Source organism: Lotus japonicus, chromosome 3, assembly GCF_012489685.1.
Source record: "Lotus japonicus ecotype B-129 chromosome 3, LjGifu_v1.2".
NCBI lineage: Eukaryota > Viridiplantae > Streptophyta > Magnoliopsida > Fabales > Fabaceae > Lotus > Lotus japonicus.
The window spans coordinates 7,229,490-7,517,847 of record NC_080043.1 but is presented as its reverse complement, the minus strand read 5'-3'; the positions used below and the strand labels follow the sequence as shown (position 1 = coordinate 7,517,847).

The 288,358-nt window shown below is 36.8% G+C and overlaps 21 protein-coding genes, 1 long non-coding RNA gene and 2 pseudogenes across 41 annotated transcripts in view; 9 read left to right on the top strand and 15 right to left on the bottom strand.

Moving 5' to 3' along the window:
• Positions 1-12,349: 12,349 nt before the first annotated feature.
• LOC130748316 (tryptophan--tRNA ligase, cytoplasmic) lies at positions 12,350-21,418 on the bottom strand. The gene is made up of 11 exons (XM_057601497.1): positions 21,101-21,418; positions 20,893-21,012; positions 19,619-19,804; positions 18,647-18,764; positions 17,629-17,715; positions 15,786-15,878; positions 15,185-15,265; positions 14,629-14,700; positions 14,328-14,396; positions 14,123-14,233; positions 12,350-12,599 (listed from the first exon to the last, which is right to left on the bottom strand). Exons 1-11 carry the CDS (start codon positions 21,313-21,315, stop codon positions 12,549-12,551), a joined length of 1,203 nt encoding a protein of 400 aa, XP_057457480.1. The 5' UTR covers positions 21,316-21,418; the 3' UTR covers positions 12,350-12,548.
• A 5,427-nt stretch (positions 21,419-26,845) lies between these two features.
• LOC130748402 (probable WRKY transcription factor 12) lies at positions 26,846-32,221 on the bottom strand. Of its 2 annotated transcripts, XM_057601626.1 has the most exons (5): positions 31,695-32,221; positions 31,388-31,467; positions 30,791-30,952; positions 27,253-27,347; positions 26,846-27,024 (listed from the first exon to the last, which is right to left on the bottom strand). In XM_057601626.1, the coding sequence occupies exons 1-5, from the start codon at positions 31,959-31,961 to the stop codon at positions 26,888-26,890; spliced, it is 741 nt and encodes a 246-aa protein (XP_057457609.1). In that variant the 5' UTR covers positions 31,962-32,221; the 3' UTR covers positions 26,846-26,887. The 2 variants fall into 2 exon arrangements, with proteins under 2 accessions (XP_057457609.1, XP_057457610.1); XM_057601627.1 differs by having other exon boundaries at positions 26,952-27,347; positions 31,695-32,214.
• Positions 32,222-41,918: 9,697 nt separating this feature from the next.
• On the bottom strand, positions 41,919-43,070 carry LOC130743517 (UV-B-induced protein At3g17800, chloroplastic-like). Its single transcript, XM_057595766.1, has 2 exons — positions 42,754-43,070; positions 41,919-42,219 (listed from the first exon to the last, which is right to left on the bottom strand). The coding sequence occupies exons 1-2, from the start codon at positions 43,068-43,070 to the stop codon at positions 41,919-41,921; spliced, it is 618 nt and encodes a 205-aa protein (XP_057451749.1).
• A 15,901-nt stretch (positions 43,071-58,971) lies between these two features.
• Positions 58,972-61,119, top strand: LOC130748706 (nucleoside diphosphate kinase 1). The gene is made up of 4 exons (XM_057601949.1): positions 58,972-59,188; positions 59,594-59,642; positions 59,944-60,175; positions 60,798-61,119. The coding sequence occupies exons 1-4, from the start codon at positions 59,132-59,134 to the stop codon at positions 60,910-60,912; spliced, it is 453 nt and encodes a 150-aa protein (XP_057457932.1). The 5' UTR covers positions 58,972-59,131; the 3' UTR covers positions 60,913-61,119.
• A 3,676-nt stretch (positions 61,120-64,795) lies between these two features.
• On the bottom strand, positions 64,796-70,754 carry LOC130748656 (uncharacterized). 4 transcript variants are annotated; one of them, XM_057601891.1, is made up of 9 exons: positions 70,637-70,754; positions 69,048-69,157; positions 68,037-68,105; positions 67,758-67,873; positions 67,612-67,666; positions 66,943-67,063; positions 66,621-66,668; positions 66,333-66,427; positions 64,796-65,212 (listed from the first exon to the last, which is right to left on the bottom strand). In XM_057601891.1, the coding sequence occupies exons 1-9, from the start codon at positions 70,707-70,709 to the stop codon at positions 65,111-65,113; spliced, it is 789 nt and encodes a 262-aa protein (XP_057457874.1). In that variant the 5' UTR covers positions 70,710-70,754; the 3' UTR covers positions 64,796-65,110. The 4 variants fall into 4 exon arrangements, with proteins under 4 accessions (XP_057457874.1, XP_057457873.1, XP_057457875.1 ...); XM_057601890.1 differs by lacking the exon at positions 70,637-70,754 and adding an exon at positions 70,358-70,547; XM_057601892.1 differs by lacking the exon at positions 70,637-70,754 and adding an exon at positions 70,163-70,264.
• Positions 70,755-73,073: 2,319 nt separating this feature from the next.
• Positions 73,074-77,452, top strand: LOC130748667 (uncharacterized). Its single transcript, XM_057601906.1, has 5 exons — positions 73,074-73,566; positions 73,872-74,291; positions 75,751-75,843; positions 76,387-76,526; positions 76,907-77,452. Exons 1-5 carry the CDS (start codon positions 73,171-73,173, stop codon positions 77,346-77,348), a joined length of 1,491 nt encoding a protein of 496 aa, XP_057457889.1. The 5' UTR covers positions 73,074-73,170; the 3' UTR covers positions 77,349-77,452.
• Positions 77,453-78,962: 1,510 nt separating this feature from the next.
• On the bottom strand, positions 78,963-85,843 carry LOC130743236 (uncharacterized). The gene is made up of 15 exons (XM_057595385.1): positions 85,158-85,843; positions 85,019-85,077; positions 83,352-84,212; positions 83,142-83,202; positions 82,994-83,056; positions 82,649-82,712; positions 82,470-82,563; positions 82,200-82,283; positions 82,019-82,108; positions 81,894-81,921; positions 81,084-81,596; positions 80,944-81,005; positions 80,097-80,206; positions 79,937-80,024; positions 78,963-79,440 (listed from the first exon to the last, which is right to left on the bottom strand). Exons 1-15 carry the CDS (start codon positions 85,465-85,467, stop codon positions 79,141-79,143), a joined length of 2,787 nt encoding a protein of 928 aa, XP_057451368.1. The 5' UTR covers positions 85,468-85,843; the 3' UTR covers positions 78,963-79,140.
• Positions 85,844-86,696: 853 nt separating this feature from the next.
• Positions 86,697-89,858, bottom strand: LOC130743237 (folate synthesis bifunctional protein, mitochondrial-like). 5 transcript variants are annotated; one of them, XM_057595389.1, is made up of 5 exons: positions 89,505-89,856; positions 89,278-89,429; positions 88,671-88,784; positions 88,101-88,553; positions 86,697-87,938 (listed from the first exon to the last, which is right to left on the bottom strand). In XM_057595389.1, exons 2-4 carry the CDS (start codon positions 89,399-89,401, stop codon positions 88,117-88,119), a joined length of 675 nt encoding a protein of 224 aa, XP_057451372.1. In that variant the 5' UTR covers positions 89,402-89,429; positions 89,505-89,856; the 3' UTR covers positions 86,697-87,938; positions 88,101-88,116. The 5 variants fall into 5 exon arrangements, with proteins under 5 accessions (XP_057451372.1, XP_057451370.1, XP_057451373.1 ...); XM_057595387.1 differs by having other exon boundaries at positions 88,090-88,553; positions 89,505-89,855; XM_057595390.1 differs by having other exon boundaries at positions 88,218-88,553; positions 89,505-89,855.
• A 1,237-nt stretch (positions 89,859-91,095) lies between these two features.
• Positions 91,096-93,749, bottom strand: LOC130749498 (protein mago nashi homolog). The gene is made up of 3 exons (XM_057602864.1): positions 93,440-93,749; positions 93,178-93,354; positions 91,096-91,337 (listed from the first exon to the last, which is right to left on the bottom strand). The coding sequence occupies exons 1-3, from the start codon at positions 93,656-93,658 to the stop codon at positions 91,278-91,280; spliced, it is 456 nt and encodes a 151-aa protein (XP_057458847.1). The 5' UTR covers positions 93,659-93,749; the 3' UTR covers positions 91,096-91,277.
• A 5,418-nt stretch (positions 93,750-99,167) lies between these two features.
• LOC130748875 (mavicyanin-like) lies at positions 99,168-100,756 on the bottom strand. The gene is made up of 2 exons (XM_057602120.1): positions 100,472-100,756; positions 99,168-99,762 (listed from the first exon to the last, which is right to left on the bottom strand). The coding sequence occupies exons 1-2, from the start codon at positions 100,629-100,631 to the stop codon at positions 99,320-99,322; spliced, it is 603 nt and encodes a 200-aa protein (XP_057458103.1). The 5' UTR covers positions 100,632-100,756; the 3' UTR covers positions 99,168-99,319.
• A 4,338-nt stretch (positions 100,757-105,094) lies between these two features.
• LOC130743206 (uncharacterized) lies at positions 105,095-107,931 on the top strand. 2 transcript variants are annotated; one of them, XR_009021396.1, is made up of 4 exons: positions 105,095-105,270; positions 105,366-105,426; positions 106,080-106,168; positions 106,283-107,931. It is a non-coding gene; the product is annotated as an uncharacterized LOC130743206 (long non-coding RNA). The 2 variants fall into 2 exon arrangements; XR_009021395.1 differs by having other exon boundaries at positions 105,100-105,270; positions 107,446-107,931.
• A 2,241-nt stretch (positions 107,932-110,172) lies between these two features.
• LOC130743205 (50S ribosomal protein L4, chloroplastic) lies at positions 110,173-112,546 on the bottom strand. The gene is made up of 2 exons (XM_057595342.1): positions 111,597-112,546; positions 110,173-110,479 (listed from the first exon to the last, which is right to left on the bottom strand). The coding sequence occupies exons 1-2, from the start codon at positions 112,444-112,446 to the stop codon at positions 110,442-110,444; spliced, it is 888 nt and encodes a 295-aa protein (XP_057451325.1). The 5' UTR covers positions 112,447-112,546; the 3' UTR covers positions 110,173-110,441.
• A 4,374-nt stretch (positions 112,547-116,920) lies between these two features.
• LOC130748251 (ras-related protein RABD2a) lies at positions 116,921-120,250 on the top strand. Its single transcript, XM_057601435.1, has 8 exons — positions 116,921-117,156; positions 117,821-117,893; positions 118,385-118,432; positions 118,513-118,560; positions 118,792-118,863; positions 118,963-119,118; positions 119,215-119,318; positions 119,947-120,250. The coding sequence occupies exons 1-8, from the start codon at positions 117,143-117,145 to the stop codon at positions 120,041-120,043; spliced, it is 612 nt and encodes a 203-aa protein (XP_057457418.1). The 5' UTR covers positions 116,921-117,142; the 3' UTR covers positions 120,044-120,250.
• Positions 120,251-121,543: 1,293 nt separating this feature from the next.
• LOC130745280 (RGG repeats nuclear RNA binding protein A-like) lies at positions 121,544-125,768 on the bottom strand. Its single transcript, XM_057597451.1, has 7 exons — positions 125,334-125,768; positions 123,999-124,332; positions 123,855-123,920; positions 123,600-123,735; positions 123,067-123,222; positions 122,908-122,961; positions 121,544-122,069 (listed from the first exon to the last, which is right to left on the bottom strand). Exons 1-7 carry the CDS (start codon positions 125,542-125,544, stop codon positions 121,884-121,886), a joined length of 1,143 nt encoding a protein of 380 aa, XP_057453434.1. The 5' UTR covers positions 125,545-125,768; the 3' UTR covers positions 121,544-121,883.
• Positions 125,769-128,445: 2,677 nt separating this feature from the next.
• Positions 128,446-163,087, bottom strand: LOC130749140 (glycine--tRNA ligase, chloroplastic/mitochondrial 2). Of its 4 annotated transcripts, none has more exons than XM_057602434.1 (36): positions 162,734-163,087; positions 162,456-162,506; positions 161,852-161,919; positions 161,164-161,245; positions 160,988-161,051; positions 154,636-154,691; positions 154,424-154,501; positions 154,062-154,136; positions 153,906-153,976; positions 153,202-153,318; positions 152,980-153,081; positions 151,819-151,945; positions 151,382-151,465; positions 151,030-151,116; positions 149,757-149,858; positions 149,610-149,673; positions 143,814-143,869; positions 142,443-142,514; positions 140,416-140,498; positions 139,223-139,271; positions 139,008-139,070; positions 138,829-138,918; positions 138,657-138,743; positions 137,837-137,908; positions 137,692-137,750; positions 136,861-136,954; positions 136,256-136,474; positions 136,008-136,102; positions 135,042-135,132; positions 134,794-134,898; positions 134,643-134,681; positions 131,090-131,179; positions 130,089-130,190; positions 129,551-129,632; positions 129,280-129,365; positions 128,446-128,737 (listed from the first exon to the last, which is right to left on the bottom strand). In XM_057602434.1, the coding sequence occupies exons 1-36, from the start codon at positions 162,962-162,964 to the stop codon at positions 128,639-128,641; spliced, it is 3,192 nt and encodes a 1,063-aa protein (XP_057458417.1). In that variant the 5' UTR covers positions 162,965-163,087; the 3' UTR covers positions 128,446-128,638. The 4 variants fall into 4 exon arrangements, with proteins under 4 accessions (XP_057458417.1, XP_057458418.1, XP_057458419.1 ...); XM_057602435.1 differs by having other exon boundaries at positions 161,848-161,919; positions 162,734-162,752; XM_057602436.1 differs by lacking the exon at positions 162,734-163,087 and having other exon boundaries at positions 161,835-161,919.
• A 1,191-nt stretch (positions 163,088-164,278) lies between these two features.
• LOC130745941 (uncharacterized) lies at positions 164,279-176,434 on the top strand. The gene is made up of 7 exons (XM_057598393.1): positions 164,279-164,467; positions 166,260-166,298; positions 171,776-171,913; positions 173,145-173,284; positions 173,427-173,518; positions 174,359-174,474; positions 175,315-176,434. Exons 1-7 carry the CDS (start codon positions 164,321-164,323, stop codon positions 175,927-175,929), a joined length of 1,287 nt encoding a protein of 428 aa, XP_057454376.1. The 5' UTR covers positions 164,279-164,320; the 3' UTR covers positions 175,930-176,434.
• A 9,468-nt stretch (positions 176,435-185,902) lies between these two features.
• Positions 185,903-188,929, bottom strand: LOC130749582 (uncharacterized; annotated as a pseudogene).
• Positions 188,930-215,506: 26,577 nt separating this feature from the next.
• Positions 215,507-229,491, bottom strand: LOC130743121 (protein VASCULAR ASSOCIATED DEATH 1, chloroplastic). Of its 6 annotated transcripts, none has more exons than XM_057595235.1 (18): positions 229,109-229,491; positions 228,822-228,887; positions 227,933-227,983; positions 227,678-227,743; positions 227,043-227,138; positions 226,829-226,933; positions 226,019-226,119; positions 225,750-225,928; positions 220,603-220,643; positions 220,362-220,464; positions 220,099-220,185; positions 219,444-219,498; positions 218,564-218,630; positions 217,604-217,703; positions 216,794-216,855; positions 216,665-216,704; positions 216,301-216,557; positions 215,507-215,912 (listed from the first exon to the last, which is right to left on the bottom strand). In XM_057595235.1, the coding sequence occupies exons 1-18, from the start codon at positions 229,253-229,255 to the stop codon at positions 215,676-215,678; spliced, it is 1,860 nt and encodes a 619-aa protein (XP_057451218.1). In that variant the 5' UTR covers positions 229,256-229,491; the 3' UTR covers positions 215,507-215,675. The 6 variants fall into 6 exon arrangements, with proteins under 6 accessions (XP_057451218.1, XP_057451219.1, XP_057451221.1 ...); XM_057595236.1 differs by having other exon boundaries at positions 215,507-215,909; positions 229,109-229,490; XM_057595238.1 differs by having other exon boundaries at positions 220,362-220,449; positions 229,109-229,490.
• On the top strand, positions 222,162-222,948 carry LOC130743123 (uncharacterized). The gene has a single exon (XM_057595241.1). The coding sequence runs from the start codon at positions 222,247-222,249 to the stop codon at positions 222,619-222,621; it is 375 nt and encodes a 124-aa protein (XP_057451224.1). The 5' UTR covers positions 222,162-222,246; the 3' UTR covers positions 222,622-222,948.
• Positions 229,492-240,004: 10,513 nt separating the features above from the next.
• On the top strand, positions 240,005-244,414 carry LOC130742713 (serine/threonine-protein kinase D6PK-like). Of its 3 annotated transcripts, none has more exons than XM_057594816.1 (3): positions 240,005-240,144; positions 240,913-242,357; positions 243,318-244,414. In XM_057594816.1, exons 2-3 carry the CDS (start codon positions 240,961-240,963, stop codon positions 244,207-244,209), a joined length of 2,289 nt encoding a protein of 762 aa, XP_057450799.1. In that variant the 5' UTR covers positions 240,005-240,144; positions 240,913-240,960; the 3' UTR covers positions 244,210-244,414. The 3 variants fall into 3 exon arrangements, with proteins under 3 accessions (XP_057450799.1, XP_057450800.1, XP_057450801.1); XM_057594817.1 differs by having other exon boundaries at positions 240,035-240,184; XM_057594818.1 differs by lacking the exon at positions 240,005-240,144 and adding an exon at positions 240,272-240,787.
• Positions 244,415-253,650: 9,236 nt separating this feature from the next.
• LOC130749562 (BTB/POZ domain-containing protein POB1-like) lies at positions 253,651-256,817 on the top strand. The gene is made up of 8 exons (XM_057602935.1): positions 253,651-254,047; positions 254,209-254,310; positions 254,478-254,579; positions 254,675-254,725; positions 254,821-254,936; positions 255,019-255,100; positions 255,183-255,447; positions 255,884-256,817. The coding sequence occupies exons 1-8, from the start codon at positions 253,816-253,818 to the stop codon at positions 256,638-256,640; spliced, it is 1,707 nt and encodes a 568-aa protein (XP_057458918.1). The 5' UTR covers positions 253,651-253,815; the 3' UTR covers positions 256,641-256,817.
• A 23,991-nt stretch (positions 256,818-280,808) lies between these two features.
• Positions 280,809-281,951, bottom strand: LOC130743515 (glutathione S-transferase T3-like). Its single transcript, XM_057595765.1, has one exon. The coding sequence runs from the start codon at positions 281,949-281,951 to the stop codon at positions 280,809-280,811; it is 1,143 nt and encodes a 380-aa protein (XP_057451748.1).
• A 1,661-nt stretch (positions 281,952-283,612) lies between these two features.
• LOC130743514 (BTB/POZ domain-containing protein POB1-like) lies at positions 283,613-285,888 on the top strand (annotated as a pseudogene).
• A 2,010-nt stretch (positions 285,889-287,898) lies between these two features.
• The window catches only part of LOC130748627 (nitrate regulatory gene2 protein-like), a 6,062-nt gene continuing 5,602 nt past the window's right edge, over positions 287,899-288,358 (bottom strand). Inside the window, exon 4 of the mRNA XM_057601857.1 lies at positions 287,899-288,358. This exon is cut by the window's right edge and continues 511 nt beyond it. Coding sequence (XP_057457840.1) covers positions 288,083-288,358 — 276 coding nt within the window. The 3' untranslated portion in view covers positions 287,899-288,082.

Here is a 288,358-nt window from a genome sequence, read left to right as displayed (position 1 = left end):
AGCGCATAGCAATTTTTTTAATTCATTGTTATAAAGTATATTAAATGTAAAATAAAAATACTTATATTTTCACAATGATATTGATTCTGAATAATAAAATAAGAGTAACTACTAATCATGTTTGCTTGCTACTTTTATTCTAAAGAGAGATATTTTTTATAACTAATGATTGTTGATAAAAATACACATTTAAATTAGATAAAAAAAAAGAACTTGTGCTGATTTTATGGCCCGGAACGCCTCCACCCTTTCAAATGTCGTTTGGATGGAAGAAGGTCCACCGGGATTGCTTGACCTTCTTTAGGCGGATGTTTTGACTTCTATACCACCTTTAATTTAATTTAAGTTTGCCACGTTAAAAAATAAAAATAAAAATAAGAAGTCTACATGTCTATGGTGGAAATGACAAAATTAGATTCAAGATAGATCCTAATTACCATACCAATCTACGAACAATTGCGAATTCAAAAACACCCAACACCCAACACCCAAATATGTCTCCAATTTGTACACCCCACATTAAACCAGTACTCCCAACACATTTATGAAGACAATTCAACCAATGCGTGTCTTTTATTAATGTTGTTGCTGTTGAATTCTTGCTCTTGCCAAATTGTTCTCTAACCATTTCTTTTTTCCAATTGGTATTAAGTTTACGATGTTTAAAATAAGAGAGGAGAGAGATTTAATTAATTTTGACTTATAAAAAAAGGAACAAAAACCACTATATTTCTTTGCAATAAATCACTAAAAAAATATAAATGTAACAAAAGTCCTATAAATATTTTATAGGGATTTCATATTTATTTAAGCATTGAAAATATAAAGATAGGAAACTAAGGTAAAATTATTAAAAGTAGTGCAATTATTCCTAAACCTAAAATAAGCAATCTTCAACAAAAAAAAAAAGCAAATCACATAATGGAACATCCATTTGCGTTTTCTTCATTGAAAGTATTTTCCACCCCTTGTAGATCATATCCTTGATATCCTGGTTGAGGAGAGTATGAATGATGATATTGTGAAGAGGTTCCTTCTTGAGGATAGTATGAAGAGTATCCTTCTTGATGATAGTTTGGATATGGTTGAGTATTTTCTTCATACTGATAGTATGGATATGGTTGATGATAGTATGAAGAAGTTCCTTCTTCTTGAGGATAGTATGGAGAGCTTCCTTCTTGAGGATAGTATGGTTGAGGATTGTATGAAGAAGTTCCTTCGTGAGGATAGTATGAAAAGCTTCCTTCTTGAGGATCTTCTTGAGGATAGTATGAAGAAGTTCCGTATTGAGGATAACTTGTTGGGGGATCATACGAAGAGCCCATTCCTTGAGGGTGTGAAGATGTTCCTTCTTGATGAGGACCTATTCCTTCTTCTTCTTGAGCATGGGAAGGAGCAGATCTTTCTCTATGTTCTCTATGACGATGGCGACGACGTGTAGTAACTTGAGTAGAAGCATCCCTAGTTCCAAAGTCATGTGGTGAAACTTGAGTAGAAGCATCCCTATATGAAACTTGAGTAGAAGCATTCCTAGTTCCAAAGTCCTCGTCCTCGTCCTCTGAAACTTGAGTAGAAGCATCCCTATATGAAACTTGAGTAGAAGAACTAGCACCACCTTTCTTTCCAAATTTGAACAATTTTTTAATCTTTGATTTTGCTCCCATCTTATATGATTGAATTCTACAAGAATTAAACAAATTTATTATCCATAAGTAAGAAGAATATGAAATAATTTAACGCAAATAGTACTACAAAATTAAGTAGACAGACAAACTTGATTAAAAATAGCATTCAAACATATTGTATATTGACTATTGAAATATTTTTACTTATCTAACGCAACAATAGAAGATTAAGGTAAAGACCACAAAAATCAACAAACAAAGTAGTGATACAAATGTGAAAGATAAAAAGAATATAACTTACTCAAAACAAAAGAAGTACTTGTAATTAAAGACCCGAACAAAGGAAACATCCTAACAAAGAAACTTGAACCGCATCATAACAAATTAACAATAACAAAACAGACCCAAAGTCATGCATCTATGAGGAAATTGACAGTACAAGCCATATTAACACATTGAAGGAGCAGTTGATGATGGCAGAGAATAACAAGACAGCCAAAAAGCTATGAAACAAAACAAAAATAGTTTTACCTTCTCCTTCTTATAGTATTACTCTGGTTTTTTCTTCCTTGGTGTGTATTGGACTTTGTTTGCTTCACACAATTTATAGACTTCTAATAACAAAAATCAATATCATAATCAATCTAAATAAATTTTCTCTCAAATTACTACAATTAAACTACATGTATACAATATAATGATCAATCTAAATAAATTTTGTCTCAACTTACTATATTTAAACTACATGTATGCAATATCTTTTTTTTTTCCGTTATTACATGTATGCAATATCATGATCAAATCTAAATAAATTTTGTCTCAATTTACTAAAAACAATTGAAATCTACATAGATTTTACTTTAAATTACTATAATTAAAGAGATGTGTAATTCATCTATTATATTTTTCAGAAAATCAAATCAACCCAAATTAATGGGGTTATTTATTTTTATAGGCTTAATTGCAGTTTTGGTCCCTATAGTGTCATGATTGGTGATTCTAGTTCCCATATTATTTTTTGGCAATTTTAATCCTCCTTGTATTTGAATTAAGAAGATTTGGTCCAACCATGAATTTAACTTCAAATTTTTAAGAGCTGATGCTGACATAGCCACAAACGCTCACCACCACGCCACCCTTGTAGCGCAGACCCAAACCATCGCATCACAGTCGTACTGCACCTCCACACAACCACCATTGCAACCCAGCCAACCAAGTGTTGTTCCGTTGCTCTTTCTGGGGAGAAGGTGTTTGGTGGATGAATTGTTGTTTTAAGGTTGAAGGAGAAGGTGTTAATGGAGGTGTTTCCGGTGGCTCAAGTGGTTTTCCTTCTCTTTTTATACATTACAAGTGTTTTTTCAATGTTGATCACTATGGTGTTTTTTATGTTCCACGTCTTCAAAAAGAAAAATTGCCATATCACCACCATCTGTTGAAAAATTGAAGATAAATCCATGGTTGGACCAAATCTCCTTAATTCAAATACCCATATGGGGGACTAAAATCACCCAATCATGGTACAATAGGGACCAAAACTACAATTAAGCCATTTTTATATCAATCAAATCTATACGTAAATAAAATTGGAAAATTCTGTTGTACCTTTAATTATTTTATGGTGTGGTCTCCGCATTAAGTAATTTAATAGATTATTATTATTATTTTATTTAAAATAAATACTATACTTTTATATTTTACTTTATTTGTCTATTAACTTTATCACATGAAATTTATTTTTTAATGAAAAATGGACGAGTGGTGAAAATGAATGGAGAATGAATGATTTTTTTTAGTACATCGGAAAGATAAATTGCACCCGCCAGGATTCGATCCCTAGACCTCCCCCTACCCAACCCATATGTCCCCCAACTCCTACCACTTGAGCTATCTTACGAGGACGAATGAATGATTACTTTATTTGTCTATTAACTTTATCAATGAAATATAACTTTAAAGCATGTTCTATTGATCCTTGACCATATAACATCTTTTGAGTTCTTCATTTGCTTAAAAAATTAACGGAGAAGATGTAACCAAAATAGAGAGTTTGGCAACCAGTTTATTATATTTCAGCTGGTGTGACACAAAAATCAATCAACTCCTAATTATTTAATTGTGAATTGTATGCATTTGAATATTTCTTTATAAGAATTAAACATGGTGGAATAATATCAAAACTCCATGTAGTAAAAAAAGGAAGTAGTACTACCATACACATCAAAGATTCCTCTACTTCCTGGTGCACTCCAAACAAGATCCAAGTTCCCGCACATTCAATTGGAAACCAAATATTAAGGCTTCAAATATGTTAGCTCCCATAGTTGTCAGTAGCAACGAAGTCAACAACTTGTATCTCATCAGTGAAAAGCTTTGCCTAGCTCTTCCTCAGAGAAATCAACAAAATCAAGGCTGAGATGGTAAGTGTAAATGTTATGAAAAGCTCAATTATGGCTGTGTTTAATGCTCTGGAGAGTTGCCCTGCACCTAATGAGTGGTCATTTCTTGTTTCAAGGGTGCACTGAGTGAAAATGGGAATGCATGCAAGAATCCAAGTGTCTGAATGAGTAATACTTGAATTACCAACACTTTTTTGCACATTTAAAACTAGCTGTTTGCAAAGGCAACTGCTGACTGATGTTATCCAAAACTCATCAGAGTTACTAGTTATAAGGTCACCCAAAAAGGAGACTATAACAAAAGTTAAAAACAACCATCACAGCAAGTTTAGTGCTGAAACTAAGTTACTTTTGTAAGCATAAATTAATAAGGAAAAGTAAATCTAAGTTCACAGCTTGAAAAATAGGCTTTCTTGTGAAGAATCATATTAGTTGTTTGCCTTGCTTCTACTCCCAGAAATAAAGCAGTTCATTTGTTGTGTCAAGAACAGAACTGTGGAATTCTTTATCATCTTTCTTCATGTGCTCTAGTCCTAGATGAGCAAAAATAGAAAGACTTGATTGTTCCATGTGTTCTTTATCCTCCTCATCCTTAATGGCAGGCTGGATTTCCAGAAGATCAAATACATAATGACAAAAACAGTAGAACTAAAATTAGTCTCAAGCAGTAGAGGAAAATGACACATTCTGCACATTTAACAATCAAAAGCAAAATATTAGCATATAAGAAGTTTGTACATATATAGTTGGAATGGAAAACAAACTAAAAATGTACATATTCTGCATATTCTGCGCATTCTACCTGTATAGTTGAAATTGGTTGGGTAGAAGAATTTGTTTCTTTCAATAGAAACAAATTTTATAGACCCTTGGCTTGAGACATATTATATTATAATATTCTTCATTTGAAACAGTTAGTGTATCATCTATATATTTTGCCAAAATGGGGTTGAGTGTCATTTTGGCAAACCTCAAGGGAGGGGAGTGTATTTTACTCTTATTATTATTATTATTATTATTATTGAAAAGTATAACCTTTACCTCAAATTAGCAATTTCTTTGTAAAATATATGATATATCTATTAAAATATATATTATTTAAATTGAAACAAAGAAATTGCTAATTTGAGGTAAAGGTTATACTTTTCAATAATAATAATAATAATAATAATAAGAGTAAAATACACTCCCCTCCCTTGAGGTTTGCCAAAATGACACTCAACCCCATTTTGGCAAAATATATAGATGATACACTAACTGTTTCAAATGAAGAATATTATAATATAATATGTCTCAAGCCAAGGGTCTATAAAATTTGTTTCTATTGAAAGAAACAAATTCTTCTACCCAACCAATTTCAACTATACAGGTAGAATGCGCAGAATATGCAGAATATGTACATTTTTAGTTTGTTTTCCATTCCAACTATATATGTACAAACTTCTTATATGCTAATATTTTGCTTTTGATTGTTAAATGTGCAGAATGTGTCATTTTCCTCTACTGCTTGAGACTAATTTTAGTTCTACTGTTTTTGTCATTATGTATTTGATCTTCTGGAAATCCAGCCTGCCATTAAGGATGAGGAGGATAAAGAACACATGGAACAATCAAGTCTTTCTATTTTTGCTCATCTAGGACTAGAGCACATGAAGAAAGATGATAAAGAATTCCACAGTTCTGTTCTTGACACAACAAATGAACTGCTTTATTTCTGGGAGTAGAAGCAAGGCAAACAACTAATATGATTCTTCACAAGAAAGCCTATTTTTCAAGCTGTGAACTTAGATTTACTTTTCCTTATTAATTTATGCTTACAAAAGTAACTTAGTTTCAGCACTAAACTTGCTGTGATGGTTGTTTTTAACTTTTGTTATAGTCTCCTTTTTGGGTGACCTTATAACTAGTAACTCTGATGAGTTTTGGATAACATCAGTCAGCAGTTGCCTTTGCAAACAGCTAGTTTTAAATGTGCAAAAAAGTGTTGGTAATTCAAGTATTACTCATTCAGACACTTGGATTCTTGCATGCATTCCCATTTTCACTCAGTGCACCCTTGAAACAAGAAATGACCACTCATTAGGTGCAGGGCAACTCTCCAGAGCATTAAACACAGCCATAATTGAGCTTTTCATAACATTTACACTTACCATCTCAGCCTTGATTTTGTTGATTTCTCTGAGGAAGAGCTAGGCAAAGCTTTTCACTGATGAGATACAAGTTGTTGACTTCGTTGCTACTGACAACTATGGGAGCTAACATATTTGAAGCCTTAATATTTGGTTTCCAATTGAATGTGCGGGAACTTGGATCTTGTTTGGAGTGCACCAGGAAGTAGAGGAATCTTTGATGTGTATGGTAGTACTACTTCCTTTTTTTACTACATGGAGTTTTGATATTATTCCACCATGTTTAATTCTTATAAAGAAATATTCAAATGCATACAATTCACAATTAAATAATTAGGAGTTGATTGATTTTTGTGTCACACCAGCTGAAATATAATAAACTGGTTGCCAAACTCTCTATTTTGGTTACATCTTCTCCGTTAATTTTTTAAGCAAATGAAGAACTCAAAAGATGTTATATGGTCAAGGATCAATAGAACATGCTTTAAAGTTATATTTCATTGATAAAGTTAATAGACAAATAAAGTAATCATTCATTCGTCCTCGTAAGATAGCTCAAGTGGTAGGAGTTGGGGGACATATGGGTTGGGTAGGGGGAGGTCTAGGGATCGAATCCTGGCGGGTGCAATTTATCTTTCCGATGTACTAAAAAAAATCATTCATTCTCCATTCATTTTCACCACTCGTCCATTTTTCATTAAAAAATAAATTTCATGTGATAAAGTTAATAGACAAATAAAGTAAAATATAAAAGTATAGTATTTATTTTAAATAAAATAATAATAATAATCTATTAAATTACTTAATGCGGAGACCACACCATAAAATAATTAAAGGTACAACAGAATTTTCCAATTTTATTTACGTATAGATTTGATTGATATAAAAATGGCTTAATTGTAGTTTTGGTCCCTATTGTACCATGATTGGGTGATTTTAGTCCCCCATATGGGTATTTGAATTAAGGAGATTTGGTCCAACCATGGATTTATCTTCAATTTTTCAACAGATGGTGGTGATATGGCAATTTTTCTTTTTGAAGACGTGGAACATAAAAAACACCATAGTGATCAACATTGAAAAAACACTTGTAATGTATAAAAAGAGAAGGAAAACCACTTGAGCCACCGGAAACACCTCCATTAACACCTTCTCCTTCAACCTTAAAACAACAATTCATCCACCAAACACCTTCTCCCCAGAAAGAGCAACGGAACAACACTTGGTTGGCTGGGTTGCAATGGTGGTTGTGTGGAGGTGCAGTACGACTGTGATGCGATGGTTTGGGTCTGCGCTACAAGGGTGGCGTGGTGGTGAGCGTTTGTGGCTATGTCAGCATCAGCTCTTAAAAATTTGAAGTTAAATTCATGGTTGGACCAAATCTTCTTAATTCAAATACTAGGAGGATTAAAATTGCCAAAAAATAATATGGGAACTAGAATCACCAATCATGACACTATAGGGACCAAAACTGCAATTAAGCCTATAAAAATAAATAACCCCATTAATTTGGGTTGATTTGATTTTCTGAAAAATATAATAGATGAATTACACATCTCTTTAATTATAGTAATTTAAAGTAAAATCTATGTAGATTTCAATTGTTTTTAGTAAATTGAGACAAAATTTATTTAGATTTGATCATGATATTGCATACATGTAATAACGGAAAAAAAAAAGATATTGCATACATGTAGTTTAAATATAGTAAGTTGAGACAAAATTTATTTAGATTGATCATTATATTGTATACATGTAGTTTAATTGTAGTAATTTGAGAGAAAATTTATTTAGATTGATTATGATATTGATTTTTGTTATTAGAAGTCTATAAATTGTGTGAAGCAAACAAAGTCCAATACACACCAAGGAAGAAAAAACCAGAGTAATACTATAAGAAGGAGAAGGTAAAACTATTTTTGTTTTGTTTCATAGCTTTTTGGCTGTCTTGTTATTCTCTGCCATCATCAACTGCTCCTTCAATGTGTTAATATGGCTTGTACTGTCAATTTCCTCATAGATGCATGACTTTGGGTCTGTTTTGTTATTGTTAATTTGTTATGATGCGGTTCAAGTTTCTTTGTTAGGATGTTTCCTTTGTTCGGGTCTTTAATTACAAGTACTTCTTTTGTTTTGAGTAAGTTATATTCTTTTTATCTTTCACATTTGTATCACTACTTTGTTTGTTGATTTTTGTGGTCTTTACCTTAATCTTCTATTGTTGCGTTAGATAAGTAAAAATATTTCAATAGTCAATATACAATATGTTTGAATGCTATTTTTAATCAAGTTTGTCTGTCTACTTAATTTTGTAGTACTATTTGCGTTAAATTATTTCATATTCTTCTTACTTATGGATAATAAATTTGTTTAATTCTTGTAGAATTCAATCATATAAGATGGGAGCAAAATCAAAGATTAAAAAATTGTTCAAATTTGGAAAGAAAGGTGGTGCTAGTTCTTCTACTCAAGTTTCATATAGGGATGCTTCTACTCAAGTTTCAGAGGACGAGGACGAGGACTTTGGAACTAGGAATGCTTCTACTCAAGTTTCATATAGGGATGCTTCTACTCAAGTTTCACCACATGACTTTGGAACTAGGGATGCTTCTACTCAAGTTACTACACGTCGTCGCCATCGTCATAGAGAACATAGAGAAAGATCTGCTCCTTCCCATGCTCAAGAAGAAGAAGGAATAGGTCCTCATCAAGAAGGAACATCTTCACACCCTCAAGGAATGGGCTCTTCGTATGATCCCCCAACAAGTTATCCTCAATACGGAACTTCTTCATACTATCCTCAAGAAGATCCTCAAGAAGGAAGCTTTTCATACTATCCTCACGAAGGAACTTCTTCATACAATCCTCAACCATACTATCCTCAAGAAGGAAGCTCTCCATACTATCCTCAAGAAGAAGGAACTTCTTCATACTATCATCAACCATATCCATACTATCAGTATGAAGAAAATACTCAACCATATCCAAACTATCATCAAGAAGGATACTCTTCATACTATCCTCAAGAAGGAACCTCTTCACAATATCATCATTCATACTCTCCTCAACCAGGATATCAAGGATATGATCTACAAGGGGTGGAAAATACTTTCAATGAAGAAAACGCAAATGGATGTTCCATTATGTGATTTGCTTTTTTTTTTGTTGAAGATTGCTTATTTTAGGTTTAGGAATAATTGCACTACTTTTAATAATTTTACCTTAGTTTCCTATCTTTATATTTTCAATGCTTAAATAAATATGAAATCCCTATAAAATATTTATAGGACTTTTGTTACATTTATATTTTTTTAGTGATTTATTGCAAAGAAATATAGTGGTTTTTGTTCCTTTTTTTATAAGTCAAAATTAATTAAATCTCTCTCCTCTCTTATTTTAAACATCGTAAACTTAATACCAATTGGAAAAAAGAAATGGTTAGAGAACAATTTGGCAAGAGCAAGAATTCAACAGCAACAACATTAATAAAAGACACGCATTGGTTGAATTGTCTTCATAAATGTGTTGGGAGTACTGGTTTAATGTGGGGTGTACAAATTGGAGACATATTTGGGTGTTGGGTGTTGGGTGTTTTTGAATTCGCAATTGTTCGTAGATTGGTATGGTAATTAGGATCTATCTTGAATCTAATTTTGTCATTTCCACCATAGACATGTAGACTTCTTATTTTTATTTTTATTTTTTAACGTGGCAAACTTAAATTAAATTAAAGGTGGTATAGAAGTCAAAACATCCGCCTAAAGAAGGTCAAGCAATCCCGGTGGACCTTCTTCCATCCAAACGACATTTGAAAGGGTGGAGGCGTTCCGGGCCATAAAATCAGCACAAGTTCTTTTTTTTTATCTAATTTAAATGTGTATTTTTATCAACAATCATTAGTTATAAAAAATATCTCTCTTTAGAATAAAAGTAGCAAGCAAACATGATTAGTAGTTACTCTTATTTTATTATTCAGAATCAATATCATTGTGAAAATATAAGTATTTTTATTTTACATTTAATATACTTTATAACAATGAATTAAAAAAATTGCTATGCGCTAAATAATTTTTTTCACAATGATTTTCAAATCAAATAAAATATTAATGAAACTATCAAAACAAAGTTAAAATAGTTTATTTTCCGATGTACCAAAAAAAAAGTTAAAATAGTTTAACATCTAATATTATTTTTTTACATTGGTTTATAAAATTTACTTTTATAGAAGTATTGGAGTGGAGTGTATATTTTGGGTTGGAGTGAAGTGTTAATTTTTTTTTCACATCGGAAAGATATTTAACCTCTCTCACCCAACTGATTATATATCCCCTAACTCTTACTATTTGAGTTATAATTAGAGGACTGAAGTCTAACTTTAATAAACTTTAAGGGGTAAGTGTATTTTACCCTTAAAATTATTTTGAAATGAAATATCTTAATTTTGTAAGATATCATTTAACTTATTTAATTTTAATATATAGATACGTTTCTTAAAACTCTTTTTTAGGAAATCTATTTCATTCTGTGTCATCTAAAATTGTGATTACCATTTTTTATATTTTCACAATATAATTTATGCTTTCTATAACTTTCCATTTTTAAATATCTTAATTTTAATTAAGTTTCAACATTCTAATGCCTATTACTATAAGCTTAAATGCATTTTCAATCCTTTTATTTTTACTATTTGGTGATTTTAGTGCTCTTACTTTTTTTTATTAATGATGTCCTCTTACTTTCAATTGTTCAATTTTAATCCCTGAAATTATCGTGTTGATTTTCAATACCGGAACACTCCATATGGTTATCCTCATGTCGGTATTTAGCAAATCTCTCTTAATTATAGAGATCAAAAGAATGTACTTCCCAATAAAGGGCCGCAATCCAACAAAACAAAAGATGCAAGCGACCAAAACAAAAGATTAACACAACTGTAGGGATAAAATACATGTTTAAGCTTGGACCAAAAAAAAAGACATGTTTAAGCCTAAAATTATTATAAAGTAAATCAATTACTAAGGTGATCATTGAATCATTTTTCTTACTTTAATTTTAAAAAATAATTATAACATAGAAATTCCATGCATAGATAAATATAGAGAAATTTCTGTGCATTGTATGAGCTACTCTCTAGTATCCATTACAACGCCTCTAGTTAAATTGCTATTGAAATGCTTTCAAATACCTTAAAAACGCTTTAAAAAGCTTTTTCAGTCCCCCTCTTCTTTTTTAAAAAAAAAATTATAGCTAAGAATGTGACTATTTTTATTAAGTATCTAACTAATTCAAATTTATCTCATACAGTGAATAACTAGTCTACTTTAAGTATTTAACTGGTTGCTGGAAAATTCAGTTAAAAGCCAAATTTCAGCTATCTTCATGACCTCAATTGAATTTGAGGATGAAAATTAAAGGACTTTGTCTCTGAGGAAGAGTCTTGCAATGTGTTTTGTATTCCGTTCCCTGGATCTATTCATATGTTTCCTTATTTAATTTGATAATATTTATGAAATTAATTAACGAAGTGATGATATAACAAAAATACATTAAAAATGTGTAAGATTGCAGAGTACAAACTGTCAACATTCACCTGAATTTAATTGTTTCCACTTCTCTCACATTCGACAAACGAACAATTAATTTCATGATCCATGATATTCTATTACACTTCACTCATGTGCTAAGCAACCTATGAAAAAGTCTAAAAAACCAACATTTTTTGTATCTTGGTTTGCAACACATTATTTTAAATTCACTCAGACCTTGCTATTAAAAACTTATTACTTAATTCAATATATTTTAAATTAACCGTATGGTTTTTCATATTATTAAATAATTTTTTTATTTTTTAAAATCACATCATTACTAATTATTAAATATTAATTATTAAATTTAGTGATATTAATATTAATTATTTACCAAAGATAATTCTAATAATATTAATTGAAATGTTTTAACACAATTATTTTTTTATTTTATAATTAAAAATTATTTGAATTTTTATTTAACCTATAATAACATTCAGACAATGTAAAATCATATTGTAAATAAACCCGTGTAACACACGGGTATTATATCTAGTTTTTATGTGTTTCATCATTTAAAAATAAAAATTCAAGGTAAATCAAATGAAAATTTAAGGTAAAGCTGTCCTAGCAGGCTAGCACACTTGTCAAATGAAAATATAAGACTCAAACCCTTAACCTTAAAACAAAAACTGAGCTTCTTAAATAAACTTGGATCATTAGATGTTGATTATAAAACAAGAAATTTTGACAATAGCAATTCCTATAACAAAATCGTAGTAGTACAGGAATGGCTGCAGAAAACTCAACTTCAAGTTGAGAAATGTATCCACTAAGCCCTTCAAGCAATGAGTTTATGAGGAGGCCACTTCTTCAGTCAAACATGTGGGGAAGTGGTCTGACAGCCATAAATGCATCCACCATCTGAAAGAATTATGGAAAAAGGGGTTTATTTTAAGTTGTGAACTACAAAAATAGTAAATGAATACAGGCTTCAAGCCTGTTCATGTTAAAGAGATGATGATGTAGGAAAAAGGTAAACCAAGCATACAAGCAGCTATGACTAAAATATAAAAAGAAAAATAGTTGTTTTATAGCAAGAAACAAATATCAACAAGTATTACCGAGCTATAGAATACATCACATAAATCCTTATTGCTTAATGTCATCGTCACCAGACTAGATTGTACCCATATGCTAGAATTACAGTGTTGATAATCAAACAAAAATATGGAAGAAGGAATCATCATTCATAACAATAGGTTTACACCAAGGGCAACTGTGTCCAACTGTCCATACCTATCTTAACATGGCATTGTACTTCCTATGCTTGGTGTAAAGGTAAGATTTACCTTGTGAACTGGTGCTCACTGGTTCTACTCATGGAGGTAAGGAGGTATTAATTCAAACCTCCCCTAGACCCCAGGACGTTTACTAGGAACATCTAAGAATCATTGTCAGCAATGCATGCCGTTTATGAATGATATGGTCCTACTTGATTAAGTTAACCTTGAAAGGGAGTAAACAAGGGAGAGAAGCTTTTGAACCAAAGGTTTTCTGTTAAGTAGGAGTAAGAAAGATCGTATGGCATGCAAGTTCAGTAAGATATGAATTAGGAATATTTAGGAGCATAACTTTGATTCCCATCATAGATCATACAAAAAGAAATTCATGAGGAATGTCACACACATCGCTTGAGCCCTTGGCTGGGCAGTTGGGTCTGAAACTTTGGCTTGGCTGGGTGGTTGGGTCCGAAACTTTGGCTGCGGATAGGTCTGCTGTGGACGAGTTAAACGATGGTGTTTTCAACTAGAAAGGTCGCATGAGAAGTATCCTAGTGGAGGTGGTGGCCAACAAAATGTGTCTAGACACACCAAAAGGGCTGACTCAGCGGATGAAAGCAGAAACTATAGTTGATACACAGGTATCAAAAATAAAGGTTTCATTAGTGGACATTGGGCCCACAAAATAAGGTTCAGCGTTGCCTCTCGTTAGGCAATAGATATCAACGTTTAGATAGGAGAGAGAAGAGAAATGAGAGAACATATAAATTAATCCTTGTGTCTCAAACTCCCAATTACTCAGGAGTCAGCAGAACTAAAATATATATAAAAAATAGTAATGCTTGTACATGATTCTACCTAAACAAATACAATTTTTTTTATATACTGTAATATAAAGTAATATGCATAATTAGTTTCCAGAACTTGATAAAACCCTGAAATAACTGTACACAAAGTAAATATATATTTGGCAGAGGCAGGAGGTGTTATATCAACAATTTCTGCTTTCCTTAATTTCACTACACCTAGGATAATCATTGCTTTCAGCAGCTTTTCAAATAATGTAACTAACAATTGGCATACACTTTAGTTTCCATGTGTTATTTTTTCGATTTTACAGTACAAGCATTTTTGACAAAAAACTTATTAGTGTTGAGTGCATACCTCTTCAGTCACAGCAGCCCGAGCCCTACAATGTCTTTCCACTAGTGCAGTCAAAACTTCGACTAGGCGCTGCTTCACCTCACCAGTGAGCATGCGCCCTGCTCCATACTCCTATGAGAGAATGATACAACTTGTCAGAAAAGAAATTAAACAAGTCTTATTACACTGCTTGTAAAACAAATTAGGACAAATATAGAAATCTGACCTTCTTTATGTGTTCAAGTTCATCATCATCTTCTAGGAAAAAGGAAAGGTATTTGATTGGTATATCTACCTGAGGAATGTTACAAAATGTCAAGATTCTTGAGCTAAAAGCCTATATAACTAACTGGACAAAAAGCGGAGCATGGAAGGGGTTTGATAATTTTTTATTTGATGGGTATATCTGTTTAATCTTTCTTCACTCTTTCCTTTAGGATTTCGATAACTAAATGTTGTATGTTCACACATTTCTTACATGTAAACAGCATACTTTTCATAAAATAAAGTGATAAGAACATCATTACCTCAAGATTTGCCCCTAATTGCCTATGTTTTTCTATAGAATCTTGCCCACCGGAGAACGCATACTTGTTTACCTGTAGATAGCCACACATATACATTTATGATGGACTTAGGTTGAAGTAAAAAAAACAAAGAATAAATGATCAGAGAAACAAAGAGCGGAGCACAAGGGGTAAAGGGCACAAATTATTAAGTGAGAGGCATGTCATCTATATCTTGCACATTAATTGCTTACTACTATAAGGAGGTCTGGGGATTGGTCACAAGTCAGAATGAATTTCAAGGGAAAGTGAGAGCACACCCATCTATATCTTGCACATACACATTACATAGACACCAAATATGATTCTTCATTCATTTACATCGGTAGCTCTTTTTAGTTGGTAACGAATCGGGATCCGAAGCGTAGAAACACTAGACACTAGTATCAACAATGAACATTGACAAACTAAGGTTCAGCGGCTAATTTTTATTACGATGAACAAATAGATCTGCAAGACTTAAATGTCAGAAACAGATAATAAATCAAAGCTTTTAAGAGTAATTTCAGAAACAAACCTTATTCTTTATATCTTTTGCAGAATCAGTAACATATATTGCAGAATTGGGATCACTGGCAGACATTTTTCCTGTTTCTCCCTGCAAGCATTTATATTTCAAAGAAGCTGTGAGCAAACAAGGAGAAAACACAGCAAGATAGGAAGACCTTTTTCAGAAAGAAAATTTCAAATGCTACATAGAATATCATTCTTTCGGGAAAGAGATTCATGGAACTCTAGATTAGACAATATGTGATAAATGTATAGTTACTCTCAGTAACAAGCTTTAGTGAAGGGTTTAGGGTGTAGGGTTTACGATGAGGTGGGAAAACTCAATTGTTCATGGCCGAACTCATTAACTCAATTGTTTACTGCATACTGCACCGTAAAAGGCAGCGTTGAAGAAAAGAAAAGAAATTTTACTAAATGAACAAATGTAACAGCTTTCATAAGTTGGCAACAAGCAACTTAACATTATTTTATCAGAACATGCACAGAGACATATAGCAATAGCATATATACAAGCAAATGCAAGGGCCGAACATATACAAGAATAGGTTCAATATTAGTTTCCCTTCATCAATTCTATAAATTAGCATTGTTTTGCAACATGAGAATACCTGTAATGCAGGGAAGAATGTTGATTCAATCAAGGCCGGTTTGTTATATTGTAGTTTAGGAGCAACATCTCGTGTCATTCTAAAATAAGGATCCTGAAAAAATCATAAAGGAATTCTATGACAAAACAATGGGTAAATTATAAAACACAAATGCATCATATACTACAGACAATACTAAGAATAAGAATGGTTTGTCCACATAAACGGTATTAGAAAAAAGGGCAAAAATATCAGGTTGCATATAAGTATAGAGCATGAATGATTTATTTCAAGAAAACGTAACCCATGAAAAGGACATACAGAAGCTCGAGACGATATATTTTCCCCTTTTTTTCTAAACTTGTTTAAGGCTGTTTGTGGAGGATACCTTATCTTTTATAGAAGTTTTCTTTTGTCTAAAGAATAACAAAAATGAGAGGAAGAGACAGAGTAGTGTGCTAGGTGCAATATAAAAGGTCATAATAAATTAATAAAGGTTATCTCATAATATAACCAATTATTGAAATTTTCAGAGGCTTTCATCACCACTGTAATTATTTTTACATAAGTCACTCATCCAAAGGTCTTTACTCTCTGGGATTCTGGATTTCCCAGGGGAACCTGAGAGACAAGCTGGTTCTGATTATGCAAAAATCTACGGGTAAACTATGTTCCAGTCAAGATAGGAATATTCAGACCATTCAAGTGCTTTCTATTAAAGTCTTATTTTGATATTTTCAGTTATTGTCATTCTCCTCACAGGAAGAAGTTTCTTCTTGACAACCCCATATGTGAAGAAGACATGTTGCGGATTCTAACTTCTAAGTCCCACACGTCCTTTCTCATGAGTCCGGCGCTATGTACAATCTTGATTTTCTCTTTTCCTTGCTTTTTTTGTTTTGAAAAATTTCACATCCTCCCCCATGTTGTACGTATATTTCTTTTCTTTACAATTAAAATCTTTTTTCTCCCAAGTTATACAACACAAAAGTAATCCCTTAAAACCCAAATCCAACTCCTAACATCCTACTACGTTTGTTTCTTACTTTCCGAACTTCCAAGAACCAAATATCTGCCAAGGATCACAGTAGAGGTTGATTCTCAAATTTCTGCCAATTTACATCAAAATAACCTTCTACTTTAATGTGCAAGTTGTCCTTATAAATAATCCCATGACTTGGAGCTCCTTTCGAATACCTCAAGATGTGCAACAATACATCCCAATGATAATCTTGTGGATATGACATGTATTAACTAACTACACCTGCTGGGAGAAAGAAATGTCTAGACCTGTGATAATAAGATAGTTAAGTTTGCCAACCAACTCTACATACATATGTAGATCACATAATAGTTGTCCATCATTTCGAGGGAGTTTCACATTTGGAAACGTTGGAGTATCACAAGCTCTAGTTCCCAGCATGCTATCCTCAAACGAAGAGATCAATAACACACTTTTGTAGAGATTTTCATCACGGTCAGAATGTAACTCATTCAACCAGATATGCCATCAGTTAATATATAGTAACTATTCAAGAAGGAACATATTTTTCACTACACCAGCAAATGAAATTTTCAGTGACAAAAAATGACTCAATCTGATCCTTATCTAACGATACAGTGAAGTTATATAACATGTAAGGCTAGGAGAAGAAATGAAAATATTTGGAATAGATATTTTTATGACTTTCCTTTCCTCTTGATATCTATACATATGAAGAGAATTTTGAACATAATTCAGACCCCAAAAATGATTAAGGAAGTTTACCGAAACAAAGGAATCACATATCACCATTGTCATAAAGGTTAAAGTTCAAATGAAATCAACCTGAAAACTTGCATTTAAAATAATCAAAGACTATACCTGGTCAATTGCACAAGGAATCAAACAACGGAGTTTTTCTTTGCCAGAAAATAGGTGAGGAAATGAACTCGGAAATGATGGAGCTGCCTGCATAGGCAAATGAAGCACAAACAATCATTTCCAAGTAATGACTTCATAATATATATCATTAATAAATGAATAGGATCAGAAAAAGCAACTAATACAATGCATTACACACACACAAACAGACACAAATATACGCATATACTCCGTAGATTTGAACCCATTCAGACTAATTGACAAGTTACACTATATCAACACCACAAAATAACTTAATAAGGACAAACTTTTTACAAACCCACCATTGGATGTACTTCACATAATGTAGTAGATGTAGATCTATCTCATGACCATAAACTTCAATGGTGACTAGAAGTTACTTTATACTATTTTATTATCCCATAAGGCCATAAGTTAGATATGCAATATAATTTCTAAAATATAAGAATTGCTTACTACTTTATTTTGACTTACCAATAACCAAATTACTAGAACTGAGAATAAATTATGAACTTGATAATATGTCACAATTAAATGGTTGAATAGTAAATTCACATTTTGTATGAATTTATTGAACAGTGGTTTTAATGAATCGTAACCCATTTATAACTTCAAGCATACATAAATACATACACTCAGACACATACACCATATAATTATATAGTACAGTCTAGTCTTATCTACAATTCTACATGTATTTTAATGTCAAAGATGATGATGGAAACTTCAGATAGTGATGGCAATAACAACTGCACAGCTTAATCAGACGAATGATACAATTAACCAGTAAAGAAAGCTGCCTAAAGAGAACTTGCAGCTAAATACAACATTTTAGAACAATATAATATCATCATAATATATTGGCAAAAAAGAATATGAAGTGCCTTAGGAAAAAACACTAAAAGAGTAAGTCTACAGCAACAATAAAGCCAAAAGTTAATATAGTGGAAATATACACTGACACGCACATTCTAGGTGGGGAGGAAATGGACCTTACCTGCACAGGTGGAAAACTAACTTTTCCAATATGATCTTCCCCAGTGAAACCAAAAATACCAACAGCCTGGTTATAAGTCACACGCTTTGCAATCTCCATCATGTTCTTGTAGAAGGCACTGGAATAGCAGAAGATTTTACTTGTATATAGAAGAAGTTTGGATAAAACAGAACATGAAATGGGAAATTTCTTAACAATAATTGAACAGAAACATCAATGAAGTTTGGATTACTCAGTTTTTTTCCCCAATTATGTAGGGTGTAATATAAGCCCAAAGCCCAAAATTAATTTTAACAATTCCTCCTGATTTTTAAGTATGGGGCCGAGAAACATTAATAACGGCCACTAGAAGTTTTCGTGGGAAAGAAAGAACATCATCTTGTAAAGAAATACTGTAAAATGTTCTGGAATCTGGAAGACTCAAAAGAGAAAAGCGCCCTGAGATTCAAGTAATTTTTGTAAACCAAATATATTTACCACAGTGGAGAATATTGCTTGAGCTTAACCACGAAATGCATAGGCTTCAAGATATTTGTTTTTATTTTAGCTGGTTATTAAACAAAGAAAGTACGAAGGAAAATCAATCATGAAGAAAGCATGAAACTGTATGCCAAAGTTCAGTTGCATTAGTTGGTCCCACACCCAGAAAAAGAGGAAGGTAATTTTAGGCAGTTGACAACCTAGGCAAAACAACTTTTGTGAATATTCATGACATAGGTCAATTGATGTGATCGTATAGGTAGCATGAAACTTTTTTCTTTCACCATTTCAATATTTAAGGTGCTTTTAGAATGTAGGATTTAAATTTAGCTCCTTATTAACATCTAATTTCTAGTGATGTATAAATGAACATTCTTTAAAAAATTCTGAAACCCTAACTAATCCAATATTTTACAAAATCGCAAGACATGGTAGGAAAGCATACTTGAAAAATATACTTTTAACGAAAACCTGCATTTATAATTCACTTACCTACCGACATAACTGAAATCAGAGAAGATAAATGTCTTTGAAATGTCAAAACCACAAGCAATGATGTCCTTTGCGTTCTCCCGTGCAAGTCTTTGGCTCTCCTCGATAGTAAGATTTTTCCACAAGAACTTCTCATCATCAGTGAGCTGTATAACCAGAGGAACCTTAAAGGTATCTTGCAAATACCTACACGCCATTTTCTAACATGTCAAGCCGTTAACAAACATCCCAATCAATCATAACAATTCAGAACTTAGCTTTATTTCCATGGTTCACCTATAGTTGAGGTATCTAATAATGATCAACCATTACTACAAAACTCCTTTAACCTATCATTTACGCATGCTACATTTAATGCTAAAGACTAATCTCAATACTGTGCAATCTGTACCAAAATAGCTATCACAATAGAACTACACTTGAATGGGAAATAATAACTGAGGTGGTAGACATGACATGGAAAAGCGGTTCCTCTTGTTCCAAATTGCACTTACAAATGCATCATCATAAAAGCTAGTAATACATCAGAATTCACATCCTTAATAATGCAGAAACACATCATTGAATTAAATCATAGTACAAAACTTTAACACTCACGGCAGAACAAATTTAGTGCCGGTTTGGTTTACACTATTAAAAAGAATGATTTGATGATTATACAACAAAGTTCTTTCTTTTACTTCTGTTTTACATAGCTTTTTTTGTAGAACACGAACTATTTGTGTTTAGATTTATTTAAAAAAATATTGAAAAGTTATTTAGAGCTGTTTTAATGCGATAAATTTCAAAAGAACTTGCAGATCATTTTTAAAAATGCACTCTCGAACTTTTTTCCAGCTGCGCAGAGTATCCTCTCACCTATCAATTGAGAGAGGTGAGAGACTAATCTCCCAGGGTACTGTCAGGCACCAAAGTGGGGACCCTCCCAACCAGGTTTTTTTTTCCATACTCATGGATATAGGTATCGAACCCAAGACCACATGGCTATGTTTGGATTGACGGAACATAATGGAGCAGAGCGAAATGGAATATAATGGAACCGAAGGGAGCGGGGTGGAATGAAATGAAAACCACATTCCATTGTTTGGGTATTATATGATGGAACGGAACAAAGTTACCATCAATCCAAACATAGCCTAAGAGACCCGAGCCCCTTCCACTTATACCAACACATAGTTCCTAGCACTCTTGAACTAATAACTGGATAAATGACACACCAGATTCAAAAATTTCCATCAATTTTGTGATTTTCTAAAAAATCAAAATACACTCACTTGGTGAACATGAATGGAATCAAATGTCCCAAATGCAAAGCTTCGGAAGACGGTCCTCGACCGGTATACAAGTAAAACCTATCACCCTTTTCATAAGCGTCCAAAATATCTGTAAAATCACTGCAATACAAAAACGAAACAGACACTGAATTGCAAGTTCAAACACACACACACACACACGAAGATGAAGAGTGGAAAAATTGGGTACCGGTGAGCGAAGAAAACGCCGCGGCGGAGGAATACGTGAGCAGGCTGAGAGGTGAGTCGCTCGAAGCGTTGGATGAGGGATTGGTCGAGCCTTTGGCATCCGAAACGGTCGATGAGCTTGTCGTAATCGATCTTGCCACCGTCCTTGGCTGAAACCTCCCATGGATTCACCACTTGCTCCTCTTCTTCCTTCTTCGTCTCTGATGGCGCCGCCATTTCTACACGAGCGTCGGCGTTTGCCGGCGGAAGTTGCTGCCGGCAAGTGTGTGTGTGTGAGAGAGTGATAGAGAGTAACTGTGGCGTAGGGCTTTGAGTTTACTTTACACTATCTATATATATTTTTATGGTCCTCGAAAATGGGCAAGTTTCGATTTTAATCTCTTGTCGGTGTAAAGTTTGAAAAAACATTCATTCATTTTAAGAAATAATTCATTTTTAGTCCTGGTTGAAGCCTGAGCTCCGATAACTTTCATAGTCGGTCTTAGGTCGTACGTCCACGTGTATAAATGGAGCTGGCGTGGTAAACATGTGTAATTGTAATTTAAAATTCATCAATGTTTTTCAATATTTATCAAGAAATTCCAAAGAAAGAATGACATTCTTCATCTCCAACCCTAACCCCTTTCGAGAAAACTCATGAAAAACCCAAAAGCATAAAACCTCACCCACAGTCTCTTAAGCAATTACTCGATGAAAGGACTCTGTTCTTTAATACAGGTTCCCAAGACATTCCAAAATGTTTTATTAATTTCTATTGAGAGGTTGAAGATGAAGTCGGTATTCGAAACTAGGGGAACAATGAAAATGGATAAGTAAAAGGTTGAAAGTAAAGGCTGAAATGCGATAAAAAACTGTAATGAAGTATAGTGCTTGAAATGTAAAGGCAGATAAGTAAATGGTAATACGGAAAATTTGTAGATTGTATTAATTATTTTAGTTGATTGTTTTATAAATGACCATCCCCTATTTATATGGAGTAATTTGGGTAACTTCAACCATTGATGAAAAGTCAACCATTAACATACGTCTTGCTTCTTGCACATCATCATAAATTGTGGGTGTTAGTGTCTTCTCTCTCCTAGTTAGGTTGGAAGATTATTCTAAACCGATAGATCTTCCTTGTATCGGATTGTTCAATAGTGGGAAAACCACTCTTTTCCAATTCTTAAGGAATTAAACTCGTTGCTATTCTGCATGTGAAGATATTTTGGAAGCTTTGAAAAACCTTTTCATATTTGGCCAAACCTTTGAATATTTTCATACGGTTTGTCAAAGTACATGACTGTTCTCTTTCACCCGTTTTAGCTTTGTACTAACGACTATTCTCTTGGCCTCAACTGCCTTTGTAATGACTAGTTTGCGTGATGGGGTTACCTTGTCTTTTCAACTACAAAAAAAAATCTATTGGATACTTATTTATCAAAAATGTCAACGTTGCAGTTGAAATGCAGTTCTTAATCCAATTGATTCATCTTCCACCAAACTCCATCTCCCTCATCTTATGGAATAGTAAACCTCGATCATTTCCCTTTGTCGCAAGCATTATCAAAGTCTAGTTTCAATACCAAACTCATTCCCCCTTCTCTTTATGGTTTCCACAACCTTATTGGCGATAAGGTTGCAATCTGCTATCTAATGACCTTTAGTGAAAGCAAATAGATTCGCAGATAACAAACTCAAAAGCACATATCTCAACCTATTTGCTAGCACCTTGGAGACTAGTTTATAATGCTGCTTATAAGACTTATATGCATATAATTAGATATAGAAGGTTGAATATTCCCCTTTGAAATATAAAAGTAGGTTGAATACTTCCCTTGCAGGTTTGATATGAACGATAAAACCCTAAACCAAACACGATCCACATTTCACAATAAAGAAAAGAGTAGTAAGAGCATTACCTCGTGCAGTTTGCTCGGATTGGTGGTGTTTGTTGCGGCACCGAAAGTCAACATTTTGATGAAACCCAGAACAGCGAGAGAGGAAGAGAGAGAGGAACAGTCACACCAATCACAATCTGGAATAGAAATTCCATGTGTTTGTAGATCAGTATGAAGCAGCTAAAAACCTAAACCTAAACCAAAAAACAATTGATTGCTTTAGTATTGACAGTATGGTGCGGGGGGATTACCAATTAATACCTGCAATTGGGATTGTTGATGGGAGATGAAGACCTAAGCATCTCCTGCGAGATTAGAAGCCAAAACTACCACAAAAGAAGATGAGGTCCCAAGGAAGATGAGGTTGTGGGTGGGAATTGCATGAAGGAAATTAGGCTTAGGGTTCCTAATCTCACGAATTAATATGGATGAAGAAATAAGGGCCAGCTGAAGTGGATTTGCGAATTTAGGATGCGTTCAACGACGAAGAGAAAGGAGGGAGTGACACGCGACTTTTGAGGAGGAGGTGATATTGGAAGGACACGTGGAAAAAATTGCTTATAGCATCTCCTATGAGTTGCTTAATCCAGTTGTAGCACTTAAGTAACGTTACTTATTTTGGTGCATCACTGGAGCAACATAACATGACAATCTAATTGCTTATTCTCTTTCTACTTATTTTTTTTGACTAAAAAATTATATTTTCTCTTTCATTCATGAACTTAAATAGTGTCATGACCTTAAAATAATATAAATATATGAGATATAGTTGGACCCAACCAAAAGTAAAATAAGAAACCGTGGTTGGAGCGAAATCTGCATAAGTTGCTTAAATCCTATGTGGCAGTTTGGGTCCACCAGAATAGTGTTTAAGCAACCTATGGTTGGAGATGCTCTTAGGTTTTGACTAACTTAAGAATTATTTATATCAAAAAATGAAGTTTAGTTAGAGTCAATTTTTTTTTATATTAGAGTGGTTAAGTTTAGTGATTTGAAATTAAAAAAATAAAGAAAAAGTAAAAAGAAAATCCATGTTAGGCCCATGAAACACGTGGCAGTCCATGTAAGACCATGATGCCACATGGCAAGGTCACCGAACCACTACTTCGACTAGGGATCAAAACTAGGTAGTTTCCCAAGAATTAAAGACTAAAGTCAAACTTTACTTTACCTATTACTCAAGAATGAAAAACTTAGTTAAACCAGTGATTTTATTGAGAGAAAGAAAGAATATCACTATATAAGTCTCAAATTCTGTATAATACATAAATATTTGATTAGCTGCCAAAAAGTTTAACAGCCGACCTAGTACTACAATTTCATGCTACCATAAACTCAGAAGCTAATCCATAATTCTTCTATAGCTAAATATTTTTCTGCAGATTTTGTTGTACTTATATAGTCTCTATATTCATTGTAGTGAGAATTAGTCTAGTTATACTGAGTAAATTTGTTGTGGGTTTATTATCTTGTAGTTTATTTACAGTCACAGTATGGTACAACTATGTGGATTATCATCGCTGAAAATAGTTGTCAATTTTTCAAAGGCATCATCTTCTTCACCATATTGATAGGGTCGAGGATAAGGAGAGTACCCTGAATAAGGAGCATACCCTCCAGTAGGATACCCGACAACATGGGAACCTGAAGGGCTTTCTTGTGTCCTCTGAGGAGCCCTTTGTGGTGAACCAACTTTTGAAGCATCATCCTTGGATATATCCCCGGCCTTGGAGGGTTGTTCTACGCTGCCTCTGGCGGGGGCTTGTGAAGCGTCATGATCATGATCAGAATCAATAACAGGGTCTGGTGTTTTTTTCATGGATGAAGAAGATGTTTTGTCTTTCTTTCCTTTGATAGATGATTTAATTTTTTTGAAAAATGATTTCTTTTTACTACTTTGACCATCCATAATTTAGTTTCTCTTTTTACTTGGATCCTGCATTAAATAACAAAATTTAATTGCCCATAAATGAATATATATATATATATATATAGATATTAACATCAAAAATATCAATTAACACATGACATGTAATTTATGTTAAAGATTCAAAAGGGAAAACAATGAGGTACAAAGGAATATCATAATATTATATTGATATAGTACTAAATACTCACATGATCACCCCTTTTAATTTTAATTAAAGAAGAGTGTTACTAACATTTTCTCTAAATATTCTTTATTTTATTACTTAAAATTCATTAGATTCTACTAAATTAAAAAATGAGGGTTGGGTAGGGGAGGTCCATGGATCAATTCTTGCCGGGTGCAATTTATCTTTCCGATGTACAAAAAAATTAAAAAATGAGTGTTGAGATTTTATATTTTGTGAATTTCTCATGAATTTCAACTTATGAACAAGAGAATGTGGAAAAAAGAGCATTTAAAAAAATATTTTTTTAAAGGAGAAATAATATTATTGATAAAAGCCAAGAAAAAAATCTCAAGGCCAAGTACACCCCACCCCAAGGGTAGGCAAAAGCATCAGAAGTACTACAGTAAGAGACAAAAGCACGAAAATAAAACCACAAACATTATTTTTTCACCCATATTGTCACATCACACATAGTTCATGTCGTGATATAATAATGATATACATACTCTAGCAGTTTGCGACATATAAGTGATATACATGCTTCATTAGTAGTTATTTTGATTGCCGTTAAACATGAAGAGGAGAACAATAAAAAAATATTTAGTGGGGTTTTAAAACTCAAGCTAAATAAATGCACAATTTTGTGATCGTTTATCAAGCGGTCCAAAGCTGCCAGAAAAATCTTGTTTTTTTAATAAATTTATATATTGTGGCAGAAAAAATCGATACAATTCGTCAATTTGCATATGTCAATTGATGAGGCTAACACTGCACGTATGTACAAATTATTATTGATACTGCTCCAATTACTCCTACAAAATGGTTAAGTATTTTTTGCTTTCTAATAAAAATGGTTAGGTACAGAAAATGTTTAATTAATACCTCTCCATCTCAAAATGATCCGCAAGCATCATCCAAGGTTATCGTATTACAAGTACTTAAGCATGAATCATGTGATAAAGATAAACAATCTAATATATGGAAGGAGTTCCATAAAAATACTAAACCTTTTCAACTGTTATATGTTTTCTTCCTGATTTTCTCTTTACTCTGTCTAGTATATTTTGCTTTTCGCTTGGGGGGAATTTATAGCACAAGTGAATGGGTATCTCATTAAAGATTTTCTAAACTCGTGAGAATTTTCAATAAATTTTAATTACTGCAATTAAATTACAATTTTAAAATTTATTTTAATCCGAAATTACATTTACTAATAGATTGTTAGAGCATCTACATCTATCATACTCATTAAAATATCTACACTTCATTTTTTACAATTTCCTATAATGTCACATCATCTACGCCACTTCAATAACTTTTTACTCTAACCCAACAACCCTTAAAAGTTTCTATAGTAGACCCCACCATCAACATAACATTTTGTATATTTTATTATTTATCTCCATTTTAATTAATTATATTAGATCCCACCATCAACAAGCTCACTTTTCAAGTCAAGTGTAGAGTATCTATTCTCACATACTCATCTTTGTCATGTTGGAATTGGATATGTACTCAAATAATAATAAATTACTCATATGAGTATATATTTAACATTAGATATATACTATCATTGAATTGCTCTTAAAGTATCTCTTTTATGAGTTTATCCTTACATTTATAATACAAACTAGTGAAATCAATCGTGCAATTATTTAATCACTTTAATTAAATTACAATTTCTCAACTTTAGGTGTAAGGCATGTGCCTTCATTCAATTTGGAGACAATTATTAAAATAAATAAAAATTGAATATTTAAAAATAAATAAAAATTTAATATGTAAAATGAAGTTTTTAAGGCAACCTGATCTTTAAACGTAATTTGGGGTATACTTAAATTGAGAAAATGTACCACCTGGCAGGGAAGTTAGGAGGTTCAGGGACATAACTGACTGATGCATTCCCCATCCAACACTTAATCGACGAAAGAGAGGGGAACGCAACCTCGCTGCCATATGAGTCAGAAATTTACATGCATTTAAATATTAACAATATATAGATGATATCGAAATTTAATTTAGTAACAAGTAAAAAACTAAAAATCAACCACACTCCCACGAGTATTTTAATATTAGTACATATTCCTGTTTGAAACGACGTCATATTGTTTAAAAAGAGGTAAAACATTCATGTTCAGATGAATTTGATTCGTCGCAAGGAGAGTGATTGTGTCTACCTTCATACGTTGTTATCACCATACGACAATCTTCTGAGAGACGTTCAACTCTTTTTTTCACCCTGCAATTGCTATGGGTGCAACGGTAATAACTTCTGCAAATATTCCAAATTTAGATAATTAGATGCGAATCATACAGAAATTAAGTGAAAAATGACAACTTTATTTGAAGACCCAAGGATGTAAACAAGGAGGGATGTCAAAGTATGCTAGACCAAGCTTTGCGCGGTCAAGTCTGACATTCATTATAATTTGGTGGTCTCCTAAGTCTGACTTGTGTTATGTCATAAGTCAAATTTTAAGGTTTAATTAATCTGCCTTTTTAAACTGTTTGGATTGGCCTACTAGTTTGTTTAGAAGCCTGCTAAACAGAAAATGTGATCTTAATTAAGAGATCAGTTGGCCAAATGGCTAATAATTAGTCGCGTGCATGCTAGTTGGTCAGTGGGCTAACAGATCTTTCTACATATAATTGTATTTCCATTTATTTATATTATTAATAAAAATAATATTATGTAAATTGGTAGGCTTATCGGTCAAACACAACGTTTTTCAATAGTGTGAGCTTAGCCTCTTCAATTAATTAGACTTTTGTTAAATGCCTAAACAACATTTTTAATAAACAGGTCAGACCTTGATAGAACCAGCCGCAGACCCCTGACGGGTAGTCTAGTATACTACCATCCACCTAGATAAACACGTGGTATATTATAGTATCATTCACAAGTTTTAAAAAAAAATTGCCGATTTTTTTTCTCTCTATTGAAAATTTAAGTATGAGTAAAATTTCATATATGACAAGATCCATTTTCCCAAGTTCCTAAATATATTTACTCCTGGTGTTATCATTCCAATAACTTTTCCATCTGCCTAATCCCACTTCTCAGTACATATCTTTAAGTACAATTTTTATAATGATGGACTCCAGCTGAACCAAATTTAACAACACTTTCTTAGGTTTATGATAATTGAAATACCACTTAAACCACATTGCATTGGTTCATGGACTGCCTCCAATAAAGGTATAAAACTTTCTTCCATGCACGCAACAATATTAACTCACATAATTTATGTGTTGGGTATAAACACTCTGTTAGTTACCGACACATATATGTTTTTCTTTCTCTAATTATTAGTTCCCTTTTGTCTAAGTAACTTTGGTTTTCATCATACTACTGCATTCGTTTTATTGAGCATGTTTCATAGTCTAAATCATACGCAAAACAGTATGCTTCAATCCATCAAGGGAACCAACTAAAAATTACATTAGGGTGCGACAAATTGATAAAAGAATTTCAACTTTCACTTCATTTTCATCTGTTTTATGTTGAAAGCAGCTCATCTAGTATGGTTTTGCCTGAGATGGACTTGGTGTGTTGATAGACACTGAATTTTTTCACAACTAATAGGAGAGGAATTAATGCACATCCACCTTTATACACCCTTCTAGGACTGGAAGTACCGAAGCAGGCTTAGACTTTGTTTAAATAGGCCTAACCTGATTAAAATATTTAAGGTCTGAGTCTCGCTTGTAGTCTGTTAAAAGTTTTTTTAGGTTTGAGTCTGATCTATTTGGAAGTCTGGTCTGGCTTGATAGTCTACTTAAATGTCTATTTCATCGTAATACATTCAATTCGGAAAGTTAATTTACTTGTAAACATGCATGTCAACAAACTTATAAACTAATGAGTTAAAATACAATAATGTGATTATATGATCCAAGTTAGTAGTCATTTTTTAAAGAGGTTTATATAATTAAATCATTATATAGTCAAATCAATATATAGTCTCATATTCAAACATATAAATAGTTCAACAAGTATAGAGTTTTAAGATATTATAATAAAAATCTAATAATTTTTTAAAAATAATCATATATTTATTTAAATAGGTCGGCTTGTTAAGCTTGTAAGAATTTTTTAGTAGCCCAATCCTGACATTTTTAACTAAATAGACTTTTAAAAAAGCCTTAACCTTATCTATTCATATATTTAGACGCTACATTTTACTTTTTTTTATTTTTACATATTATTAAATGAAGAAAGCTTCATGAGAACAAGCCTCTCAAAGAGGGGAACACTAGGAAACTCAAAACAATCAAATTGAGAGCGTTTGTACGTACTCTTTTTCCTTCACTATGTTTTTATCTCAATGAGTTTTTTCTAGAAAAGTTTTAATTCTCATAGTATGATCATCATAGTTGGGGGAACTTTGTTTGTCTTGAGTTTCCTAGTATTTCCCTCTTCATAAAAGGCTTGTTCTCGTGAAGCTTTCTTCATTCAGCTTTAAAAAAAAGAATGATCTTATTAATCCCTTAAGTTATAACTAAATAACTAGACATGCAACCCCCGTTAATTAGTGACTAATTTTGTCACAAACTCTTTGTTGGACTAGCTCTAATGTTTGGAGTGTCAAGTAAAAAGATTACTCTATTTTCGAAAAATGAATTCTGTAACAATGCATGTGTCTTTGACAAATGGTCTTTTCGAAAAATGTATGTATCTATATATACAAATACCAATCTAATCTATCCATCTAATATATGCAAAGTTATACAAAGGAATGTCTTAAGGTGTCACTCCTTCATGAAATAGATTCTAATGAGGATAAACAGATTTTGAACGAAGTTGTAGATTAAAATAGAAACAATATAATTTTTAAAAATATATAGTTTAGAAAACCTGAGGAAAATGTTATATCCAATGAAAAGCTTTAGCTGCATGTGAAACCTTTATTTTAAGTGATGAATTGATAGGTGGAAGAAGTTGGGTGTTTTGGGAAGAAAGGACGAAGGATGGGAGGGTACCCTCTAGTGTATGCTCAATAGTCAAGACTCTAATAATTATCCACTAAATTCTGACCTATATATCATTTCCTTTTTTTTCTACAATTAATCATTATTTTTGTCTAAAGAGATAACCTCAAGCTCAGTGTGTACCATCAATCTTGACATTATTCCTTCAGTTTTAGCTGGAGATTCTCTCCCTCTCTCTCTAGATCTCTCTCTCCCTCTAGTGATTTCAATTTTGGTTTAAGAAAAATCTATGATAAATAATGCCTGGTTCAATTCACCTGTGATGTGAAGAATATTCATTCAGTTGCACACCAGCGACAACTGGTTCTTTTCTTAAAAAGACATATTACCTTAATTTCTCCGGGTATAATGCCTATGATGTAGCCACTGTACTCAATTACAGATTTTACATTTGCATTTGACAGATACGTTTTTAATTATTCTTTTTGGTTTTTATTTCCTTAAGCTATTCCTATGATTAGCAGTAGTTAGCAGGAATGAGACTTATGTTCCCAGCTTATATATAAGGATATATTCTACTATACTCCGGCGAAATTGTGAATTTGGATTCACTGCTATTGACTGCACTGCAATCATAAATACAAGTCGTTTGATTAAAGATTAGACAGTTCATATATATATAAGCAAATATGAACTGTCTAATCTGAATCAAATGACATTTATTGAGTGACCACAGTGAGTTTAAAAAAAACCCAGAAAATATGAAGCTGGATGAAGGATTACCTTGGATGAAGGCTATTCTTGACAACTTTCTGACCATATTTCCTCCATTTGTAACCATCATCAAGCACATCCACATCACTTCTTGTTTGGAAACAAAACCTTGGCTCTCTCAGCTTCCTCCTCACTTTCACCTTGCTCTTCTCTGACCCTCCACTCCTCCACCTGCCATAATATCATAATTTCATCAATAACTTCAAAGTGGTTATTACACCTGATCAAACTCCTAATTATCAATTAAACAGCTATTTCTTAGCCTTCAAAACACGATTATTGAGCCATAAGTACAAAAAAAATTAATATAAGGTGAAAGATGATCTATTTGAGAGAATATATGAAATCTGTGATGGAACTAGTGGACATGACTCATATGAGTATATATCAATGAGTATTGTCAAGACTTTTGTTTCTCATAACCCAAGAGAGCAAAAAAGAATCTGTCCTTCCACATAAATGGCTAGGGAACCTTCAGTTTTGTTTGCAGAAGCCTAAAGAATAATCTTCTTGGGTATCTAAATAAGTATTAATTTACCTGCATGCAAGAGAAAGAAAGAGAGAGAGAAGGACAATATTGAAATTGCAGTTGGAAGGAGAATATACCATGTGTTGTTCCCATCACTAGTATTTCCAGTGCAATTTTCATCACTGACAGCCTTCGGATCAATAGTTCTCACCTGAAACTAATTCATGGTACAATCCATATAATTAATTAGCAAATTGTTTTGAAGGATAGAGATGAAAAGAATACCCTAAAACTTGAAATGGACACTGTACCAAAAAAAATTAGTGCAAATTAAAGAAATAGAACTCATATTAATCAATTATAAGGTTGAAGATCATAGTCTATAACTTTAGTTAATTGATCTTTAGCATACATGTTAAGCTATATCAAAATAAATTAAACCACCTGCTCGTTACTATTCCAAGAAGTTCTGTTGACAAGGTCGTCATGGCTGAAGCCAAGAGTTGAGGCTGCCGCGGTGGTGGATGCGTCGTTGCTGCCGCCGCCAGTTAGAGGTTGAGAGGATTGGGATTGTGCAGAGGGAGCCAAGAAGCTAAGAACCTGGTTTTCTTCAAAATGATCAACAAAACCCATTTCGGTTATGGGTTGAGGAGTGTTTGTGAATGAAACTTGAAGCTCAAAATTGGGAACATGATCTCTTTCCCCTTCCATGTGATCCTTTTTTATGAATGATAAACCAAATTTGGATTTGGAATCACTTTGCTTTAGGTTTTAAACTTCTTCTTTTCTTGTTGTTAGCTAGCTCGATCTTCCCACGGTGGATTGAACAAGAGTTCTAGGCCATGTGACCTTAAAGAATACAAAAAAAGGGTGATTCAGAAAGATGGGGCATGTGGTTTGTGATGAATATATAGTTTGGTCAATTACATTGTGAAGGGAATGTTTTGTGGAAATTATTCGTTCCTGGCTTCTTAAGACTCTAATGAAGTCGTGGACACACACTCTTTAATTTCTCTCTCTTAGTTACACGTGCGTTGTCATACAAGTGTTTTTCACTAGAATCCTATAGTGCAAGAATCAACCTAGTTGGGTTTGTTTTTAGGGTTTTCATCTATTCACACACCTTGTATTCTCTCTTTAATTTTATTTTCACTCGTCTTTTCTTCCATATTTCTCTCCTTTTTTATCTTAATCGTCATTAGTTGTATGGAGAAAGCAAAGATAGAATATTACTTTTGTAGGAAATGTCATTTTTACCTTAAATATATAAATGTGTCATCCCCTTGTACTCCCCATTAATTTTATTTGGCCTATAAAAAACATATAAAGGTGTTGTCTTAACCACAAATCACTAGCACATGAAATGACGTTAATGTTAAATGAAGTACCTTCGGCCAGTTAGGCCTTTAGAGTGGGCCAAGCGCGGCCTCTAAAGGAAATCCCGGGGATAGTGGTGTAGGCGGAGTGCTTAGGAATTGTGATGGCACATATCTGGGATGTTTCTCGATGGCAATTGGAAGAAAATGGGCCTTCGAAGCTGAGGTGGAAGCAGTCTTATGTGTGTTGAAATTTTGCAAGGAGGTAAATCTGTCCATTGTAAGTGTTTCTTCAATAGTCGTGGGGTGGGTGAAAATGTCTCAATGGACCGTGGAAGCTAATTAACAAGCTGAATCTCATTGATTTTCTTTGAATTGAGGTTAATTGTGTGGAGAGAAGCAAATGCTTTTGCTGATCGATTAGTCAAACAAGGTTGTAATAGGGTGAGACCTCTTTGGGACTTTTTGTAAAAAAGACCCTTAATCTCTTGTAGTGTTGTTTTCAATTAAATAAGTCTGGTGTTTGATCGAAAAAAGTGGCCAAGCCAACGCAGGCCGAGACTAATTTTAAGCAACGTAAAACTGAATTTTGACGTGTAGTGTTGGCTTTGCTGATGAGAACAAATATTTTTAGCGTCGACATTTGGGCTGATGCCAAACTTTCGACTCTAAATCAACTATTTCTTGTAGTGAAAAGAGGCAATATGAGATTGTTGTGGTGACAAGAGCCTAGGTCCATATGATTATAATTTCAAATTCATCAAAAAAAAATTGGTTGCTCATGCAGTAGGACATATATAAGGTTTTAGAGGATTTTTTGTGCTCATGGGTTTTGGCTAAGAGGGTTCAATGATTCTTCATCGCATTAATCCTTATGGTTGAGTCACCTCAATGACTCAATTATTTTCATCTCATATCTCTTTTTAGTTGTATGTATAAAATAGTGACCAAGATCCTAGCCAAGAGAATAAAAAGGGTTCTTCCGAGGATAATTGATGATAACCAGTCAACTTTCTTGGGTGTCATAAATCTCCTTCACAATGTGGTGGTGGTAAATTATGTTGTTCATGAATCAAAGAGCATGAAAAGTCAGCTCTAGTTTTCAATGTTGAATATGAAAAGGCTTATGATTTCATCAAGTGGGAATTTCTATTTTACATGTTGCATCGTATAATTTTCAATGTCAAATGGATCAATAGGATTAGAAACTGCATGCCTTGAATCTTCATATTCATGTTCCACTATCTCTAAGTGATATAGTGGTCTTAGAAATAAATTAAAGTTTTGGAAAACAATAAAATTATTTTATTGTTGAGTATTAAATATAAGGGCAAACATAAAGTTAGACGAACTCTCTCTTCTCTCCTCTATTCTCTCCCGACCTAGCTCCCTTTGGTGGCCACCGCACCGCCCATGTTTGTGGCGGCAACCCCCTTCGTTTTTTTTACCTCCTCTTCTCCTTCGACCTTTTCAAGATCCGGTGGCGGCGGTCGCTCTTTCTATTCTCTCTTCTTGTCACGACGACCAAGATTTGGATCGGTCGATCTGGGTCGTTCTCATCTCCACCCCATGAGTTGTCGTGGCGTCGTCGTGCCTGTTAGGGTCCGCACCCCTTCGACTGCTTTGTCCTTCTAGTGTCGCCCTCTTTGGTGTGTCAGCGGGTCATATGACCTTTGGTTCCTCACCTTGCTGTCGTGCCGTCACCGGCGAGCCTTGCCCTTGGCTTGCCTAGATCTCTGCTAGCTTGTTGAGGCTAGATATGCTCTTTTCATGCTCATGGTGGCTTGTTTGGCTGGCGAGGAGGATGAGTTATGACCTCTTAGAAAGGAACAACCTTTCTCCTTCTTCTCCTCTGATCTCTCTCGATTCAGGCGTGGCGGATTCTTCCTTAGGCTATGCATATCTTCGTGCTGTGGCGTGCTCTTCCTTTTCCCTTCAGCGACAACTCCTCCAGCGACCCTTTGATCACCCAACAAATCTTGTTTCTTTCTCATATTTGTGGTTAGGTGAGCTATGGTTTTGGTGGTTCCTCGTCGTTTTCGACATCGGAAGTGGTGTTCGTTGGTTGATTCATTTTTGTAAGTGGTTGTAGAAGAGGCGTCGTGTGATTGAATCACCCAAATCAGGCACGACTGAGTCACCCAAATCAGGAGAAGGTGGATTTGGACCTATTTACAAGGGTACTCTACCAAGTGGGACTGAAATTGCTATCAAAATGTTGCGGAAAGGTCTGGTCAAGGTTTAGAGGAGTTTAAGAATGAAGTAATCCTCATAGCTAAACTGCAACACATAAATCTTGTCAAACTCATGAGTTGTTGCATTGAGAAAAATGAGAAGATGCTAACATATCAATACATGCAATTTTCAAGCCTTGACCTCCACCTATTTAATGAGGAAAACAAAAACATCTAGATTGAAATTTACGACTAAGCTACATCAATGGAATTGCAAGAGGACTATTATACCTTCGTGAAGATTCTCGACTCAAAGTAATCCATAGAGATGTAAAAGCCAACAATAATCTTCTAGACCATGAAATGAATCCAAAAATTTTGCATTTTGGATTGACAAGGATTTTTGAAATAGGCCAAAGTCAGAGAGCATAGCTAAGAAAGTAATTAGCATCTAGTTTATTGGGTTTTAAATGATTTGTTATTAGGATTTTGATCCATGGATTTTCTGGGCTTTAACGTTTGATCTTTCGTAATTGAGGGTTTTATTCAATCTTCACGGTAGGTTGTAATTCATGGGGGCTTGAATTTTTGTCGGCCTTTTAGTTGACCAAGTTATTGCACCCATTGAGGAGTTGTTTCTCAACATATTTCTCCTTTTATTTTTTAAAAGTTCTTTATGCTTTCAAAAAAATAATAACAAGGGCAAACATGAAATGAATTTTTTTTACATCGGAAAGATAAATTGCACTCTCCGGGGATTGAATCATGGATCGACCTCCCCTATCCAACCTATATGTTCTCTAACTCTTACCACCTGGACTATCATTCGGGACATGAAATGAATTATTAATGCTTCATAAATACTGTAAAATGACTGCTACTATTTTGGTAAAAGTAATAAAGAAAAGTGACTTGTGATAAGGGAGAAAAGTGACTTATAATAATAAGAGTCGGAAGGGGACTAATAATTAAGAACTTTCGTTACTTTAAACGACATATATTGAAGCTTCTATTTAAAACCTTTATCTATTAGTAGTAGTATCATTAATTACGAGAAAGATAATTAATTAGTAACTTTTTTATTGATTTCTCTTTCAAACAACAATTATGACATGGTGTCTTCTTAGTCACTTTTTCACAAAATTCAAACTCATAGCCCATCTAGTATTTTCAACCAGGAGTTTAATTATTGATCTAATTTCTGTTTATGACAAAACAGCATGCTATTAGATAATTCACTGTTTGTAGACAATTTATAATCTCATAATAAATCCTAGCGGGAAGTGACGGCTTAATTATCTTAATTTTGAAATAAAATTTGTTTCTAAAAACTAAAAAGACAATAATGGATAGCTAAAGTTTGTGATAGCAAATGCAAAACAATGAACGAAAATATTTACATGTTAAGTTTCAATAGATCGAAACTTGGTATGAATATATCCCAAAATTTTACGCATGTTCTGGAACAAAAGTCTTCATATAATGCTCTAATTAAAGAATAACTTGTGTTTAGTCCACATTAACACGCAAATCCTTGCTATCATTATCAATGTTATTTTTAACCATGAATTATTTGATCCCTTCGTGGCTTCATATTGTTCATTTTGGTCTGTAACGTGTAATTAGTTTGCATCAAAATGACATAAAAGGATCATGGATTTTCAACATAAACGTGTTGCTTCTAGGAAGAGTAGTTATTGAGAAGATATGCACCAAATGTGTTTAATTTTTAGGGTAACATATGTTTTTTATTCCCCTAAAATAGCAAATTAATGAATTAGATTACCCTTTAATTTTTCATCAATTTTGATCCCTCTAAAATAACAAATTATTAATTTTGGTCACTTCATCCATTTTTGTGGCATTTTGCAGCGGTTTAAACTGTCATTAACACATTTTATGACAGTTTAAAAATTGGCTTAAGAATGTTTTTAAAAATTTTCCCTTATACAACACAATTAAAATATTTCGACTTAGATGTGTTAGGCTTCATCTTTAATACGAGATAGAGCGGTATATCAACACTTTGATGTAATTTATTTTAATTTCATCTCTAATGAGGCACACATATTAGTGATGAAAATTAGTAATTAAGGAACCCGATACACTAGAAAAAGCCCTTTGATATAGGCAAATGTTCCAAGAAGAAACCAATATGTTTTTAGCTTTGTTTCTTCTCAGTTTGCACACTTTCCTCATTTGTTGAGTTATATACTAGTTCACCATCAATTTCTTTTTTGCTAAGACGTAGAAACCCAATATTGTAATTGGAAAACCATATCCAGCATTCACCAAACAGATCCATTAACAATCAAAATGTTAGAACGAAGTTTTTCTTCTCATAGATTGCTTAAAGGGTATGTTTGCCCCTAACACACTGCAAAATGCAGGTCCAAAAGAAGCTATATATTTTAGTGGAAGACGCACTACATTCATTAAATTCCCCCAAAGTATTATTGAATCAAACATTGATCAATCATATGAAAAGGACATAGGCTTAATCCTCAAATTAGTCCCTGTCTTTGTCTCGCTGTCTGATCTAAGTCCCTCACCGGAAAAATTTGTGGAAAACGTCCTCATTTTTTCAAAACGTGTGGAGCCAGTCCTCGCCGGAGCCTGAAGCTCCGGCGAGGCTGCTGAGTGGCAAGGGAAAGCTTACGTGGCTTTATCCATGTCATTTTTAATTAAATTTTAAATGACATGTATTTAATTATTAATTAAATTAAAATTATTAATTAATAAAAAATCTGAAAACTCTAATTCTTAACCATTCATCTGGATCTTGTTCATCTTCATCTTCTTCTTTATCATCTTCATCTTCATCATCCACCATTAACGTTTCAAAAAAAATCATCCACCATTAAAATAAAAACACTAAATCATCATTCAATCCCACCTTCATCTTCATCTACACATCTAAAAAATTCAGAACCACACCAACACAAGGCCTTACCAACAAATCCCTATCACTCAAAAGTTGAAATCAAAAGCATTACCAACCCAACTGAAACTCGTTTCCACTACTCCACGAGCATAAAACAAGCCAAAACCAAAATTGAACTCTGAATTCCATTGTCACTTTACCATAGAACCCACAAAGCTACAACCACTCTGAATTCTCAACAGCTTTTGGGGTTCTTTCGATCACTCCCCAAAAGATTGGAACTTGGCTGGGTTTCTGGCCGCTCTGATCCTTCCTCCTCTTTCGATCTGGACGCTCTGATTATGGATCTTGACTGGAGAGAGAACCAAGATCTGGATCTAAATCTAGAACCCAAACCAAGTACCGCCCTCACATATTCTTCCCCAGAACCAGCACCAGTGCCCGCAACATTTTGACCCAATCAGATCCAGAGATAAAGTTGCGAACGAGAGAAGAAGAGAGGAGAAAGCTTCATCCCTGGATCTGAAGAAGATGAGGTGTCGCAACGAAGAGGAGGTTTCGGTTGCAGGTGGGGTTGGGGTTCGCGTTCGGTTGCAGGTGGTGGTGGGGTTCGCGTTCGGTTGCAGGTGGGGTTTTCATGGGTATGATGAAGAAGAAGATGAAGGAGAGGAGATGATGTGATGAATTTTTGGGTTCTACAGAGGAAGGAGCATCTCAATTGCACTTTCTACAGGATCAGCATTAGCGTTCACATATGCAGTTCTTGATTTCAGAGGTCAGATAATGAAACATGTCGCTGGAAAAGAGTACGCTGCATACACCACAAAGAAAGACCCAGCTCTGATGCATAACTATTAATTTATGCACCTTTATGGATCATTACTCGTTAAGCCAATTGTTTGTTTTGAGTTGGAATTACATACTCGGTTGTCTTTCCATATTTTCCTGTTGAATTTGCTGAACTTGTTAAACTTCAATGAATGTTTTGTAATCTGTTCTTCCAAAAAAAAATTATTTGGGAAATTAGGTTTTTTTGATTAATTTTGGGTTTTTTTAATTATTTTGTTTTTCAGGTGTGTAAATTTTTAATTTTTTTAAAATTCCACGTATGATTCATTAATACAGTCATCATGCCATATCATCACTCGCCGGAGCTCCAGACTCCGGCGAGGACTTGCTCCAGACGTTTTATAAAATAGAGGACTTATTCCACAAATTTTTCCGGTCAGGGACCTAGTTCAGACGGCAAGACAAAGACAGGGACTAATTTGAGGATTAAGCCTATATTTCATTAAACAATTATTTACCCAAGCCCCCAGCATATTTTCTTTCAATCGTTTTAAGTAAAATGTTGGTAACAGTCTCAAACACTAGCAATGAGCATTTTGCTATTAGCTAAATCGGGAGTCAAATTTCCATTAACAAAAGTAACTATTTTTTACTGTTGCTTTTCTCCCCTTGCTAAGGCGAATCATTTTGTGCTGGCCAATAATTATTTCCAACTCCACAAATTAGGTTTGTACATAATATAGTAGTTAAAGAAGTTCTAATGAAACGTGTTAATTAGCACTCTATGATTGGATATTGTTTTTAAAGGAACTTCATTTATTAAGAAGAAGGACGCATAAAAGTTGGTATATCAGTGCAAATAAGAGAAAAAACCTCTAAAGGAAGTGAGGAACCTCCTTCATCCAAATCATATAATAATAGATGGAAGCGTTTCCTAATCAGAAAATCAGAAACAAAGTTACCAGTATATATGACGATCAAAAGACAAACTAACAAAATCAAAAACATAAGCAAAACTGCTACAATCACGAATGGTTGAAGCTAAATAAGAACCACCAACAACAGGTTGTTGCCACCTTTCTTGGTATAACTAGAGACAATCAGCCTCGAAGCAAACTGATTGAAATCCAAGCTCGCGCACAAAGCCCATTTCCTACCTCAAGCTAGAAGCTTTAGCTAGGACCGGAGAGAGGGTGTGGGATGAAGAGAGCCTACTGCCATCACCTCACCACTATGGTTCCTAGCCACCATGAATGTAATAAAAAATAACTATTAATTAGTAATAAGCCTATTAACTTAGGCTGCTATGTTTGCATTGATGGTAGGGATTAGGTAGGGACGACACCCGCTTAATTGTGGTGTTTGCTGAATCAGCCAAAGACATCAACTAGCAAGACACATAAATCAAAGGCCATGGGAAGCTTGTTAAAGCAAAACACTAGCAGAGACAATCCAAACCGGAACTGGCCAAGAAGCGCCCAGGAACACCGCCGCCACACACCCAAAAGGAGCCGCCCAGATCTACAGTCGCACGCCCCAAGAACATCCACTGACACCCACGAACAAGCCAACCACCACCAGACCCATCGAAGCCAGATCCAAAAGGAAAATAACCCCATTCTGAAAGGAGCCATGACCCCAACAAAGAACCAACAACACAGAGACTCCAGAAGGCAAGTATGACGGAAAAGGGAAGGAGAAAAAGCGATAGGAGCGGCGCAAGGGAGGGACCGAGCCAGGCGAGAGAGAAAGGAGAGCAGGGTAAGGAAAGGAAAGGAAGAAAACGAGAGAGAGGGATCAAGAAGGGGTTGCCACCGCGCTAGGAGGGGGAGCAACGCAGCGGCCACCCACGCAAAGTCATTTCGCAGAGAGAGTGTTTAGAGTGAGAAAGTTTTAGAGACTGCTAGTTTTGAATTCAGAGTCAATGGTCCTTATCTCTGTCTCCAAATGTTAATTAGGAAATTTGTATCCTCATCTTCATCCCTGTGGAGAAAAAACCCTAAGATCGATCAGGACCTCAAACAGGACAATCCCCACATGAATCCTAAATATTTAGGAGACAAATTTGAGACCTATAAAAGACAAAACCAAGCATATTTACTCTAATATAGGTTACGGCGCATGAGCGTGACGGCCAGAAACTTGGAGAAAATATAAAGAAAAATACAACTATATGATGGGTGTTAAATTATTATTGGTTTGTGAAATTAGTTGATAATTTGCATATTTAATTTTATTTTTTTCTTTTGTTTTGAATTGCGCAATAGATTTATTTAGCATGATTATCTGAAAGGAAAATTAGGAAGAAGAGAAAAGAGTGGGCTTTCGATGAGAAGAATAGGTTTTGAATTTGTGTATTGCAAAATAGTAACAACACTCAACTTTTATATATGCAATTTTTTTCTTTTTATTTAATTATATTTCTGTCACATGATATTACATATCACATTAATTTATTATTCTTTTTCTTTTCTACTTCTATATTTTAGTGTCTACACAAAAGAAGTATTACACGAATAAAAAAAATTATGGGTTTTGGGCGTACAAGTCTAAAAACAATAAGTGGTGGGGTGCATCAAAACTTGCAATATTCATGTCAAACATGTCCCAGACAGCTTGAAACAAGAATGAAGATTAAAAAAAAAACACACACACACACATCCTATCAAATCCTTGCCAAATCATATTCCAATATATACGTATTCATGTGTCCACTCAGTCACTCAGACCACCCTTCTCTGAAAAAGGAAAGAACCCTGTAATTATAACACACACACCACATTCCATCATGCTTCTACTTCTCCACTTGGTCTCACCAGTAACTTCATCGATCTGCAGTTCTACCCTATTATTTCTCCCTCAAGAAAATACCCTCCAACAATAGAGTGGTACTTTTATCTTTTCTATTTGTTTCCCCTTCCTTCACATTCGAGCGGGTTAAACATACACGTTCTCATATTCCCAATCAACACGTATAGATTGTGAACCGCCCGCCACATATCTAAAATAAAAAAAATATAATAATTTCAAGTAGCCACAATTATGTTTTCTTTATTTTTTCAGTTTTTGAATTGTGGCGGTCAAAAAAACCACCACAATCTATATGTGTTAATTGGGTGTCCAAGATTGTGTATGTTCAGCAATCACTCTACTTTCCTTTACATCAAACATTTTGTGTTGTTATTCTGAGGGTGAATAGTCACTTTGGTCCCTAAAGTTACACCAGTCGGGCAAATTCGTCCCTATTCTTCCAAAATGGCTCCCGTCGTCCCTGAAGTTTGAAAACGTCGGTCACGTTGGTCCCTACCTCAGCTACCGTTAATAAACGTTAACAGAGATGATGAGTTGGCAGTTTAAGTGCTCTGATGGCCAAGTCAGTCCTCAATGTTTCTTACAACAGGCAATTCAGTCCATCAAATCTAAACAATGAGTTGCATTATCAAATACCATTATACAACTAAATAAAACTAAACAATGCAAACAATTGCACTTAATTGATTCAAGATTAAGATTGTTTGTGTATGTTGCAAATGGTGACATTGTAATCGCTGATGAGGGTTTCTATTTTTGTGACACTGTCATTGATTGAACCTCTTTGTTTGTGTTGCATCTCATATGCTTCGTATGAGTGAAGCTGCTTAAGCTTCTCATCATCATTTGGCCATGAATCAACTCTACCGGTTGGGTTTGGGGTTATGGAGGGTATGAGGGAAATGTTAGCAACCATGAACTTTTGCACCACCAGTGCATACAAAATCTCTTCCAGTGCTTTCCTCCTTTCATTAGCCTTCACCTCAGCAATCCTCCTAAAAAAGTTTGCAATCCAGCACAATGGTCAACAACTGACTTGCTTGACAATAAAACTATCAGATTTAGAAAAAAGCAGAAAGAGAAAGAAGATTAAGAAGTCAGCGTTACAAACCATCTCCCTAGCACATTAAGCTATTCATGCATACTGAGTTTGTATTTTAAGCAGGATTGAAATTGAACACAGTCAAATCCACATCATGAAATGGCACACAGCTAATATCCTTGAAGCAAACAGATTTGATTGTTGAGAATTGAAGTCATATTCATTGATTTAATCAGTTTTTCACATGAGAAGAGACAACAATCAGCAATGGCATATCACCTCGGGTTAAACCATAAAAAGTGAAATTCTCATATACCGTGAAAGCACTACACTAGACATATCCAGTTCAAACATAAAAAATACTTGACATGAATCAAACAAATTCTATTATACTTGATAATAAAATCAAAATTGCATTTGCAGGGCAGGGCAGAGCGCATAAGATTTAGAAATTAGAGAGAAATGAGAAAAGATGCAACAAACCTACCTGTACAAAACTAAATCAGTGGAGGAAGAAGAAGGATCTTGATTTTGTTTATTGGGATCAGATTCAGAATCACGGTCAGTTTGGAGCTGTTGAAGCTGTTGGTCAACCGCAGCAGGCACGAGATGCGGGTGATTGATCAAAATTTGAGAAAGGAACTGTCCAATCGGGGACTCGAGCTGAAGAGGAACAATCTTGTTAGCGGATTCATCCGAGTCCGACGCTGCTGCTCTAACAACTAAGGACTTGGGAGACCACAATGAGCATAACTGGACTTTCATATCAGACATGCAGAAGGTAATGTGTTTACTTGTTTGCATTGTTTAGTTTTATTTAGTTGTGTAATGGTATTTGATAATGCAATTCATTGTTTAGATTTGATGGACTGAATTGCCTGTTGTAAGAAACATTGAGGACTGACTTGGCCATCAGAGCACTTAACGTGCCAACTCATCATCTCTGTTAACATTCATTAACGGTAGCTGAGGTAGGGACCAACGTGACCGACGTTTTCAAACTTCAGGGACGACGGGAGCCATTTTGGAAGAATAGGGACGAATTTGCCCGACTGGTGTAACTTTAGGGACCAAAGTGACTATTCACCCGTTATTCTGACTTATGGAATCCTTAGTAGAAAGGAGATAGTTTCCAAAAAGTGAAGTAGATTTTTCAAATCTCTTTGTCATGCCTAGCTGTTCCGGTATGGAACCGCAGACTAAGGCTAACCAATATCGAGAGCAAGCGAGAGTAAACAAAGCGAGTAAAATGCGTGAAAAATGATAGGATCCCTGCCGCTTGGGCGGTCCTTCTTTATTTATAGTTGGGTTTTGATCCGGCTGGATCATGGGTTACCCGGCCCATTTAATACATGATTCGGTCAGCCTAAGTAATATACATATTGATCAGCCCATACCAGACCACAAGCCCTCAAGACACTAAGGCTTAGTATAAGGCGAAAGTGTCTTTGATAAGCCCTCAGCAATTTACATCACATAAAATGTCAATAAAGGCGTGTAAATTCAAATATTTATAAATCTTAACTAACACATAATGAATATCATCTTTGCACGCTGAACCAATCTTGTCACATCCACTCAGCTGTCACTTCACATGCCCTTACCGTGGCAGATTTCGAAATCATTATTACTTTACCTGCTTTAAGTTCATCAAGTAGATCTTCTGCATATTTTTGGGAACTTGATACTACAATACTATCATATATATTGAAATTCTACTAACACAATCATCAAAGCTGCAATAAATGTAATAAAGTGTTATAAATTTAAACGAAAAATTATACCTCCTCCTGAAACGCACCTAGTCTCGAAACGTCACGTCCTTAGACTATAATACCCCTCACCACTTCTCCCTTAACAAATCACATCCCTTCAAATTCAAAAAATTTCAGACCAACGTATCCCTTTGGTCCAAACGTCAGAACTTTTGCCTCGAACACAGCCCACACGCGAGGACACGCGTCCCTTTACTCACCATTCAATTCACCTCTTCATCTCCCCTCCCCCTTTCTATATAAGATCCGAAATTCTTACCCTTCTCTCACACTCTCATTTTCACTTTTCTTACCCTTATCATCCTCTCCGATCATCCACAACGGTAAGAATTTTTCTATTTTCTCCACCAAGTTTGCTTAACGTTCGACGACCCCACTGCATTCATCACCAAAATCCCAGAAATCGCTCAAACTTCTCTCCTTCGCAGGTAAACCTCATCCTCTTCTCCTTTCTAATTTCTACATTTCTTTTTTGTTTTTTAAAACTTTAGCCTCACATGAACAACTTACTCTACTAAACCCAGAAACTCAACACAATGTTCTACCTTTCTACCCAGAAAATCAAAGTTTGACATTTCCACCCAGAAATTCAAACTACTTTTTCTCTTCTTCTCACACTTTGAAACTCTTCCTTTCAGGAATCCTTTGAAAATGACTACCAAACGTACTCGTAAGGAAGCTCCTGCCTCCACCATTCCATCTCCTGCTGATTCTCTATGGGTTTCTAGTAAAATTAAAAAACAATTTTCAAAGATTTGCAACCCAAAAGCTGTCATCGACTTAGTCACTAAATATAATTTTAGGAAAGATGGCCTAGATGCCCACCTAGACATAATTCCCTGCGCCCCTGATGAACCATGTTGTTTCGGGAAAACAGATGGTCAAGGGCGAAACTTTACCTACTTATTCGAAAGCCTGTTCTCCGATCTAAAGTATGATTTGCCATTCTCTGACTTTACTTGCTCGGTTCTAACCCTTTTGAACGTTGCCCCCACTCAACTCCATGGTAATGCCTGGGCTTACTTAAAAGCTTTTGAAGTCCTGTGTCAAACCTTACACATCATACCTACCAGCAACAAATTTTTTTACTTCTTTGAAACATGCGGACGAAATGTGAAGGGCGAATATGTCTCACTCGCCACCGCTAGGGGTCTAGGATTGTTCACCCTGTATAAAAGCCATTACAAACACTTCAAAGGTAAATTTTTCAAACTTCGCGAATCTGATGCTTGCAAAGACATATTTTACTTTGCCGATGGAAGCCCAAAATTTCCTTTCTATTGGACGAACCAATACGAGAGCATCATCAAAATTCCCGATGATGCTCTTACCCCCGAGGAATTAGTAGACTGCAAATTTCTATCTGGCCTAGGCTTAAACCTTACAGATTTTATGGTTGCTCTCTCTAAAAATGCAGTTGAAAAATATGTTGGTAAGGCATTCTAACCTGTTTCGCCCCTTCCTTAAATTACATAAGAAGACTTTACCAAGTTCTAACTCTTGCTCACTCTTTTGCAGTAACAATGGCTCGCCTAACTGAAGAAGACATCCTTCGATTTCGCCGCGAACAACAGGCTGCTCGCGAAAAAAGGAACCCCGCGAAGTCGGTGGACGAACACGCCACCAGCCACTCTGGTACTGAATCAGGCCGCCCCTTAAAAAAGAAAAAGAAGAATGAAGATCCTACCTCTATCAAAAGCAAAGCCTCGAACCAAACCTCACTGGAGAAGTTCATGGGCAAAGGCGAATCTGCGTTAGCGAACAAAGGCTGTTCATCAAGCACCCCACCCGTTTGCTGGAAAAACTTGCTGAAAGAGTTTGAGGAATTATCCTCGGATGATGTAACTTCAATTTGGGACTCCAAAATTGATTTCAACTCCCTGGTGGAAACAAATCTGGTGTTCGAGGCGGACCGTGATAAGATGAGGAAACTAGGTTTGAAGGAAGCTTGTCAGGCCATGATGACAAAGGGCTTGGAGATTGCTGCTATCTCCAAGATGATCGACCTTGAATCAGCCGGATTCGATGGTCTTGCTTCAGCCAAACTTGTTGAAGAGAAGGAAAAAGAAATTGGAAAAATGAAAGCTACACTCAAGTTGCTGGACAAGTCGAACAAGGCGAATGAAAAGAAAGCCGCGGATTTGGCTTTAGAGTTGGAAAAAATGAAGAAAACCTCTGATGAAAACAATGCTACCCTCCAAACCTTGAATGAGGAAAATGAAAAAATCAAGGCTGACTGCGCTCAATTGACTACTGTGCATAATCAAATGCTTGAAGAAAATTCCCAGATGAAAACCGAAATCGCTGACTTGAAAATTTCCGTTCTGGATCAGTTTGAAGCTGGATTTTCTAAAGCACTTACTCAAGTCACTTTCCTTAATCCTGACCTGGCGATCAACTTGACGGGAACAGACCCTTACGCCCGCATTGTTAATGGCAAATTGATCGGCCCGGATAACGCGGATGAGGAAAGAGTTGATGAAGAAGAAGAAAAAGAGGAAGAAGAAAACCAAGAAGATGATGAAGGAAATGTCAACAACAAAGAAGGAGGTGGCGAAACTATCTGAATGATCTAGGCTCTGAGTTTGTTAGCCCCTTCTCTTTCAACCGACAATGTAAAAGGCTACAGGCCTCTTCTGCTTTAAATTACTCAACGTTCCTTACCTTATGTAACAATTTCCTTTATCATAATGAAATTCTCTTCAGTATTCACATGAGTGCCCTCTATCTAATTGTTTCGCCCAATCAACTGTAATAACTTCTGAAATTGTCATAACTTCTATAATAACACTATCCCTTACTCACCCAAACAACTATCACAATAACTAAGTCTATAACTAAGCATATCCTTACTTAGTCACCTGGATTATCATATGACTCAAAAAATATAAGCATAACCTTACCTAGTTATTCAAGTTATCATATAACTTCAAAATATAACTTAACATAAATAACGTTTACTAACCTTTCACCCGAATCGGTCCGCCTTCGTCATTTAATTGAACTCGTTACTCTCACATTTTACTGTACATAGTAAAATACTCTGGAATAGATCTCTTTAAATGTTATAAAATTTAAACTTAATCAACTACTTTGGAATCATAAGGCCTTTGTGTATATAACTTAGTCAAATTTTCATTTTTGACATAGTTATTATTCATGGAAATCAAAGTCAACATATTTGATTTCATTAGTATGCTCGCGTGGAGACTTGTGCTTAGTTTGGACAAGCTTAAATCCAATTTAAGACTGTGCTTATGAATTCGTGGCCGGATGCTCTTGTTTTAAGAGACTTACTTTTTTCTCAATTGTCTGACGTCGCCCAATTGATAGACCTTAGTTGATAAGTTTCCGCTATGGGTAAAAGAAATAAGTAAAATGATAAGCCCTTGATCATTTTAAAAAAGGTTATGCCTCGTTAAAAACTCTCCCGCCTGGGGTAGAGAAAAGAGTGCACACCTGTTATTCATTAATAATTGATGCCTCGTTAAAAACTCTCCCGCCTGGGGTAGAGAAAAGAGTGCATCAAATCTAGTCTTACACAACAAACATAGTCTTAAACGATACAACCAACAAACGTAGACTTCAACACACACAAACTGAAACAACGAAACACAGTCTTGGACAAACATACACTGAAACAAACTGTACAACACCAAACAAACCGAACGAACCACCCTGCACTTCAACTGTAATAATAACGGAGATGTTGTGCATTCCAAGCCCTTGGGACCCTTCGCCCCGATAACTCCTCCAAATGATACGCCCCTTGACCAAGCTCTCGCAGAATCCTGTAAGGTCCTTCCCAATTAGGTGATAACTTTGAATCATCAGGCCCCTTTGCCTTCCTACGCAGAACCAAATCACCAACTTTCATTAGCCTTGGAACCACTCTAGAATTGTATCGCCTTTCCGACCTCTGTTTTACCATTGCCTGCCTCAAACGAACCTCTGCTTGCGTTTCCTCTGCTAAATTGAGATCAACCACTCTATTCATGTCGTTCTGCTCTTCATTATAAGTTGCCACCCTGAAAGTTACATCTTGTAATTCTGCTGGTATCATCGCATCTACCCCGTAAGTCAACTTAAAAGGTGATTCGCCAGTAGTTGACTGAGGAGTAGTATTGTACGCCCAAATGACCGTGATTAACTCTTCAGCCCATAATCCCTTAGCTTCGCCTAGACGCTTTCTAATTCCATTGAGAATGACTTTATTCGCTGACTCCACTTGTCCATTTGTCTGAGGGTGCTCAACTGAGGCGAAACGCATCTCAATTCCCATTCCTGCACAAAAATCCTTCACACTCCTGCTTGTAAACTGTGTTCCATTGTCTGAGACGATAGTTGCTGGAACGCCAATTCTGCAAACCAATTTTCTCCAATAAAACTTTTTGACTTTTTCTGCTGTTATTTTCGCCATTGATTCCGCCTCAATCCACTTAGTAAAATAGTCCACCGCCACCAAAATAAATCTGATTTGAGAACCTGCTGGAGTGAACGGTCCCAGAATATCTACTCCCCATATTGCAAATGGCCACGATGAACTCATTGAGCTAAGAGTCTCAGGCGGTGCCTTATGTAAATCTGCATAAATTTGACATTTACCACACTTCTTCACATATTCCATACAATCCCCTCGTAAAGTTGGCCAATAGAACCCTGCCCTGAGCACTTTCGCCGCCAAAGATCTTCCCCCTATATGACTTGCACACACACCTTCGTGAACTTCAAACATGATTCTTTCCGCCTCATCCTTAGAGACACATCTCAATAAAGGAACTCCAATCCCTCTTCTGTACAATTGATCGCCCAACAATGTGTAACGACTCGCCTCGCGAATTTGATCCTTAGAGAATGTCAACACAGTAGAGCCTTCTGCCTCCAAACACTGTTTGATACGCCCCATCCAATCTGAATTCGCTAAATTTAACACCATCATTGTCTCATCTTCTTCGATACTTGGGCTACTTAAAACTTCCTGGATAACTGACTTATTGTTTCCCGGCTTCTTGGTGCTTGCTAACTTTGATAGAATATCCGCCCTTGTATTCTCCTCCCGCGGAACATAATTGACCTGCACCGTGCCTATCTGCTTTATCAATCCCTGAGCTTTCAATAAATACTTAGCCAGCTGTGCGTCCCTCGCCTGATATTCACCCTGAATTTGCTTGGAAACTATCTGAGAATCTGTTTTAATCATTATGCTCTTGACCCCCATCTCTATCGCCAACTTCAAACCTGCAATTATAGCTTCATACTCTGCCTGATTATTGCTTGCTTTAAAGTCAAACTTGAGTGACTGCTCAACTGTCACGCCACCTGGCCCTTCTAAGATTATTCCAGCTCCACTTCCCTTGACATTAGACGAACCATCTACAGACAAACTCCATTCGCCAACTTCCATATTTTTCTCACTGGAAGACATTTCATTAACAAAATCCACCAATACCTGTGCTTTAACCAGACCTTTCCTGTCAAAAGTGATTTCAAATTCTGACAATTCAACAGCCCAGGAAACCATTCGTCCAGCCAGATCAGGTTTTTGCAAAACTTGGCGAAGTGGCAAATCTGTTTTTACCACAATTGGAAAGCCTTGGAAATAAGGTCTTAATTTCCTGGCGGATATGATTAGAGCTAATGCAGCCTTTTCAATTTTTTGGTATCTAATTTCAGCTCCTTGAAGAGCATGACTCACAAAATATATGATCCTCATATCATCCTTATTTTCTTGCAACAAAACTGAACTAACTGCATTATCAGAGATGGAAATAAACATTGATAATGAAATACCTGGAACTGGTTTGGCTAAAATTGGTGGCTTGGATAAATGATCCTTCAAACTTTGAAACGCCCTCTCACATTCTTCAGTCCACTGAAAAGTTTTGTTCTTCCTTAAGCATTGAAAAAATGGTGCTGATTTTTCCCCAGAACACGGAAGAAACCTGGACAAAGCCGCTATTCTTCCTGTTAATTTCTGCACATCTTTAACTGAAGCTGGACTCTGCATATCAAGTATCGCCTTGCACTTATCAGGATTCGCCTCAATTCCTCTCCTAGTGATCATGAAACCCAAAAACTTTCCACTTTGAATTCCAAACGAACACTTTTCTGGATTAAGTCTCATGTTATGCTTTCTTAATTCGCCAAAAGCTTCTTCGAGATCAGAACAATGTGCCATCATTTCCTCTGACTTGACCACCATGTCGTCTACATAAATCTCCATGTTCCGCCCCACCTGCTTGTCAAACACCTTATTCATCAACCTTTGATATGTTGCTCCCGCATTCTTCAACCCAAACGGCATAGTCTGATAACAATAGTTCGCCTGATTTGTCATAAAAGCTGTCTTCTCCTCATCGGGCTGGTACATTCTTATCTGGTGATACCCTGAATATGCATCCATGAGGCTAAGCATTCCGAACCCTGATGCCCTATCAACAAGCTTATCAATATTTGGTAAAGGATAAGAATCCTTAGGACAGTGTTTGTTCAAATCTGTATAATCCGTGCACATTCGCCACTTTCCATTAGCCTTCTTCACCATAACAACATTCGCCAACCAAGTTGGATACTTTACCTCCCTAATAAATCCAGCTTCCAGTAACTTATTTGTTTCCACCTTCACAGCCTCTGCCTTTTCTTCGCCCATCTTTCTTTTAAACTGAACAATAGGTTTCGCCCCGGGATTTAAAGCCAATTTGTGACATATAAATTCCGGATCGATTCCTGGTAAATCCCTTGCACTCCATGCGAACAAATCCATATTCTCAGATAATAACTTTACTAACCTGTTTTCCTGACTTGTGGTTAAATTGACACCAACTTTCAAGTTTCGCTCCCCAATCTGGATCGCCTTAGTTTCCTCTTCTGATTTCATCTTGTGCTCACTAAATCCCTCTCGAGGATCCAAAATAATTTCTGACTGTTCTAAATCCACCTCATAGACCCGATGCCCCTCTTTCACTGCCTTCTTACCCTTGTGCCCATACTGCTTGAAGCTTTCTGAATAACACTTTCGAGCAACCATTTGATCAGCCTTTAAAATTCCAACTCCTCCTTTGCTCAATGGATACTTCGCCGTTAAATGTCTTGTAGAAATGATCGCCCCCAGTCTGTTTAGTGATGGCCTCCCAATAAGTACATTGTACGGTGAAGTACACTTTACTACCAAAAACTTAATAGCAAATGCCTCCGCACTCTTTCCTTCTCCAAAAACAGTCTTCAATTCCACATATCCTCGAACAAATACTTTTTCTCCAGAAAAACCCACTAAAGAACCATCATAAGGCAATAAATCAGATTCACTGAGCCCCAACTTTTCAAAAGCGTCACCATAAATCAAATCCGCTGAGCTTCCTTGATCCAAAAGTACCCTCTCAATTTCATAATCCGCAATCCTCAGCATTACAACAATTGGATCGTCTTCGTGAGGTTGTACTCCCTCAAAATCTTGCACAGTAAACGTTATATCGGGTTGATTGGTTGCCCAACTTCCCCAATCGTTAGAGTAAACAGCATTAATAGAATTAACGTACCTCTTACGAGCTGAGTTAGTCATTCCTCCGCCACGAAATCCACCAAAAATAGAATGAATTCACCCCTTTGCTTTTCCATCTGATTGCCTATCTTGACCATCTTCCTCAATCTCTTTTCCATCTTCGGTTCGTCTTATTGAAGTTCCTGCTTCATCTGAATTGCTTCGCCCTTCAAGCTGCTTCATATACCCAGCCTTTATCAATTTATCAATCTCCTTCTTCAAAGTAAAACAGTCATCAGTATTGTGTCCTGAAATCCTGTGATACTCACACCACTTCTTCTTATCCACATAACCCGTTGACGGCTTTGGCTGCCGTGGAAAACGAATAACATTCGCCTCCAAACACGTGTGCAAAGCTTCAGTCAAATTAACCGCCAAAGGTACTGCACGGTCATTTTGGTTCCGAGTCCACGTCATCGAATGTCCTGGCCCACGCACTCCATACAGTTGAGCACGATTTTTGAAATTAGAACGGTTATCAAATCGGCCGTCATAACGGTTACGATTATTATACCCTGCGTTGCCACGTTCGGTCCATCCCTTCGAATATTGATCTGTAACCGCTCCTTTTCTCGCCTCGAACTGCTGTTTCTGCCCAGTTACCACCGCATTCGGGCGGTTATTCTTGATCTGATCACTTTGCTCCTCCCTAATGTATCCTTGAACCCTTTCGCGTAGGTGCACCATTGTTTCCACCGGTTTCCTGCTTAAATTACTGTTTAGACCGCCCGGCCTCAAACCCAATTCAAAGGCTGCAATGCAAATTTCTGGCATCTTATCCTCCAAATGAACAGATAGCTGATTGAAACGCCCCATATAAGATTGCAAAGTCTCATTTACTCCCTGCCGAATGTTGAATAATGTCGCCGGAGTCACTTTTTGTGCACGACTGGTAGAAAACTGAGACAAGAATTTTGTAGATAATTCTGTGAAATTGACGATTGACCTTGACGGTAGAGTTGTAAACCAAATCATCGCCGATTTCTTAAAAGTTGACGGTAACATTTTGCACTTCAACGCATCTGATGCGCCTACAATGACCATTTTCGTGTTGAAATACACTAAATGGTCCTTTGGATCTGAATCGCCATAGTAAGAATCAAGCTTCAACGTCTTCAAATTGTCTGGGACGGCAGTGTTCGCTATTTCCTCTGTGAAAGGTTGAAAGTCCACCACCGTCTCAGCCATTCTTCGATCGCCCTCTCGTAAACCCTGAGTCTGATTAAGATCAGTAAGTTGATTTTGCAACTGCTGATTATGTTGACGAAGTTCATTGAGATCGTCCATGATCCGCTGAAGAACATCGGGAGGAACATCATTTTGTTGAACATGATTCCTCTCTCCGTTCGCCCCGGATCGAGTCACCATCGCGATGAGAAACGAAGCCTAGGAAAGTATCCAAGGCCCCACGGTGGGCGCCAATGTTCCGGTATGGAACCGCAGACTAAGGCTAACCAATATCGAGAGCAAGCGAGAGTAAACAAAGCGAGTAAAATGCGTGAAAAATGATAGGATCCCTACCGCTTGGGCGGTCCTTCTTTATTTATAGTTGGGTTTTGATCCGGCTGGATCATAGGTTACCCGGCCCATTTAATACATGATTCGGTCAGCCTAAGTAATATACATATTGATCAGCCCATACCAGACCACTAGCTTTAGTGGAATTCTACTCTCTCTCTCTCATGCACACAGAGAGTATTGAAATTTGGAAACCAATAAAATCTTCCAAAAGGTACTGTTTAAATTAGAATTGAAGGACAATATTTATCAAAATTGTTATCTCAAATTTGTGCACAGGGGCGGTTGTCCTTAACTTTCACTATCTCTTTCTATCCTTCTATGTCTCCCTATCCTTGTTTTATCATGGCTGGGTTTAGTAGCCTCCTTTGTCCCCAAGGAAGGTATGATATGAAATCTTACGTGTACGATGTAATTGGTCGGTCCAATTATACTTTTTCTTCTGTTTCTTTCTTCCACCTTTACTATGATGATATAATCAAAATGTGGTATATTCAATCCACTTTAATTTATTCTTCACCTTTTGGTTATTGTCAATTTATCAATTTATACGGCGGTGAAAGTATAGCCACAAGGTGAAGTACAGTTATGCTCCTTAATTAATTTTAATTAATTAAGTACTCCCTCCGGTCCTATTTATAAGCATGAAAGAGAAGAAAAATCTTGGTCCTTTTTATAAGAACCAAATAAAAGTTTGAGCTATATTAATTATTTTTTTCCAATGATGCCCTTATTAATTCTAACTTGTAAAATGTGTCTCATTAATTATTCTCTCTCTTTCCCACTTTCCAATACTAATAATAAAGGGTAATTTTGGAAGTTTATTTTAATTTAAGACAAATTTAATGTATTTTATCTAGTTTAACTACATTTCTTAAACTATGTGAATTTTTTTTTATTGCTTATAAATAGGACCGGAGGGAGTATATAGTTTATAGTTCATCTCATGGTTGACGAGCGTGAGGGTGTTTTATACAGCTAAAAAAAATTTGGTTCTCAATTGGGGATACATTGCGGGAAAAAAAAAATATACACAAGTTGTTCAACCAGCTCAATTGGGGATATTTTACAGGTTTTGACTTTCATTTAGCAAACGACCAATAATGATTCTTTCACACCTCTAAGAGAGGTGAAAAGAGGTGGAATGAGGAGAGAGATAGGAAGAAAAGAAAAAGTAAGAGAAATAAAGTATGAAATGCGATAGATGATAAGAGGAGAGAGATAGAAATAAAAATAGGTGGAAATGAAGTGTTTAGAAAATAAGGTGTGTACATATCATTACTCGCAAACGACCCCATTATTTGGAGTAGTATTATGGTTGGTACCTCTCTAATGTTCTCCAATGTTAGGAAATGATAATAGCAATCACCAAATTTAAAGTGTAATACATGATAATAGTGCTGATGATAACACTTAGCTTAGTTTGTTAGTTTGTAATTAGAGTAACTGAATTAGTTACAATTGGTTAGAGTCAGTTAGTAAGTTTGGTAGTTAGTTACAGAGTTTGTTACTCTTGTTTAACTTAGTACTTAATCTCTTATTAGAGAGTGATGTAACACGTTTTTCATTTTTCACTTTACTCAATACAATTTCATCTTTCTCAATATGGTATCAGAGCTCTCTCGCTCTCTCTCTCTGCTGCGTAACTCTGATTCATTCCAATTTCTTGATTCTTCACAGAAATTGAACCTCGATTCATCCTTCATCTTCGTTCTTCTCGATCGATTCATCTTTAGTTCGTTGGTTCTGCGTCAGATTCCGTTTCCGATTCAGTGGTCGATTCGTCTTCAATCCCTTTTCTTGCTTCAGATTTTGTTTCTGGTTCTCTGTTCGATCTGCACGGTTTTTTCTCCTGCGATCGATCTTGCTTCTTCGCCATGGCAGCACCTTACCCTTACTCTCTTGAAGAAGTGCAAGTCACTTCTTGCCCTTTGTACGTTCATCCTAATGAGAATCTGTCGATGATTCTCGATTCTCCACCATTGTCAAAGAACAATTACCACAGCTGGTCCAGATCGATGAAGATGATGAGCCTGTTGACCAAGAACAAGCTTGGTTTCGTGGATGGTTCCCTTCCTGAACCAGCGGAAGATCACGCGATTTATCATTCTTCCGCCCTCCATTGTTGCAGCACAATCATCACGGGCTACATCCTCAGGTATCACTCATCCAATTTCCTTAGTTCTCTCATATGCCTCTTTATCCCCTTCACATTTTGCTTTTACCACTAATATGTCTTCCCTTGTTGAGCCTAAGACTTATGCTCAAGCCGCAAAGCATCCACAATGGCAATAGGCCATGAAACACGAGTTGGATGCTTTGCACCGGAATAATACTTGGGAGATTGTTGATTTGCCACCTTCCAAAAAGCCCATCGGTTGTAAATGGGTCTTCCGCATCAAGCATAAGCAAGATGGCACGATTGATCGCTACATAGCGAGGCTTGTTGTGAAAGGTTATACTCAGGTCGAAGGCCTTGATTACTTGGATACTTTTTCTCCGGTTGCTAAGATGACAACCTTAAGATTGCTCCTTGCTCTTGCTGCATCTCCGAAGTGGTATCTTCACCAGCTGGACATTGATAATGCATTTCTTCATGGTTCTATATGCAATTGCCTCCGGGTGTCCATTCATCTCGTCCTGATCAAGTTTGTCACTTACAGAAATCTCTATATGGACTCAAGGAAGCAAGTCGCCAATGGTATCACACTCTTGTGGCTGCGCTTAAATCGTTGGGTTATCACCAGTGCCCGCATGATCATACTCTGCTTCTGAAGCGCAGTGCGACTTCCTTTACTGCTTTGTTATTGTATGTCGATGATGTTCTTCTTACTGGAAATAATTTGGATGATATTGAAGCTGTAAAGGCCTTTCTGCATCAGAAATTTCGCATTAAGGACCTTGGTGATTTAAAGTTCTTTCTTGGTTTGGAAGTTGCCCGTTCAGCTAAAGGCATTTCTCTTTCTCAGCGAAAGTATGCTCTAGAGCTTCTAACAGATGCTGGGTTACTTGGTTGCAAAGCCGTCAAAACCCCCATGGAATCTAATGTTCATCTCTCTCAACACGCGGGCACTCCTCTAGAAGATGTTACTGGCTATCGTCGCCTTGTTGGGAGATTGCTATATCTCACTACAACACGACCTGATATTAACTACGCGGTACAGCAGCTTAGCCAATACCTTGCCTCTCCTACAGATTTGCATCTTCAAGCTGCTACTCGCGTTCTTCGCTATGTCAAAGCTGCACCTGGACATGGACTGTTCTTCCTTGTTTCCTCCCCCTTACAGTTACATGCTTATAGCGATTCTGATTGGGCAGGATGCCCTGATACACGTCGTTCAGTCACTGGTTACTCTATTTTCCTTGGCTCTTCTCTCGTTTCCTAGAGAACCAAGAAGCAAACAACTGTTTCTCGTTCTTCCTCTGAAGCAAAGTATCGGGCTCTCGCGGCTACTGTGTGTGAAATCCAGTGGCTCACTTATCTATTCCATTTCCTCCAACTCGAGTTCCTCTTCCAGTTTCCTTGTTCTGCGACAACCAGTATGCTATTCACATTGCCCAAAACCCGACCTTCCATGAGCGGACGAAGCACATCGAGCTTGACTGTCATGTTGTTCGTGACAAATTGCTAGCTGGTCTCATTCATCACTTGCCAATTTCCACTCATAATCAGCTAGCCGACATTTTCACAAAACCATTACCTCCTACCTTGTTTCCATCATTTGTAACCAAGCTGTCTGCTTAATATACATAGTCCAGCTTGCAGAGGGGTAATACAGGATAATAGTATTGATGATAACACTTAGCTTAGTTTGTTAGTTTGTTATTAGAGTAATTGAATTAGTTCCAATTGTTTAAAGTCAGTTAGTAAGTTTGGTAGTTAGTTACAGAGTTTGTTACTCTTGTTTAGCTTAGTATTTAATCTCTGGTTAGAGAGTGATGTAAACACATTTTTCATTTTTCACTTTACTCAATACAATTTCATCTTTCTCAATAAAGTTTAATAAAAATCACATGATTTGAAGGAATTTGTAATGTGAAAGAAAGAAGGATGCATAGATAGGAGGCAAATGTGTAGCATATGTATGTGCTGAATTCCATGCAGCAATTATGACTCCCTAATCAATTTCCAAGTCTTCCAAGATCCCATGATGGTAGAGTGAAGCATCATATATTTGGTAGGTCCCTTGTCTCTCACAACTTTCTGAATATCAACTGCTCTTTATATTTTTCACAACTATATACGGTGGATTCCTTGAAAGGTTTGAACTTTGAAGTGAATGTTCTTGATGTAGGTGTAACTTAGCAATCTTCACCAAACTTTTCCACATACTAGATCGACACATAATGTTTTTTTTATTTAATTTGTTTGCATAAACATAACTTTTCTGGTTAAAAAATAGGAAAAGAAAAACAACAATTTTTTTTTTGACGTTAACAATTAAAAATTTAAAAATCATACAATAATTTTTTTTTGAACTTTGAAGTGACCAAATAAAAAAGTCAGTGCGCTCTTCTCTTTTGTCAATTTCCTACTCTTTTGTTTTTGTTTTCTTTTGAATAAACCCCGATTTGTTTTTGGTAAAAAAAAACTCAAATGAACCTGCACATAGATTTGGGTTTTCTTTTTTTGTCACAGATTTGGGCTTTTTGGGGACATATTTTCCTCGTGTAATTGCAATGGGTCTGTGGATGAATGTTAGGCTCGTTCCGGGTTGTTTTTTATTTCAGTTTTCAAATCTTTAAAAACCATACATGTTTTTAATTTTAGTTTTTTTATTTTCAAATTTAAGAGTGTTGCAAACTTGAGATGATGAACCCCGAATGATAGCTCAAGTGGTAAAAGTTAGGGGTATAAATGGTAGAATAGAGAGAAAACACCTCCAGACTACCATGGCATGTTGAGAGGCTAACAGAGGCTTACTCCTTGATTTGAGCGCTAGAGTATCTCCCCAATGAGGGTTGCCGACCAACTGAGATTTTACTTAGCGTAAGGGATTCATATTCTCGAACTTATGAGGATGTGAGAGTTAAATCCGAAATATGTGACATGTTTTGCCAACCCAAGTTGGCCTTCTGATCATGTGTATTGGTTGCCAAATTGGATTTTGCATCTCCTTATTGATATGCCTCCATGCATCCCTTGTTAGGTTTGTCTAATCAATAGTCTATTTCTTATCTCCCAGCACCATCTCATTCCTCCATCACCACAAGCCCCATAACGCAACAACAAAAGAGAAGAGTGATTGCCCATGACCGAGGCCACCTCAACACATTCATCATTTTTCAAACCTCTCACTGTGAATTCGCAAGATGGCTACGGTAACAACTATTATTCACCTGAATTGGATCATGCATTAATATATAAATAAAAACTCGAACCTTCTTTGGTGCCCGAATTTTCCAAACCCACTTATAGTCATCTAAGGCCACCGTACGTAGGAGAACAAATCTACCACTCGTATGCGATGCTTCTAAGTACAATCCCGAGCTGAGCGGTTTCCACACCAAGAAATGTTGAAACCGCCTATATGTAGCAGAGGATATACAAAAGAGATTGGTGAGCATCCAAATAGTCCAAAACACTATCAAACACATGCTTTTATGGCGGTTTTCAACCGTCACAAAGTATATTGGTAGTCAAAAACATCCACAAAATTGAGGTGTTTACAAATGATTTGCACTATTTGAATGTTGTGTATAATCTGAGGATAAAAATCTTAAGACACTAAAATAAAAAAGCTAGATGTATTTCACTATTTTAGCGTGATCAAAAGGTTATTTAACCCCTTTTTTACGGTACAAATTATAGGAATTACACATTGGCACATTGCTATCAATAAAAAGAAAAAAAATGATTCGTTTCCGTCATTATCAGTAAATCACAGATCGCACCGAATATTCGTTTGTGAAATTAGGGTTAGGGTTCATCTGCAGCCATATATAAATTCCCTTTTTCTCCCACACTGTTCTTCCATTCATCATCACTCTCTCACATAGACCGTCTCTGAACTCAAGTCAAAAGAGAAATCAAGATGGCCACCGAACAAACCTTCATCATGATCAAGCCTGATGGTGTTCAAAGAGGCCTCGTATGTTCCCTTCTTTCACACCAATTTTCGTTTGTATTCTCTATAATTCGGTAGATTTGAACTGTGTTTTTGGACAATTGGGATTCATGCATGTTAATTTTCCGTATCAGGGACTTGAAAATTTTTAATTTGGGAATTTTCAAGCGATTTTGCTTTTATTTTCTGGGTTTAATTATGATTTTTGTGTGTGATTTTTACTCTGTTTTCGGAAAAAAAATTGTTTTGAATGGTTGAGTTTGCTAATTCTGGGGTATTAGATAATGGGTCGATGGCTGTTTTGTGGTATGCGTGTTTCTGAGTTGGGAATTTGATTTTTGGTTTTGTGGGTATGCTTGTGTAGATGTTTTTGATTTGATGGTTCATGCATGTTTTATACTGATGTCTTGGTGTTATTTGACTGATCAGGTTGGTGAGATTATTGGCAGATTTGAGAAGAAGGGTTTCTACTTGAAAGGTAACCTTCTAAACCTTTACTAATTCTTAATAACATGCTAAGTTTTTGTTATCAGAGCATGCTAAGACTTGTTGATTCATAGGGCTGTTTAATAGGTTATTGTCTTACCCTTTTAACCTCAGATTTATGATGGAATTTTAGCCTGATTGTTTCTAAGTTGCGGTTTTTTATGAGAAATATATAGATGCAATTTTATTGTTTTGCACTTTTTATGTAAATTGCATGGGTGCAAATTGTGATCAGCTGTTTAGTTCTGAAATTGTTCACACGGTGCTGATTGTTTCTTGTGGTTTGATATCAGGTTTGAAACTCCTTACTGTGGAGAGCTCTTTTGCTGAGAAGCACTATGCAGACTTATCTGCAAAGCCATTCTTCAATGGATTGGTGGAATACATTATCTCCGGCCCTGTTGTTGCCATGATTTGGGAGGGTAAGAATGTTGTGACAACTGGCCGAAAGATCATTGGAGCAACAAACCCAGCTCAATCTGAGCCTGGAACCATTCGTGGTGACTTTGCTATTGACATTGGGAGGTATGGACGTGTTCTCATTGCAATCTCATTCTTGAAGCAACTTGTTCTTCATTAGATCATTTGTTTTAAGTTTTAACTTCATGAGTATGAATGTTTCTATTGTTCTTATTTTCCAAATAAATTGTGATATTAATTGGATAAAAGTCATAAAACCCTTTGTATTTGTTTGATTTATCAGTTATATGTATTTTTACTTTTGTAAAATGGTTACTGTATAACTGTTAAATAGTGTAAAAAGGTTTTAGTACTTCATTTTCTTAAATTGTCACCAAACCATACCAAAAAATTAGGTAGTAACAACCTTAAGCAACATTTGTGATAGTTCATTTTACAATTATTCAAGATACATTAGTTTGTACTAAACCCAAAAAAGAAATTAGAAGTATCATATTTAGTCTTCAAATAAGACCATTTCAAATACTGAGGGATTGAAATGTGTGTTAAAAAGTTTCTTATATCCTTGCTATGAAGTTTTTCAATATTAAGTAGCCTACATGAAGTATGTGTTGCAGCATGATCTAAGTTTCCACTTAATCAATTGAAACAGGACTTTGAACTTTGCTTTATGAACCTGGTTCAGAGTTTGAGGTATGGTTTGTAAACAAGTTACCTTTTGGTGCAGGAACGTTATTCATGGAAGCGATTCTGTTGAAAGCGCCAACAAGGAAATTGCACTGTGGTTCCCTGAGGGCCCTGCTAACTGGCAGAGCAGCCAGCACAAGTGGATCTATGAGTAAAATATATGCCTCCAGGTTGGCTTGAGGTTGATCCAGAGTCTCTACTTGTTGTGTTTGTCCATTGCTGGATCGCTCTTTAGAGCTGGGTACCTTGGCTTGTATGTCAAGCTTAGTTATGTCATTTCTGTTGAACATGTCCAGTTTGATAACTAGTTTTGTCATTGTTCATGGATGCTTTTGCTTTTTATGAAGGTGCGGTTATTATGATTTTTTTTGTTTAATTACCCTAATTTATAAGTGTTCTTTATCTTCTCGAGTTGATGTTTTTGCTTAAGTTTTCATGAGTAGGAAAAAAATAAAATCAAACACGGTGCTCCCAGTCCAAAACCCTAAAATAAGTACGCAAATAGCACATGTACAGATGTACTCATTATCTAATTCAGCTTGTTTTGTATCACCATGGCCCTGCTTCATTCATTGCAATCTTTCCCTTTGTGCACTTGGCGTGATTGTGTATTTCTTACCATCCACAAGAATGCCCACAGCTAAACAACACAACATTCTCGAGTCCAAACACTCTTTTCACCCTTCTTGGCCCCTCCATCCTTAACAACCCTCATGTTCCAATCGTGGAGATGAACCTAGCGACAAATGAAACCCTAGCATGAAATTCCAACCATGCATGGTGGTTACAGTGCGATGGCCGGTGCCGGCTTTGAAGTGTAAGAGAAGTGAATTTTGGTGTTTTGAGAAGCAAGGTTTGCGGTTCCCACTAGGGTGGACAATTAATAAAATGGTTCACCGGTGGACCAAGGGCCTCTTTAGTAATTTCTATTCCCTATCCCCAACCCCTATCTCTCTCCCTCACCCACCTGCCTCTCTCTCATCCCTGCCCCACCGGCCACCGCACCCCCATCTGCTATCTCTCATACTCCACTGTTGGCAAGTTGAAAAAAGGTACATCCTCAATGTCTCTTTCCACCGAACCACTTCTGGTGAGTGATGAGATCTTAAGTCATTATATCATCACTGGAAACAAAAATAAAGAAAGAAAAAACAAACATTATTCAGGAATTTTTTCTTCTCGAAATCATTCAATCTAAGATTCATCCATTTTCGATACCCGAACACTTTCATTCATCAATTCAGACCAAGAATCCACTCAAACCTTGACCTCGCATCTGAACTAGACATGCTTCAACAGCTTAAAGCCAGATCTATGTAAAAGAAAACAGTGTGAGGGAATTGGCGGTGAGCGAAGTTTGTGGTATCGACTAGATCTATGTTTCACTGTCAAGGACGGAGATGACGGTGGTGTCGTCGAGGTCAAGGAGGAACACATCAGAGGAAACGAGGGTTTTGCCAAACTTGTAACAGTGAAGTCAAATCCCAAACCAGATCCAATTTCTAAGCACAAACCATCTAGGTTTTCACCCTATGGAAAAGAAAAGAAAGAAAAAAAACAATAACAGTTGAAATTGAAAATGGCTCAAGAGTCACTGTCAGAAACCCCATATATCTTGCCATATCCATCTCTTTCGAGGAGCTTTTCTTTTCGCCGGCTCAACGCACAGGCACCGGAATATGTGCCCACACGACCCACCGCCCGGGCCGATTTGCAACAGCCTAGGCTTATAGTACCACCCCCGACATCACCGTTCCATTTACCGATTCAAGGTCATGTGCCAATCTTCCCTGTCCAAAATCACCATCATATTACACATCAGGTTCGCTACCGGTCTCTGATTCTGGTCTGCAGCAAGTTCAGCACGGCCAAGTGTGTGCAGCATCGGCAGCGATGTGCAGGTTGTAGGGGGAGGGTGGTTCTAGGTCTGTTGGGGAGGGAGAAGGTCATTATGGTGGTATTACTATTATACCCTTTTGGTAGAAATTTAATCCTGGCCATCAATCTGAAGAATATTCTTATATTCCAAGATCCAACGGTGGTTAATGATGGTCCACCGGTGGACCAAAAAAAAAGGTTGCCCACCCTAGTGGGAACCAAGGTTTGCTGGGTTTATTGGAGTTTTGGTGGTTTACCGACTTTGCCATGCGTCTGACAAGGATGATGTGACACCTCCCACGTGTAACTTTTTATCAATATTTATATTACTGTGTATAATTAATAATTAAAAATCAAATTAAAATATTAATTAAAAATAAAATTGCAAAAAAAATTCCTAATCACCTAAATTAACAAGTGTTTTCATCTTCAGAGTAGATGAACACTCATCGTGATTAGGGATGGCACCCGCGCGGGGCAGGGGCGGGGAGTGGCCCCCCCATCCCGTCCCCGCATCTCTCTTTTGTCCCCGTCCCCATCCCCATTCCCCACGGCGGGGTAAATTTTCACCCCATCCCCAATCCCCACCTCCCCACGGGTCCCCTCGGGTCCCCATGGGGACTATTAACACATCATTAAAAATATAATAAAACTAAATTAAATATAAAAAATACACAAATTTCTTCCTGGACCACAAATGTATAGAAACCACGGATGAGAATAGAACATGTCAAATTCCATGAAAATGTATATTGAAGTTCAAATAACATTGATCAAAATTCATAACATTAAGTCTACAAATAAGAAAATTGACATATAAAATTCAACATTCAATCCAAAAAAATGTGAAGTCTATCATCCAAAATATCTCAAAAGTCAACGCCGAAAAAAGTCTAAACTCTGTAAAAATACAAATCATCCCGCAGTCAAGTCATCGCCAATGTGAAATAGGGTTATACTTATAGTGGTAAGAAATCTAGGGTTTTATAATTGACCGTTTGTATTCTTTTTTTTACAACCGACTGATTGTATTCTTATTTTTAAACTTTTATATATAATTGGCTATTTTTTTTTTGAACTCTATATAATTGGCTATGATACTTTATATTTTTTATTATCTACTTGACTTTGATTACTAAAGGTATTATTAATTTTTTACATATATATACGGGGCGGGGAGGGTGATCCCCATCCCCAAATTTGTTTCGGGGGGATTTTTGTCCCCATCCCCACCCCCACAGGGAAAAATTCCCCAGGATCGGGGCCCCAAACGGGGCAGTCCCCACGGGGATCCCGATATACAGGTGGAAATTGCCATCCCTAATCGTGATATAGAAACCCAGAACACAAAAATCACCATCACCACCCATGTGTAATTTTTCATCAATATTTATATGTACAATTTATAATTAAATTAAAATTAAAATTATTAATTGAAAATCAAAATCGTAAAACTTTTTAATCACCCAAATTCACGAGTGTTTTTTTTTTATATGCCCAAATTCTCAAGTGTTATTCATCTTCATGAGTAGATGATGAACACTCGTCCTGATATAGAAACCCAGAACACAAAAATCACCATCACACCCTATTTCCAATTCATCATCTACTTCACCCATAGCCCTAAAACCTTATCACCCAATATTGACTATTGTCTATCTATCTAGTCGTCATATGGCTGGTGAGGTACAATAATCCAAGCCCAACACATACCAATATACCAATATATACCAAATTTAGGTCTTTAGGCCAAATAACCACCTTATGATAGGTGTCACATATAAGGTGTGGAACGTAACCCTATGTGCCTAAAAACATCGGTTATGACTTTAATACTAGTTTTCATCTCTACCTAGCCACAACTTATGCTTGACACACATGCCATGACTAGTTCATTACCAATAGGCCTAAAAGAACCCACTAAGCCAAGCAGACCCGATTTGGCCTGTTTTCAGTTAAACTGTGAAGTTATGACAATATTGTTTCATCGTCAAGTCATCATATGCATAATACAAAGTAAAGGCTAATGATCAAATTAGGCCCAACATAGCCGAATAGACACTATACACCTAATTGAGGCCATTATGCCAAATTACCATCTTATATTGAGTGTAAAGAAATGAGTGAGCAATGAGTTATAATGAACCGCAAGGAAATATATGGGCAAAAGTGGTAAACAATTCATTGAAATCTAGCACCAACCAAATTTACATTTCATACTCCTGGTAGCATGTCTGCAACACAATATCATCCTCAAACTAGACTAAATGCTAAACTTCTGCATCTCAAACCTTGTGTGGTATCATTTTAAGGCTTTAAGCTCCACATCAGTCTTACATGTTTGAGTAAGTTCTGTTTTGTCGACATGTTATGAAATGATGAACTTGACAGGAGTGGAAAGAAGAATAGGAGCGTGACTTCATATGCAAAATCCTTTTATCTAAAAACAGGTTCTTGGGAACCATAACTATCTATCTATCGTGAAAGTAGTTTGTATGAGGGTAGATCTTCAAGCTGTGTTATGTCTTCAAGGAGTAGCTCTTTCTCCAGCTGACGTCGTGTAGATTTCATCACTGTCTGCCAGAGCATATGAAGTAACGGGCATTTTAGCAATTAGCAAAGACAATCATTATTAGTAATCTAAAGCTAGTAAAGGTTAGCTGCTAAGAAACATGATCAAGATCCCTTCAAAGACAATCTCTTAAACAATGACAGATCATTTCCCCCAAAAAATTTAAAATGTTTGGCTCAGAAAAGTTTTATCCCCGTAAAATAAGACATTTAATTTTAGCCCTGTCAAAATTTTATTGGTTTTGAGTCCTTATAAAATAGGAAAGTCACTCTTGGCCAGCCCCTACTGCTTAATGCACTTATGGTGGGATGATGGATTAGTCTCACGGCTACCGATTATAGGATACCTTGATTGTGACAAAATAAAGGGGAATCATGTCTTTTTAGTTCCTCATGGAGGACTAAATTCACATGACTTTAGTCTTTTGTAGGAAGTAGAAGCCAATCAATTTTTTTGCAAGGACTAAAAATAATAATTACATGTTTTACTGGGACAAAAAACATATTTAAGCCAAAATATTTTTGATCCCTATGCATAATACTAATTTTTAATTTGGTTTCAAAATGAAAAAGTTTTCAAATCAGACTCTACTCAAACAAAGGAAATCAATGTGATATGCATGGACCAAAATAAAAGTAATTCTAAATCATGGTGACAAAAAAATTAATATTTCTCATCCCTACCATGACAACATTTTCAATTTAGTCCTTAAACATCACTGTCATCAGTTGAACATAGGATATTATATCAACAAGCGGCACCAAATATGAATTAATGGTACATAGGGGGGGAACTATACTGAATTTTTTCATCTAGGGAGTAAATTGGAGATGAGTGTCATATAGGAACAAAAAATATTTTTTCATCTTATTCCTCCTTGATCATTTTTATGTTAAAAAAGGACATTCAGTTACCAAATAAAAGTGCCCATGCAAAGCACTTTCCTCTTCACTTAAAATTTTTTAAACCTCTTCATATCAAAGGATGCATGTTTCTCTACTTCAATATTCTTGCCTCTTTCTCTTTCTGCAGTTCCATTTTAACAAACTAGAACACCTTAGTTAAATTTGCTTATGATTAACCTTCTCCTATTCCTACAGAAAGCTGAGATTAAAGACTACGTACATTAAAATCCATGTATGAGGCACGCATAGAAAGCCATTGATGATCCATCAGCTTGAAAGCTATGCAATAGAGCAGATCAAAAGCTGATTCATTTTCTGTCAGACAAACATGAATAAGTTAATTAAAGCAGATAGCTAAGGAAAATAATATGAAGATTGCAACTTGCAACTAAAGCTATAATATAAATGAAGTTTTCATTATGGCTAATTACCATCTCTCCCGGATCCCCTAGCAAATTTAAGAAAAGAAAAGGGAAAAAAATATATAAAGCTAAGGACTTTGAGGTACCTGCAAGAAGTTTTACGAAAGTTGCTCCTACCAGTGTGTGTGGCTTTACTGTAACGGAAAATCACATTATAATTAGATAACTGTTGCTGATCCAGGTACCCATTGAGGGTGAACTTTTATATACTGATTTATTCAAAAGTATCAGCTCAACATATTAAAATGAAAGGGCAACTTAAAGTAGTTTCACCTTGGGTTAGTCTATGAAATTGAAAATATTCAGAAACAAAACTTCCCATACATATAGACAGCAAACCAATTCTTCATTTTAGACATGATAAATACTGAGAATTAAAAAGCTAAAATAACAAGATAAGTAACAAACCTGATTCTAGATCAAGCATCTGTATCAGCATGAATGTGATGTTAACACCAGCTACAGCAAACGGGTATTCCCACACTGATCGATCTCCTTCTTGCTTCCATAAAAGATCCTGGAAGGATTTCTACAAAAAAAATATAAATTAATAATTGCCAACAGCTTATTAGATTTAAGTTTGATCAGAAATCAACTCAGTCCTTGATTAATAAAGACAAACCACAAACAGACAGGCTAAATAGGGACCGCACTAAGAAGAAGGTAGAAAAGGAACCTAAACAGGATTAGTTACAACAGCAAAGTATGTAAAGCTTAAAAGGACTAGGAGGCTCAAAATATATGTTTCGATTAGAACCTTTGAAATTGTCTTCTTGCTAAGTTATTGACAATACTTCATTTCTTAAATCTCTATTTACAGTTTATCTAAAATAATGATCCCTCAATTTTAAAATTAAATATGAGGTGTCCAGTTAAAATCTCACATAAGAGGATCCATCCCCATCTCCACCTATAGAAGTCTTTTTAACATTAGAAACTAAATGGCCCCTTATTTGGGAAGAAAACTAATATAATTGCCTATTGCTTTCTCCAGTCACGAGCTGCCATAAATAGTATAAAGCTTTCCCTTTTAAACTATGTCAGATAGGAGTAAACTAACCAATGAACAAATCATACCGGGAAATTCCTAGAAAAGAACAGAAAGTTCTCCAATGATATAAAACCACCACCCCTGCCAAATATATCCAAATGGAAATCATTAGCAGCAATTAGTAAGAATGAACAAAAGATTTGGCAGTGAAAACCAGGAGGACAATATCTACCTGAAATCGGTTGACGGATCCTTGCCTTGCCAGCCCATTTCCTTCCACTGCTCAGATATCAAGCCATGGAGTTCTTCTTCAGGAAATGCAGCATTCCATAAAGCCCTAAGTGCATCCTAAATATGTAAATTACAGTCACATGGAAGACTACACATACAGTGATAAGCCCTGGTCAGGACATACAGCTGAGTACATAGGTTGATGAAGTCTTTGATTTATACATCACAATTGTTGCCTTATTGCTAATGTGTTCTTGAAAAATATTAATAAAAACGATACCTGGTGCTGAACTATAGAACTATCATATGGAACATCTATACGTTTCTGTAGCCTCTGCAAGCTTTCCTCCTGAGGATTGGAAATTTCAATAAGGAAATATGTTGTTGCATAATTATAAAGATTAATATAAAAACATAAGTAAAAGGTGCTCCAGAATTTGATATGGAGCTCAAGTTTCTTGGCACCCCAAAACATAATTAAACAACAATTGATTAGCTGTTAGGACAAAATCCCTGACTTAGTTTGGATAGGGGAGGACCATGTGCTGGGAAAACCGACCATTCGGATGGTTTATTCCACAGAAGTAACAAGGCCAATAGAATTGCTATTTAGGGCATTTACTGTGTGAAAGAGAGTTAAGTAACAGAATTTATAGTCAGAAGGGAAGTTAGTTATGTTTCTATCTAAATTACAGTATAGGGTAGGAGAAGTTATGTTTAGAGTATTTTGTGAGTCTTTAGAGGAGAAATATAATCTGTAGAAGCCTTGGCTCTGGAATCTGCTACTTAACAGTGTAATCAATGAAACTTCCCCCTAGAATCTTATCAGAATTCATGTTCTGCCATTGGTCCAGATCAAAAGGAGGGAATTTGGAGCCCGGTGTTAGTGTTGTTTAATCATGACTCCTGAGACAGGTTGCATGGATCTGTTTTGAAGAGTTAGAGGAATGAATTGAGGCAAGATTGCAGGCAAGTGTAGAAGAGAAGACGGTGTCTGTGGGTTAACCTGACTGACATACTTTTGATTGACATTAAGATGCGAACAAATATAGTGAAGAACAGGAAGGGATTACTATCATAGTACTGCAGGGAATGTGTCAGATTTATTTTATCAAGCCCTGGAAGAGTACCAGTGTTTAGAAATGGCCAACTGCAACAAAATTTGACTATTTGAGGCTAAATAGATTGCACCAGTAATCCGCATAGCCAGGAAGATTGCACTGGTAAATCCGTAGGGCTAAAAAAAACTTAAAACAAAAACTAAGTGCTGCTTCAGTAATTACAATATTACCTGGGCTAGAGTTAAATCGAAAGAGCTAGAAGCATCGCTATCTCTTCGCTGTACACAGACACAAGACAGACCTTTACCAAGCCATGCTGCTGATCCTGCCACAGCCTCAGCTGTAAAGAAACAAATTATCCATCAATGAAGTTTCTAGCAACTTTTATGCTACAAATGTAATTCTAAGTTGATGGACAAACAAGCTATGTTTCAATCAGTATTTATTTATTCTCACTTTCTCAGTACATGATCTTTTTGCTCACTTCACTCTCTCCCATAAAATTAGAACCATTATTAGCTTATATGAATCACAATGGCACAATAAAGACATAGTTTATCACTTTTTTCTTTTCCTTTCAAACATGTATCGCCAAGGAAAATATTGATTGCATGAATTTTATTTTCTTGCCAAAGTTGGTACAGCGGAAAGAAGCCATAGCATAGAAACTAAATACAACTGCAGGGCAGGGAATACTGGAATGGTCATTATGCATATAGTAATGCGAAGGAAGTGCATGGCAATAAATGCTGAAAAATGAAAGAAGAATATTAATTATATGCAACAGAAAGTGGGAGCAATATATTATTTTTCTTAACAGTTTGCATATTTACAACTTATTCTAATCAAATCTTGATAAAGGTAACTGGAATTCATAAAAGTGAGAAAATAATGATATAATCATCATAGCGGTACCATAGCGTAGCACTCTTAGGGCTCGCCACTATTTGCCGCTATTATCCACTATGAGGGCTGGAAATAGCGGATTTTTGGCTTTCCACTATTTTTCCCACTATTTCCCGCGATCTGCAATTAACAACACTGAATGCACTTCAACAGAAGAGCTACTGCCTACTGATAACCCATCTAAGCTTGAACAACAATTAGAGGTGAATTTCAATTTGATGAAAGCTAGATCTACAAGGACAAAACCCCCCTTCATGAATCAAGCACTACTAATAGAAGCACCTTAAATGCTTAATTGAAGGTGACAGTGAAATCCTCCACCATGGGTGACATGACAGACACAAATAGAAATACAGAGAGAAAAGCTTGCATAGTGAATTGAATTTTTGTCTGCCAAAAAAAAAGTTTTTTTATAATATAAATGAATTAAATGACTCACAAATACAAGTGTGAATTTCAGCAAACATTACGCAATCAGAAAATTTTCTGCTTACGATGTCGATCCAATAAGATATGATATCATATGTGTTGTGTGCATAAAGGAAGAGAAAAAGTAGGTAGAAAATTCAAAATGCTTTTTTATTTTATTTTATTTTATTTTATTTTATTTTATTAAATACTCCATTTTTGTTACCAGAATTGGAATTGGAATGGCAAGTTTCTCCATGAGGAACTCTCCGAACAGCGACGAATGAGCCACCTCTATCATCCATGGAATCCCTAATTTTCCCGGAAAATGGAAAATGGAAGAGGGAGGAGAATTGGGGAGAAAACGAAGGAGCGAGATGTTGCAGTGAGAGAGAGAGAGAGAGAGAGAGAGAGAGAGAGCTTGTTGTGTCTGTTTGTATATATATGCAAAGAGGTAAAAACTCATGAATGATATTATATAATAATATGGTGGAGTTTTACTTACTTGAAGACATGATTTTGCAATCCTTGCAGCTAAGTAACCATGGACCTTTGTACCTCACCCTACCTTTCATCATTTTCAATCACCAAGTTGTTGAATTTGAATTGTGTTTCTAATTTGTGATTATAGAGGGAATCTAGTAATACTATTTATAACTCAAATTTCTACCTATAATGGGCTTGAGAGTTTCAAATTTTAACTCACATCAATCAGATTTATATATACTCGGGCTAAAATAAACAAAATGGACTACTTGAATAAAAAATTGGTCTAATTACGCACGTTATCTGATTTATGAATTAATTTGTTTTTCATAAAAATAAAAAAGATTACGTTTATTAGTGTCTTGTTAAATAATATATGGGATGTCAGTGACAATGACACATTCCGAAGGAGCTATATGCAATTTGCCCAAATAGTTTTAGTGTAGAATACAACTGGATTGTTACTCACAATAAACCTTTAGTGACTCAACAATGGAATCAACAATACATAGTCCACTTAGCAAATTTCTTAACCAAATAGCATGAGAGGCAAACACATAACAATTAACAAACTCTATTTGCATGTATAAGAGGCAATAAGAGTTTTTTCTTCTTCTTATTTTTAGCGTAGAACTCAACTGCATTGTTATCCTAGTAAACTATGTTTGTCTCAACCTCTGCAAATACAAGAGAAAAATACTGATCAGGGTCTCTAGCAACTGCAATCAGTAACTAACCCCATATCAAGTTTAATATTACCTCACCAACAATTTAAGAGAGGGTAATATTCCATATTTATTCCCTCCAACCATACTGCATAATATCACACTATCTTTTGCAGATAACTCTACACCGTATTGCACCATTTTTCTTATAATTTATCTGCCTCCCATTTGAGGTATTTGGTGTCTTCAACTAGGGGTGTACAAGACCCGACCCTACCCGCCAACCCGTCCCGGCCCAAGCCTTTAGGGCCGGGTTGAACCCGGCCCGATCATTAAAAGAGACCGGGTTCGGGTTGATCTTTGAGTTACCCGACTTCGGGTAGGGTCGGGTTCGGGTTGACGCTCGAGTCACCCGGCCCGTCCCACATATATATTTTATAAAATTTTAATTTGTTATAATGATTAAAATGTGATACATGGTGCTCAAATTTATCTTACCATCTAGATGAGATTAAAATGTTTAACATATACCTTATGAATTAAATAAACGTTGGTCAAACTATGGACACTTTCATGCTCTAACAAGAGAAAATCATGTGTGTGTATTATGCATATGTGAGACAAGTGAATAAATGATTAAACAAAATGTAAACATCTCAAGTGCAATAGATTATGAAAGAATTGAATCCTTTCAAGTTATTTCTTCTAAAAAATAGTTCCAACTTATAACTCTTTTAGTATGTTATTATCTTTAAATTTTAAAATTAGTATCAAATAGTCTTAAACTTATTGTCCCTCGGGCCAACCCGGTCTCGTCCTATAAAGACCCGTCATAAATTGAACCCGCATAATGTCGGGTTGTTTCGGGTCTAGGGACGGGTTAGGGTCTATGAATTGACCCGATCAACATTTAGGGCCGGGTTAGGGTTAACCAAAACCCGTCCCAACCCGTCCCTTGTACACCCCTATCTTCAACATTAAATCTAAGGTATTTTGGTTTTTCATCACCCTCATTGTCACATAAATTGCTTTCCAACTCATCATCCTTCTTCCTCACCATTAGCCCTAACACTTCCATATTCACTATGTTCACTTCTCCTCATGTTATATATTTGTTCATTCAAAACATGTCAGACCTCCTTTACTACAGTGAAATTGAAACCATCAATAATCCCTAAACCCCTCTCCTCTTCATTATCAGCAAAATAAATGCCATCAGTAGAATCATAATCACTAAGGTCCGCAGTTGTGTGCTTAGAAAGCCTAACAATAGTCTATAACCTTGAAGATATCCTTACTTTATGCCCTTTGTAAGTATTCTTATTTTTTCAAAAGATAATTCCGTACTTTATAAGTGTTAAAACATTAAAGCATTCCGCACTTTGTAAGTGTCGAGACATGAATACATTATGCACTTATAAATATGGAAACACGAATAAATTCCAGACTTGTAAGTGTGAAAATATTTTTACAAGTTTGAAAATGCTTTCCGTACTTTCTAAGTGTGAGACATGAATACATCTTGCACTTGTAAATATGAAAATACAAATACATTTCGTTCTTATAAGCTTGATAAGTATTCCGCAAACAAACTTGTGATACATAAAAATTTGCGGTGTGCAAATTACATTCCGAACCTCTAATGTGCGGAAAAACAGAATTTAGATCCTCTCATGTGTTAATTAAAAAAGAAACAAAAAGATTAACATGAACATTGAAGGATGACACCAAAATCAATTCCCCACTGGAAATCAGTAACTTTGAAGTGCTTATAAAAAAAAAGTAACTTTGAAGTGGTGGTGGTGTTTGGGGTTCGTGGAGTGTTAAAATCAACTCCCAAATTCAAACTGGTTTTGTGTTTCATCCAAATTCCAAGCTCAGTCCCAACATGCAATCCTCACCACTCTACCCGACCAAGACCTTCACCACACACCATCACCACCTTAGCTTCCACCGCACACTCTCTTCTACCCACAACCCCTTCACCTCTCTTCCCTTCTCTTCCACCTTCCCCAAACCATGTTTCACAAGGGTCATAGCCCAAGCCCAGAAACCCAACCACAACAACAAGAGAGGTCCTAAACAGGGTGTGAGAGTGAAGGGCAACAAGGAGAATGTGTGGAGCTTCGACAACGAGCTTGCAAAGATGGCTGCACAGAAGGATAAGGGGAGAGGGAAGAAGCAGAGAGGGAGGAGGATGGTGAAGACCAAGAGGGGTAAGGGTGGTAGGGTCACTGTCACTGGAGCTATGTTGGTGGAGGTTGAGACTGTTCTTCAGACTCAGGTGACATTTTTCTCAATTGGGTCTCTTTAAATTTGCAATATTGATGCAAAGATGGTATCTTTTTCTTTTTCTAGGGAAGAGAATTTATGTGGGTAATTGGGGTTGAGTAGTTCTATAGGTGAAAATGAAATCACTTTCTGAAATTATATTTGGTAGAAATCAACTCTGTCCTTGGAATTTTTTGTTTTTATTTTTCTACTTGTTTTATATGTGTATGTTATTGATTGAAATCTGCACTAAACTGTGGAGATGAATACTAGTTCAAAAAGCAATGAATAGTGTATTGACAAAGTGGACACTTTCAGGAACCTGTGATTAAACCAGCATGGAACACATTTGCCAGCAGTCTCAGTGGAATTTGGAAAGGTGTAGGTGCTGTCTTTTCTCCCATTACAGCTGAAATGGAGCCAATGGAAATCGGTAGAAAGAATGAAAACCTGTATGACTGCTATACTCTTACCCGTATAGAGGAAGTGCCATCACTTTCAGGTGATCGAACATCGCAAATCCAGAGAACGGTTAATTGGGTGACTTTGAATCCTTATGGTGAAACACAACATATTGAAGGCAGCAAAACAGCTAAAGATGGAACCAATGATCTTAATGCTCTTACATTTGCTAATGAAAATAATGTTTTGCCTACATTTGGATCCTTTGACTTTGAAAGAAGTGATGTGATGGAAGAAGATGTCATGAGATGTGAACCGGGCCTTGTTTACTTCGAAGTAAGATTCTTTTCATTCTAGTATACATTTGTTTATGGAAGGTGAGTGTGATAGGAATAGATCTCCGAAGGTGAGGATGTTTTGTAACAATCGAGCTGATATTTTTATGTGTTAGTTGAATAGTTAGTTAGTTAAGAGGGCGAGCCTCAGCGGAACAGTAAAGTTGCTACCATGTGACTTAGCAATCACAGGTTCGAGCCATGCAATCAGCCTCTTGCTAAAATGCAAGGTAAGACTGCTTACATTAGATCCACAAAGTGGGTTCGTCCCCTCCCCGACCTCATGCATAGCGGGAGCTTTATAACACGAGGTTTGCCCCTTTTTTTAGTAGAATAGTTAGTTACTTAAAGGGAGTGGGTTAGGGAATAAGCGGTTAAAGGCTATAAATATGAGGGAGGGGGAATAGTGTGGGCATCTTGATTGTAACAAACAAAATCTGAAAAGAGGCAATGCAGATACTTTGAGGTGTCTTCACTCAATTCTGAATACGGCGCAGATTGTTACAATGTGAACCCATACCATACTTAACGCACACCTTTTACCCCTTTCCCTCAAAACTAGGGGCCCTGCCCTCCTATTTCTCCGCTATCAGCGATCAGCTACCATTCCCTTTCTTCTGAATATACCTACAGATAAGTGCATTCTTACAGATGCTGGCACCTATTTTTACATCTTTATCATACAATTCCTCTTAAGCTGGTGTATGTACTATGAGCTCTTATCTTGCTAAAATGTACAAAATAACTGTGAACCCTAAGTAAAAATCTTCAGCTCTTGGAACCATAAATTGTAAATCAACAACTCAATAAAAAACTCTTCTCCTCTAGGAATAAGGACAGGAAAATTAACATGTAATAACAGCAAAAACAACAACTATAGGCGTTTCCTGTTAGGAAAGGTTGGTTATACAGATCAAACAATGCTATAATGTCCAATCATGAATCATGTTAAATGACAGGTCATTCAAATCCATTTTTTCCAAATGGTTTGACTGCTGCTTTTTCTGTCTCACTCTAACTATTGAAATAATTACATGTAAAAAGAACATATGAAAGAAGGATAGGACCAATTTACTCTGAGTCGAAAACTCCCGCACATGGAAAATAGTGAAATGAGCCAATTGACAGATGAGGACACTTCAACTTGTTGCTTGTCAAACTTAAAGTTGGACCTCCCTGTCAGGAAAATAGAAGTTTGTTTTAGTTCAGAGGTATCAAATGACCAATAGTTGGTTTGGTCACTAACAAGGTATTTTGAGAGATTCACTGTATATTGTTGAACTTTTAATCTTGCTGGACTCATGCAGTATTGAAAGAATATCCCTAAATTTTAGTGAAAGTTATCATATGACATGCAATGTCTAATGATGTTTAGCACACAAGTGACTAGCTTAGGCTACTGGTAGTTTGTTCCTGTTCTGCCCTTTGTACTTCACTGATAATTATGATTGATATTGCAGGACGGTTCTTATTCTAGAGGTCCTGTAAATATTCCAGTGGGTGAATATGATGATTCAAATTACTATATCACACCAACTTTCAAGTTTGAACAAGTAAGTCTGGCATGCTTGCACAAAATATCGTATACAGATCCTTCCTAATGCCAGTTATTATTACCGCCGTCATGCATTTGTTATTTTTAGCTATTGGTGGGAGTAAAGCTTTTGAGATAGTTGGCTTATAATATTTACTTTTATGGCTGTTGAGAAGACCCACATTGACTAGGGATATGCCAGATAAGTGTTTATAAAGGGTAGATCCAACCCTCACCTCTAAGCTAGCTTTTTAGGGTAGAATTAAGTCTCCCAAATTCTAAGAATGGAAAAAAATGAAATCTGAATTGACTAATCTGATTATATATAAAGTTTGCTAGTTCTTGGTATGAATGGTCAGTGCATGACATTTCTCCTGTTTAAACCATAAAATTCTGTTATATAATATGTGGTCTATGTTGGTACTTGGTACTAAAACCAAGCTCTTAAAATATGAATTCCTTATCTAGCATGCCTTTTATTAATAAAAGAGGAGATATATTTTCAATTAACATTTCATCAGTAAGAGTTATATATATTTTTTTTATAAATTATTTTTTCCAGTGCTTAGTCAAAGGCTGCCATAAAAGGATCCGTGTCGTCCATACCATAGAATTCATTAATGGTGGTTCAGACATACAGATAATGAGAGTTGCTGCATATGAAGAAACATGGGATAGTCCTGCTAATGTCAGTGACCAGAGGTACTGGATTATTTGGTACTGAAGTTTGCAACTATGAAGCACTTATCTGCATTCAGTAAAAATCAATATCATGCAGCAGGGAAATGTGTGCTTAGCCCTAAATAAATTGACTTAAATATGGTTAAAATGATATTAAATGCGATATGACATGAATCTCTTGAACATGCATGTTCTTATAGTTTCTACCATCATGCTTCATCAAATTCTGCACTGTGATTTTCTCCTTTGTCTTCGTGTCATTCATTTATGATAGGACAATATGACTTCATTTGATCTATGTAGCCGACCTCACCTAGTAGCAAAAGGCTTTTGTTTTTGTTCCTATTGTCATTCCTCATTGTGTTCAATAAAATAACTAATGCCTGGTGCATTTGAAACAGTGACATGGAGTTTGATTTAGAGCCATTTTCTCAAAGAAAACGAACCAAGCCATCCGAGCTGACAGGGTCTTGGAAAGTTTTCGAGGTCAGCGCTACACCAGTGTATAGTGAGGACACAAAGGTAGAAGAAGGCAACGACGCCCCATACGTGTACCTCTGTACAGAAAATCTGAAGAAGAGAAGCTTTCCCGAGAGTACCAACTACTTCGGCGAAGAGGAGAGGCTTGACATGCAGGACGTGACCATGCTATGGCTTCCCGGGGGCATAACCTGCTATGTTGATGTCAATAAGGATGGTGTTCTTTGTATTGGAGTTGGTTGGTACTCTGATGAAGGAATCAACCTTGTGATGGAGAGAGACTATGGGTTGGATGGAAAACTTAAAGAGGTAAGATCGAAATGTGAGGTCAAGAGAAGATGGTCTAATCCACCCAATTTGTAAATTCTGTTTCTGAGGGTTACCAGTTTGTAAATTGTTTAGCATGAGAAATACTACAGAGAACATTTCAATGTTATACGTAATAAATCAAGTACAACTGTGTTCAAGATTGGGTTGAATGTACATTTTTTCTACCAATCATTTTGGTCATTTTTTGTTGAGACAAAGAATCTCTATTTTTCGAAGAGAAATCTAAGATCATGGCAGAATTATCTTCTGCTGCATCACAAGATGAGTTTGAATCAAGACTACAAAGGCTTTGATGTTTTTTTTTTGAATGGAACAAAGGCTTTGATTATTACAATAAAAAAAACATCAAAGAAGAAGCCACGTCAAGTCCTCACGTTAATACTACTAAGTTATCAACTAGAGTTAATTATCGGATAAGGATTAGATTCGAATTGAGTGGTACATATTCAAACACAGTAACCCATACATTAAAGTCAAACACTACAGACTTGACACCACTTGAAAATTATTAAAGCAAACACTACAGACTTGACACCACTTGAAAATTATTAAAGCAAACACAACAGACTTCACACCACTTGAAAATTATTAAAGCAATGTTTGATTAAGCTTAGGAGCAAAATTTTCAAAGAATTAAGAAAATACCAAGAACCAATACAAGAAAAATTATTTGTATTTGATCAATTATGTGTTTTTAGTCAAAAGTATGTGTTAGTCGTGTCGGTTCATAATTGTAAGATAATCATGGTTGCTTTAACTATGGTTAAAGTAACTCTAGTTAGATAATTATAGTTACTTTAAAGCTAACTTCGGTTGATTTAAGCGAACTATAGTTTTTTAAGATCTATAAATAGGCCTATGTGTGATTAAGAAAGGCAGTCGGAATCCGAGTGATATATGAAGTCTAACCCTTAGTTTACAGCTGTCTTCTTGGTTTCAACTCTTGTATTCGGTGTTTCAATGGAATAAAAGCTTTTATTTATGACTTGTGAGTTTTTTTTTCCTCTTCTAAATATATTTTATAATTTTCACTCATCTTATGTATTAGCTTTGTGTTTTCCCAACACTTTTACTTTTTAAAAGATGATCCCAGGGCTAGACTGTGTGTGTGAAACCCTCGTCCTAATTTGATCTCTTTCCATGATCTGCCATGTGTGAAATGGGGGAGGAAGCAGCATCAATGGCGGAAGGAAGAAAAGAGATAAAGATATATGCAGGTGAGTGGCAACTAGAAAGGGATTCTTGGACATTGTCTCACGCGCAGAAGAAGGGGAACCAAGACAAAGGAAGATGCGCGAAAGGGTTGAAAAATTGAAATTAAGAATATGATATGGTGTTTTTCAAGTTAGAGGCTGTATAAAAATGGTCATTTCTACTATGATGAAATATTATGGTAGAAATGTATATCAACCTACCATCTTTCTGTGACCCGATCGTCAGGTCTAGGACGAACTCAAGTTTAAAAACTGATCCAATCAATATTTTGGATCAGGTGAAAGACAAACTTAGCTCGTCGTAACCCATCCCACAAACACTCAACAAAAGAACTTCTCTCTCATCTAATATACACCCTCTCTCTCTCTATATATATATATATATAAGAACCTTGAGAAAAAAACTACTGAAAAAGAAAATGACACATCTAAGTGATAAAAGAATAAATCTAGAATTAACCACCTTACACATCGTACAAGTTACAAGACAATGTGCAAGTTTTCTCTGAAATATACAGCTGTCAGATATAAGAAACATTCTCCTGTGTCAAACCCCCTTCTGGCCTTCAAAAAAAACCTGTTCTGGTTCAAGCAGTACTCTTAGCAACTAATCATGTGCCAGTGGCTGCCACCAAAAACTCATCCGAGACTGTTCTATAGGCTGCATTCTCCGAGTTGAGACCGCGTCGAATCATCCTTTGCTTCCTCATGGCTTCATTACATGGGGTGAAGAATTCATGCCTTAGAACTTCCTCAACACTTATCCTACTTCTTGGGTTTACTGTTAGACACTTGTCTATTAAATCAAATAATGATTTTGGGAGTTTCTGATGAAACTCTGGTCTCTTTGTGTGAAATTTACACCAACTTTCCATGTCCCATGATTGCAAGTACCGGCGATCGAATAACTCCTGTAAACCAATGAATAAATATGACTCAGGCAAGCATTAATCATTTTGCTTCATATATCATATGTTCAGAAGTAAGAACTGTTTCTTATTTCAGAACCACAAAATTTATAATCACACTCTCAACAGTTGACTTCAAATTTGCAAAGAGGAGAAAAAACAAAATAAAGTTTGTGCAGGCAACCACCATCTTCAACCATTATTCAATTATAAATAGAATAAACTTCTGAACTATATTTTACGAGTAAAAAAGTGAACCGATGAAGATTAACCACCATTCTCTAGAAGACACAATGACAGTTTGACAGTGGTGAAAGAATTTTTAAGTGCTTGAAATATAGAAAAAAAATGTATGTGTGTTGCATTTATGAACAATTTTTTGCATGAAACTCAATTAAACAATTATGAACATCTTAATTCATTCCCAGAATACTAAATTTTTAAATTTTCAATTATATTATCAATTTAAGTTCTTCAAATAAGGATTAAAATGAATTACCCCAGGAAAAGATGATTCGCGATCATGTAGCCTTGCGACTTCCCAAAGCTCTTCACTGCCCCGCAATTTGGCAATTTCTTGCAGATTCCTGCAACAAAACTTAGTGAGCAAGGAAAGAGAAAGAAAGATAAAATAAAAAATGAGTTTTGCAGATTTTTACTGTTCTGGTTCTCCAGTGAAAGGACTTTTCCCGATCACCAAGTAGAGTAGAGTGACTCCAGCAGACCAAATATCAGCCTTAGTTCCCTGAAACTGAGACCTTAACAAAACCTGAAGAAACAGTAAAACAATGAATTAAAACAATTGACAAACAAAGTCCTCCATAGGACAGTGAAAATGCATATCTAATTAATGAGGCTTTTAGAATTTGAATGCAGTATGTAAACCCATGAACTTAATACTGATTTTACATTTTATATTCCCTTTGTTTCTAGCACAAAGTGGAAGATTCATTTGAAGTTTGAAAACGTGAGACCAAAACGTTCAAGAAGGATGAAACAATGTTGTTGACTAATTATCTAGTACAACTAAGTCATTCAGATCATGTGACATCACATATGGCCGTACAGGTCATGTTTGACTTTGACATGAAAGGGAACCTTGTCTAAGTAAAATTCTCAAGATAAAGTCCCGGCAATCAGAAGGAAATCACAATTTGAACCCCCAAAACGAGTGAAATCTTATTACTATAGCCAGGAAACTAGCTGACTGTAACCTGTTTAAGCTTAAGCTCACTGAGTATTATTCTAATTCTAGTAAACCGTAAATAGGTAAAAGGAAACACAGAATCCCTAAATACAACTAACGATTTTTATCGGTAGGAAAATGCTTTATTGTCAACTTCCATAGAAGTATAAAATAGTTATTCTTAACTTTTTCCCCTTGCTACAAGCATCTAAAAGTGACAGTCCATACGCCAGCATTCAGTATGATATAGTAGTAGGATCACCGTAAAATTAGATCTAGTACTGCATGAAAGAATGAAAGTGAATACAAGTGACAGTTACCTCTGGGGCACGGAATCCCTTGGTTCCAACACATGAACCCTCTTTTTTATGTTTTCCATCTCCTGGATAATACATCAGCTGTTAGTGTGTTATGATAGCAACAATTTTCCTCAGAACTCATACTGAACTTAGAATCATACCTTTGCTTCTTAAAAATGCTGCTGGAACTGTAGGATGTAGAGGCATCGGCGTAATATAAACAGTCTTGCTATCTATCTTGCCGGAAGGAGCAGTAACCCTTTTCCTTTGAGAAGCAGGACCTTTTATTGAACTACTGCTCGCATATTGCAACGTTGTCTGCACAAGGTCGCGATACTCCTTTCTACTGCAAGAAGGTACTGGTTCCCTAAGCCTTTCGGCAGAAGCAGTCCTAGTGCTAGTAACATCTTTTACAGAGGTTACACCTGAGCCATCTGTTCCTTGTGCTCTAAGTAAACTCCCACCAGCCTTATCTAGACAAGTTTTTAGAGGACCAGCATAAGCCTTTTGCTTCACATGCCTATTAAGTTCAGAATATTTCTTATAATTTGCCAAGTCCCTTTTATTCGATGTTAGAGACTTGCTCCCTCCAAGGTTCTTGTCTTGGACCACCGGAGCAGAACCAGAAGCCAGAGGAATTTTATTGGATGCATCAAGGCCTGGTTTTGATTTACCTGATGAGAAGCATAAATTAATTGATTACATTCATTAAGCTTGGAAACTTAACTTAAGAGTAATTGAAGGAAATTTATATGATGCATGTAGAAGCAAGAAGAATGTGTTTCTTTTGTTTTGAGAGCTGAGTATGTTGGCTTGTTGCCTGAGATCAATTTGTAGCTGAGTAGTTAAATATGCACCCAATAATATTTTATGAAAATTATGAGTCTCAAGAGAAAGCAATCAAAGAATCAGCCATTTTTGTCTTCCAGTTTTAAAAGAATAAGCAGGAGACGAGCAAATTTGAAGCTTACTTCCAATGTTGTGCTTCTGCTTTAAATCCTGGAAAGAAAATACCACAATTAATCAGATTACATTTAGGTTAAAACATTGCAGTCGAAACTCATGTAAGAAGCAGCAGCAAGACAAGAAACTTAACCGTGGCAAGGTTGAAGTCAATAAGGTAGCCTTTGTTCATCTTTTGGGAAAAAAGGAAATTCCCAGGTTTAACATCCCTGTGAACGACTCCCTACATCAAAATTCAAAATTCTTACACAAATGCATATGTTATCTTTAAGTCAAAGACTAATGAGACTGAATATGCAAAGGGAGAAAATTACCTCTCTGTGCAAGGACGCAAGTGCCCTGAACATGCAATACCCATACCACTGAAGCTGATTTATATCGATTTCTCTTTTCAAAACCTAAAGATTGGGAAGGTTAAATTAGTTCCTTTGGAAGAATTCCATAGAAGGTTAGGGTCCACTGATGAGCTAATCCGCTTCAAGTTGAGAAAAGCCGAAAGGGACATCCATCTTCTCAACTTGAAAAAAATACAAATATTTTTTCTGATGAAGAAAATACAAATTATAGACAGCTTCAACAATTACCTCAGGTCTGTCATGCTCAACATGTTCTAAAACAAAGCAGTCACTGCTGTCACTTCTGAAAGAACCTTCAAATTTTATTATAGAATTTCTACCCCTGCATCACGAAAAAGATATTGACATAAGGAGCATGCATTGCAGCTTAAGTATAACAAATAGCGAATCATATGTCTTGTACTTACCCAAAACGCTCAAGCATATTCCGCTCATTATTTACATGGTGTTTAGGAGCATTATTATGCGGACCTGTAAGATCACATGCATGTGTTATAGCTTCAAGGTCCATTTCTTAAAAACAATCGCACCATTCATATAGTACATTAGTAATATAAAAATGTTAAATACGAAGAATTGTTCCAACTATTTTATAAGTTGGAAACTGAACGCAAAAACTGGATTCTCAATGACAAATAATTAGTTTTACTTTCCGTATTGTGCAATCAATGGACACATTGCCCCTTTCCTTTTTTCATTTGTGACACTAGATGCACAGCACACGATTAATTTAAAAGATAGTTGTCATTTACATTTTATTGCAACTCTTCTTCCATCAGTAATTCTTCGAGCTCGGTAAACTGTGCCATAACCACCTAGATGAGAAAATAAGAAATGTCAATGACAATTTTAATATGGATTTATTTCATCAGTAAGTGGAGAATAAAAGAGTCCTAATACCTGAACCTTCTTCTTCCTCTATGGTAAAAGATTCAAAAGATGGATACGATTTTTTCTCCACCTGGTTCAACAAAATAACCAAAATGGACAATGTGAACACATAAACTGCACATCCTAAGCAGATATTCAAAATAGTTGAAAAAAATCTAAAGCATATGAATTTAAAGGGATAGGTTATCCAGAACTACAGCTGTTTATGGGAGTGCTAACCTTACAAATCATGGAAGTTTCTGGCTCAACCATGTTTTCTGCACACCTTTGCTTTAACTTGTTCTTCATAATGAGTTTCTTATCATTTTTACATTGATTAACATTTTTGGGAGCATTATCAGAAGATTTCAAAAGAAGATTTGGATTTGAAGACTTAATTATTTTGTTGGTAGTAGACTGGGTTGTGATGTTTCTCGTTGTCTCATTTTTATCCAAACCGAACACATGGACATGGGTTTTTGTTTCCAAACATTTAGTCAGTTCTCCAAAAAGTGGAGGATTGGCCATCTGAGCAACATCTTCCATGTCTTTATTTGTGCCAGAATCAATCAAACCTTTCTTTAAATCACTTTCCACTTCTTCATTTTCATTAGATTCTCTTGCTGGATCTTCGCAGGTATCAGTTTTACAAATATCACCATCACCCACAGGATGAGTAATGTTCTGTTCAGGATATTCATGCTCCACTTTCTTCCCAAGTCCAGTGCCATCAACAACACCAAAATCACATGGCCAGGAATCTGGGAGACTAGTTGTCAGAGTAAGATTCCCAAAGATATTATTACATCCCACAAATTTACCTATTCCTGGTTTCTTCTGAGAAGTCAAGTCACTGCCAGTCATGAACAAATGATCACTAGTCTTAATCACCGATCCAGAAATCTCTCCTCCTAACATGCTTGTGCTGGCATCATTACCAACTTCCCTATGTTCAAAACTTCGCCCTGGACAACCTGAACACACTCCATTGGCACCAATACGTAATGGGATAAAAGAATTCGCTCCATCCATGATCCGTGATTCAAAATTTATTGTAGGGAAATTTCTTCCCAACATAGCCTTTGCAGTATCAGAAAAACTCTGCACCCAAAAGAAAAAATCACAAAGATGGACACTATATTCAGCATGAAAAACAATAATTGATAAATAAAACAACAACAGCAACAACAAAAGTCTTATCCCACTAAGTGAGGTTGGCTATATGAATCATACTATACGATTGAGCTCGATCAAAAATACAATAATTGATAAATATAAAAAAAAATGCATCCGGAAATGATATTCAGAAACTGAAATGAAACTAAAATTATACCCTCAAAAATTGATATTAACGAATAATGATCAGTCCAATTCTATTCCCATTTCTTAGTCACCCAACTAAGTGCATCCTAAATGATATTTGCATATTACAATTGAAATGAACCCAAAAATATACCTCAGAAATTTATATTTTCGAATAATTAACAGTCCTAACTTAGTGGTTATATTCTAAATTTTTCATTTGTTTATTCACCCAACCAAATGCATCCTAAATGAAAATAAAAAAACACCTTAATCGAGTGAGTGTTTCTGTGAAATATCAAAGGTGCACAAGCCAATCAAGTTCATTGAAAATCAAAATTAACATAAAATTTGTGATTCCATGAACACAATTACTGTAAAATATCAAAGGTACACAAGCCAATCAAGTTCATTGACAATCAAAATTAACATAAAAATTGTGATTCCATGAACACAATTACTGTGAAATATCAAAGGTACACAAGCCAATCAAGTTCATCGAAAATCAAAATTAACATAAAAATTGTGATTCCCTGAACATAACGCACACAATATTTACATCAACACACTAAAACCAAGACAAAAAAAAAATCGAAAATGAATACCTCAAAGGAAATATCTGGAACTCCATCACAAATTGCCAACCTCTTCCGATCTCTTCCACCTGTTTCCACCAAAATCTCGAATCAACGGTAAACAAATAAACCGAAAATTTTCGAAAAAATGAAAAAAAAAACGCGTTACCTTCGTTGGAATCCAAAAACAACTTCCGCTTCCGGCAGGGATGATGATGCTGCTGCTGGAACTGGACAGAGAAAAACCTTCCGAGAGCGTAAACAGCGACGGCGGAGGGCGTAACGAGTCCTTCACCGGTGACGGCGAGAGGAGAATCGGGGAGTGAGGCGAGGTGGAGAACGAGTTCCGGCGTCGCAGTGAAAAATGGACACCGCGAAGCGAGGTGGTGGAAATCGACGGCGTGGCCGATTCGAAGCAAGGTTGAAAAGAGACACCAGGATTTTTCTTCCATTTCGGGTTCAGATCCACGATTCGCCATGGTGGCTCTAGAGAGAGAAGTGGAAGAGATAGAGAGAGAGAGAGGAGCGGGAAATTTTTGGAACTTTGTTTTTGGAGGGAGAGAAAGTGAAATTGTTTTGGATTTCAGAACGAGGCAGCGAGTGAGAGAGAGGGGTTTTGTTTACTTTTATATGTTGGGCTATAGGCCCAAGATGATTTTGTGGGAAAGACAAAAATGTTACAGAACAACAACAAAAAGTGATTGCAAGCCCAACTAAAAAAAATATTATTTCAGTTTAATAACTATACTAGGATTGAGACCCGTGCGATCCACGGGGCCATCATACGTAAATTTATCTAATTTTATGACTCATTGAATTTTATATAAGCAACAGACTGAGCATACGTTGTTGAATAACTAAAATTAAGAGCAACTATAACAAAAATGTCACAAATGATATTAGAATATGCAAGAGATAGATTAAACACCAAAATATATCACACATATCCTTTTATAGTATTTAAAATTAAAATTAATATGTCACATAATATAAAGTAGTATTAACTTCCATTATAATAAATTTATAATTTTTTAATAAAAGATAGATAAAAAATATTTTTTATAACATAAGCCAACACATAGTCTTCTAAATTGACCAAACAATTGCTGTATACACCAAATTTCTTAATTCAGATTACTAAACAAAAATGCAGGACTTGTGGCTCTTTCACCTTCTTGATTTTCTTCAACAATTTTGAACTGCTACTTCAAGGTACGGAAATGCAATCATAAGTTTGGACAAGATCTGCTCTATTAGATCTTCAATTTCAACAACCTGATTCACTAAGGGCATGACTCCATTAGCAGCTTCAATGTCTCACAGCTTGTGGCAAGGAAGAAAAAGATCAACATATAAATCTTCATACGCCTTCTATAATTTTAAAAGCATATTCATATAAATTTTATAATATAACCTGCCACCCACTACACTTAAATATCAGGAACCGTTATATATGTAGGCAAAAAAGATTTAAAAGAATGGTTAAGATTTGCTCACATACTATTTTGTCAACCAATCACACAAAGAGCAAATAAATCATGCAGTTTGATGCACTGAGGAAGAAAGTTAATATATAAAAAATGTATATTACTTGAGTTCTCAACACAGATATAAAAAATGCCATTGTCTAATTAAGGCTCAGATCCACATCCAAAGCACTTATTCTAAAGGCAAAAATAATGGTTTGAGGACAAACTCTACCCTAATATCATCAAATGCATTTTAATAATTCACCAGTATATCCATAGAAAAGAAGTATACAAAACAGTAATTCCCTCCTCAATGACCCACTATACAGAAAAATATACAAAACAGTTGTGTAGCACCCATGAAATGTCATCTTCCTCACTTAATGAGAGCTAACTTGTTACTTGAAACATGAAAATAAAAACGGAGATGAACTCTCATCCAACTTGATTAAAACATAATATTTAGCTACATTGTATATGGCTATAACACTGACATTGGATTTCTCTTCTTGGTCCAAAGTTTCCCACCAACCTTCAACTTGTGGCAGAAAGACATTTAGACCAGTAGAATTGCCTGCAGAACCAAGCTGGTGAACTCACACAACTCTCCTAAATTATAGAAAAGAAGGGTGTGGATGGTGGGAAAGAAGCTTTGTAGGCAAAGTAGCAAATGAATTCCTCCTCATCTTCAGTGTTTGGTATCGCGGAGTTAGTTGTCACATTGCATGTGTCATAAAAAATGAAAGGACAATGCAAAGTTGTAGATGTGAGAAGAAAAGGAAAAAATTCATATTTACAATATTTGATTTCACTTTGTTATCTTAAAAAGGAAATTAAATCAGCCACAAGTGAAGGAGAAGTGAAACAAAATAAAGAAACAAATAAAGAAAGTGAGGAACAAAATGAAGTGAAAGAAATGGAAGACATGCAATTGGCATCAAGTCTAGCAATAAATCTATAGTAAGAGATGACTACAGTGGCTGCAACATGTGTTGGTTCAACACCTTTAATGAAAATAAGGTCTTTCGTGCAATGGTAAAATCATACCAAGTGGATTTAACACATAAAATGAGTCAATGATTTCAAGTAAAAGTGTCCTCAATCCTCACTAAATCCTCTTACATTGCATGGAATTAGCATAATTTTTTAAGGATACCAGAATATTCATGAGAAAAAGAGTGATTATTGTATGCATAAATTCGTTATGACATTATCCATCTAGAGAGTTGTCCCACCCAAAACCCAAATGCAAAAAGAAGTAAAATTAAGTAACAAATTATGCCATATTCAAGCAAGTGAAGGTTAGAATGTAATGTTCAGCAAACTTCACGATAAACCACACCTCCATCAACTAATGATTATAGGACTACTATTGCTCTCCTTTTTACTGAATTTAAAAACCTGCATTTAGTTTCATACTCCCATCAAAGGAGGAATCTTCCGATCATTGTTTTCCTGATAGATGCCTCAATCTTCTGCCCCTGAAAAATATAGAAGTTGAGATTGTAAGTTACCAATTGTAAGAAAAAAATCAATGAATTAATGAGAAAATGAACACAAATAAATTATGTTATGCAAATCATTCAAGGAAATTAGCATTTAAAGTTAAATTACACACACACACACACTCACAACCAACTGGCCTTATACTTCTCCTTTTCAGGTAAAACTATCCGGAGTCAAATTAAGGATCCCCATGACCAGTGTTCTCTGTGACCAGTCAAGTAAGCCATTTGCAAAGGGCATTACCCTATACATACCTTCCTCTCCAATAAGGGATTCACCACCTAATTTTTCCCATAATGCAGATAGTCCACCAGAATGACCTGAAAGTGAATGCCAGCTAGCAACTGTATCATTGTCAATAGCTGATCCAAGTAAATCCATCAAAGAGGTCAGAACAAATGGTCCTTCCCAGATTCTTTCATGAGGCATAGTGAGAGTATCAGACCTGACTTTATATTTACCATAGAATAAAATGTCTAAGTCAATTGGCCTTGGACCATACCTTATACCAGCAGTACGACCCAAGTCCTTCTCAATTCGTTTGAGTGCAGCCAATAATTCATTTGGACCGAGTTTAGTAACAACTCTTACTGCACAGTTGATAAAGCGAGGTTAGTCAGTAACATTTGTTGGTGCTGTCTCATAAAGGCAAGCATGTCTTGTGATGTGTATGCCTGAGTTCCTCATCAATTTCAAGGCTTCCTTACAGTTATGGAGCCTAATGCCTACATTACTTCCCAAAGCAATCATTACTTCCTCATCTTGCGAGTGAAGTTCAACAGAGGAATTTGAAGCTGTGTGAAGAGAGGAAAAACCCAGTACTGCAAAAAATAAAAGAAAAGTAAAAAAAAAGGCCTAACTGGTGATGATTGATTATCCAAAAATGATGAGCTCTAATAACCTTCATTCTAGTTTAGATCATATCCGTTCACATGGAAACCATATGGTAACCCAAATACACAATTTAGGTAGCGACAATGACCCAGAAAGCTAAAAGAGTTTATCACTAAAACAACCAACTATATATAGTAATGCATTCTACAAAACCCCCAAATCCATTCACTCTCTATATCTTACTCCCTAAGTATCAATTGTTGATAATCTTTAGGTTTAAGAACCTTCAAGCAAAGGAAAAAGCAATTCACTGACACGTGCAAATAACTTTAACTATCACAACAACAAAAGGCCAATAAACTTCAAGCTGCTTTCCAATATGAATCAAGTCATACAAAATTCAATATTCTACACAATATAGCAGCTTACTTATAAAAAAACACAATATAGCAGCTTGATTGAGTTCATTTGAACATTTACCTTTAAGGTACTTTCGGGCAGCATGAAGCTGATTCCTGGGGTCCCCTAGATACTTCAGAGTACTCATCTGAGGAGAGCTTTTACCAGAACGTAAGCTACTTAATTGATTCAAACGCCCAACCATCTCAAATTTTGAATCACAGTCTTCAAATCTATTAGAGAAAATTTCAGTTCATCTGAAAACTAAAAATCTAAAATCTCAATTCAATGCACAGGAGAAAGCATACGAAAATAGACTCGGTAGATGCTGTTCCTGGCATCATGAGGCAAGATGACAACCAGCCTGGAGAGTAGCAACCCACGAAATTGCAGCTTGCAGGGATACCTAGAGAAGCTGTCAAAGAAAAAACGTCACAACCAAGTCATTGACGCAAGCTTTAGGCCTGCAATTGAAACTGAACGAAGCAGTAGGAGGGGGAAAGGAGAAACTCGTCAGCGACAGCAAAGGAAACAGGGGACGACGACGTCAAGCACCGAAGCTGAACAGAGGGCAGAGCAAACGGCTGCGTGATGACGGAAATGCTGAGAGAGTCGACTCTGAGGTTGGGCATGATGCAACTGTGTGACAACATGGGCCATCATCCACATGGGCCATTGGAAAGAGAAGTTGTCCCAAAAAAAAAAGGTCCCGTGAACAGTAACCGGGATTTTGTAATTAAGGGTAGAAGATATTTGTAAATAAGTTTTATACATATATTTAGTTTTAGGCTTCATCATCTCACCATGTTATAACTTGCACCAAAAGAAAAATCGCACCATGTTATAACTAAAATTGAAAAAACTATAAAAACAAGATGGTGGTGATATGTAATTGAGCGTGTGTATAGAACTATTTTTATTGTTAGTACTTAGTATAAGTCAATTGGGTCACGATATTCAAATATATGGGAGCCTCCAACATACTTTTAGAGATATGTGTTTATTTTCTTTCGACATATAGGTGGTTCTGAAAGTATGGTGATATTTGGACATACTTTCAAAACTCATTGTTAAACTTGAAGGGTAAAAACAAAATGTTTAGGAAGGTTTTGAAACACCCATAAAATAAACACGCAAGTTTGTGGCCGTATAGACAATGTTTACAAACCCAATAATGTTTAGAAATAAAAACATTTAGCGGGGATTTTAAAACCCCAGCAAAATAAACACACAAATTTGTGGTGGTTGTGCTGTGCTACCTTTAGAAACCATAAAAAACCGCCATAATCAACATGTATCGTTTGGTAGTCACTGCCAAGTCCGATTCATCCCATGGTGTAGTTGAGCATTGGCAATGGCAACAAAAGTGTTAACCTAACAAGTTGGATTAGTACTTTCTTCAGCCAACAACTATGAGTTAACCTTAATGAAGTAATATAGTTATCTCTCTCAGTCACACTCTCATTTAAAGTGTAAGGTGTATAAGGTAAACATATTAATAAAGTACTTATGTCAATAAGCACTTTTTACATAAAGCAATTATTCTAAGCTTATTGAAATATGTTAAATGCTTATTCATAAGCTAATGTGAGAAGCTTATCAAACTGAACGGCGGCCCACTCATGCTGTGGTCAACCCAAATTTTGTATTTTTTTACTAGTACCCCTAGTAAAATGTTTTATGGCCCAACTGTCCTAGTATTTTGTACAGTATGAGAGCATTTCTCATTTCTTTTCCTGCCAGCTTCCACGTCCCTTCATCCGCCCTCCATATGCACATCCCATACACACAGTATGCAACTCCCAATGAAACATTTAGATGCTCCAACTATGTGGAAGCAAGGGAAAGAGGAAGAGAAAGAATAGCTAAACCATGCATACAAAAGCAATTCAGTCAACATTTTGGTACAAGGGCCATCTACTCAATTCAGAAATTTCCAATTCATGTAACCAATGCAGAACCAACTGATATTCACGATTACAAAACTGTCACTACCAAATGTCAAACTCTAAGCAAATCAGGATGATTGTTAAACAAGTACATATACCACAAGAGGATGAATGCATAATATTGTAAACATCTTATATAGGCTTGATCTTGAAGTGAAGTGAAATAAGAGAGAAGACAAAGCACTTCAAATCCTGCAAAAAGAAGTTATAATAAGATTAAAAACACAGGCATTAGTAGACATAAATCAAATGTGGCAATCAGCAAACTAATTGGCATGTACTAATACTGACTAGAGCTAATGAATACAGAGTAAAACCACTTAATAACACAAGAAGGAGGACACACATCACTATCTAAGAATCATGATGAAATACAATCAAGAAAACAAGAAAGGAATTTCAAATAAGTTAAATTGACATTAGAGTTATGAAATTGAAATGCTTACCTTAACTATTAGGGTTTTAAAGGTCCAAGTATGGTATTGAATTATACAAATTGCCAGGTCAATTTATTTTCAGTTTTGTTTTTTACCTTGAGTTTTATACTAGTTTACTAACAATCACAGTGCCTCATCGAGGCTCGTATTTTGTTTGTTTTTCAAGCTCCTTTGGATCTCATTCGGTTTAGCTTGATTTGATATCCATAACTTCATGTACTGGGAAGTCCTACACTCTATGAGTGTAACACCCTAATTAACTTCTTTATAAATTTCTGCTCCACAAAACAACCTAAATATTTCAGATAAAGTATTAACAATCTTAATATCTTGACTTTGTTAGCAATGTGAATCTTACATAGTAAAGTCAAGTGAATTAGGCCATATCTACATGTTCTATACCAGACCAGAATCCAGATCAACTCAGGATATTCTCTTTACAGATTACCTTGGGAAATTTGGCATGCTGTTGATTGAACATAAACCAGTATAATTGTGCAACCTCTCTTCCTTTTTCAGCGCCCAAATATTCAATTCAGAATCTCAGATCTCCACTAATCTTCGTATGATAAAAACAATTCTACACTTATAATTAACCGGACAATTTTTTTTCTTCTTACCAAAAGCCAATAGCCCAATTGCCAAAATAATTATAGAAAGAGTGTTTTCTTTTTGGGTTTATCTTGAGAATTGTTGGGTAAAAAGAATTTCTTTAAGCCAACCTTTCTTAAAGTTCTAAGCTATATTACTGAACAAATTTGCATTGCTGTTCAGAACTATACCTTCTCACAGAATCTATGTTGCTGAACATATGTACAATTTGAGATTGAACAAACTATAATGAGAACCAGAGCCATAACAAGATAATGAAATATGCTCTATTTATCTCCCTCAGTCTCTCTCTAATGAAGTGCAGGGTGTATAAGGGTTAACAGATTAATTAAATACTTACGTAAATAAACACTTTTCACATAAGCATTTATTTATAAGCTTATTTAAGAAGCTTATTGAAATATGCTCAAGAGAGCTAGCTTAATTAAGTACTTATGACAATAAGCGCTTATCCAATGAGTACTTTATTACATAAATAAGTGTTTATTGCATCAGCATTTATTTATTAGTTAATTTGAGAAACATATTGAAATAAGCTGAAAACATGTTATAAACTCTTATTCACAAGCTAATCTGAACAGAAAATAAACTCAGAACAACTTATATGTAGGTCATAAGCTATTTAAATAAGCTCACTCAAACACTTGCATAAGCGCTTATGCTCAAAGATATACTCAAATAAACTCTCCTAAACGGGCCATAAACTCGTATTCATAAGTTGCAAGCTTATCAAAATAAACTCAAAAGAGCTCATAGTTAATAAGTTTAACCAAACTTCTACTTAAATACTTATCCTATAAGATAAACTAAAATAGGTCTTCCAAATGCACCTTAGTCATAGCTTAAACCCTAATTTCATAATCTTCAAATTCATGCGAATGGAGCAAAACACAATCATATAATTTTCCTTATAATTGCATTCTCCTTAATTCTAGCTCAGAAAATTCATCAAAAACATTTTGCAAGCACCGAATAAAGCTCACCTGAACAAGATAGTAGAAAATGCGAAGCCCTTCAGGATCAGCACTGCTCTGAACATCCACCAGAGACCCAATCTTGGAAGTGGTAAACGAGATATGCTCATTCCCCATCACAATCTCAAGCTCCTGCCTCCCAACCCGGTCAGGCTCCGGCCAGTTATTATCATCTTCCTTCATGATCTGCAACACAAACACAAATGAGAACAACAACAACAGCAACAGGATACGACACCGTTTGGCGGCGAGTTAGGGTTTGGTGACCGACCTCGCTCTCGGCGATGATGCGGCGGCACTCGCGGAGGACGGCGGGGGTTAGGTAAACTTCTTTGCGGATGATGGTGTCGTTTTTGTAGTTGGAGTTGTTGGCGTAGCGGAGCTTGCCGTCGGGTCGGAACTCGAATTCCAAGAACTCGTGGCCGAACTTCCCCTTGTGTCCGACGTAGTATCGAAGGTAGAATTCTGCGTTCTCTTCTTCGGTCGCCATGGTTTCTCTCTCAGCTACAATGGAGAAACCTCACACTCTCTCTCTCTCTGGTTATGAAATGACTACTGGGCTGGGTTGTAATGAAGGACCCAAACCCAGTTTCTAGGTATTATGGGAGCCCCATCAATCCAATTCTCAAGCCTCATTAGTTAATAAATAAATAAAAAGTATGAAAATAACAATATTAATAAGGATTATTTAATAATGACAACGTGTATTTAATGCAAAAGCTCAAGTTTCTTTTATATATATTGATTTTGTTTGTTAGTAGTGATTCAGTTCCGATAAGGATTGGGGGTGGGAATATGGATGGTCGGCCTGTTCGGGCATGAGCACGGTTGTGAACCTTAAAGAAAATGTGAAGGCTCGGTTGAGCATAGCGTAGAAAGCCTCAACATGCTCATGTTTAAACATGACCACACACATGGCTTCTTTAGCATGGTCAAGACCTCTTGTGATTCCAAAATCCAAAATTTTGATTTCTTCTATTTTTTTCTATTTTGCGTGTGGTTTACATACAAGATGAAGGCTCGACCAAACAAGAGGGTCAGGACTGACCCAGATTGGTTGATTTAGACGAGATGAGGATCAAAGAGATGCCGGAGGAATACTACTCCAAATACAACCAATTGCTCTCATTTGAGCTTCATCCAACGAGGCATATAGACTAGGAAGAGCTGGACTATTCTACAATCCCTAAAATCCAAGGGTATTTTTTTTGAAATTGAGAATGAACACCATAGGGTTGGAAACACATGATAACTTTATTTAAATAACCTGTTTCCCGATATATAGTAATAATAGTTTACAACACCATAAGCAAGGTTCATAATAAACGTGTGCACTTTAACAGTGGCGGAAGCAAGGCTTTAATAACAGAGTTCTCATATAGAAAAAGGAGACTCAAACATAGTCCACAAGAAGAGAAGCAAAGCTGCTTCTCACACCTCTACTCCACCGCTTACAACTCGATCTCCAACTCGAGCAGCTAAGCCTCGGCGGAAGGATCTCCATCGCCTAATAGCGTTAAGCGCCCAAACAACAAGTAGCAAATAGAAAGGGTTAACTCCATACAACTACCACATATAAAAGAGAAAAGCATGCTATTCAAATTTAAGTGCATATCATGTCACATAAATTAGCAACTTAATTCAAGATAGATGACGACATATATTCAACAATATAGATTTAAATCAACTATCAACAACCTCAACAATATAACGACAAATCAGATATCAATAATCCTCAACAATATAACAACAAATCAGACATCAATAATCCTCAATCTATATCATCTAATCAGATGTCAACAACCCCAACAACATCACATCAAACCATATATCAACGACCTCAACAATATAACATCAAACCAGATATCAACAATCCTCAACAATATAACAACAAATCAGATATCAATAATCCTCAACAATATCAATCAAACAATAACGTCTCGCAAGACGGGACAATCACGTGGGACAAACCCACCTCATCGCCACTTTAGCGTCTCAAAAGACGGGACAATCACGCGGGACAAACCCACCTCATTGCCACTTTATAACGTCTCGACAGACGAGACAATCCCGTGGGACAAACCCACCTCATCGCCACTTAACGTCTCAAAAGACGGGACAATCACGCGGGACAAACCCACCTCATCGCCACTTTATAACGTCTCGACAGACGGGACAATCCCGTGGGACAAACCCACCTCATCGCCACTTTAACGTCTCAAAAGACAGGACAATCACGCGGGACAAATCCACCTCATTACCACTTTATAACGCCTCGAAATACGGGACAATCCTGTGGGACAAACCCACCTCATCGCCACTTCAAGCAAACCAAAACATCTCATCCAACTCAGTGGTCACTCAAACAACAGTCTCAAATCCAACAATCAAATCAAGGTAACCACATGTTATTCATAAGCTCAACGAACATAAATCAATTCAATGCATACCAACTCAGTTCAATGACAGAAAACAGTAAACGGCCGAAGCCTCTCAGAAAACGGAGACACACGTCTCAATAAGTTTACTCGGCCGAAGCCTTCAAAAACATTTGGCACAAGCCTCAAAAACAGTCAACATAAGCAAGCATACAACATTGCAAGCATACCAACATTTCAATCAATTGCCAATCAAATTAAACATCTTCATCTCAAGCGCATGCAGTGCGAATAAATCATGCAAGACTCAAATGACGCTCTAAAACTGAGTTACCCTTACCTTCGTGAGTAGAAGTTGGGCATGAAAGTTGTGAACCTAAAACAAGGAAACACAATCATCAACACAAGCCTCACTAGGAGCAACACGATCTAATAATACTAATCGAAATCGTAAAGAAAGCTTTTAAAGCTCCAGAGTTCACATTTGGGCACGAATGGACACGGAGGCTTCGTTCGCTAAAACGAGCATAACTTGAGCTACAGAACTCGGAATAACACGAAACTAACGCCAAAATTTCACAATCGAAAGAGCTACGCTATAGCTCAGGTCATAGAGACCCAAAAATTATTTTTGGACACGGTACCCTAACAAATAGGTTTCGGCCACTCTCAAAAATAGGGTTTCCGAACTTTTTCTTCGATCTAAATCAATTCCTAGGTATTCTTAGGCGATATCTAGGCCAGGGAAACTCTCAGAAAAATTATCGGGTCGAAAACTGTCGCAGGGGTATTTTGGTCAATATTTTTAGCTCGGAAACTCAAAATCAGAATTTCGAAAAACAAATTAGATGGGGTCGACACCAACGACGATTATGACGACTAATCCTACTAATGCTAAGCTCAGTCGAGGGTTTTAAGTCGAAAGGGCGAAGCTTTGGCCAAAAATGGGTATTTCAAGCAGAATTGAAACTCGGCGGCAATTCGGCGAGATTCGGCGAAATGTAATCCGCTAAACATGCTCTTGGGCATGCATGGAAGAGGTTTAGATAGAAAGATGAAGTTATTTGGACAGTTTTGCAAAAAGCTCAAAACTTAGAGCACACAAAGACATAGAGAAAAGCGACAGAATTTACGATCAGAGGTAAGGAAAAACATCAGTACCTTGAGGCCTACACGTAGCAACGAACTGTGCGACGATCAGACAAGAATCGGCGAAAATCAAATCTCCCCTCCTTCCTCCTCAAGCTCACGGCCGTGTGTGTGTGTTGGTGGTGATGTTTTTGTTTTTTTTTTTTCATTTTTCAAGCTATTTATAGGAAATGGAAAACGCGGAAAAATGAAAATTTCGCGATTCCGATTTCTCCTGTGCCATCCTCTGTGAATTCTAAGATAGGTTATGGCGACAGAATTCCAGAACTCAAAATAGGTTTCTTGGAATTAAGGCAAACGATCCAAAGTCGGTGTAAATCCATTTTACCCGAAAAACTACTTTTTGCAGTTGATGTCGGATGAGAAAACTTCTTTCTGAAGAAAGATTGGAAAGCTAGAAAGAAATAGGTGTACGTGTGTGAAATCTTCGTTTGAAGCTCCGAATAGAAAAAGTTTTCATCAACCGTTTATTCTAGGTTTCTTTAGCTATCAGGGTTTTAGTTTCGGCAAACCTCCGAGAACTAGAATCGGACGTTCGTACATTCCAGGGTTTCGTATCGAAACACTTGTCATGGAAGGATTAAGAGAAGTTCTAACATTTCTCTGAAGATTTTTGGAATTAGTTTCCATCGTGTCTTTAAGTGCAAATTAGTCGTTTACTGACGCTCTCGTCCTAGGTATACACGAATACTACTTGTGCTATAAACTATATCGACTATAGTACTATTCTTAGTCATTTCCTGAACTCTCTTCTTCATAATATTAATCCAACCATCAAACGAAAGTCAAGTTCCTCTCACGCTTACACAGAATCCTATGCGTGAGCTGGAAATTATTTATTTATTTAATTCCAAAATCTTGGGTCTTACACATACTGAAGCTCACTTGTAGTTCATAACTTCTGCAGGGAGTGGACAACAAATGCTCCAAGCTGAGAGGACGTTGCAACACCACCTCCCCCGATTCACTTGGTTTCATTCTACATGATAAGAGGGGTAATTAGGACACGATGGCACTAGCCAAATTCAACGCTCGGTTAGGATTTGAGATTGTCGAGATAATCTTACTTCACGAGTATGTTGTCCACAATACAAATTGTTGGGCCTCATTTAAGGGTCTACTAAATATGACTAGCACTTTAAAGGCCAACAACATCAGAGATTTCGTCCTCCGAACTTTACACAAGTGGATCGCGAGATACATATATGGCAAATAGATGAACAATGAAGTGGTGATTTTACAGGACTTGTTTTCCCTACGGTGCAGGGATATCACTTAGATGCTAGATTGGAATTCCTAAGGACCTACATATATATACCCCACAACGAGCACGAGGAGCGGGAACCAGAGCCATGCATCTCCCCCTTGGTTCATTCATCACTAGACTTGCGCGCAACTATGGGCATGTCACATTCCTTAGAGAGTCACATGTGCCCATGGAGCCCCTAGGCTATGTGACCTTTCTTAGCATCAGATGCTTTAAGAGGTATAACATGAGAGTGTAGTTCTGGGCTCGCCTAGATCAGCCAACAACACCAACATCAAAGGCGACACCAGCTTAGCACGAGCAACTGACAGTGCAGATAGAGTCGAGTGTCTGACACGCTGAGCACTTCCAGAACCTTGGTGCCGCACTTCCCATCCTAGCAACACTTCACTATCTGGCGGGATGGATGTCATTTATTTTCTTCACATTTATAATTCCTAGGTTAGTTTATTTTTATGTTTTTTATTGTATTTCGGACATGGGAGATGATGCACAAACCAAGTGTGATGAGGGTTTTATTGTATGGGAGTTGTTATTCGGACCCCCCCCCACATCTATTTGAACCCCTTTAAAATGCAAAAACACTTTTTTACGCACTTTCAAAGTGCGATCATAACGCACTTTAGAGGTGCGTCTATTACGCACTTTGAAAGTGCGTAGGTAACACACTTTCAAAAGCACTTTCAAAGTGCGAGCAAAAATTGAAAATAGATGTGCGGGGGGTCCGAATAGATGTCGGGGGGTCCGAATAACAATTACCTTATTGTGTTCCTCCAAAAGAAAAGCGATGGAAGGAAGTGACTTGAATAATGATTGTTATTTTAACATCAACCATTAGACAAATCACAAAGATACTCAAACCATAAATTGTACTTCAAATTAAATAAACTAGGATTTGGTAGAAGTGGTGGTGCACGATATGGAGGACTGCATTGACTTATATTATTCTAAACTCCAGTTTTCTCTTCTTAACCATACTATGAGTTGTTTGAATGAAGTTGACAAATCGACCAGACCTATCAACTAAACAATCCATCCAGCTCACGTATCCACTAAAAGCGCATTGAGGATAATTGGACTCTCAACCCATGTGAATTCGTTGTGTAGTGAGTTGTTTCAAGTTCAATTAGTGCCAACCAAAGAATATATATATATACACCTCAAACATCACCATCATGGCAGGTATATATGAACGATAATTGAAATAGTTAAAGAAAAAAATTTATTGAATCCAAAGGGATAACACATGAAGATCATATACACCTCATCAGATGAAAAGATAATTCACGAAAATGTAATAACAAACCGAGAACATAAAAAGTTTAATAATTAATTAACAGCATGCACTGTCTCTTCCCTAGGCCATGAAACCCAAAATGGTAATGAAAGACCCAACCAAAAGGGTGATGCCACTAGAAACAGTGAAAGCTCCACTATCCTTAGGAGGTGATGAGGGAGATTTGGCTTCAGGAGTGGCTGACTCTGAGGGAGAAGAAGGGGTTGTTGATGGAGTGGTTGGTGATGGAGTGGTTGGTGTTGGAGTTGATGGAGTTGGGGTGGTGGGAGTGGGAGATGGGGTGGTGCTGGAAGCAGCAACAACTTTGATTTGCACCTTCATGCCTCCTGAACTAGTGCAGTGACCTGGAGTGGGGCAAATGAAGTACAAGGTGCCAGCTTTGGTCAATGCAACCTTGGTGTTTCCATCACTGTAGGTTTTAATGGGACTGCTTGTACTGCAGCTCTTGTAAGAACTCTCATCCACTTCATCCACACCGTGCAGGGATGATGAATATGTGAACACTGTATTGAAAAACAGAAGAAACAAATTAATTTTTGTAGTGAAGATTTACACTTTCCTGCATATAACTTAAACCATAGATTTCTTTATATGATGTAAATAACAAATTGTATAACACATTTGGTTTTACCGATAGAAAGTATGAAAATTGAAAAATAACAAATGTAATATAAGTTGTTGCTCAAACAAAGGTGTTGTGAGATGTTAATATTTTATATTTTCTAACGGTAAACTCAAACGCACTCATAATATTGACACTTGTTACTTGAATGACTGTTTTTTCAATAAAACACAATAACAAGATTAAAATAACTTGTATAAAAAGAAAATCCTAGTGTAAAAAGTTATGATATTTAGACATATAATATTGAGACATTCAACAAACACCTTACTTTTCAAAGAAAAATGATACTTATGTAAAAGGAAATTCAGTTTGAAAGTATAATTAAACAACTTGTATAAAAGAAAATTCAAAGCTACAGCGCTCATATTCTAAGAATTATTTTTTGGTTTTAAAAACAGAGCATAAAAATAACAACCAAGTGAATCTGGATTTGTGAACCTCAAATATTCCTACAAGCTTACCATAAAGAAACAGAGACATTTAAGTTTCAAATTGACGAGTTTGCTTCCTTGAGACAGTTAATAGTTTCTTAACAATAATTATTTCTAAATGAAAGCATTAAAATCAAAAGCTAAGTAGAAACTCACCCAAATTATCACCAACTTTGAAGGTTTTCCCAGAGGCCCAGGTGGTGTAATCAACCCCTATGTTCCATCCACTAGCATCACCAACTGTATGGTCAGCTCCAAACACTGTAGGAAAAGCCACAAGGAGGACCAATAAGGAAGCCACCATTGTTTTAGCCATGTCTATAGCCTCTTCTCTGTTCTCAGAATTCAAATTAATGTTTGTAAGGTTTTGTAAGTAGTACACACCTTGCTCCAATGACAATTAAAGTTCATGGAAGGAGGATTATATATATAGTACCACTACCAACTCAATCGTTTACTATGTCACCACCAACTTCTCTATGTGGATAAAATTAATAGAGTAGTTATTGAAAATGCCGCCCTCTTCTAATTAAAGCCACCCTCTACCTAATGCACTGAGATTCTTTTCCCATAATTCTCACATGCAATACAAATTACATTTCACTAAGAAATAATGACTAAATAAGCTTCAAAATAGCGTCGACATTCTTTAGACACCCACATTCCTAACAGTCCGAATAGCCAACATCAATATAAAAAAAACATTTTTACCTTTTTTTATAACTTTGTGAGATGTGACGGTGCAAAATTGTCGTGTTGATCGAATGTCCAGTATCATCGGAGTCTACACATTCTAAATTGTCGCGTGAAATTAGCGCTTATTTTAGGATTCACTAGAGCTATTGATACAATCTAATTAAAGCATAGTAATATACAAACATACATTTTAAACAAACATCCAATTGATATATGTATTTTTGGCGGTTTTTAGCGGTTGCATTATTAGTGGCGGTTAAACACCGCTATTAAACATATATTTGAAAACTATTTTCGTTAACTAAAACAAACATGAAACAAAGTAAATTTGAAAAATTATATATGGTATACAATTACATGTAAATTATCGAGTATGAATTTGATCATTTTAAGTGGTCGTAACTGGAGAAGGGAGTAACTAAAACAAAGAGATAAGAGAATTGTCAACACATTCTTTATTCTTATTCTCAGAAGTTTCGTTAACTTTTGTCTTTTTTCTTGTTTTTCCAAGCCTAACCGTTGAATAAATTTGGTGAGCTTTTGGAACATGTGATGCAAATTAAAAGCCAGTCAAACCAATATGGCCAAACACGTTACGGGAGAGTCATTTGATGTGTGCTGCAAATTATTATGTCATTGCGTGTCAAAGGTTCCTGAAGCGGTTAGTGAGATCTTATTTGTACTTGTACTTGGCTCCAAAGCATCTAACTTTTCAATTTTATTGTTTTCTGTCAAACAATCATTAACTTAAGCATTAAATGAATGATTTTATATTATACTCTCGAACACGCCCCTTAGCTTATTTTTAGGAAAATTTCGTTATTTCAATGAAAAATCATTTTTATATTTGTTTAAAGTTTTTTAACAAATTATTGTTTTACAAAAATATGAAAGCAAACTATTTAAAAAAATTACTTTAGAGGTTGTTAATTTCAACTTACTTTTAAAAAAAATCATTTTTATGTTTGTTTTTGCTTTTCGAAAAATTATTATTTTAATAAAAGCTGAAAGCATATTATTTGAAAAAGCTACTTTAGAGCGCGTTTGCTTCAACTTATTTTAGAAAAAAATCACATTTTTAATTAAAAAAAAATTCTAAAATTTTAAAATCTTTGTTTTAGCTTTTAAAGAAAATATTATTTTAAAAGAAGATGAAATAGATTATTATAAATAGGCTCTTTAATTAGCTTATCAAGAAAATCTATTAATATATAAGAGAAGATAAAAAATTATTTTAGTTAGTGTAGCTAAACATAAATTATGTTTTCTCAAAATCTCTAAAAAATAATTTTTTTAGGAGAACAATTTCTAATTTGTTTTTTTATCTGAAACACAATCTTAATTAGCTTATCAGTTTATGGTTATGTTCTGATAACTTAGAGTTTTTTTTTTTGAGTTACTAAACACAACACATATAACATTATTGTCTTGTTCCATCATGTTCTTTCTCATTCTTTTATGTTTTGTCTTGTTCTATTATGTCACCAAACGACAAACGCTACTTAAGACATCAAGTCAACAAATCATACACAAAATAAAAAAAACCTTAATTGATGAGAGATGTCAAAATATTATAAAATCGCTTAAAATTAGAGTGATTTTTCAATTACTTACCTTGCGTGATTTAGAGAAGCTACTTATTAGTAGAAAGATTCCATTTATTTCTTATTTTGTTTATCTAGAGTCTAGAGTTCTAGACACAAAAAAGCTACCAAACATGTGCATCTTCATATAACTATATCAGGGCAAACTAATCCATACAAAAATAACTATAATTGTATACCTAAACCACCCATGAATATGACCACCTAATACTGAGATACTTTACATCATGACATGGATTAGTTTGGAATGGCGTCACAAAACTTCTCTTCCCTAGAAGGTTAGAAAAATAATTTAAACTCCTAGTGTCCCTCACGTTTTTATATATATGCAAATCTCCATTCCTTTATTTGCTGTAAAGTCATAGTTTTTGTGAAGAATAGGTTGTCAAAGCATGCTCTGTACAGACTGTACATATGTTTATACATAGCTAGCCCTCAAGTAACATTACTTTTTTTTTTTTGTCAATAAGTAACATCACTTTGAAATCAAAAGATAAGGTGGGATTAGGTTCATAAATTGACAGCTCGAACACAAATAATGACGAAGCCGCCTGTGCATGACCCACTCTAAACTATTCAATCTAGTTACAAAATTGATGATGAGTACACATGAATCCAGACTTGCATTGCATAGTTACACATTTAATATAACATAATGCAGTTTATTATAATTATTTTTATATGATAACTTTATCCATATATGAACCCCTCATTCTAACAAAAAAAATTATCCATATATAATATAATTACTTTTAGTTTTAGGCTATTTTTCTAGCACTCATATAAAAGTGGTTGAATTTTATACCTTTTACCAAAATTGTAAAAAAACATAACTTAGAAAGTGTAAGCATGGAGCAAGTTAGTCTTTGGGAGAAGAAAATATATTGTGATCGCTGCTTGTGTTGAATATCGATCAGGTTAGTCATACAAAGGCTAATTTGTCCGACGTTTTATATAATTGCAGGGACTAACTTGACCGCATTCAACACAACAAACAACTGTAAGATATATTTTCTATTTTTAGGAATTAACTTGTCCCAACCTTCAAAAACGAAATTAAGCTTTCAACCATTATTTTTAGAAAAATGGTAGAATAATGGAGAGAATGCACCTTCATACAACCAGGCAGAGCGTCAATAACATGCTAGGGAGACCCACTTTTGGAGAGAGCGTCAGGGGATCATTCCAAAGAGAGTTGTCCACCAAGTGAAATTTTACTGACTCCATAAGGATTCAAACCTTCAACCTATGCAGAGATGAGAGTTAAATCCGGAAGATAAGGGCTCGTTTGGCACAACGTATTAGGCATGATAGTATAAGCTTATACGATACATTATGAGTTTATCCATTGTTTGGTGATGACATCGTATTGTATAAGCTTATACATCAAAGTCCCCTTATACGTTAAAATGACGTATTATTTAATCCATCATGTGAGTGATGGATAAGGCATAATAAGGTTATGACGTATAAGTCACCATCACCACCACCCTCCATTGCTGCCAACTTACACCACCATTGGCACCACCACCGCCACCGGTGTTGCCGCCACCACCCGATCACCGCCGCCACCACCACCACCACCGCCGCCCTACCGCCACCATAACCACCACCCTATCGCCACCACTGGTGTTGCCGCCACCGCCCTACCGCCACCACCGACACCACAACCACCACCATATCGCCACCACCACCATAATCGCCGCCACCACCCTATTGCCACCACCATTGCCTCCACCCTCCACCGGTGCCGCCACCCTACTGCAGCCGCCACCGCCTTACCACCACCACCACCACCCTATCATCGCCAACACCACAACCACCATCGCTGCCACCACCCGATCACCACCATCGCCGCCGCCACCACTGATGTTGTCGCCACCACCACCACGACACCACAACCATCGCCATAATTGTCGCCACCACCGACACCACCACCATCACCCTATCGTCACCACCACCACCATTGCTTCCACCCTCCACCGTAGCCGCCACCCTACCGCAAGCGCTACCGCCACTGCCTTACCACCACCGCTACCACCCTATCATCACCACCACCACAACCACCATCGCTGCCACCACCACCACCAACCTATCTCCACTGTCACCACCACCGCCACCAACACCAACCTACCACCACTTCCATCACCACCGCCACCACCGTTATAATCACCTCCATATTTGATTTTTATTATATATCATTATTCAATACTTCACTAAATATAAAATTGTATTAATTTAAACGATACGGTAAATTATACAGAGTATGACCAAACGCTGGATAGTATAAGAAAGTTATCAGGGCTTATACTATCAGGCCTAATACTATCAAGTCTTATACTATCAGGCCTTATACTATACGTCGCACCAAACAGACCCTAAATGTAAAACACATTAGTGTCAACCCACCTTGAATTTTTCATTGGCAATTGGCAAAAAATAAAACCGCACTTCGAGTAATAAAATCACCAAAATGTTCCCAAGTGCCAAATCAAACTCGCACGTGCCAACACTGGGCATGACCTAAATTGAAATAAAACCCTGAAGGTTACAGGGGAACGTGGCCCGCGGCTGCTATGGCGGAAGAGCGGTGCTGCGATGACAGAGCCACCGCACAGACCATGTTCACCTGTGTTGACACTGGTTTTTCTTCAGGTATCATTTCTCACCTGTGATTGAGTTCTGATTTTCCATGTTGCTAGATTTGTCTTTTCAATGCGTGCTAAGTGCTAACACTGTTTTTTCTTCAGGATTCATTTCTCAGTGAAACACCCAGTTGAAATATCTTCAAGCCCCATGTTCTGATGTAATGTAAGCTTCCTTTGCTTATTAGGTTGTTTAAGTTTGACATTGTCTTTTACATAAAATCCCATTTTTTTTTCCTTTGTTATTATAGGTTTGGCACATTGTTTTTACTGAATATTCTTGTGCTTCAGTTTTTGCTTCGTTATGCTAAAATGCTGTATTCAAAATTCAAACATGTCTTTTAAGAATTGCAGCTGTTTGTGTTTTACCTTGTTCAAGGACTTAGCTACATGCCCATGATGTCTTTTGATTTTACAAAGGTTTAACATACTTTACCTACATAATATTTTGCAATTATTTGTATTAAATGTTAAAACAAAGAGTATGTGGAGATTAAAAAGAACTGATTTTAGAGCAAATGACTGATGTAATATCATCTCTGGATGCATACGTGGAAAATGGGATTCAGAAGTTAGAGCCTTCTCTTGTTTAACTTAACATCAGTATAGTCTATTCTTATCAATTATCATACATTTTAAACCTAGGGTGCATTTGAAGTGTGATGAGCTTCAACTTTGTGCTAAATTGTTATTTCATTCAGAAGATACTGTATTCGTGCCTGCTGACTGGAGGGCACAATATTCTTTTCATTGGTATCAGTGTATGATGGTGTAATTTGTTTTTTTTTACTATGCCTGATGTGAGTTCCAAATTTGCAGTGTTCAACATCTGAAGGCTGGTTCAGTTACTTGCAAATATGGAAAGCTGTAACCTCAGCTTAGTTCACTGTCCTGAAACCATCTTCAAGGTATAAATATAATAGCTTTGTCACAGATACAGTTGTGATTCTCGTGAACATTTACCTTATAATTGAAATTGAAGTTTAACATTTGGAGTATACATTGTGATTGGGGTGATCTAGGAACAGGAAGCCGCGAATGGCGCCTTTGATTCAAGTCAAGGCTTTACATAGTAAAATCAACTGGCACTTAAATCTTCATTTCTTCACCTCGCTGATGGTTGATTTTCTTATATCTCTAAATTTAACCTTTGCAAACTATATATTCATTTTAATGTGGAAAAACTGTGTGCAAGGAAGACGATGAAGAATCATGTTTTCAGATCCTGATCTAATGACTGCCCAGCTCATTGCTGAAGGTGGTTTTCCCTATTGGATTTGATGTTTCCTTACTCATCTGAGATCTTCCTTGCCACTTTGTCAAATTGTTAATATTATTTTTTTAAAAAAGCTGTTTAGATTTGTGTCCAGACTTTCAAAATTATGCTGCTAATCCCAGTAATTATGTTTTTATTTTCTTATGTTAACATTTCTAGTGGTTACTGTTGATAGGTAAAACTAGTGGTGACTGGTGATAGGTAAAATAAAATAAAAAATATAGATGGGCAGTGTAGAAAGTGATGATTAAAGCAGGTACTTCTGATATATTGTTCGACACATCTAGAGTTGCTCTTGGTGCAGCACACTACTTTGTGGCTGTGCTGAGCCTGGATTGTGCTTCTGCATCATGATTACAAAGTCTGCTCACTGATTCATTCACTGTCCAAGTTATTTCTAGTATAATTTTCTACCAATTTTTGTGCTACTTCAGTTGCTGCTTGTGATACCATCGTAGTGTAAATTTGCGCTCTGGCTCTGCTTCCTAATTCATGATGTAAAGTGATGAGTCTTGTTGTACCAAGCTTTACAGGTTTATAGCATGTTTGACACTGAAATTACTTGAAGAAACTTTTCCCCATTATTGATTTTGGCTTTAGCATAAATTGTATAAGGATTTTCAAACATGCACTTAGTACTTACAGCACACCTGAACACCACTCTACAATCTAAATCAATGTGCCTTCTCAATAAAAATGATTGTCTTGGTGATGGTTGCCTTGTATTGAAAGCCTTAGGGTGCTCTAACATCTTACCTTGGCTGATTGTGATTGATATTCAAGAGTTCCTCTAATTATTGCTTGCTGTTAAATGTACTGTCCTACACAATTTGTACTTTCTGTTAAATGTCAAGAGTGCATGACTATTAATCATCCCGACCAATGCAATTATGCAAATTTTCCATGCAGCTTTCCTCATAAAAGTTTGGTTCACGAGTCCGGTTTGACGAATACCCAAACCTCCAGCAGGCTTTGGACTACACAAGGGGGCCCAATTAATCAGATGAATTCTCCTATTAGCATTTAGCAGATAAAGGATCCACACATTCTAATTTATCGCATATTGATAATGTGGTGTAGTTTGTATCACATAGTTAGGCACGACTTGCAAGTTGCAACACTTAGCTTGTTTGGTTCTGTGGCAGGAAGTCTCATCTTCACTTATGGGGAGAAGCTACAAAGTGTAGGAGTTAGAATGCTTTTGATTATGTGTTCATAGCTAATCCAAGCACATTATATTAGGATTTAGGAGTTGATAGGCGTTGTCCATGATATACTCATAAGAGTTACAATGATATCATTCATGGTGTATGTGAACTTCAATATATTTACCCAAGTTACTTGTTCTTAGGAAACCGAAAGGTAAGCTAATATGATTCTTCATATTGATTCAAATTATTGGTTGTTGGTTAAGATTTTTTCATAAGTCAGGAAAACTATAAGTACTATTAAATATTCAAAAGTACTTATATTATTACCTAATATAAAAGTCAAAGATGAAAAATAAATTGGAAAAAGAGATAATTATTATTAATTTCTATAATGAAAATATTTTATGTAGGTATTGTATTTAAAATTGAATTTTTTTATTTCAATGGAAGATTTGCTCCATAATTATTGATTGTGAGTGCAAATGTGGCAAACTCTAATATCTAAACTCAACCTAAAGATCACTGCCCACCCCCGACCTTACAAGCTACAATGGCTCATTGAAAATGGTGAACCAACAAGTTGTGAATGCCTTTTCTATTGGAAAGTATGACGATAGTGTTGTTTCCGATGTAGTGCCTATGGAGGCCAACCACATTTTTCTTGGTAAGCCGTAACAATATGACAGGAAAGTTCATCATGATTGCTTTACTATTAAGTCCACTTGAGCACTAGATTACAAGATAACAACGATCACAAGATTAAACTTGTACCTTTATCCCCAATAGAAGTATTTGAGGATCAAGTAAATTAGAGGGTGGAAAAGAGAACAAGAGAAAAAAAGTTTGACTGAACAAGAGAAGTGTATGAAAGAAGAAGAAAAATAATGATTTTGAGGATAAAGATAAAAAGAAAGGAGTAAAAAGAGAAAAGAAAGCAATTTCGCAAAAGACATTGAGGTAAAGAGTGCGAAGTTTAACCCATATTGATGCTTTATGAGGAAGGTTTCATTTACTCCAGGAGTAGGTTGAAATAGTTACTCCAAATCTTAGCCATTGTTTTTATTATGAAATAACAGTTGAGATTAAAACTTCAAATCTTTCACGTGACCCTTCTTCCTCTTTCTGTCCCCCTTTCCGTTCCTGTTCTTTTATTAATGCCTCACATTCCTCATGCTAACTTATTAATTAATAAAGTATGTAGCTTCACTAAATGTTTGTACAAAAAAAAAGCTTTACTAAATGTATTCAATATTAAACTGATAGGGAATTTGTTCTAATATATTCTAAATTGAATTAATCAGATTCTGTTTCTCATGTGACATGGTTTTCTTCATGAAGACATGTTCACTCGGTATCTACATTCATTTTGCTCTAATTTAAATCTAAAAATGTCACAGCTTCATCTGAAAGATTACCATGATGATCCGATGAGAAATCCCATGTTATTGACTTATTGATCACCACTTCTTCAAGCATAAGATTTTGTCCATAAGGAATCACCTCAGCTTCAATATTAAGAATATGACAAGCATTCATTTACATCAGTGCCTTAGCTTGACCACTAAATTAATACAAGATTCGAGATTGGCTCAGCAAGTTAAGGTGAGCATAGTTTCAGCACAAAAGATAACTTAAGACTAACACAACTAAGTCACCTCAAAGAGAAATGCAAAGTTCAAGTCAAGGAGAACATTGAATTATATATTGGAACCATTAAGGTGCACTAATATTTTAATAGAGCACCCCTCTAATTGTTTCTTTGTTTTGTAAAGGTGCTTGAGGATAAAAGCAGGCCTTTAGATCAAGAGAAAAGAAAACCAATAATGTAAGTTCAATGCAAACGTCTAATGGAAGCATACAAATGATTAAGTGGTTGCTAAAGTACAAAAATGTAGACACAAATATGCGTGTTTATAGCACAATAGTAAAGCTTATCTCCACATTTATAGCATAATTTATTCAATGTAAAGGTTAATAGCAGCATCACCAGAGATTAAAAATTAAATTAACGGCTAAACAAGTCTAGGCCTTCCATCTTCGAAGTTAAAGAGCATGTCACTGATACAATGTTACCTACATATGTACATTTACCAGGTACAACAATAGCATACAAGTCAAACTAAGCACAACACATTTTGATTTTTGGCAGCAGTTAAATAAAAGATCATTGCAGTTGAAAGTTGCAGAAAGTAATTAGACATCATTGGGAACCATGCACAGTCCATTTTCACACCCTATGAGCAAGGAATCTAACACATCTCACCAATACACAACCATGGGTAGCAGAAAAAGATCGTTGAAAAAAAAGCATAAAGAAAAAGATGTGGTCCAGGAAAAGAAGTATCAGGTAACAGGAAAAGAAGTATGGTCAAGGAAAAGAAGTATCAGGTAACAGTACACTATGAATGACTTAATCTAACAGTAGGCTTCAACAGATTCATAACAATATCCTAGAAAGAAAAAGATCTACATTCAACAAAATTGATTAAAGAATCTACTTCTCAATATACATGCATTTGCACAAAAGAGACTACAAGAAACAAAATAGATTCAATGAAATTACACAAAGTTGGCTACAAAATAATATGATTGTAAGTGGGGATAGGCAAATATCCTAACAGATAACTAGGATTACAATCCTAAGTGATGGAAAGCAAAACAAACATACAGATTGATAAAAATATGACTGCAGACCTTCCACCCCCTGTATCAGCAACTTTCTCTATAAAATGGTACAAAGAAGACTTCAAACCCTTAATTCACCACATCAGCACCATCCTCTGTGTCAGGTCCTGTGTCAAAAAACACATCCCTCAGAACCATCAAATCAGCTCTTCCACAAAAACAAATCATCAACTCCCAAATCTTAAAATGAAGAGCAACAAAGGTTTAAGTCAACGGCTGATTTGAATGTCAAATGAGTAAGAACATACTGAAGACAACATCTATCGACATATAAGTAATTCTACCTGACTAAGTGTGTGTGTGTGTGTGTGTGTGTGTTTGAATTTCGATTAAATTCATCTAAGAGCACTTTTATCTCAATCCGTTGTGAGACATGGACTTCCGTTAAAAGTGCTTTAGTTTTTGCTAATGGAAATCTAAACGCACACTAATACATGACTTGACTTCTTACCTTTTAAATGGGAAATCAAATGCCGAATCACAATCCAGTCCACTAACTAAGATTACCAACCATAGTGTAGAAACGAAAAACAACAACATTAGTGTTCACACAGCATTTATATACAGCCCTTTAGTGACTCAAATCCTAGAATCAGCCTCTTGCAAGTGCGAAATAAGGCCATCTACAGTAGACTAAAAATTGGGTTTGACTAACCCTTCCTTAGATCCCACCATGATAGGAGCTTTATAGAACCATGTAGCCCCTTTTACCGCATATATACCCAGCAGAAACATAAATACCACAACCAAAACTGATTACCAATAATGACAATGTTCATGTTGCAAACCTCAAAAGAAAAGAAAAATCCTTCATTTTCCAATAGCAACACAACTATTGACTCTCAGTTCCTATTTCCAATAGCAACATACTAACTATGGACATGCTATAACTACATACACTATTATTTGCAGCACTCGTCATCCAAATTCCCACACACACACCAGTGTTGTCAAATAGTGGTTATAGCGGCGCAATAGTGCTATAGCGTAGCGCTTTTTTGGCTTACCACTACTCCGCTAATACCTGCTACTTGCCACTTTTCCGCTTTAAGAGGCTGGAAATAGCGGATTTTTGGCTTACCGCTATAGTCCGCGATCCGCGATTAACAACATTGACACACACACACATGATGCCAAATTGCAAACAAGACAATCAACAACAACAAACAATTCAGGCAGTAACAATATAACCATCATCATCATTATAACACTAATCATTTTTACCTTCTTCACCATCCACTTCACCTTCACCTTCTTCTACTTCTTCCTCTTCTTCAACATATTCATCTTCTTCATCATCATTGTCTTGGTTATTAACCCCATACCTCTGATTCAAAAACTCCACAGCACCAGGTGTGAGCACAAGCTTATCAGCATTCAAAATATCATACAAATTCAGCGTCCTCGGCGTCAAAATCTTCAAAGTCCCAATGTTCCTACTCGAAAGCTCCACATTCTTCGACAACTCAGTCACCACAAACGTAGCCTTCTCCTTCGGGTCAAGCCCCCACCGATTCAACGCCGCAATGAAATCCTTCGTCCTCGGCTTCCCTTCAAACTCCGCCGCAAAATCCTCCACCACGATAGTATTCGCAGCAGCACTAGCCACAGCGGTGGAAATCGCCAGCCTCTTCTCCTTCCGGTTAATCTTGATACTCCAATCACGCGGCCTCGGGCCGAAGATGACACCTCCGCCGGGACGAAGCGGAGTCCGGTTTGACCCTCGCCGGGCGCGACCGGTCTTCTTCTGAGGGTAGGGCTTCTTGCCACCGCCGCGGACCTCCGCGCGGTTCTTGGTGGAGGCGGTGCCGCGGCGCTTGTTTTGGAGGTCGGTGACGACGGCGCGGTGGACGACGGCACGTGCGGTGTTTGGTGGGGCGGTTTTGAGGTCGAGGGTGGACTCGCCGACTTTCTCGCCGGTGAAGGAGAGAACCGGGAGGGTTGCGAGCTTGCAGGCGACGGAGAAGGGGGTTGAATTAGAATTAGAGAGTTTTGTGGGGACTTTGAGTTTTGAAGGGTTAGAGAGGAAGATTGAAGATGAGAAGAATGAGAGGGAGGTTGAGGTTGAAGCCATTCTGGGTTCAGTGGGTAGAGTGGAGTCACAGTTTTCCTCTGCTCTAAGCTTCTATCCTGTTATCCTTTCAATTGAAAATGATTGGTGTTGTGGTAAGGCTTTAGACAGGTTTCTCTTTATTTTTATTTTTATTTTGTGTCGGACAAGTGTGCACCGGTCGGCTCGTCCCTTCTACATTGATGAGCTCATGACCTTAATTGGCCGGGTCGTGTTTTCGGCGTTGTTACTTTGAAAAAATTAGAGTGCTCGAAGTAAGTCTACATTGATGAAATCTTTTTCGAGCTGGAGACGTTTACATCATAGTAGGATTAACTTTTCAAATGGTTTTTTTTTTCATCAAATCTACAAGATTCGAACTCAAAACCTTACTTGAAGAGAATCAATGATTCACTAAGGAAATACTAAATATAATTGAATTTATGAAAATTATTACTTACATTATATAAATTTTTTGAAGTTTTTATGTACCATAAAAAAAAGTGAATTTGGGAAATGCTTGCATGAGGTATGATTGTGCAGATGAGGTTGCTTTGAACCAAATTGCGGCACAGATCGATGCGCGCAGACCTCCTTAGGGAGGTTGTTGGTGGTTTGACGTTTCTAATCAGAGCTGTGTTTGGTTCTGTTGTGACGAGGTGTCTCTTGGCCTTTGAGTTCTTCTGGTCCTTAGCTTTGGTCTTTTAGCTTTTGGGTTGGCTTTTGGTGTATTGGGTTTTCTTTGTTTTTGGTTGGGTAGGGGTTCTTTGCTGTTGTACATCTTTATGACTTGTTATCTTTTGGAGACCGTCTTACGCCGTGGGGTGATTAACTTTTTGTTGTTACTAATCACTCTTGCTTTCGGTGTCTTCTTTTTAGCTTTGTTCTCAAAGCTGTGATTAATACAATCTTTTACTTAAAAAAAAAGTGAATACAAAATATGCATTAAATTATTTTTGAAATTTTTTAATGTCATATTTTTAATTATTAATTTGTCTAGAGGATTATCTTATTAAATTAAAATCAAATTTAGAGATTAAGAAATCAAATTAGGTACATAAGAGTTTTAAAAACCATCACAATGCAAGGACTACTTTTTTGGAGTTTAGACCATATTTTATGTTTTATTTAATATGTTTTTGTCCAAATAAGTGAAATTCGGATTAGTCCTCATAGTCTAAAATGCCAGATTTTTCTTGAAGGTTTTCTCATAACCTCGTAGTATGACTAATTATAACGCTCTGATTTTCAAGGATCATAATAGTAATTTTTACAAAAATTAAATATGCTAATGAACTTTCGAAAACCTTAGAATGCAGGTATAAATTTTTCTTGAAACATTCCTTCCAAGCATGTACCGACTTATGCATAATATAACGCATACATATAGTAAAACTCAAATGCAACATCTAGAAACATTGGTTAAAGTAGTTATAGTACAGACCAATGACAAAATAATACCAATGGAAGGAGTCTTACCTCCTCCACGTTGGGCCCCCGGGCGCGGCTTCCTACCCTTAGTCCATCGCGCAGCATGAAGACGACGCAAAAGTCTCATGACGGCCAAAACCATAATTTCGTGAATGGTAGAGAAGAAGCTAGGTTGCGTTTAATGGAAATATGTGAGAATTAAACAGGTTTTAAGGTAGCAAAATTCCGCATATGATCTGGTCGATGTTAGATACAAATATCGTGGAGGAGGAATGTGGGATACTTATGCTACTCCTCCTAAGTTAGGTAAAAAATATGGAGCATATATAATTATTACATGAGCATCAGGTTCATGTTCTTGATATTAGGAGATTTATGAAAAAATCGAAAACCTATTAAATCTTTGGTTTATTTTTAGCTGCAACACATGGAGCAAACTTTCAGCTCTTGCCTTGCACGTGAAGCCATATTTCAAAAGGTAATGTTTTCATTTTGCAATTCTACCCATTTGGATGCAAACCGACTCCAAATGGCACTAGTGTGCAGCCCATGAAAGGGCTATAAACAAGAATGTCGTCGAATAAGACAAGCACAATTTTTTGAAACTCCTTCCTAAATATTGTGTTCATCAAATATTGAAAAGTGGCTGGTGTATTAGTGAGGCCGAATGGTAATGACCATGGTTCGTTCAAAAAGCGGTCTTATAGCGTTCTTCTTGCTGTACTAAAATTTGATGGAAATCGGATCGAAGATCAAGTTTAGAGAAATATTTAGCACCATATGATTCATCCAATAACTCATCCACTGTTGGCATAGGAAAGCTATCCTTAATAGTGATGGCATTTAAAGCACGATAGTTAGTACAAGACCGCCATTGACCATATTTATTTTGAACCAATACAACAGAAGAAGGAAAATGGCTAGTGATAAGTTGAATAATACCTTGATCCAACATGTCTTGGACCATCTTTTTGATTTTTCTTTCTGACTATGAGGATACCTATATGGCTGCAATTTGACAGGCCTGCATCAGGAAGCCGGGGAGTAGCATGATTTTGGTCACGATCAGGAGGTAGACCTTCATGGTTTGGAAGACCACACAATATGTATGCAACAATTGTGCTATGGCTGGATCAATATCCATAGGTAATGTAGGAAGAATATCAACATCTGTAGGCATTATATGGACAACAAAACTCTCGGAAATTGCACTAGTTTCATGTAATCGTTTGAGTTTATGGAAGTGGGCATGAGTAGGAGGTCTGGGTGCCTCTACCTACAATGTAACAAATTTGTCATGGTGAAAAAAATGGAGAGTCAAAGCGGCATAATCAACCATATGAGGTCCTAATGTTGCGAGCCACGGGTACCCCAAAATCAAGTCAGCTCCGAAAAATGACATTAAATATACTAGAACAAGCAAGTCTTGTCCCTGAATGGCAACCTTCTAGTTGCTAATCCAGCCTTCTTTTTCCATGTGTTGACCATTGCCCACCAAAACCTTGAAACTACAATAGGCAACTTAAGAAACTTTGCAATTATGGGTTGTAGAAAACTTTCAGAGCAGACGTCATCCACTAAAATTTGTACTGAGATATTACCAATTTGGCCAGTAAATAGAATGGTGCCCACCCTAAAGCCTCGCATTGCATTTAGTGAGAGCTGATGATCCCCGAGTGGTAATTCATCGGAAACAGTTGATGTATCAGGCTGGTTGATCTCCTCTTCCAAATCATTATCATCAACAAGTTGTAACAACACGAGGTACTTGTTGGGGCACTTGTGATTAGGGGACTCTACTACTCTTGCTAGCCTGGGCTTTACTTGGGGGGGGGGGGGGGGTCTACTTAGGGGGCGGTTCAGATTCTTTGTTCTTGCCATTTCTGAAACATATGACACAAAACAGAAACTTTCAGATACTCATGAAATCGCATGTTAAAGGAGCCTCTCAAGCGCACGTTCAAGGAACGTTTGAGTCGCACCTTCAAGGAACGTCTAAGTCGCTCCCTCAAGGTGCGTCTGTTATGCACACTGATCTTCAATGTGTAATACGAACGCACGTTAAAGGAGCGTCTCACACGCATATTCTAAGAGCGACTAAAAATTGAAACAGATGGGTCGGGTCGAAATCATACCAGATCGTGACGGAGAATAGATGGGGTGGCGGTTTGCGGGGGCGACGACTCTACTCGCTTGCAGTGGTAGGTCGGTGGCGCTGGAGGGCCAGTGGCAGATGCAGAGACAAGAGGAAGAGATTGAGGAGCGGGAAATGGGAATGAGTAAGAGTGAATGGGTTTGGGGGGGGGGGAGGGGTTGGGAAGGTTAGAATTAGTGGGAAAAAGTGGGGTAGTTAGTGGGGGTTGTGGGAAGTTTTTTTAAAAGAGGGAGGGTAAATTGAACATTTCATATATTTTTAAGGGTTTAAATAGATGTGGGTCTGAATAACAATTTCCCCTTTAATTCCCTTCCCTTTTAATATTCTCCTCATACCATACATTAGTCCCTAAACCTGCTGTTAGCTATTTCCCCCCCTATTTTCTCTCCTCAATCTCATGTTTTTCTTTTGATTTGTTGTAACCAACTATGGTATTTCACTCTCTGTTGCTAAATCAGCCATCTCATGTGCATTGGCAGGTGGCAAGTCCTTCCCATGTGTGTTGCCAGCTCATGTGGCTGAAATAAGGATGACAGACATATGCTAATAAGTATGAAAAGTCCAAATTCTACATAGAGAAGCTAGTGGAATTCCCTCCCACCTCCAAATGCTGAGTTATTGAAGAATTATCATGGAAGATGATTCGAACCTTTTTACTAGATTTATATGATTCCTGATTGATGATGTCCAAACTTGACATATAGCAACTGTACTAATTTGGATGGAAGCAGATGAAATGAAAACACTCATATAATATATTTAATATTAGAGGATAATATATGAATAAAAAAGTTACAACACATTCTATTTCATGTAATAATGAAGTGATAAATTCGTTATGCTTTATCATATTTTAAGAAATGGGTTGAATATTAAAGCTTAGGTTAACTAACGTAATTAGAATCTACGTTCCCATCCATGATTGGTCAAACCAAAGCATCACGAAACCAACCAAATTTATAACCCAATAATACACACACCAACACCATCATCATACAAATACAAATTTCAATTCAATTCCCCTTTTGTTGTTCTCTTCTCCTTTCCTCTCAACTCCGTTGGTGCCAGCCAGCCATTCCAATCCCACGTGGGGCACCGATTTCCGACGCCGACAACTCACCGTCTTCCGCCGCTATGAATCCCGAGTAGTACGTCCTTCTTCCTTCTCCCTTCTTCAATCGCGTCAAATTCGATTCGTTAATTTATGCACATGAATGAATTCCTATTTATTTAATAACCCTAGATTGGATCAGCGTCATGAAATTTTAATTTTAATATTAATCGATTGAATTTTTATGTCAATTCAAAACTCATGGTTTGTTTTTGTGTGTGTGTGTGTGTGTGTAATTTTATATATTATTATATTATTAGTTACCTTGATCTTGTTCCTTTTTTATTTCAATGAGAAATTGGATCATGTATATTATATGTCTCTGTTTTCGATGCTATGTCTCGATCCTGCAATATCACAATGTTTGATTGAAATCGAAATTAAGGTGCCTATATTCAAATGCTTGTAGAATGGATTCATGGTTTCAATAATTTGAATGGGAATTTCTTTATGAAGATCATCAAACTCTACCCGTGCACGCGATGGCTGTTTCTTTTTGTATTGCTTTCAAAATGTAGATCTTTAGTACTCATGATAGCCAAGGCTTTATGTTACATTTATATGTAGAGATTTAAAACTTGTGACTTTTATGTGTTTCACTCTTGTCTTAATATATGTATAATTGTCCATGTGTGCATGAAATGATTGTGGGCGGTGAACTGATTCTGAGTCTGTTCTAAATGACAACTTATTGTTTTCAGTGATTATCTGTTCAAGCTCCTTCTTATTGGAGACTCTGGTGTTGGAAAATCATGCCTTCTTCTGAGATTTGCTGTAAGCTATCCATTGTTTCTTATATCCTATATTGTCATCTATATTATTTCTTTCTATTGGTTTACCGTGTATTTTTACTCTTTTGTACATTTTATTCGGTTTACCATGCTATTTACTGGAATTAGAACATTTCTCTGTACTTTCCCCATAATTCTGATGTGAATACCTGGATCTATAAAAGTGCTTCTGTCCCATATATACCTTAAGTTGCTTTGTTGGGTTGTTATTTCTTGCTTTCCTTGTTGGTCTTTCTAAATTGGAAATATGATGTTCAATGAAATCATCTTGTGTGGTCATGTAAGCTCATATCCTGTGTCATTATGTGTGTTTATGTGATTTTGGAAGGTCCTAGCTCTTATCTTGAATGCCTTCAATCTCAATGTTGGTTGAGGTTCATCATGGTGATGGCACACTATTGTTTGATGAGGTCAATGTTTCAATACAGTAATTCTAACAATTTATTTTATGATAATTTCTATATTATGCTACAGGATGATTCTTACATTGAAAGCTACATAAGCACCATCGGAGTTGATTTTGTGAGTACAAAATTTCAATTTTTTTAACTTGAATTCATTTGAAGTTCTCTCAACTGATAATTTCATGTTATATTATGCAGAAAATTCGCACTGTTGAGCAGGATGCAAAGACCATTAAACTACAGATTGTATGTATCTCATTGGCTTTGTTTTGCTTCTTTATTTGCTTATATTATACTTTAAGTAAGCTTAAGATGTCTTAACCATTCATATGTTTCTTTGAGGTGTTGGTTGTTGTTCATTTCTATTTTAGTTTATATCTTCTCTGAAGCTATTATTTTCCTAGGCCATGTGGCTCACTGATATTCATGGTTGCACTGACAAAAATTCTTACCTTGATTTACAATCTGTTCTTGTAGTGGGATACTGCTGGGCAAGAGCGTTTTAGGACAATAACCAGTAGCTACTATCGTGGGGCTCATGGAATCATTGTCAGTGATGATTATCTTATTATGAGTTTAAATATATAGAAGATTCTCTACTTCTGTGGGGATTTCATTGCATTCCCTACTAACTGGTTCCTTTTGCAGATTGTTTATGACGTAACAGATGAAGAGAGCTTCAATAATGTAAAGCAATGGCTCAGTGAAATTGACCGCTATGCCAGTGATAATGTTAACAAACTTTTGGTTGGGAATAAGTGTGATCTGACAGCAAATAGAGCGGTCTCATATGATACAGCTAAAGTATTGCTCTAACACATGTGACTTTCTGTTCTTATTAAGAAAAAAGTATCTAGTGTGTTTTCATGCTTATTAATGATAATTTTTTCAATGTTGCAGGAGTTTGCAGATCAAATTGGCATACCTTTTATGGAAACTAGTGCAAAAGATGCTACAAATGTAGAACAGGCATTCATGGCCATGTCTGCCTCCATCAAGAATAGGTTCGCGTTCATTTTTAATTCTTTATTAAAAAAAAAGCACTGAAGTTCAATATAACACGGCCTTCAAAGCAAACTTAGACAAAAATTAGTTTCCAACTTCCACAAAGAATAATAAAACTTTAGCATATCAATATTCTTCAAATACAATCTATTTGATATTGTCCGTTTCCATAGCTAGGAGCCTAGTTTATTCTTTAGGGCTAAGAATCTTATTGGAGTATATCTTATTTGATGTTTTTTTAGTCACTGGTGATATGTGAAGTTGGATGTGAAATGACTCATCAAATTTTTAGAACGGATAATCAAATTGATCTCATGGATGAAAGCTTGCTGAGAAATTACATCAAATGGAAACATACTTTTGTTGCTGGCTTAGACTAACAAAGTGAATAGTCACGACACAATAGCTAGAGTTGTTGTATGTGTATCAAAACTGTAGTTTTCGAAGCTTGATTTTAAATTTTAAATTTCTGCTTTATTCCTCCTCTGATTGCGCCTTGAGATTGGTTCTGATATTGAATGGCTACTTTTGTTAATTTTGACTAATTCTCTGTTAAACATTTATTTTCTTGTTCTTGCATTGATTTCCCAAGCATGTTATCTGATGGTAACTTCATCCTGATTGTAGAATGGCGAGCCAACCAAGCGCAAATAATGGAAGGCCTCCAACAGTGCAAATCAGAGGACAGCCAGTTGGGCAAAAAAGTGGGTGCTGCTCTTCCTAAACCAGATGATATTCAGATCCATTTCACTTGGTCTGCTGCTTGCTCTTTTGCATATGAGACTTGCTATGTCACTAAATAGTGGAACAATGTCACATAATTCATCCTGTGGTTTGGGAATTAGCCTAGATGATTCCATTCTTTACACAAACTTGAATGGTATGCTTGCGCTTGTGCTACTTGTTAATGATAAATCTATATTTCTTCTCATACCTAATCTATTTTTACTGCCAAGTTTTCTTCTTTTACTTTGTTGCTCTGAATCATGTGTTGTCTTGTGTTACTCTGACATAAAATAACAAAACAAAAGATTGGCAAACAATCATAGAGAGCAAAGGCAATAGCAACAGTTTCACACGCGTGATTAGTTTGCTCAGCCTTTCAAATGTATTTTGGTATAGCTTTGGGCCTTTGGCCAAATAATAAAATGATTAGGTCTAGCTCGCTTTATCTCCAATAAATGGCCATAATTGGGTATGCACATATCGTATACCTTGTTAGTTTCATTATTTAGCTCCATTTTCTCTTTCGACTTCTTTCTACTACCGTGCATTTAAAAGTTATTTGAGCTCATTTTATAATGCAAATACTTAATCATTTGTATGGATAATTTTTTTTGAAAACAAGCATTTGTATGATTAAGTTTATGAAAATCTAAACGTTAAACAATATCATATTTTTTAAGCTCTTTTTAGCATATTTTAGTACGTTTCTTAGAGTAACTAATAAACATTTATACCTATTGAGTTTGCTTATTATATAAAAAACCTTTTTTAAGTTTATTTTATATACTTCTCAAATAAGTGTAAGGTGCACCCATTGGTGAGAGATTGTTAAAGCTTATTATATAAAAAAAATTCTTCATTTTTTATACTCTTAAAATTTAATTTCGATTTCAATCCCTGCCATTGGTGAGAGATTGTTAATGCTTTAGGTGGCTAACGGTATCCCAGTCAACAGTGTCATACTGGTGCCACATCATATGATAGTTCTACATGGATGCTAATTAGGATGCTTGCATGGATTTTCAAGCTTATGTATTTTTTTTTATCCATACAAAATATGAGGTGGTCACTTTTAGTCAAGTAAAATGTTTCATCGGTTTTCCTCACCTTAAAATCCAAAACCTGAAATGCAAGTAGTATATATATTACAAGGACAAAATAACACAGCCTTCACTAAAATAATGAAGTATTAACTTCAGAGCTTGCACCTCTAAAGCCATTAGTACATATAAAAATTGAAAAAGGGAACCAATTACAGTTTTTAGTTGTCATCTAACAGTTGAGTCGTCAGACTAAATTTAATACTATCAGACACTTATATAGTAGTAAAATCACCAACCATTTTTTCCATATGAACAAAAGCATTGAGTTCAACATAAATGCAAACAAACACCAGTGCAAACTCAGCTGGCTTATTTTCTGTGGACTGGCGTTGAGTATAAAGAAAACAATACTAACTTGCCTGAGCTGGGGTATAACGCGTATAATAAGACATAAATTAAAATAAAACTGGAAATTGGATCTATAAAAATAACGAAACTCGATCACATTTATGTCTTATCCGCCACCACCATACAGCCCGTCCCCCAGAATGTCAATCACGTAACAGCAAAACATAACGATAGAGAAAAAAGGTTACAGGGGAATAAGGACCGTGTGATGAACAACCTAAATATACATTTTAAAGCACAAAAGAGAGCTAAAAAACCCTTCTAATTCAGGAAATCCAAGTAACAGTTGTTTTCCTGCTTTAGTTTCAAATCAGAGAACCCAAAATTGAAGAACAAAAATAAAAAAAGAAACGGAAAGAGATATGTCTAAAAGAGTTCTGGAAATTCTCACTTCCCACCCAAGGTTGGGAAGTGAGATGGATCCTGAATTGCTGGAGCTGCTGCATGGTTGCTTGCATTTCCACTGAAACCTCCTCTTGAACCACCACGGCTGCCACGTCCACGACCGCGGCCACCTGGGCTGTAGTACCTCTCTCCTTCAGCAGGCTTCAAAAACTCATTGATGCTGACAGACTAAGAATATAAAGCCCAATACATCAAAGTTAGTTACGAGAAAAAAGCAGGAAATAAGCAAAGAAAATTAAAGAGGCTGCTAAGTGTAAAGACTGATACAAGAAGAATGAGAGAATAAAGATTGGAACCAAGGCTGAATTCACATTTGGTTATGAATGAATGATAAACAAAATTGATACAAATGCATGTAGCTAAGAAATTCTACTAGTAACAGAAATACAGAGTTAAGTGATTATTAAGGAATCTAGAAAGATAACAAAATTAAAAACAAAGTATCACAGCTACACAATAAAGAATGGCAACATCAATTGAAATGTAAAGCTGTACAGTAGTACAAGGAGATAAAAAGGGACAGTGGCTCAGCCTGCATGAATTCAAACTCCTTTACACTTCACTAAAAACACAAGAGAATCTTCCACAATCACCCAGAAAATTAGGATAAAGGAGATAAAAAAGGATAGAGAACATGTCCATGTCAAGAAACTTGTACATCAGATGGAAAAGCAAGGTTTGCTTACAGGAAAGGGAAGTTAAAACACCCATTTTAATGTCTCTTTTAACAACTTGGTCAAAAAATTTCTCACTTCATTTTAACCCATAATATCAATAATTATGACATTTTCAACATACTAAAAGATTTTACACCCCAAAATTGGTGTTTTCAATTAAATCAATTGTTGTTCAGTGAGTAGGTTATCAAAAGTTAGACTATAATCAACTGATAAGCTTTCAAAACACAAGTATTGGAGGTAGGTAATCACCATAAACAAGGAGACTGGCTCATCGTGAAGTTTAATACAGAGTAACCAAATATGAACCAAAGGCTAAAAAATCCTACCTTCTTTGATTTCTCCTTCTCAATAGCATCTCTGCGCTTATCCTTGTCAGATCCCTGGACAGAAATTAAAGGTAAGGTGTAAAGACATATTTATAGGCATCAGTTCACTAATATAATATAAACTAAAAGTTAGAATGGTGTAAGGGAGAAAATTCTTACCAATTTAGCAAAGATCTCATCATTGTCTTTCTTGTGGGAAAGTGGCTGCATGGATTCAAACTCCTTAGCATCCACCTTTCTCACTTCAGTCTTGAGTGCTTGCAGGGCTTTTCTTTTCTCTTCCAGCACCTTCTCATATTCTTCCAGTGTCATCTCCTATCACAGTTTAGATTGCATTTAGAGAAGGACAAACAGAAGCCAATAGAATATAAATTCAACATGTAACACTTAATACAGAAACTATATGAGCAAAAATAATGCATGCAGATCAAGTCCCTAACACTTTCAAAAGGTAAGCCAACACTGGATGAAAACATCAATTCATAATCAAGAAAACAATGCTGAGCAAGAGTTTCTTTCTAGTAAAGCATCCCATGCAATTCACAAGATGAACTTACAACCAAAACTGAACTTGAATGATTTATCATTCAATCACAAGACACAACTCTTCTGTTAGTCTCTGGATAATGAAATGCATGAAATTCAGAAGATGCAGGTTCAAGATAAATGGAGAAAGCTTTAAGATTATTAACCTTATCCTCAGGCTCCTTTTCTTCATTTTCATTAACAGGGCTTTCCTTGTTTCCATCTGCTGCCTCTTGTTCCTCAGCTGCAGGCTTCTCATCACCCACATTCTTTTCAGCTTCATTCACCACTTCCTCAGTGACCCTAAAATATAATATAAAAAGGAAAGAGCATGTAAACAATTGACTAACAATTTAAAGCCACAGGAATCATGCTCCGAACTTTATTATTACTATTAAAATTATGGAAACAGATTAGCTTACTGAGCAATTTCATCAGACTGTGTTCCCCAGTTACCACGTCCAGCACCTTCACGTTTGAACCCACCTCTGCAAGTAAACAATCTCAACACAGATAGAAACAAAGTTGAAAGAATGAAATTATTTGTAATAAGGAATTGATGTTACCCTCGTCCGGTCCCACTGTGGCGTTCAAATGTTCTCCGTGGGCGTCCATCTTCACCAGCTTCACCGTTGCTAAAACCGCCACGGCGACCACCACCACCGCCACCGCGATAAGGTGCCCGAGGAGCACCATAACCGCGTCTTTCTGAGGGGTTTCCAGTATCTCCTTCAAAAGCACCTTCATTAATGGGGGCTCCAGAGGAAGGAAATGAGTTATCATCATTAGGAAAATCACGGCCAAAGCCACTTCCACCACGACCACCGCGTCCAAATCCACGTCCACCTCCTCGGCCACCCCCACGGCCGCCACGAGAAGCTTCATTCTTGGACTCCCTCACTATCAGTAGAGAAGAAGAAAATATTAATATACAAGAAAATTGATACAAGAAGCATCATCAATACAATGGCCATTCATGAATGAAGGTAGCGGATATAAAAAAACACCAATGTAAACCTACTAACACAAAGAATAGATATACAAGGAACAAATTCATCTTATTATTCGGGTGATACCCTACCACATTGCATAAAGGAAGTATGGAACAAGGCCAAAGGAAAATAATAATTCAAAGTGTGTTTGAACTGCAAGGTCTATCATAGAACTTCACATCCTCAATCTTCAATAAGAAAACAGAGACACAAGCTGACAAAAACAGACTGTAATCCTAGCAAAAAACAATTTACATTTAATGCCTTTGAACATAGAAAACTAACAGTTAAAAGCCTTTGACTTAAAACTAGTAACAAAACCATTAACATTGACGATAGCGAAAGCTTGTTCAGCCGCATTTGTGAACATCCAACATAGCTTCAGATTCATAATAATATCTAACATACACTAACCAAAAAGTATCATAGACTAAATAAAATTTACACCAATAAGCATTGCCAGTTTGCCACCAATGAATCAGTGAAGACATGAAATCCAACAATTAAAAAAAGGTCCAGACATTCAGGAACATAGTTAAGCAAGACATAATAACATAGAAACAAACAAAACAAAAACCAAAAGCCACGTTTCATAAAACAAAGAAAACAGATAAACTCCATTAACCCTTGAGAAACACATGGACAAAATCAACAGCTTCATAGATCCGAAAATCAAAAAGTCAGAAAACAACCATGTGAATTAATGAAGGAATGAAAATAAAAAGCATTTCAATCATTGAATCAGCAAACACACAAAACCCAAATCACAGGAAAAAAAAACAGACAATTCCAAACATCAAGGAAACAGAGTACAGTAACAAACAAAACAGGAAAACCTCACACACACTTTTTCAATCTCAAAACTCAAACCCATCAAAAAATTTCATGATGAGAGAAGAAAAACTATACCAGCCTGAGTGGGAGGAAGCGGCTTGGAAGGCAACTGGGCCGGCTTGTTCTGCTGAGCCGCCGGACCGGCCTTCCCATGCTCCTGACCCTTCTTGGGCGCCGCCGCAGCAGCCGCAGCAGCAGCAGCCGCCTTCTGCTGCTCAGCAACAATCAACTGCGACGGGTCCTCAGCATCATCACCGAGCAAATCAAAAGGATTCATGGTTGCCATTTCGTCTTGTCACAAACACAGAAAACCAAACCAAACCACCGCACGTTGTTGTTGTTGTTGTTGTTTGATACGAGAAACAACGAAACGCTTAGCTTAACGATGACACCATCGTTGTTGTTGTTGTTTCAGATCGGAAGAGGAAGAAGAGAAAAACCCTAGCCGTCAAGAGTAAGAGAAGAGGAGAAGAGAGTGAAGAGTGTGTGACGGCAACCTAATCTCTACGAGACTCAATTTATTTGGTTTTTTTCGGGCTTGGCCATACCTCGTGCAATACCCATAGATGAATTTTTTTATTATTTTTCTTTTTAAGTTTGGGATTAATGTTATATTTTTAAGCAATTACTCATGCTAATCAGAAATAAAAATTAATATTATTAGTTTGTAAAAAAAATTATTTTTATTGGGCTTGTCTAAATGGCCCAAGGAAAAACTTTAGTTAAATCACTATAGTCTTAGGTGAACCAATAACATAAGTTGGGCTAGAAATTCCACTTAAGGTAATTTAACCCAAATTTTTTAGGATCATTTACACAACTCTATTTTATTACTCACACTATTACGGATTTGGATCCTTTCAATCTAAATCTTTCTCAATTCATAATTTGTACCGTTGATTTTAAATTCAATAGTCTACAAATTTTTGACATTTAAATAATTTGCTTCGAATCATGAGATAGAGTTTAAACCATGAATGTTTTGAACCTTTTGATCTAAACTTAATGGTTTCGGGTTTTGGATTGAGGGGATCCAAATTTGTTATTTTATTTTCAATCACGGAATATGAACACGGAAAATACGAATTTTTTTTTATCACAATTATATTTAACTTTTTGTGTTATTTCTTATTATATTTATTTATTTTAATAATTCTATGATATAAGATTGTAAAATAGTCAAAATTAAATGAAGTGTTTAGGGTTTATGATTGTGATGATGTCATATGTTTGTTTTCTTATCCATGACTGATATGCATCTCTACTCTCTAGCCTTTGTTTCAGCTTGATATCAAATATGTCTTCCTCCATAGTGAACTTTGGAAGGAAATTTATATGGATAAACCTCCTGATTTTGTTGCTAAAGGGGTACATTCTAGATTTCATACTTTATCGCTATCTTTATGAGTTTATGGCCTTAAGCAGTCACCTCAAGCTTGGTTTGGAAGGTTCAGTACTAGAGTTTGGTATGACACATTGTGAATGTGACCATATGCATAGTCCTATAGGAAAATGAACCTATCAAGTTGTTTAAATTGATGATACTGTTATCACTAGAGATGATCATAATGACATTGATACAATGAAGCAACACTTACTTGATCACTTTCAAACCAAGGAATCGAGCTTACTCAAATTCTTTTTGGATATTGAAGTAAGTCAATCTGGTTGTGATATTATTGTTTCTCAGAGGGAGGGAGTATGTCTTGGATATCCTCAAAGAAGTTGGCATGTTAGATTGCAAACAATTGGATACTTCTATTGATCTTTATCTTAAACAACTCCCAAGATGTGGGGGGGGGGGGGGGGCTTTGACTAATCCTAGTAGATATGGAAGACTTCTTGCCAAGTTAAGTTACCTTATCATTACTCATCTGGTATCTGAAAATTTAACTTGTTGTTTCTATGGTGAGACAATTTCTTAAGTCCCATTGTCATATTCATTGAGATGCAACTATCCGAATCTTGATGTATGTCAAGAAATATCATGGTCAAGTTCCCATTGTCATAATCATTGACATGTTTGGTTCTCTCCTGGCTAAAAGAACACTTATAATAAAACCTAGATTGGTGCGAGACATAAGGGCATGAATGAGCTCCAAAAGTTTGGCATCTGTGTGTTAAGCTTGACATGTAGTTCATCTGGATGTGAATGTAATTGGAGCGCCTTTAAAACGGGAAGATTTCAATCATCTACTCCTCTTATTTAAATTACCCAAGTCCTCTTTCTCATGCTCATGAATTTGTCTCTCATCCAATTGTTTAGATCCACAAAAAATGAGAAATTGATTGAAGCAGCAAATGATGAACGATGTTGTCTTTGTCATGCTAATTCCAAAATTAGCCAAGAAGAAGCAAATAAAAAAGCCACAAAGTTCAACCCTGATGACCTTTCAAGTGATGATGAGTGGATTATGGAGGAAGATTATGAAAACATTGAAGGCTCAGATGCGGACAACTTGAATTTGAAAACTCCAAATGGAAATGAAAATGAGGGCTTGGTTCTAGAGGAAGAGAATCAATGAAATTGAGACTTTGAGTGATGAAGGTGAAGAAAATTAAGATGAAGCTGAAGAAAATGAAGATGAAGCCGAATGGGGTGATGATTGTATGAATGTTAATTTGAATGATTTTTTAGGCCTTCGTTAGTGCTTTATGTTTTGAAATGTTATGCTTTTGTATTCATGTTAAGCCTTTGAAACATTGTTGGTAGAAGTACATCTTCCCCTTTGATTTACATTGAAGATGTAAAGCTTTCATTTGGTACGTGAGTACTTTATTTATGGATTATGCAAGTTTGTTAGAGTGCTTGTTATTATTGAAAGGTTTTTTTCTTATTTATATTATGGTATTAAAATCTTTTGCAAAGTCGAAAAATGCAAGTCATTTCGTTATTTGTGTACATCAAAATTGAGCTTTTGGAATGTAAAAAAGAAATTTTAGCTTTCACATTTTTGACTGCGGAACATTAAAAACAATTTTACATATTGCATTTTAGATTGCAAAGTGATAAAAATCTTAAGGGTACTTTTGGAAGTTAATGATTTGGGATGTTGTTAGATGTAAGGGTGATGATTCTAGTTTGCCCAACTTTGAGTCCTATGTCCTTCCCTAGTAGTTTAATTACTAAATCCTTGACAAAAAAAACTTGAAAAAATTGAAAATATATCCTTCAAGGTTTTGAAAATATAGAACCATACACTAGCTCTTATTAGATGAATGAATAAACATTACAAGCGAAATATTTAACATTGCTAAAAAAAATTACACCAAGGAAACAACCTCGTATTACATTCCAGCCAAATTGCTGAAGTCATTTCAAGCCTCAAAAAAGATGGTCTATCCTATGAGAAATAAATAATGTTTCTTCTTGCCAATCCTTAAAATCCTGGTATAACTGTAAGGTCTGCTATTCCTTTAGGGAGTTCAGCAATTCCTTTTAGCAGCGCTAGCCTGTTTTCTCTGATCTTGTCATCATCCTAAATTAACACAAAAAGTAAAATTAGAGTACTCTTTCCCATTAAATTTTTCTGTCATAGCAATCCAACTCAAACTGCAGGTAATATAGATGGCATACTCAGGGAGGGAACCAGAAAACATGGGTAAGGGGGCGAAAATTGAACATATTAAGCAAAATTAAGAGTGACTAGTTCAAAGATGCAGAATTAAAAGTTAATAAGAGGGCAAAAACAACATTTGAATACTATCTAGTATTTTATTCAGAAATTTCTCTTGGGGGCGACTCCCCCATTTTACCCTACCTAGGTCCGTCCCTGGCTATACTTAATGTAAAAAATACAATTTATATAGATGTAACCATAATTTTAAATTCCAGCATTTGTAATAAGACTACATTTAAGAAGAAAATAGACCTACAATAACTATTCCTTTAAAGAACCAGTATTTCTAAGTCAATTTTTATTGTTACCATGGAAGAATATTTGAAAGTGCTTACATTAGATTCAACACAAAATGAACAACCAATTTCTAATTCTTTAATTGAGCAGTAAGAGTAACATACCACCATTACGAAGACATTATTAAAGAAATCCTCAAGAGGCTGTACAAGCTGAGATGAAATATCTACAAAATCATCGATGTCAATACCTGTACAAAGAGGGAAATTTCAAAATCAGAATACATTAGTAAAATGGAAAAGAAATCAATGCTCCATGCAAAAAGAAATTAATTATATTGAAAAATACCAAGCGAAGTTCGAGTAATATGTTATATTCCATGAGCATAAAACTAATACCAATAATATGCACAAAACCTAAAGATATAAATAATACCAGGATTGATACTCTTTTTGACTGACAAAAATGTGCTCCACAAAACTCTTTCTTCATTTGTCTCAAAAGCAGCCACGTCCACCTAATTATGTAAGATTAAGCATTAACAGATTTTCCAACACTCATAACTGTAATAAAAAAGAATAACAGCAATTTCTATACATAAATAAATAAATGTCAATCATTACAGATCAAATATATGAATCCAAACTAATTTGTAGCTATGTTCTCATCATTTTCATGCCGGGAACAAAATACACTTCCAAAATAAAGACTCCCAGCTTCTTTCTATAGGTCATCTTCCCTGGACACTTATGTTATAACTGAGAAATGTTTTGAAATAAAACAAAGAATTGACGAAAAATATATGCAGAAATTTATAACACATGCTAATGAAATCCACAAGACAGTCAAGTAGAACTCCACAGTTGCATTACCACCAAACTACTGATTTGATGTATATTAATTGGATAACATTTGACTGTAATCTGGTTGTCCCCATACATTTACAATTAATCAAAATTAAGATATGAAAAACCTCCATATGAAGCTCAATTTCCTTCCCACGGACAATTCTTGTTGGCCGAGAGTATGCTTCCACTACTTTGGGGAAAAGCTTGCCTTTTGATAATTCTTCCATCTAAATCAATCATTGAAATCCATCAAGATTATAAGTATTCTCTTTGAATGTACTACAAATTAAAGTTATTGAAAGGCACATAGCAGCAACAATGATGGAGGATGATAGTGGAAACATTGTCTACTGTTAGATATCTCGTATATAAGTAGAAGATCTTTTATTAGTTATAAATAGGTAGCATAATCATGTAATTAGGGAAATATGATATTTTTATTTATTGTGCCTTTATGGTACCTATTATATATAATGAACTCTGCTGTGTAGTTGAAACATACGGATTCACCAAATTCCTCTTGTCTCTTTCTTGTCATATTCAACAACAACAATGGCAAAAATGGTTGCTGGTGTCTGCCAAAAACAGTAGTTGCAAAAGTATACAAGCAATCTTACTTTTGGCTCTATTGCTAGATCATTCTATCTTAGCCACTCAGATTAATCAAGGTGCCTAATATAGAGGGAGTTTTGCTCAGGGATGAGGTCAAGAATATAGGCAAGGTACAACTAGGAAATGTACAAGTGCAGAACTAATTTCACACAAAAGAATATTTTTTGTAATTGGATGGAAAACACACATGTTACTTCATTTGCTATCTATGATATTGGCATATCCTTAGACATTGTTTCTGAATAAATGAGAATTCTATAGCATAAATGTTCTCGAAGCCATCAGTATTGGCATGCCTTCACAAATCTCTCTATCTTGTTGATTATAAAAATTGATCTATGCAACGACTAACTATCTCCCTTCTATTTACTCTAGATTAGAATGCAGCAAAAAGATAGTATTAATGCCAAAAATCATAGAACCTTCATGAGCTAGATAATCTCGATAAGTAATTGAGATTATATCAATGCTGTACCAAAGGAAAATATGAAGGAAATGAAAGAGCTTTGCTTACTTTATATGCAGATTTTGCGGCTAGACAGGGAAAATTTGCCCTCTCTGCAAGGATGGAACGAACAAATTCTGGACTCACCCCCTTGTCAACCTGTTAATAAAATATAGCAGCATGGTTAACTCACCTGGCATTTCTCAAAGAGTAGATTTCATAAAAATAAAAATATTACAAGGCATTATACACATACAACAAACACGTGTTCAACAGGAAAATATTAGAGAACATAGAGCATAAATTACATCAGATTTTTTACCATTGTACACAAATTACAGAACTTTTAATTAGTAAATCTTAATGGGACTTTGATCAGGAATCCCCATAGGCAATAGCTGTGGGATTAACCCCCATGCCGAAGGGCTAAGGCAGGTTCTGTCCTCCCTAGAGTGGTGACTCGAGGATTTGAAACCTTAACAATATAGGTAAATTTTTTCCTGGTGTCACAGTCCACTTTTATTTCAACCAACCACTGTAAAGTCATTGCTGCTCTAACTAAGGAATAAATGCAAAAGTTAATTAGTTTGTATGTGTTAGAATATAATATAAAACCATTCATGTGGCCCTTACCCAACAGCTTAGGCTTTTGGGATAATTGGTTGCTTGACAGTATGGTTTTAGACTATAGGTTTGCAGTAAGTCCTCCTTTCAGTTCTCATTTTCTTTGTAACAATCAAAGATTACTTCTTGACAAGCCAATTATGAATTACAAAGCTCCGTCTAACATCAAGTATTTTTTTATCCTTCACTTTTGGAACACATTTTTATGGTTCAGCAGATAAGATTTAGTGCACCAAAAAGTATCTAGAACTTTTTATGCTATGTGCTGTTTATGCAGTCATTCATTTAGATGCAATGCTTGCATTTTAAGGATGTATCTTAGCCCTCTAAAAATGTTATGTGCTAGAATTACAATTGTGGCGTCTCTTTGGTTCATCTCATGGTTGTTTCAAGCAAGATGTAGTTCCTACATGCAGAAATATTTGACAGCCTTGCTATGTTCTGGAGTCGTTACAATATTTGTTCCATTTAGGTTTTCCTGTTTAGGAGGATATCTTATTCTCACCATGGTGGAGAGTTCCTTTTGTGTCATGAACAAACTATCCCTAATAGAAAACTCTAACTGTATAACAGAATTGTAATATTGAATTATGAAAAGGTTGATATTACAGAAAGAGATCCAAGCTATATATAGAGAGAGAAGAAGCTTGCGCAGCAAGCTATCATAAGGAAAAGCTTAGCTAACTAACTACTCTAACTGATTCTGTTATAGCTTGCCATGTCAGCAAGGCCACTAACTGATTCTGTTATGGCTTGCCATGTCAGCAAGGCCATGTTGATACATATACTCTAATATCCTCCCTCAAACTCAAGGTAGGTGAGAAACAAGTTTCTCACGCACATTGAGTTTGCTTCTAAGGTCTTCAAAACGAGTAGGAGAGAGGGCCTTTGTAAAGATGTCAGCAATCTGATCAACAGAAGGGACATGATGAACAAAAAGAGACTGATTTTGAACCTTCTCTCGAACAAAAAAGATATCAAGTTCCATATGCTTTGTCCTAGTATGGAGAACAGGATTGTGAGTCAAAGCAACAGCCCCCATATTATCACAGAAAACCTTAGGTACTGTAAATGGAACTTGCAATTCCTGTAATAAGGATTGTATCCATAATAACTCAGCAGAAGTATTAGCCAAACTTCTATACTCTGCCTCAGTACTGGATCTGGCTACCAAGGTCTGCTTCTTAGAAGTCCATGTGACCAAGTTTGGACCAAAAAAGACACAAGAGCCAGAGGTTGACCGTCTATCATCAGGGTCTGACCCCCAATCAGCATCACAGTAAGCCACCAAAGAGACTAGAGAGTGCAGAGAACAAGGCCTGATGTGTAAACCATGATGAATAGTACCTTTGAGGTACCTAAGTATGCGCTTGACAGCCTTCCAATGCTCCTCCAAAGGTTGGCTGAGAAATTGACACACTTTGTTCACTGAAAAACTAATCTCAGGCCTGGTCAATGTTGCATATTGCAAGGCACCAACAATGGATCTATAGAGTGTAGGATCTGAAAAATAATCTGCCCCATGTTTACTAAGTCTAGCACCACTAACCATAGGTGTAGAGATGCCTTTAGCTTCAGCCATGTCAGCCCTTTCAAGGAGATCACCTATGTATTTAGTTTGAGTTAGGAGAAGAGATCTATCTTGCAAGTGATGAACTTGAACACCAAGAAAATAATCCAGCTGGCCTAATTGCTTCAAAGCAAATTCTGAATTCAGTTTTTGAACCACTTCTTGAATAAAGGGCAAGAAATTGCCAGTGATGATAATATCATCCACATAGACTAGTATGTAGATGACATTAGACTTGTTGTGAAAAGTAAAGAGAGAGGGATCACAACAACTTGCTTTGAACCCATACTTGACTAGAGCTGCCTTCAACCTGTCAAACCAAGCCCTAGGAGCTTGTTTAAGCCCATATAAGGCTTTATTGAGCTTGCACACAAGAGTTTTGTCAGAATTCTGAAATCCAGCTGGTTGTTGCATGTAAACCTCTTCTTGGAGAGCCCCATGAAGAAAAGCATTATTCACATCCAGTTGGTGAATATGCCACCTTTTGGAAACAGCCAAAGTGAGAATTAAACGAATGGTGATTGGCTTGACTACTGGAGAAAAGGTTTCTGCATAGTCAAAGCCTTTCACTTGATGATATCCCTTGGCAACTAGCCTGGCTTTATATCTATTTACTGACCCATCTGCATTCTCTTTGATTCTAAAAACCCATTTACACCCTATTGGATGCCTGCCCTGGGGAAGAGTGACCAAAGTCCATGTATTGTTGGACATGAGTGCATCATACTCTGACTTCATTGCAGCCATCCACTTTGGATCCTTAAGAGCATGTTTTGTTGTAACTGGTTCTGTGGAATCGCAACCGAAATCGGAGTCGGAGTTGGAATCTGAGTCGGAGAAGCTCCTTCTGCCATTGAGACGAAGAAGAAAAAGGTGGAATCAAAGAGAAAAATCCACTGGATCGTAGCTTGCTCTTGATACCATAATAGAAAACTCTAACTGTATAACAGAATTGTAATATTGAATTATGAAAAGGTTGATATTACAGAAAGAGATCCAAGCTATATATAGAGAGAGAGAAGAAGCTTGCGCAGCAAGCTATCATAAGGAAAAGCTTAGCTAACTAACTACTCTAACTGATTCTGTTATAGCTTGCCATGTCAGCAAGGCCACTAACTGATTCTGTTATGGCTTGCCATGTCAGCAAGGCCATGTTGATACATATACTCTAATAATCCCAAAAGCTTGAATTGTTGGTCAATACATATGAATGATTTTATATTATATTTCTAACATGCTCCCTCAGGCAAAAGGCCATGGTCTTCAAGTGTGGACAATACATAGCCGGTAGCTGTTCGCTAAAATTAACTTAAGAAAAGGGAACAGCTTGAAGATATACAAAAAACAATCTTTCAATTAAAAGATGGTCATATAAAATGTCATTTAATAATAGTCAAGCAAAGGGCTAGTTATGAACAATATAAATACCAGAAATTGCTCTAATCTTCGAGTAACAAATTGATGTACCTAGAGGGAAAATAATGACCATCAGATATCGATCCCAAAAATGATGTAAATGACGCTAACAAGAAGCAACCAGAAATTGGAATTTATAGATGAGGAAAGGACTTTATCTTACTTCATCTATCAAATGAGGATCTGCTTTAAGGGGCTGGACAGCTGCAGCAAGTTCCAGAGCCTCTTTAAAATCTAGATTTTTATTCCTTTCTACCAATAATTGCACCTGCAGTATATTGTGCATCTTTTTTAAAGGAAGCAATTGTCTTTCAAGAATTTATACTTATGTACCTTTAAAAATGAAATTCGTAAGAGAAAAAAAAAGAACATGAAAGAAAATTGGAGGAAAGAATGCTATGTTATACTTACAAGACCATATGAGATTCTCCGCAGACCAAATGGATCATTTGAGGAACTAGGTTGACAGCCAGCAGTAAATAAACCTACCAGGCTATCTAACCTGCAGACATTTATCATATCATGTAAGATGCAGAGCTATGTTGTTAATCAGTCAGTACATATCTAGTATAGCAAGGTCTATCATAGACTCATTCCAGAATGCAGCTAAAGAAAGTTTCATGAAAGAAACAAAGTCTTTAAGGGGGAGGTGCGAGGAAATAGCACATAAGCATTGCCCATTGCTTTTGCCAATGTCAGCATGAAGGGCAATACTATTAACACTAATAAGAAGTCATTAATATAGGCAATACTATAACACTAATAAGAAGTCATTAATATGGACAATACTATTACCACTAATAAAAAGTCAACACGGTCAAAAGATGGCCATGAGACTAGTTTGATAGTATTTATCGAATTGACTTTTTACCAATGCTATCATAAGCCTTCGTAGAGTTTGAAAAAGAAAGACTGACAAATTAGGAAATCGGAGGATTGAAGGCCATACTCAACCTCTAAATTCCCACTTTTGGAAACTTGTGAAGGCCACCATAGGCTATAATAGGAGGGTATCTTAAATCCACTCTATGCCACATAACCTCATGAATTTTGATAATAACATAGGAAAACTAATGTGTAATAAAAACAAAAGATTTGTAGCGCTTTATAAGTCTGAAGTTCAATGAGCATTACTGAGTAAAGTACAACCTAAAAAGCGATGCTTATTAAAAAAAGAAAAACCTAAATAGCGTTTACTTTATATTTTTAACATGCCTCCTCACGCAAGACATAAGGGCAAGCTGTGGAGAACACAAAACCCACCTACTTTATGCTAAAATTCAGCCTAATTTCATTAGAATAATGAGAACAACAAGGATCGAACTCTATACACTAGAATAAGCAAGAAAAAAATTCATAATCTAGCACCATTTTCACCTATCAGCAATTGCCAAAACTATGCCAGCATCGCTATTGGGAAGAATGTCACCAGAGAATCTAGGAAGCGTGATCTCGAATAAAGCCTCTGCAATCTGCGGGATGTGAAGTGACAAGGAAAGGAAGCAAAATCATTTACGAAGATATTAAGGAGCTACTAACCAAATAGGATGCAATATTAAAGAATGAGAGAATGAAACATGGTTTTCAAGATCACCAAATAATAGCCAACCGCAAAATTAAACAACCTGCACAGAGTATCCATCTCTAAGGGCATAGTGACGCCCCATAACTCCTGAAAGTGAGGTAAATTCAGTGACAACTGCAGTGGCAAGATCAGACATAGCAAGTGAGGCAGCATCCTGGATAATTTGTAGCATATCTTCACCGATATCCAGGATGCAACTTAGCTTAGTAACCAAGTTTTCAACACGAGTAATTTTATCCAGCATGGTTCCAAGCTTCTCCTGTTTCATTCCATGGTATCAACAAAAACAAGCTATCAAAGGCTAAGCATTGTATTTTCATTAACTTTTTCACACATTACTAGCATTCTCCAAAGTCTCAAACCTTTTCCTTTATTTTCTTTTCAAGATCCACCTTGAGAAAATAATATATTTTTACCTTGTATAGAAGAAAGTAAAAATAGTAGAGGATGAAACAAAACTAGTAATTACCTTTCCCCTAATTTTCTATAATATGTACCACGGCGTTGGGATTCACTTTTTTATAATACATCTATAAGAAAATAAAACTAGTACTTCCCCAATGATGTAGAAGAAATATTTGAATTTTCTAGTTAGATGAATCATTATCACGAACCATTTATCTAGAATTTTGATATACAACTTACATGAAAGAGAATATTTTTCAGTTGCTCTCGGAATTCTGAAAACCTTTTTCGAGTGTCCATCTCATAAAAGAACTTAGCATCTTCGTAGCGAGCCCTGCAATTATAATCAAATTATGTGGTCAATGTGGAGGTCCCATATAAGAACAAGCATGAGATTTGCATATGCTACACTGTACAGATCTAGAGAAGCAATGAGAGAGAGAAGAGAGAAAGAGAAATGTAACAAAAAATGTATTATTGATAATCTGAGAGATTACAGAAGATGTGATATCCTTATATAGAAGAATAGGAGAATACCAACAGCTGTAACATACAGCTGACATAAATAGGAGAATACCAACAGCTGACATAAATAGGAGAATACAAACAGCTGCATATGTCAGCTGTCATAACTACTCAAAGGCTGATGCAGCAGCATAGTAATTACAAACACAATATACTCTAACACAACCTTGCCCCGAGGATTTTCCAGCGCAATTAAATCGACCCCTTGGATTTCCTAGTGTGAGCAAAAGGATTAGAGTTCAATCCTTGCTGTCACATGGTATAAGAGCCTCTATGACTAAGTGGTCTAGAGTTCAATCCTTGCCGCCCCACAAATTCTTCTAATAATGAAAAAGTTGAATTTCAGAACATGGTAAATTGGCCAGTGCATTGTCCACGCTTCAAGCCTAAGTGGGCTCTTGCGGGAGGGGGCGTGTTAGAAATATAATATAAAACCATTTATGTGTCTTTTACCTAACAACTTAAGCTTTTGGGATAATTGGTTCATGACACATAGCAACTCTCATTCAATAAATTAAATATAACATGATAAGAAATTAAGAATACCTGAGCACAGATTCATTTCCTTTCCTCACTGTAGTCTCATCAATTCCACCATTCGCAACCTAAAAGAAAAACCCATGTCATTTGACAGATAAAAAGACAAAACAAGCAGTTACTCCAGGGTACTAAATTATTGGAAACAACTTACAGCTATAAAGTATGGCAACAATTTCCCATCAGCATCACATATAGCAAAATACTTCTGATGCTTTTGCATAACCTGCAGGCATGGTGCACAATGGTTTACCTTCGTTTTCCAAAAATCTACAAAACTTGCAGGCTTGTATACATATTTTAACTTAACAATGATCCAAACAGTACAATCCAGAAGAAATTAAGTTGAAAAGTCCAAAATCTAGGTATTTGGTTTTATTTTGATTAATATTGGTGCTAACTGAGCCTGTTTCAATCAGGAGTATTTTGGTATTTTTCACTAGGGTCTTAACATTAGAAATGTTGTTGCATCTATCATCTATGTATGGCCATCAGCTTAGCCAGCATTTTTAAAGTTACTAATGTTCTTTAGGATTTTATTTATGTTAGAGGAAGGTTATTAACTAGTGAACTTGTTGATTACCCCATTTGAGTAGCCCTATAGAATCAAAGTGATGTAACCAGAAGCTGTCAATAACGGACAAGTGAAAGACTAAACTCATTTAACCGTAAAGTCATGTTGAATGACCGAAAGAAGACCCACAGCGACTACAGATAACATAACGACAAAAATATCCTTATATAAGGTTGGGAAATCGTCAACTCAAGTTAGCTTTTCGGGTAGAGTGATATCCATACCCAATTTCAAATATGATATTAGAGCCTATCCTACATCCAGAGTCATGCATTTGGAATATTTCATAAGACATGCCTCTGCACAGTCTTTGAAACGGAATTATCATTCGGACTAGTTTAATGATAAACAGGGAAAAAGAAACTCAACAAAATTGACGAAGAAAAACTGAAGAGCTTACCATAATCAAAAGTTCTTTCGGAAGATCTAAGAAGGTTTCTTTAAACTTTCCAAGCACTGGAACAGGTGCCTCAACAAGATTCACAACCTAGAATTAAATGGAAATGGAAATGGAAATTTTTACAAATCTAAATATGTAACCATATTCAGTAGAAAGAACACGCAAAACTCACCTCATCCAGCAAACCATTTGGAATAAGAATTTGGCCATTTACACTTTCTGCTAATGTATTAGATCGCTCAACAATAATTTTCTTACGGTCCTGCCAAATATATGAAATATAATTATATAGGTATATATGGTTTTATGCATCTACAAATTTTTTATATTAACAAACTTATATACTCGTACCTCAACTGCAACATTGATTCCCGCATTTTTCATTGCAAATGAATATGATTCTGCATTTTCTACCTGCAAATTAAAGATGCAGTTTTTCTTTTATAAGCCAACATTTATTAGATAGAAGTACAAGGGGTATTTGTCAGAAGGATAAAGATTAAATGCTGACTGAAACAAACTCATTTTCCAGTTATTAAAATAAGTAGTTTAGCTTCAGCATGCACCTGGACAACGGCTGAAGCAGTATTACGAAGACCACAAGACAAGTTTCCACTGCATAATTAAACAACATGGTTCGCGTTATTCACCCATATAATAAAAGGAAGCTGATAAACCAAAAAGAACTTATTGCAATTGGTGGCAGCTAAGCCTTGGAATAATTAGACAGGATATTATTTCTCTAGCTCTACTCTTTGATCTATTTGATATATTTTCTATAATGTGTGAAGATAAGTTCAAAAGAGCATGTTAATGTCTAGTAGTTAGTTTGTATAGAGTAATAAGGTGGCTTGGGCCTTAAAGGCCCATTTCTAAGATGTATATATGTTGGTTCTCTAGTCATGTATGGATCAATGAAAGTTTTCAGTCTTTTCTTCCTACTTTACATTGTATCCAGAGCCGTAATCTAGGTACTGGTGTATCCTTTATTAATAGATAGACGCTAAACGATTCCAATTTTAAGGATAAGATTCAAGCATAGATGTTTTCTCCACTCATAATTGGACTCAACAATCTCATTTATCATAAGAAAGGGAACATGGGACTTAGGGTTTCAGCGTGTCAAATTCAATCCATTTTCCCGTAGAGTACATGTATCCTGTCTTTCTGACATCTCTCTTTTTGTGCCCAAACATCTGATTTGGTGACTGTTAATTTATTCCGGCAACCTTTTCCAAGGAACTCTTCTCTGACACCAGCGTGCCATTTCTCTCACCACCGGTGCCACTCAGTTCGTCTTGCTGTTGCTGTCCAAGCGTCGCCAGACTCACCTCCATAGGAGCCTCCATTTGCCGCCATAGAGTTTGGCCGGCTTCTCTCTTATCCGAAGATCCCGCTATCTTCAGTGAGAGTGAGTTATCAATGCCGCCACCATTGACATTTTGAGTGCATCGAAAAATAAAAAATAAAAATTCTTTTTAATTTTTATTTATTTATTTTGATTTAATAGTAAAAAGGAAAATCCAAGTATTATCACAGTCCATATCACCAAGTATTTCATAGAATTAGTCATTTTCCATATGCTTTCATCTTTCAAAATCATCTCAAGACACAAGGAAGCAATTATACATAAGCATACGACTACTCAGAAAGTTATAAAGATCTATAAAAACCGTGTCTAAAAAGTAAAAAGTCCAGTATGAACACAAGCTTTAAGGGCACGGAGAAGTAGAGACAATATCCAAAGAGAATATATTACCTCATCACCCCAGAAAATATAAATGGGACTACTGCTTGTCCATGCAGGGCCAGAATCCAACGAATAGGCCTGCTAAACATCACCTATATATTAAAAGTAAGGAAACATGTTAATGTCTGGCATCCAGTCATTTCCTTTCCTCCAAGATAAGGCTACATGATAGCAAATATGTTTTTCAATTATCTAGGCCATTCTACAAAATGTGGCAATTCTACAATAAGTTGTATGTTTTTCAATTATCTAGGCCATTCTACAAAAATGTGGCAATTCTACAATAAGTTGTTTTTCCAAAGTCACCTCTAGAAGCCAGAAAGCCAGATTTCTAGAAATATTCTTACAAATAAAACTGAGAAATCAAATTTTTATTAGTTACCATCAGGTTAGAACATTCATTCCATTTTCCTGCCTCTAGTATGCTTATGATAGTATTAGCTGAACTTTTAAACATAAATAGGATCAACAAATCATTATAAATATAACTATTAGATAAGTATCAGAGAATATGTTGACTAATAACTTTTCTTATTAGGCTCAGTCAACTGTAATTATTATTAGTTCAAACAACTATCCATATTGATGCTCTAATTGTTTGCAAATCGATCCATAAATAATACCAATAGAAAAACCATGTGTAGAATTTTATTAATCAGGTTTACATATTCTTCCTTTCTTTGTTTAAAGATTTTCAAATAATACAACTTGTCAATAAACCTTATGCACCCTTGACATTTTACAAACCATTTTTACTTTGTGAAATATCAAACTTGGTCTTAAATATATCTGCCTGTTCAATCTTTTCAGTACAAGTCAAGAGAAGGTTATATTCCACTAAACCAAATAATTAACTGACTGGTTTATTAGCATACATGTTACAAACTAAAGTAAGAGCTCAAGTTAAAATTTTATTGACATGCTCTTCTCAGAGCAGTAATTTAATGAGAGAACGTGTCTTTGGTACAGTCCAACTCTAATTCTTAATTTGATCTATTTGAAGAACTCTTCGGTTAGTCTGTTAACAATTATAGGTTTAGGGTTAGGAAGAAGGAAAAAAAGAGAAAGATGGCTGATGATTGATGGGATGAACTGGATTACAATACCTATACTGTACTCTTATTTATACTAATACTTAGTTCATGTACTGGAGCTATAGTACAAGCCTAAGTCTGCTAACAATAAGACTAATAAAAAAAGAGAAGTCTGGTGCTATAAACGGCTACACATGGGGTTCGTCAACACATGTGAGTCTACTGTGGACAGCCTCCAAGCCACATGGCAACAACTCCAACCTTGTGTTAAGGCTAATCTTCTACTAACAATAAGACGAATAACCTAATTAAATGCAGAAGCAAGTCAACAAACATATTCAAACAAAATCATTCTAAATACACTCTTAAAGTAGTCCAAGATTTTCAGTACACTAGCCAATGAACATAAGATTCTGGCTAGGGTTAGGTGACATCATTTTTGGTTCTTTTTGCTAGATGAAAGTGAAGGTTTACGCTACATTACTGCTAATGGGATGAGGATCATTGAAGATGCTTTGTGTAAAAACTCAAGGAATTATTAGTTCATAGAGTCTATCAAAAATATAATCAGCAAGGGTTTCGAATAAAGTTTCAAACACATCATGCTTTTTGGTTCTAGATGGAGAAGGTGGATAGTGGATGTTAGATACAAATATCACTCAGGCCCATACCAAATAGTTTAAGCTTCTGCGAGAGGTAGATTAATAGCACAATAACAAAGCCTCTAGACCATGCAGACCATAGTTCAGTACTTGTTGCTCTCATTCTTCTAAACAAAAAGTCAAATTTCAATGCAAGGTAAGGTGAACATGTGCATTGTCTACACTTTAATCCCGAAGACCTCTTGCTTAAGGGAGCGAGTAAGATGAAAAAATTATATATGTGTCTTCTTCACCGAGAAACTATTGGTAAGGTGAAGATGTTCATTGTCTATATTTTGTTTTTTCATCATATCTTGAAGATAGAGGCAAATATCCTTACACACTTCCAAATCTAGCATACCTGTGAATTCCAACGCATTGTCTTTGGAAAAGAAATTTTAGCAATAGTAGCAGGCAAATCTTCGGACAAAACCTAATAAAAATAGAATAAGTCAGAAACAATAAAATTTCTCTTGTACAGCATGCAAGAAGCACAAAGAAATAAATCATAAAACTGTTGCCAGAACATGTCCTGGTGTCTATATGAAGTGAATTAACCTGGAAATTCCTTTTCAATAATTTCATATTACATTATGAATAATCTGAATGGTTAAGCATATTTATAAATGGATATAATCTACAAAAGAGCACAGAAAGTACATTTTTTCCTAACCCCTCACAAATAGATAAGATAAATCGTAGCACTTTGATGCATGGGACATTAATCAATATCAGTGTTCTGTGTTCAATGTAGGTAACTAACTGGACATATTCATCAAGAAGCTAGCAGTCTCTACCTATGAAACACAGACATTTCTCTTGAGGCGTTCGAGCGTAATACACTTTTCGGACACTGACACCCGTACAACACTCATATGACACGTGCAAGATACTCCACATCAGGTGTTCTATTAAAAGATGAAACTTTATCGACTCAGACACTTAGCCCACACCTCAAGGACACTTACCCAACACATTTTAGACTTTAGACACTTAACCGACACTCAAATCAAACATGACACATGAATAACACAACTCCTATTGAAAATTATAATTTTGTTTTCAAATAACTTCAAAAAAGTCAACTTAATTTAAGAAAAAGGTTAAAATCTCACAATGTTACAATAGGTCACCGTCACACTTCATTAGGGAATGTCGCTTCTTCCTTGTTCACACTTGTACCCCACATAGTGTATATATAGGGTGTATATCAAGTGAGAACAAGAGAAGTGCGAAGAGCTAATCTTGACCATCCAATCATGCATGGATGGCTAAGGTCAACTCGCTCATACTCACCTAATATGCTCCCCATATTTACAGATACACATATGTATCAATATATGTGTACATACACACTCATGTGTTGATCCGGTGTCTTATATTTTAGACATTACAAGTGTCGGTGAACCTGTGTCATGTCTGGTGTATCCGTGTCTATACCAAAAGCAGTGTTTAAGATTTTAAGTCCGTAAACCGCTTTCCAGAGAAATCAAGAGTACAATATTGAACGCTTATTTTATGCCTCATTTCATTTGGTGCAGAGATCACTTGACTCTAAAAAATAGTTTTGAATATCATTGGAATGTGTATTAGCACATTTGCATATTAATTTGGTCCAGGATTGAAAGGTCAAGGGCATTTATATGTTGATTTTTTAAAAAGAACACATAGTCAAGAACATATAAACAAACTTAAAAGGGCAAGATTTCAAAACTGAAGAAAACTAGAAAACCTCCAAAGCATGTCTTGAAGACTCTTTTATACGAGCGTATACATATTCTGTTTTCCCTGCAATATCAAGAAACCACATTGAAATACCTATTGTAGGAGTGGGTTTATGGTAGCAGCATATTCGCAAATAAATTGGCAAGTCACACAAATTGAATTGCAGTGCTTCAAAATCAAGTTGAAATTGCAAGCATGCTCTGATAGCAAAAAAGAACACAAGTCAATGTTTTGTTTTTGCTATATGGAAGCATGTTAGAAAAACTCAGAATTGTAAAAAGTGTTTATCATTGATGATTGAAAAGCTAATGATACAAGAGACTGATTACAACTTATATAGAACTCTATAGCTTGTTCAACAAGCTTAACAAACTCAAACTCTAACTGACTTAGTTGACAGCTAAGCATCTAACTGATTCAGTTGACAGCTAAGCATAACCGCATAGCCTAACTGAATTGCCAGCTCATTATAACAACCCTAGTGCTGACTGTTAGTACAGTCAGCAACTACTAAAGTGTAACTCTGTACACATTCATACAATGTACTCTAATATCCTCCCGCAAACTCAAGGTGGGTGGGAAACCAGTTTCTCACACACATTGAGTTTGTTTCTAAGAGCCTCAAAACGAGTAGGAGAAAGAGCCTTGGTGAATATATCAGCAAGCTGATCAATAGAAGGCACATGCTGCACATGAAGAGAATTATTGAGAACTTTTTCCCTGACAAAGAAGATATCAAGTTCCATATGCTTGGTGCGGGTGTGCAACACAGGATTATGAGTTAAGGCCACTGCTCCCATATTATCACAGTAAATTCTTGGAGTAGAAAATGGAACATGAAGCTCATGAAGTAAGGATTGAATCCAAAGCAATTCGGCAGATGTATTGGCCAGACTTCTGTACTCTGCCTCAGTGCTAGAACGAGCTACCAGAGTTTGTTTCTTGGAAGCCCATGAAACCAAGTTAGGACCAAAGAAAATACAAGATCCGGAAGTGGACCTCCTATCATCAGGATCTGAGCCCCAATCAGCATCACAAAAAGCCTCCAAAGACACTAGTGAAGATAGAGAACAGGGCCTAATGTGTAAACCATGATGAATAGTCCCTTTGAGATACCTAAGAATCCTTTTTACTGCCTTCCAATGTTCTTCCAGAGGTTGACTAAGAAACTGGCAGACTTTATTAACTGAGTAGCTAATTTCTGGCCTAGTCAAGGTAGCATACTGCAATGCCCCAACTATAGATCTGTAAAGAGTTGGATTTTCAAGAACCAATGTAGAAGAACTCAACTGTGATTGAGCAACAGCAACCGGAACTGGCATAGGAATTGCAGAAGCATGATCTGCATGAACTTCATCCTTTTCTGATTTTTCTTCTCTTCTTCATCATCATGGCTGATGAAGTTCATGCAGATCATGCTTCTGCAATTCCTATGCCAGTTCCGGTTGTTGTTGCTCAATCACAGTTGAGTTCTTCTACATTGGTTCACAAGCTCACGCTGAAGCTTGATGACTCCAATTTTCTCTCCTGGAAGCAACACGTTGAAGGCATTGTTCGTACACATAGGTTACAGAGTTATCTTGTTCATCCAGAGATTCCACCGCGGTTTCTCAGTGAGCAAGATCGTGAGAATGCAGTCGAGAATCCTGCATATCAGGTTTGGGAGCAGCAGGATTCAGCGTTGTTCACGTGGCTTCTCTCTTCACTCTCGCCTTCTGTGCTTCCAACTGTGGTGAATTGCAAGCAGTCGTGGGAAGTGTGGCAAGCTGTGCTTGATTTCTTCCAGGCTCAGACGATTGCGCAATCAACACAGCTTCGATCTGAATTGCGAACCATTACCAAAGGATCGAAGAGTTCATCTGATTTTCTCAAACGCATCAAGTCGATCGTGAACGCTCTTGTCACGATTGGCGACCCGATCTCGTATCGCGAGCACTTGGAAGCGATCTTTGATGGTTTGCCAGATGATAATAGCTTTCTGATGACGATTGTTTACAATCGCGATCAACCTTGCTCGATCTCGCAGGTTGAAGCGATGATCATCGCGCATGAAGCGCGTTTGGAACGCACGCGTGTGCGTCAGATGCAAGCTTCGTCTCCAGCGGCGTTTCTCGCTCATGCATCTGCGCCACCACCGTCGCCTCAGGTTGCGCCACCACCGGCGACACCTACTGCACCACCTTCGACGACAGTTGCGCCTCCACCGCCGGTGCACTCAGAGGTCAACTACTCTGCTAGTAGCGTTGACTCGTCAGGATCTGATGATCGCAATCGCTCCAGTGACTCACGCGGTTATGGCGGCGATCGTGGTGGCTACAATAACTACGGTGGACGTGGTGGTCGTTCCAATCGTGGTGGACGTGGCGGCAATCGTTCCGTTCAATGTCAGATCTGCCACAAGTATGGCCATGACGCAAGCATCTGTTATCATCGTGGTAGTTCTTCTCCTTCTGCGTCTCCTTCACACAGTGGTGTTCTACCACAGGCTGCCTTAGCCTCACTTCTTGGTTTCAATCCTAATTTTGGCATGCTACCACAGTTTGGTTACTCTCCTTTCAGAGGCATGTCTCAGTTTGGTTCCCCTGCACAGTTTGGAGTTCCGTTTACTGGAGCAGGATTTGGTGCTGGTTTTACCTATCCTTCAAGTGCTATGATGTATCCTACTGCACCTGCCTCTCTTCCCTTTGGCATGTTTCCTCGTGCCTCTGCTCCACATCCTCGAGCACCACAGGCGTTGCTCACAGGACCAACATCTTCTGCTTCTAACCTTGGCACTTGGTTTCCAGACTCAGGAGCAACACATCATGTCACTCATGATGCCTCTGCAGTTTCAGATAGTGTGTCCGTGGCTGGTAGTGATCAAATCCTGATGGGAAATGGTAAAGGTTTGGCTATAAAATCTGTTGGTTCTGCCTCTTTTCCTTCTCCTTATCACACACAAACCACTCTTACTCTTAAAAACTTGTTGTTAGTGCCTGATATAACCAAAAACCTTGTGAGTGTTAGCAAATTTGCACAGGACAATGGAGTTTTCTTTGAGTTTCACCCTTTTCATTGTGTTGTTAAATCACAGGACACTTCTAGAGTTCTTCTTCGTGGCTCACTTGGCAAGGATGGCCTGTACTCCTTTGATGGCATGCACTCTTCCACATTTCTCAAGAATTCTCTTCCTGTTTAGTTTCCTTCTGTTTTTGCTGTTTCCAAGAATAATTCTGATGTATCAAGTCCTAGTGACTCTGCTTTTAGTATTGTACCTAGCCAAAGTTCTTATGACTTATGGCATAATAGATTAGGGCATCCTCATCATGAGGCTCTGCACAATGCATTGTCCACTTGTAAGATTCCAATTCCTAATAAATCAAAATTTCATATTTGTCATTCTTGTTGTGTTGCTAAGTCTCATCGTTTACCATCCTCATCTTCTACTACTAGTTATTCTACACCCTTGGAATTAATTTTTACTGATCTTTGGGGTCCTGCATCGGTTGAAAGCACTTCTGGTTGCCTTTATTTTCTAACTTGTGTAGATTCCTACTCTAGGTTTACTTGGATATATCCAATTAAGAAAAAGTCAGAAACCAGCTCAGTTTTTCTTCAATTCCAGGCAATGGCTGAGTTAAAATTTGGTACAAAACTGAAATCAGTACAAACTGATGGAGGTACAGAGTTAAGCCTCTCATTCCTCACTTTGTCAAAACAGGTATAGATCATAGAATTACATGTCCTCACACACACCATCAAAATGGAAGTGTGGAAAGAAAACATCGTCATATAGTGGAAACTGGTTTGTCATTACTAGCTTGTGCTAACATGCCTTCCCAATATTGGGATCATGTTTTCCTTACAGCTGTCTTTCTCATCAATAGGCTTCCAACACCAGTTTTGAGTAATCTCAGCCCTTATCACAAACTGTTTAAAGTTCCAGCTGATTACTCTATCTTGAGAGTGTTTGGAAGTGCATGCTATCCTCACTTGAGGCCCTATAATTCTTCCAAGTTAGAGCTCAGGTCTAGAGAGTGTGTGTTCCTTGGTTACTCTTCTTCTCATCAAGGATACAAATGTCTAGATAGTGATGGAAAGATTTATGTTTCCAAAGATGTAAAATTCAATGAATTCAGATTTCCTTACACTACATTGTTTCCTTCCTCTGTATCTGACTCTTTTTCTTTGGGAATTTCTTCTTGTATACCACTGGTCCCACATGGTCACACACTGGCTCTTCTCCAAGAGGAGCAACATTCTGCTCCAGTGGTTCCTTCTCCTCAGCCAGGTACACCTGTTTCTGCAGTTAGGTCTACTGCATCTGTTGAGACCATGCCCTCTTTGCAGACTGCTTCAGGTGCTTCTCCAGCTGTTCAAGGCACTCCTACTTCCTCAGGGTCCATATTTCAACAACCAGCAGCTGTTATTTCTCAGGGAAATGTTCATCCCATGCAGACTAGAGCTAAGTCAGGGATTGTGTTACCTAGGCTTCACCCTACATTGCTTCTTACACAAGCTGAACCTACAACAACTAAGCAGGCTTTGAAGGATCCTAAATGGCTTCAGGCTATGCAAGCTGAGTATGATGCTCTCCTTGCTAACAACACATGGACCCTTGTTCCTCTTCCTTCCAATAGAAGGGCAATTGGTTGCAAATGGGTGTTTAGGGTGAAAGAAAATCCATATGGTTCTGTCAATAGGTATAAAGCTAGGCTAGTGGCCAAGGGGTATGATCAAGTGCATGGTTTTGATTATGCTGAAACCTTCTCACCAGTTGTAAAGCCAGTCACAATCAGGCTTATTCTTTCCTTGGCTGTTACTAAACATTGGCATATTCACCAACTTGATGTGAATAATGCCTTCCTTCATGGTGCCCTTCAAGAAGAAGTTTATATGGTACAACCACCAGGTTTTCAGCAAGAAGATAAGCAGCTGGTTTGCAAGCTTAATAAAGCTTTGTATGGTCTCAAACAAGCTCCAAGGGCTTGGTTTGAGAAATTGAGGGCTGCTTTGGTCAGAAATGGTTTCAAACCTAGCTGTTGTGATCCCTCTCTCTTCACTCTCCACACAGCAACAGATTGTGTTTATGTCCTAGTCTATGTTGATGATATAATCATCACTGGGAATTCTCTTTCACTGGTTCAACAAATTGTTACTAAACTTGACTCAGAATTTGCTTTAAAGCAATTGGGCAAGTTGGATTATTTTCTTGGTGTACAAGTCCAACATCTTCAGGATAGATCTCTTCTTTTAACTCAGTCCAAGTATATTAGTGATTTGCTGGAAAGGGCAGATATGGCTGATGCTAAGGGGATCTCAACACCAATGGTTAGTGGTGCCAAACTAAGTAAATTTGGTGACTGATTCAGTTGACAGCTAAGCATAACCGCATAGCCTAACTGAATTGCCAGCTCATTATAACAACCCTAGTGCTGACTGTTAGTACAGTCAGCAACTACTAAAGTGTAACTCTGTACACATTCATACAATGTACTCTAATAAAGCAGTTTTTTTTAATACAAGAATAACTTAATGGGAGGAAAAAGTTCAAAACAGGAGGATCAGAAACCTACATAAGCTACCAATAATATACAACATTGATATGGCCTGATAATCAGTAGTATTTGGAAGTAACAGTTCATGATTGTATTTTAGTTATTTACTCTAGTGTATACAATAATTTACTTTTTTTTTCCTGGTTGCCAGTAATGTACAATGAAAAGTGAAAACCAACAATTAAACCCAAAAGTGGTTTAACGAGGAGGACAAGAAGAAACACAATCACACCCACTAAACAAGTGGTTTGCATCGGGATACTCACCATCAACCTTTCTGTACACCAAATCCAGCGGAACAGAGTATCTACGTGAAAAACCCTCAATGGCCTGGCATAAAAAAAATTAAATTAAGGCAACATTTCTGGAACCACAAAATTCAGGATAAAAAGAAATCCCAAGCAGAGTAAAACCTTTGTTGGATTTCCTTCATGATCAAATGCTTTTGAAACAGGAGGCCCTCGAATTTCAACCTCCTTTTCTGTTTGTTTTGTGAAAAGATTTTCAACAGCAACCTGTAGATTTCACAGCACGAAACATATATGATTACTATCATTTCGTACGTGAACATTCATAAAATTTGAAAATGTCACATTAGCATTCAATTCCAGGACTTATAATTCTGTCTACTTATTGTAGAAACCACAGCAATTCTCTTCACATTAGATTTTTTTTACAGAAAATATAGATTATAATGAGAGAACATAGAGATAGTACAACTAGAGTGAGGAATCAAGAATAACAAGACCTCTGGAAAAAAACAAGAAACAGCAAAAGAATTTTCTTTAGGTCTCACATTGACTAGAGATCGGGCCAATGAAGTCCTTATAAAGTGTAAGGCAATCCTCACCCCTGAGCAAGCTTTTGGGGTAGAGTTTAGGCCTACTCCAAATTCTTAAAATGGTATCAAAGACACTATGACCAAGTGGTCTAGAGTTCGATCATCGTTGCCCCCATTATTCTAAACTTATTTGAATTTCAGCACAAGATGGGAGAGCCTGTGCATTGTCTGCGCTTCAAACCCAACGGGCTCTTGCATGAGGGGCATGTTAGAAATATAGTAACTCCTGAATTAAATGCTTCAATCATAGTAGCTCACTAAATTTAGACCTAGTCCAAATTCTTAAATATTGAAATATCAAGACTACAAAAAAGCAGTCGAATCTCTACATATGAGAAATGGCAAGTCCTCTGAAATAGATAGGAGAAGAATAGCAAGAGAAGCAACAGCCTTAGGAGCTATTGAATTTGATATGGATTTGTAAAATAGGAACCTTTGACAGTTCAGCGATAAATTACCATTCGGAAGCTGGAACAAGGATTTGCAAGAAAAAACTGCACACTAATATATTGTATAAATTAACCTATCAGAGAAGATATACCTCAATGTAGAATGTAACACTGGTAAACAACTTCCTAGTATTTTAATTTTGCTGAGTTCAAATTGCTTTTCCTTGTCTACAACTCTACATGCAATGCCAAAGTTGCACCCGAGAAACAAATGGTAACGTATCACTTTTATCTATTCAGTTCATTATTCATCCTATTTGTTTCTCATGTTATAAATAAGGAAATTCAAAATGACACTGCTAAAATAATTCCATCAGATCCCACAACAATTATAACAAAAATGCAAAGCATCTAGAAACAACACTTGAGCTTAAAGGATAAAGTTTGTTCCCGCACCACTAATCTACGAGGGGTGCCGAAAACTTGCACTTCACCATGCTTTAACCTCTGCTGTTCCAGTAATTGCAACATTAAATCTTTCAGCTACAATAACCAGCAGAGTTGAATCAACATCGAATAATGATGGTCAATCATAATATTCAAATAAAATAATAATGGCGGACAGTTAATAAATGTCTAGTGACAGATTGAAAACGGTTCATATCAGAAAAAAGGAATGAAGATACTTCAAATCCTAAACAAATAATAGAGAATAGAGAATAATATGATTGTTGATACAAAAGTTCAGAAAGAAATAACTTGGAGTTAAACAATATCATGATTTTAATTAGATGAAAATAAGGTATACTTGTTTGCTTGCATCAACAACATCGTGAGGTGGCAGCTCTTCAGTTCCAATTTCAAGAACAAATGCTCTTGAATGATCATGCACCTGTAACCAAAGAAAAGCTAGAATTTCACACTAATTACGAACAAATTCACACACATTAATCAACAAAGAAACTCATAGTCAAGCTAAACATTAACTTGATTTAAACGCTATAATAAATCATATAATTCTTAGTGCTAATATTTTACTTGAGGGAGGAATAGCTCATAAATTTGTCTATAAAGTTTGTCTCTAAAATGAACATCATTTAATAAATCAAGATGAAAATGTAGATAAAACTGATAAAGAAAAGCTGCAACAAGCATTCCAAATCAAAACAACTGCCTCAAATATTAGCAACATCAAATTTTCATGCAAGATAAAGTGACTCAACTAACCCACATATGCATACTAACCTTCTCACACGCAGCCTCCAAAACTTCCTTTGGTAATACAATTTGATCAGGTTCAGAGATGAGACCAAGGGGGAAGCCAAGCATCTCCCTGGTCTTCAGCCAAAGTTGTGCACACTGCCGAGCTAAACTGAAGAAACCAACATGAAGATTAACCAACAAACTAATGTAATAAAAAAGAATATTAAAATCCAAAAAGCTAACAAAATAACTAACAAACTGATGTAATCTACAGCAGTGTATCAAAGGTCTAAAACATCAAAACAACCTCAAAGAAATGTTAGACTCAAAAGATTTACTGTGTTATGGGATGCTCCAACTTGATGATTGGTAGGCTTTACTTAGGTGAATATTAAGGAGAAGTGCAGAGGATCCAGGTCTATCAAGGGGGGAATGATTAATTAACAGATAGCAAGAGAGGCAATCAAGGGAAATGGTGATCTGAAGAGCTGTATGGATATAAAAAGGAGAGCAAGAAGATAGAGCAGGGGAGGGTCGAAGAGTAACGAAGAGTGCAAGATAACTCAAATACCGTGTTATCTAGTTTTTGTTTCAGTGTCTTCATCTTCCACTGTAAATCTACCACTGATCACACTAACATCAGTATCTAACTATCTATTGAGTAATACATTAGATTTACCATAACTGAGTGTGTTCTAATCCTGTTTTGATCAAATTAAAATCACAAGTCGGGATCATAAATCACAAAATACATTAGCACGGTATCACTCTCTTCCAATTAATGTTTCTAATTTTAGAGACAAAGAAAATGTCTTATGCTAAGGAATCCTAGATTTTCAAAATGATTGACATGTGATGTGAGGAAAATTTTGCATTAGGCAACTTACAAAAAAAAAATAAGTCAAGAACAGAAATTGCAAAACAATTTTAATTCTTAAGCCTACTATCAGACGACCTAGAAAGACTGAAAGAGAATCAGCTATTTCCCAAGAATATCACAGATGGTCATATTAAAGATAAGATCTGAGAACCAAATATGACCATGTACCCAACTTTTGACTTGAGAAATTTGCAGAGGACAATATAATGATAAATCTCAAGGACTAATCACGATAGTGATTAAGATTATATCAAACTATCAAAGTGATGCAAATAGATATAAAGCTCCCACATGTATTTGAGCTACAAGACAACAAGCATTACCTACGCATGCGACCAAAATATCGAGCACGCTCTGTTACTCCAACAAAGCCTCGAGAGTCCAAGATATTAAAAGCATGAGACGTTTTCAGAAGTTGATCATACCTAGCATGTAGTAGTAAAACACATGTCAGAAGTAAAGACAGTGAAGAAAGAGAAATCACATTAAATAGTCAATAAGGGCTAAGATAGTATAAATAGATACATAAAATATGACAAACATACGCAGGGATTGCAAGGCCTGAAGAAAGCAAGCAACGAGCTTCCTCCTCAAAGAAATCAAAATGTTTTTGAACATGATCAACACTGGCATGCTCCAAGTAATACGCACTCATTTCCTTTCTAGAATAGAAAACAAAATATTATTGCCATTAATAGACAAACAGTCCAAAAATCAAATAAGAGATCCATAGCTTTCAGAATCTAGGAAAAGAACTGCAACTACAAAGAATGTCCTTAAGAGACTGAGATTTGTCAGTTATAACAATCATTTAAATTAGCATCATTATGTATCCTAACAAACTTCACGCTATACAATTTACAAGAGAAATTAAGCTAACAGAATTTCCTTATGTATTTAAGCCCTAGTATGCAATGAACTGTGTTAATTTAAAAGAGAGATAATAACTAATTTATAATATTTCCAACAAGACCAATTGCTGGCTTTACAGTACTACAGTTGTCTTCTTAATTTTCCTTGTCCTTCTCTTTGTGATCCTTTCATTTCAGGCCAAATAGCCATCACACCAGAAGTGTTCTCCCCTCATTTGAAAATTGTCAATGTGTTATGAAAGTAAATGAAAAATAGAAAACAAATAAAAGGGAAAAACGTAACACTCTTCATGATAACTGAACAATATTTAGAAAATTCACCACAACGAAGAAAAACAAACACAATTCAAAAACCAGTAGTGGGAGTAATTAAGTACTCATTCTCCAAGAACAGTTCCCCATATGTAATTCCATCAGAATATTTTATCTTTTTGAAGTGATCAACTCCCTGTCACAAATTTAATGAAACTTTTCGTAAGTTATTAAATGGGTGATAGAAAATGAGAGCAGAAAAAAAAAGTTAGCAAACAGACCTGCAGCGACATCAGGATACGCTCAAGGCCATAAGTGATTTCCACAGATACAGGAGATAACGGGAGACTTCCAGCCTGGAGAGAGAGAGAGAGAGAGGGGGGGGGGGGGGAGATGAGAACAACAAAAAGTATAATAGAGAACCAATCAGAAAAAGAACACTGAAAAGATAGCATGTAATGAAAAATTGATAGTAAAATAAATACAAAAAAAAATCTGTTTTCTTCTCTTTCTTCATTTTGATAAAAATGTCCCCTTGTTTCTAGCAGGACATGTTGTACTCTACCTCATTTTTCCCTTCTCTAATAAATTTTCTCCCCTTCGAAGAATTAATAATAATAATTTTCTAAGTAGCAATTCATACCTGCTGAAAGTAGGTGAATTGAGTAATCTCCATCCCATCCATCCAGACTTCCCAACCCAAACCCCAAGCACCAAGAACCTATATACATTTTCAAATTTCAATGAACATGTCGAAAGGGAGATGATAATTTTAGCAGTATGAAGTTGGAGAGAGTTTAAAATTGCATTCCAGTAAGCAGCACTAAAATAATTATAAACCAAAATAAATATTACCGGACTCTCCCAGTTGTCCTCCACAAATCGTATATCATGCGCAGTAACATCAATACCTATGACATATGTACTCCACAAATTAAGACCCAGAGCTCTAAATTCAGGATTCATGAAGTAGATAACATAACTAAGGTATAGTAAAAACTTCACAACCTTCTTGCTGTTTTACCATTTTGAGCAACTACCCTAAAAAATTTGCAATGATCATTGTCCAGTAACTTGGTTTCAAGGATGCAGGGAGACCTTTTACAACTATTCTTTATTACTTTGGTGGTTGATGTTTCAAGTCACTAGACAATGAAAGGCTGCAAGCAAGGTTAGATTAGAGGTTGGTTATTATTATCGGAGAGTGCAGAAGTTCCCCATTTGCAATATGCAAATTACAATTCTCTCAGAAGAAATGGACAACTTTAGATAGTCTTTCTTTGAAAGTTTTGTGGTTGTTTCTGGCTTTTGGGCCACTCCAAATTTCACGCTCCAGATGTTCAACACTAAGCGTGAGGGGTGTGTTAAGGGCCCACATTGACTAGAGATATGGCCAAAATAATCCTTATAAAGGGTAGAGCAATCCTCAAACCTGATCTAGCTTTCGAGGTTGAGTTAGGCCAAACCCAAATTCTAAGAAGGTATCAGAGGCTTATTCTATATCCTATTGAGCCACCCACCGCTGTCTAAAATTCACTTGGGCCCGCGGCTTTAAGCCTTGGGGATTTCGCGATGCAGTCTACAACTCTACATAGGCTCACAGCTTCCCAGTTGAATCAACAAAAATTGTCCAATAATCTCCACCCTCTGGGTTGATCTAATCTTGGCATGGGAGATCCCATATTGACTTGAAATCAATAAGACCAAAATATTATGGCTTTGGAAATCCTCACCTTATGAGCTAGCTTTTGGGGTAGAGTTGAGCCTAACCCTAATTCTAAGATTTTCTTACTTCTTTTGTGAGATCTCTTCCATTTTCATGCCAATTTTTTATCTTGCACTGAAGTCTGGAATGCTAGTAAACTAAAACAAAAATAGGAAATTGTTGAAAACTCAGAACTCTGTAAATCTAATTCTCATTCATTTCAAAGTTGGTGATACAATGAACCATAGTTCAGTATTTATAGAAGAATATGAAGCTTGATGAACAAGCTAACAGTTCTAACAAACTCTAACAACTAACTCTAAATTCTGTTATGCCAGCTAAGCTTGACAGCTAAGCAAGCATAACTAACACACTAACTCAGCTACAATCAGTAGCTTTACTTAACACGAGTAGTATACTCTAATACACCCCTGCAAACTCAAGGTGGGGGAGAAGGAACCCGCTCAAGCACCTTGAGTTTGGAACGAAGATACTCAAACCTAGTAGGGGAAAGAGCTTTGGTGAATATGTCAGCAACCTGGTCTTCAGAAGGAATGTGATGAACAAAGAGTCTTGTCAAGAACCTTTTCCCTCACAAAGAAGATATCAAGCTCCATATGTTTGGTGCGAGTATGAAGAACAGGGTTATGAGTGAGAGCAACTGCACCCATATTATCACAAAATACTCGAGGTGGAGAAAAGGGAACCTGAAGCTCTTGCAATAATGACTGAACCCAAAGTAATTCTGCTGATGTATTGGCCAGGCTGCGATATTCTGCCTCTGTGCTAGATCTAGCAACCAAGGTCTGTTTCTTGGAGCTCCAAGAGACCAAATTTGGACCAAAAAAGACACAAGTGCCCGAGGTTGATCTTCTGTCATCAGGGTCAGATCCCCAGTCAGCATCACAAAAGGCCACAAGAGGGACAGAAGTGTGTAAGGAACAAGGCCTAAGGTGAAGACCATGATGTATGGTGCCTTTAAGATACCTAAGTATTCTTTTGACAGCCTTCCAATGATCCTCCAAGGGCTGGCTGAGGAATTGGCAAACCTTATTCACTGCAAAGCTAATCTCTGGTCTTGTCAAAGTAGCATACTGCAGAGCACCAACAATAGACCTGTACAATGTTGGATCTGCAAAATAATTTGAGCCATATTTGCTCAACTTAGCACCTCCAATCATGGGAGTAGATATGCCTTTGGCCTCCCCCATTTCTGCTCTCTCAAGCAAATCATTGATGTATTTTGTTTGTGTAAGAAGTAAGGATCTGTCCTTCAAATGATGAACTTGAACACCTAGGAAATAGTCTAGCTGCCCCAACTGCTTCAAAGAAAATTCTGAATCAAGATTCTTCACCACTTGTTGAACTAATGGCAGTGAATTCCCAGTAATAATAATGTCATCTACATAAACAAGAATGTAGATAACACAACCTTTGGTGTAGAAAGTGAACAAGGAAGGATCACATTTGCTAGGAGTGAAACCATACTTAACTAGAGCTGCCCTTAACCGTTCAAACCAAGCTCTTGGGGCTTGTTTGAGGCCATAGAGAGCCTTGTGCAGTCTGCACACAAAAGACTTGTCTTTACAAAGAAAACCAGAGGGTTGTGTCATGTAGACCTCCTCTTGAAGTGCCCCATTAAGAAAAGCATTATTCACATCAAGTTGATGAATGTGCCACTTCTTAGTGATAGCCAAGCTGAGGATTATGCGAATAGTAATTGGCTTTACCACTGGAGAAAAAGTTTCTGAGTAGTCAAACCCTTTCACTTGGTGATATCCTTTGGCCACCAACCTTGCTTTGTATCTATTAATTGTCCCATCAGCATTCTCTTTAACCCTAAATACCCATTTGCAGCCAATAGGCTTTCGATCCTTAGGGAGTGGAACCAAAGTCCAGGTTCCATTGGCCATCAAGGCATCATATTCAGCTTGCATAGCAGCCTTCCACTTAGGATCCTTTAATGCTTGAGTAGAGTTTGTAGGTTCTGCTTGGGTTAGGAGAAGTGTGGGAAATAATCTGGGCATGACAATACCAGATTTTGCCCTTGTTTGCATGGGATGAACATTCCCAATGGGCTGAGCAACTGCACCAGTAGAAGAAGAAGTTGCAGAATTATTATGACCTGGCTGTGCTGATCCAGAAGATGATCCAGGACTAGGTGAGTGACTAGGCTGCTGCTGAACTGAAAAACCACTGGGATGAGTGTCCCCTGAAGAGGGAGGTGAAAGTGGAGGAGCATTAACAGCTTGAGGGGGACCATGAACAGCAGCTGGTACCAGAGAAATAATAGAAGAAAGCCCTTGATCTGGGTGAGGAACCTCTGAGGAAGTGAACATGTGTGGATAGGGAAAATTGAATTCATCAAAAACCACATCCCTTGAGATATAAATTTTGCCTTCATTGTCCATACACTTATAACCTTGATGTTGTGATGAATAGCCCATGAACACACAAAGCTTAGATCTCAGAGACAACTTGGATTGTGTGTAAGGCCTCAAATGTGGGTAACAAGCACAGCCAAAGACTCTAAGTAGCTTGTAATCAGGTTGTGTATTAAAAAGCTTAAGGTAAGGACTTGCATTGCCTAAAACAGAGGTAGGCAATCTGTTAATGAGAAACACAGCTGCAAGAAAGGCTTGATCCCAAAATTGATATGGCAAATGAGCATGTGCTAGCAAGGAAAGGCCAGTTTCAACAATATGGCGATGTTTCCTCTCCACACTACCATTTTGGTGGTGTGTATAGGGACAAGTCAACCTATGAACGATCCCTGACTTTGTAAAATAGGAAGTAAGGGGTTTAAACTCTGTGCCATTGTCAGTTTGAATAGACTTAAGTTTCTTGCTAAATTTCAATTCTACCATAGCTTGAAACTGTAGAAATGTGGAACAAGTATCAGATTTCTTTCTCATAGGAAAGATCCATGTGAAACGAGAAAAGGCATCCACACAAGTAAGAAAATAAGAAAAGCCACAAGAAGACTCAATAGAGGAGGGCCCCCATAAATCAGCAAAAATTAGCTCTAGAGGAGAGGAGTAAACAGTAGTAGAAGAATGAGATGGCAATCGATGAGACTTAGAAAGACAACAAGCTGAACAAACATTGAACTTTGTTTTATTAGGAACTTGAATATTACAAGAGGTTAAAGCTAAATGCAAAGCCTCATGGTGAGGATGACCTAATCTAGAATGCCACAAACCATAAGAGGTTGGGCTTACAATAGCAGAAGATGAAACTAAAGACTTAGGACTAAGACTAGGTGTAGTAGAGCTAGATAATGCAGCTGACAAAGCAGAAACTGAGTCTGAAACAGCCACTGGAGACAAAGAAGCAGAAGCTGGAATAGGAGATGTCTTGGAAAGGGAAGGAGTATGCATGCCTTCAAAGACATACAAGCCATCTGGTCCAACATGACCTTGAAGAAGAACTCTAGATGTGACCTGACATTTAACAACACAGAAAGAAGGGTGAAATTCAAAATAAACATGATTGTCCCTTGCAAACTTACTTACACTAACCAAATTCTTGGTGATATTGGGAACTAGAAGCAGATTTTTAAGAGTGAGTGTGGTTGTATTATGATAAGGAGAAGGAAAAGAAGCAGATCCTATAGAGAGGATTGGCAAACCTTGTCCATTCCCCATGAAGATGTGGTCATTACCAGTGAGGGAGACACTATCTGAGATGACTGAGGAGTCATTTGTCACATGGTGAGTAGCACCAGAATCAGGGAACCAAGTGCTCAGGTTTGCTGAAGCAGATCCTCCAGCCTGTGATGTGCCAGTAAGCATAGCTTGTGGAGGCCTTGCAATGGAATTTCCAGGCCTCTGTCCTCCATTGTTGAACTGAGAAGGAAAATTACTCCATGGAGTACCAGCAAAGGGACTAAATCCAAACTGTTGAGGACCAAAAGGAAAACCAGAGAATGAATTTCCATGACCAAACTGCTGTTGCTGACCAAACTGAGTGGGAAAACCAAACTGAGGAGATCCACAGTAAGGTGAGAAGCCAAACTGAGGCATAGGCATCATAGGAAAATTAGGAAATTGCATTCCATAGCCTGAGTTCATTCCAGAAATGCCAGAAGAAGGAGTGGATGATGATGAAGAACCACGATAGTAACAAACAGTAGCATCATGTCCATACTTCTTACAAATCTGACATTGAACGCTGCGATTATTACCTCTACCTCCTCCACGGCCATTGTAGCCACCACGAGAGTTGTTTCCACCATTGTTGCTAGTGTAGCCACCACGTCCACGCGATTCATAGGATCCAGTGCGATCATCACTGTGATCATCATAAGAACGATCCTTATAGGAAGAATCGACAGATCCAGAAGCATAATTTGCTTCAGAGGCCACCGGCGACGGTGTCGACGGCGGAGGTTGAGTCGCTGGTGGCGGTGGTGCTTGAGTAAGGAGCGCCGACGGAGGATTTGTCGAGATCTGGGGAGTACGAGCGCGATCGAGACGCGCTTCATGTGCGATAATCATCGCTTCAACCTGCGAAATCGAACTCGGTGATTCACGATTGTACACAATCGTTTGAAGATGACTGTATTCCTCAGGCAAGCCATCAAACACTGCTTCCAAGTGTTCATGATAGGAGATTGGATCTCCAATCGTGATTAGCGCATTAACAATCGACTTAATACGCTTGAGATACTCAGAACACGATTTCGATCCCTTGGAGATGGATCGAATCTCAGATCTCAGTTGTGTTGACTGCGCGAGAGCGTGTGCGTGGAAGAATTCGAGCACTGCTTCCCAGACTTGCCAGGACTGAGAGCAATTCACCACAGTAGGAAGCACTGATGGTGAAAGCGAAGAAAGTAACCACGTAAACAGAGCAGAATCTTGCTGCTCCCAGACTTGATATGCAGGATTCTCCACTGCATTCACACGATCTTCTTCAGTGAGAAATCGTGGTGGAATCTCAGGATGAGAAAGGAAACTCTGCAACCTGTGAGTGCGAACGATCCCTTCCACATGCTGCTTCCATGAAAGAAAATTTGTATCATCAAGCTTCAACGTAAGCTTGTGAACAAGCGTGGATGAACTCAACTGCGGTTGAGCCACTGGAACTGGAATCGGGATCGGAATCTCTGGAATTTCTTCAGCCATGAAGAAGAAGAAGGAGAAGAAAATAAAATCGAGAGAGATCTCAAGGATCGTGACCTGCTCTTGATACCATGTTGAAAACTCAGAACTCTGTAAATCTAATTCATTCATTTCAAAGTTGGTGATACAATGAACCATAGTTCAGTATTTATAGAAGAATATGAAGCTTGATGAACAAGCTAACAGTTCTAACAAACTCTAACAACTAACTCTAAATTCTGTTATGCCAGCTAAGCTTGACAGCTAAGCAAGCATAACTAACACACTAACTCAGCTACAATCAGTAGCTTTACTTAACACGAGTAGTATACTCTAATAGAAATTTAACACGAGAATTAATTGAGTTGATTCAGAGAACATTAAACCCAATCACTACCTAAAGCTGAAAGGCTGTGGATAAAAAGGTCCTGCGAATTTCCAGGATCAGGCTTCAATATCACCTGAGATCAGACAACAGCCAGCGATTCAATGGTAGAAATAATAATGCGTTATCCTAGAAAAGAAATCTAATAATTTCAAATTCTGAAATTTGATCAGAATATCTAACTTGACCTGAAACTGAGTGTGTCTTTGGAGCCTATTTGGGTTTTCTCCATATCGACTATCATCAGGGCGGATGCTAGGTTCCACATACCTTACATCATAAAAGACAATAAGAACAGGAATTTCAAATCCAAAACCTTTACGCTCTTCATTCATTAGTAATAAGTGAAGATAAAAATTATTAATAAATACACTATTAAAATCAAATAGCACTCATTCGACTCAAGTAGGCTCAAAAGCAACAGATTTTCTGAGAAATTGTTGAGATTCATTCTCTTGAATATTCTGATCTGATTTCTTATATGTTTTTTATTATGAAATACTGGATGCTTGCTTTAAACCGGTTGTCTAATCCCTAAAGTATAAGGATTCAACTATGTAATGACATAAATAGAAATTCGAAAAATGAGCTAATCTCTTAAACAATATGCAAGTAAATTCTCAAGTGAAATACCCGACCTTCTTAGAATAAAATAACAGAAATGGAATTAAGAAACACGAATCTGCTACAAATTTCAGACCATACAGGGGCTAAAGGACATATGCACTTTTTAAGTTTCAATCCTTTTTTTAGCAGTGAAAAGGATGAAAAAATCATTTGCAAGACTAATTTCAGAAAATTTCTTTGGTTGACTCTAATGAGCATTTTGAAAAATTGATGCATAAACCAATGAACTTACATCTAAAACATACTTACGCAACATTCCATGGTTCTGGACCAAGAACCCTTAAATATGTAAGAGGATTCATAGTCCCAGCTCCAACCTGCTCAATAGATCCAAAAATAAATATGTATCAAAGACAATTATTACAAGAGAATGAATCAGTAGGATAGATATAACCTGTAGACTTAAAACATATTAAAGCAGCTGTTGCAGACCAAAATCCAAACACAAACATTCCACTGTACATTAAGGACTTTTAAAATGTTATCCTGGTAATTTAACTAGTGGCAATAACTCCACCATATGGAAACCCATACCTAGCCTATTGCATTGCAGAAAACACAAACAAAACCAAGGAGAAAAAGAAACACAATACAACCACTATTGGCAACATGTATTGTTCACACATAATTTTACACAACCAAAAATTCGAAACTGGACTTCATCTCAAGAAGTCAAAGCTTAAAACCAAGCAATAATAATATTAAAAAAACTTCTTTTTTCACTAGATGGGATCAGCCAAGTTAATCACCAAATGGCACCACATTATCCTATCATACTAACTGTGGAGGAAAAAAACTACTTTGAAAAACAATTGAATGGACAATGGCAATGGCAATGCAGCAAAATAATTACCTCTGTGTTGCTACATTGCATTATGGAACATCCAACAGAAGCCCAATATTCCTGCAACATGAACAAGAACAACAAAAAAACACTTTTTAATAAAAAAATGGCAGATAAAGTGACCCTTTTGCAATTGGCTGCTCACAAGCTAAACAAAACACAAACTTGACACTTTTGCAATTGGCAGATAATGTGACCCTTTTGCAATTGACTACTCACAAGCTGAACAAAACACAAAATTTGCTAAAAAAATGAAAAATGGGAGCTTGGGGAGGAGCTGGTAAGACCTGAAGGCGTTGAATGGCTTGCTGGAAGGTGACGGAGGATGCCTTGCGAGGAGCAGTGTTGGGGTTCGTAGAAGAAGAAGATGAAGAGTGGTGGGAGAGGGAAGAAGGTGAAGGAGGAGTGGAGGTGGCGGAGACGGTGGCGAAACGACGACGGAGGAGTGTGGGGAAGAAGCGGGTGGCGGTGTGGGGTTTGAGAAACGAGATGACTAGTGGCAACGCCATGATAGCCATGGTTGGTTGCACACCGCAGTGATACTGATACTGATTCTACACTTCACTTGCTTCTTCCACACAAGAGGGATAGGTAATAGGATTGGGTTTAGCTTAGCCCTTTTATTTCATACTCAAAATGTTTGCCCAAACATTCAAGATTTTGTTTTTAGGTTACATAAGAAAATAAATATCCAATGCAGAAAACAAACTTTTAATTTAATTAAGAAATATAATTGATTTTCGGAAGGGTATCTCATGTTTGGAAGGGTATCATCATGAACGTCAAAGATGATTTTCGGAATGGGTTCAGAGTGCATTTGGGGATGAAAGTTCTTCGATATGGTGGTATCCGGAAGAAAGCATCGCTCCTAATTGGGAGTGAGACTGTTGAGGGGTCTTTATGTAGTTATGGTTCAGAGCTAGAAGCACGGTGTGCCAAGATTGGTTGGGAGCTTGGGAGAATTTGTGGCCATATATTGTTTGTGCATATTTATGATGTCAACATTCGGGTTACTGATATGTGAGATAATGACCAGTTACACTATCCTCTTGCCAGCTTGGATTTACGAGCATTTCTCATGTGAGATTTTCAATCGAGGCAAGATGAGTGGTTACATGGAGGACGTGCCTAGAGCAGCGCATTGGAAGTGCATTAGGACGAGTTGCAAGCTAGGAGAAGGGTTCAATTGGATGACATGGATGCTTACTCTATCATCTAGGTGCCCTATCATGTTCATATGAGGCGCCCACCATTACAACCGCTATCATTGTATATTCAGGTACATTCGTGCAACATATATCACACGACCTCATATGTCAGAGAGGGTGCTCTAACAGTTGAGGTACATACAGATGATCCATTATCCTCCCCAAGTCATTACAAACACAACATCCATGGGGAGGAGACATATGCCTTGTACGTCGCTCATATTATTTAGACAGGGGTTCATGTTACTTCTATGAGCATACCCGAGTACATGTCATGGTATAGTGAGATATCACATCCTCTCATCATACTTAGGTGCATACGAATTACTCATAATACAATGATAAATTTTATCTCATTACCTTGAACTAGCTATCCTCAATTATGTTTTTACTTTTGTTATGCCCTAACGTCGAAATTGCATTATTTTTAGGCTGCCAAAATGTTTACCCATATTTATAAGTAATGGATAAGTTCATAGTCCCAATTAAATAAGAAATAATATAAGATATCCAAAAATATTATCATATATTTTTTTCATATTTATTTAATTCCTAATCTAATTAAATAAAAAATAATCTAAGATATGATTCATATTCTAAAAATTCGTATAAATAAATTGACCCCAATTTGTATTCTGTGTGTGATCTCTAGAAAGAAAAGTAAGAATGGGCGACGAAGAAGAAGAGGAGGTGGTGGCTGAAGTTGAAGCCATGGAAGCCGTATACGGAACCGATTGCCTCCTTCTTCATTCCTTCCCTCCTCATTTCCACCTCTCCCTCAAACCCAGAACCGCTGATGTCTCCTCCGAACAGGTCCATTAACGATGTCGCATTATTTAATTTTATTCCACCAATCAATCAATTTTATTTTGGGTTTTTTTGGTTACTAGTATTGAATTTATAATTTTACATGCTTCTGAATTTGTGGGCAATGATTTGTGGCAGAATTTGCTTAAGCTATATACTAGCTAGGTGGTTAGGTGCATTCTCTGTCAACAATAATATCCCTCATAATTTAGTTTTTGATCGAGCTTAATGGCGTAGTGTGATCCATATAGCCGACCTCACTTAGTGGGGTGAAAAGAAACTTAGAGTCTTATTCAGGTCAAAAGTTGAGCATACATAGAGGTTCGGAAGTCCCCTTTTTATAGTAGGTAGACCTCCTTACCCTAGGGTCTCGCCCATTATATAACGGTTGACTAAACAAGAAGGCGGCGCTGATCCGGGCATGAAATTAGCCGTCCTAATAAACGGGGAATGTTTATTTGGTTGACTTTAAGCGTCATATGGCGCTGATTGCGGGATATGGTCGATTGACCCGGCGGCTGCTATTTCCCCTTTAGTCACGCGGGCCAGAGCCATCCTGTTTCCTCCATGGCTAAAGTCCATGTCTGCCACAGGACGGGGCTTTACAGGCCCAATAATTGCTCTTATGGGCACTGACCGCCTAACCCAAATCCATATTGGTCCAGGCATGTTTGCTTTTCATTTTGCCAGTTTTCTTTTTTAATTGCATAAATGCCCCTTTGTGTTCATTTTATTTAATGTTTTCAAAGTTTTGTATTGTATCACCGGTTTTCTGTACTAGACTTTGAAAATAGTGAACAAAGTGAAAACTAGGATGCATTTTTTATATTAGACCACATAAGTGAAAATGAAAACCAAACAAGCCCTATGACTATATGAATTTAATGAGTTGGAGGGTTTGGCAGTGGTGTAAAAACGGTGCGATGATTTGATATCATTAAATAATAGAGATAATGAAGTGGTAACTCAAAGAAGTCTCACATTGCCAAGATTAACAAGTGCACAAGTGCATATATAATAAAGAACACACACACCCATTGCCTTAAGCCTAAGGTTTTGTGGTGTTGTGTGGTTCTAACTTAGGATTTCTAACATGGTATCAGAGCTGGTCTGATCCAAGCCATGACTTCCGCTTCCAAAAAAAAAAAAACGAAAAAAAAGTAAAAAAAATCCGAAAAAAAAAAGCAAAAATGGCAGTCCCATTTGCGCAAGCCAGGGCCTCAGACTCAGACGAAGGAACACAAGTCCAAGGACCTCCGATGCTCCCGCTAGAGTACTAGCCCAGACAAAGAAAGTCGAAAGGCAGACTCAGACGAAGGAGCACAAGTCCGACGGCCACTGATGTTCCCGCTGGAGTGCAAGGCACAGGCAAAAAAAAAAAATGGAGTCCCAATTGAGGGGGAGTAATAGAGATAATGAAGTGGTAACTCAAAGAAGTCTCACATTGCCAAGATTAACAAGTGCACAAGTGCATATATAATAAAGAACACACACACCCATTGCCTTAAGCCTAAGGTTTTGTGGTGTTGTGTGGTTCTAACTTAGGATTTCTAACAAACCTACTACTTTTGTATATATGTTTTACTATTTTGATTCAGTATTATATTTGAGTGGAATTATGATATTGTACGAGTCTTATGTGCCCTGGATGCTTCAATCTTCGTGATTTGTTATGATGTTCTAGGTTTACAAAATTATCAATACAGTTTATCTGGTTTGTTTTGATTTCGTGCATTTGATTCTGCCCCTGGAACAATTGTATGATTGTTAATAGTTTTCTGATGTTATCTTTATGCAGTTTGTAGAAGTTATTCTAGACGTACGAGCAAGCCCACAGGTATGTTTTACTAAACATATGGTGTTTGTTCTTGTTTTATCTTATTAGGTTATATGTAGTCACATGCTGACATGCCATTGCTGACATGTCAATCTGTAACAGAATTAGTTATTAGGTGTAACAGAATCAGTTACTGTGAGTAACTGATTCTCTCTCTCTCTCTTAGTAACAGCTTGCTACGCAAGCTTCTCTGATTCTCTATAAATAGCTAAATGCTATTCATTGTAACTCAACCTTTCAGAAATACAATTCAGTTTACAATTCAGTTAGAATTTCAACATGGTATCAAGAGCAGGGAACGATCCTTGATCCTTTTTTTTCTCTGGTTTTTCTTCTTCTTCACCATGGCTGGTGAAGCTCCAGAAGCTCCTGTGCCAGTGGCTCAACCATCGTTGAGTGCTTCTTCTCTGGTTCACAAGCTCACCTTGAAGCTTGATGATACGAACTTCCTCTCATGGAAGCAACACGTAGAAGGAATTGTGAGAACTCATCGCTTGCAGAGTTTTCTCACAGCACCGCAGATTCCTCTTCGTTTTCTCACTGATGAGGATCGTGAGAATGTGGTTGAAAATCCTGCGTATCAAGCCTGGGAACAGCAGGATTCAGCGTTGTTCACTTGGCTTCTATCGTCTCTTTCACCTACTGTTCTTCCTACTGTTGTGAATTGTACTCAGTCATGGCAGGTTTGGGAAGCAGTGCTTGATTTCTTCCACGCACACTCGCTTGCTCAGTCCACACAACTCAGATCTGAGTTGCGATCCATCACCAAAGGATCGAAGAGTTCTTCCGATTATCTGAAGCGTATCAAATCTATTGTGAACGCTTTGATCTCGATTGGAGATCCGGTTACGTATCGTGAGTATCTTGAAGCGATTTTCGATGGCCTTCCTGAGGAGTATAGTCATCTCATGACTATCGTGAGTAGTCGCGAGTTTCCGTGCTCGATCTCGCAAGCTGAAGCGATGGTAATCGCACACGAAGCACGTTTGGAGCGTATGCGTTCGCGCCAGACTCCTGCGACTTCTCCTTCTGCTTTCCTTGCTCAGGCAGTTGCGCCTCTGTCAGCGCCACCGCAAGCGCCACCGTCTGCGCCACTTCCTGCGCCATCGCCAGCGCTGCCTCCTCCGCCTTCATCAGTCGCATCTGAGGTTCATTACGCCTCTCGCACTGATTCAGAGGATCGTGCATATGAAGATCGCGATGATGATCGTTCTCGCTCCGGTGACAATCGTGATCGCGGAGGCTACAACAACCGTGGACGCGGTGGACGTGGTGGTTACAACAACCGTGGACGCGGTGGTGATCGATCTTCAGTTCAGTGTCAGATCTGCCATAAGTATGGTCATGATGCTAGCATCTGCTATCATCGAGGCAACTCTGCTTCACCTGCACAGAATGCTCAGCCAAACGTGTCTTCCAACACACCTGTGCCTTCTCCTTATGGTTTTGGCTCCTCTTATGCCATGATGCCTCAGTTTGGATACTCACCTTTTCGTGGATTTCAACCTTTTGGTGCACCTGCACAGTTTGGCATGCCTTTTGCTGGTGGATCTGGTTTTCCCTTTGCATCTGGTGCAATGTTTGCTCCTGGCTATGGATATGCTTCTCCAGCAATCCAGCATCATCCACCTTTGGTTTTGGCTTCCATCCTCGAGCTTCACCACAACAGCCTCGTGCACCACAAGCTATGCTGACTTCTGCCCCTTCCACTCTAGGAAATTGGTTTCCAGATTCAGGTGCAACTCATCATGTTACTCATGATGCTTCTGCAGTTTCAGATTGTGTGTCAGTGACTGGGAATGATCAAGTGTACATGGGAAATGGTCAAGGTTTGCCTATCACATCCGTTGGTTCAGCTTCCTTTTCTTCTCCCTTTCACACACACACTACTCTTCAACTTAAAAACCTATTGTTAGTTCCTAATATTACTAAAAACCTGGTTAGTGTTAGCAAATTTGCAAAAGATAATGGTGTTTTCTTTGAGTTTCACCCTTTTCATTGCACTATTAAATCTCAGGATACTTTTAGGACTCTTCTCCGAGGCTCTCTTGGTCCAGATGGCTTATATTCCTTTGATGGCATGCACTCTTCAACATTCCACAAGGGTTCTCCTCCAGTTAGACTATTTTCTTGGTGTTCAAGTCCATCACTTGCAAGATAGGTCTCTCCTACTTACTCAGACCAAATACATTGGTGATCTTCTTGAAAGAGCAGACATGGTTGAAGCTAAAGGCATCTCTACACCTATGGTCAGTGGTGCCAAACTAAGCAAGCATGGAGCAGATTATTTTGCAGATCCTACACTCTATAGGTCCATAGTTGGGGCCTTGCAATATGCCACTCTTACCAGACCTGAAATAAGTTTTTCAGTCAACAAAGTGTGTCAATTTCTCAGTCAGCCCTTGGAGGAACATTGGAAGGCAGTTAAGAGGATATTGAGGTATCTAAAGGGTACAATTCATCATGGCTTGCATATCAAGCCTTGTTCTCTGCATTCTCCAGTAGCTCTAGTAGCATACTGTGATGCTGATTGGGGATCTGATCCTGATGACAGGAGATCCACCTCAGGGTCATGTGTTTTCTTTGGTCCTAATCTTGTCTCTTGGACCTCTAAGAAGCAAACTTTGGTAGCCAGGTCTAGTACTGAAGCAGAATGTTAGAAGTCCCACATTGGCTAGAGATAGAGCATAGATAGCCTTTATAAGGGTTGTGCAAACCTCAACTCTTGAGCTAGCTTTTGGGTTGAGTTAGGCCTACCTACTTCTAATATGGTATCAGAGCCTATCCTAGATCCATTTGTTGTTTGTTGTGGAGACTTCCCATATTTGGGGCACCCGTTGTTGTTGTTCCCACGTTCCAGGTTGTTCAGTCCTGGACGTGAGGGGGTGTGTTAGAAGTCCCACATTGGCTAGAGATAGAGCATAGATAGCCTTTATAAGGGTTGTGCAAACCTCAATGTTTCTAGGCACAAACAGATCTGTTATTTTAGAGGTAAAAGCTTTGTGATTCGGTGAAAGATTTTGGTAGGAAACATATTGGGAAATGGGATGGTTTGTGCTAGATTTTTCTGATTTTTGGGTGCAGGTTCTGGTTCCTTTTCTAATAGCTATGGGTAATTCAATAGTAGAAGTGAAAATGTCAGTGTTACCTCGAATTTCTTGTGGTATTCTTACTTGGCCTTCTTCCGGGATTTCTGGTTGGCTTGGTGCAGAGATGATGGATTGGTCTTTGGTCCTTTTAGGATACTTCCGAGTATAAACATGGAACTCCTTTTTTGACTGTGGTATTTCTTTCTCTGTTTGGGCTCCACCTAAGTCTGGCATAAGATTTTCTTTAGAAATTTCAGAACTTGTTTCCACATGTTCTTCCTTGTTGCATTCATCAATAAAATTTGTATTCTCTGTGTCTACAATAGGAATGGGCAGCGGTTCATGCAAAAAATTGTCTTCACTCACATTATTATACTCCCCCTGAAGGGAATTTTTTTGAAAAAAAGGTTGATGTTCAAGAAAGGTAACATCCATGCTAACACAAAGCTTCTTTGTGATAGGATTAAAGACTCTATATCCTTTTTGGTTTGGAGAATAACCAACAAAAATGCATTTTTCTGCCCTTGGGTCTAGTTTGGACCGAGATGTGGAAGGTTTATGCATAAAAACTGTACAACCAAACACCTTTAAAGGCATATCAGTATGTAATCAACATGCTGGAAAAATGGTTTTGAAATTTTCCAAAGGTGTGCGATAATTCAACACACGAGTGGGCATTCTATTTATAAGATAGGCTGCTGTTAGGACAGCATCTCCCCACAAATACTTTGGAACATTACTCTCAAACATAATGGCACGAGCTACTTCAAGGAGATGTTTATTTTTTCTTTCAGCGGTGCCATTTTGTTGAGGAGTATTTGGACATGTCGATTGATGCTGAATGCTTTTATTTTTCAGAAACTCATTGAGATTTTGATTGAAGTACTCAGTTCCATTATCACTCCTCAAAATGGAGATCTTTGTATCAAATTGAGTTTCTACCACTTGTTGGGGAGAGTTACGGCGAGGACCCACGGGGCAAGGTCGAGGGGAAACACCAAGGAGATCTTGGACACCACATCTTAACCCAAAACCTTAAGGCATTAGGTTTATGGGTCCATCTCCTTATAAACTCTCCCTCTTACCTTGACTTCTCCGATGTGGGACTTGACTCTAACACTTGATTCCAACAATCTCCCCCTCAAGTGTGAGTCCCTCAACCACATCAGTATCACCCATGGTCCTCCCGTCTGCGGAAGCTATCCACCTTGCACCGCCGTTTGCTGCCAACGGAACCCGCCGCCTAGCCACACTGCTAGGAAGACTTTCGACACAAGGAGCCGTTACCATGGTCCCACGAACCATCGGCTCTGATACCACTTTTTTTTAATTAGAAAGTGAGGGGAGCAAGGATCGAACTCTAGACATTTCGGTCATAGAGGCTCTGATACCATGTCAAACAACCACTTTATCCCAAAAGCTTAAGCTGTTGGGTAAGGATCACTTTAATGGTTTTATATTATACTCTAACACAGAATATAGGAGTCTTGCTAATACCTCAGCTGAGTTGCTATGGATTCAATCATTGTTACAAGAGCTGCATGTTCCATTCACAGTTCCCAGAATTTTCTGTGATAATATGGGAGCTGTTGCATTAACTCATAATCCAGTTTTGCATACCCGCACCAAACATATGGAGCTTGACATTTTCTTTGTTAGAGAGAAGGTGCTGAATAAGTCTTTGTTTGTTCATCATGTTCCTTCCATTGATCAGCTTGCTGACCTCTTCACCAAGCACTTTCTCCTACTCGTTTTGAAGACCTTAGAAGCAAACTTAATGTGACTGAGAAACTAGTTTCTCACCCACCTTCAGTTTGAGGGGGTGTATTAGGATATATGTAGTCACATGCTGACATGGCATTGCTGACATGTCAATCTGTAACAGAATTAGTTATTAGGTGTAGGTGTAACAGAATCAGTTACACATCAGTTACTGTGTAACTGATTCTCTCTCTCTCTCTTAGTAACAGCTTGCTACGCAAGCTTCTCTGATTCTCTATAAATAGCTAAATGCTATTCATTGTAACTCAACCTTTCAGAAATACAATTCAGTTTACAATTCAGTTAGAATTTCAACATATCTTTTTTAAGGCTCTTAACTTCTTGTTTATTTTTATCAATGAATTTCTATAGAAAAAAGGAATAAATTCAGTTGGGTGCCTTAAAGTAATATAGCTCATATTAGTTACACTTTCTAATTCACCTCCTAGCTGAGAAACTGCAGAAATAATTGCGAAACTTTTAACTTTGTCGGATATAACTAGTCAACTTCAACTTCCATTACCTCCGTAGCATAATTTGGAATTCTTGTGCAGTATGTTATTGTTGAATGTCCTAATTTAATCAGTAGGAGTAAACTTATGTACTTTTGCATCTACCTTGTGATAGTATCCGAAAGAACCACCTTGTGTTGATCTTGTGGATTGCAAGGGTCTGGATGAACAGAGACAAAAGCATCTATTAAATTACATACAAAGTAAAGCCTGTGAGCTGTCTCCTGGTTTAATACTCGTAGCTCTTTGTGAGGTAACAGTTGCTTTATTGATCTGGCTGCATCTTTTGAAACTATAATATTGATTTTTTTACTTCATATCTCTATGCCCCTTGTGTGTGGATAATCTTATAACCTATAGGTAATTAAGGCTGTAATAGCTCCTGCTTAGACCCTAATTTTTACTTGTTGGATCGTAGTTGAACTGAGAAAATCTATTGAGAATGAAATACCTTCCCCTAAGCTATTTTAGGTGATTTTTGTCCTAGTGAATGAGTTCATATGCGTTCAAGGTACAGAGTAAAATGAGTGCTAGTTCAAAATGAAGTGCTAGGAGATGCCCAAGAGGCAATGCTTTTTATTTCTTGGGCCAATAGGTCAACTTTAAGGAAAGGTAAAAGACTTGATTGCAAGGCCAAATTAATGCAAGAGAGAAACTGGAATTGTGATGCTACCGGACAAGGGTCAGCATATCCCACAGCTGCTTTGGGGTACCTCCTTCCTGCATTGGTTTTTGATTTCTTGGGCCAATAGTTCAACTTTATGAGAAGAGTAATGACTTGATGGAAAGGCCATATTAATGCAAGAGAGGAACTGGAATTTTGATTCTGCCAGACAAGGGTCTGCATATCCCACAGCTGGTTTGGGGTACCTCCTTCCTGCTGCCCAAATGACTCTCTTAGTTCCAGTCTATCCTTGCTCGCTCGTATCCTTTACTCCCACCTGAAATCACCTGAGGCCCATTCTCTCTTTGCCACATGTCCATTCTGTTATGCTACAGATACCAGTAGTGAATATTTTCTGATTTTCTTATCACCTTGAGCCACAATCAGCTGCTTTGCACCTTGGTCCTTAGGGAATGATATGAGATCTATCAATCTAGTTATGAGATATAACAACCTATAATTTCGTATGAATGATATTACAAATAAACAAAGTCTATCTGAGTTCCTCGGGGGACCATTAGTTAAACAATATATATGTTTAGATTACAGCATTCATCTCTCTATTTTATATATTTTGGTTAGCTAATGAATTAAGAAGACATAAATAAGAACATTAAATATTGAAATGTAGGACTGTAGACTCATTCATTTAAAATACATAAAGCTATTTTCCTCCTTTTTTTGTAATGCATAATATTTTGCTCCATAGTTTATAGCTTTGAATAGCATGAAAATTGTGGAACCTGAAAATAGATGTAGCAAATCTGGTATAGTTTTTTGTTCTAATGATTGATAATTGATTATTTAAATGTATTTGAAGGAAGCAGTTGCGAAACTCTCAAGTATGAATCATCCTGATGGTGATTGTCCATTGTGTTTGTTCCCTTTGGTCCCAGACGATCGCCAAAGTGAAACCTTGCCGTTTATGAAATTAATGTCTTGCTTTCATTGTTTTCACAGGTGGGTTCTCATTAAGTTCATCTTTCTGTTACGTTCATTACATTATATTCTTTTAGAATCTTTTTGAAGTTAATTTAATGTTGGTATAACATTAGATTTTCAGATCTAATTTTTCCTCCCAACTTTTGTCTGTAATTGGCAGTGAATGTATCGGTAGGTGGTGGAATTGGCTTCAAATTTCTAAACAAACAGGCTCTTCCAGTTCAGATACTGCTACTGCACGTCCTAACAAAGGTATGGATAATTGGAAAGATGCTTTTGGCCATTAAGCTAAATGTAGTTTTCCATATGGAGTTATTCTTTTGTATAATAAAAGCATAGAAGCTTGAGGTGCTAGCTCTTGGATGTATCTAGTAAGTACGTCCAATACAAAGTGAAAAAGACAAGGGCTCAAAGTCAGCCCATGAAGTTAAATGATAATTTTCTTTAACTCATCATATGTTTACTTTCTAATTTTAGCCTCAGCATACCTATCCTTGATACTCGATACCTTGAAATAAGAACGAAATAACTCCTTTCTTCTTCATAGCCTTTGACTTCTCTTTGCTACTACTCAACGAAACCATGCGCAAATCTCCTTGTCTACCTACTACTTGGATACCGCTACATCAAACTTTAGCTAATGTTGGTCTTTTCTCCCAATGTTTGTTCAATTACACTGTCACACAGTTTCATAATATAGCTTAAGAGCTTAATTCATCTTTCCCATACTCTATAATTGATTACGATAAATATGGCTTTATGTATTGCTCCTTCCGCATCATCTGGCTTTAGGTTAGAAATCCTATTTAGATCTACAAGGACACAAGGTTATTTCTTTTTTAATTATTTTTTATGACTTTTTTCTTATGTGTAAATCTTCCATTTAGGTTCAAATGACTCTGCTTCTTTACCTGGGGGTTCTATATAAAACTACTTCAATTGTTCAAATTTGATATTAGTTTTTCTGCTTGTCTTTAGATAGCATTGTGGTGGAAAACTTGCCTCTTTGTCATGCTTTAATGCATTTTAGCAATCACCATAAAAATTCATATTACAATATTTCCCTGAGGAATTTGTGTTTCTTAATATTAGATAGCTACAAAAAATTGGATGACGGTGTTGGAAATTGCCCAGTCTGTCGCAAGCCTTTTCATGCCAAGGATTTGGATCATGTGCTGGACTTAGTTGGCTCACATCCTTCCCAATCGGTAAGTTATTTGGTTCACCACTACACCATAGAATACAAATGAGAATTTCATTATTGGCTTGTATTTGTTTGTCTTCTATGGCCTGGAGTTAGATGATAGGCATACTTGAATGATTTTCCTTTTGAACCTTACTTAAAGTCTGATAGGGTTGCCCTTCTTGCTGCATGCAGTAGATAATAGGCTTTCATTGAAGAGAACTGGATGATTGTCAATTGTTCCGAAAGATGATTTGGAAGTTTTGTATTAGCATGTGATAGGCTCAAGCTCAACTATATTCTATTGATATTAAGTCCTGATTTCTCTAATTAGAGAGATATATGAGAAGGAAACTTATCTTTTAGGCTCCTGTCATTTCATTGTCAACTTCAATTCCATTAGTGTTTAGTTCAATATTCAAAAGGCTTGAACTAGCGAAAACCTATTTACTCTGACACCCTTATTTTATATTTTGTTGGATTTTTTTACCAGCTGGAAATTTTTATAATTTCTTTAATATTTTGAATTTGATATATCGGCTGTGAAGGAAAAAAAAAAAACCTTCAGAAATTCCAACTAAGCTGCTGTCTGTGTCAGATTGTCACATATATATGTAAAGAATGTTCCTAGTATGTTTTACCTCTTGTAAAATGGCAGTGAAGACCATTTGCAAATTATAAAGAGGTTTTCAAATCAAGAATATATTTTAGCTGTAACCTTCCAGGGTTGACATTTGATGGATCGTCTCCAAACTGCAAATTTGATGCTAAGGAAAAAATGTTTGAAGCCCAATAATTATGATTTCGAAGTTGATTCCTTTTATTATGCTATTGAAGTTAGTCTCTTTTTTCTTTTGGAATCCAGGATATGGATAATGATGATAAAGTCGATGATGAGGAAAAGCTCCTTCAATCTGAGTATGAGATCATTAGGAGACAGAAATTTGAAGCTATTCTAAATATACAGAAGGAGAAAAGTGGTTTGATTGAACCCAAAAGAGATTTAGTAATTACGCCTGGTATGTATCTTCCACAACCAGTTGCAGCGCCGAGCTCCACATCGACCAAGGAATCTGATGAGCAGCAAGAGAGAGATCCACCTGCAGTTGTGTCAGGAAGACATGACAGTGGGACCTCAAATAGGCCAAGTTCTAGTGGGAACATGAATTATGATGCAAGGAGGCAGAGGGGAAGAAGTTATCACAACTCAAGTTCAACTATAAGACAACCAGTTGCAGCGCCGAGCTCCGCGTCGACCAAGGAATCTGATGATCGGCAAGAAAGAGATCCACCTGCAGTTGTGTCAGGAAAACATGGCAGTGGGGCCTCAAATGGGTCTAGTTCTAGTGGGAACAGGAATTACGGTGGAAGGGGGCAGAGAGCAAGAAGTTATCACAACTCTAGTTCAACTGTAAGACATCCTCCAAGAAAACCAGTCCAACAGTGGGCTATGAGAGACAATACTAGCAGTAAGCAATAGAAGTGACATGTCTCTCACTGCTATTGGTCATATATATATATATATATATATATATATATATATATATATATATATATATTTCATCAATGTTTAGAAGGTGCACAACAAGATACACAAATTGGCAGTAAAAGACTTAAATAGGTACATCTCTCCCCTCCTCTTTTTTTTGTTGGGGAGGTATTGAAGAATAGGGGACAAAGAAAAGGAATGACATGCACATGGTTCTTACTTCTTACGTTATCTGTAGTATCCTGTGCTTTTTTGGTTGTCATCCTGAAGTTGTGAATTGATATTCTCAATTAGATGTACGTCTTCTACTTTATCATCGCATTGGCTCTTAGCTCGGTGAATTCCTGTAATTTGAAGTAAAAGCTATATGGTTATTCTTGGCAAGATTTACTAATTGCCCAAACATCATAGTTGTAATTGAATATGGGGCGTGGCTATTCACACCACTCACATTTGTTATTTGTATCACCCTTTCACTTTTGAGATTCTGAAATTACCCCTAAGGATACCACCACCCCTTCAACTCCTGATCAAACTATGACTTGTTTTTAATTTTAATGAAAATATATATAAATTTTTGATGTGGTGGAAATTAATTTTTCTCGCTAAAATTTCATATATAGAAGACTAGCAGGAATTTCATGCACTCTTTCATTTCTCATTGCACATATGACGTGAGAGCAGGGGATTCCATAATAATCAAAGTGACTACAATCGCACACAAATTTTGAAGAATTCTTATCATATAATACCACATTTCATAAAAAAAACTTGTACATCCTTAGCATCACCACATCATTGACCTCTGTCATTTGAATAATATTCAAGTCATCCACACCTTCAATATGAGTTTTCACATCTTTAAACATGCTTATGGTCAGATGCTTTGAAAAACCGCACTCAATATAACCAAGTCGGCATAGACTCTGAATACACTATCTTAAAACCAACTACCAACTCATTTTGCCGGTACGCTTTTAAAGTCCTCTCAAAATTATGAATAAAATCAATCAAACTGATTTTACATTGAAAATAACTCTTGATGAATGAATTAATCCCTTCACACATTGACGTGATTCTTATACTTGCAAAGAATTTGTCTCTCAAATATGCACTTTCTCACATTGTCTTCATACCATACATTTGGGTCACCACTCATCATTAGCAAGTCCATACTTTTCTATAACCTTAGCCCACATAGGTTCAAATCTCTTTTAATTGAAGATACCATAAATGAGACCGTTAAAATATCCAAAAAATCTGAATTCTTCACTTTTTCTAAAGCATTGTTGGATATGCCATGACCACAACTTGTGTTGGGCATTAGAAAATACACACCTTATAGCTTCTTTCATAGTCAAATCACCGTATGTAGCAACTGCTTTGGGAGGCTTCTCAGACATGCACTCAGCAAATGTTTTAAAAACTCACTTATATGTCTGCAGAATCATCATCTATAATCAAAGCACAAATAAGAATTGTTGTCTGACCATGATGATTGTAGCCACAGAAAATATTAGGGGCTTGTTATATTTGTTTCACTTAACAAGATCTCATCAATGGAGATAGATCTTAAAATAAGATCTGAATCTAACAAGATCTCACCACTGGAGCTGTCGTACATGATATGAGATATTAGCAAAACATAAGATCCGTGTCATAGCTCGTTACCATCAAAAGTAAGATCTTAAATAAAATAATCATTGTTTCTCTCTCATTCAATACAGGAAATGTAAAATGAATAATATAAATATATTGGTATTGTGGGTCCAACCAAAAGTAAAGTAAGATCAAAACCATTAGAGTGAAATGTTCATCGGAACGTTATGGGTGCCTTAAATTCTATGTGGTAGTACGGACCCACAAATAGTAAGTTAAGTCCCAAAATAAGTTCTTATTGTAGGAGATGCTTATAAGTGCTGTAAAAACAATAACATTGCCAAAGACATGATAATCCACTGTGCTTACTCTATCACTTCAAAATAAGTCCTTCAGATTTTTATCACTAATTTTAGTATACTTGAAGAAAAAACATTGAATCACTCTCAGTATTAGCCTGAAAATATGATAAAGCAACAACCGCGTCTCCGTTCCGAAACCTAGATCATAGCATGTTACAGGTGGACAAAGCCGTCATTAATTTAGGCTTAAATAAGTTTGTAGTCCCTAACCTTTACTAAATGCTTGGTTTTCGTCCCTCGCCGGAGCAAAGGTGGGCTTTAGTCCCTAACTTTTGCCAAAACGTTTGGTTTTGGTCCCTCCGGAGATTTGGGTCAACGCCGGAGTTCCGGCGGCCCATGTGGCATGACCACGTGGATTAATGAGGCCATGTGGAATTTGTTTTTTCTTTTTCATTTAAATTTTTAAAAAACTCAGAAAAATCCTAAAAAACAAAAAAAAAACAAAAATCCAGAAAATAATAAATTTATCCTCATCATCTTCATCCCATTTTTTTATCTTCTTCACCAAATCAAAATCAAAACTTAAATCCAAAACCCATTCATCAACCAAAAATTAAAATCATCATGCTTCATTCAAACCCGAATTCTATCACTCAATCATTCAAACCCTAATTCTATCACCAAAATTATCTCAAATTCAAACTCATTTTCATAACCTCTTCACTCAATCCAGATTTTGGGGACAATTCCTATTAAAACCCTAAAAACCTGGAAACAATCCCATAATTTCAAATCTCCTTCCTGTTAAAAGCTCTAACGTATTATCATCATTCTTTTTGTCTTCCAGTCGCAGCCATCTCTGTGCGATTTTGTCTCGGTGCTAGGATTGGGTTTCGGTGGTGCGATTGGGTCTCGGCGGTGGTGCGATTCCAATCATCCATGTCTTCCTTCATGACTAGCAGGGCCCTTGGCTTTCCCTCTTTCCCGATCTCGTCGCTTTTCTATCTCTGGAATCTCTCTTTCTCTCACTGAGTTTGGGGTATTTTGGTTGAGATTTGGTTCAGTTGCTGATCTGTTTTTGGGTTGAGAACAAGGTGAAGAAGAAGATGGTGGGAGGAAGGGAGGTAGTGGGTGTTGGGTCTGTTGTTGGGTTGGGGATGAGGAGATTTTGGGTTTGTTTCTGAATTCTGAATATAGTGCTTCTCTCTTTTTTCTGGATTTTGGATCTGCTTCAGATTCCACCCAAAACTATGCTTCCTTCATCAAGTTCCATTTTTTAATTCAATTGCCTCTAGACGTTAAACTTTTTCCCATCCTAATAACCTTCATCTTTCCGAACTCTGCATTCTCTCCTCTTCACTGGAGAATAAAACACTAACTTTACCTTTTTTTCCTTCAGTCCAACCCACCGTTGTTCTTCAGTGACTTGATTTTTATTTTTACGTTGATTTTCATTTTTCGTTTTTTTATTATTTTATTAATTATATTTGTGGAGTTTTAATTTAGTAGTATTTTTCTGAGTTTTTTAAAATTTAAATGAAAAAAAAAACAAATTCCACGTAGCCTCATTAATCCACGTGGCCATGCCACATGGGCCGCCGGAGCTCCGACGTTGACCCAAATCTCCGGAGGGACCAAAACCAAACGTTTTGGCAAAGGTTAGGGACTAAAGTCCACCTTTGCTCCGACGAGGGACGAAAACCAAGCATTTAGTAAAGGTTAGGGACTAAAAACTTATTTAAGCCATTAATTTATCAACGGATAATCCTTCATTGGTTTACCGACAATTTTGTCAAAAAAACTGTGTGTAAGTGTGTAACAATTATCAACGAGGCGCTTACGGACGAACATGTGATTATCGGCAATCTGTCAGAAAGTTGCTATTACGTACTGATTGCATTTGGCCATGGCCGTCGGTTTATAAATTTGTGAAGTTTGCTAAACAGCAAACATTTTATTTGAGTGAGGAATGGATTGTGTGCCATTGTGATAAGTGTAGGTGTTAAAATATTTGTGCGCACTGAAGTCCAGTATCTTGCAAGCAACAGATAAGTTTTATTTCCTACAAATTAAACGATTACTAAAATCTACTTCCCGAGATGATAGATCTTTTTTCCCAGACATAAACCTTTTTATAGACTAATTTCTTGTTTGTGCATGTTCTGGGAATGAACATTGAGGGAAGGTATAGTACCAAAGGGTAGAGAGATTGTGCTAGGGAGAGAGAGTAAGAGAGAGAATGCTGAATTTCATGTGTTATTTTATCAAATGAGCCAAAAGTCCCTTACAATTGATAACTACCTCCTATTTATAGAGCTTGGGTACTACCTATTGGGCCAATTGGGCCTCCGAGATCAAGCCCCATCTGAAGGCCAGGGCCCCGCCTCAGGGCGGGATACATGCTGGGCGTTGCCCCTCTAGGGGCTCGCCCAGTCCACTAGTCCACAAGACACCGAGCTCGAGGTACGAGAGCTAAGGGTGTCTTTTAAATGCTGTTACATGTCTTATTATACATCGGAATCTACACTGCCAACATGGCTTGAGAAAAGAGAAGTTAACTAAATCGCCAACATAGCGTGAGCAAAAGGAAACTAGCATTTTCAGTTACCCAGTCCACTGACTTGACGAGCAAACCGAGCTGGCAAGTCCACAAGTCCGCAAGCGGCGGGAACGACTACTTTGTATTGGTGATAAGTTGGAGCAGGTGTAAGATCGCTCGCCGGCGGGAAAGGTGGCAGGCATGGGTCATGTGCCGATCATTCAATCACTGACCGGCGGTGACCCCGGCGAGCGACTAAACTTCGTTGTTGGTGTCAATCGTCAGGCGATGGCGTTTGATCCTTATAGTGGCGAGGCTTTTCGCGCTTTCCCTTATTTTAAAACCCTTTCAAATTTCTATCTGCCTCACGTGGCTGCCCCACGTGATGTGTTGGTTACATCAATTTCCCTCTTTCTCCGGAACCGTCACTTCACCTTTCATAACCGTCCCATCGTGCGCAGTAACTCCCCATTGCACGCGACCCACCTCCCCAAAACCATCATGACTTCCAACCTTCCACATACGTCCAACACGCGTCACCCTTCCAGCTTCTCCCCTTCTCCTATAAAAACCCTTCTTCCCCACTGTCATCCCTTTCCGAGACCCCTCTTCACTTCCCTAATCGCTTACCAAACTCCTTCTGCGCACTTCCGCTCCGGAGCCGTCGCTTATCACCCTTTCCGCTACCCACTCTTCACATCCTACTCCGGTGAGTCCCACTGTCCCTATCTTTACACCGCACACATACTTATCTTTTCCTTTCTTTCACTTCACTGTCTTCTAAAAATGGCTTCAAACCCTACCTCCCCTAATCACTCTTCTTCCTCCTCCGAAAGCGACCCTGACTCCACCGCTGCCGGCGGCCTCCGTTTAGAGGTTCCGGAGATCCCAGCTCACCGCCTAAAAACCTACGCCACTCTGCCCCTTCCAGTCCAAGTAGCCCCCAAACACGAGGCTATAGATCAACCTTCCATCTTCCAAGACAGTGATCCCATTGTGCAATTCGTGAACTCCCTGGGTGGCTTGTCCAATGACGATGAGTTTAACGCCAAACTCAGGATCTGGGTTTGCAGTCCCGGGGATCGCCCCTGGCTTCACAAGCCAGACGGCGACGTAAAGAGATCCCATTTTTTCTTTGCGTACGAATACATGTTTAGCGAGCTTGGAATCAGGCTTCCTTTCTCGCCCTTTGTCCAAACCGTCCTCCGCGACATCAACGCGGCTCCCTGTCAACTCCACCCTAACGCCTGGGCTTTCATTCGATGTTTTGAAATCCTAAGCGCCGCTGTCGGCATCGCCCCATCCCCCACCAGTTTCTTCTACCTTTACGACGTCGACCCCAAGTCCATCAAAAACAAAGGATGGATTTCCTTGAAGGCCCGAGCCGGCCGGAAGTGTTTGCATCCTCACAAAAGTAACGCGAAGTCCTCCTTCGCACGAAAGTACTTCCGTGTGGCGGTTCATCCCGCCTACCCAGAGGCATTCACCCTCAGAGACGGGACCGCCCTCTTTCCTCTTTACTGGACGGAGAAGCCCAACGGGATCACCGATCCTTCAGAGGAATCCTTGTCCGCCAACGATAAAGCCTTTCTTAATCTCCTTGCCCCACTTCCCATCCTTGACTGCACAACAGTCCTTGAGGGCGCTGACCTCTCAAGAAATCCCAAATATTTAGGTTGCCCATAGCTCACTTTTATTATTGACATTTCCTTTCTCGACTCCTATGTTGTCACTGATCGTTTTTTTTTATTGTTACAGAAGATATGAATTTCACGAACGCCGAGCTCCTGAAGGCCCGCGAGAGGAGAATGGCTCGCTTTTCCCCAAAATTCAACACTGAGGGCGACGCGAAAAAACGGGGCGGTGCTGAGAACCAAGCCGAGAGCACCAAAGCTCCCAAGAGGAGAAGATTGGCCAAAGCCTCCTCCGGCGCCGGCACATCCAACCCTGGCGCTCAGCCCACCACTGCTGCTGCGCCTAAAGGCAAAAATGTCGCTGAAGCCTCCGTCGCCGCAGCTACCGAGCCAACCGCCGTACCAGCTTCTACTCCTGCCTCCGCCGGTGCGACCACTGCTGTTGCCGCTGAGTCCTCTGTTAACGCCACAAAAGCTGCTGCGTCTTCCAACACTCCTATTGGAGAGAAGGAAAAAGAAAATGAAACCCCAAAGTCTCCCGCTCGCCAAGATGCGCCTCCTAGCCCGCCCTCAACACATGATGCGGGCTCCATGCCTTCCCCGCCTCATCAAGGGGAAAAATCCTGTCCTGGCGCTGCCACTACCTCTGAAGCGGCTCAAATTGAACAAGCCCCTGCTCCCGAGGTCGGTTCTTCAAGCTATTATAATATGCTCCCCAACGCCATTGAACCCTCAGAATTCTTACTTGCTGGTCTCAACCGTGACGTCATAGAAAAAGAAGTTTTGAGTCGGGGCCTGAATGACACCAAGGAGGAGACTCTTGCTTGCCTCCTACGCGCTGGGTGCATCTTTGCTCACACGTTTGAGAAGTTCAATGCCGCCAACGTTGAAGCTGAGCGGTTGAAGGCCGAAAGTGCTAAGCATCAAGAAGCCGCCGCTGCTTGGGAAAAGCGTTTCGACAAACTAGCGACGCAGGCAGGAAAAGACAAAGTCTATGCCGACAAGATGATTGGCACGGCGGGGATTAAAATCGGCGAGCTGGAGGATCAGCTGGCGCTGATGAAGGAAGAAGCAGATGAGCTTGATGCAAGCCTTCAAGCTTGCAAGAAGGAGAAAGAGCAAGCTGAGAAGGACTTGATCGCCCGAGGCGAGGCGCTGATTGCTAAGGAGTCAGAGCTTGCCGTTCTGTGCGCTGAGCTGGAGTTAGTGAAAAAAGCGTTGGCGGAGCAAGAGAAAAAGTCTGCGGAGTCCTTGGCCTTGGCGAAATCTGACATGGAGGCGGTGATGCAGGCTACGTCCGAGGAGATCAAGAAAGCGACCGAAACCCACGCCGAGGCCCTCGCCACGAAAGATGCTGAGATTGCTTCCCAACTAGCAAAGATCAAAAGTCTAGAGGACGAGCTGGCGACTGAGAAGGCCAAAGCCATTGAGGCGAGGGAACAAGCCGCTGACATCGCCCTTGACAACCGCGAGCGCGGTTTCTACCTCGCCAAAGATCAGGCCCAACATTTGTACCCGAACTTTGACTTTAGCGCCATGGGAGTAATGAAAGAGATAACCACCGCAGGACTGGTTGGTCCCGACGATCCTCCCCTGATTGACCAAAACCTCTGGACAGCGACTGAAGAAGAAGAGGAAGAAGAAGAACAGGAGAAAGAAAACAATGAATAATGTAATTTTAACATTACTTTAGCTTTTACTGTCACCTTGTAGTGTACTTTTCCGCCATTCGTCTATGTTTAAGCAACCCTTCGCCATAGCTTTTTATATCGCCGTTGGATATTTTGTAAATCATGTTGGAATGCTTCCGCCAAACATTTTTTAGTCGCCGCCGCATCGTCATCACCATCTTGCTTTAGCCTTATAAGAAATTAGTTTGACTTGCTCGCCACTATTTTGCGGTAGGTCGCTACCCTCATTTTTGGCGGTAGGTCGCAACCCTCTTGCGGTAGGTCGCGACCCTCTTGCGGTAGGTCGCCACCATTTTGCGGTAGGTCGCTACCCTCATTTTTGGCGGTAGGTCGCGACCCTTTAGCGGTAGGTCGCCATCCTCTTGCGGTAGGTCGCGACCCTCTTGCGGTAGGTCGCCACCCTTAGCGTGAGGTCGCCACCCTTTTGGCGACTTTTGTGTGTCTAAACTGAGTCTTACAGGTCGCCACCCATAGCGTTTGGTCGCCACCCTTTGGCATGAGGTCACCACCCTAGCGGTAGGTCGCCACCCTTGGTGTGATCGTCCCATTTCGGGACTCAAAGTGCTTTGGGTTCCAATGGCCAGTTGGATTACCAAAGCGGTGCTCAGTAGAATGGGCAATTTGTACCCCACACATCGCCAATGAATCCGGTTGTTACGTGGGCTTTTCCGGGGCTAATTTAGTTCATCGTGAAACTTGTTTCACTTTGTAACTAAATCGCGCCATCAGGAGCTTGTCCCACCCAATAACAAACCGCTTATGGAAGAGTCTTCCAAGTTTCACAAAACTTTGATGGTGTGCCTCAATTCACGCACTCTTTCTCTTTGATCCGATTTGCTCCTCTCTGTCTGAATCAAAACCAGTGAAGACAATATAACTTCTAATACCAACTTCAAAATAAGAAAATTAGGAAATACAACAACTGAGAAGGGAATCAAATGAAAGATGGAGGAAAAGTTTGAAGGAATTGGAAAATTTGTTGGCCAGCGATCTTAACCATAGCAACGCTTTACTCGCCAAACTTCCATGGCCAAAACAAAACGTGCCCACCAGAATTCCGCCGCTGGAGTACAACGTGCTTGATTCCAACGCCAACGACATTCTCTCGCCGTCGAACTCCATCGCCAACAACACTAGCTCGCCGCCTACCTTCAAAACGTGCTCGCCAAAACCAACACGTGCTCGCCAAAGCAAACGTGCTCGCCAAAGCAAAAACGTGCCCGCCAGAATTCCAACGTCTCGGGATTGGCTCTGCTCCTCATGTATTGTGCTCTGGACAGATTCCTCGCCTTTGTTTTTTTTCTTCGTCATTACCGATCTGCTCTCCCTTGCCTACATGCTTCCTCGATCTGAAACTCCTCCTTTTATCGCTGCTTGGGCGACGTGTCGCCCTTTTCCAACTTCACGCGCTTTCTTTTGAAAGCGTCGTCCTCCTCATCAAGAATATAAGTGCTGGCGCGAGCACGCATCTCCTCCATCGAACGCGCCGGCTTACGTGTCAATTTGCTGTTCAACCCTCCCGGTAGCAAACCGTTTTTAAATGCTAAAGCACAAGCTCGAGGCTCCTCGTCCTCAACCTTGACCGACGCTGCGCTGTACCTTGCCATGTACTCTTTCAGTGATTCTTCTTCTTGCTGGCGAATATTATATAGGTCGTTGATCGTCACCGGCTGATTCTTATTCGCCGAGAATTGCACTAGAAACTTGGATGAGAAGTCTCTGAAATTTGAAATCGATCCGCGCGGCAAAGTTGTGAACCACGCCATCGCCGTCGATTTGAACGTCGATGGAAACATCCTGCACTTCACCACAGACGGCGCCAAATGTTCTGGGAATGAACATTGAGGGAAGGTATAGTACCAAAGGGTAGAGAGATTGTGCTAGGGAGAGAGAGTAAGAGAGAGAATGCTGAATTTCATGTGTTATTTTATCAAATGAGCCAAAAGTCCCTTACAATTGATAACTACCTCCTATTTATAGAGCTTGGGTACTACCTATTGGGCCAATTGGGCCTCCGAGATCAAGCCCCATCTGAAGGCCAGGGCCCCGCCTCAGGGCGGGATACATGCTGGGCGTTGCCCCTCTAGGGGCTCGCCCAGTCCAGTGCATATGATAAACATTTATATCAGGATAAAGTAACTATTCAAAATAGGCATCACAGTATACTCTAAGTAGAGATGGAGCAATATTTCTAACTCGGAGACAGCAATTGATGTAGACTGGATATATATAAATCAAACAGCCTCGTACATTACATTGAGATTTAAAACAAATAGCCACATTTATTAGATAGTTGCTGAAAACAAACAGCCACACAGACATTACATTAAAGAGAATATAATATATAAAGAAAACATCAACAAGCTAGCTAGGGAAGTCTTTATTCTTAAGGTTCTGGCAATAAGAAACTCATAATTAGAAATATTTTAATTGAAAATCACGACATTAGATGCGCTAGTAGTACTAAATACTACCTTTTCCAATAAAAAATTTCTAGTTTCTTATATAACTAGCTAATGCATGCCCAGAGGACAGTACCATTTAGCATTTGCCTTATTCTTATCATAGATATCATACTTTTAAAGATCATATTGATAATGGGATTGTTGTGGACGAGCCTTATGATTAATAAAATCAAGCCTACCATTTTTGCGTGGCAATTTGCCCTGAAGAGAGGGCCAATTGGGAAGGATAGGCTTGACACCACCGAGAAGGTAGTCATCAGTTGTGCCTGGAGCAAAATTCATAAGTGCATAATACGCCCCTTTGAAGATGTAAGCTTCATTGGTCCTATGAGATGCAAAAGCTGCTTCAATCCCAGTTTCAAAGATTGTTCCTTCCAAACAAGGATACCCATTTCTAATGATTTGGGAGTGAACCAGAGTCTTGGAAGCATAGTTTAAAATAACATACTGGCCACCACTGAATAAGTAGGCTTCTTTTTACTCTTACTTGACCTGAATGCCGTGTCTATCCCTGTTTCACACACGGTACCTTTCAAGCAAGGAAACATGTCACGGATTGACATGGGACCTGAGAGTATTTTGTCATCCGTAGTTCCTGGAGCATAGTCTATGTAGGCACAAAGGTTTCCGGAAAAGATATAGGCCTCGTTCTTATCAGTGTCAAAGGCACAATCTATTCCATGTTCTCCAAATGGTGTGCCAATAAGTGATGGAAACCCATCACAGATAAGTAATGGCCCATTCACAATCCTGTCATTCTTGGTTCCGGGAGCATAATTCATCAATGCATACTCATCATTCATGAATATGTAGGCTTCATTTTTCCTAGATGAACGGAATGCAGCATTTATATAAATAGGTATATCTTCCACGCCATGACGATACCACTCAAGTTCATCATCATCCTGAAAGCCATGTGACAGTACTTCTCTTTTCTTTAGTCCAACCCCAGCCCCAGGTGTAAAAGTTTCTACAGGCAGGAACCGTCGTACCCTATCATCATCTAGGTAATAAGATAGAGGGACAATGATTATGAAATGGACATCCAGACTTGGACGGAAATGACCGTTTAATATTAATCTTTCTTCTCTATTCATTCTCACAAACCTACAAAGAAAAGTAAAGTAAATTGAAATTAGAAGTATATGCTAACAAGGCTATTATGTAAATTTAAATTCGTCTCCGAATGTTAGCTTAAGTGGTAAGGGTTTGGGGGGAATTTGGTGAAGGATCCAAAGTTCGAGCCCTGAGGATCACTAATTTACTAACATTTATAACAACATATTAAAAAAAAATCCGTAAATGCCTCATCATTTGCGTTCAGTAATTACTTCACTAATTATCTCTATTAGTAAGTCAAGCCATGAGACTGTTTCCGAACGGATGGATGATGAAATTCATAAAAAATCAAAAGAAAAACTTTCGCATATACAAATTAATATTATTCTCAATTCTATAAAGAAGTTATAGAATTGGAGACTGATTCCCTCGTGCTCCTCCGGTGGCTTTTAGTAGGACATCTCTGTTAAATATAATATAAAATAATTCATTTGAACCCTATCCAAAGCTTAAGTTTTTTGGATAATAGATTATTTAACAGGGTAGACAATTGAATGGTTTTATAATATATTTTAAACACGTACTCTCATGTAAGAGTCATTTGAGCTTAAAGCGTGGACAGTGTGTACATGCCCACCTATCGTGCTCCATTCAACTTTTTATTAGGAGAATTGAGAGTGGTATGGAACGAACTCTGGACTATTTGGTCATATATAGGCTCTGATACCATGTCAAATAAGTGAAACAACCAATTATCCTAAAAATTTAAGTTGTTAAGTAAGAGTCATATGAATGATTTTATATTATATTATAAGGTACTCATGAATTCTGCTCAAAGTGTTTTATCATTAGTGAACTAATGATATTTAAGATAAAGTGAGTTATGAGTTTCATATATACTTTTTTGTAGATAATCTTATTGGTCCTTAGGTTAAGTTATCATGAGTAATTTAGACAATTCATAATAATTTATTAGTGAATTATGAAAGCGTATATCAATTAGGAGGTATACAAAATTCCATACCGTGATCCAGGTGTTCGTGTGGCTGTGTATATTTGAGCAGAGCGAATGTATTGAGGTGCAATACCACCCACAAAGGTGACTTCAGCTTGAGAAGAGTACTGATCATATTGATTCCCAAGGGTGACACGGACCCAAATACCACCAGGAGCATATATCTCATAACGATACAGTTGAATTTGGCCTCCTTGTGGGAGGGTTTGGAGGGAAGGAGTTGGAGTCCATGTATTGCTAAGAGTGGTGCTAACAAAGGCACGCGGTATAGGCCTGTTGGCGTCAAGAGGTGCCCCAGCATTTTGGACATAGTCTTGCAGATCATAGTAGGTGCTGTTCGGAGTGTTTCCTTGTGGCGGTGCTCGGAACCCATTTGCGAAAACCTCCTGGTAAGGCCTCGTGTTCCATCGATACACCGGACGTCGAACATCAAACTCATAGTCGTCCCCTCTGTATACGATCTCACACAGAGGTGGGTTTCTTACAAAGCGGTTAACGCGGTCCACAGTCTCCACCAATCGTTGAGCTTCTAATACATTTCCTTCGGTCACGGGCAATGCAAAGTTTGCTGAACACCCTCTGCCCGCAGAATATGGAGGGATAGACATGATGATCTTTCTTTCAAAGGTATATGTATTTCGTAATTAAAACCAAGCAATTGTCGATCGATATGAATAGATATAATTAAGCCCAACACTGAGCAAGCTTATATATATACACACAAAGCCAGAGAGAGAATAAAAAAATGTGAATCGAATCATTATTTTATGATTCTACTACTCTAGCATTTTGTTTTTGTTTTTCGCGCGCAAGTTCATGGAATCTGTATACAGCCGACAACATTGACTAATTGCCTTGTACTCCCATGAAGTCGTAAACGGTTGGTCGTTAAATATATTCTAAAATTAATGTGAGAAACTACCACACAAATTTCATGGTTTCATTATTTTATGATTCTACTACTCTAGCATTTTGTTTTTGTTTTCGGCGCGCAAGTTCATGGAATCTGTATACAGCCGGCAACATTGACTCATTGCCTTGTACTCCCATGAAGCCGTAAACAGTTGGTCGTTAAATATATTCTAAAATTAATGTGAGAAACTACCACACAAATTTCATGGTTTCATTATTTTATGATTCTACTACTCTAGCATTTTGTTTTTGTTTTCGGCGCGCAAGTTCATGGAATCTGTATACAGCCGGCAACATTGACTAATTGCCTTGTACTCCCATGAAGCCGTAAACGGTTGGTCGTTAAATATATTCTAAAATTAATGTGAGAAACTACCACACAAATTTCATGGTTTCATTATTTTATGATTCTACTACTCTAGCATTTTGTTTTTGTTTTCGGCGTGCAAGTTCATGGAATCTGTATACAACCGGCAACATTGACTAATTGCCTTGTACTCCCATGAAGCCGTAAACGATTGGTCGTTAAATATATTCTAAAATTAATGTGAGAAACTACCACACAAATTTCATGGTTTCATTATTTTATGATTCTACTACTCTAGCATTTTGTTTTTGTTTTCGGCGCGCAAGTTCATGGAATCTGTATACAACCGGCAACATTGACTAATTGCCTTGTACTCCCATGAAGCCGTAAACGGTTGGTCGTTAAATATATTCTAAAATTAATGTGAGAAACTACCACACAAATTTCATGGTTTCATTATTTTATGATTCTACTACTCTAGCATTTTGTTTTTGTTTTCGGCGCGCAAGTTCATGGAATCTGTATACAGCCGGCAACATTGACTAATTGCCTTGTACTCCCATGAAGCCGTAAACGGTTGGTCGTTAAATATATTCTAAAATTAATGTGAGAAACTACCACACAAATTTCATGGTTTCATTATTTTATGATTCTACGACTCTAGCATTTTGTTTTTGTTTTCGGCGCGCAAGTTCATGGAATCTGTATACAGCCGGCAACATTGACTAATTGCCTTGTACTCCCATGAAGCCGTAAACGGTTGGTCGTTAAATATATTCTAAAATTAATGTGAGAAACTACCACACAAATTTCATGGTTTCATTATTTTATGATTCTACTACTCTAGCATTTTGTTTTTGTTTTCGGCGCGCAAGTTCATGGAATCTGTATACAACCGGCAACATTGACTAATTGCCTTGTACTCCCATGAAGCCGTAAACGGTTGGTCGTTAAATATATTCTAAAATTAATGTGAGAAACTACCACACAAATTTCATGGTTTCATACTAACCAGCGAAATTAACTACTCCCTCCGTTCCAGAAAGTTTATAGTTTAAGGTTGTGGCACAAAAAGTAAGAAAACAATTATTGATAGCATAATTTGACTAGATTGCCCTTATTTAATTTTACTAGTGTGATGTGCAACTATTAAATTATACTTAGATAGAAAAAAATGTAATTAATAGAGAAGAGTTGTGGTTGGTTAATATGAAAGGTGATAAGTGAGAGAAAATGTACTAAATGAGGGTAGAGGTGGAAAAAATTAGCAAAAAAATGCATTGGTTTTCTAAAACAACAAACATTTTGGGATATTAAAAAATGGTGCAAAACAACAAACTTTCTGGAACGGAGGGAGTAGTTTACTGATAAATTATTTAATAAGGGGTCTACATGCGAATAAAATAAAGTCCGATAGTAATTTAAACCTCGTTTAGTACATTGTATTAGTTATGATAGAATCTGAAGATGTGCAGGAGGCTTGTTGTTTTGAGGATGTAGATTGGTTTGGAGAGGGTGTGCATAAATCTGTTAAATGTGGGAATCAGACAAAATTATGGTTAGAGGATTGGTCCGGGCAGGGAGCACTTCGTGAAGCTTATTACGATTATATAATTTGTCCACATTGAAACGTGCTTGCATCTCTCAGTGTGGGGCTTGGGTTCAAAATGTGTGGCATTGGGGGCTTGTCATTCTTTTGCGCCTCCGACAGTGAAAGCGTTTGCCTGGCGGTGCTAGAGAGGTCGCATTCCTTGTCTTGCTAACTTGTTGAGGAGAGGTGTCGTACTGAATCAAGCTGCTGTCTGTAGGCTTTGTCAGGAGGTGGAGGAGTCTTGCTCACATCTGTTGCTTTCTTGTCATTTTGCAATGGATATTTGGAAGGAATGCTATAGTTGGATTGGGTGTTTAACTGCACTGCCAGGGACAATAAAGCCACATTTCTTGCAATTTAATTTTGGTTGGAATGAGTCCCAGCGTGGGGGGATGCTGTCGATTTGGTTGGCAGCTATTTGGACCATTTGGATTATCAGGAATGGTGTCATGTTCAGTAGCGGAGCTTGACCAAAAAATGTGGGGGAGCCATGCTTATAAACTATCAGTCGTATGTTCTATAGCCGCCCGAAAAGGAACTGCAGTGATATTGAATAGGGATCCTACAGGCGGGGACAAGGGGCGGGGAACGACCTCTCGATCTGCTTACTGCAGCACAGAAAGAAAAACGTCGTCTAGGACAAACTCACCACTCACTGGCAAGTCGACAAGGGAAAGCACATTTCATGTGATAGATGAAGTTGGATATGAATCACACACAACTAAGCCTCTGTTCAATTGATATCAAAAGAAAGATGAATTCCGTGTCTATTCCGTAGGTGAATTAAGAAAGGCGAAATGAAATCTTTCATGACCCGGCCACAAATAAAGGATAAATAAAGGAAACTTCAAGGGGCTTCTAATATATTCTTCTAAAACTAAGTCCAGCGAACTGGAAGTCTCTTCAGACTCCCTCATTCCGTAAGTAACTCAGTGCATGCTTGGCTTGGAAGAAGAAAATGAAATAAAGAATCGATAGCTACTAAGATGTATTCAAGTCCAATTGGCCGCCTTCGGGTTAACATGTCTGAGTGACCAGGATGTGTAATAGCTTTCTCGATGAGAGGACCTTTACTTTTTGCCAGCAAACAAAAACTAAAAATAAGAAAAGGCTAGGTTCTTTCGTTACGCCGAGAAGAAGCTTGGAAGAAGAGATGAGAAGGATGCCATTAGTCGGGAATGAGCGAGAAGAGAAGGCTTCAAGCCCTAGAAGTAAAGATGGATTTGACCCGACCTCCTTTCAAAGACCCAGGAGTCTTCGACTACCTTTACTTTGAAGAAGAAGATTTAGCCATTGGTTGGGATACGTTAATGGAATGGAATACTTTTAGTTTGAACCCTAGTTCGTTTTCATTTAGATGATATTGAGAATTCTCCAGGTCAGTTACCATTAAGACCAAGCGCCATGTCGTAGTTCTAACCTGATCGTCTTCAACCGAGATTGACCCGGTGAATTGATTGTTGTCCCTCTGGCATAACCACCTCACCTAAGTACTAAAACCAGCAAGACATACACTGAGCTCATTACACCACAAAGTTTTCCTTGTTTCTTGATAGTTACAGTTAAAAAAAACCCAAAAGAACTTTAAATGTTCAAACTACCCTTTGGATTACAACATCAATCAAGAAATGAAACAAAAAAATAACTTCTTTTGATATCATTCTTTGTGAAGAGATTAGAACAAATATAGCAATACATCAACATCAAAATAGAAAGCTCGTTTTAAATTAAAGAACACCCACAGCCAGATGTATCGCCAAAAAAAATTTAATCCCCGAATAAAAAAAATGGTGTGCACTAGACACCTGCCTCACCATTTCCATGTAGATATTATATTAATTGGAACCAATAGCAATAGATGTGAACCAAATCCACGACATAAACACACACTTGTGGAAACCTGAATTCCTTTCACTCATGCTAATTTATGAGATTACTTGACACTTGTCAATATTTCCCAGCACTGTTGAGGATAAGTGCAAAAGTATTGGACCATAACAAGTAACAACCATACAAAATTCATTTCACTTCACACAAATCAATCCGTCTACCATATAACAAGAATTTTTTAGAAACATTTGGGGGAGCCCTGTCATGTAAAAGCTCCGCCCCTATGTTCAGGGGTGAGGTTGCTGGTTTATCTGCTGCAATGGAACTGGTGAGGTGGCGTTCTTGGATGTGGAATAAATCTAATATGAAGGGTTTTTCTTATTTTTTTTTGAATGGGTTTCCAAGTTCCAACCCACTTCTTTGTGTGCAATCCGTGTAATTTTTTGCTGTTACAGGGTCACGGGTTGTGCTTTGGTCAGCATGTGGGTGTAGGAATTTGTTGGGGATTAGGACGTGTTGTTCACAGGGAGTTGGTTTTTTCGTTTGCTGGTTATGTTTAGTGTAGTTTGGATTTTGCTGTTGTTGTTTTTTCCTGTTTTTGTTGTATTGGGTTGAAGTACCCCTTGTACTTCTTGATCAATGCAAATTTGGCTTATCAAAAAAAATTATGATAGTATAAATTTATACAATACATTTTGTTGTTGAGGTTGTCTAAATGACTTATGTGAGTTACTAACTCATAACTCACTGGACTAATAAGATTTTTTTATAAATAAATGAAAAATAAAATATAGAAAATCTAACTCACTTATCTTCAATGTGATTGGACGATATTTAACCCAAACTTTCTCATGGATCATTTAGACAACCCTTTCGTTGTTTGGTGCTTAACATTGTATTGTACATTAAAAATTCAATCTTATACATTAAAATGATAAGATTATTTAATTCACTCTATAGATAATGAATAAGACCCGATAAAAGTGTAACGTATAAATTACTTGAAAATATATAATCCACACACTCCACTACAATTGTCATAACCATCACTACTGTCGATGCTGCCACCGCCACCACTACCCCTCCTCCACGACCACCACCACTTTCATCTTTGTCGTCATTGCCACTACCATCATCACGACGTCCACCCTCCACCGCCACCACCACTGTAACATCTGCACGTCATCGCTGTCATCGCCGCCCATATCACTAATGCATTTGCATCTTTACCACCACCGTTGCCGCCGCCACCATCACAACCATGTCTGTCACCACCACCATCACTGCCACCCTCCACCGTTGCCACTGCCACCATCCATGCCACTGCCACAACCACTGCCATCATCTTCACTGTCACCTCCACCTTTCACCACCACCATTGCTAAACCCACCATCCTCCACTACCGTCACCACCTGCCTACAATACTTTCATCACCACTGCCATTGTCGTAACCACTGTCATTGCCGCCATCACTACCGCTACCACCACTACCACCACCAAAAACTAACAATTAATGCATTTTTAGTTAAAGTGATTTTTTGGTGAAATATTTGATTTTTATATTATTTATCATTATTCAATACTTCATTAAACATATGATTGTATAATTTAATGATATAATAAGTTATGCAGTGGATGAGCAAACGTTGGATAATATCATATTTTTATCAGGTCTTATCTTATCAGACTTAATACTATTATACTTTATACAATATAATGTACCGAACATGCGTTTTTTCTCTCGTGCTAGGGTGTTAAATTTACCCTCTTTCCATACGAAATTATGTCTACATGGGTATGAGTGCGTACGTGCTATCAAAAACTGGAGAGATTAGGCATGTCCACCGGGCGGGTTCGTGCCCATAACTTCGGTTTCCTCGGGTGAAAATCACCCAACTACCAGGTCCGCCGTCGACTGCCCAGTTGCCACAGGTATATCGGTTTCGGTTTCAGCGGTTTACGGTCTCGGCGGGTGGGTTTGTGCGGGTAAAGATCCAGAAAAAATCCAAAAGAGAATATGAAGATTGGAACAAAAAAAATTATAGATCTGATCTTAAATCTTAATCATTCAGCAATGAGCGGATAGTTTTACAAAAAAAAAAAAGGAAGAACCCTATGCAAGTGAAATAGATCTCGAGAATCTTCATCTTCAATAGAGAAATCTGAGGCGGTGGTGCAACAAAGGTTGATGGCATCATTACAGTGGTGCAAATCCGGTGCTGGAACGGTGCTTCATGTCGTGATGCGACGCTGGACCTCAGTGAAGGAAAAGGTTGTGCGTCGTTGGATCTCCATTGTCGTGGTGATGGCGCTCGACAGCAGAAAATGAGGCGGTGGTGCGGTGGACGATGGAGTTCAAAGAAAAAGGCTAGGGTTGTTGAGTGGTGGGAGAAGGAGAAGGAAGTGTGCGACGACGACGTGGAGTGAGATATGAGAAGGTGGCTAGGGTTTTCTGCATAAAATTGTCTCTGAAGACTAGGTTAAATATGAGATGCGAGAGGTATTTTTTTTAAAGTCTCCCTATGTAAGTTATTGGGCTCAGGATGGGCTTTTATTTAAAAAAAAAAAACATTGCTACTTTGATCAGTTCGGTCTAGCTTGAGCCCAAACCGAAACCAACCGGTTTAATCCACGTGAACCCATAAAAACGAACCGAATGAACCGTCGTCGAACCAAACTGGCTTGTTTCATAAAAAAACTTTCAGTTTGCTCGGGTCCGGTTCAGTTCAGGTCCTTTTGGAGAAAACCCTAGGAGGGATAGATTAAAACCTAAGTATTTCCATAAAATATTGCAACAAATTTTTTTAGACCATTACATATATATAATACGCTATTTTACAATTATAAACCAGAAACATATTTAACCTTGAGTATAATTATGGAGTTTTATCCACAACAAAAAGTCTCACACATGTGTTTGGCTGGAGTCTAATAGGGGTGTACAAGACCTGACCCTACCCGCCAACCCGTTCCGGCCCAAGCCTTTAGGGTCGGGTTGAACCCGACCCGATCATTAAAAGAGACCGGGTTCGGGTTGATCTTTGAGTTACCCGACTTCGTGTAGGGTCGGGTTCGGGTTGACACTCGGGTCACTCGGCCCGTCCCACATATATATTTTATAAAATTTAAATTTATTATAATGATTAAAATGTGATACATAATGCTCAAATTTATCTTACCATGTGGATGAGATTAAAATGTTTAACATCAACCTTATAAATTAAATAAAGCATATGGGTTTATCTTAAAATGTTTAATACATAGAGCATTTTGACCCCTTCTATTCTCCATTTCAAACCCTAATATGAAAGAATATGGGTTTCTCGATATCAGCTTTGTGGTGGATTTTGTGCATCAACGATAGGGGTTTCCGGAATGCGTCGGTTCCAATCATTCTTCGACGGACCTTGGTGGTGATGGTGATGTAACGCCCCAATTTCTCAATTGAGGAATCACATTAAGTAACCTAACAAAGTCTAAGGACTATTCTGCAATCCCTAAAAACCAAGGGTATATTTTTTGAAAATGACTAAATACCATAGGGTTGGAAACATTACATAACTTTATTTAAATAACCTGTTTCCCGACATAATAATGTACATAACATAGAGTAGTTCACAACACCATAAACAGGGTTCCAAGATAAGTACGCTCACTTAGACAAGTGGCGAAGATAAGGTTTAAACAACAGAGTTTTCAGATGGAGGAAGAAACTCAGACATAGTCCACAAAAGGGAGAAGCAAACTGCTTCATCCACCTTTACTCGACCGCCCACAGTCACGGTCTCCAACTCGAACAGCTAAACTTCAGCGGAAGGCTCTTCATCGCCTAATAGCGTTAAGCGTCCAAACAACAAATAACAAATAGAAAGGGTTAACTCCATGCAATTACCACATATAAAAGAGAAAAGCATGTTATTCAAATCTAATACATGCCATGGTAAGTAAGCTACGAATTTAATTCAGGATAGATGACAACTCACCCTATCGATCATGAAATCGAATCATATATTTAACAGAATTAAAAATATCAGCATATCAGCAAAATCAACGATATGGTTTTAAAACAGATATCAACAAAACTTAACAACATAAACTAACTCAGGAATTAATAACTTAACAGCATAGGTTAATTCAGATAACAATAACTTCAACAACATAACATCAAATCAGATATCAACAATCCTCAACAATATAATGACAAATCAGATATCAATAATCCTCAACAATATAACATCAAATCAGATGTTATCAATCCTCAACAATATAACAACAAATCAGCTATCAATGATCCTCAACAATATATCATCAAATCAGATATCGACAATCCTCAACAATATCAATCAAACAATAACGTATCGCAAGACGGGACAATCCTGTGAAAATATCCACTCCACTGTCACTAAGTAACGCCTCGAAGGACGGGATAGTCATGTGAAAATATCCACTCCACTACCACTTGATAACGTCTCGCAAGACGGGACAGTCATGTGAAAACATCCACTCCACTGCCACTTGATAACGTCTCGCAAGACGGGACAGTCCTGTGAAAATATTCACTCCACTACCACTTGATAATGCCTCGAAAGACGGGATAGTCATGTGAAAATATCCACTCCACTGCCACTTCAAGCAAGTCACAACATCTCATCCAACTCAGTAGTCACTCAAACAACAATCTCAAATTCAATAATCAAATCAGCATAATCACATGTTATTCATAATCACAACATTCGCACAAACACATCAATCTCTATTGAGCGATGAAACAATAATTCAGTGCTATAAAATATAATCATGTCCTATCCACTAGAAAGCAATATTGACGGAAACTAGTAAACGGCCGAAGCCTCTCAGAAAACGGAGACACACGTCTCAATAAGTTCACTCGGCCGAAGCCTCCAGAAAACATTTTCCCAGTTCAGCACAATAATCATAATCCAATGCCAATCAATATAAACATCTTCATCTCAAACGCAGGCAGTGCGATAAAAGCAGGCAAGACTCAAGGACGCGCTAAAACTGAGTTACCCTTACCTTCGTGAGTAGAAGTTGTGCATGGAAGTTGCGAACCTAGAACAAGGAAACACAATCATCAACACAAGACCTACTAGAAGTAATCAATCTAATAACACTAATCGAAACCGGAAAGAAAGCTTTTAAAGCTTCAGAGTTCCTATTTAGGCACGAATTGACAACAGAACTTCATTTGCTAAAACGCGTATAACTTGAGCTACAGAACTCGGAATGACACGAAACCAAAGCCAAAATTTCGACAATCGAAAGAGCTACGCTATTGCTCAGGCCATACATACCCAAAAATTATTTTTGGACACGGTACCCTAACAAACAGGTTTCGGCCACTTTAGAAAATAGGGTTTCCGAACTTTTTCTTCGATCTAAATCAATTCCTAGGTATTCTTAGGCGATATCTAGGCCAGAGAAACTCTCAGAAAAATTATCGGATCGAAAACTAGAACAGGGGTATTTTGGTCAAGATTTTTAGCTCGGAAACTCAAAGTCGGAATTTTGAAAAATAAATTGGATGAGGTCGATACCCACGACGTTTATGACAACTAATCCTACTGACGCTAAGCTCAGTCGAGAGTTTTTTATTCAAAAAGCAGAACCTCAGCATAAAATGGGTATTTTGAGCAGAATTGAAGTTCTGCGGCGATTCGACGAGATAAGCCGAAATGTAATCCGCTAAACATGCCAGAGAAATCAAATTATTTGGACAGTTTTACGAAAAGCTCGAAACTTTGAGCACAGAAAGACATAGAGAAAAGCGACATAATTTACGATCAGAGGTAAGGAAAAGCATCAGTACCTCAAGGCCTACGCGTAGCAACGAACTGTGCGACGATCAGACAAGAATCGGCGAAAATCTCTCCTCCCTTTCTCTCCTCCTTGGCCGCGGGTGGTGTGTGTTGGTGGTGATGTTTTTTTTTTGATTTTTTTCAAGCTATTTATAGGAAATGGAAAACGCGGGAAAATGAATATTTCGCGATTCCGATTTTTCCTGCACATTCCTCTGTGAATTATAAGATAGAATCCGGCGACAGAATTTCAGAACTCTAAATAGGTTTCTTGGAATTTAAGCAAACGACTCGCTAACGGTGTTAATCGATTTAACCCGAAAAGTTACTTTTTGCAGTTGATGTCGGATGAAAAAACTTCCTTCTGAAGAAAGATTGGAAACATCGAAAGAAATGGGTGCATGCGTGTGGAATCTTCATTTGAAGCTTCGAATAGAAAAAGTCTTCATCGACTGTTTACTTAAAGGTTCTTGAGCTATCAGGGATTCAGTTTCGGCAAACTTCCGAGAATTGAAATCGGTCGTTCGTACAGTCAAGGGTTTCGTGTCGAAACACTTGTCAAGGAAGGGAATAAGATAAATTCTTATATTCCTCTGAATATTTTTGAATATCGTTTCTACAGTGCTTTAAGAGCAAATTAGCAATTTACTAACGTTTTCGCCCTAAGGCGAAAGTGAATGAAACTCGTGCTATAACCTATAGCGACTATATAACTATTCTTAACCATTTCTTGAACTTTCTTCTTCATAACGCTAATCCAAACATTAAACACGAGTCAAGTTCCTCTCACGCTTACACATAATCCTATGCGTGAGTTGAAAATTAATTATTTATTTAATTCTAAAATCTTGAATCTTACAGGTGACGAGAGGCAATGCCCATCATGGTGTCGATGAACAAGGATTGGAAGTTGAATTGTGCTTCTTATCCCATGTTGTGACCTTCGCCATTGATGTCATACGGTGGCAAGGTTCTCCCTTCAGATGCCTCCGCCTCTCCGGCTACCTCCCCACGTCAACGCTTGGAGCGCCGTCGTCAGTCGCTTAGCCTCCTCCGGCGACTTGGCTGAGGCTCTCCACTTCTTATGCTCTGTCACTCGTCGTTCGGAAGCTTCATGTCCCCAACGTGGCCACGGACTCGCGCCTTCTGTTGAATGCTTGCGCCAATTCTGGCCGGTGATGGCAAGATGTTGATGAGATGCCACAGTTTGGCGTTGTGCCTGGTGGGCTGTTACTGCCACAGTTTGAAACGAGATATCTGCAATTAGCGAGTGAGAGCGACTTTACCGCGCAGAATAACGAACGATGTGGTTTCTTCCTTCTTTCTCAGAGTAGAATAGCGAACGCTGAAGTGAAAAGCTGTTTAATTTTTGCCATATGTTTGAACTCGGTTTGAATTACGTTACAGACAAGAGACAGAGAGAAGGAAGAAAAAAATTTATGGGTATCACACACTGAAAGTTACAAACCGCCAGAAATTGTTTAGGGATAAATTTGTAATCTTACCTCTAAATTACGGTGGACACTGGTGCACCCTTTTTATGGGTGACACCGTAGACTCCACGTAAAATATTACAATTATCAATAGCGTTCGATAAAGTGGTGAGTTAGACATGTGTAATAATGAGAGTAGAAGTTTGAGTCCTAAAAATAATATTTATTCTGAGAGAGTGAGAGACATGCAATCGTTTTTAAACGAGTGGTGACATATGTGAAAGAATAAAATTTAAGTATTACAACTATGTTGACACTACTAGCCTATAAAAAAAAATATTACAACTACTACGGGAAAAAAAACATTACAACGACTTCGAAGATAACGTTTTGTGGAACAAGTTTCCCTTAATTTAGTGACTGAAAAAATAGTTGTTTTATTGGCTTTCATTTTCCAAGGTCTATGTCTTACAAACAATTTTTAAAATTGAAGAAATGATAGGTACGGAGATAATTACATCAAATAGGACAAAAAGAAACAAGCCAAGGTCTATTAACTTTCATTTTTTTAATTTCTCAATAATGTTTGATATAGTGGTAAAAAAAACTAGACCCCCTTGATGATAAGAGTAGAAGCTCAAAGTCCGGAAAAAGATATTTATTCGGAGGAATATACAATCATTTCTTAATCACATAGTGACATATGTCAGAAGAAAAAAATTTAAGTATTGCAACGACTAGCCTATTAAAAAAAAATATTGCAAATATTAGGAAAAAAAACATATAACAACTACTTCGAAGATAACGTTTTGTGGAAAAAGTTTCCCTTAAATAATTAGTTGTTTTAGTGACTAAAAAAATAGTTGTTTTATGGGCTTTTATTTGCCAAGTTCTATGTGAAGACAAATATATATATTTTTTTAAATTGAAGAAATGATAGGTACAGAGATAATCTTAATAATATATAAAGCCCATCCACCAAAGTGGGTCGTACTGTTATTTAATTTCCACATGTCACAGCTCTATTGGTTGGTTTCACCTATTTTCCACATGTCCTTAGCTGATTGGTCCAAATCCTTGCATTGTGATTGGTCGAAATCATTGAATCATTAATTAGAAATGTCAATAGCACACGGTTTTGTCTTTATTCGTACATGGTTTTGTCAATATTAATTAGTACCCGGTTTTGCCCACATATTAAGTAAATATTAAATTTTTAAATTTTGTTTAATATGGAAAAAGTCCTAACTTGGTATGTCACGTAAAAACCAAATATGGTTTCAATTTCAGGAGAACAAATATGGAAAAAGAAAATGAGCTGTATGAATAAAGACATACCCGGTTTTAAACAGAATGGAAATATTTGACTGATATGGAAAAAGTCATACCCGGTTTTGTCTATTGTATACTTCTCAAATATGGAAGTATTTGACTGATATCAATTGTGATAATTAATTGACGAGAACAAATTTTATTTTTTGAAAAAATTTCAATTTTTACATGTATATTTTCCCGCCTTTCTCATATCCGCCAATAAATGCTATTTTAAAAACAATACCAAAGGGCCTTTACACAGCTCAAAGAATTACATATCAGCAAGACATGTTATGGGCTCCATATACCATTGAGATAAAGCATGACAAAAACGATTATTCTTGGCCCTTAGCCATTCCCAAGCCTTCCTCCTTGCCAGCTCAAAAACAGAATCTGCATCAAACACTTCTTCCCTAAAAATCCTCCCATTCCTACCAATCCAAATGTGCCAAACTGCAGCAAGCCAGATAAGCGATAACCCCCTCAAGAGACCTGAACTAAGACAGTAGACAAATCTTAATAATATATAAAGCCCATCCACCAAAGTGGGTCGTACTGTTATTTAATTTCCACATGTCACAGCTCTATTGGTTGGTTTCACCTATTTTCCACATGTCCTTAGCTGATTGGTCCAAATCCTTGCATTTTGATTGGTCGAAATCATTGAATCATTAATTAGAAATGTCAATAGCACACGGTTTTGTCTTTATTCGTACATGGTTTTGTCAATATTAATTAGTACCCGGTTTTGCCCACATATTAAGTAAATATTAAATTTTTAAATTTTGTTTAATATGGAAAAAGTCCTAACTTGGTATGTCACGTAAAAACCAAATATGGTTTCAATTTCAGGAGAACAAATATGGAAAAAGAAAATGAGCTGTATGAATAAAGACATACCCGGTTTTAAACAGAATGGAAATATTTGACTGATATGGAAAAAGTCATACCCGGTTTTGTCTATTGTATACTTCTCAAATATGGAAGTATTTGACTGATATCAATTGTGATAATTAATTGACGAGAACAAATTTTATTTTTTGAAAAAATTTCAATTTTTACATGTATATTTTCCCGCCTTTCTCATATCCGCCAATAAATGCTATTTTAAAAACAATACCAAAGGGCCTTTACACAGCTCAAAGAATTACATATCAGCAAGACATGCTATGGGCTCCATATACCATTGAGATAAAGCATGACAAAAACGATTATTCTTGGCCCTTAGCCATTCCCAAGCCTTCCTCCTTGCCAGCTCAAAAACAGAATCTGCATCAAACACTTCTTCCCTAAAAATCCTCCCATTCCTACCAATCCAAATGTGCCAAACTGCAGCAAGCCAGATAAGCGATAACCCCCTCAAGAGACCTGAACTAAGACAGTAGACAAATCTTAATAATATATAAAGCCCATCCACCAAAGTGGGTCGTACTGTTATTTAATTTCCACATGTCACAGCTCTATTGGTTGGTTTCACCTATTTTCCACATGTCCTTAGCTGATTGGTCCAAATCCTTGCATTTTGATTGGTCGAAATCATTGAATCATTAATTAGAAATGTCAATAGCACACGGTTTTGTCTTTATTCGTACATGGTTTTGTCAATATTAATTAGTACCCGGTTTTGCCCACATATTAAGTAAATATTAAATTTTTAAATTTTGTTTAATATGGAAAAAGTCCTAACTTGGTATGTCACGTAAAAACCAAATATGGTTTCAATTTCAAGAGAACAAATATGGAAAAAGAAAATGAGCTGTATGAATAAAGACATACCCGGTTTTAAACAGAATGGAAATATTTGACTGATATGGAAAAAGTCATACCCGGTTTTGTCTATTGTATACTTCTCAAATATGGAAGTATTTGACTGATATCAATTGTGATAATTAATTGACGAGAACAAATTTTATTTTTTGAAAAAATTTCAATTTTTACATGTATATTTTCCCGCCTTTCTCATATCCGCCAATAAATGCTATTTTAAAAACACTACCAAAGGGCCTTTACACAGCTCAAAGAATTACATATCAGCAAGACATGCTATGGGCTCCATATACCATTCAGATAAAGCATGACAAAAACTATTATTCTTGGCCCTTAGCCATTCCCAAGCCTTCCTCCTTGCCAGCTCAAAAATAGAATCTGCATCAAACACTTCTTCCCTAAAAATCCTCCCATTCCTACCAATCCAAATGTGCCAAACTGCAGCAAGCCAGATAAGCGATAACCCCCTCAAGAGACCTGAACCAAGACAGTAGACAAATCTTAATAATATATAAAGCCCATCCACCAAAGTGGGCCGTACTGTTATTTAATTTCCACATGTCACAGCTCTATTGGTTGGTTTCACCTATTTTCCACATGTCCTTAGCTGATTGGTCCAAATCCTTGCATTTTGATTGGTCGAAATCATTGAATCATTAATTAGAAATGTCAATAGCACACGGTTTTGTCTTTATTCGTACATGGTTTTGTCAATATTAATTAGTACCCGGTTTTGCCCACATATTAAGTAAATATTAAATTTTTAAATTTTGTTTAATATGGAAAAAGTCCTAACTTGGTATGTCACGTAAAAACCAAATATGGTTTCGATTTCAGGAGAACAAATATGGAAAAAGAAAATGAGCTGTATGAATAAAGACATACCCGGTTTTAAACAGAATGGAAATATTTGACTGATATGGAAAAAGTCATACCCGGTTTTGTCTATTGTATACTTCTCAAATATGGAAGTATTTGACTGATATCAATTGTGATAATTAATTGACGAGAACAAATTTTATTTTTTGAAAAAATTTCAATTTTTACATGTATATTTTCCCGCCTTTCTCATATCCGCCAATAAATGCTATTTTAAAAACACTACCAAAGGGCCTTTACACAGCTCAAAGAATTACATATCAGCAAGACATGCTATGGGCTCCATATACCATTCAGATAAAGCATGACAAAAACTATTATTCTTGGCCCTTAGCCATTCCCAAGCCTTCCTCCTTGCCAGCTCAAAAATAGAATCTGCATCAAACACTTCTTCCCTAAAAATCCTCCCATTCCTACCAATCCAAATGTGCCAAACTGCAGCAAGCCAGATAAGCGATAACCCCCTCAAGAGACCTGAACCAAGACAGTAGACAAATCTTAATAATATATAAAGCCCATCCACCAAAGTGGGCCGTACTGTTATTTAATTTCCACATGTCACAGCTCTATTGGTTGGTTTCACCTATTTTCCACATGTCCTTAGCTGATTGGTCCAAATCCTTGCATTTTGATTGGTCGAAATCATTGAATCATTAATTAGAAATGTCAATAGCACACGGTTTTGTCTTTATTCGTACATGGTTTTGTCAATATTAATTAGTACCCGGTTTTGCCCACATATTAAGTAAATATTAAATTTTTAAATTTTGTTTAATATGGAAAAAGTCCTAACTTGGTATGTCACGTAAAAACCAAATATGGTTTCAATTTCAGGGGAACAAATATGGAAAAAGAAAATGAGTTGTATGAATAAAGACATACCCGGTTTTAAACAGAATGAAAATATTTGACTGATATGGAAAAAGTCATACCCGGTTTTGTCTATTGTATACTTCTCAAATATGGAAGTATTTGACTGATATCAATTGTGATAATTAATTGACGATAACAAATTTTATTTTTTGAAAAAATTTCAATTTTTACATGTATATTTTCCCGCCTTTCTCATATCCGCCAATAAATGCTATTTTAAAAACACTACCAAAGGGCCTTTACACAGCTCAAAGAATTACATATCAGCAAGACATGCTATGGGCTCCATATACCATTCAGATAAAGCATGACAAAAACGATTATTCTTGGCCCTTAGCCATTCCCAAGCCTTCCTCCTTGCCAGCTCAAAAACAGAATCTGCATCAAACACTTCTTCCCTAAAAATCCTCCCATTCCTACCAATCCAAATGTGCCAAACTGCAGCAAGCCAGATAAGCGATAACCCCCTCAAGAGACCTGAACTAAGACAGTAGACAAATCTTAATAATATATAAAGCCCATCCACCAAAGTGGGCCGTACTGTTATTTAATTTCCACATGTCACACTTCTATTGGTTGGTTTCACCTATTTTCCACATGTCCTTAGCTGATTGGTCCAAATCCTTGCATTTTGATTGGTCGAAATCATTGAATCATTAATTAGAAATGTCAATAGCACACGGTTTTGTCTTTATTCATACATGGTTTTGTCAATATTAATTAGTACCCGGTTTTGCCCACATATTAAGTAAATATTAAATTTTTAAATTTTGTTTAATATGGAAAAAGTCCTAACTTGGTATGTCCCGTAAAAACCAAATATGATTTCAATTTCAGGAGAACAAATATGGAAAAAGAAAATGAGCTGTATGAATAAAGACATACCCGGTTTTAAACAGAATGGAAATATTTGACTGATATGGAAAAGTCATACCCGGTTTTATCTATTGTATACTTCTCAAATATGGAAGTATTTGCCTGATATCAATTGTGATAATTAATTGACGAGAACAAATTTTATTTTTTGAAAAAATTTCAATTTTTACATGTATATTTTCCCGCCTTTCTCATATCCGCCAATAAATGATATTTTAGAAACTCTACCAAAGGGCCTTTACACAGCTCAAAGAATTACATATCAGCAAGACATGCTATGGGCTCCATATACCATTCAGATAAAGCATGACAAAAAGATTATTCTTGGCCCTTAGCCATTCCCAAGCCTTCCTCCTTGCCAGCTCAAAAACAGAATCTGCATCAAACACTTCTTCCCTAAAAATCCTCCCATTCCTACCAATCCAAATGTGCCAAACTGCAGCAAGCCAGATAAGCGATAACCCCCTCAAGAGACCTGAACCAAGACAGTAGACAAATTGATAAAAATGGTCCTTTGAGCTGCTAGGAAGTACCAACGATATGCCCAGCCATTGAACAAATAAAGACCAGACTTGCCATGCTTTCATACAACTGATAAAAATGTGATCAGAGGACTCAACTGCAGACGAGCATAAAGGGCACAGCAGATCAGCCAAAGGGACATTCCGCTTAGCTAAATTCTCCTTGGACTGATATAAGTTTAATATAATATGATATAAGTTTGATACTATAAAATTCAATTTCTCTTTTTCTCCCTTAAATTGTTTACTTTTTTCACTAAGATACTAAAACATAATCACCATTTTTAAATTTTAATCCAAACGAAATTGACAAAGTTATTTGGATTTAGTTTTATTTGGCTTTAAATTATGCAAGGTCAAGCGAAAATTAAGAAATTAAGGTAGATTAAAATGTGCTATTCTATATCACATGAGATTTGACTTCGAAAGCTACATTAAAGATAGCTATTTTATATCACATGATATTATTAATTATATGTTTAATTTGTGTTTATTTTTTCTCTACAAATATTTAAATGGTCTCTGCTCTTTGTTTTGAAACACAAAATCTCACAAATATAACATTGCCATGTAAAATATATTTCACATGACCAAAGCTATTTGACTCACCAAATCAAAGATAAAAATGCACGACAAGTTAATTAGACAGTGGAAATTTATCAACAAAGTTGGAAATCAAATCAACATGCTGAAAATTTACATAGGGTCATACATTGTCGTTGTGCCATCCCTTGTGCCATATAGTTTTTTTCTTTTCACATAAGAAAATGTAAATCTGTATCGTATGGTCTTATATTCATTATTTCTTGATTATATTGAGAAGCATAATCAAAGTACGTACTTTGCAACTCGAATATGTGCACCCTTTCCATCCTTTTCGTCTATCCGATAACAATGGCGAATAAATGTTAATTTACACAACAGGTTTAGAATGTATATGGAAACTAAGTCAGAAATTAGTTAGTCTATCAATGTGTAAAGAGATTATTCCAATAATAATGTCCACCACGTGAGAACACTTGAAGTACTGCCCAAATGAGTGATACCAATATACTACACCTATTTCTCTTAAAAATCTATGTCTGTGGTCAAAAGAATCATGCAATTCATTATCCTACCTAATCTTTTATATGAACTGCAATACCTCAGGCTATGATTATGTCTCCGATTAAAAGCATTGCTTACTACTCAGTATAGTTGTCTTTATTTTATCTTGGATTAATACATCAGAAGACCCCTGAATTTGTAAAGGGAATAAGTTCCAGGGCATGGAAAATTTTCGCATCAAATTAAGAGCCCATCATGTTATATTTCTTCCCCCCCCCCCAGCAAACTCCCCCATTATGTTTGTAGTTAAATAATTGATTCAATTTTTCTTCTTGACACAGAGGCACCAACAGGTTCAACTTCTAAGAGGGGACGAGGAAGACCAAGGAAAGACTCACAACCTGTTACCTCACCCTCTACGCGTTCTATTGAGGTTCCTTTGGTCACACCTGTTTTTCAAGGTCTGCATTGGACACAAGTGTACCTTTCGAAACTTAGAGTTTGACTTAATTGCTACAATTTCATGTTTATATTTATGATACTTTTTTACGTGGTTGTAGGGATAATTGTATCTCTGATTTCCTCAATGCATGTGTCACCTGTTACTCCTGTAGTTCAAGGTATGTAGCTCCATTGTCCTCAGCGCATGTATCATGGAAGTTAAATTAAGGTCGAAGCTCTCTAATGAGTCCATCATGCTCTATCTATTTCCCCCCCGCAAACTTCCCCTATATGTTAGTAGTTAAATAATTCATTCATTTTTTCTTCTTCACATAGAGGCTCCAACAAATTCAACTCCTAAGAGGGGACGAGGAAGGCCAAGGAAAGACTCACAACCTATTACCTCACCCTATCTGCGTTCTAATGAAATCCCTTTGGTTACACCTGTTTTTCAAGGTCTCCATTTGACACAAATATACCTTTCGCATTAAGTTTGGCCTAATTGTTACTAATTTAAATTTAATTTTATGATACTTTTTAAGGGGGCGAATGCATTGCATCATCTTCAACTACTGCAATTGAAGAATCTAGGATTCCACTTCAACCAATACAAAGTAAGTTTGTTTGCCCATATTAGACGATTTCCTTTAATTTTTTCATGCTTAAAATCGAGATACATAAGGTTTTGAAAATGTAGTGTTTACCGGAAAACATGAAATTAATTTGAGGTTTAATTTTAATGTACAAAACTCAGCGGCAAGGGAAATCAATGGCTATAATAATAACAATTCATTGCCCAGTTCTAGTAACCCTTCACGTGCACAATCAAGGAATGTTCAAACTACTTCAGGTAAGTAACTTCAATAGTTGCAAGAATTGTTGTATCCTTATATTCAAAATTTGATTCGGTTAAAATAGTTGCATGCTTTCAATCATTTTAGGATCAAGAAAAAGGAAAGCACCCCAAAAGGAGAATGAGACATTATCTTCATATAGTCAAACCCGTAGAGGGAAGACAAAGACCATTCACAAGACAATCGTCACATCCATTGCCGAGACTCAATATGCGTTTCAGAATAACATTGACGAACATGTTCATACTGGCACTATTCTAGGTATACTAGACTCATAATTTGATGTAGGATGTTAATGCTTAAATATAGGTTCTTAATGCTTAAACATAGGATCTTAATGGTTAAATATTACATAGCAGATCTTAATGCTTAAACATAGGATCTTAATGGTTAAATATTACATAGCAGATGATCCTACTCATATGTACAATCCTGTTCATGCCAAAGGAAAAATTGAAGGTATTTAATATTGTTTTCATATTTTAAAATATATGTCATGAAAGAATATAATAAGGAAATGATCCAAATTATATTTCCCTTTTGCAGAACTGTTGGACTTTGGTGAGCCAGGACATGAGTGTTCCTTCTGGTTTGCTACGATGTGGTATGAGGAAAGGAGTGAGAAATCTAAACATACTCCTAATCCGGAGTTTTCATTATGCTGCTTAAAAGGAAAAGTGCAACTACCTGTCTTGCAAAGACCACCTGATTTATTGTTTAATCTAATGAATGGAGTCGATCCAAGGTCTAAACACTTCAAAGAAAATATAAGATCGTACAACAGTGCATTTTCTTTTACGTCAATGGGTGGTAAAGTTGAGTCTTCAATAAATGATGGAGGTGGACCTCCGCAATTCATTTTGAGTGAACAAAATTACCACAAGATTGGGAGCTTATTGCCTAACGAAGGACATGTGCCGAAGTTTGCACAGTTGTATATTTACGATACCCTTAACGAGACTTCAAACAGACTGCATCATTTTAAGTACGTTTCATACCTTCAAACATTAGATCAAAATTGAACAACTTCTTGGTCTTAATGTTGATGCCATAATATTTTCAGGATGGACACAAACTGTTTAGACAAATCTTTGATTGAGGAACTTACAAAAATGATTGATATTGAAAATGGACTTGCTCAATCTTTCAGAAGAGTTAGAGATTTCATTACAACAGGAGGGCCACAAAAATTTTGTCTTAGATTATTCAGAGGAAGAAATAAAGATGCACGGCTGTACAACATACCCACAGTTGATGAAGTGGCTGCCTTAATTGTGGGAGACTTTAATAATTTAGACTGCGAACGAGATGTTGTTGTAAAGGACACTACAGGCACATTCACAAGGTTGCACGAGAATCATGTTTCTTACATCCCCCTGCAGTATCCTTTGTTATTTCCATATGGAGAAGATGGCTATCAAGACGACATCCCATACAGGGAACCTGTCGTGGAGGATCAATATAACAAAAGAGACTCAGTTACTCTTAAAGACTTTGTTGCTTTTCGTATTCAGGAGAGACGCATTGAATACGGCAATGTCATTCGTGCTGGATGACTCTTTCAACAATTTATCGTTGATGCATATACCATGATAGAATCTCAACGGTTAAATTGGGTGAGATTTAATCAAAATAAGATCAGAGCTGAGGTTTATTCTGGATTACATGACGCAGTAGCTAGGGGCGACACCGAAGCTACAACAACTGGAAAGCGCATCATATTGCCAGCTTCATATATGGGAAGCACACGATATATGTTCAATAATTTTCAGGACTCTATGGCAATTTGCAAGAGATTTGGATATCCAGATTTGTTCATAACTATGACATGCAACGCCAATTGGCCATAAATCAAGTCGTTTGTTGAGTCGAGAGGATCTCGCCCAGATGAGCGTCCAGATATGTTAGTTCGCATTTTTAAGATGAAGGTGAATCAGCTGATGAAAGATTTCAAAAATGGTCATTTATTTGGAAAAGTGGATGCAGGTTCGTAATACATTCTCACTACATTACTATGCCTCACTTATGTTGTTTAATTTATTGCTCAGTTATCATGTTTCACGTCTCTAATCAACCAAATTTTTTGAATTATTCTACTTTTTTTGTTATCATTTTAAAAGAAAAATATGTTTCTAATTTAGAATAAGCTACGGAATATGTGAAGCTGTTACAAAAAATTTTTTAATCATTAATATGTTTTTTTAGGTATGTATACAATTGAATTTCAGAAAAGAGGACTTCCTCACACGCACATACTGATTTGGTTGCAAGGAGAAAATAAGTTGAAGACTGGGGATGACATTGACAAAGTCATCTCTGCCGAGCTTCCTGATCCAGTGTTATATCCCAAATTGCACGCTGTAGTTTCTAACTTCATGATACATGGACCGTGTGGTAGTGCAAATAAAAAATCACCATGCATGGAGAAGGGTAGGTGCACTAAATTCTTTCCAAAAAAATTTCAAAACACCACAACGATTGACGAAGAAGGCTATCCGCAGTATAAAAGAAGGCAAACAGGGATTGTAATCAAGAAAAAAGACATTGAAATAGATAACAGGTATGCAATTTTTTACAAATGTAATATGCTTTCCGTGAAAATATGGAAAATACATCAGATATGTTATTTAATACAATTGTAATCTATATTCGCCATAACCGACATTGCAGGTATGTTGTGCCTTACAATCCCACGCTCCTTATAAGGTATCAAGCTCACATAAATGTGGAGTATTGCAACAAATCCAATGCTATAAAATATTTGTTCAAATATATCAACAAGACGCAGACCGAGCAATGCTTGAAATTTCACAGAAGGACAACGATGCTCAAGCGAAAGAGCCGGTGGATGAGGTAAAGCAATATTATGATTGTCGTTATCTATCTCCGTGCGAGGCAGCTTGGAGAACATTTGGCTTTACCATACACAAACGATGGCCATCTGTGCAAAAACTAAATTTTCATCTCCCAAATGAATATTTGGTTTACTATAATGATGACGAAGACGTTGGAGATGTTCTAGAAAAGAGTGGTACAAAATCCACAATGTTTATGGCTTGGTTTGCAGCTAATGAAAAATACCTAGAAGGGCAAGATCTAACATATGCTAAATTTCCCAGTAGATTTGTTTATCATAAAAAAGATAGAATCTGGAAACCAAGAAAGAGGGGTTTTAAAATTGGCAGACTACAGTATATCCCTCCAGGCATCGGTGAGTTATATTACATGAGAATCCTGCTAACTATGCAAAAGGGTTGTACATCATATAGAAGTATCAGAACAGTGAAAGGAGTAACATATGATACTTTTAAGGAAGCATGCGATCAATTGGGACTGCTAACAGATGACAAAGAATATATTGATGCAATTAAAGAAGTCTCTGATTTAGCTTCCGGAGAACAAATGAGGAAACTCTTTGTAAGAATGTTGATGATGAATTCAATCTCAAAACCTATTGATGTTTGGGAATCATGTTGGCTACTCTTATCAGAAGGCATTCTACACCATAGAAGAAAAGAATTGCATAATCCAGGTACGAAATTTTACAAGTTATATTATTAAGATTTGAAATGCTGTTATAATAAGTTAATTATTGATTGGATTTAATTTAATTGAAATTCACAACTTTAAAAAATCACACTGCGCAATATAAATGAATTATCTGTGAACAACATAAGTTATATTCGATACAGTTAAAAATAATTTGTTAATCTTTATTCTCGACTGTAGGCCTACGAATCGCAGATGCTGATTTGAAAAATTTATGTATCACTGAAATTGAGAAGTTGCTTCAAAGAAATGGTAGGTCATTAAATGATTACCCATGTTTGCCAACTCCAGAATATGATGAAGTCCTGCAATTTGACAATAGATTTATTGTTGATGAACTAAACTATGACAAAGATGCATTAAAGGTACAATATGAAGAGTTGCTTAGTATGCTTACACCTGAGCAAAAGTCTGTATATGAGAGGGTTGTCACATCTGTGTTGTCAAACTCAGGAGGCTTCTACTTTTTATATGGATATGGTGGAACTGGAAAGACTTTTGTGTGGAACACTTTATCAGCGTCACTTAGATCCAAAGGACTAATTGTTCTTATCGTTGCTTCCAGTGGCATAGCATCATTACTCTTGCCTGGAGGCAGAACAACTCATTCTAAATTCTGCATTCCATTAGATGCTATAGAGACCTCGACATGTAATATAAAGCAGGGAAGTCTACGAGCAAAACTTCTACTTGAAACAAGTCTTATTATATGGGATGAAGCTCCAATGTTGAAAAAGTATTGTTTCGAAGCTTTAGACGTTACACTCCGAGATTTAATGAGGTCGAAAAATGAAGATAACGCCCATAAGCCTTTTGGAGGAAAAGTAGTAATACTTGGAGGTGATTTTAGACAAATACTACCTGTAATAACTAGAGGAAGCAGACAGGAAATCGTCGAATCTACTGTAAACTCTTCCTCATTGTGGAAACAGTGCAAAGTTATGAAACCGCAGCTGAGATGGCTGATGAAGCAAAAGAAATCAAAGACTTTGCAGATTGGATTCTTAAAATTGGAAATGGCGACCATCCAGATTCCGGAGCAGGAGAGTACGAAGTCCAAATCCCGCTAGATCTGCTCATCCCAAATAGTCCTGACCCATTAATGGAATTGATTAGATATACATATCCTGACCTTGCGCACAAAATGAAAGACCCTCAGTTCTTTCAAGATAGGGCAATATTGGCCCCTACACTAGAGGTTGTTGAAATGATAAACACATACATGCTTGGGATGATAGCTGCACCAGAGCATGAATATCTGAGCTCCGACTCTGCCTTGCGATCTGATGAGGATTCTGAAATCCAAGGTGAGTGGTTTACCACCGAATTTTTGAACGACACTAAAAGTTCAGGAATGCCTAACCACAAACTTTTATTGAAAGTTGGTACTCCAATCATGCTTTTGAGAAATATAGACCAAGCAGCAGGTTTATGCAATGGAACCAGGTTAATTGTGGATGAACTTGGTGAAAGTTTTATTGGTGCAACTGTTATCACGGGAACAAATGTCAGTGACAAAGTGCACATTTTAAGAATGGACTTGGTTCCTTCTGATTCCAAATTTCCAATTAAATTCAGAAGAAGACAGTTTCCAATTGCAATATGCTTTGCTATGACCATAAACAAGAGTCAAGGACAAACACTATCTCAGGTTGGCCTATTCCTTCCGAGGCCCGTCTTCACTCATGGTCAGTTATATGTAGCTCTTTCTAGAGTACGCTCAAGAAAAGGTCTTAAACTTTGTATACTCGATGAGGCGGGCAAACAACAGACCACTACTGTAAATATAGTGTTTAAGGAAGTTTTTGGAAATGTTTGATGTACAATACACAATTACAATTACAATTATTTATTTCATTTTTCTCTTCATCTATCTTTACAGGGTTACCTTATACAAGAATAGCTTATTTATTTATTAAAATATTACAACATTAAATTTCCGTGCAACGCACGGGTTACGGAACTAGTACAATAAATTGGACAAAAGAAATAAGTCGTTCAAGACTTTCTCAATTAAGATAAATCACACCAACGGGTGGTTGGTTCAAGTGGTACATGCTTGATTTCCCTTAAGTAAGGTTTGAGGTTCGAGTCTTGTGGATAAAAAAAATCTCGTTGGGAGAATTAACTCTCACAACATCAAAGACATCGTTCACATGATTAACTGTCTCGTCTTAGGAACTTGCATACTAAAAAAGGGGAAGCCTTTAGACACCCCAAGAAGGCTAAGCCCTCAAATTATTATCATCCAAAAATTAAAAAAAAGCTTACATAAGATTTTGGTCCTCAACCTTTACCATAAATATGACTTTGGTGCTCAACCTTTGACAAAGATACAACTTTATTACTGAAGAGAGATTTTTTATATAAATTGAAAGACAAATTTTATCATACTCTGGGAGGGGTAAATTATATCATTTTTTGTAGGTGATTAGTTGGTTAAATGGTAAGTTAGATTGTGGTTAATTATTAGGATGAAGTGGTTAAATTAAATTGATGTTTGAAGCAAAATATGCTCTGTTTTTCTTCATCCGAAAACAAGAAAAAATTGCTCGAACCCGTGTTCAGTCGTAGGTGCGTGAGGCCCAGCGAGTGTCGTGGTGTTTTTCGGAGGCTGGATGGGTGTGTTTGAAAGTTGATGGGAGCTCTAGGGGAAATCCAAGGCCAGCCGATTTTGGTGGACTAGTGCGGAATGACATGGGAGGGTTCATCGTTGGCTTCTCCGGGTCGGTGGGTTTTTATGAAATCTTGCAGGCTGAGCTCTTGGCTATTTTCCATGGTCTGCAAATCAGTTGGGAGAGAGGTTTCAAGCAGGTGGTGCTCTACTCTGATTCAATGCTTGCATTGGGTTTGGTTCGTGTGTCTTGGTCCCGGTTTCATTTGTATGTTGCATTGTTGCGTTCAATCCAGCTCTTGCTGCAGAAGCCTTGGCAAGTGGTTCTGAATCATATTCTCCGGGAGGGGAATGCCCTTAGCTAAGCAAGGGGTTACCCAGACTTCCTTCCCGCTGGTGCAGTTTTTGGATCCTCCTCTTGGCCTTGTTCCTCTCCTGGTGGATGATTATCGCGGTGTGCCTCACTTGAGGCTCTAGTTTTGGTTATGTTTTTTCATCTTTTTGCTGAAATGTGAGTTTGCTTTATGATGTAGTCATGAGTTTGACAACTTGCAATTTGTAATAATTGTTTATTATTGATTTTTTATTTCAATGCTGGCCCCTTGTACTTCATTATGTTTCCGGGACGCTGGCAGATGCTAAATCGTAAATTATTCTTTTATTGTGTAGAATATATACTACATAAAAAGAGAAGGAATTGGTTTACAAAATTAAATGTTGTCATATTTCAAAAATAAAATAAAAATGTTACATATCGCACATATACAAACAGATGCTATAGAGACACAATTAGCAATGGTGGTGGCTATTTCTGTTCTAGATCTTGTAGTTGCTTTTTCAAGAGCGCATGCTCATTCCGCATTCTTTCAAGTCTAGTCTCAACCATGTACATCTCATCTTTAAGGTGGTGAATTCTTTTCTCCATCCACGCTACGTCTGAAGCACTTCTAGACGCTCCATTTTCCATCCTATTCATAAAGTCTATAGGAGTGTTGACATGTACGTGTTGAGGTCTGGCCAATAGCACAAGTATGCTAAACTGCTGCAACAGAATGAAGGATTAGCAGTAGCTTAAATGTAAGTAGTTGACAAGAATACTTCAAATAAATCATTTAATACAAGGTTGAGATTCATCAAGATTATACATAATAAATTTGTAAAAAGCATAGGGCTGGAATAAATTTGTTTGTTTAGAAAGGAGACAAAAAAGAGTGCGCGCTATAACTTGAATAGTCGCACAGATGTGACTAAAATCACTAAATGCTAAGTGTAGCAGCTTTAGATGTCAGGAATTGCAACAATTTTTCGTAAACAATCTGATTTTGATGCTAGACACACAAGTACTGCTAGTCTTAAGTTCTCGAAAGAACTTAATGATTAATCCAGAAAGCAAGAAATGGCAGAAATCTGAACTGGTTTAAAGTACACACCTGCATGAAGAAAATCAGAGCGAAAATGGTAACAAGGAGCAGGGAAAGATTGCTCTGGCTTTTCAAAGATGACCTGAACTTTGTCGTTAATTCTTTGAACATAGATGGAACAACTGACGGGTCAACGACATTTGATTGAGCTTGTCTACTTGTGGGGTTACTTTGCTCCTGTGACCCTTCTGAAGATTCGCCAGTCTTGGCTTCTCTATCAAAATTCAATTTGCCGTTTGGAACTGCAGCAGCAATGAGACCATTTTCTGCCTCATGAAAAGTAAACTATGAGCCTTCAAAAACAGGACACTATCTAGAAAGCAAAGGTAACTTCAAAATTTAAGAAAATATAAAGAAATCACAAAAGCCAAACCTTGTTTTTCAAGGTTCTTCTGCTTCAACATCTCATGTGCCTGAAAGAAATAATGATATTTTCAACTGCAAATTGAAAAGAAAACTTGGAACAGCAGCTAAATGAAAATTTTATGATATACAAGAATACCATGTTGATCCAAGTCGCATAAGCCTCTCGGCATTCTTCAATTGTTGACTGTACTATTTTGCCTGCGATTGTTCACCCATTTTGAATCAAAGCAAGTTTTAGTACATGACAATGACCAACAAAAAAAAATAAAAACCAATGCAATTCAAACTCTATCTGTTAGAGAGAGAGAGAGAGAGAGAGAGAGAGAGCATTAGTATAAAACAACCTATTCGATTGAATTGTGCGATGTGCTAATATCATGCAAGCCAGAGATTAAAGATAGACTCAACTCTTCTAAGAGTACAGGGAGGTGTTATGGATTATTGACTGCTAAAAGCAAAGGGTGACTACTGTTAATGAATGTACGAGTGAAGACACTATATATCTGACTAATTGATTCATGAAAGTGATGTAAGTAGCAAACCACTTGATGAGGTTAAAATCAGAGTTACTTCAAATTTAAAATTTTAAAGTCCTAAACCATACAAGAGCAGAAATTGAGAGCACTAAAAAATGGAAATCTTTCTACTTTGTACTTTGTATTTAAATATGCTAAACAATACTACTAGAAATTTTGGTTTCAGTCAAGTGATCCTAACGATAAGTCTTTAACATATACAGGAGTTTCATGGCAAAAATTTGAGAAAACAAGCGGCTTCATCTGACAAAACCAACATAGACAATGAAAAGTGCATATAAAGCATAAAACTGAGTTATTGAAGTCATCAAATTATGAATCAAACATCGAAAATAATGCAAATACAAAGATACCATTTAAAATAAAAAACCAAGGGAATATTCACATGGGATACATTATTAAAAAAGTACCTTTCCACATAGTTTTCTTAGAAAATGCCACATTCACATATACCCGTAATATGCAGCATTCCTTTGGTTTGTCCATGTTTCTCTTTACACTCCACAATCCCTGAGAAATTTCAAAGGAACCATGCATAAGTTATTAAATGACAGATCACTGGGAAAGGAGAATTATCAATGAAATTATTAAAAACAGAGATAGAACCAACTGAAGATTGTTCCACATACAAAATAAAGCACAATGACAACCTGAGAGTCCCAAAATTTGGTAATTAAACTATTAGTCTTGTAAATTGGCTTTTCTCAGAAAACGAGAAGAAACCTTTTGTTAGTGCTTGTTTGATCAAATGGAATAGGAACATTAAATGCATACTGAGGTCTCTAGATATCTAGAGAATAAAGTCACAAAGTAAAATAAAATGCCAGAGATGATTGTGTAATATACACATTAGTTCAAATGCCTTCTAACATCAATCATACTCATTCTATCAGTTAACGCCTGTTGAAACGGAAAGTACTCTAAATCTATGCCAGCCAAATTCTTAGTCACTTTTTATGTTCAAAAATGACAAAATATTAACTCAAATCTAAATATAAACTTAAATTTACCTTGCTTGTGAGTGGTGTATACAGTATGAATTCTACAATGTATATAAAAAAATCCAGTGTCGCAGCCATCGCGCAATGCGCTATACAGCTATAGAAATTTTGCGGCCAGCTGCTATCCGGGATTGGCAACTATGATTAATTTAAACTTTTGAGTGGTTCTTTATGTGATGACTAACTTCTAGTCCTTTGTTTTTTGTTCATCTGTTAAGGAGGATATCTTGTCCTCAACCTCTCCTATAAAATTTTCTTCCCTCTAATATACTTTTCTCTCAAACAAAATGTAAAAATAGTAATATTTTCAATTTGAAAAAATTATACAGTTCAAAATTGCCAGTAAAACACATATTATGCATGCATTACCTCAACACGGAAATAATCTGCGTAAGGTACATCACTGATTTCTTGGGATGTCTCTACAACCAGGTGACTGCATAAGTAACAAATACAAGTGAAGATGATAACAGAAACAATAACCAACATTAATAACAAACAAATATGTAGTTAATGCAGTAACTTTATTCTTAGAACAAATTAGGAACATAAATTAGCACATGCGAATAGATAAAAGAATAAAAAAATAATAACATGCACATAAGAAGCAAAAGCAACCATTTTCTACTCTTTAACATAACATACAAAAAAGCAATAATCCTAAGTCCTAGTCACTATTGCTCAGCAGAGAAGAGAAAAATAATAGTAATACTACATAAACCTCCAAAAAGTTTCGAGTAATTAGTTAGTTTGAAACAAGAAAATTATTTAATTGACTGAGAATATTCCCTCTCTCCAGTTCCAGTACTAGTCTCACCTCCCAATTACTATGAGTTCTGGAGCCTTTAAAAAAAAAACTGAGTTCTTGAAAATAAAGCATCCCACACAATTCTATTTCTACCAACCGCATAGAATCTAACACCACAACCCTTTTATTTTAGGCTACACAATAACATAAAACAGCTCCAGAGACAATTTCTTCAAACTTATCTCACAATCATGCATCATTTGTCTTAATTTCACAGCTTCTCCCATTTCAAGGCTATGGAGCCGAAACAGGAAAGTATGTTATACTATATTATGCTGTTCAACCCACCCCACCACACCCCTAACTACAAGGCATATCAATCCATATAATAATCCTCAGTTTAGCATCTTATCTGTTGAACGAAAATTGGTTTGAGGTAGAGCAGAAGATGAATTCATTTAAAACATAAATAGACTGATAGACAGAGTTCACAGCAAAAACCTGTTTCTGTAAACTCGAAATTTCTGGACCTCACGGCAACAACCAAATTTTGCTCCTGAAAAGGAAATGCAATCATGTCTACTGGTGGATAGGGACCCAAAAATTCAGAAAATTTATTGAAACTATCTGAGGAAAAAGTTTTTAATGGCCAAAATATGATGTAGGAGTATGGCCCCATACTCTTAACTCTTTGTAATGAAGAAGTATGTAGGAAAATAGACTTGCTAGCTTTTACACATAGTTTCATTGTTCATCAACTAGTCAACTAAGCACGGATCTGTATGCGTCCAATTCACTCTTAGGTCCACTTTCGCACTGTTTTATCATGAGTGTGAGCTTCTAGAGTTTTTTGTTTGTAGTACTTTTATTCTCTAGTATATCCATTATTATGAGCATACTACAAACTTTAGACATGTAATGTTGATCTTACTTCTACAAAAAGTTTCATAATTCATGAATCTTAGACGTTTTATGTCATTATAAATTAGTTTATATATTGGCCATTCACTTTGGTTCCCTCAAAATTGTAGTTTAAAAACACTGCTATTCAGTAATCATTAACCTGTCCATAACAGAGGGATATCAAAACTAAGCTTAAGAAAGAACAAGAAACTATACAGTGAACATGCAAAAAATGAAAGCAGCAGAAGCATACCAAGATAAATTTTTATTGGATGTTGAAATGACAGTTCGCGAGCATACCCAAATTTCTCCTGAGGATACCATGAAGCACACTTGAAGTCTGGAAGCACAGAAAAAATAAAACAAAATCATTATGATCAAAACAATAAAGGATGGAGAAAGTATTTGCTATCTTTTTTCCTTCTGAAATATCACGATAGACAAGACAATTAGGTAAGAAGAACAAAAGTAGAAAAAAAAATGACAAATGGCATGCAAAGGTTTAAAGCAGGTTACCTTTATCACCACATCTTTTATGAAAAGACCCATGAAAATTTACAGCATCATCTGAGAAAAAGTACCTAAAGAAGGCTTCAACCTCTATCTGCATTTTGTAAATCTAAAATTTTAAGAAAATTACTGATAAATTTGGAAATTAATATTTATCAAATTAACTAGGGAAAAGTTGAAAGCAGAAACAGAAAAAAGATTTCATTCACCGAAAAAAAGAGATAAAAAATTTCAAGTAAGATAATACCGGAAACGTTGATTCTGCAACACATGTATAAGCTTCTGCGGCTGCATATAAGAAAATAAGCTCATCATCAGAATATTTGCACGCTTAAGCTGAACTAATAGCACTGTGTTGCAAGATGAATATGATGGAGATTGTTGATTATTTGATTTGTCGTATAGTTTCCTTCTTTAGCATATCCCAAACCCAAAAAGATTAGGATTTAATTTAGGGATTTCCTTTATTATGTATATAAATATTGTATAAACCCTATTGAAGTAGTATAAAAACATATTTCCTGGTCTGTTTTCCCTTCAATTTGGCACCAGATCCTTGTAGGGTCCTTTTAGGCCTAACCCAAATTCTAAGAGAGAGAGAGAGAGAGATAAGTTTGATCTGAATGGAACAGAATTGAATTATTAACTGTGATTACAAGAGTACATCTTTTATATAAGGAGCTACATAAGTTAGCTTACAGTGGAAGATACTAATTAGTAATTACTCAAACTGATGCAGGAGCAAATTAATTATGAATTTATTATTTTTAGTATTTTTAAATATATTTAGGATCATTCCGAATCTATTCTGTTTTTAATTAAGTTTAGGATCAATTTGTTAGGATTTGTTATTTTTAATTACTTTCTAATTGAGTTTAGGATCTTTTAGTTAGGATTTTCATTATTTTTAGTTTCATTAGGGTTTTCCTATTTCTCTATTTAAGCACGTGTAAGGCAATAGCCTATTCAGTTTATTATTGATGATCAAATTTGAGATTTTTCTCTCTTTACTGGTGGATTCCAGAGTTATCTTTTTAGGGTTCAGTGCTTGCTAACCCTTACTTTCTGGTGGATTCCAGAAACAGAAACCTTTTCTTTTAGGATTTGCGCTTGCAATCCTAGTACGACTTCCGCTGTATCAAGTGGCATCAGAGCAGGCTTTCTCCTGTCTCTTTTCTTTGCTTGATCAACCATGGAAGATCAACCAATGACCAAAGCAGACCTGAAGGATGTTACCGTGGCTCTTACCGCGGCCCTAACTGCTATTACGCAACATATGACACAACAGATGATACAACATATGGCGACGTTCACGGCGGCTTTAACGACGCAGATCAACAATACCAACAACGGTAACCGGCGACGAGACAGGAGAGGGAACCCACATAGGTTTCCGCGCGACAACAACAACAATCGTTCCGCTATATCTTTACCTTCCCAATCTTTGCATTTACCATCCGTATCTCATCCTTATTACCAAGTTCAGTACCCAACCTCTAAAACCACCGAAACTCCACACCCCCAACCTGCTGCTCCAAACCTTATCAATCCTTACCCCAACATATCACCGATTGCAGGTCCAATTTCCTTACCATTACCCCTACCAAAACCTACTTCAAATTCATGTCCCTCTACAAGACCTATGTACGCAACTTCTTCGGAATCTGATTCTCAAATTTCATTTGCGCCATCCTCCGTTGTTGGCCTGGAAGATGAGGCAAAAACGTTGATGGATGATTTGTGCAGCGAGAGCACACCAACACCAACACACAGTTCTCTTTTATATGGATCTGATGACATCTTAGAGGTTGTTCCCCATGTTATATCTGAGCCAGACACCTCTGTCAATTTGGGCATCGAGGCAGTGTTCACACCTTACAATCTAACACTTATGGTTGTGCCTCAGGTTCGATATGTCCTTGTTCCCAAGTTTGCACCCCATTTGTTTGGTAATATGCCTGAGAAAAAGGAGCTGCAATCCAACTTGTCTAACTCGCAATTCAGACAATTTATTCCATGCCACTGGAAGTTGTTTCAATCACGGCTAGTTCATCCAGAAATCACACTCCTTCAATTTCATGGTATTTGGCGAAAACAATTTGATCCTGGCATCAACAAGATGGATGCTAGTGTTTCTAAACAGGAGTCTCCACACTCTTTTCCATGTGCTTTTATTAGATATTCAACACTTACTCTCCTTGGTTTAATTTGGAAGCCTTTTGATCCTGGTATTTTGAGGCAACTGAAGTCCTTTATCGTGATGTGAACTCGAGGTCGAGTTCTTTACAAGAAGAGGAGACTGATGTAGGAGCTTTTTAAGATAATTTTAGTATTTTAGTAATTTTACTTATTTGTAATTATGATCTTTTAGGATCTTAATTATTTTTTTTAAGAACTTATTTATTTTCAATTAGGATCTTTTATTTTCAATTAGGATCTTTTAGGATATTATTTATTTTTCTATTAAGATATTTTCTTTTCCTATTTAAGCACTTGTAAGGCATAACCTATGGAGTTTTGATTGATAATAAAATTTAAGAGTTTTCTCTTCTTCTCTGGTGGATTCCAGTGTATTTTCTAGGGTACACATCTGCCTCATGCATCTTCCTTGGTTTCACGGCGGCTTTAACGGCGCAGATCAACAATACCAACAACGGTAACCGGCGACGAGACAGGAGAGGGAAACCACATAGGTTTCCGCGCGACAACAACAACAATCGTTCCGCTATATCTTTACCTTCCCAATCTTTGCATTCACCATCCGTATCTCATCCTTATTACCAAGTTCAGTACCCAACCTCTAAAACCACCGAAACTCCACACCCCCAACCTGCTACATCCAACCTTATCAATCCTTACCCCAACATATCACCGACTGCAAATCCAATTTCCTTGCCACAACCCCTACCAAAACCTATTTCAAATTCATGTCCATCTGCAAGACCTATGTACGCAACTTCTTCGGAATCAGATTCTCAAATTTCATTTGCGCCATCCTCTATTGTTGACATGGAAGATGAGGCAAAAATGTTGGTGGATGATTTGGTACCATCTGCGCAGAAACCAAGGGAAGTAGACGTTACAAAAGATGAAAACTTTGGCCACATGAAGTCCTCAGAGTTTCTTACAGTCAAATCTTCAACTCCGCTTCCTACAGGAGTACAAAGCATTATCCCCTATAATTCAAAAGCCCCCAATGTTATTTTGGAGAAACTGGAGAGGTTAGAATTGCTTAAAGATAGTGATGGTGCTCATGAGATATTTGTTGAAGGAGATGATGAAAAAATAGTTCGAAGTTGTAGTAATGGTGTTGTTCGTTTGGTTGGTTTGCATATTGAAGCCTTTTATTTAGAAGAGAACTTGTGGTCAAGTTCTTTGGAAGAAGAGGAGAATGTAAAGACATCAGAGGCACTTGGTTGTGACGCATTCATGCGGACATCAGATAGTTCTACACAAATTTGGGTATTTGACCCTGGCATTCTTAATGTCGTTCATGAGTTCCGAACAGAGGCCTCCTTTGTTTTTTTTTGTTACGTTAGAACTCGGGGTCGAGTTCTTCACAAGAAGAGGAGCCTGATGCAGGAGCAAATTAATTATGAATTTATTATTTTTAGTATTTTTAAATATATTTAGGATCATTCCGAATCTATTCTGTTTTTAATTAAGTTTAGGATCAATTTGTTAGGATTTGTTATTTTTAATTACTTTCTAATTGAGTTTAGGATCTTTTAGTTAGGATTTTCATTATTTTTAGTTTCATTAGGGTTTTCCTATTTCTCTATTTAAGCACGTGTAAGGCAATAGCCTATTCAGTTTATTATTGATGATCAAATTTGAGATTTTTCTCTCTTTACTGGTGGATTCCAGAGTTATCTTTTTAGGGTTCAGTGCTTGCTAACCCTTACTTTCTGGTGGATTCCAGAAACAGAAACCTTTTCTTTTAGGATTTGCGCTTGCAATCCTAGTACGACTTCCGCTGCATCACAAACTAACTTGTACAGCGGTCATAAGTCATAACAGAAACAGTTGCCTTGTAAGGGAGAATGCTAGGATCTCATACACTCAAGTATTCAGTACTCTCGTCCACTAACATACTCTAATAAGGGCTCTGTTAGAAATATGATATAAAACCATACATATGTCTTCGCCCAACACCTTAAGCTTTTGGGATAGTTGGTTAATGACATAGTATCAGAGCACCTGTGATCTAGAGTTCGATCCTTGTTGCCCCATAATTCTAATAAAAGATTAAATCCAGCACAAGGTAGGTGGACCTATGCATTGACCATGCTTCAGGTCTAATGGGCTCTTACATAAGGGAGCGTGTTAAAAATATATAAAATCATTCATGTGTCTTCATCTAACAACTTAAGCTTTTGGGATAGTTGGCTCATCATACACTCCAAGCTGCTTTAGACCAAAGGAAGCATTGAGAGACAATCAAGAAAATATTGAATATGTTGGCCTGGCTTGGCCGAGTTGCTTAGCAAGTGGTTGGGGAGTGTATCCTCTTCAGGTTTAAAATAACAGAAGGGCTCTAAGACTCATCGTATGACTCTAAAAACCCAATGACCACGGGTACACATCTGCCTCATGCATCTTCTTTAGGCTGAATTTGATATATTCTACCCCTAACAAGCAAACCAGTGTCTCTGTCCACCAAATAGGCGTATGGATTGGCAGCCTTGCCTATACAGCTGCAGAGGTTCTCTGGGTTAAGTCTGTCCTAGCTAAGTTAAAAGTACCTTTCTCCACAGCTTAAATTTTCTGTGACAATCTCAGCAAAGTCTCTTTGTCACATAATCAGGTCCTCCATGAGCAAAGAACATGGAATTGGACATCTTTTTTACCAGGGAAAAAGTTCTTAACAATAGCCTAGTGGTGCAGCACATCCCCTCACTTGACCAATGTACAGACATATTCACCAAAGCTTTATCACCATTGCGGTTCTCCACACTAAGAGAAATGCTCAATGTGGTTTACACTTTCTGACAGGCTCATCCACCTTGAGCTTGCAGGGGGCTGTTAGAGTATACTGAGTATGAGCATGGTATAAGCATTCTGGTTGTAGACAATTATCATAGCCCTGCTGTACTGTAGTCTAGCATATATGATTTGGTTATAGTGGTTAGTTATAGGCAGTTACAATATTGTTTTCTGAACAGCACTAGTAACAGCTTTCAGTTAGTCATGCTAGTCTTGTCATACTGCTATAAATATAGCAACCCTTGTACCCTAACAGCATCAATGGATTCTGATTCTGAGATTCCTCTCCAAAGTTTCCTCTCATTTTCTCACACTTTCTATCAGTTTATTCACAACACCTAGAACTTCACACTTTCTATTAGTATGAATCCAAAATATATTTAGTTAGAGGTATATTCCCAAACTCACTTGTTGGAGCATCAATATCCTCCTCATTCCAGTTCCGACTCATGCTTGGGGAATCATTGTTCAATTCAGGTACAGCAACCTGTTTAACACTGGATTGTTTCTTTGGAACCGTCACTAATACAGGGTCCTCTCCAATGGATGGAAGCCCCAAGTCTTTGCACCTGGAAGTATCTGTGCTCCTGATTTTCACACACAAAAGTAAAGCCTAAATGAGTTGCGCAGATAATGATTGTGTACTAAAGAAGCAGATATTATGATAATAGACATACGGGTCTGTAGAAAGTGACTCGTTGTCAAGTGTATTGGAACTTTTGACAGTTTCAACAGTTATAAATCCATTCTCTTGGCTGCTGGACTCAGATATTGTTTCCTGAAGTAAAATAAAGATATAAGGGGAATGGTGCAACTCATCCAACTTTGACCAATTAACTGGCATACTAACATCTTATCACAGACACGTAATTCAATTTTACAAAAGCCTGAATACTGAAATCATAGCAAAAATCGAACAATCTCATACAAGTGAAAAAGGGTATGCACTCTAAGAAAGGCAACAACATGTTCTCAAGAAGAAAAGAACAATGAAAGGCATTGTGAAATGCAATTGTCTGTGTTACTACTTTAGTTTGTCAATTACTGATTGCAATGCAATTTTGTCCAACGTGTGATGACAAAAAAACCTACACCTAAAAACAAGCCCAGATAATCTAGAAGACCTGAAAAGGATCCTTTAAATGAAAAGGTACAAAAAAAACTCCAAATTCAATCTCATCAACCAGAGATTTATCTACAACTAAAAGGCTTGCACTGCAAGAGTTCATCCTAAATATGTCTTGTCTGGAGTCATAAACGATCCTGGTATAACTCAATGATTAGACTTCTCCACAGCTTCCTCACTAATTCTCAAACTAGCCTTGCTATTTAACCTAATCTTCATTAACAGAATAATAGTATAGGGGCACCACTCTTACCTAGAACCGACCACACTGCCCAATTACAAATTTATACCGTTATATACTACCAAAATTTAGAAAATGATAAAACAATTACTATCCAGACAGAGTTCTTCAGTAAAACACCTGCTGTTCTGTAATTGCACTAGCATCATTGCCCTGCCGCAACCATCCATCGTTAATAATATTGAAAGCTTCATCACGTGATAGGAAGGATGCAAAGAAGTGCTGCTGCATAAATACGCGGATTAAGACATTGGAGAAACAGGTGCAAAAAAAATATTCATCAGTATACATTGAAACACAACAAAGCATAAATATTATTCCATGTCTAGCACACCTTCCTGCTTCCAGCAAGAATTTCAATGGCATTGGGAAAGAGCCCAGCTGTCTTTGCCCTCCGTATACCCGTGACTTCGGGGAATGGGATTATTCTCTGAAATATATAATTGACAATTCTGAGGTGCAGCACGAATTTAAATTAAACTAAAACCACTTGCTAAAAAATCGTGATTATTACAGAAATAAGGACATGATGCTCCTTTCACATAAAAATTAATATTTAAGGCATCTACCAATATTCCAGCCTTTCAGATAACCTCTAGTACCACTGAGAAAAATAGTTTTGACACCACAAAAATGAGTAGATAAGTTTTTTCATGAATCTTAATGACTATGATAGAAAGTGATAAATCTGTGGAAATAAGTTAAAGAATAAAACCAAATCCTGCCACAGTTTCAACTTCAGAAATTTGAATAATTATTCTCTAATATCTATGTCTAAAATTTATTTATTCAAATATAAAATAAAATATCAATATAGATTTTCATTTTCATTTTAAATATATAAAAAAAATATTCCCATGCAATGCACGGCCTGAAATACTAGTTAAAGGTAAACATAAATGTATTTCCAGCCATAAAGAGTTTCCAAGAGTAAGTTTAAATGATAAACTATTCTATGAAGCAACTCACCTTGGTCTCAAATCCAAAGATGTTCGAGTAGAAACAAATAAAGTTGACAAAGACGTACAAATGACCCTATAACAAAAAACAAATAAACCATAAGGAAAGCAAATGAAAAGTGGTAGATGATAAAGCAAGTTATGCATTTTAACTTGCTCTTATTTTAAGGTAAAATGCGGTAGCAGTCGTCAAATTGAAACTATGTTGGAACATAAAGAGTTAAGATTACTATCATTTAACAATAAATTATGAGCATAATACTACCTGAATAAGTATGTTTTCCTGGATGGCACAATTAAAATCTTCAATAAGGACCTAAGGAAAAGGATAGCAAAAAGAAATGTTATCCAATTATTGTAAAAGAAAATGGGAATCAAACAGAAGTTCTGAAGTATATGACTCTAAAAAACTACAAATATGCACATTTTTAAGAATAACTTTCACAATATTAATGTGGTGCATCTAAACTTATTGCAAGAATAAGATTTGCTTAAATAGTGTACGGTAAAATCATTTCAAGGTGTCAAATTACCCAAAATAATTTCACCCTACTTTGGTATGTGCAAAGATGCCCCTTTTGTTTCCTAAAATAATTGCAAGCTATTCTAAAATCGAAAGCTAGAGAAAAACCTAGGATAGTTTTACTGCATTTGTTATTCTTATACTAGTACCTCATGCACACACTCGTAACCTTTGAATTCCTTCCCCACATGACCTTGTAAATCTTCGTAGGAAAATCTTTTCTCCTAATGGTACCTTATAAACAAATTTCAAGTGCTCCAGCTCCAAGAGGACTTAATACTCAGCACTCCTTTATAAAACTAGTATTTAGTGGCAGTTTTTTTCTACTTTAAATTCTAAAAAGAATGAAGAGTATGAAGAACTAACCATACACGGGATAGGTATCATCATTTTAAGTAAAGGAGTATGTACTCTTGGAGGACCTAGATTCCCATAACTACCTAGCGATCCTCTTCTAACGCTACTTATGATGCTTAAGCACTAATAACATTAAAATTTGTCCTGATTCGCTATAATTCTATCACTAAGCCTTTTGATAACTATTCTATCTATTATATGATGAAAATCAGTAAACCAATAAAACAACCATGAAGACATTATAATATCAATCTTGAAGGTAGAAATCACTCACTTCCTCCGGTGGAAGACGAAACAATTGACGATACTCTTCGCTCTTCAATGCATCTGGAGACAGAAACTAAAAGGAAAAAAAAAAGTTACAAAAATTATACAGCCTTATCATCATTAACATGCTGAACTTCAACAACAACTTTCAATCAAATCAATTACGAATTTCAGATAAATATATCAAAAACTAGAAGATTCCAGAGCTCAGTAAGATAGCAAAGGCATGCAATTAGGTTTTACTGAATCGCAAATGCACGAAGCAGCGAGAGTACGGAAGAGCAAGCAAGGTACCTGAATTTCAGTATCTGCGATATGATTGGGCGAGGAATTGGAGGAATCGCTCCGATCAACAGTGGAGGACGAGGAAGGATCCGTTGGCTGCTGCTGCGGCGGTGGTGGTTCGTCGTTTCCGGCGGTGGCGACAGCCGTGGAAGCCATGGAAGAGAGGGAGAGAAGAATGGTAGATCTGAGAGTTTTGAGTGGAATGAGATGAGGCGAACGGTGGTTGAGGGTTTTACGGGTTTACGTAACGGCAACGGAAGGAAAGAAGCGTTGTTATATAGTACTCTCAGTGTTGTCGTTTATTATTGAAATTGGAGTCAACGTCGGTAGCTCATGGCCGTGGCTGGCTGCTACCGCTGATAGGAACAGAGTCTTTCATGGTTGACTACCTCATCCACATCACTTTTTTTTTAATAATAATCGTCGACATCACTTTGTTTTTTTTTTTTTTTTTTGACAGGGGTCGACATCACTTTGTTGCTTCTTTTATTTTGAGTAAAATACATTTTTAATTTTAAAAACTGATATCGAGATTTTTTTTTAAAAAACAAACAAGTTTTTTAATTTTCAGTTTTTAAAAATTGTAATCAAGCATACCAAAAATAATTTTTGGGTCTCTATGACCTGAGCCATTGCGTAGCTCTTTCAATTGTCGAAATTTTGGCGCCGGTTTCGTGTCATTCTGAGTTCTGTAGCTCGAGTTATGCTCGTTTTAGCGAACGAAGTCTCTGTTGTCAATTTGTGCCTAAATAGGAACTCTGAAGCTTTAGAGGCTTTCTTTACGATTTCGATTAGTATTAGTAGATCGTGTTGCTCCTAGTGAAGCTTGTGTTGATGATTGTGTTTTCTTTGTTCTAGGTTCGCAATTTCCATGCCCAACTTCTACTCACGAAGGTAAGGGTAACTCAGTTTTAGAGCGTCTTTGAGTCTTGCATGCTTTTATCGCACTGCCTGTGTTTGAGATGAAGATGTTTATATTGATTGGCAGATGATTATGATTATTATGCTGAATTTGGAAAATGTTTTCTGAGAGGCTTCGGCCGTTTACTGGTTTCTGTCGTTACTGCTTCCTAGTGGATGGAACATGTGGTTACTTTGGATTGGTCCTTGGGTGGGCTTTGTTATTGTCTGACTTGGCATATAGGGCTTGAGTCAAGTGGTGATGAGGAGGTGTGTCCTATCATTGTCCCATCTTGCGAGGTGCTAAGTGGCGATCAGGAGGTGTGTCCTATGATTGTCCCGTCTTGTGTGACGTTAAGTGGCGATTAGGAGGTGTGTCCTATGATTGTCCCGTCATGTATGACGTTATAAGTGGCGATGAGGAGGTGTGTCCTATCATTGTCCCGTCTTGAGAGACGATATTGATCGATCCATTTTGTTAGCAACATATAGTTGCATTATAGGGAACTAACACCTGACCCTATGTTGTTGGATTTTCGTGTTGGTTTATTGATATCTGATTTGATGTTACATTGTTGAGGTTATTATTATCTGAGTCCGATTTATGTTTAAGTTGTTGATATATGAGTTGAGTTATGTTGCTAGTTATTTACCATGCCAGGTAATTAAATTCGAACAGCATGATTTTTCTCTTTTATACATGGTAATTGCATGGAGTTAACCCTTTCTATTTGCTACTTGTTGTTTGGGCGCTTAACGCTATTAGGCGATGGAGATCCTTCCGCCGAGGCATAGCTACTCGAGTTGGAGATCGAGTTGTAAGCGGTGGAGTAGAGGTATGAGAAGCAGCTTTGCTTCTCTTCTTGTGGATTATGTTGGAGTCTCTTTTACTTTATGAGAACTCTGTTATTAAAGTCTTGCTTCCGCCACTGTTAAAGTGCGCATGTTTATTCTGAACCTTACTTATGGTATTGTAAACTATTATTACTGTATATCGGGAAACAAGTTATCTAAATAAAGTTATGGTATGTTTCCAACCTTTTAGCCGAAGTGTTTAGTTGTTTTACAGAAAAAAAATTCCCTTGGTTTTTAGGGATTGCAGATTGGTCCTTAGACTTTGTTAGGTTACTAATGTGACTCCTCAGTTGAGAAATTGGGGTGTTACATAAAGCTTCAGAGTTCCTCTTAAGGCACGAATTGACAACAGAACTTCGTTCGCTAAAACGAGCATAACTCGAGCTACAGAACTCGGAATGACACGAAACCGGCTCCAAAATTTCGAAAATTGAAAGAGCTACGCAATGGATCAGGTCATAGAGACCCAAAAATTATTTTTGGACACGGTACCCAAGCAAATAGGTTTCGGCCACTATGGAAAATAGGGTTTCCAAACTTTTTCTTCGATCTAAATCAATTCATAGGTATTCTTAGGCGATATCTAGGCCAGGGAAACTCTCAGAAAAATTATCGGGTCGAAAATTGTCGCAGGGGTATTTTGGTCAATATTTTTAGCTCGGAAACTCAAAATCAGTATTTCGAAAAACAAATTAGATGGGGTCGATACCAACGACGATTATGACGACTAATCCTACTAACGCTAAGCTCAGTCGAGAGTTTTTGATTCAAAAAGTGGAACCTTTGTCAGAAATGAGTATTTTGAGCAGAATCGAAACTCAGCGGCCTTTCGGCAACATTCGGCAAAATGTAATCCGCTAAACATGCTCAGGGGCACGTAGGGAATAAGTTTAGACACTAAAATCAAGTTATTTGGACAGTTTTACAAAAAGCTCAAAACTTGGAGCACAGAAAGACAGCAAAATGCGACGAAATTTAAGATCAGAAGAAAGAAATAACATCAGTACCTCGAGGCCTACGCGTAGCAATGAACAGAGCAACGATCAGGCAAGAACCGGAAAAAAACTCTTCCTCCTTTCTCCCTCAAGCTCACCCACGGCCAACAAAGAAAATAAAAAGAATGGTGTGATTTTTTTTTGAGTTGTTGAAGTCCTATTTATAGGAAATTGAAAACGTGAGAAAATGATTATTTCGCGATTCCGATTTTTCCTACTGATTCCAACGTATTTTAGACACGATATTCTTCCCGCTGAATCTTCTAATTCTTCAAAGAAATATCAGTATGATTTTTGGTTTTCGAGGCTTGTTTTTTAATGTTTATCGGCTTAAAATGCAGTTTATGCACTTTTTGATTTTGACCTCAGATGCAGAAACTTCCTTCTGAAGAAAGATTTGGAACGTCGATTAGAGTGGGCACACGCGTGTGGAATCTTTGTTTGAAGCTCTGAATAGAAAAAGTCTTCATCGTAGGTTAATTTAATAGCTCTAGAAAAACCAGGGATTCAGTTTCGGCAAACCTCCCGGTATCGGAAATGAGTGTTCGTAAATTCCAGGGTTTCGTATCGAAACGCTTATCATGGAAGGATTAAGAGAAGTTCTAACATTTCTCTGAAGATTTTTGGAATTAGTTTCCATCGTGTCTTTAAGTGCGAATTAGTCGTTTACTAACGTTTTCGTTCTAGGTTTAAGCGAATACTAATTGTGCTATAACTTTTATCGACCTTAATACAATCCTTAGCCTTTTCCTGAACTTTCTTCTTCATAATATAAATCCAAACATTAAACGAAAGTCAGGTTCCCCTCATGCTGACACAAATTCCTATGCGTGAGTTGGAAATTAATTATTTATTTAATTCTAAAATCCAGGGTCTTACATGTGACACGTGGCATATTTTTTTGTATATTTTTTTGTGAAACCTGCAGCCTTGTGGAACCTGTACCGTATTGTGTATATTTTTTTAAAAAAATATTAAATTGTTAAGTATTTTAATTTAATTTACGTTAAAAAAATATTACGTTAATTTAATTTAATTTAAATAAATAAAAAAACATTAAATTAAATTAAATTAAATCGATAATAGTTTATTTAATTTAATTTTTACAGTAAATTTTAATTTTATGAAATCATAAAAAGAAAAATATAAAATTAAATCAAAATATGAAATAAAAGTAGTGGGGTAGGGGGTAGGGTGTTGAATGAAAAACCATTGGAGTGAGTAAAAGTTGAATGAAGTGTTGAACTGGAGAGAGAAGGTGATGTGGAGTGTTGGGAAGAGAAAAAGTGGAGTGTTGAGGGTGTTGAATGTTGAAACCATTGTGGGTAGTCTTATGGATTTAGTTCTTTAATGATAAGAAAAGTGTCTACTCACTAAAGGAACCAATTGAAGTTAGGATAAACAGCTTGATCAAAGCTTCTAAGATCATTAGGAGAGATAGAATGTTAAGCACCCACAACTAACTAGCACTTGCAAGAAGCATGGGTTGATGGTTGTTGGTTTACAAATAGTTTGAGATTAGTAGCCGTGTAGGTTGGTTGAGAAACTAACGTAGTCATGTGGTTTAGAAATAGTCTTATTAGTTATTACTCTTAACTATGACTTGTGATGTAATGAATTTATGAAATATATATGCGTATTATGATTGATGTTAATTAAATAATGAATTGTATTTTCTTATATGAAATTTTACTTCTAATAATTTAGGAAAAAGTTATGTAGGGTATGCAAATAGTTATGTATGGGTATGCAAAAAGTAATTAAAAAATAATCTAATGATCATGTAATGAAGCTCAAAGACAAATAGAAAAGGAAAATGAAGCCCAATTTCCCCAACGGGCCAGGGAGCTATTTATTATGTGATCGTTTGAGTGTTTTTCAGCTGATGTTTTGGGTTGACAAAAATATGTTGATGTTTTGGGTTGAAAATTATCATCAGGTTTGCAAATTAGCAAAGCACTGAATGATTCCTTGCAAGTTCTTTATTTCTTTTATAAAAAGAAATAGTGAGAAAAGATTTCCAAACTATCGAGCATAATACTAATAATATTTTAGGAGACCATTAGATGCTCATTCCTAAGTATGTGTGATAGTTTTTGCAAGTTCTTTGATATAAATATTATTGTGGTTCTTTTTCTACCGGTACACTCTGCACACGTGAATGATATGTTTTTTTTGTTAAGTATAAGAAGATATCAAAAGAGCAAAGATTAGATATAGGTAATATGTATCTTGAAATTTTCATATGAAGGAGGTCGTAAATTTACCACAAAGGAGTCCGATATCCTTTCTAGAAAATGTAACTTTAACTATATAAACAAAAATGATCAACAAAATTTCCAATTTTTATTTCAGCACCTTACCATCCTTCACAAGACTTTAGAAATTTACCAAATTACCAACCGTTCTTTTTGTCTATTTGACCAAGAAAAAAACAAAAAAGGAAGCTGAAGATAAATGCAAAATTAGCTCGCAATCAAGTTCCAATCTTCCTTCCATAAACGGCATCCCAATACCCAAAAGTGATCAATAAAATTTCCAATTTTTATCATCTGAGAACCTCACCAACCTTCAAGAGACTTTTATAAGAAATGATCAATAAAATTTCCAATTTTTATTATCTAGCACCAACCTTCAAGAGACTTCATAAGTTGTAACAAAAAAAAGAGACTTCATAAGAAATTATCTAACTACTGATTGCTCTTTTTGTCTCTTTGACCAAGAAAAAAACAAAAAAGGAACCTGAAGTTAACTTATCTTTCAAGCTTAATACAGGATTAATAACAGGTTAAATTATACTGACAACACAGCGGCTGAAAAAGTGCCATTGTGGTCCAAATGTCATCTAAAAAAGAAATAATTGAAAGAATCCACCTTTGAATGTTTCCTAATTTCAATTCAAAACCCCAAGTTCTCACTCTTCAAACCTCTAATATGTAAACTTTTCAGAAAGCAAGGAACAACAAAGTGCACACCCCACATAAAAAACATATCACAGGGCCCTTCTTTTCTTTTTATTGGAAAATGTGGCTGTAGATTTATAGTTTCAGTGATAAAATATTAAGCTAATCATTTTGATCACTATCTGAGTGGCTTCATCGGATCGGAGTCCCTTGGTTTGAACACCACTTTGTCATTCCCAATAGTCCATTCATACTTTGGTCATTTAATATACACCACTAAAGTTTCCTAATGATGCTTAGCATCATTCACCTATAAACCAATTTTTGGTTTATTGTCTCTTTCTAACATACTTCCTCCGTCCCTAATTATAAGCTAACATTGAGACTTTTTTTGTGTCACTAAATATAAGCTAACCTTGTAAAAGTTAATATTTCTTTCCATATTCACTCTTGCATTTATTGGTAGTGGAGCACCACCATTAGTAGTACAATGATGAAAAAGTGTTATCATAAATAGGGGTAAACATAGAAAGTTGTACATTTTTTTTGAAAACCAATGCATCAATTAAGGCTTTCTTAATAAGTGTGATTTTTACAACTTTAGCTTATAATTAGGGACGGAGAGAGTATTTATTATGACCAGGCTTAGCTATAATTATAAGTCATTGGATTCGTCTTTTCCCAATTATGTGTCTTATATGCACAAACTGAGGGAGATTATTGGAATCAAATTACTAAACTTAGCAATATCACATTATGGAACTCAAGGTTTGAGATCTAAGGGCAACTATTCATCAATCTCGAAGCAAATGGTTGGTAAAACCTCTTTTAAAATAATTGCGTTTATTGATGAAACATATATAATGAGTTTAGTTAATCTACTCCCTCCCTCCGTTTCATAATAATTGTTAACTTAGAGAGAAAATGTTTGTTTTATAATAACTGTCCACTTAGAATTTCAATGGAGCATTAATTGATAGTTTTGCATATGTTGATCCTATTAGAAAAATAAATGAGAAGAAATAAAAATACATTGTGAAAAGTAAAATTGGGAAACAAATGACATGTTTTAAAAAGTTAACAAAATTAATTGCATTTCTTAATATGTGTGCATCTTCTTTAAGTGGACACTTATATTGAAACAGAAGAAGTATTAATTTTATAAAAGTTTGCACAATCTTCCATTAATTGATGTATTAGGTAGTGTGGAAGAAGTGTTAATCAAAACTTTGGAAATACAAAAGTTAAATAAGTATAAGGGGTATATATGGAAGATGATAATACATATTTCTAAAATTTAGTGGGGAATCTTATATTAAGGAACGCGAACAATGTCTCTAGGAGTCTTATAAAAAGGAATGGAGGGAGTGAATGTTAACATGCACTTTTCATCTGTTTGAAAGTGTTGAAAACATGAACATGTGTTTAGATGTAAGGAAAAAGGGTGGGAAGAGAAAACAATCAAGGATTATGAATGAAAAGTGTGACATGAGTTATTTGGATGAGGAACAAATACAAGGGGAGAGGAAGAATACGAGTGGGCCCCACATACTATGAATTTTTATTTTCAACGAGGACGACTTCACCTACGCCTCCCTCTCTTCTTTTTGGGCTGGGATCCTCTCCGGTGAAATTCTCTCAATATTTCTCCAGTGGACATTTTGTGACGGTTTTGAACCGCCACAAAATGCTACTGTAAAAAATTGACATAATTTGTGGCAGCTGGCAACATTTTGTGGGGGTTCAAAACCGCCACAAATGTCCACTGGAGAAAAATTGAGAGAATTTCACCAGAGAGGATCCGGACCCCTTCCTTTCTCTTCTCCTCTTTGGCAATGACAATAGTCTCTCTTATTTTCTCCTCTTCTCAATGACACTGACGTACAATTAGTTAATTTTTTCTTTTTTCTAAAGGGTAAGTTTGTAAAGCTTGAAACTAAATTAATTTATGCTTGATGGGAAATGTTAAAATATGTAAAAGATATCTAAGTAATATCTTTATTATTATATATATATATATATATATATATATCTTAGAGTATCTTATCTCATTTAACGTAATTTAAATTATTATATAAATTTTTTTGCTAAGAATTATTATATAAATTGATTTGTTTTCATATTTCATTACTTAATTAGGACTAAGAGTCTACACATTTACTGTAAATGTGAGTAAGTATTTCATGTTTTAATTAAACGAATTATTCATAATATAACCCCAATACACTTCTTCTTCATCTTCCTACTTTTTTACATTGCTTATTCTCTTTACACTTCTCTTTACACTTGCTTATAAAAAAAATACATTGTTTATTCTCTTTGAAAAAAAAAATCAAATGTGAATGTTTGGGTGCCACTCACTTACGAGCAAAACCTCAATTCTCTTATCTTATTTTATGTAATTTAAATCATTATATAAATTAATTTATTTTCTTATTTCCCTACTTAGTTATGATTATGATTAGGAAGTATATCATGTTTTAATTAAATGAATTATTCACAATATAAGTCTTCATGCACTTCTTCTTCATCTTCCAATAATTTTACATTACTTCTTTTTACATTGAAAAAAAAATCAAATATGAATGTTTGGGTGCCACTCACTTATGAGCAAAACCTCAGTTTGCAATTCAATTTCATATGGCGAGACTTGATTAAACTCCTACTGGTTTGAAATATGACTCTTGGAAGTAGAAAATATGGAGGTAAATAGCAAAAAGTGAGATAGCTAGTGTCATGATTGGTCAATTCCCTCTGCATTTTGCATTTCTAATATTTGTTAAAGATTAAAGAGACAAGTACTAATAACTAAGATCTCAATTAAAAAAGTTGCAGCGACAGTACTAGAAACAAATAAAGAAAAAGTGTACATTTAGGAAATAAACAACTTCCATAACTAAACCTTTAAATATCAACTAGCAGTCGAGCTCCATGGGTGGATAAAGATTTTTTGAGAAACATTTAGTTATTTAATGTGAATTCAGAGTTTTGAGAAAATTACTCTCATAATTGTCGGTTATTCCAAATTTCACCTCCACATGAAAAAATATAAGTTTGAAAAATTAACATCATAAGTACATTTCTCCACATGCATTTAGAAAATCTGCATCGATTATCATGTTCACACACTACAATTTGCAATAATTCGCATCATGCAAATTTGGTTTAATTAACCTTTGCACAATTATATTCTTATCTATATAAGTTGCTTTCTAGAGGGTTTTGTGGATTGACTACACAATGTCATATTGTCATTCCATAGACTAGGCATGCATGAGAAGTCACTGTTGCACATCAAAATCGGAGGCTGCATTATGCTTCTTCACAAAACATGATCGACAATGACTGGTTTTGGCTTGACTCAGTTAATATGTTTTCATCTAGCTAGATTTCAAATTCCACAAGGAAAAAAAGTACAAAAAGTTTGGAAGGACAAAGATAAATACAGTTTGAGAGTGTGCAAGGTGAACAATACCTCCACAGTTCAATGCCAATATGGAGAATGGAGAAACAGTACAGGAAAAATGAGCATGCTTATAATATAAATATCTAAATACGGACTAAAGCCTATTTCAATGAGTGGTCTAAATATGATAACATATGGAACGATATATGCATGTGAGGTGTTTAATGCAAGAAATTGAAGTATAGAGGAAACCTATTTTAACACTACTAGAGGAAGTGAGATGCTATATCATGAAGACAATGGCAAATAACAAGATGAACTCCCACCAATGCAATAAAGTAGGCCATAGAAGGAGAAAAAAGAAAGCAATCACTGGACTCAATTGTGGTCCAAAGAAGGTGATTGAAATACGTTTAAAGTACAAAGTTGAGTTGGCAAAACTGATACCAATTTTGGAAGCTCATACCTGCACATGTAGATTCTGATAATTGAGTGGTCTTCCTTGTATGCATGCAATTGCTGCATTTGCATTCAAGAATCAAAATCTAGAGATCTATTGCCCTGGTTGGTTCACAATGAAAGTTTACAAAAGTGCATATGATTTTTTCACAACCACCTCCAGTAGCAGTAGCCATTTCAATGGAGCAAAGTAGAGAAGAAATTCAAGCTTTAAACTGAGAACATGAGAGCTTCAACACAGAGAACATAAGAGCTTCAAACAGAGAGCTTCAAACAGAGACTAAGAAAGGAAGAAGAGCTATGATCCAATTTTGATCTGATTTTGTGATTTTGATATGATGAAGAGCTGTAACACAAATCTGCAATTCTGATCCGATTTTGATACGATTCAAGAACAATTTCGAGTGATTTGCAAATGAGTTTGCTATTAAAGCTGTTTGTACTACAGTTAGATGTTAACGTGAACAAACATTGATTTAATGGTACAATTTATTTGCTTTCATATTTTTGCATTGAGTGTTGCGCTTTTTCATTTATTTTACATCAAAATTTGAGAAAATTAAATTATATGCATTGCCTCTCAAGCATGATAAATGGTAAAATCGTACAATGTAGCGATTTAAATCGCGATTTTAACTATCGTGATGAATATATCAAAACCCTTATGAGTTCTATCAGCCACATAATTCTTAACATGAGTGGAAATAAGTTATGATTCATCCACACTTAACTTTGAGCATGAGACTTAAATTCAAAATAAGATATTTTATGGAAAAAAAATACATGCTATAAAAATTAAGTATAATTCATTCACGCTTTACTTTCTCTTCAATCTCATTTGTAATTATTTTTCTTCATTTCTTATTACATCTCTTATCACAGAACTCATACCTCTTTTTCTTGTCTTCCTATCTCATTTTTAACATGAGTGAAAATGGGTTATGATTCATTCACACTCTATTTCTCTACCATAGTACCATCTCATTTTCACTCAGTTTTTCTTTCTATCTCACTTTTCTTCTCTATCACATCACGTCATCACCTATCTTACTATTTCATTTCTCTTCCCTTCCCTCAAACCAAACACGCCATAGAGTGTCAACAAATAATTATTCAGTGGAAATAGACTGTGAAATAAGTATTATTCACAAAATTATATTTAAGTAGCCAAAAGGTAAAGAAGGAGAAGGGAGTGGCAAAACTCCAAAAGAGGATCAAAGAAAACGGCTTTGAGAGACCGTGATGAAAGACAGACAGACAGAGAACCATTACTGTCCTATTCGCCTATTCCACTCTGGCTCGTCAACCAACATGACACTGGGCCCTACCCCTTCACCCTTTCGTGGATCCCACACACTCACAGAAAAAGAAAGAAAAGAAGAAACAAGCCAAAATAAAAGGAAAAAGCAAAAGCTGTGTGTGACCATAACATTAACACTCACAAAACTTTCATTCAGAGTGGTATGTACAATGTGCTTTGTGGTTGAAGGAAATGGGAAGAAGAACAAGGGTTTGCTTTTGAACTAGGTTCAAACCTTAACCAACCAACACCATTGTTACATACATGGTTTTCTTCTTCATTTCAATCCTGTGTTTGTTTTTTCTGTACTTTGATTTTGGCAATTTTATGGTTTGGGAATGTTGGCTTGGGGTTCATTCATGGGTTTAGGAAATAGAGGAAGTGGTGTTGTGTTGGGTGTTTGCATTTTTGCATTTCATACAATTTTTTTTTTTGTTTCAATGTTGGTTTCTGTTGCAAATGAAGTTCAAGGGTTTTTATTATTCAACTAACTATGTTGTTTCCTGATCTGTTGAGCTTTTCTTTTTTATTACCTTCCAAGTTGGGTATATAGGTCACTGAGGGTTTGAGGATTACTATATCTGCTAATAAGTACCATTTAGCTCAATGACATTGTTCCAGTAACTTTTCATCAGTTTTACACAATTAAGTGGTCAAAGCTTTCTCTGTAATAGCTCAAAGATTTTACACAAGCTTTCTCTTGTTGTTAATGATGCCTGAGGCTTTAGCCAGTTATCATTGGCTTTCTGCATGTTCAATTTCTATGTTGATTTAGTTTGTGGTGGTGGTGGTCGTGCTTTTAGCTTCCCAAAGGGAAGTAGGATAGGTTGCTTGATTCTTTCATAGTTTCATTTGAAATACTTCTTCTGGGTACTTCAGGACTTATCCCAGTCATGTTCATTGTCTTGTTTATTGATAAATGGTTATTTATTGAAACCTGTAAGGGAAAATAAATGAATCTCCTACTGAATTAGACCCTGTTGTTCTATTTGCAGGGTCTTGTTAACTGGAAGTTTTTATTTGATGATATGTGATATTGGGACATGGAGAGGGGTTCAGAGCTGAAGGTACTTCCTCGAACAATGCCTATCCTGCTTGAGGTATCGTCACATACAGCTGCAGCAAGAGAGGCAGATCAGAGACTAAATGGGTATGAGGTTTCCGGTGCTGGGGAGGTTTCAGCAAGAGAACTGAATCAGTTTTCAAGATCAAGGGATGTACCTGTCTCGCGTCTGGCTTCCATTAGAGAAGTGGCTCAGTTATCACATCCTCGGGTCGATTTGGTAAGAGAAGATATGGGATTCGGTTCTAGATCATCACAAGAATCTCTCTCCTTTGAGCCTATCATAACATGGAAGGGAAAGGCCTTTTTATCTGAATCAGAAGATCTGATATCTGATGTTGACACATTGAAGGAAAGCCGTGATTCATTTGAAGATGGTGCTCCGGGTTTATTTGCCGGTGCTAGTCATCCCCCAGAACCTGTTGATACAGATCTTATGCGAACAGTTTATGTGCCAATAGGTCAAAACAAATCTGAGGCTGGATGCTTAATTAAGAACTTGTCCATGAAGGGTCCTTTCATCGAAGATCTATCTATTCGTGTTCCAGCCAAGAAACCAAATCCAATTATCCTCTCCCCTCAAGAAAGCCTGGTTGACGAACTCAATGACATAGGGAACTTGTCCTCACCGTTTTCGGGTCCTCGAGTATCGCAGAATACTGAGAACTCTTTCCTCCCTCCAGACTCTGAGGAAAAAGAATGTGTGTGGGATGCTTCTTTGCCTCCTAGCGGCAATGTCAGTCCACTTAGTAGTATTGATGGTGTTTTCAGAGCAATGAGCATTGCTAATAGTTGTGCTAGTACATATCAGAGTGATGCAATCACTAGTGATGGCATGCTTAGTTTAGACAGGAACTTTGATTGTATTAAGGGGAGTGTAAAGGGGGATTCACTAGAGAGTACAAAAAGTAGTGCTAGTCGTGCAAGTGATAGCAGTGGCCTCAGTGATGACAGTAACTGGAGCAATATTACTGGAAGTGCCAATAAGCCTCACAAGGGAAATGATCCCAGGTGGAAGGCTATCCTTGCCATTCGATTGCGGGATGGAATTTTGGGCATGAGTCATTTTAGATTACTGAAGCGACTTGGATGTGGTGATATCGGAAGTGTATATCTCTCAGAACTTAGTGGAACTCGGTGTTATTTTGCAATGAAAGTCATGGATAAAGCATCCTTAGCAAGCAGAAAAAAGCTGGGCAGAGCACAGACTGAGAGGGAGATATTGCAGTTGCTGGACCATCCCTTTCTTCCAACTTTGTATACACATTTTGAGACTGACAGATTCACCTGCTTAGTAATGGAATATTGTCCTGGTGGTGATCTACACACTTTAAGGCAGCGGCAACCTGGGAAACATTTCTCTGAATATGCTGCTCGGTATGCTTCATATTTACATAGTTACATTCCTTTACCTTATCTTTTTGTTAACTGGTTTTCATCATGAAGATCTGCTTTGTACTGCTTTTTCTTTGTTTCTGTGTTTATGTGCATGAAACAAGTGTCAGTTATGTTACTAATTACCATCTGCTTTTCATGAAGCTTTTTCTAGACTAGAAAAATGATATTTATTTTGTATGTTCTTGCATATTTTCTATTTGGGAGCTTTTTAGATAAATATAAATTAATTTCTTAACTTCAAAAGGAAGAGCAAACTAAGGAATTGCAATTAATCTTGTTTCTTAACTCAAGTGCACTGCTATGACGTCCCTCCTTGATAATTTAAGGGCAAACATTCATGGTACCAGTGAAGAGAATTTATTCAAGATTAATTGCTTATAAATGGCCCGGATCCTTATTGAATATAGATGGCATTATATAATATTAATTTACTCCTGAAGGGAAAGTATATTGTTTTATATTTGAGGAATATTTTAACACCCTGCCTGTTCAGGATTTAGTGGAAAGTAATGAAAAAGTTTATATGGGAGGTTTTATATGCAACAAACCAGATCATTCAATGACAAGGAGAGTTACATCTCTTTTAAATCTGCAGCATAGGAAGATGTCAAAACTTTCCCTGTACTATTTAAATTGATATACTGGTATGTAGCTATTTTGTTGTATGTATTACAATATTAATACTTCTATTTCAATGATAGACAATGATGTCGTTTTTACTTATTTTCTCTATATGTTAAGGTGTGCTATAGTATGTGGTTGATGTTCATATATACTAAAAAGGATCAAATGTAAGCTGTTTTGGCACCTATAAATGTGATATTATAAAACTGGAGCATGATCATCTTGCTTTCCATAGCCAGCCTTTGTCATTGCATATATTATTATTTTGCGCACAACTATCAAACTGATTTACGTTGTGATTTTCTACACATGTAGCTTTTATGCTGCTGAGGTCCTGCTTGCTCTTGAATATCTTCACATGCTTGGAGTTGTGTACAGAGACCTTAAACCTGAAAATGTATTGGTACGAGATGATGGTCACATAATGCTCTCAGATTTTGATCTTTCCCTTAGATGCACCGTATCACCAACTCTTATTAGAACTTCCTATAATGGTGACCCTTCAAAGCAGGCTGGGGGTGCATTCTGTGTTCAACCTGCTTGTATTGAGCCAACTTCAGTATGCATCCAACCGGCATGTTTTATTCCTCGGTTCTTCCCTCAGAAAAACAAGAAGTCACGGAAGCCGAGAGCTGAACCCGGGTTTCCTTGCAGCACGCTTCCAGAGCTGGTTGCTGAGCCTACTGCAGCGCGATCCATGTCCTTTGTCGGTACACACGAATACCTTGCCCCTGAGATTATCAAAGGGGAAGGTCATGGCAGTGCAGTTGATTGGTGGACATTTGGAATTTTCTTGCATGAGTTATTGTATGGTAAAACCCCTTTCAAAGGGTCTGGAAACCGTGCAACACTTTTCAATGTAGTAGGCCAGCAGCTCAAGTTTCCTGAATCACCAGCCACCAGTTATGCCGGCCGGGATCTGATTCGCGGGTTGCTGGTGAAGGAGCCGCAGCATCGTCTTGGGGTTAAGAGGGGAGCTACCGAGATCAAACAGCACCCGTTCTTTGAAGGTGTGAACTGGGCATTGATCAGATGCAGCACGCCACCGGAAGTGCCGAGACCAGTAGAAAATGAGCCGCCGCCACCAGGGAAAGTTGGATCAGTTGATAATACTGTTGGGATTGGCAGCACTAGTAAGAGGGTAGTAGGTGGTACTACTGAGATGAAGCCAGGAGGGGGTAAATATCTGGACTTTGAGTTCTTTTAGATTGAATTCCTCAATCTGTTTTTTATTGTATTTTCCAATATCAGCTATTTTCATGTCAGTTAGAATTTAGAAATATGAAATGTCAAGTTTAAATTAGGTTGGATATCTCCTTGTCTGTTCCTATAATACCTATGGATAATCCATAATGTAGTAGATTTTCTATACAGAGTTTGAATACTTCTCATGAAAATTATTAGTCTTCATACATTTTTGTGCATGTGGTTATCAGGTACAGCTGATATTTGTTCTGTGATATACCTTCAGTCTGTCTATGATTATCATTCCATTTAACTTGGAATACTCATAGAATTTAATGGTCTAACTTGTAATGAAGAGATTGCTGGTTCATTTCCATCTCAGTTTAACTATGACTTTTAAGTTTTTGGAGTTACTGCAATAGCTAAGATAGATTGATTTCATAAAAATGTGAAAAAAATAAAAATGAGGAATTGAAGCACTGTGATTGGAAATTGTTTTGATGAAAAATGCCCAATTACTGTTTGCTGTGTTTACCATAACTCTTCACCTGAGAATAATTATGAGAAATCTGTCATTCTGTCATGAGTCAAGACACTTGCTTATTAGGAAAATCCTAGCTTACTTTGCTTTTTTTTTTTGGTCAACGGATTAAAGTTTCATTAATTCAGAGCCAATAAAACTGGCGGATTTTACACTGAGGATCGAGGGTAGTGGGGAATTACGTGTCCAGGCTTATAACCTGTCCCACTACAACTATTAACAACCAGAAATAAAAGACTCAGAATCCTAGAAGGAGGCACAAGGCTTAGGAATGAAAAAAAGGGAGACCGGCTTGCTCTGGTGCTACGAGAAGCTCCTTCAAAGGGTTGCCCTGCTGCATCTTGCCTTCAGTCTGGTTCGGCATGAAAAGGAACGCTATCCTGATGTAACGCAGCTGCCAAGCTAGGGGGAGGGGCAAAGCACCAATTTGGTGGGAGGTTGTTCCTGCTGTAACAAGAAATTGCAGAGAAGTTGCAGAGAAAGGTAAGAGAGAGATAACAGAAACGGTGCTTGATTCAATTCACTGAATGACTGAATGAATACAATGTACAATGGATAAGGATTATATACAGAGGGTGAAAGAGTAAAGTTAGCTAACTAACCAGCTAACTAACCTAACCAACTTGAGTAACCAATCCTAACTAACCCAGCTAAACTAAGGTAAAAGCTGAAAGGTTAGTATTATTATTATTTACTATCTATTAGCCCCCCGCAAACTGGAGAGTGTATGTTAAACAATCCCAGTTTGGAGAAAATGTGACGAAAAGGAGCTGGACTCAATGGTTTTGTGAAGATATCCGCAAGCTGAAAGGAAGAAGCAACCGGAAGAAGATGCACAAGGCCTTGTTTGAGCTTCTCGCGAACTATGTGACAATCTAGCTCGATGTGCTTTGTTCTTTCATGAAAGCTTGGGTTGTGTGCTATATGAATAGCAGACTGATTATCACAAAACATGGAGACAGGTGCTGTTGGTTGAGCTTGTAAATCAAGCAACAAGTAACTGAGCCATTGAACCTCACAAACCGTGGCTGCCATGGCCCGGTATTCTGCTTCACAGGATGATCGGGAAGTGGTAGTTTGCTTCTTGGATCGCCATGACACCAAGGAAGAACCCAGAAACATACAATAGCCTGTGATAGACTTGCGAGTGTCCACACACCCTGCCCAGTCAGAATCACTAAATGCTGTGAGAGTAGTGGAGGAATCAGCAGGGTAAAAAAGACCACAGCCAGGATTAAGTTTGATGTAACGAAGAACCCGCTGAGCAGCAGCTTCATGAACATCAGTTGGAGCTGATAAGAATTGGCTCAATTGATTGACCACATAAGCAATATCAGGCCTGGTAGTTGTAAGGTAGAGCAATCTACCAATAAGCCTTCTATAAGAGCCAATATCTGTAAGAGGAGTCCCTGATGCAGTGCCTAGCTTCTGGGAGCTATCCATAGGAGTAGTAGTAGGCTTGCTTCCTAGCAATCCTGAGTCTGATAACAATTCAAGAGCATATTTTCTCTGATTCAAAACAATTCCAGCCTTTGATCTTGCAATTTCAAGGCCCAGGAAGAATTTAGCCTCACCCAAATCCTTGATACGAAATTGAGAGTGTAAAGATTGCTTGACTAACTGGATTTCACTGAGATCATTGCCTGCTAATAAAACATCATCAACATAGAGCAATAGAGCTGTGAATGAACCTGCATCAGTCTTCTTAATATATAGTGTATGATCAGCTGAGCTCTGTGTAAATGCCAGTGTTTGGAGAGCCTGACATAGGGTAGTATACCACTGCCTACTGGCTTGCTTGAGGCCATAAAGAGATTTCTGAAGAAGACAAACTTGATTTGATTTGTCAGTATGCATTCCTTGAGGTAAGCACATATATATTTCTTCATCTAGCCTGGCATGTAAAAATGCATTATCTACATCCAGCTGATGAAGAAACCAGTTGTTGGATGATGCAAGAGCTAGTAAGACCCGAAGAGTGGTCATCTTGGCCACAGGAGAGAAGGTGTCAAAAAAATCAATGCCTTCTATTTGGGTATAGCCTTTCACAACTAACCGTGCCTTGTATCTATCAATAGTACCATCTTGCTTATACTTGATTCTGTAAACCCATTTACACCCAATTGGTGTTTTATCAGGAGGTTTATCCACAAGAATCCAAGTCTGATTTCTCTCTAATGCCTCAATTTCTTGATCCATAGCCTTCCTCCAACATTCATGCTTTACTGCTTCTGTGTATCTTGTAGGCTCAATAGCAGTAGTGATGTTCATGACAAAACTATGGTAAGAAGGAGTCAGGTTATTATAGGATAAGACTTTGGACAGGGGATAGGATGTACCTTTGCTTGATGGCATGGATGGCACAGCTGTAGAGGCAGTCAGAGTACAGTGATAATCCTGTAAGTAAGAGGGTGGTTTTCTTACTCTATGAGAAACCCTTTGGGTAATAGCTTGAGAAGGATCTGCAGAGAATCCTGAGATAGGAGCTGGTGATGGCATATTTGGTTCAGGTGGAGCAGGGAGTATGTAATCAAAAATATCATTTGCTGAAAATGTTGGCTGAGGAAAGTCATGGGACTGAGATGTATTGTCAATAGGAGACTTTGCATAATAAGGAAATATGTTCTCATGAAATACTACATTTCTGGAGATGGAAATGTTGTGAGTTTGGAGATCATATACTAAGTATCCTTTGGTTCCTGACTTGAACCCGAGGAAAACACATTTGTGGGCTCGAGGGTCAAACTTTGTTCTGTGGCTAGCAAGGGTTGAAGCAAAACAAAGGGATCCAAAGACCTTTAAATGAGACAAATCTGGTAACACTTTATAGAGTAGCTGAAAAGGACATTTATTATCTAACACAGGTGTAGGTAATCTATTTATGAGGAAAATAGCATGGGCAATAGCATGAGCCCAGAAGATTTTAGGAAGGTGGGCTTGAAATAACAATGCACGAGCCACATTGAGAATGTGTTGATGTTTCCTCTCAACAATTGAATTTTGTTGAGGGGTTTCAACACAAGAGGTTTGATGAATTATACCTTTCTCAGCATAAAAGTGACTCAATGCAAATTCTTTCCCATTGTCACTTCTAATGACTTTCACAGTGGTTTCAAATTGATTAACTACCATAGCACAGAAATCCTGAACAAGGGTTTTAACTTCTGCTTTTGACTTTAGTAAATAAACCCAAGTGTATCTTGAATAGTCATCTACTATAGTCAAAAAATAAGAAAAGCCATGCAAAGACATAACAGAAACTGGGCCCCAAATATCAACATGTATTAATTGGAAAATAGTGGTAGATACAGTGGTACTGAGTGGAAAACTCAATCGTTTTTGCTTAGCTACAGGACAAACATCACAAACATGAGCTTTACTACAATGTACATATGGAAATAGCTCATTTATTGAATGACCCTTAACAAGTGAGGGATGACCTAACCTATAATGCCACAAATTGTGTGCATTTGACTCAAAACTACTAACTAGACTTTGAGTAGAGGATGAATTTACAGAGGCTGGGACAGAATTACTAGCTGTAACTGAGTTCCTGTTGAAGATGTAGAGACCCTTGACTGCCCTAACTGTGCCAATCATCCTCCAAGCACTGATATCCTGAATTAGACAAAGATCATCATGGAATGTTAGTCTATAATGCAAACTTTTCACCAGCTTATGAACTGAAATCAAATTAGACTCAAAATTTGGCAGATATAACACATTGTTCAGTGTGAAGGAGGGTGTAATGCAAATTGTGCCTTTGATTTTAGCTATCTCAACAATCCCATTAGGTAGAGACACAGGAATGGGTGCTACATGCTTATAGGTACTAAAGTAACTAAGATTGTTACATATGTGATCTGTGGCACCAGTGTCAAGGATCCAAATTGTATTGAGAGGATCATTATCTCTAGATGAAAGAAATTTAGTACTGTTATTACCATTCTTTGTAGGAAGCACTTGAGCACAAGAATTTACACTAGCTCCATGCTGAGATGTTGAACTCTTTGTCTCTGGTGCTGGAAGTAATGCAAGTAGATGATGGTACTGATCAGCAGTGAAACCAAAACGAGTTGCTTCTTGCCCTGAAGCATTCTCTTGGCTGGTAGATTCCTGATCCTCATCAGTAGTGTGAGCTAAATTGGCTGACTTGCCAGCATACTTTGGATTCTTGAACTTGAATCCAGGAGGAAAACCATGTTTCTTGTAGCAATCATCTATGGTATGTCCCATCTTCCCACAATATGAGCACTTCTTGGTGGTGTATCTATTGTTCCCTGAACTAGAAGAAGAACAACCTCCAGAATTTCCAGAATTGGAATGATAATTTCTACTGTGATCTGAACTAGAACCTCTATTATCATTAGAATTCTCTCTTGAAGCCATTAATGCTCTTGATCCAGAAACATTCTCAGCAGCAAATTGTCTTTCTTGCTGAGCAATAAGAGCAAATACTCGATTGACATTAGGAAGGGTATCTAACAGCATCAACTGTGATCTAACTCCTGAATACTGATCATTCAGACCTCTAAGAAATCTTACTACTTGATTTTTGTTTCTTTCATCCTCAATGTTCTTGATTGCTCCACAAGAACATCGAGGATTGCAAGTACACACAGGCAGTGGATTAAGAACATCTAATTCATCCCAAAGAATCTTCATACTCGTATAGAATTTTGAGACAGAATTATCACCTTGTTTCAAACTGAAGATTTCCTCCTGAAGCTCTGAGATTCTGAACAAGTCTGCTTGAGAAAATCTTTCACGAAGTTCTTTCCAGACGTCGATAGCTTTATCACGCCACAAAATTGACTGAGCGATCTCAACGCTCATGGACTTGATTAGCCAGCTAAGAACAAGCATGTTGCAACGTTGCCAGAAGGGAGAAACAGGATGATCTTGAGGCGGTTCTGCAATCGACCCATCCACGAACCCTAGCTTGTTCTTGGTGAGAAGACTCATCTTCATAGCTCTCGCCCAATTGTGATAGTTCCCCTCCGATAGCGGTGGCGAAACAAGAACGGTGGAAGGGCTTTCGTTTGGATGTATGTAGAAGGTATGAGAAGGAGTTTGTGCATCTTGCACAGTGAAGGGATAAGCGGTGAGTTCAGCCGCCATGGATGCGAAGCGGAAGCAGAGCTCTCTCTAAGAGAGCTCTGATACCATAACAAGAAATTGCAGAGAAGTTGCAGAGAAAGGTAAGAGAGAGATAACAGAAACGGTGCTTGATTCAATTCACTGAATGACTGAATGAATACAATGTACAATGGATAAGGATTATATACAGAGGGTGAAAGAGTAAAGTTAGCTAACTAACCAGCTAACTAACCTAACCAACTTGAGTAACCAATCCTAACTAACCCAGCTAAACTAAGGTAAAAGCTGAAAGGTTAGTATTATTATTATTTACTATCTATTATGCTGTGGAGGAGTGCGATTGTATGAGCAACCTTGTTAATCTTCCTTGGAACCCAGGTAAAAGTACAAAATTGGAAGGTTCGGCTCAAATGAATGATATCCTTCCTTGGAGGTTGTTACTTTGGTTTGTAAGAGTAAATTTTTTCAGGTGAATGCTGGGCTTGATAGAAAACCCACTTGATTCACTTACCCATAATTACTCTACCTCCGCCCCCAAAATGTTTGTTGTTTAAGATTATCCACATATAAATTATGCCAGCTCTTAGCTAGGATTATTATCCATTCTCATGTCAAATATCTCGGACGCACTTTTAGCTAACACAAAAGATTATGCCGCCATGTAATTTTAAAATTAAGGCTTAATTGCACTTTTGATCCCTTAATTTTGGCTTTCCTGCGAAAACCGTCCCCAAACTTCAAAATTAGCAAAAAAACGTCCCTGAAGTTTACACCCGTTTGCAAAATTGGTTTTCCGTTAAATTCTGTCTAAAAACTAACGTTTTCTGGTTAAAAAAAATTAAAAAAACATATTTCTTAATAAAAACCATTGATTAATTGGATCTGGGTTTTAACAATGAACCCACCATCACCAACCTCTCTTCACTCCACCACCATCACCCAAAACTCACCCACCACCATCACCACCACCGTCCACCGACGAACGGCGGCGAAGTCGCCGGAGAAGAACTGAGGGTTGAAACCTCTTCTCCTTGTGGTGGGGATCATCGTGGTGGTGTTTGTTTCTTCAAAGGTCGAAGGAATCAGTCAGAAAATTCATTTACAGGTGGCGGCGGCGGAACGACTATCTAACTTGGGGGTTTTGTTGCGGACGGCGAGGGGAGTATGCTGGTGGTGGTGATTCCTTCAGATGGCTCGTGGTTTGGCCGGGATCGGAAAGAGAAGGTATGAGGAAGAACCAGATCTGGTTTCACTCGTAAACGATGATGGATCTGATGGGATCCAAACTCAATTCCAATGCTAGAATTGTGAATCACTGAATGGTTATGGCTCAGAAACTCAAAAAATTCAAAAACCCAAATGATCAAAACCACAAAAACTGAAAACCCCAATTGAGATTCTCCCTAAAACAGGTGCAAAGGTGGTTCCTTTTTGTTCACCATTGAAGCACCAAGCTTTTGGGCTATGAGAAAATGAAGGGATTTCCATGTTACCTTACGTCCATCAATCTTTCTTGCTCTGATGTAATTATTTGGGATATACACAGGTTGATTTTTGGAAATCTTTCTTGCTCTGTTGTTTCTCGTGGTTTGCTATGGATGGACCTCTGTTTCTTTGCTCATCTATCTACACAGCTTGAGTTTGGTTTGGATATTTTTTTTTTCTGGTTTGATTTTGTTGTTGTTGAATGATAAAAGAATGATGAAGATGACAGTGAGTAAAATTTTCTTTCTGATGTTAGATTTGAGGAAGAAAAGATAAATGAAGAATACTATTTTTTTCTCAATTTTATTTTTTCTTTATTTTTTAATTCATTTTTAACAGAATATTCTGTTAGTTTTTAGACAGAATTTAATGGAAAACCAATTTTGCAACCAGATGTAAACTTCAGGGACATTTTTTTTTGCTAATTTTGAAGTTTGGGGATGATTTTCGCAAGAATGGCAAAATTGGGGGACCAAAAGTACAATTAAGCCTAAAATTAATGAATTATCATATAAAATTATTTATATGTCGTTAACTAAACAAAACTTTTGGGGCATGGCATGTATAACGCCTACAAATCTCCAAAGACACTTCTTTGTTAAGGTCAAAACCTTGCTTCATCATACACTAACTTTATATTTTCTGTTGATATTTCCCTAAAAGTACCTAGTTTAAGTTTTAAACTGATTTTGTGCAATTTTTTAGTGTATAATGGTTTTCTAGTGTCGTCATGTTTTCATTGTGGCCTTCATGAACACAACAATTTCATGATAAAGGTATCAAAGTCATGGGATGAAAATCTTAAAATGTAATGATAAATGAATACTTTTAAAAGTGATAGCATGCGTGGTTGGTTGCTAGCCGAGATTTTTAAGGGATGTTTTTTTTTTGTGCTTCGGAAAATTAAAAGACTACAAGGCTAACAAATCCCTAGCCAGGATAGGATGGAGCTGTGGAGGGGGAACCTCCAAACGACGAAGAGAACATTGGGCATCAGAGCCTAACCCAGCCAAACAATTTGCCACCTCATTAGCACTCATAGGAACGTGCACCAACTGAATCCGCCAACCTTTCTGGAACCAACCATGGATCTCCCAAAACTCTGAGGCAAACTCATGGTATTGGATATTCCCATCCCGCATAACGTCGACATCTCAAGACAGTCCACTTCACACAAAGCATTCCTTATACCTACCTCCCACATGATAGAAAGACCATGGAGTAGAGCCATGAGCTCGGCCTTCAAAGGACTTCCACCTCTACCACCAGCCATATAACCCACCCTCCAAGCACCCGAGGAATCCCTTATCAGACCACCCATCCCCACTCGTAAAACTTAAACACGCCGGGAGGGGGCAACGTCCACCGAGCTGGGCCTCCGTCACCAGCTGAATCCAATCGCATACCATGGAGCCTGTCAAAATCGTGATGCTCCTGCTGAATCCACCGCGCAACCTTCTCCACCGTCCAGTCATCATCACCCAACACTGCCACATTTCGCCACCGCCACACACCCCAAATTAAAGAAACCCCACTTTTGATAGAGTACTTAATAAAAAGTAAATAATAAATGAATATTTTTTAAAGTGATAGCATGCATGTTGCTAGCCGAGATTTTTAAGGAATAATTTTTTTTGTTAGATTCATTTATTAGTTTCCTTAAAAAAAGAAATAGAATATTTTATCCCTGAAGAATAGCTCTAAGAGCTGAGATATATGGATTGGGAAGGGGAAGCTCCATGGGTCAATCCATAGAGGGTGTAATTTATCTTTCCGACGTAAAAAAAAGAAATTAGAAATTTTTACAATTAGTATTGAATATAAAAAATTATTATTAACTATCTATTAAATTAATGTAAAGGTAGTTAATTTTAATTATTAATTATTTTTAAAAAATTCACCTCAAGTTGTAATTAATAATTAAATTTAAATAGTTTAAATATTTAATTTTTTTAATATATTTAATACAAAATAAATTTAAAGAAAAAGTTTGATTCATATTTACTTTGGAAATTAGTTAAAACAAATAACAAAAAATCCACAACACCTTATTAATTGGCCTGGCACTGTCACGTAGGCTCAGGAGTGACACATGGAAAATACAGATTGATGAGCCCCTATCACTTAATTCTTTGACCATGAGGCTAAAGATTAGTCTCATAAGTCTTGACGGCTTACTGTGATGGTACCTAAAAAAAAGAATTAAATATTTATTTTAATATATTTGATTTTGCATTAAACATGTATTAAATCTTCAAGGATTTGATTTTTTTTTTGAAAGTTCAAGGATTTGATTCAATACAAGTTAAATGTCTATTAAATTTCAAGCCTTTCATATTCAGCACACATTTAATCACTTTTTTGACGGGCTTGTCAAATTCTTACTCTGTCTTACACACTCTCTCACACACAGATAACCTCTTCGTCTTCCCCTCCAAATCCAATTGTTTAGGGTTTGATCTTGTAGGCAAGGAGGGTGAGAAGAAGCATTCAAAATTGGTGATGGAGTCTTCTTCTTCTTCTTCTTGTGAACTCAATTTTACCTTCGCTTTCAACGATGTGCATTACTCCGATAAGCTTCTCCGTATTGAGATCATTCCCGACCCGGTTTGTGCTTCATCTCAACCCAAATCAGATCATTACTCCGACAGGGTTCGCCGCCACCGTAAGCGGAAAGGCCGCCGAAACTTCATCATCAACTCTGCTCGCCACCGTAAGAGGAAACTCCAAAAAGGTAACCGGTTGATGGATTCTCATATAATTTCATATAATTTCAGGGTTTTTTTTTTTGTGGGTTTTGAGAAGTTTATTGCAGTATAAGTGATTCTGATGGATTCTAAGTGATTATGTGCTTGTAGTATAAGTCATTCTCAATGTGTGTTCTGTTACTTGCAGTTTTGAAGGGGAATCAACCTGATATGGATGATGGTAAGCGGAAACGCCGCCAAAACTTCATCATCAACTCTGCTCGCCACCGTAAGAGGAAACGCCAAAACGGTAATTTCCGTCATATAATGTAGTATAAGACAACTTAGTAAGTGATTCTCATATACTCTGAGTGTTTTTTTGTGAAATTTATTGCAGTATAAGTGATTCTGATGGATTCTAAGTGATTCTGTGCTTGTAGTATAAGTGATTCTCAATGTGTGTTCTCTTACTTGCAGTTTTGAATGGGAATCAACCTGATATGGATGATGGTCAGCGGAAACGCCGCCAAAACTTCATCATCAACTCTGCTCGCCACCGTAAGAGGAAACGCCAAAAAGGTAACTGAGGGTTTTGAGAAATTTATTGTGGCTGTGTTTGTCTAAAGTGTGCAACTTGTCTATTTTCTCACGCCTTACCCTTCTCTTACTTGCAGTTTTGAATGGGAATAAACCTGATGATGAGACTTGTGTAATCCCTTCTTCTGGTATACTTAATTTCTCTATAATGTACCTATTTCAATTTTATAAAAGCATGTTCTTTCTGCTCATTTAACACTTTGAGTTTTCGCATGGTTAATAGGCGATGAAGTTGCAAACATCAGTGATTCAAATTGCTCTGCAGCTACCGTTGTTCGAGTTAAAACACTGCATATCAGTTCTCCTATACTAGCTGCTAAGAGCCCTTTCTTTTTTAAGGTGGATAAAGACCCCTTCTTTATAATAGTTCCGCCAAAAATAATATTTGAGCAGCACTAATTTTTGTTTTTAATTTTTGCAGCTTTTCTCAAATGGGATGAGCGAGACAAAGCAAAGACATAAGACAAAGCAAAGACATATCTCCCTCAGGATTTATGCATCTGGTAACTTTTTATATCTTTACTATCTGATCATTTTAATTTTCATCAAATAGTCGCCTAAATGCCATATTCTTTTTCATTACAGAAGAAACTGCTTTCATGGAGCTACTGCAATTTATGTATAGCAATACCTTGAATATTACGACAGCACCTGCTTTGCTGGATGTGCTTATGGCTGCTGAAAAATTTGAAGTGTCTTCATGCATGAGATACTTGATAAATTCGCCTATGACACCTTACTCTGCATCACTCTACCTGGAGCTTCCTCGCACCGTTGATGCAGTTCTACCGCTGATTGATGCGGCAAAGCAGTATCTTGTGGGTCGATACAAGAATATAACCATGGAAAGGCAAGGCTTTGCATTTTATTTAAGAGTTTAATTTTTATGCACTGAATACCCCGTCAACCAATCAGATTTCAAGGATGTGAGATGAGAAAATCTGTTTATTAAGTTATTTCCATTGCTCTTAGGGCATACCAGAGAGGAACAAACCATAGGTTCAAAGAAGGAATGGGTATTTGTTTGTGTGTGTTGGATCTAATGTTTGAATTTAAGTGGAAGGCTTTTAGTTCTTGTCAATCAACTTCCTTCATGTTATAAACATTTGAGAGACTTTTCTATTATGGGATTCCATTAAGTGTCTTTGGCAAAACATCTTTTTCTCTTCGATGGCATCATTGATTCTAATTGTTTATTCTTTTGAAAAACAGTTGTTTCTTTTGTTGTTATTCTTCATTGTCTTCATCTCAAATTTTTTAACACTAATATTTTTATATATCTTCAGCTTTCAAGAAGAGCTTATGGCCTTGCCTCTTTCTGGAATAGTGGAAATCTTGGCTAGTGATGATCTCCAGGTTGAATCAGAAGATATTGTATATGACTTTGCATTAAATTGGGTTAGACAAAAGTACAAATGCCAGGAAGAAAGGAGAAAAGTTATTCATACAGAGCTTGCGCTTTTAATTCGCTACCCTTATATGACACGCCAAAAGCGTAAGGACCTTATAATTGACTTTGAAAAAGAGGGTGTATTTAAGCTTTTACTCCAAAAACTAGAGAATCACTTTTGCATACTGTCAGCGGGAAAGCACTTTCCCCTGAACCGTTGTTGTGTGCCAAGGGCATATAAGGGTGTGATGCACATGAGTTTGACACGAGAAGATTGGGTCACCATGTTCCCAACTGGCAATTTGTTTTCTGAGGCCTTCCCTTTTGGTGGACGAATGTTTGTTCTATTAGCATCATGCTCCGAGGCGAAACATGATTCTTCCGATGGCTTTGGGTTAGCGGTGGGAATGAGGAAAGGCTGCAAAGGGGGAAGCATTGATGCAGACTTTGAACTTGCTGTAATGTTGAGGCCAACAAAGAAGTTTGCAACCATGTACACTTCCAATTTCACATTTAGCCCAGGGAACCTTTGGGGCTCTCAACACCTCTTTAATGTTCCGTGGACTTCGTTCATTGCTGAGGACAGTCCATTCTTCATCGGAGGTTCTCTCCACCTTAGGGCCGAGCTCACAATTAGCCGAGCTGATAATTAGACATTGATCTTAACTACAAGTTACAAGGCCCATGCATTGATAAATGGTGGTTTTAATTTATTATGTAAACATTTGAAAAATAATTATTATTTAAAATATGAGATATATTAGGATGATTTTTGTACGAACAACTATAATTATTTGTCCATTATATGGAGGTGATGGCATTGAATCAAAGCTAAATTAGGATGTTTTTCATACTTGCTATTTGAATGGACTATGCAACTGTTGTTGTGCCCCCACAGGATCTGTAATTTTCTGCAGAAATTTGGCTTTCTGTTTTGCTGGTTTCGGTTGTGTTCTTGTTTGTCCAGGATGCCATATAAGTAGCGGGTTTGGAGCATGAGTTGTGTGTAAAGGGCTCAGGGAATTGTTGTGGGTTCAGGGAATTGTTGTGAGTTTTTGGGGTGAGATTATTGTTTCTTGTTTTGCCAATCATTGGTTTTCTTACTGCTCGTGATCTGGTAGGAGTGGGTGACGTAGGTTTTGAATTTGGGGGTGGATTGTTACCATTGGTTTTGTGTGGGCTTTGTGGGGTTTATTTTTCTTTTTCTTGGTCTGTTTTATGTTTTCTTTCTCTGTATTAAGGGTTTGAATACTTCTTGTACTCCCTTTAATGTAATATTTTTGCTTATTAATTTTTTTTTGTCCATTATATGAAATTAAAAAACATCAAGTTGAATTGTTGAAATAAGATTAAGATTTTTTCAAGTGAATTGCCATTAGTGTCTGTGTTTTAACTTTTAAGCTAGATAAAGTCGTTGTGCAAATTAGAGAGCATCAAATTTTGATTTTGAATTTCAATTATTCATGGGAGCTGTGCAGAGCTTGGGACGCGGAACTTGCACAAGGGAAGTGTTAAAGAAATTTGATTGGGGATGGATGGAAGAAAATTGTTGGAATGAGGAAAAATAATTATGAAGGTTTTGCATGCTTTTGTGGTATGTGGAAGAATTAGGAGGACTCCCTAGCTGAATTTTATTCCTAATTATCTGTCACTTTACAAAGTTTAATCCATTGTTTGGTTGGAGGGGAATGGAGGGAAGGGGAGGGGAGGGGAGGGGTTTTTTAAAACTGAATTTGTTTGGTTCAAATTTTAGGAGGGGAGGGGAGGGGAATGGAGGGGACCAAAATCCCTCCTAACTCAATTTTGTGTCCCCTCCAAAAGTGGGGGGATTGGGAGGGAAAATAATTTACATGACTAAAATACCCTTATCAATTATTTAAATTATGTTGGTATCCTATCAGATTCTCTATCTTCTAATTTATGTTATTCTCACTTCGCACTCTATTCTTTAACTTCTTCCACTTTTTATCTTGTTTCTTTTATGTTTCTGTAACTTACGTGATTTTTCTTTACGTTTTTTTTTTTCAAATCTTCTTGACGTTGATAACAATATTATTATTTTATCGTTAGCAACCTCTTTTTAAAGGGTTGGCAACGTTGATAAAAAACTGTTCTTTATTTTTTTAATAATCAACGTTGAGACATTATTTTATATTTATTGTGTTTTTAATATATTTTTTTCTCACACAGATTTTATAATTTATTTTTCTTTTTTAAATAATTAGTAAATACACAAAGGGTGTAAAAGTAATTTAACATCATTAGATTTGACACCCCAATCATTAGAAATGTCACCCCACTTACGAAAACTCAGTTTTCGAAATATTTCGGAAATAAGGTTTCCGAAGCACTTTTTTACTCAAAAGTGTGGTTTTTTACTCAAAAGTGTGGTGTTAGATGTATTTTGAACTAAAAATCACGAATTAATTTCGGAATCTAAGATTCCGAAATAATTCAAAACTTGAAAATCCGAAAATTAGGGGTGTGAAATCTAATGGTTGGGGTGACAAATCCAGCTCTCGTAATTTAATTATAAAACTCCTCCTCTTTTAATAAGTAAATAATTAATGTCTCTCCTCTCCCCTCCCTTGAACCAAACAAGATAACTAATTAAAATCACTCCCCTCCCCTCCCCTTCCTTCCCCTCCCCTCCATTAAAATCCCTCCCCTCCCCTCCCCTCCTTTGAACCAAACAGTGCGTAAGAGAGCATTAATTATATTTTATCAACATAGAATATAATAAGGAGTTACATTGCAATTTTAATAAAACAAGAACATTAATTATTATTTCTTAATACTTGTGCACAACCTTAAAATATCAGTTACTTCCTCCGTTCATATATAACTGGTACTTTAAGGTTGTTGCACAAGTATTAAGAAATAACAATTAATATTCTTGTTTTACTAAAATTACTATCTAACTTACAATTACACCCTTTATCTCTGTTATTAATTGTAACTTTTCAATTTTTCTACCACTAATAAGTGAAGGGTACATTTGGTAAAGTAAAATTAATGCTCTCTTGAAACTTTAAAAGTATTAGTTATATAGAAATAACAAAAGAACCAAAATAGTATCAGTTATTTAGGAACGGAGGAAGTATATAGGAACAGAGGAAGTAATACAATCAGTGGAAAAAAATTACCATTGAATGGGCAAATAAACATTGCGCGTGAGATAAGAAGGGTGGGGAAATAATTACGTGATGAAACAATTGACCAGGAAAGGAGGTGGCATAATAGCATGCGAATATATTTAGATTGGAAACAGGGAAATCATTCAATGAAATGGAGATATTCATTGAACTAACATATTAAAAAGTAAAGAAATAAGCTTCCACGTATTAAATTGGCATTCAATTGATACATGTTGTCCAATAATTATGTTCCACGTTAAATCTAAGTGGAATAGGAGAATAAATGAGAAAATGACACATAATCAGTGAATGAGGAATAGAGGTGAGTGACGTAGGAATTCCACTCACTAAGAATGCACCAGAGAAGAGAATGATTTTGGTGACGACACATCAGCAATTGCGTGTGTTGGCTTTGTGGGGTTTATTTTTCTTTTTCTAGTTATGAGTTATGTTTCCTTTCTCTTTCTCGTTGTATTAAGGGTTTGAATACCTCTTGTATTCCCTTTAATGCAATATTTTAGCTTATCAATTTTTTTTGTCCATTATATAAAATTAAAAAAACATCAAGTTGAATTGTTGAAATAGGATTCAAATTTTTTCAAGTGAGTTGCCATTATTGTCTGTGTCATGTGAATAAGCTAGATAAAGTGGTTGCGTAGATCAAAGAGCTTCAAAATTTGATTTTGAATTTCAAATATTCATGGGAGCTGAGCAGAGCTTGGGACACGGAACTTGCACAAGGGAAGTGGGGTGGGGTTAAAGAAATTTGATTGGGCATGGATGAGAGTGAATTGTTGGAATGGGGGAAAAAATAATTATGAAGGTTTTGCATGCTTCTGTGGTATGTGTGGGTAAGAATTAGGAGGTAATACAATCAGTGGAAAAGAATTACCATTGATTGGGCCAAAAAAATATTGCGCATGAGATAAGGAGGGTGGGGAAATAATTACGGGATGAAACAATTGGCCAGGAGGTATCGTAATAGCATGCAAATATATTTGGATTGGAAACAGGGAAATCATTCACTGAAATGGTTGGAGATATTCATTGAATTAATAAAAATGAATACTCCCTCCGGTCCCTTTTATAAGAAAAACTTGGACAAAATCACACAAACCAAGGAAATTAATATTTTTTATAAAATTAACTACTATGCTTAATTCCAATATGTTTTTTTCCTTTTTACAAGAACAATCATGCTAATTACCATAAATGCTGATCATACCTATTGGGTGCTTGCAATTTCCTTCCATATTTTTGTATTGAGAATAAGTCCCTTTGCATTAATCACACAAACCAAGGAAATTAATATTTTTTATAAAATTAACTACTATGCTTAATTCCAATATGTTTTTTCCTTTTTACAAGAACAATCATGCTAATTACCATAAATGTTGATCATACCTATTAGGTGCTTGCAATTTCCCTCCATATTTTTGTATTGGGAATAAGTCTCTTTGCATTGGTATTGATTATTTGACTTAATTTTATAAGAGTGTTTCTTATAAAAAGGACCAAGAAAAATCTCCAAAGTGTTTCTTATAAAAAGGACCTAGAGAGAGTAACATATTAAAAAGTAAAGAAATCAGCTTCCACATACTTAATTAGTATTCAGTTGATCCAGGTTGTTCAATAATTATGTTCCACGCGAAATCTAAGTGGAATAGGAGAGTAAATGAGAAAACGACACATCTTAATAATATATAAAGCTCATCCACCAAAGTGGGTTATATAGTAACTTAAATGACACATGTTTTAATTCTATTCGTGGTTAAAATGAATTTCCAAATGTCTTCTTCTGATTGGTCAACAATTGATGACTTCTCATTGGTTCAAATTTGTGACTCACTAAATTAATAAATTCAAAATTTAATTCATTCAATCAATACATTTTGAAATTTATTGGCACATTTGGAATATTTGGACCAAATTAGGAAATATACCAAGTTGTAAGCATATTAACACTTTTTGCACGGTTTATAATTTCTTTGCAATTAACCGGTTTTTTTTTTCCTTTTTTCAATATATATGATTTTTTTTGGTAACAATATATATATGAAAGAGACCGAATTAGGAAATATATATGATTTTAACCCAATGTTTTTACGAAAATTTTAATTTGTTTTTAAAAATGACAGAATTATATAATTAAAAATAGGGGATTTTTTGATAAAAACGAAATCAGGGTTAACTTTTATAAAAAAAAATTAATTGGTAAAATTAAAAAATCTAAAAATCCCTTTTCCAAAATTATAATTTGTTTTTTCAAATGACAACATTATAAATTTAAAAATAGGGGATTTTTAGATGAAAACGAAATCAGAGTTAACTTTTTTCCAAAAAATAAAATTTTATAATTGGTATAATTGAAAAAATCTAAAAATCCCTTTTCCAAAATTATAATGTGTTTTTTTTAATTGACAAAATTATAAATTTAGTAATTTAGGGGTTTTTAAAAAAAACGTAATCAGAGATAACTTCTTTTAGAAAAATATGATTTTATAATTGGCAAAATTGACAAAATCTAAAAAACCCTTTTCCAAATTTTTAAAATTTAAAATTGAAGTTAAAAAAAAACGAAATTAGTAAACAAATATTGCAAGATATATATGATTTTCTTCTATTTTTCTGTTGTAATCAACCGTTACAAAATAAAAAAGTCAAAAGGAAACATCAATAAGCAATACTTGAATGGATAGTATATTTTTATCACGTAAATGGAAACATAAGATATATATTTTTAAATTTTTCATTCTATTGTGCTGAATTGTTGTCGCAGTTGCAGGGAACAAGGTGGTCGAAGTAAGAAAGATGTTTATAGGAGCCTTTACTGTGGCGTTTTAAAATAGCTGTTGGTTGTGGGGTGGATTGTAAATTGGTTTATCGGTGGGGAGGGTGTCTACGTTTTTTTGTTGCTGCTTTTTGGACATAAAAAGTGTGGAGCTTTTATATTCTGGAAAGGATTTTTGCTGGACCAATTGCTGTCATAATATGGATGATTAATAGGTGATTGAGGCAAAGGTGTTAGTTTGGCATCGTGGATGGGCATTATGCTTGCATACCAGATTGGCATCGTGGGTGTTATATGTTGATAATGCAGATTGGTTTACATACCAGTTTGTGGGTTTGGGATATTTCTTAATTTGGGGAGGTTTTGTTTTAAAAGGTCCTTTTAGATATTAGAGTACTTTTTTTCCTTCACTATGCTTTTTTCCCTAATGGGTTTTTCCTAGTAAAGTTTTAATGAGGCTCTTTTTCTAAGATTGGGTCCTTTATGGAATTTGTTTTGCTTGTTCTTTTTGGTTGTTCCCCTCTTTCTTAAGAGGGTTGTTCTCTCGTTTTTCTCTCTTTCAATAAAATATCTTTTTCTGTCAAAAAAAAAAAGTTGAAGTAACATGGCATCTTTATGTTGCACCAAACATAACATGATTTCAAGAAGAGTTAGTGATTGGGTGCTGGACAATTGGCATAATTTGAGAGTTTGTTACTTGTATTATTTGAATTATTAGAATAAAATGTCACTCTTAATTAACATCGTTTCAATGATTTATGCAATCCTGAATAAAATTATTTGATATAATTAATTTAATAATCTGATTATTTTATTGTTGTTTATAATTAACTTTTTATGAAACTTCTTTTTTTATTCAATTAAAAGAAATATTTTTACCCGAAAAAACTTTTTTTGTATCTTTTTGTGGCTCTTGCTCCTTAAAAGTATGTCGTACAAGGAATAGAAAATATTAACAATTTAACATAATATAGACTATACCTATTTATGTTTTAGTTAAGAATGAAAAAAATCTCACGGTTACATGAAAATAATTTCATTTTAAAACCAATGAACATATACTTTTAATATAATTTTCGTACTTTTTTATAATTTTTAAATTATCTTATGAGTAAAAATACATATATAAAATAATTAAACTTTGATAGTGAAACTATGTCATACGGGCAAAATATATGGAAAAACTCTCACGAGGAACATTTTAAATGAAAATTCTTTCATGCTAAAACTTATAGGAAAATAAATTTTGAAATTATTGGAACACCTTCCTTATGATTTTTAATTAATTTTAAAAGTAAGTTTTGATAAAAGTATGAAAAATTGATAGTGACATTTTATTGTATGAGGATTAGATATATATATATATTTACAATAACTTTATATATATATATATATATATATATATATATATATATATATATAGGGGAATGCTAACTTACTCCCACTTGATTTCATGAAGGAGTAAGTTAGCAACCTACACCTTTTCATTTTGGACAAAACTGCCCTTCACTTTTTCACTTTAGGAGTAGTAAAGTAATGGGTTTTAAGTAATTTTCGCACCAAAGTTTTTAATTCATACTTAAATTTTCTCTCTCCTATTTATTACTCTTCTTTCCCATTCTCTTTCTTCTCCTTTTCCAGAGAACCTCAATCACTCTTTGTTTGCGTTCTTTCCAATCCTTCAAATTAAAGACAAAATAACCTGGACTTCCTCCACCATGTTCGAAGACTATGTATGAGTTAATGAAGCTTTTTGTCATGAATTTTTCCAAAACGGCGTTACCTAGCGTTTTGCTTCATGCAGTTTGGTATAATTTTTTCAATTTCAATTTGTCTAAATTGAACCACTGCCCCTTATTTACCATCTCATTCTCTGATATCCATTTTTCCTCTGCAAAAGCAATCCAACCACTGCCCCTTTTCCCTCACGACCTTTGCCGCCATGATGACTACCGCCGCAGCCTTCAGCATCCACCGCGCTGTCAAAATGAAGGTTTCACTCTGCATCTTATGAATTTATGAAAGCACATCAAAGAGGAAGCAATAAAGAACGGCGGTGAGGAATTTTACCCTCTGAACATGGACGAGCTTTTAGGTTTTGAAATTGGAGAAGTTGAAGATCGAGAAAGGTTGAAGAATGTGATAAACGCAGAGAGAGAAAATTTGAGTTTTTAAATTAAATAAATTTGGATGACAAAATTACAAAGGCGACCCTAACTTTAATGACTTTTAAAAACAAAAGGTAGGTTAATTTGTTTAAAATAAAAAGGTGTAGGTTGCTAACTTACTCCTTCATGAAATCAAGTGGGAGTAAGTTAGCATTCCCCATATAGGTATATATATATATATATATATATATATATCAGTATTTTTCATAATTTTTAAACTAATTTTAGAAGCAAAAATTTTCAGTGAAATATTCCGTACGAGGATTAGAGAAATATAATATAAGAAAATATTTTTTTATAGAATAGAATTATAAATATTTAAATAACATAGACTATGTTTATTTATTTTTAAGTTAAGGGTAAAAAGCTCATTTAGGATGAACATTTACATGATAATACGTTTATGTTAAAATTAATAAAATTTATTATAATTTCAGTACTTCTTTCATTATTTTTAATTTTTTTAATGAGTAAATATATATAAAATAACTAAAATTTGATAATAAAAGTACATGGGGAGGAGAAAATAAATCAATACATATATTAAAAGATTACACGAGAAGAAATGTTTTACCTAAGAAAAATTTCATGTAAGAATTAATAGAAAAAATTCATATCAAATTTTTTTTAATAGAAATTTTTTACCTAAAAATAAATTATGATTTATATTTTCACAACAAATACGTGGCCTGATCTGGAAGAACAAATAAAACATAATAGTCCTAAGATGTGTATTTTCATTTTGGTAAGCAAAAATCTTTTGTACTTCACATCATAAATTTTTTACCAATTGATTTCTTTATTTTTTGGAATCTTTATATTTGTTAAATGGATGTATGATTACAAAACACTATATTTTAGTTTCACGATTTATATTTTTAAAATATCTTAAGTTTTATTATGATTATTTTCATTCTTAGTATCTCAACTTTTTCATAATCAAAGTACTGATTGATGTTTCAAATACAATAGTAAATTTTGACATGCAACGCAGGAGTAAAAAACTCTTATTTATGAATTAAAAATATTGTGCATTAGATTGAGGTTTATTTATATTTATGAATTAAATATATGTGCAGTTGTGCGTTCAGATAGCATGAGAATCTACAGTTGTCTTAGAGAGTCCAGAGATATCATTTGCTATGATTAAATTTGAAGGACTCTCAATTAAGGGTTCGAGACTGTAATCTAGGGTGCCGATGGAAGATCTATCGTCAATTATCATTGCACAATCCATTGGGGATATGTCAGCTCTCAAGGGCAAGGGGCTTGATACTAGCGCATCCATGTCCTAGAAGGAGTTGTTGGTTTGCAGTCGTTGAATATTAGACATCATTGATGTTGTTGATGGCAGCATAAGGCGGAATTCTTTAGATTGATGGACGTAGATAATATCAATGAGCTTGACTCCAAAATTCTTACATCTCATCATGCTTATTATTTTAACTTTATGCATAGGATTTCAAAGAGAGAAATGAGACGAGGCAAAGGTTTGGATAAAATCTATAAGCCTTTTTAACCCCAAAATCTTTTGAGTCTCTAAGCCTTATACAAGTCGAGAGAGTGATTGTCTTGGCAAACCAAAAAAAATTACACTTATGAATTTGATGTAAGAAACAACAATGATAATGAATATGATGAGCGAATTATTGAAGTATTTTTAAGTTCAGATTTAAGTATGTCATGCCAAATTGATGGATTTTAGTTGGGTCTTAAAATTTGTATAATGTATGATGCAAGAAACATGCAGACTTCTACCTTGAATGAAGTATGTATAAAATAAGTTTTTGGTAATGTTTGTTGTATTTTTTTTGTGCATAGGAAATTTAACGTTTGTTTTATTGAACGAATATGTATTTACTTATTCTTTTTCACTAAGTAAATTATCCAGTTTAAATATTGAAAATATTTACCATTAAACAACATAACTAACATGTAAGATACATACTATCATGTTTTTCTCGACAACAGAAAAAGATACATACTATCACAATTTAAATGAAATTAACTTAATTCATTCATATATATAAAAAATTGAACAACCTGAAATTTCCATGCAATGCACGGGTCATTACACTAGTAATTAGTGAATGGAGAGAACAAAGGAGAGTGAGCCACGTAGGAATTCCACTCACTAAGAATGCACCAGAGAAGACAATGATTCTGGTGACGACACATCAACAATTGGGTCTTAAAATCCTTGTTGTTTTAATATATGTATGTTCTGATAACGGACTCAAAGAGGCGTCATAACTATTGTACCGGTTGACTTGTGAATCAATCTCGTCCGTCAAGTAAGTCCTTCATCACCTAGTCGGCTGACTTGGTGCCAGACTGTGTTGGTCAGCGACAGTCATGACCTTTGACCAAGCGCGTGATCAACGGTCGGGTTGCTTCCTTATCAACGGTTGGATGTCTTCTTAATGGAGTGAGCTTTTACATTAGTCTTCTAGCATGTAAGCCCATATTTCATTTGTCCAACCCAAACTTCGGAGGGCAGCCTGGCCTTCTGATAAGGACCTGACCATCTAGTTCAAAGTCCATGACGGTACAACATCATTCATGATTCACCCCTATTTTCACCCATGATAGCGAGGTGTATAACGATCTTCTCTTTAGCTATAGATATAACTTGAAGTGAAAACAACCAAAAAATATATGTGTAAGTTTGTATAATGGATGGTTGATGAATTAAAAGGGGATGATGCATTGCAAGTTCTTGCACAGTACTTGACGGAACAAAGGCAACAAATGCCCATGAATGAGGTTTATATGCGTGGGAGAGTTGTGTGGTTCCTACTCAAACATTTTTTCTTATTTATATTATTTAATCAATTAATTAATGTTTTAGTTGCCACATAGGGCATTCAGTAGTTTCTTCTAACTTTCGATCGTATGATAAAGCACTTCTCATAACAATAATAATAATATATACATATATTTTGATTCAAAACAAAAAAAAAATTCTCTGGCCACAATTTTCCACGGGGTAAAAGGGCTCCACGTGACTAATCTGGCTCGGGATACGGTAGTGATGTCTCTAGCCACAAATATATTATTTTTTACCTCAGAGGGGATCGAACCCGGGGCAGAAGCCTAGGTGAAATCCCTTAAGGAAATGAACATTCACCACTTGTGGTTAACACCAAAATTGTTAATAAATATAATGCACATGCGAAAATAATTAAATTAAAATGTTAGTTTCAAAAAGAAATCAACATGTAACAACCAAATGAAAAGAGATTAATTTATTTGCACTAACAGTGTAAGTAAGAAATTTTTTACACTGTCAGCGCATAGAAATTAATCTCAAATGAAAACTCCAGCTCTAATAAAACTCAAATCAAATCATAGGAAAAAAACCATCAGAATAAAAAAAATAGAGAATTTAAGAAAACTATTCAGATTCAAGGACTTCTCTAATTTTTGAATAAATTCTCACATGACTATTATTGTTAACTCTTTACCCTTTTTTGTCTTCAGCTCTTCGCTCATACCACCACCTACCAGGAACGATGGAGGAAAAAAATCCATTTTATCAATCTAAGTAGAGAAATTGAAGGATTTCGGTATTTCCCCTTCATGATTTAAAAAAGGGGGTGAAACAATATATAATGGTGAATCAAAAATGGAAAAATGAGTAAATAAGGGGAGCATAAAACATGAAATAAACCATTGGACACAACAAATAAGAAGGAGTGAATAAGATGATAACGTAACCAATAATAAACTTACGATATTGTGATCATACAGGGGTGGTGAAGAATTATAAAATAAAAATGGAAATAAAACCCTGAAAAAAATAAATCAAAGTAAGATAAACACAGTGCCACACAGAATAGGTGAAAGAGAATGTTATAGACTAAGGAAATAATGTGAGAAATGTCTCAGAAAAGAAAAAGAATTCTAACCAATGCGCAGGTATAGTAAAATTAATTATTTTTAGATTAAGATAAAAATATTACCTTACACATGATTGACAAATGATTTTTTTATAGAGTTGTTTCAGATTAAAGAAAAATTGAAGGTGAAAATTACTTAATATGAAATCGAATAACGAAATGAGAAATAGAAAAATGAAAGGGAGGAAAGAGGAGTATGGAAAATATGCAAAGAAGGTTGAAAATACTTACCATGGAGTTGACGCACGGCGAAAAAAAGAAGAGTCTTTTTCATAAGAAATTCCAAAGATGGGAGGATGATGTATAAGATGAATGAAAAATGGAGGAAAATGAAAGTCATTGCCTTGTTGTCGAGGAGGTACGCACGAAATGGTGCTGAAATTGTTGCCAATGAAAATAAGAAAATATGTTTATTATTGATTTTTGTTATAAATTTAACATGCAATTTTTTTTTTTGAAAACGAAATGGATATTATTAATAGAAGCGCTTGAGCCAATAGCAAACCAAGCGAGAACCAAGTACAATCTGAACTGAAAACTCAAACGACCTATGAACAAGTTGGCCGAACAAAATAAACCCACCACCATCCCACAAAATGGCATAAATGAAATCCCAAGATAGAGCCTCATTAAAACCTTGCTAGGCAAAACCCAATGGGAAAAAAGCCTAGCAAGGAAAAAGAGTACTACAACCTTGAGATAGCCATTCTGTACCTGAGTTCAAAGATATTGCATCCTTTAGCTGAATGCATTAAAACAAACACTCAAGAACTAAGGCGTCCACTAGAAGCCCAAGCACGAACAGGTTCATCCCCAAGTATCCATTACGACCTCAACCTTATTAATCAACAAAACCAGCAACAACATGTGTAAAAGACCTTCCATTTTCGCACCAGCAGCAACAAGCAACAGCAGTTTTAATTTGACAGCAACATCATTTGTTTTATAACAACAGCAACAGCATATTTCAGCAGCAACAGCAACAGCAATTTTAATTTGACAGCAACAGCATTTGTTTTATAACAGCAGCAACAGCATATTTCAGCAGCAACAGCAACAACAATTTTAATTTGACAGCAACAGCATTTGTTTTATAACAGCAGCAACAGCATATTTCAGCAGCAACAGCAACATCAGTTTTAATTTGACAACAACAGCAACATCACTTTCCGTAACAGCAACAACAACAGGTCCACAGCAGTAAAAATCATCTCAGCAGCAACAGCACTTTTTTGTAACAGCAACATCAACAGGTCCACAACATCATTTTCGTTATTTCAGCAACAGCAGGAGCCAAAAATAGCAACATTATCTGTTTGTCTTCTAGCAGTAGCAGCAACACAAGTGATTCTACGAATTACTCAGCACCTATGCATCAAGGTTCCACATTCCCTTGACAAACTGACCCTGCATAAATTGAGAATAAAACAAGAAAGATTTGCTGCATAAGTCTCTCAATGTTAGGGACAATATACACATAATTCCTCTTGCCTAACACACCCCGACTTAGCCAAATAATCAGCTTGGACATTTGCCTCCCTATAGATATGATTAACCTCTCGACAACCAACCTCACGACGTAGCATATCAACCGAATGTAAGTCTGGTAGTAAATTCCAAGGCCTGCAAGAAAGCTTATTCACCCACCCCACCGCAAGAGACGAATCGCTTTCTACCATCACCCCACACAAGCCAAACTCATTACAGAATTCTAAGGCCCTTCTTATTGCCTTGATCTCAGGTTCATGGGTGAAAAAATAGCCTAAGCCTCACAAATGCAACACCGAAATCAGATCACACCTCACCAAGAAAAGGAAATCCTTCCAACTAACATATAAGAGAAAATTTCCTCAAAACATATCAATATCCGCTCGTGGTAAAGCAAAGAAGTGCAGCAACTGGACTCCCTGAAAATTTGCATTCCCGGTTAATCTTCAAACCTATTACCAAAACCAATGGTTCCAAATTCCATACTGTCAAAGAGATCAAGTTTGCAGCAATTATCCATAATGATACATTCTCCACTAAGGTTGCCCTTTAATAGGCCTCCATTCCTCATTAGATATCAAATTAGCTTCCACAATCATATCAACCAGCAAAAACCAAAATCCTATATACCACATAACATGTATATACCAGTTTATGGGTCCTTAAGAGTTTATGTTATTCCCCTCTAATCACATAGCACATCTGCCATCTGAGACTAAGAACCACCAGCACCCTACACGATCCCTTTGACCAAACAAAAACAGTAATCTCGTAGCCCAGAATTAATCAGCAGGGGCATATATGCATACTCCACCTTCAACTAATTTACTAATCCTCATAACAGTAACAATGGCATGACCATTAGAGCATCACACGAGTAAGATAATTCAGGATCAGAATAGTGCTATGCTACTTACAACTGGGAAAGATAGTTGAATTTTTCCCCAACATGTCAATTAAGGTGAGGGTGGTTTTCTCGGATTTGACCTTCCAAGCCTCTCAGCATCAAAGATTCCGATCCGCGAGGTTTCAGGCCTAACTGTTTTCCAATCAACCAGGCACGTTGAGCTCGTGTAGATACCCCGTCTTCTCCTGTCACTGGTTCCAAGTAATCCTCAGGTAGAGGTATGGGTTTGTTCTTACTACCTTTTGGACGCCCCCGCTGCGAGCTTTTCTTTGAGGAGTTTGTATTCGGAGAATTGAGTGGCGTTGGAGCACTTGGGTCGGACGCAGCTTGGGGTACAGACGTCTGAGGCGTCTGGTTCTCCTGACAATCACGCACCAGAGGAATGGTGATTATGCTTGGAGTGGTTTACCGTACAATTTGATGAGGAGAAGTCCGAATGAATGTTTCACGTGAAGTGCGCGCTACACATTCTGTTTCAGAAGCTGGCAAAGTTGTCGAAGATGTCGCGTAACTGAAGAAGTGATTTTGGTTGTAGAAACCATGAGGCAAACACGGCTTAATCATTTGTTGCTGCTGAATATGAAGTGGGTCCCAATAAGTGGAGAATAGAGGCCAACTATATTTCTGAAACATATCCTGTGTGTTAAAAGAGCAACCTGTAACAGAAAATTGATTGTTATTAGAACTACAAACCGGATTTTGAAATTCAAAAGGGCAGATTTGATTTTTATTTGTCTTTAATCCTTCTGCACATAAATTTCGCCTCCATTCCTCAATCTCCTCCATCGTGTAACCAGACTACACCAAATCGTGAAACTGTCCCTTGTAATCCTCTCCTGAATTGATGGCACCGTTACAGAGTTTTGATTTTGAAATCAAAGTTGCCTCCTTTGACTCAATCACCATCGACCGGTGCTGCTCATGATCCACCCCCGCCGCCGGCGAGGTGACAAAGCCCTGAGTCTTCAGATAATCACCACCATGTTCCATCGCAGCCTCTGTTGATTGTATCATATCAACTTCCATCGTACTGTGAAGACATTCAAATTTTTCATTTCTAAATACTTCATCCTCTTCATCTGATACAACATCCACAGAAGACTCATAGTCTTTGTCAAAATAATGGACTGGGGCATGTGCTTCATCATCGTCTCCATCTTCATTATCCATAGAGTTCTCATCAGACATATCATCTTCCTCTGAATTATATATCTTCACCGGCGTAGACGGCATGCCTTCAACCTTTCCATAATCATACGCAGACTCATCTTTCTCTACTAAAATCACACATGACGTACCCTCAACATTTACTGCCATAGAGAAACACTGGAGTAACGGATGATGCATCCGAACAAGAATGCGTGCAAAATCAGCCCGGTACCGCTGTTTAGTTGCAATATCTAGTTTCACAAAAGTCCCTAATCGATGCCCAACAACTGTAAAAAACGAGTCAGTCCATAATCCCAAAGGGACATGCCATAGGCGAATCCACACCAAGTGTGCAATCCCATGAGTAAGCAGCGTGCACGGTCTCAATTCTGTTAGCTTCTTTTCCAGCCAGAAACTGCATTCTGTTAGAGTTGACTCCCTCTCCTCTTTACTCTCAAACTCTAGCAGTACCTCATTTGCACCAAGTGGTATAAACCGGAAATTATACATTCCAATTTGGGCGAGTTCATCCTGAACAACATTGACAGGCTTTGCTTCAATAGTACGGGCTCGAGCGCAACGTTGATACCAGTGAATATCCAAATCAGAAGCAGAAAGACTTAACTGACACCCAACTGAACTCGTGACTTTCTCAAGTGGTTGATGTAAGACCCAAGTTTTTAAGCTTAGAATAAGTGGAAGAGATTTCCATTTACGATTAGGCTTGATGTATCGCGAAGGAAAGACTTGAGCAAGAGTTTATCGGATGAAATAAATTTACGAAGGAGAAAGTTCAGGAAAAGTCAAAGGATTGTATCGAAGTCGATTTAAGTTATAGCACGACTATTATCCGTTTTAAAACCTAGGACAAGAACCTTAGGAAATCAAACTAAGTTCCACCCTTGGAACACAATGGGAAAAGTTCCAAAAAAATTTCAGAGAAATGTTAGAACTTCTCTTTTTCCATATATCACAATCGTTTCGAGGCGAAACTCTAGGATCTACGAACGTCCGATTCCAATCATCGGAAGTTTGCCGAAACCGAAACCCTGGTATTTCAAAACCCTAGAATCAACCGACGATGAAGACTTTTTCTATTCAGAGCTTCAAATGAAGATTCCACACGCATACGCCCACTCTAATCGACGTTCCAAATCTTTCTTCAGAAGGAAGTTTCTGCATCCGAGGTCAAAATCATAAAGTGCATAAAGTGCATTTTAAGCCGGTAAACATTAAAAACAAGCCTCGAAAACCAAAAATCATACTGATATTTCTTCGAAGAATTAGAAGATTCAGCGGGAAGAATATCGTGTCTAAAATACGTTGGAATTAGTAGGAAAAATCGGAATCGCGAAATAATCATTTTCTCGCGTTTTCAATTTCCTATATATAGGACTTCAGAAACTGAGAAAAATCACACCTTCATTTTCTTTCTTCTTCTTCTGCAGACCACGTTCTCTGGTCTTTCTTTTCTTTTTCTTTTCATTTTCTTTGTTGGTTGTGGGTGAGTTTGAGGGAGAAAGGAGGAAGAGTTTTTTTCCGGTTCTTGCCTGATCGTTGCTCTGATACCACAATTGTAACGCCCCAATTTCTCAACTGAGGAGTCACATTAGTTACCTAACAAAATCTAAGGACTATTTCGTAATCCTAAGAAAACACAATATATATATATATATATTTTTTTTATCAATAAACCAATACGAAAATCCAACAACATAGGGTCAGGTGTTAGTTTATATTGATTGGCATTGGATTATGATTATTATGCTTGCAATAGGTGGGTGTGGTCCCACGTGATTGTCCCGTCTTTCGGGGCGTTATAAAGTGGCAATGAGGTGGGTGTGGTCCCGCGGGATTGTCCCATCTTTCGAGATGTTCTAAAGTGGCGATGAGGTGGTTGTGTCCACCCGATTGTCCCGCCTTGTGTGGCGCAATAAGTGGTTGTCAGGTGATTGTGTTCGCCTGGTTGTCCCGTCTTGTGTGACGTATAAGTGGCTGTCAGGTGATTGTGTTCACCTGGTTGTTCCGCCTTGTGTGGCGATAAGCGGCAATGAGGTGGTTGTGTCCACCCGATTGTCCCGCCTTGTGTGGCGCAATAAGTAGCTGTCAGGTGATTGTGTTCGCCTGGTTGTCCCGTCTTGTGTGACGTATAAGTGGCTGTCAGGTGATTGTGTTCGCCTGGTTGTCCCGTCTTGTGTGACGAATAAGTGGCGGTCAGGTGATTGTGTTCGCCTAGTTGTCCCGTCTTGCGAGACGTTATGGTTTGATTGATATTGTTGATATCTGATTTTGATGTTGTATTGTTGAGGTTGTCGATATCTGAATTGATAATATATTGTTGAGGTTGTTGATATCTGAATTGATGTTATATTGTTGAGGTTTTTGATATCTGATTTGAGGTCATATGTTAAGTTGTTGATATACGAGTTTAGTTATGTTGCTAGTTTGTTTACCATGATAGGTAATTAAATTTGAATGACATGATTTTCTCTTTCATACATGGTAATTGCATGGAGTTAACCCTTTCTATTTGCTATTTGTTGTTTGGGCGCTTAACGCTATTAGGCGATGGATAGCCTTCCGCTGAAGCTTAGCTGTTCGAGTTGGAGACCGTGATCGTGGGCGGTCGAGTAGAGGTGGATGAAGCAGTTGCTTCTCCCTTTTGGTGGTCTATGTCTGAGTTTCTTTTTCCTTCTGAAAACTCTGTTGTTTAAACCTTATATTCGCCACTTGTCTAAGTGAGCGTACTTATTTTGGAAACATGTTCATGATGATGTAAGACACTATTATTTTTATGTCGGGAACGGGTTGTTGAATAAAGTCTATGTTATGTATTCAATTATGTTCAGCTGTTTCGAAAAGGAAAAAAAAATATATTGTGTTTTCTTAGGATTACGAAATAGTCCTTAGATTTTGTTAGGTAACTAATGTGACTCCTCAGTTGAGAAATTGGGGCGTTACAATTGTGGTATCAGAGCAACGATCAGGCAAGAACCGGAAAAAAACTCTTCCTCCTTTCTCCCTCAAACTCACCCACAACCAACAAAGAAAATGAAAAGAAAAAGAAAAGAAAGACCAGAGAACGTGGTCTGCAGAAGAAGAAGAAAGAAAATGAAGGTGTGATTTTTCTCAGTTTCTGAAGTCCTATATATAGGAAATTGAAAACGCGAGAAAATGATTATTTCGCGATTCCGATTTTTCCTACTAATTCCAACGTATTTTAGACACGATATTCTTCCCGCTGAATCTTCTAATTCTTCGAAGAAATATCAGTATGATTTTTGGTTTTCGAGGCTTGTTTTTAATGTTTACCGGCTTAAAATGCACTTTATGATTTTGACCTCGGATGCAGAAACTTCCTTCTAAAGAAAGATTTGGAACGTCGATTAGAGTGGGCGTACGCGTGTGGAATCTTCATTTGAAGCTCTGAATAGAAAAAGTCTTCATCGTCGGTTGATTCTAGGGTTTTGAAATACCAGGGTTTCGGTTTCGGCAAACTTCCGATGATTGGAATCGGACGTTCGTAGATCCTAGAGTTTCGCCTCGAAACGATTGTGATATATGGAAAAAGAGAAGTTCTAACATTTCTCTGAAATTTTTTTGGAACTTTTCCCATAGTGTTCCAAGGGTGGAACTTAGTTTGATTTCCTAAGGTTCTTGTCCTAGGTTTTAAAACGGATAATAGTCGTGCTATAACTTAAATCGACTTCGATACAATCCTTTGACTTTTCCTGAACTTTCTCCTTCGTAAATTTATTTCATCCGATAAACTCTTGCTCAAGTCTTTCCTTCGCGATACATCAAGCCTAATCGTAAATGGAAATCTCTTCCACTTATTCTAAGCTTAAAAACTTGGGTCTTACAGTTGAGCAGGAGCACCCTGCTTCGTTGGCAGACCACCTTTGACAAGACGCTCGTTGTCATCCTGGACCTTAGGACGCCATATTTTTCGTGGTGCCTGAGTTTTTGGTTTCACCGAAACTACTTCTTTGTCCTTTGTGGTTTCTTGTGTAATCCTTGCTCTTTTCACAACAAGATAATTGTCGTCCAATCTGAAACCATTGAAACGACGTATTGCCTGCCAAGCCTCTTCTTCAAATTGAAAACGAACAAATCCATACCTGAAGCGCCGCTGAAATTTCTTTCTGAATTGGATAAAAACATCACACACTTTCCCTGCCTTCCCAAAAATCGTTCTCAATTTTTGCAAGGTGATCCTGTCACTCAAGCCGTCCACATACACTGAAAACGACATCCCATTCATCTTAGAATACTGGTTTTCACGAGAGTCACGTTGTTGCTGCTTTTGAAAACCAGGAACGTCCTTCTGCTGTTGCTTTATCTGTTTGCCACTTTCAGACCCTGACCACCGCACACGATGTGCTCGATCAACCTCCAGCCACTGTCGAGGTTGCCGTTGAGGCTGCTGGAAACTCCGTGGGTACCCATTCCACCCCTGCCTTGCGTTTCGAGAAAAGCCTTGATATCCAGATTCCTCCCGTCGCCACTCTTGACCAGATCGGTGAAAAAACCCTTGTCTGCTCCACCTGTTTAAAAATTAATCAGAAATTAAACATATCACCAAAATTTATTGTATTAAATGCTCTAAGGATTCACTAATTAAATAATAACAATTTAATTTCAAAAATGTAGAATATTCCCTTTTTAAAATTCAATTTTTTAATTAACCTTCTGTAATGTAATTAAATTCTTCGTTATTTATTACAAATTATTTAATTTTTCAAAAAAATCATCAATTCCTGAGCATAAATGATTTTAAAATTTGAATTTCAAAAAGACAATTAATTATATTCATTGATTTTAGGAACTGATTAGAGTCATTAATTTCAATTATAAGAAATAAAAAATTTAGTAATGATGAGTATCAACAATAGGAAATATTTATTCAATTGGAAATTTTCGATAAATTCAGAAAATTGATGCTAAAATTTGAAAAAGTCAATATTTATTTGATTTTCAAATATTCATTTGCTCATCATACTCATTTTACAATCAATATAATATCAATTAGATTTTAAACAATTACTATAATAAAGGAAATTTGAATTTATTAAATTGATTGTATAACAGACATAAATGGTTAAACCGAAATGGTGAGGATCAATCTGTGCCCAACTTTAAGTGGCAAAGCAATTGGCTTGTCCTACCCATCGTACTGGTGGCGTTTATCCAGATCATCTTTTGAGCATGACATTGACACGCCATGCATCTAACAATATTTGATGATGCGATGATATTATAATTGTTGGCTGCAATATGATAACATGCCATGTATATACACTAGGATAGGCCATGCAGAACTTATATATAAATATATATATATATATATATATATGTATATGTATATAGATATACATCCCCTTATATTTCACATGTCTTGTTTGTTGTATATTACCGTATTCCGTGAGTTGACCCTTGCAACTGCCTTGTTTGTCCGTTTGTGGTTGGACAATCGGGAAAATGTCAAACTGGTTCGTGATGATTCGTCGTTCGGGGAGGATCCAGAGCAGAATGACTACCACTGAGCCTTTCTACGAGGACCCAGACTCCATGCGTGATGAGGAAGAGGGTCGATGAGCTGGGTTAGGGTATGAGTGTTAGAGCCTACTATTAATAGGCGACTGATGTTTTGACTGGCTATGATTGTAGTTTGGGGCAGGGTAGTTCTCCGACACATTGCTTTTTGATGTGGTTCTTCGTGGTTGGGAATCACATGGAGCAATCGAAAGTAGAGGTCTAGAGGAGGCCATGTTGGGCTGATTGTTTTCTTCTTTCACTTGTGTTATATTTGGAACAAATTTTGCTTTCTGAACACTTGTAAACCTTGTCTTCGAGCCGATATTTGGTCACTTGGGGTTGTAATTAATATGTCAAGTTTATGTATTGCATGTTGTGAAAAGTTTTATCTTTGAAAAGAGAATAGAAAAAATTTTACTTGCATATTACGCATTTAGTTTAAAACAAGTTACTATTGTGACTCCTAAAAGTCGGGGGTTACATTGGCACCGTTTATTTTATTATTTCATTTTTTTTTGATAAATATGTGTTAATAACTTAAATAAAAGTTAATGGTGTATAAGTTTGAATTTAAACTATTTTCTAATTGGTGAATTTTTTATAGAGTACTTAATAAAAAGTAAATAATAAATGAATATTTTTAAAAGTGATAGCATGCATGGATGGATGCTAGCTGAGAAATTTAAGGAGTAATTTTTTTTTGTTAGATTCATATTATTAATTTCCTTGAAATAAAGAAATCGAATATTTTATCCCCGAAGTATACTCAAGTTGTAAGAGCTGGGGACATGTGAATTGGGGAGGGGAAGCTCCATGTGCAATCCCTAGAGAGTGTAATTTATCTTTCAACATAAGAAAAAATTAGTATTGAAATATAAAAAATTATTATTAACTATATATTATTGTTATTAATTATCTATTATTTGTCAAAAAACATTGATATAAAAACTAGGGTTAATCATCATATTAGTCCTTGTCTTTGTCTCGCCGTCTGAAGTGAGTCATTCCCCGGTAAATTCTGATCGTTCTCTTTGCAATGCATGCAGAAATCTAGAACCATGCTCCACACAATTTACAAACACGAGGATCTAGTTTTGCAAATTTTCCGAGAAGGGACTCACTTCAGACGACAAGACAAAGACATAAACTAATATGATAATTAAGCCTAAAAACTACTGTTGTTATTAATGTAAAGGTAGTTATGTAATAAGAAAAGTAAAGGTAGTTAATTTTAATTATTAATTATTTTTTAAAAATTCGTTGTAATTATTATACACGTGTGAAGCACATCCTGGTGAAGTGCTTCCTGAGGCTGACACCTAGTTTCGATTTTCTTAGCTTTAGATTAGATAGATGAAGTTTAGATTAGATCATTAGAGCAACTCCAATGCTTAGGCTCTTATTTGGGCTTTTATACACTATTCTACACTATTCATGTGCCACGTCAGACTTAAGAGCCTGCTAAGAGCCTGAAGCAGATTTTGCTCCAATGCATGGGCTCTTAAATTACTATTACAAGGGTCCCACTGTGTCCCACCATACAACATTAAATAATGATATTTATTTTCACCTAATTTAGATTTAAAATTTAATAGTATATCAATACTTCAACTAGAAATTAATTTAATTATTACTTATACTAATTTAATTTAAAATTAATTTTCCTAAAATTTTAAAAAAAAGTACATTGTATTGAATTATAGAAATAAAAGAGAGCCAAACTTGAGAGAGAGAGCCTCATTAAAACCTTACTAGGAAAAGCCCAATTGGGATACAAGCCTAGTGAAGGAAAAAGAGTACAACAATCCCTAAGAGAGACCTTAATACATTACATTAACAAAATAAATACGAAAGGAAATACATGAGAATGAAAAATAAACAACAATACATTTGAAACGAAATACACATCAAGGCGTGAAGATTAAGTTTCATTATTATCGATTTCAGGAAGGTCCCAGATATGCTCCACCAAGTCTGCTTGAAGTTGGCGATGGATTGACTTTTCAATTTGATGTGCTCTCCTTTCCAACATATTTCTAAAAGCGGGAATAGGACCGCTTAATACTTCAGCATCCGATATGTCATTATTGACCTGCTCATAAACAAAATTACCTTTGTACGTGTTGCGTTCATCTTCAACAATCATGTTATGCAATATGATGCAAGCATAGATGATTGACTTCATGTCATTCGGATGCCACCAGCGTGATGGACCACGGACAATCGCAAACCGAGATTGGAGCACTCCGAATGCACGTTCCACGTCCTTTCTTGCTGCTTCTTGTCTTTTGGCAAACTTTTGCTTTTTTTCTCCTTGTGGCATTGGGATGGTCTTCACAAATGTACCCCACTCGGGATAGATACCGTCTGCTAGATAGTATCCCATGTGATACATTGTTTCATTCACTCTAAATTTCACCATGGGAGCAGCTCCACGCAAAACCTCATTAAACACGGGAGATTGGTTTAGCACAGTAATGTCATTATTTGAGCCTGCAATGCCAAAAAATGCATGCCAAATCCACAAGTCTTGTGATGCCACTGCTTCAAGCATGATTGTGGGTCTTCCATGATCACCTCGGGTGTATTGACCTTTCCACGCAACTGGACAATTCTTCCATTCCCAATGCATACAATCAATGGAACCTAACATACCTGGAAATCCACGAGACTCCCCCCATTGAAGTAGGCGTGTCATGTCTTCCTCGTTTGGACGCCTCAAGTATTGCCCACCAAATACTTCACACACACCTTCTACAAAATTCTTTAAGCACTCAATTGCAGTACTTTCACCAATTCTAACGTATTCATCAACACTGTCAGCAGGTGATCCATACGCTAACATACGAATAGCGGCGGTGCACTTTTGTAATGGTGATAGACCTTGTCTTCCAACTGCATCAACGGACATTAAAAAGTACGGGTTATAAGACCCAAGGGCCTCTACAATTCTGAGGAACACATGCTTTCGCATTCGAAACCTTCGTCGGAAAAGCTCTTCCGTGTATACAGGATTTTCAGAGAAGTAGTCCTTCATCAACCGCTCGTTCCCAGCTTCACGATCTCTCTTTATTACTCTTCTTGTTTTCTTGGGCCTAACGGTGTTGGCATGTTGTTGTTGTTGTTGATAGAACTCCATCTCCTGCTGCATCATATCTTCAACGAACGTGTCATTCATAAAATCCTCCACACATTCGTTGTAAAATGTGTTCCAGTCGGGTAAATTGTTTGGATCCATTATATGGCACAAATGACAAAATATTGGTGTAATTTGATAGGAGGAATACAAGATGAGAGAACGAAAGAACTGTTGAATGTTGAAATGAATGAAATATGACATGAATAAATAAGAGAAACAACGGTTATATTCCCAACGGCTATATTCCCCAACGACTATATTCCCAACGGCTATATTCCCAACGGCTATATTACCCAACCGCTATATTCCCAACGGCTATATTTCCCAACGGCTATATCCCCAACGGCTATATTCCCCAACCGCTATATTCCCCAACGGCTATATTCCCCAACATTGACATAGTACTTATTACGAAATTTGAATGATAAAATTACGACATTGACAATATACTAATTAAGAAATTAGAATAACGAAATTACAACATTGATTCAGTACACATGAAGAAGCTAGAATAATAAAGTTACAACATTGATGCAATACACATTAAGAAATTGGAAGAATAAAATTACATCACTAATACACATTAAGAAACACAAGAAGATTTAAGACATTCCTAGTTCACTTAAGGCGAAAGCACGTAGTGCGTTATGCGTACGCAACTCCTCATCGTTCATTCCAGATGTGTTCTTGTTAAGGATATCCATATATGCCCGAAAGTTCTCCGCCTTCTTAAATTTGAGTTCTTCCTGTCTCAATTGCAGTTCACTTTGTTTCAGTTGTTGGTCAGCTTGTTGCAAATCTAGTTCTCTGTTCCTTATCTCCCTAAAATTTGCCATCATTTCCATTTTAGCCTTCCCCATGGCTAACACATCAGGGTGAGGAGCAAAAGATAGAGTACTTGACGCAGTATCTGTTGTTTTGGCCTTTCTCTTCTCTGCCTTCTTGCCCTTCGGGCGAGTTGTTGGTGGTGTTGCCTCATATTTGTCGCAATCAATTGATGCACTTGGGTCAGTCGATGTTCCGTCGGCGCCAGCTCCTGACTTCTTTTGTCCCCTTGAATTGGTTTTCATTGATTGTCCCTTCCACTTTGGTTCATCTTTCACCATCCGCCATACATGTGTGAAATCTTTTTTATGGTCTACCTGAAATAGGGCATGCGCCTCAGCCATGATATCCTTCTCTGAGTGTCCACTTTTCCAAGGAGTGGTAACTTTGTTGTAGCAACCGGTAAAGAATTGAATATCTTTACTCAATTTTCCAAAACGACATTTCAGCATCTTCCCTGTCCTCGGAGGAGTGTCAAAGTCACGGTACTCATCAAATTGGTCGCGGATCCTATCCCAAAACTTTGCTGCCGTTTGATCAGTTCCCACCGTCGGATCCTTAGAAATGTTGAGCCATGATTGAACAAGAAGTAAATCGTCTTTAACCCTCCATCTGGTGCGTTTCTTTCCAGAAGATTGATCCTCATCTTCAAGATCAATATCATCTAGACCCTCGTGTTGTGTATCATCAGGCGTAGCCTCACATTGTGTATCAGAGACTTTTGAACCAGTGCTACCAGTAGGAGGGGCTTGGCTTTGAAATTGGTATTGTGGTGGATACATGGGGTATTGTGGATTTGTGAAATTTTCATCAGGGTGAAGTGGTTGGTTTTGAGATGTATATGGAAACATTTGGTACTGAGAATTATGAACATTGCCACCGGTGTGAGGCGATTGGTTTTGAGGTGGATATGAAGACATTTGGTATTGAGAATTTTGAAAATTGCCACCGGGGTGATGCGGTTGGTTTTGAGGTGGATATGGAGACATTTGGTGTTGAGAATTTTGAAAATTGCCACCGGGGTGATGCGATTGGTTTTGAGGTGGATATGGAGACATTTGGTGTTGAGAAATTTGAAAATTGCCTCGGGTGTGACGCGCTTGGTTGTGAGGAGGAAATGACGGCGTAGGTCGAAACACCTGTGAAGGTTGGTTTCCTTGTTGTAACACCGGCGGAGGTTGAGAACTTTCATTGGTGGGAAGTGTTTGATCGTCCAACAAATCATAGTATTGTTGATAATGTTGGTGATCCATTTTGAATTGATGTGTAAAATGATGAAGTGCACACTATATATAATGTATAAAAGCTGAAAATGGGAGAGAAACGGTCTGATAACCGGCCAAACCAGTCAGACAACCTAAAACGGTTAAAAAACCGGCTCCAGCCGATCAAAACCGGTCTGAAACCGGTCCACAACGGGAGGGTGACCTGCTGGATATAAACCCATCAAGAGCCCCATTTGTGAACCCTAGCCGCCTCTCCCCCTCCCCCCCCCTCGAAACCCTCTTCTCCTCCCCTCTTCTCTTCTTCTTCTTCTCCTCCCCTCTTCTCTTCTCTTCTTCTTCTTCTCCCCTCTGAAACCCAACCCACCTCTGCAACCCCACCACCACCACTGAAACCCAACCCACCGAAAGCCTCTTCTTCTTCTTCTCCTCCCCTCTTCTCTTCTTCTCCCCTGCCTCCTCGAAACCCCCTTCCCTTCTTCTCCCCTCTTCTCTTCTTCTTCTTCTCCCCTCTGAAACCCAACCCACCTCTGCAACCCCACCACCACCACTGAAACCCAACCCACCGAAACCCAACCTCACCACTGAAACCCAAAACCCACCTCACCACCACTGAAACCCAAAACCCACCTCACCCCCACCGAAACCCAACCCACATCACCGCCTCAAACACCCACCACCACAGCCAAAATCCACCTCACCGCCCCCAAATCGACTTACCACCACCCAAATCGGAGCCACCAGATCAGATCAGGGGAAAGGAAGCCCCTTTTCGCACATGCAAGTCTCCCTTTCAACAAGATCGGACATGCAAGGCTCAGAATTTTTTTTTTCCTATGTAAATATCAGTTGCAGTGTAAAAGTTTGATTTTGGTTGTAAAGTTTGGATTTTTTTTTTAAAAAATTGATTTTGGTTTTGTTCTTGTGTTAGTTTATTTCAAATCTGTTCTTCTTCTTCTTCCCTTCTACCGTTTCTTCCCTCTGAAAGTAGTTGATGAGGAGCATGTGAGAGAAAATAATCGTTTTTTAATATAAGAGCTCATTAAGCAGGAGCTCTTGCAGAAGAGCCTCTGGACTGTAGCTAAGAGCTTTAAGGCTCTCTCCAATGCAGGGAAAAAATAAGAGCCGGCTCTTAGCAACTCCAACGCTGGGGTTGCTCTTAGAATTAGAATTGTGTCAGTGTGAAACACTCTCTCTAGATTTTCTTAGATTTTTCGAACTCTGTCTCTAGTTTCAAAAGAAAAAAAAATCTCTCTCTCTCTGCCTCCATCTGTTCCAATTCCCAATTATTTTGTTAGGGTTTGATCTGGTAGGCAAGGAGGGTGATAAAAAGCGTTCAAAATTGGATCTTTTTGGTGATGGAGTCTTCGTGTGAACCCAATTTTAGCTTCGCTTTCAACGATAGGCATTACTCCGATAGGGTTCTCCGTATTGAGATCATTCCCGACCCGGTTTGTGCTTCATCTCAACCCAAATCAGATCATTACCCCGACAGGGTTCGCCGCCACCGTAAGCGGAAACGCCGCCAAAACTTTAACTTATTTTATGTCCAATCCATCATCAACTCTGCTCGCCACCGTAATAGGAAACGCCAAAAAGGTAACCGATTCTGATGGATTCTCATATAGTTTGAGGGGTTTTTTTTTTTGGATTCTCATACAGTTACCTTTTTTTCGTCAAAAAGGTAACTGGACCATGGATTCTACCGTTGTTCGAGTTAAAACACTGCATATCAGTTCTCCTATACTAGCTGCTAAGAGCCCTTTCTTTTTTAAGGTGGATAAAGACCCTTTCTTTATAATAGTTCCCCTAAAAATAATATTTGAGCAGCACTGATTTTTGTTTTTAATTTTTGCAGCTTTTCTCAAATGGGATGAGCGAGACAAAGCAAAGACATATCTCCCTCAGGATTTATGCATCTGGTAACTTTTTATATCTTTACTATATGATCATTTTAATTTTCATCAAATAGTCGCCTAAATGCCATATTCTTTTTATTATAGAAGAAACTGCTTTCATGGAGCTACTGCAATTTATGTACCGTGATACTTTGACTATTACAACGGCACCTGCTTTGTTGGTTGGATGTGCTTATGGCTGCTGATAAATTTGATGTGCCTTCATGCATGAGATACTTGTTAAATTTGCCCATGACAAATGACTTGGAGCTTCCTCGTACTGTTGTTGATGCAGTCCAACCACTGATTGATGCGGCATAGCAGTATCTTGTTGGCCGATACGGGAAAATAACCAAGGACAAGCAAGTCTTTCCATTTATTTAATTTCTGTTGAACTTAGATGAAAGCCTTATATCCATTCCTTCAAGTTTTCGAGTCAAATAATGACAACTGGATCTTATTTCTAAACTAAATGACATTCATTTAGAATTTTTGTTGAATTTCAAAGAAATTATACACGTGCCATTATATGATTGGAAAACTTGATAAAATGGATATAAAGAACTTATATAAGTTTTGTGCTATCTTAAATTCAAAGCACTACAAATTTATGTTTTTTTCTCTTCTATCAAGTAGTATTTAATGATTCCTCTTCATCCATCGGTTAAGTTATTTCCATGTCTCTTGGTGGAGACAAGAGAGACTTGAGAGGATCAAACTATGAATTCAAATAAAGGACTGATGTCTGTGTTGCATCTAATGTTTGATTCTTGGTGGACGACTTTTATTTTTTGTCAATAACTTCCTTCATGTTATAAACATTAGAGAGGTTTTTTCTATTTTGGCATTCCATGAAGTGTCGTTTTCAAAGCATCCTTTTCTCTTTGATGACTTTATTGATTCTAATTGTCCATTCTTTTGAGAAAGACCTATTTCTTTCTTTTGTAATGCTAACAGTATTGTTTGTGACCATATATAGGGAAGAGCATATGGCCTTGTCTCTTTCTGGAATAGAGGCAATCTTGGCTAGTGATGGTCTCCAAGTTTCATCAGAAGATGATGTGTATGACTTTGCATTATACTGGGCTAGACAAAAGTACGCCAATCTGAAAGAAAGGCAAGAAGTTCTGGGTACACGACTTGCGTGTGTAATTCGCTTCCCTTATATGACATGCCAAAAGCTTGAGGATGTCTTAACCTGTAATGACTTTGAACATGAGAGTGCATCTAAGCTTGTACTTAAAGCCCTATCTTTGAAAGCGGAGGCTCCACATTGCCAACGGTCATTGTTAGCAGAAGAGTCTATTTCCTTAAACCGGCGTTTTAGGGCGAGGGCATATAAGCAGGTTTTCCACATGCATTTGCAGTGGAAGGATTGTGTCAGTTTGTTCCCATCTGGCCATGTGTCTTCTGAGGCATTCGATTTTTGTGGACAAATGTTTTTTCTATCAGCACAATGTAACATGGACAACAATGGCTCCCATTGCTTTGGGTCTTTGGGAGTGAAGGAAAGTTGCTCAGGAAGCATTGATGTGGACTATGAATTTGCTGCAAGGATGAGGCCAACAAAGAAATTTATTAGCCTGTACAAATCCAATTGCACATTTAGCGGAGGGACCCTTATTGGCTGTAGAAACCTCTTTGATGTTCCATGGACATCGTTCATTGCGGAGAATAGTCTTTTCAGGATTAATGGTGGTCTACACCTAGCGGCCAAGCTCACTATCACACATTGATCCCGTATTTATGAACTTACTTTTTCTATTTACGAACTATATATTCTAGTTGGATAACCTTGACTTTTAGCTGCTGATTTCTCTTTTTTTTTGTTTAACTGCTGGTGTTAGATTTAATGTCATGTTTCTAAAAGTAGCAGCTGTAACATCTGAACACTTGTAAGGTTATAATAGTTGCGTTTTACGATAACTATCAAGTCATAATAGGTTGCGTGCTCATCAAGCAAGAGAAAATGCCACTACTTTCATTCCAAGGCCTTAGATTTCCAATGAGAAACATTGTCATTGTCAACTAAATCCATAGTTGTGCTAATTTTTTTATTATGTGGTTTTCATTATGACAATGACAATTTTATGGCCTAAAAAGCCATGGTGTGTATTTTTTGGTGCTTGTTAACCATTATTTAATTATTTTGGTGCTTACTGACAATTATCCCTGTTAGATTACAATTTGGTTTAGTTTGGAAAGGTTATAATGGTCGATTTCACATCTATGTTTATATTTAGTTCTGCCTTTGTGAATGTCCTTATTGATTTGTAAGGAAAAATGTCATACAGGTAGCACTTAAGTGTTGTCCCATTAGGTTCTGCACTTGTGTTGATCATGTTTGACGTTTCATCTTGAGATATGCTAGTGCACAATGATATGTAATGCAGTGCCAACAGCATTGAAGGTGAATTTTCGTGGTGGATTCTCATTAGTTCCTGCATTGTTTTATGCATTTTTTACCTTTGCACTTGTCATACATGATTAATTCTCATGTTCACATTTCATCTATTTCATTCCATTTATTCCAGTTTTTTTTTTATGAATAAAAATCACCTGTGGAGATCAAATAAATCACTTTCCATGAAGATTGTGCAAAATTGAACCTTCAGCATTTTTGTCGAAAAAACCATTTTCCATGAAGCTTGATTTTGCATGCTTATATTCAGCAGCAAAAATCTATATTTTTAAGAATTCTCATTTTGCATTGAATCGAAATATAGCTTATTTCAGGTAAAGGATGGCCTCAAATAACACAACTTAAGTCATACATATAAGCCCCAAATTCACAGAAGTTACCAAAATCCACCCTCAAAAAACAATCTACCTATAAGACTACCAAAAGAATTCCAAGAAAACAAACCCCATTGATTACAATTTCAAAATTACAATTCAAAACGTAATTAAGACTACCACAAGAATCTGTCCCTGGACTTCATTGCATCCACTAAATTTTGAATATTGGTTTCTTCATTCTCATTGCCTCTATTCACTTCACCTTCATCTTCTGGCTTCACAAAACATCTACTCCCTTGATTCCTTGGTTGGCTAGGAGTATGTTGTATGGTTGGCTTCACAAAACATCTACTCTACAAGTTTTTCATGTTTGAACAAAAACAAAATATGTTGACAAAAACAAATAAACAAAATACAAAGAACAATTTTGAGAGAAGCTCTCTACTTTGAGCAGCTTTTGTGATAGGAGAAATGTTTTTTTCTTTCTCATAAGTACTTCTGCATAAATTAAACGTGGTTCCTAACACAAATTATAAGATTAATTGTTAGAGTCTCACATTGGCTAGAGATAAGGTCAATCAAGTGCTTATAAATGGTAGTGCAAACCCCAACTCTTGAGCTAGCTTTTGGGTTGAGTTAAGCCTACCTAATTCTAATATGGTATTAGAGCCTCTCCTAAATCCATTTGTTAATTTCCCATATTTAGGTTACTCATTTCATTCCACGCTCCAGATGTCCAACCCTGGGCGTCCCTTAACTCTTGGGCTAGATTACCTAATTTTAATATTAATAACATTTAGAATCCATTCTGAAATTCATACATATAAATTTCTTTGCTATTTCTCAACTATCAACTTTGCTATTTTTTATTTCAGAATCCATTCTGAAATTCATACACATAAATTTTTTCCCAAATTTAATTCTTGGTTTAGAATAAATTGTTGAAGAATTTCCAAATATGTATGCACAAAAATCCAGTCCTTGTGCTGAACTCTAGTCCCAAGAAAAACAAGAAATCTACCTACATCACAGCAAATAAATTAGTGTGTTTGGTTTTAGTTCTAAACAACATCCCTCATAATTGGAATCACAATTTTCAATGCACATACACCCAACAGAATGCACTTATTCAATTGTGCAAATGTGCTTTCAGATTTACCAAACATAAATCTGAACATACTCTTAATCTACCTACTTGACTGCATATGAATGTTTACACACCGACTCAAGAGCCTCAATGAACAAGGAAGAAAAACTTGTCAATGCCTGAAACACTACAGGCAACCCCATCTGCAGATTGTTGAGTGTCATAGCTCTTGTCACCTCAACCGCCTTCGAGTGCCTCACCATTTCATCTTCAACCTGCCTTTTGCACCCTGCTAGCTCCATCTTTTTCTCCGCGAGCGGGTCTCGCGCGTCCAACACTTGTCCATCATCAGGCACAGAGTCAGGAATGCCAACAACACC

What these genes read in the sequence shown, in the direction of transcription:
- LOC130742713 (XM_057594816.1), top strand. Translation starts at nt 240,961, where the DNA reads ATGGAGAGGGGTTCAGAGCTGAAGGTACTTCCTCGAACAATGCCTATC. An exon ending in TTCTCTGAATATGCTGCTCG is followed by an intron (nt 242,358 to 243,317) that starts GTATGCTTCATA and finishes CTACACATGTAG; the next exon opens with CTTTTATGCTGCTGAGGTCC.
- LOC130748251 (XM_057601435.1), top strand. An exon ending in AGACCATTAAACTACAGATT is followed by an intron (nt 118,561 to 118,791) that starts GTATGTATCTCA and finishes CTGTTCTTGTAG; the next exon opens with TGGGATACTGCTGGGCAAGA. An exon ending in TCTGCCTCCATCAAGAATAG is followed by an intron (nt 119,319 to 119,946) that starts GTTCGCGTTCAT and finishes TCCTGATTGTAG; the next exon opens with AATGGCGAGCCAACCAAGCG.
- LOC130745280 (XM_057597451.1), bottom strand. Translation starts at nt 125,544, where the DNA reads ATGGCAACCATGAATCCTTTTGATTTGCTCGGTGATGATGCTGAGGAC. An exon ending in CACAGTGGGACCGGACGAGG is followed by an intron (nt 123,921 to 123,998) that starts GTAACATCAATT and finishes GTTTACTTGCAG; the next exon opens with AGGTGGGTTCAAACGTGAAG. An exon ending in ATGAGATCTTTGCTAAATTG is followed by an intron (nt 122,962 to 123,066) that starts GTAAGAATTTTC and finishes ATTTCTGTCCAG; the next exon opens with GGATCTGACAAGGATAAGCG.
- LOC130743237 (XM_057595388.1), bottom strand. Translation starts at nt 89,401, where the DNA reads ATGGTTGGGCGTTTGAATCAATTAAGTAGCTTACGTTCTGGTAAAAGC. An exon ending in TGCCCGAAAGTACCTTAAAG is followed by an intron (nt 88,785 to 89,277) that starts GTAAATGTTCAA and finishes TATTTTTTGCAG; the next exon opens with TACTGGGTTTTTCCTCTCTT. An exon ending in AGGCATTAGGCTCCATAACT is followed by an intron (nt 88,554 to 88,670) that starts GTAAGGAAGCCT and finishes TCAACTGTGCAG; the next exon opens with TAAGAGTTGTTACTAAACTC.
- LOC130748656 (XM_057601890.1), bottom strand. Translation starts at nt 70,436, where the DNA reads ATGGATGATAGAGGTGGCTCATTCGTCGCTGTTCGGAGAGTTCCTCAT. An exon ending in CCATTCCAATTCCAATTCTG is followed by an intron (nt 69,158 to 70,357) that starts GTAACAAAAATG and finishes GTTTCTTTACAG; the next exon opens with CTGAGGCTGTGGCAGGATCA. An exon ending in GATCCGTCAACCGATTTCAG is followed by an intron (nt 67,667 to 67,757) that starts GTAGATATTGTC and finishes TATATTTGGCAG; the next exon opens with GGGTGGTGGTTTTATATCAT.
- LOC130743205 (XM_057595342.1), bottom strand. Translation starts at nt 112,446, where the DNA reads ATGGCTTCAACCTCAACCTCCCTCTCATTCTTCTCATCTTCAATCTTC. An exon ending in TGAAGTGGATGGTGAAGAAG is followed by an intron (nt 110,480 to 111,596) that starts GTAAAAATGATT and finishes TTTTTGACACAG; the next exon opens with GACCTGACACAGAGGATGGT.
- LOC130743236 (XM_057595385.1), bottom strand. Translation starts at nt 85,467, where the DNA reads ATGGCGAATCGTGGATCTGAACCCGAAATGGAAGAAAAATCCTGGTGT. An exon ending in TTCCAGATATTTCCTTTGAG is followed by an intron (nt 84,213 to 85,018) that starts GTATTCATTTTC and finishes TTTTGGGTGCAG; the next exon opens with AGTTTTTCTGATACTGCAAA. An exon ending in AGGGATTCCGTGCCCCAGAG is followed by an intron (nt 80,207 to 80,943) that starts GTAACTGTCACT and finishes CTGTTTCTTCAG; the next exon opens with GTTTTGTTAAGGTCTCAGTT.
- LOC130749140 (XM_057602434.1), bottom strand. Translation starts at nt 162,964, where the DNA reads ATGGCTATCATGGCGTTGCCACTAGTCATCTCGTTTCTCAAACCCCAC. An exon ending in TATTTTGGTCGCATGCGTAG is followed by an intron (nt 151,946 to 152,979) that starts GTAATGCTTGTT and finishes TGGTTTCTTCAG; the next exon opens with TTTAGCTCGGCAGTGTGCAC. An exon ending in GAGATGGATACTCTGTGCAG is followed by an intron (nt 136,103 to 136,255) that starts GTTGTTTAATTT and finishes CACATCCCGCAG; the next exon opens with ATTGCAGAGGCTTTATTCGA.
- LOC130743515 (XM_057595765.1), bottom strand. Translation starts at nt 281,951, where the DNA reads ATGTCTTCATATCCACCTCAAAACCAATCGCCTCACACCGGTGGCAAT.
- LOC130749562 (XM_057602935.1), top strand. Translation starts at nt 253,816, where the DNA reads ATGGAGTCTTCTTCTTCTTCTTCTTGTGAACTCAATTTTACCTTCGCT. An exon ending in TAAGAGGAAACGCCAAAAAG is followed by an intron (nt 254,580 to 254,674) that starts GTAACTGAGGGT and finishes TCTTACTTGCAG; the next exon opens with TTTTGAATGGGAATAAACCT. An exon ending in TTGTGTAATCCCTTCTTCTG is followed by an intron (nt 254,726 to 254,820) that starts GTATACTTAATT and finishes CATGGTTAATAG; the next exon opens with GCGATGAAGTTGCAAACATC.
- LOC130745941 (XM_057598393.1), top strand. Translation starts at nt 164,321, where the DNA reads ATGGGCGACGAAGAAGAAGAGGAGGTGGTGGCTGAAGTTGAAGCCATG. An exon ending in CTGATGTCTCCTCCGAACAG is followed by an intron (nt 164,468 to 166,259) that starts GTCCATTAACGA and finishes ATCTTTATGCAG; the next exon opens with TTTGTAGAAGTTATTCTAGA. An exon ending in TACTCGTAGCTCTTTGTGAG is followed by an intron (nt 171,914 to 173,144) that starts GTAACAGTTGCT and finishes ATGTATTTGAAG; the next exon opens with GAAGCAGTTGCGAAACTCTC.
- LOC130748706 (XM_057601949.1), top strand. Translation starts at nt 59,132, where the DNA reads ATGGCCACCGAACAAACCTTCATCATGATCAAGCCTGATGGTGTTCAA. An exon ending in ATGGTGTTCAAAGAGGCCTC is followed by an intron (nt 59,189 to 59,593) that starts GTATGTTCCCTT and finishes TTGACTGATCAG; the next exon opens with GTTGGTGAGATTATTGGCAG. An exon ending in GAAGGGTTTCTACTTGAAAG is followed by an intron (nt 59,643 to 59,943) that starts GTAACCTTCTAA and finishes GTTTGATATCAG; the next exon opens with GTTTGAAACTCCTTACTGTG.
- LOC130749498 (XM_057602864.1), bottom strand. Translation starts at nt 93,658, where the DNA reads ATGGCGACCGAAGAAGAGAACGCAGAATTCTACCTTCGATACTACGTC. An exon ending in GCATCATCGCCGAGAGCGAG is followed by an intron (nt 93,355 to 93,439) that starts GTCGGTCACCAA and finishes TTTGTGTTGCAG; the next exon opens with ATCATGAAGGAAGATGATAA. An exon ending in TTTTCTACTATCTTGTTCAG is followed by an intron (nt 91,338 to 93,177) that starts GTGAGCTTTATT and finishes TTCTTTTTGCAG; the next exon opens with GATTTGAAGTGCTTTGTCTT.
- LOC130748875 (XM_057602120.1), bottom strand. Translation starts at nt 100,631, where the DNA reads ATGGCTAAAACAATGGTGGCTTCCTTATTGGTCCTCCTTGTGGCTTTT. An exon ending in CAAAGTTGGTGATAATTTGG is followed by an intron (nt 99,763 to 100,471) that starts GTGAGTTTCTAC and finishes TTTTCAATACAG; the next exon opens with TGTTCACATATTCATCATCC.
- LOC130748316 (XM_057601497.1), bottom strand. Translation starts at nt 21,315, where the DNA reads ATGGCGGCGCCATCAGAGACGAAGAAGGAAGAAGAGGAGCAAGTGGTG. An exon ending in GATTTCAGTTATGTCGGTAG is followed by an intron (nt 18,765 to 19,618) that starts GTAAGTGAATTA and finishes CTGCTATTCCAG; the next exon opens with TGCCTTCTACAAGAACATGA. An exon ending in AATTAGGGGCAAATCTTGAG is followed by an intron (nt 14,397 to 14,628) that starts GTAATGATGTTC and finishes AACATTCCTCAG; the next exon opens with GTAGATATACCAATCAAATA.
- LOC130748667 (XM_057601906.1), top strand. Translation starts at nt 73,171, where the DNA reads ATGCAATCCTCACCACTCTACCCGACCAAGACCTTCACCACACACCAT. An exon ending in AGACTGTTCTTCAGACTCAG is followed by an intron (nt 73,567 to 73,871) that starts GTGACATTTTTC and finishes GGACACTTTCAG; the next exon opens with GAACCTGTGATTAAACCAGC. An exon ending in CGGGCCTTGTTTACTTCGAA is followed by an intron (nt 74,292 to 75,750) that starts GTAAGATTCTTT and finishes TTGATATTGCAG; the next exon opens with GACGGTTCTTATTCTAGAGG.
- LOC130748402 (XM_057601626.1), bottom strand. Translation starts at nt 31,961, where the DNA reads ATGGAAGGGGAAAGAGATCATGTTCCCAATTTTGAGCTTCAAGTTTCA. An exon ending in CTTGGAATAGTAACGAGCAG is followed by an intron (nt 31,468 to 31,694) that starts GTGGTTTAATTT and finishes ACCATGAATTAG; the next exon opens with TTTCAGGTGAGAACTATTGA. An exon ending in AAGAATAGCCTTCATCCAAG is followed by an intron (nt 27,348 to 30,790) that starts GTAATCCTTCAT and finishes GAATATTTGCAG; the next exon opens with AAGTTATTACCGTTGCACCC.
- LOC130743517 (XM_057595766.1), bottom strand. Translation starts at nt 43,070, where the DNA reads ATGCAAACAAGTAAACACATTACCTTCTGCATGTCTGATATGAAAGTC. An exon ending in ACTGATTTAGTTTTGTACAG is followed by an intron (nt 42,220 to 42,753) that starts GTAGGTTTGTTG and finishes AAACTTTTTTAG; the next exon opens with GAGGATTGCTGAGGTGAAGG.
- LOC130743121 (XM_057595235.1), bottom strand. Translation starts at nt 229,255, where the DNA reads ATGGCTTCCACGGCTGTCGCCACCGCCGGAAACGACGAACCACCACCG. An exon ending in TTCTTGCTGGAAGCAGGAAG is followed by an intron (nt 226,934 to 227,042) that starts GTGTGCTAGACA and finishes GTATTTATGCAG; the next exon opens with CAGCACTTCTTTGCATCCTT. An exon ending in TAAGAAAACTATGTGGAAAG is followed by an intron (nt 216,856 to 217,603) that starts GTACTTTTTTAA and finishes GAACAATCGCAG; the next exon opens with GCAAAATAGTACAGTCAACA.
- LOC130743123 (XM_057595241.1), top strand. Translation starts at nt 222,247, where the DNA reads ATGGTTGTGCCTCAGGTTCGATATGTCCTTGTTCCCAAGTTTGCACCC.